This window comes from Diabrotica virgifera, chromosome 6, assembly GCF_917563875.1.
Source record: "Diabrotica virgifera virgifera chromosome 6, PGI_DIABVI_V3a".
NCBI classification, from domain to species: Eukaryota; Metazoa; Arthropoda; class Insecta; order Coleoptera; family Chrysomelidae; genus Diabrotica; species Diabrotica virgifera.
In genome coordinates, this window is record NC_065448.1 from 204,173,787 (window position 1) to 204,445,162 (window position 271,376).

At 33.4% G+C, this 271,376-nt stretch overlaps 4 protein-coding genes and 1 long non-coding RNA gene across 8 annotated transcripts; 4 read left to right on the forward strand and 1 right to left on the reverse strand.

The window, feature by feature from the left end:
• The first annotated feature begins 3,411 nt into the window (after positions 1-3,411).
• Positions 3,412-12,105, forward strand: LOC114328540 (antichymotrypsin-2). 2 transcript variants are annotated; one of them, XM_050653676.1, is made up of 2 exons: positions 3,412-3,583; positions 10,783-12,105. In XM_050653676.1, the coding sequence occupies exons 1-2, from the start codon at positions 3,540-3,542 to the stop codon at positions 11,978-11,980; spliced, it is 1,242 nt and encodes a 413-aa protein (XP_050509633.1). In that variant the 5' UTR covers positions 3,412-3,539; the 3' UTR covers positions 11,981-12,105. The 2 variants fall into 2 exon arrangements, with proteins under 2 accessions (XP_050509633.1, XP_028133214.2); XM_028277413.2 differs by lacking the exon at positions 3,412-3,583 and adding an exon at positions 9,684-9,889.
• Positions 12,106-28,305: 16,200 nt separating this feature from the next.
• Positions 28,306-62,998, forward strand: LOC126886682 (antichymotrypsin-2-like). Of its 3 annotated transcripts, none has more exons than XM_050653679.1 (2): positions 28,306-28,491; positions 61,648-62,997. In XM_050653679.1, the coding sequence occupies exon 2, from the start codon at positions 61,661-61,663 to the stop codon at positions 62,843-62,845; it is 1,185 nt and encodes a 394-aa protein (XP_050509636.1). In that variant the 5' UTR covers positions 28,306-28,491; positions 61,648-61,660; the 3' UTR covers positions 62,846-62,997. The 3 variants fall into 3 exon arrangements, with proteins under 3 accessions (XP_050509636.1, XP_050509637.1, XP_050509635.1); XM_050653680.1 differs by lacking the exon at positions 28,306-28,491 and adding an exon at positions 49,817-49,977 and having other exon boundaries at positions 61,648-62,998; XM_050653678.1 differs by lacking the exon at positions 28,306-28,491 and adding an exon at positions 52,581-52,754 and having other exon boundaries at positions 61,648-62,996.
• On the forward strand, positions 32,809-144,630 carry LOC126886279 (inter-alpha-trypsin inhibitor heavy chain H4-like). Its single transcript, XM_050653150.1, has 16 exons — positions 32,809-32,812; positions 33,326-33,332; positions 67,741-67,867; positions 68,272-68,526; positions 75,107-75,310; positions 75,569-75,832; positions 77,546-77,827; positions 80,489-80,737; positions 84,911-85,205; positions 90,556-90,837; positions 100,928-100,999; positions 105,207-105,239; positions 111,595-111,660; positions 119,492-119,590; positions 143,798-143,969; positions 144,486-144,630. The coding sequence occupies exons 1-16, from the start codon at positions 32,809-32,811 to the stop codon at positions 144,529-144,531; spliced, it is 2,457 nt and encodes an 818-aa protein (XP_050509107.1). The 3' UTR covers positions 144,532-144,630.
• On the reverse strand, positions 120,954-122,351 carry LOC126886684 (uncharacterized). The gene is made up of 2 exons (XR_007698752.1): positions 122,289-122,351; positions 120,954-121,793 (listed from the first exon to the last, which is right to left on the reverse strand). It is a non-coding gene; the product is annotated as an uncharacterized LOC126886684 (long non-coding RNA).
• Positions 144,631-165,909: 21,279 nt separating the features above from the next.
• On the forward strand, positions 165,910-270,287 carry LOC126886680 (inter-alpha-trypsin inhibitor heavy chain H4-like). Its single transcript, XM_050653669.1, has 14 exons — positions 165,910-166,023; positions 166,220-166,340; positions 191,096-191,350; positions 202,588-202,791; positions 206,076-206,339; positions 222,713-222,994; positions 228,831-229,079; positions 239,504-239,795; positions 245,338-245,616; positions 249,578-249,637; positions 252,524-252,577; positions 255,707-255,844; positions 258,136-258,307; positions 270,145-270,287. Exons 1-14 carry the CDS (start codon positions 165,983-165,985, stop codon positions 270,188-270,190), a joined length of 2,457 nt encoding a protein of 818 aa, XP_050509626.1. The 5' UTR covers positions 165,910-165,982; the 3' UTR covers positions 270,191-270,287.
• The last annotated feature ends 1,089 nt before the right edge of the window (positions 270,288-271,376 follow it).

Here is a 271,376-nt window from a genome sequence, read left to right on the forward strand (position 1 = left end):
CAATTTGGTTTTAGTTTCGTTATAATCGGCGTTCTGGGAAGATCGGAAGATAAACAGTTTATTACTTGTTGTTTCCGGTGGTGGACAATATACGTCCGATTATATTAATATAAGTAGCAAGATAAGTACATATTTCAATTGTTTTTTAGTCATGATGGCACAAAATATATTTTTATTTATAAACAATAATTTTTCTCCTGTAAAAAATCACATTTCAAAAAAATTTTTATTAGTAATTTTATTTATCATGGAATCCAGTTATTCCATGATTTCAGTTATAAATCCCAATTGGCTTACTGAGAAGGAACTCCAAGTATTCACTGATGCCGAATAAGGTTTATAACAAACAACTAAGTGTATTTAAAAAAAATTAAACAAATACGCTGTTTTTAAGTGTATTTTCTTGTGGCGTATAAAGTACGCCACGCGTGTAGTTATGTTATAATTTGATGCGCGGGTAGTTAAAGGTTAAATAGAACTTTAAATGAACTTTTCCCATTTTTTAAACTATTATAATATTGTTAGAATAAAAAATCCTTCCAAAACTTTATATACTCGCATTAGAATTCGAAATATTTTTACGTAAAATATACTTACCTACATATAACTAGAACTCACAATTAACAATAATCTATTTTTTCAAATAGGCCGACAACTTAGTTTTATTACACAAAAATATAATAAATTAACTATAAATAAACACTACTTTCCTATGAAACAACAATAACGAATTCTTAAAATCATACACTACTGCACTGAACAGATATCGATAAAAATAACAGAACAGATAAGAGAAAATCTGACGCAGGTTTGTCAAAATGACAGTGACAATTTCTCTATGTTGCCTAATTAGTTATTAGTTCTAATACGTTCGATTTCTTGTAAGAAATAAAAAAGTTTAGTAGGTCCAAAATGACACAAAATCTAGGCATGGGATAAAAAAGTTTATTTGAAGAAAGTGTATTTGTTTGTTCTTCTTAATGGCGGTACAGGCTCCTTTTTGCAATATTTTATTTAGTTATAGAGTAATTTCCACATACTAACATATTTCTAAAATTGGGCTCTGTACCGCCATTCTTTATTATATTACGAATATGTGTGCCAAATATCTCGTGTTTACCAAAATATTCAAAATTACGTCCGCAATCTTGGACCGCGTTTGTTGCTACCTGTTGATCGCTACTGTTGCCTCTTAAGAAATGAAGAATAGGCGCGAAGATGTTTTATTTTTTGCATAAAAACGGTGCACCATATGAAAAAAGGACAAGAAAGGTTCTTTATCATAAATGAAACGTGGAATACAAAAATAATTTTAGTTTGAAATATTTCAGTGGCGTACTATTTTTTTCTATAAAAAAAATTCAGACTATTACCCGTAGGCGCGCCAATGATGAATACAAAATTGTTATTTGTATGTCAGATAATGCGCAAAAACTAATTCTTAAAACCCACCAAATTTAATGTTCATAGCTAAACAGGTCTTAGAGCAATAAACAAATTGGAAGTTTGAAATAAAAATTTCAACACCCCGTATCTCGGAAACGAAGCATTTGCGTACATACGTTTATAAAGCAAACTGTCATTATTTTGTCATGTAAAATTACCCCTGAAAGTATTTCATACTTATTTACTAACACGCTTTATATGTAGGGTAGCGCATTCCGTATCCATTTGGGCAGCTATACCGAGCACGGAGCACCCTCGTATGGATATGTACCTTTAGGTATGTCAAACTGAATTTTAAACAAAACAGAATGAAATGTGTTCTAATATTCTTATTATTGCATCTAGAAGTAGTATACTTACCTATATAACTCAAATAGCCTACATATACAGAGAGAGTCTGTAAAGTGGAATAAATTCAATATCTCAAATACTAATTGTTTTTTTGGAAAATGCTCAAACCCGTCGATTAGTATTTCAAATTGTCCTTTTTGACATTCAATAATAATGTATACAGGGTGTCCCAATTTAGAGATATGACGTCATCGTCGATTTTCTTAAATGGCAACACTGTCATTTTGATAGCTAATTTGATAGAGTTTGTAAAGTTATACATAACTGCAAAATATCAAATTTTTATTCTCTACCATTTACAAGATAATAGAAAATAACAAAGTTATATCTGTAATTTGGAATATATTCAATAATTAAAATATCAACTGTTTTTTTTTGAAAAATGCTCAGACCCGTCGATTAGTATATCAAATTGTCATTTTTGACATATAATAATAATGTATACAGGGTGTCCCAATTTATAGATATGACGTCATCGTTGATTTTCTTAAATGGCAACACTGTCATTTTGATAGCTATTTTGATAGGGTGTGTAAAGTTATACACAACTGCAAAATTTCAAATTTGTATTCTCTACCATTTAGATGATAATAAAAAATAACAAAGTTATGAAAAAGAAGTAATCAACTAATAATTGAATTTAATTATTTCAATAAATTAAGCAAAAACTCATAATGTTGCCCTCAATTATTGTCAAATTGTCAATGGGCAACGTTATGAGCATTTGCTTAATTGAAATAAATAAATTCAATTATTATTTGATTACTTCTTGTTCTTCATAACTTTGTTATTTTTTATTATCTTGCAAATGGTAGGGAATAAAATTTTGAAATGTTTCAGATGTGTATAACTTTACAGACGCTATCAAAATAGCTATCAAAATGATAGTGTTGCCATTTAAGAAAATCAACGATGACGTCATATCTCTAAATTGGGACACCCTGTATACATTATTATTATATGTCAAAAATGACAATTTGATATACTAATCGACGGGTCTGAGCATTTTTCAAAAAAACAGTTAGTATTTTAATTATTGAATATACTCCAAATTACAGATATAACTTTGTTATTTTCTATTATCTTTTAAATGGTAGAGAACAAAAATTTGATATTTTGCAGTTATGTATAACTTTACAAACCCTATCAAATTAGCTATCAAAATGACAGTGTTGCCATTTAAGAAAATCGACGATGACGTCATATCTCTAAATTGGGACACCCTGTATACATTTTTATTGAATGTCAAAAAGGACAATTTGAAATACTAATCGACGGGTCTGAGCATTTTCCAAAAAAACAATTAGTATTTGAGATATTGAATTTATTCCACTTTACAGACTCTCTCTGTATATAATGATATACATAATATTTCTTGGGGAATTTTTGTCCGGAAATTTTTGCGGGGATATTTTTTGTCCGGTGATTATTTGTCTGGGGATTAATTCAGGGGAATATTTGTGGGGATTTTTTGTCCGGGATTATTTGACTTATTGACGAATAAATGTAATGTATTATAATTGTACTATATATCTCTCCAATGTCATATATTCTGATAACCCTATGACTAAACTACAACAGAAACCCTTCCAAATCATCTTGCTGGAAATAAAATATTTTTAAATAATTATGTGTTAAATTAAACTAAATATTTGTAGTGCGCTTATCTGGGATAACCCAACTGACACTGCTTGCATATATATATACAAAGATTTGTTTATCGCTAATTGATTCAGTCGTCCATGTGTGAAAGTAGAAGTCAGAGGTGTTATATAGCAGTGATTATGTAAGTACCTACCTATATCTTATTTATTTTTAATAGCATCTGTTACCGTCAAATATAAATTAAGAAAAAATTTAAGGTTTTGGTAATCCAAAAATAAATGTCTTTTTCGGCTTCTAAAGTAGCACGATATTTGTTTATTTTTCGATTTTTTCTGTATTTGATTTTATTTTATAATAGAAGAAATTAACAGGTTTAAAAATTTATATACAGTACATTAATAAAGTGTGGAAACGGTCTATTATCTCATGACTTAATTATTTTCAGAATTAAAGCTCTGACAGGTCGATTTTTATTTTTAAATTATGACTTTTTGACGTATATTCCATAATAGTGACGTCATCTATTTGGGCGTGATGACGTCATCGATGATTTTTTTTTAACAGGAATAGGGGTCATGTGGTAGCTCATTTGAAAGGTGATTTAATTCTCTATTCAGTAATATAAACATTAACATCATTATTTATACCGGGTGGCCAAAAAAATTTTTTGAATTAAATTAATTGCAGCAAAAAAAAAGAATATATGTAATTTATTTAACTCAAAATACATTTTACTGCTGTCAGAAGAGAGAAAAAAATGTTGATTTGACAAATAAACATTGCTTTTCGCTTAAATTAAATGTTCAAACTGCCAAGAGGCAGGGGTGTGACTGTTTGACATTTAATTTTAAGCGAAAAGCAATGTTTATTTAAGAAATAAACATTTCTTTATATTATGTGGTATCAGTAAAATGTATTTTGAGTTTAATAAATTACATTCATTCTTCTTTTTGCGCCAATTATCTTAATTCAAAAATTATTTTTTGGCCACCCTGTATAAATAATGATGTTAATGTTTATATTACTGAATAGAGAATTGAATCATCTTTTCAATGAGCTACCACACGACCCCTATTCCCATTTAAAAAAATCATCGATGACGTCATTACGCCCAAATTGATTACGTCACTATTATGTACTATAAGTCAAAAAATCATACTTTAAAAATAAAATCGGCCTGTCAGATCTTTAACTCTGAAAATAATTCAACTCATGAGATGATAGACCGTTTCCACACTTTATAAATGCACTGTATAAACTAGACTATTAAACATAGTACATAGTACAAGTACATAAAAAATAAATAGGTACAAAAATAACGTACCATCATAAAATAATATGCCATATTTATTTTCACACCCATCTTCACACATAGTAATTTCAGTTCTTTTTATCATAGAAATGAAATGAAATATAATCCCATTTCCTTGTAAGTTGTTTGAGATCATTCTTCAATATGTAAATAAAATATTAGCTATTTTCCAGTCTGTTAAATGCATATTTATCATGTTTCTGTCTATTGCTCTTTGCGCATTGACATTATTTTACATATTTTTCAATAATCTAACCTTATAGGTAAGCTAGTTTTGTGCGGACCGCCATTAAATTCAGAATATAGTTTTTGGAAAGTTTAAAAATCTTTGGCAATGAAATTGTGCATTACGTTCAGTTCAACTTATATTAGGTATGTGACAAGCCGCTTTTTCAAGAATTAACTCTATTAAAAATCCGTACAGACCTCAACTTACAGATGAACATCTCAAGTCTAAAATAAACATCTAGTCCAGGGCCCATCTGTTTTGAGATGGACGTTGAGAGGTGACTCAATTTTTTTTTGCAGAAATTGCTTGAAAATAACTCAAATAATAATATTTGAGTTATCCTCCCTCTCAAAAAGGTCCGGAACATTGTTTAAATAATTAAAATGTCAAAAAATGAAGGAAAAATTCGATTTTTTTCTTAGTTTTTTAATTATAACTTTAAAAGTATTCATTTCCCAGAAAAGATGTACTGACATAAAAGTTGCGTAATTAAATTTCCTACAATATAGAATTAGCTAAAAGTTGAAAAAATAGTTACCCTTGTTGCAAAATAGCAATAATTGCGAAAAAAACCATACAAAAACAAGTATTCGCATTTTACGTTTTTCAACCATTTATGCTACACTTATGACCTTCATATTTCACCCAGAAAAACTTTATGATACAATAAAACAATACTGTAAATTTCATTAAGATCGGTTTAATAGATTTTGCAAAATAAATTTTGCAATCCAGCTTTCGCAAAAACAATTCATTTTTTCAAAATGTTACAGGACTCAAAATAAAGCAGATAGCAAGTTGAAAATTTTTTTGCGTATAGAAGTGTACTGTACCTTTCATTTGCAGTTTGCAAAATTAAAATCGATTAACTACCACGGCGTCAGGAATTTTTTAAATAGACATTAATTATTGGTGCTACGCGCAGGACAGCGGTGTTCGATTCACATGAAGTTGATTTCCACCAAAATTTCTTCCAATCTTCATCTAATAAATTATTTTCTTACTCTATATTTTGTTGTATTTTAATATTTTAATTCCACAAAAATCAAACTAATTTTATTATTGTTTGTGAAATATTGTTTAAACAATTGTATATGTTTAAAAATAATAAACTTTTATTTTCAAGTTAAAATATATGAACAAAGAAAGTTTTTGCTAAAAAAAGTGTTATTTCAAAGGATAGAGTAGGTGTTTTTATTTTGCAATAAACAAATTTATTTATTTATATCGAAATGTAATAAAAATTAAAATGTATCAATAATTATCAAAGGTCATTGGAATGCCCAATCAGAGTAAACTATCCGGTGACCTGCGCGCAACACCAATAATTAATGTTTATTTAAAAAAATTCCTGACGCCGTGGTGGTTAATCGATTTTAGTTTTGCAAATTGCAAATGAAAGGTACAGTACACTTCTATAAGCAAAAAAATTTCAACTTGCTATCTGCTTTACTTTCAGTCCTGTAACAGTTTTAAAAAATGAATTTTTTTTTGCGAAAGCTGGATTGCAAAATTTATTTTGCAAAATCTATTGAACCGATCTTAATGAAGTTTACAACATTGTTTTACTACATCATAAAGTTTTTCTAAGGTGAAATATGAAGGTCCTAAGTTTAGCATAAATGGCTGAAAAACGTAAAATGCGAATACTTGTTTTTGTATAGTTTTTTCCCAATTATTGCTATTTTGCAACAAGGGTGACTATTTTTTAAAATTGTTAACCAATTCTATATTGTAGTAAATTAAATTACGCAACTTTTATGTCAGTTCAACTTTTCTCGGAAATGATTACTTTTAAAGTTATAATCAAAAAACCAAGAAAAAAATCGAATGTTTCCTTCATTTTTTGACATTTTGATTATTTAAACAATGTTCCGGACCTTTTTGAGAGGGAGGATAACTCAAATATTATTATTTGAGTTATTTTCAAGCAATTTCTGCAAAAAAATTTGAGTCACCTCTCAACGTCCAAATGTACTAATATTTTTACAGATGCGCCCTGGTCTAATCATAAACATCAAAATCTCAACATTAATAAATTAGTAGAAGCTGTGGGTGAAAAACAGGTATATCTTCTACTAAAATGTAACACTTAATTTTGAGTGCCTATTTATTTATAACCTTTTTTAAATTGTAAAATTTGCAGTTTTTAGAGATTTTAATTCTTCTGGTTAAGATTTATTTGAAAGAAAAAGTTTCAAATAGAAAGTTGTAGAAAATTTAAAAACCTACAATTCGAGCTATGGCAAGTTTAATTTCGTTAATTTGTTATTGCAAAACAGCCAGCGAAAGGTCCAAAATCTCTGTTTTATGCAATTGCTTTGCATTATTTTTATTATTTATTGTAAAGATAACTTTTTTTCTTTTTACGGCTTTAAAGTTTCACGGCTTTCAATTCCAGAAATAAAGAAATTGTAAAGCCCTATAGGTTAATTTGTTGCTTAGATATTATACATTGTTTATCCCGAGAGGTCAAATGTCCAAGGCTATAAATTTTTGGAAAACAATCGCAGAGAGTTAATCTTGAATAAATTCTCTTCCTAAAGAATTATATTTTCATATGCGTATAATATTTTTGAACATCTTATTTTGGGTTTGGAGAAAAGGGGTCAAATTTCGTTATAAATATTTATAGCTGCAGCGGCTCCTATACATAATACGTGTTTCCAACTTACAGATTATTGTTGCAAATAAAATAACTATTATTTTAAGAAATTTTAAGTGTATGTGTGGTAAATGACCCCGAAATAAATTCTTTTTGTTATAAATAAAGTCGCTTTGATTTAAAAAAATAAGTAATCATTATCTTGGTTTGGAATAAAAAAAGTTATTTTTACAATAAATACATGATGCAATTGAAACAAACGGCCATTCTGGACATTTCTCGGGTTGTTCTGTAATAACAAATTAACGAAATTAAAATTGCCATAGATCAAATTGTAGGTTTTTTAATCTCCTACAACTTTCTATCCAAAAGGTTTTCTCTAAAATGAATTAACTAACCTGCAGAATTAAAAATATCTAAAAATTGTAAATTTTACAACTTAAAACGTGATAAATAAATAGGCACCCATAATTAAGTGTTGAATTTTAGTCAAATGTACAGAACTGCTATTGTAAAGTAAACAAACGCTATTTAGGTAAAGTATTACGAAAATTCAAAATTAAAATGCAATATTTTTCAAATTTGTTCCATAAAATTGTTGAACACTATAAATAGTTGCAGACAAAAAAACAACCAAAAGTAGGTAGCATTAAATCAGGGAACATAACTGGTGTTTCATGATAGGTGACAAGAACAAAAAAACCTAAACGCCAACGCGGTAAAACAACATGTACCACAACCTGGCAACTATTGCCAGTCGATAGGACTGAAAATCAAAAAATTCTTAAGAAGAGTCTTGTATAACTAAGACTGCAACTACCGTGATCATAAGGATTTAGTAGCATTACTTTTTTTATTGTTTTCACCCAATTTTGAAAAAATGTGAAAACTTTGAATTATCCACGTCCGTCTGTCCGTCTGTAATCACAACTCCTCCGTCAATTTACTAGCTAGAATAACAAATGAGGTGTCAAATGAAAGCCTATAATCCAATGATGGTACTAAAGGTGTGAAATTTTACCTAGGCCGTCTGACCGTCGGTCTGTCTGACCGCGAATATAACTCCTCCGTCCTTATACCAGCTAGAATGACAAATGAAGTGTCAAATGAAAGCTTATAATCCAAGGATGTTACTAAAGGTGAGAAATTTTACCTAGGCTGTCTGTCTGTCGGTCTGTCCGACCTCGAATATAACTCCTCCGTCCTTATACCAGCTAGAATGACAAATGAAGTGTCAAATGAAAGCTTATAATCCAAGGATGTTACTAAAGGTGAGAAATTTTACCTAGGCTGTCTGTCTGTCGGTCTGTCCGACCTCGAATATAACTCCTACGTCATTTTATCAGGTAGAATGACAAATGAGGTGTCAAATAAAAGCTTATAATCCAAAGATGGTAATAAAGGTGAGAAATTTGACTTAGGTTGTCTGTCCGTCTGTCTGTCCGACCGCGAATATAACTCCTACGTCATTGTACCAGGTAGAATGACAAATGAGGTATCAAATGAAAGCTTATAATCCAAGGATGGTACTAAAGGTGAGGAATATTACCTAGGCTGTCTGTCCGTCGGTCTGTCTGACTGCGAATATAACGCCTCCGTCCTTATACCAGGTAGAATGACAAATGAGATATCAGATGAAAGCTTATAATCCAAGAATGGTACTAAAGGTGAGAAATATTACCTAGGCTGTCTGTCGGTCTGTTCGACCGCGAATATATCTCCTACGTCATTGTATCAGGTAGAATGACAAATGAGGTGTCAAATAAAAGCTTATAATCCAAAGATGGTAATAACGGTGAGAAATTTGACCTAGAATGTCTGTCCGTCTGTCCGTCCGACCGAGAATATAATTCCTCCATCATTTTACCAGGTTGAATGAAAAATTAGATGTCAAATGAAAGCATATAATACAAGGATGGTACTAAAGATGATAAATTTGACCTAGGCTGTCTGTCAGTCTGTCCGTCCGACCGCGAATATAGGTCCTCCACTATACCAGGCAGAATGACAAATTGAGGTGTCGAAAGAAAGTTTAGAATCCAAGGATGGTATAAATGTGAGAAACTTGACCTAGGACTTCCGGTTTTAGAAATACTGTTTTAACAGAAGTACTGTTTTAAAGTCACCGGAATAGTACAAGTGATATATTATTTGGCGCGCCGTCGCAACAAGAGAACAAATATACACTTCCGGTTTCATGACTGTCTGCCTCTCTGTCTTTCTCCTCCGTTATTAATACAGATAGAATGACAAATGAGGTGTCGAGTGAAAGCTTATAACCCAAGCATGGTATTAAAGATGAGAAATTTGACGTCGGACCTCCGGTTTTAGAGTTGCAACTGTAAGTACTGTTTTAAAGTCACCGAAATAGTATAAGCGATATTACATTCGAGGTGCCTTAGCAAGATGAGAACAAAAAATGTAAAATTTTGGTTTTTATATCATTTCCGGAAAAGTAGTTATAACCAGAAGTGCCGTTATAGTCGCAGAAATATTACATGTAACACATCAATCGAAGCGTATGGAAAAGTTGAGTTTGAATATTTAGTTCCGGTTTTGAAGTTATTTCTGTTTAAACAATGATGATCCAAAATTTAGTAAAAATGACTCAAAATTAGTAAAATCGTTTATCAATCAGCGCAAAGTTATATACACAAAGCGTTCAAATATCGACTTCCAGTTCTACTTACGATTACTTTGGGTGAAAACCTAGGACTTGCGAAGTACAATTACTTGTTTTTATGTAATTATCTGCTAGTTTAAAATTTATATAGTGTATTTTGACGCAAATCAACTTAAAATTGTATTTTTGCAAAATACTATTATTCTTGACATTAAAAATCCACTTTTTTTATGTAAGATTATATCATAATTAATGTATCTTGGATATAATTTCCTATTTAACCCTTTCAATACTACCTAATTTGATCTAAAAGTTAAATTTAAAAACATTCTAAGTAGTATATGCTTTTCTTTCTTCGGTTTTCCACTATATCCAATTTATACCTTAGCTATTATAAATTAAACTGTAAACTGCAGCAGATTTTCTTTTTTTGCTCAATTTCCTTGGACTGCAAGTAGTACTAATAAAAAAAGTTAAATCCAAAAAGCGTTGGTACATTTAGATAATTTAAAACTAAAACAACCTTGTTTATTTATTCACTGCTTTAAATTTTTGTCGAATTATTAAAGGTGATTGATATAAAATTAAAAGTATTTTTTTTTTAATTTCAGAAAACAGACCATGATGAAGTGTGCCATCGTTTTAGCACTCGCTATAACTACAACACTAGCAGCACCATCTGACGTCAAAAATCCACTTGAACAATTAGCAATTGGAAATAAACAACTAACGTCAAATCTGTACAAAGAAATTCTTAAAACTAAGAACGGAAGTATTATTTTCAGTCCTTTTTCTGCTGAAACCGTATTAGCGCTGACCTCTGAAGGAGCTAAAGGTGAGACGAGAAGCGAGCTAGTATCTGCACTACACCTTCCAGAATCACAAGAGACTATCCAACAAGGATTTAAGGAACTTTTACCACAACTTAAAATCAACAATAAGGACGCAGTATTAGCTTCAGCTAATAAAATATATGTGGCCAACGGTATCAAGTTAGAAGACGATTTTAAAAAGACCGCTGAAAGTATTTACGCATCAGGAATTGAACAAGTAGACTTCTCAAACAGTGCAAAAGCAGCTAACATAATTAATCAGTGGGTGGAAAGCCAAACAAACAATAAGATTAAAGATCTGCTTAAACCTGAGTATATCAACAGTGACACTGTGATGGCTTTGATCAATGCCTTATATCTAAGCGCTAAATGGTCTACTGCTTTTAAAAATTTTAACACTGTAACAGATAAATTCTACAGAACAGCTTCAGAACAAATAGATCAAGCAACAATGACAATGACTGAAGTGTTTAAACATTATAAAAATGAGGAACTCGACACTCAGTTTTTGGAAATTCCCTTCAAAACTAATGGTCTTGTTTTTAGCGTTGCTTTACCTAACAAAAAAGATGGCATAGCTGCCTTAGAAAATAACATTGAAAAAGTATTTGAACCGCAGCCATACACCGATGTACCTGTAGAATTGAAATTACCGAAGTTTACTGTTGAAACGGATTTGAATTTGAAAAACATTCTCCAATCTTTGGGTGTTCAAAAAATCTTCAACTTTGACGCTGATCTTAGTGGATTGGCAAAAGACGCCAAAGAATTACGTGTTTCGGAGGTAATTCAAAAAGCTTTCATCAAAGTTGCTGAAAGTGGCGTCGAAGCAGCTGCTAGCACTGCTGTTTTCGTTGCAACCAAATCGGCACGTTTCTTTATCGAAGACCCAATAGAGTTTTTTGCCGACCATCCTTTCGTATACTTTATTAAATATAATAACGTTATATTGTTTGCTGGAAAATACAGTCCTTAGAATGCTCGTCGAATTTTGTATATACTCGTAGTTCGTATAATTAACTTATTGTTATAATATGTGTTCTTTATGTTATAAAATATATATTTACTTCATAAATTATACTAAGCTCATAGTTTGCCTTTTCCACGTGTATTTACTTTACCTTTTACAATTTCTAGGCAATAAAAAATAATATAATAGGCGCTGTCATGGAAGCAGTAGGAAAGAGAAAAGTAAATGTCAACACAATCAATAGAACGCCTTGGTTCACGCCGAAGTGAAGGAACTGGCCAAACAAAAGAAGAATGGATACATTCAATATACCGGGTGGTGAATCGTAAAACGGGCCATAGGAAACTCAATGTAAAATTCTAAACTGTTAAATTCTAAACTGTAAAAATTAAATTATTTTACATCAAAAGTCATGAGAGAATATTTGTAGAGGATTGAAATCTGTATTAAAATCAAAAGTTAAAATTCTTCTACGTTTTAAACGCATTCCAAAATTTTGAAAAATATAATACATTTGCCACAGTAGGTATGTGTGCAAAAGTTAGGCCACACGTTACTATTTAATTAACAGTGTGCACACTACTGACTGAATAAAACATCTTTATTATTAATAGTTTTTCCGTAACTGGGGTATCTTATCAACTTTATTGCTTTTAAACAATAAATGATAAAATAAAAATATTGACATATCAAAAATGTGAAAATAATAACTTCATTGTGACACATTATTGCACTGTGTGTGGCCTAATTTTGGGTTGAAAAACTGAAAAATGTATTACTTTTTACAAAATTTTGGAATATTTTTAATTCGTAGAACATTTTTAACAGTTGTTTTCAATACAGATTTCAATCCTCTACAAATAGTTTCTCATGTCGTTTGCTGTACAATAATTAGGGAAGCAGGAATTCAACAGTTTAGAATTTTACATTGAGTTTCCTATGGCCCGTTTTCCCAATTCACCACCCGGTATACGAAATAAACCACCTGAAAATTGGAACAACTACAGAACAGAACGAAACGAGGTAAACGCAAGGATAAAAGAAATAAAAGAAAACCATTGGGATAAATTTACAAAAGAAATGGTAAGAGGCTTGTACGGGAGTCAGACGAAAGTATGGGGAATGTTAAGAAGAAATAAGCTTAAAGTCAAGGACACCGCACAAACTATTAAAATTACGACACAGCAATGGGAAACATACTTTAAAAATCTATATAACAAAAGTGAAGACATAGAACAGATACAAAATAAATATGAGGAAGACAATGACATTGAGATAACATACAATAAGATAGAAAACATCATAACGTCCCTTAAGAACAGAAAAAGGCCTGGACCAGACGATATCACCAATAAGATGCTTAAACACGGAGAAAAAAAATTTCAGAACGAATTACAGTGAACTCTTCCTTGAACGGACAGTAGTCGTTCCGCATAAAGTGTCCGTTGAAGAGAAAAAAAATATGTTAATTTAAATTTTTTTAAAATAAGTGCATGTACATATGTATGTATTACTTATATAAATAGAAATATTAGTTAACATTACATAGCACAAGTTGTGGATGAGACGCAGCATTGTCTCTTGTCTCTAGGAACAAAAGAACTTTTCGATTTTCTCTCTGCATTTTTCTATCAAATTTATTTAGCCAGCCTGTCATAATTTCCCCTGTCATTTGTTATCCACGACTTCTTATTGCTGTACCATCCGATAGGTAATTTTTCTGCGTGTGAAACCTTGAACCAACTTGGACTTTTACTTTTCCCCGTTACCAGTGGCCTTTCTTTGTCCCCCATCATATTGGTGCAAAACATAATTGTGATCCTATCTTTAGAAGCCTTACCTCCAATGCACCTTTCTCCTTTCAGGGTATAAGTTTTCTTGGATAATGCTGTAAACTCTAAAAAAATAATCCCCTCTCATCTGCGTTAAAAATGTCTCGCGGAGAGTATACTTTCTCATTAAAGTGAGCAGTTTTTCCTTCCAGTTAGAAACCACTAATAAATCTACAGGAGCTGTTTCGCCACACACAGATTTGAAGGATATATTATGGTGTCGCTTACAAAATTTCTCGAGCCATCCACAAGAAGCTTGTGCATCAACGCTTAGTTCCCCTGCAACTTCTAATGCATTGTCTTGAATAATTTTACCAGAAACAGGAATATTTTTAGACCGCACTTTACAAAATCAATCGAAAATAATAATTATTTCTAGGTCTAATGCAGCACCCTAATCGACTTTTCCTTTCAAACTTATAACTTCCTTTTGGTAGTTTTGGCGGACCCCATATTATTCAGGTTGCAAAAACACTCATAAAAATAATCGAATAATCTTAATCAGATATTTCAGTTAAAATTTTTAAATCCTTGTTCCAGTCAAAACAATAATTTAATTAGTTCCTGGTGTAGAATTTCTTTCATTGGCGGACAAACACATTAAATTTTTATTACGTGAACATTTACTGTCCGCATTTACCCTCATTTACTGCCCGCGTCCGTTGTTGAGAGTGTCCGTCTAACGGAGTTAAAGGGGTACAGGTTCATTATATCCGAATGATTTTGGTTTTAAAAAACGTCCGTATAGAGGAGGTGTCCGGCGAAGAGAGGTGTCCGTTAAGAGAGAGTTATATAATATTATAGAACAACAGAGAATACCAAACGAAAGGAAAAACAGCATAACAATAGCCATTTTCAAAAAGTGAGAGAAAACACATCCAGAAAACTATAGGGGAATAACCCTGCTTAACAGCACTCTCAACGCATTCACAAAAACTATACTGTAAGAAATCGCCAAAACTATAAACATAAGGGAAGAACAACAAGGGTTCCGGAAAAATAGATCTACCATCGATGCAATATTTGTTATCAGACAGATAGCATAAAAATCCACAGAATTTAATAAACCTGCATATTATATGTGTTTGGTCGATATGACCAAGGCTTTTGACAGAGTTCGATTAAAGGACGTGTTAGACATAATGGGAGAAAAGAGGCTAAACCACAGGCTAATTAACCTAGTACACGATATTAACAAACAATGTAAATCAAAAATAAGAGTAGGACATTTGACAGCAGAAGACATAGTTATAAACACAGGAGTCCGTCAAGGCGATTCACTGAGAGCCTTCATATTTAAAGATAATGGACAAAATAATAGAAAACCTTCCCAGAACAGCTAGATTTAAGATGGGTAAGGGTAACACATTCTTTAGAGTCGTTTGCTACGCTGACGATGGTGTCCTGAACGCCGATTCTGAAGCCAATATCCAAAGGCTACTGCATGCATTTAATACTAAAGCTAAAGAACTAAATATGCTCATCAACACCGAGAAGACGTGCCTAGTAATTTCCAAAGAACCGATAAGATGCAAATTGGAAATTAATTCCAAAACTGTGTAACAGGTGAAAAGAGGTCAGAGAACAAGCTAGAATCTCGGAATGCCTGAAAGAAATCGTATGGAAGAACGAACATCCAAATACTGAAAGCAAAGTAAAAATATATAAAACAACAGTAAGACCTATTATAGCATATGCGGCAGAAACAAGACCAGACACAAATACAGGGTAATTAAATAGTGGGGTAAAGCTCAATAGATCCGGTATAGTAATAGATAGCAATAAAATTTAATAACAAAAATTGTAGACAACTTTGAGATTCATATTACAAAATTAGTTAGAATGTTACAGGGTGTTCGATAACCTAGTGGCAGACCCAAATTATGTTTTTTAAAATAGAACACCGTGTATTTTATTTTATATTCGAAATCTCCTTAACTGTCCCATCACAAAAATATAAAGGATTGTTATGTTATACAGGGTATGTACAAAGTTATAACTAATGTTCAATGAAAATCGTAACAAGTTCAACGTCCTGTATAAATAAAAATAAGCACAACGGCAATGGTTTATTGATGCAAAATTATTTTATTTGTTGTCAACATTTTAAAAAATAATTGATATTGCTAATTTTCTTTTTTTATCAAATACAGGGTGAGTCAAAACGCAAGTACATTATTTTCTCAGTGATTTTAAATGGAACAGTTTGTATTTAATACCAAATCACAGAATGAAGTTTATAAAATGCCTCCAACAACAAAGGATGAGATGAAAAATAAAATACAACGTGTATTTCGAAGTATTAATTTACAAATGCTTCGTAGTGTTAGTAAAACATTCAATGTCCGTTTTTAGGCATGCATAAATGTGTTAGGAGGTCATTTTGAACACCTTATGTAATTAAATATTTAAAATATTTGATTAAAGTAGCTTTTAATTTTTTCAAAAATGTTGTATTTTATGTTCATGTTTTTTTTTGTAAAATTTTTTACTGATAAATTATTTTTCTTTCTTTATTTGCTACATTGTTACATTGATTACCGGATTGATAATAAGTAATCGTAAATTGTCAGTTTTAGACAATTCAGTCATTTTTTACTTAAAATTTGGAAAGGTTTAGACACCTAATTAATAATTTGCTCTGAAAAATGAAAATATCTCGCAAACTAATAAATTTAGACATGGAGAATGTCATATAAAAATTAAAGTACGCTAATGGTACTTTTCGATAGTGATATAAAATACAGGGTATTCCATTTAAATATTCGATATAATGAAAATTAGCAATATCAACCATTCTTAAAAATTTTGACAATCAACAAAAAAATTTCGAATATGAAATAAAAATACAGGGTGTTTCATTTAAAAAAACATAAGTTTGGCCTGCCACTATGTTATCGAACCCCCTGGTACATTCTAATTAATTTTAAAATGTGAAGCTCAAAGTTGGCTACAATTTTTGTCATTAACTGTTATTGCTATAATATATTACTATAGTGGATCTATTGAGCTTTACCCCACTAATCAATCACCCTGTAGAACGTTACAAATGAGTTGAAATGAGAACAGTAAGAAGTATACAAGGCAAAACTCTACGTAACAAAATAAGAAGTGAAGATACCAGACAAAACTGTGGAATACAAGACATAGGAAGTTGGGTCACACAGACATTTTAATTCGAAAAAAAAATGCTATAAATCGCAACAGAACATAATTTTAAAACATGTATCAAAGATAAAAAAAATGCTTTTTTGTTCCATTTGGTTCCTAAAGACGATTCTATATTCAAATTATTGCAGCTAGCCCAAAACGCGTCGTGACGTCATATGGTTGTGTGTTTACATTCTGCACCAACAAAGTAAACACAATTGTATACAATTTTAAATTAGACATTAGAAACGTCAGTAGAAAATACGTTTGATCGTTTGAACTATTACATATTTATTATATCATCATCCAGCCTCAAAAGTCCACTGCTGAACATAGGCCTCCTCCCCTCGTTTCCAACCCCATTTATCCTGCGCCGCTCTCATCCAGTTTTTATTTACCTTTCTTAAGTCGTCAGTCCATCTTGTAGGCGGTCGACCGACGCTTCTCTTGTCTTCTCTTGGCCTCGATTCCAATAACCTCTTCGTCCATCGCCCATCTGTCATTCTGGCTATGTGTCCTGCCCATCTCCACTTCAACCTGGCTATCCTCTCGATGACGTCAGTCACCTTTGTTCTTCTCCTGATTTCTTCGTTTCTGATTTTGTCTCGCAGAGTTATTCCTAACATTGACCGCTCCATTCTTCTCTGTGTGACTCTTAGTTTGGTAGCCGAGGCTTTTGTTAAGGTGAGTGTTTCTGACCCGTACGTCAAGACTGGGAGGACGCACTGATCAAATACCTTTCTTTTTAGGCATGTGGGCAACTCACTTTTAAAAGTTTCTCTCAGTTTTCCAAATGCTGCCCACCCAAGACCTATTCTTCTCTTCAATTCATGAGTCTGGTTATCCCTGCCAATCGTAATTTCATGTCCCAGTTATTTATATCTATCTACGAGTTCTATTTCCTTCTCAACGATACTGATGTTCTGGTTGGGTACCAAATTTGTCATTATTTTTGTTTTCGAGATGTTTATATTTAAACCTACATTCTCTGTAGCCACAACGAGTTCTTGTACCATCTCTTTTGCCATACCTAGATCCTCAGCTACTATGACTATATCATCGGCGAAGCGTAAGTTGTTTAGGTATTCTCTATCTATTTTTATTCCCTTTGTCATCCCATCCAAACTCTTAAAAGCATGTTCTAAGACCGTATTAAAAAGTTTAGGTGACATTGGGTCTCCTTGTCTAACCCCCCGTTCTATTTTTATGCGATTACTGTTAGTATGTAATTTGACAGTGGTTGTTGCCTGTAAGTATATTTTGTGTAATAATTTTGTATACCTATAATCTAGCCTGCATTCTTTAAGCGCCTGTAATATTTTGCTAAGCTCAACTGTGTCAAAGGCTTTATGAAAATCGATAAAAGCTAGAACTAGAGGTTGATTGTATTCCACTATTTTCTCTATTAGGGTTTTTATAGAATAGAAATATGCTTTATTGTCACTGAAAATTTTTACAATTTTATGGACAAAGCTTACATACAGTCAAAAGAAAAATAATATCAACAAGAAATAACAAATAACAACTACAATTCAATAAAATTAGATAAATCGTCAATATACAGTAAATAAGATATAAAACCAAAGACAAAAACAATTAATTGCAAAATTTATATACATTGCAAATTGAAAGTTGAACATACTTACAACAACTAAAATACAACATTAGGAATTGACAGTTTAAGCTACTGCGTATGAAACCCAATTTTCTTAGTTATTCATTAAGAAATTCTTCTATTGAATAATATGGTCTTTCAGATAGATAGGCTTTTGCCAGTTTACGGAATTTTGGGAAAGATGTTGCAGATTTAAGTTGTAAAGGCAGATGGTTGTAAAGTTTTTTTGCGAAATATAATATAGATTTCTTTACTAACTCAGTGCATGGGATCGGTAAATAAATATCAAAGATTGAATTTCTGGTGGAGTAAAGATGATTGGGCCTTGCTGGAAAGGCATGAAGGTGTTTACGAATTAAACAAACCGTTTCTAGAATATATAAAGATGGAAGTGTTAAAATTCCGTGATTCCTGAAGTAACCTGTGCAATGTGTAGATCTTCTGAGGCCAAACAGATACCTTATTGCTCTTTTTTGCAATTTAAAAATAACCTCAAATTGAGCAGCTGTACTAGAACCCCAAAAAGGAAGACCATATCGAAGATGAGACTCGAATAATGAAAAATATGTTATTTTAGAAGATGCTAAATTGAGTTCCCTTGAGACAGATCTTATTGCAAAGCAAGCTGAGGCGAGTTTCTTACTTAACGAATCGATATGAAGGGACCATTTGAGGTTGCTGTCTAAAAAAATACCAAGAAATTTTACAGAATCAACGGTACTGATCTGACTGTTATTAAGAGGCAAAGGTTGAAGAGCTCCTTTATAGGATAATGCTACTGTTTTATCTACATTAAAAGAGAGTAAATTAGAGTCAGACCAGGTCTTTATCGTCAGTAGATCCGAAGTTATAGTTTCATGAAGAGATGCTATAGTTGAGTTGCTCCAAGTGATACTGGTATCATCAGCAAAAAGAAAAATTTTCCCATCGATTTTTAAATTAGTGATGTCATTTATAAAGATAAGGAACAGAAGAGGACCCAATACTGAACCTTGCGGTACTCCACATACAATGTTTTTGAGACTAGAGTCAGTATCATTTGCTCTAACTAGTTGTTTCCTATTATTCAAGTAGGATTGGAACCAATTCAAAGAAATACTTCTAATTCCATAGAAATTTAGTTTTTTAATCAAGATGTCGTGATTTACACAATCAAAAGCTTTGGCATAGTCACAGAAAACAGTGGCAGTATAAAAATTATTACCCGTGTTGAGCTGGCCCCCCCCCACTTGCAAAAATTAAAAAACAAAGAGCCCTGATTTATGAGCTATTTATGAGCTCTCATATTCCGCAAACTAAAAATTTTGAGCTCGTTCCACTGAGCAGGAATTTAATACCCTAGTGGGGGGGGGGCTGAGTCAGCCCCCCCCACTACTTAAAAATAGGAATATTGAATCGGTTTTTGCGGCAGAATTACGAGCTATTTATGAGCTCTTGAAATTATATACTTTCGATTTTTGAGCTCATCCCCTTCACCCCCAAACAACCCTTTAATTGATTTAACTTAAGAGAAAGATGCTGAGAAAACTTAAAATATATCGTATTGCGGATATAATTCATATAGCTTATATACTCTAAGAATAAACTATTAAATCAAGAGCATTTCGATTATTGAGCTACAACCCCTTCGCAAGAAAACCACCCTATCTTCCCGGCTTAAGAGAAAGTTTTACTTAAAATGCATTAAACTAATTATTTGGCGACTACATATCATTTAATAATTTATAACCTTCCAAATTACGCGCATTTAGATCAGTAAATTGCAATTTATTTTGTATAGTGCAGTCACTGAAGGTAAAAATCAACGATTACCTTCAATTTCGGTGAACCTTCATCGATTTTCACGAAAATTGGTCAGTAGTTAGAGGATACGTCAAGAAACAAAGGTGACATGGTACCACCTTGCGCCTTTACCTGAGGGTGGATACCGCCCCTTCTCGGGGGTGAAAATTATTTTATAAAAAATAAATGCACAAATCAATAAAATAACAAATTAAAAGCAAAATTCATTATATAAAGTTAATAAAATAAGTCAATACTTTTTAAGTTATTAAAGATCAAAGATTTTAATTACTTGTGAAAAAAATGCATGTTTTGGAGAGGTTTTTTGTAAATCACTGAAAAACTTTAAGTTTTTACAAAAAAGTTAATAGTAGTTTAATTCGTATAGCTTATATTCTAAGAATAAACTCTTAAATCACGCGTCTTTCGATTATTAAGCTACAACCCCTTCGCAAGAAAACGACCCCATATTCCCGGCTTAAGAGAGAGTTGTTCTTAAAATAATTTAAATTAATTATTTGGCGACTACATATCGTTTAATAATTTATGAGCTTGCAAAATATACGCAGCTCAATTATTGAATTGCCATTTTCTTTCTATAGTGCAGTCACTGAAGGTAAAAATCAACTATTACCTTCGATTTCGGTAAATCGCCATTTATTTTCACGAATTGACAATAACAACTTGGGGTTTTAGCCTGGGGTATATGTCACCCCTTCTCGGGAGTGAAAATTACTTTATTAAAGATAACCCCACAAATCGAGAGAGGGACAAATTGTAAGCAAAATTTGTTATATAATGTGATTAAAATAAATCAATACTTTTTGAGTTATTAAAGATCAAATATTTTAATTTTTGGAAAGAAAATGCATGCTTTAGAGCGATTTTTCATAAATGACTCAAAAACTGTAAGTTTTTACAAAAAAGTTTTCATCACTAAAATTGAAGCTAATAAAAAATATAATAAATTGCTTACTTGAAAAACCCTTTAATGTTAATTTAAAGTAAGTTATTGGTAATTAAATGTATATTTTTTTCCGCGACTGTTCAAATCTAAGGGTTCAAGCTTAAATAACGGGAAAGAGATGCATTTTATAACACTTAGGTACTAAATACTTGTCAAAGTACTTAGAAATACCTATGAAAAATAAGATCCAGAAAAAGTTGATAGTATCAAAATCCGCTCACCAATTTTCGTGAAAATGAATGGAAATTTACCGAAATCGAAGGTCATAATTGATTTTTACCTTCAGTGACTGCACTATAGAAAGAAAATGGCAATTAAATAATTGAGATGCGTATATTTTGCGAGCTCATAAATTATTAAACAATATATAGTCGACAAATAATTAATTTAAATTATTTTAAGTACAACCCTCTCTTAAGCCGGGAATATGGGATGGTTTTCTTGCGAAGGGGTTGTAGTTCAATAATCGAAAGGCGCGTGATTTTAGAGTTTATTTTTAGAATATAAGCTATACGAATTAAACTACTATTTACTTTTTTGTAAAAACTTGCAGTTTTTTAGTGATTTACAAAAAACCTCTTCAAAACATGCATTTTTTTCACAAATAATTAAAATCTTTGATCTTTAATAACTTAAAAAGTATTTACTTATTTTATTAACTTTATATAATAAATTTTGCTTTTAATTTGTTCTTTTATTGATTTGTGCAGTTATTTTTTATAAAATAATTTTCACCCCCGAGAAGGGGCGGTATCCACCCTCAGGGTAAAGGCGCAAGGTGGTACCATGTCACCTTTGTTTCTTGACGTATCCTCTAACCACTGACCAATTTTCGTGAAAATCGATGAAGGTTCACCGAAATTGAAGGTAATCGTTTATTTTTACCTTCAGTGACTGCACTATACAAAATAAATTGCAATTTACTGATCTAAATGCGCGTAATTTGGAAGCTTATAAATTATTAAATGATATGTAGTCGCCAAATAATTAGTTTAACGCATTTTAAGTACAACTTTCTTTAAGCCGGGAAGATAGGGTGGTTTTCTGGCGAAGGGGTTGTAGCTCAATAATCGAAATGCTCTTGATTTAATAGTTTATTCTTAGAGTATATAAGCTATAGGAATTATATTCGCAATACGATATATTTTAAGTTTTCTCAGCATCTTTCTCTTCAGTTAAATCAATTAAAGGGTTGTTTGGGGGTGAAGGGGATGAGCTCAAAAATCGAAACTATATAATTTCAAGAGCTCATAAATAGCTCGTAATTCTGCCGCAAAAACAGATTCATTATTCCTATTTTTAAGTAGTAGCTGACTCAGCCCCCCCCCCCCACTAGGGTATTAAATTCCTGCTCAGTGGAACGAGCTCAAAATTTTTAGTTTGCGGAATATGAGAGCTCATAAATAGCTCATAAATCAGAGCTATTTGTTTTTTAATTTTTGCAAGTGGGGGGGGGGGGGCAGCTCAACACGGGTAAAATTATTGTTTAGTGCTTGATAAACCTCATGTAGTACAGAAAACATGGCATCAGTGGTACATTTATTAGTTAAAAAGCCGAATTGATTTTGAGATAAAATGTTGTTATCAACGATAAAAGACATAGGTCGAGTTTTAATGAGTCTCTCAATAATTTTGGAGAGTACCGGTAGTAAGGCAATAGGTCTATAGTTGCAGGCATTAGATTTTTCGCCACCCTTATGAAGAGGAATAATAATGGCTGTCTTTAGGCACTCTGGAAATTGACCTTTTTCGAAGGAATCATTAATTAGTGAGACGAGGATTTCCAACACACTTTCTGTGAGATTAGAGAAAATTTTTTTAGATAGTCCATCAGTACTACAGGATGATTTGCTTTTGATACTATTGATTGTTTGGGTCAGTTCAGAGTTATCGACTGGTTTTAAAAAGAATGAATTCGAGACCTTTCTTGAATTAGGGAGATAGGAAATGGGATCTTTTTGCGGCAAAATAGTTGATGTCATATTTTTACTGACATTAACGAAGTAATCGTTTAGACTCTCAGGATTTGGAAGGGAAAATGATTGAGCTGTGTGAGTTTTATTTCGAAGATCGTTTATTGATTATGACCAGGTTTCTTTTGCAACACTTTTAGAGCTTCCCAGACGATTTTGATAATAGGCTTTTTTAGCTGATTTGACAAGTTTTAGATATGTTGTCCTGTACTTCGTGATATATTCAGTGACAGAAACATTGGTAGTAAATTTCTTGATGTATAGAAGTGAACGCATATTCTTGGCTGATATGCGGATACCTTTCGTAACCCAAGGTTTTCGATGTTTTGGCTTAATAGGAATTAAAGGAAAAGCTTTATTGAAGATGCGGATAAGCTTATCTAAAAAAAACACTGAAATTATAGTCCACGTCCATAGAAGGAAACTGCCACTCAGAAGTTAAGCATAAATTTTGGAATTTACGAAAATTCTGGGCGGAAAAAATCCTACCTAAACGTCTGGGTTCTGAGGAGGGTTTGCTGAAGATGTTAAACTTCGTATACACTGCTTCATGATCAGATAGTCCCGCATTAATAACTGTAGAGCAGACATCAAGGGGTGAGAAATCTGAGACAATATAATCGATTATGGTAGATGTAGTTTTTGTAATCCTTGTAGGAGAATTAACGTGCATTGAGAGACCATACGATTCAAATATGTTGACCAGGGATACTTGGGTAGCACAAGCAGCAGCATAATTAATGTTAAAGTCACCGCATAGAATTTTTCTGCTTTTATGAGGCAGGTCATCTAACAAATTTAACAGGTTCTGAAAAAAAAGTTCCACGGCAGAGTCAGGTGATCTATAAATGCAAATAATGTAATACTTTGTAGATGGTCATTTGTTCCGTAACTTTTTCGGAATCCTGCCTGTTCTCTTGATAAGTCTCTAACTTTCTTTCCATTCGCTTAACTATTATTCGCGTAAATAACTTATATAAATGGCTGAGGAGGCTAATCGGTCTGTAATTCTCTAAATTGGCTTTGTCTCCTGCTTTGTGTAATAGAATCATAGTAGAGTTGTTCCAGTCTGTTGGAATATTGGCGTTGTGAAGGCAGGTATTGAATTTATTATATACATACTTATTATACATAGAAAACTTGTACTTTTACAAAATGGCACTAAAAACACTTATAGTGTTTTATTTTATTTTCCATAGTAAATTTTCTTTCCTTTCCTTCAAAAACTGTATCAAACTTCAATCTCAACAAACTGGTATATATTAGGTTTGTTCTAGCATCAGTTTCAAACGGTTTGAAACCATCAGCGAATAGTGGACCAGCGCGAGTAGAGGGGATAGCACTGGTGACTGTATTATGTTCTCTCACTGACCAACTGTTTGCTGACGGTTTCTGACTAGTTTGACTGTTTGCTAGAACAAACCTAATATTACATTGACATACGATAAATGTCATTAGAATATAAATATTTTTCCTTATTCCGCGACGATGAGTTGGTCAAATACCCAAGTAGGTGGAGGCCAATAAGCTAAAGAATAAAAAGAAGAATATACCTAAATATAACCATAAATATATATATATATATATATATATATATATATATATATATATATATTATAGTTTTGTTTTGGGGTTGCAGTCATTTATTTTTTAGGGGCAGGATAAGTAAAACTCTGTGTTATTACCTAGCTTTCGCAAAATATATTTGCTTCTTCAGGGTAAGCTGAAATGAGTATATTATAAATACAATGAAATTAAGTTAAAATACATTGTATAAAAAATAACAAAAAAGACTTACAACTTGAGGTTATTCCTAAACATTTTCACAAAACATAGTATATATATAATTCTTATTCTAATGTTATCCAAATAGCAATGTTTTAATTTTCAAATATATTTTGCGAAAGCTAGGTAATAACACAGAGTTTTACTTATCCTGCCCCTAAAAAATAAATGACTGCAACCCCAAAACAAAACTATAATCTACATAGTATCAGTCAATATTACCTAATTACTTTATATATATATATATATATATATATATATATATATATATATATATATATATATATATATATATATATATATATATATATATATATATATATATATATATATATATATATAACCATAAAGTTCAACTATGTGACGTCACGGGTTTTTTGAACTATTTTAAAACACAGAAGATTTTAAATTTGTATTTCTAAGTTATTATGAGTTTTTGAAGCGTGAAATTTTGGAAATCTCATTTTTAAACAAAACTGAACATTATTATGTAATAAAAAAATGTGTAAGTTCCCTATTGTCCTAAATATTTTTAATTAATTTAAAAATAAAATAATTCTACCATATTTTCAAAAAAAAAATCACAAAAATGTGGATTTTAAATCCTACGCCACCTTAAGGATAGCTATGAACAGATTTTGATAGGCAAGCCATGCAAGGTGTCTTATTAAGCCAAAATTAAAATGTATGTATAGGGTGAAGTATAATTTAAATACCAGATTTTTGACAAGTTCCAACCTAACTAAGATGATGATAATAACTGAAAAGCATACAGCGTACCTACTATTATGGGCTACTAATTTGTTTACCTTGAGTGTGCTGATTTTTTGTTTTAAATGGCTGTATATTCCAGTATTACGTAAATAATACGTACGGAATTAAAATTATTAACTTCAGTTTATGGTTACTTGAGAACTTGAGAACGCTTGAGAAGGTCGAGGCCCTCTAAGGGCTGTAGCACCATGATGATGATGATTATGGTTATGCAACTCGTTGCAGCTAAACCATATTAACAAATAAAAAAAATATGAAAAAAAGAATTTATGAAACAAGAAACGTTTTTCTTTAGTTACGAGTGATTAAAATTAAAAATATTATAAAAAAATCAACTAAACAGCAAAAAATAAAAGAAAATTGAAAAAATCTAACACATCCGTCAAAGAAAAGCGTGGCGCGTGTTCACCGAATAAACGGTTTTCGCCCCACGCTTTTCTTTAACGAATGTGTTAGATTTTTTCAATTTTTGAAGTTATACTTCTTTACGCGCGATATGAGGGTGAATTTTAATAGGATTAAAATCTTTGATCCCGGCGCAGTCGCATTACAACTTTGTTCTGATTAGATGTTCAAATGACATGACAAAAATTATCCAATATGGCAGCTGTGGCACAGCTGTGGGGCTGTGGTTTGGTTATGTATGGTTGTTGCATTTTAAAATTTGTAGGAAGAGAAACAACAAACAAAAAGTTAGTTAATGGTTATACTGCCTTTTTAAATAGTTTTCATATTATATTTTTGGACTTATTAACATAGAAGAGATGATTGTTGCATGCCAATGTCAAAGCCCATCAAACTGTGACTAGTATGAGTGCCGCAAAATTACTGATAAAAAACCTATTAGCTCGAAGGCGTAGAGAACTGTGGATAACAACAATCAACCGGGACGATCTACGATCTCGCTTATTCAAAGCTAAAGAATCTTACACTGGTAAGTGTTTTAAAAATAGTTGATCAAATTTTGTTATGATATTTGAACATAGCCACTTTGCACGATGCAAGTGATTGCGAAATTTATTAGTCGTTATACGGGCTCTGATTGGGTGCTAAAATGATCTGTCAATAATAAATAATTGTTCAATATGAAGGTAAACAAATGTATAATATATTAGTTTTATTGTTGTGAGGACAGAAACACAAAAGTTTATAATTTTAGTGATTTTTAAATAGTTTTTAAAGCAACAGGTACGTAATAATTGTAAATGTATCATAGGTACCTACCTATTTGAACCTACCAAAATACATAGTATGTAATACTTTTATTTACATAATTTGATTACCATCAAAATTTCTATCAATATTCACCTAATATATTGTTTTCTTACTCTATGTTTTGTTGTATTTTTTCAATTCTAAATCATTTCAATTCAAAATCAAAATAATTTGATTTACATAATTCAAAAATGTCAAAAGTTTAATCCGTTTAGTTCGTCGATCTTCGCACATAATGACACACTGTCTCCGTGGCGAAGCGTTTAATGCGAGTGAACCCCAATACAACGCCAATACCAGCCGCGCTGGTAAGTTGGTTCGAATCCCAATAGAGACTTTTATTTTTTTATTTTTTTTATACATTTTATGATTGTAAGTATATTTATTACATAATTTTATTTTCAGAAAATACGTATTTAGTTAAACAAGTTTCCGACAATTAATGTTCAGAAATCATTTGTGGCATTTTTAATGTGTTTGTGTGTGTTTTATTCTTTTATTATTTTAATTTTTGGCACTGTTTTAATAAAAATGTTTGAGAAGTAGTAAGTATAAATTAGTTTAATATTTAAATAAAATATAAATAAAAAGTATATTAATTTCGTTTATAATCATATAATACAAGTATAACTTCTTACGTGCGTACAAAGTACACACACATTCTTTTTTTTTATTTTTTGCTTTTTAGTTGATTTTTTTTATAATATTTTTAATTTTAATCACTCGTAAATAAAGAAAAGCGTTTCTTAAAAATTCTTTTTTTCATATTTTTTTATTTTTTACCTTTTAGTCTTACACTTTTCAAACATTAAAATATATCGTCATGTTTCTTAAAATATGTATAAAACATATGATGTACTAACATGAAAAGTAGTCGGAATCGGCAAAAAATTTAAAACTTTATTGTTTATTTATGAAGCATAACGTAAACAATTAACGTAAAAGTTTCAAGTTTTTACATTGTAAAAAACAAGAGAATTTAAGCGTTTTCCATTAAAATAGTTTTTTTTTATTTAAACAATTAATAAACGTGAAAAGTTTTTTTTATTGACTATTCGTGTATTGTTCCCGCGAATGCATATGTCGCAGGATTTGACGCAAACTATTGAAATAAATAAAACCGTTTAATAAACTAAAATGTAAGAGTAATATGTACCCCTATGGCCGATTTATATGTGTCAAACATCACCTATTTTGATAACCTTATGATTATTCTACACCAGAACACCTTTCAAGTCCTCTTACTGGAAATGATATGTTTTTAAACGATTATTATTTGTTAAATTAAATTAAATGTTTATAGCGCGTTTATCTGGGATAACCCAACTGACATTGTTTGCATATATAGCGATTGTTCATCGCTAGTTAATTCAGTCGGTTGTGTGGGAAAGTAGAAGACAGAAGAATTAAATAGCAATAATTATGTGAGTACCTCTATATTATTTATTTTTAATAGCATCTGGTAGTCTCAAATATAAATAATTATGAAAAAATGCAAAGTTTTGGTACCTAATCTAAAAATAAATATCTTCTTTGGCTTCCAAAATAACACGATATTTGTTTATTTTTCGATTTTTTCTGTATGCGATTGTATTTTATGATAGTCATAATAATTAATTGGTCTTGTAAGTTGCTTGAGAAGATCAGTCGACTATCAAACTGGCCATCTTTCTTTTTTACTTTCGGATTTAAAGATCCCGATACTACAGCTATTTTTCCAATCTGTTAATATTTAGAGAATATTTATGGCAGATGGGACGTGAATTATAAATTGTAAAATTCCCTCATCTTCTTTAGTCTCAGCATCCGTTATGGATTGCACACTTTAGAATCCTCGGAGTTGTAACCAAAGAAGGTTCCCATTGTTTTCAATTTAGTGGGGTGTAGAGTAAAATTTTTAGTGATATTTTGTGTGCTTTTAGATTGAAAACTTAGTCTTTTGCTAATATTTATTATGTTTCATCTTTCTATTCCTATTTTTGCTTTGACATTATTTTACGTATTTTTCGTTAAGCTAATCGTGTAAGTGATATCTGTTAGAATAGGTAGGTACACCCTAATTAAATTTTTTTTATATATATGTAATAGTGACAAATGTAATAAGAGCCTTACGAAGAATCTACCAGCCCTTTTCATTTTATTAATGTAATCTCATCTTAAACTAGTTTACTTACATGATTTGTTCTTATAGCATCTACTTATTTGACTACACCGTTTATGCTTCTTCTTCATGTACCATGTCCTTTCAGAACGTTGGTTACCATCATAGCTATCTTAATTTTATTTAATGCCACCCTAAATAGCGTGCTTGTATCAATACCATACCAATCTCGCGAGTTCTTAAACCATATCCCTCTTCGACCTGGACTGCGCATGCCTGCTATTTTCCCTTACATGATATTTTGTAGCAACCTGTATTTGGGACCTCTTATTACATATCCGAAGTACTTCAGCTTTCTCTTCTTGATATTTTTTTATATAATCTCGGTAGTCTTGCTGAAACGTTCCAGTGCTTTCGGAGTTTCGAGTCTTCTCCACCCAAGAAACTTAAAATGCTTCGATAGCATTACATTTCGAAAGCATCAAGGATATTTAGATCACTTTTATTCACAGTCCAAGCCTCGACACCATACAGTATGACCGAGAACACGTAGCAGCGAAGTAGGCGTATCCGCAATGCCAATTTTAGGTCTCTGTTACATAATACATTGGACTTTCTTCTTGAAGGGTATAGAATCAAAACTTGTTTTCTCCATCCATGGCCGAAATTGAGTTGTTTATATTTTCTGAATCTGTTTGTTGAACCCTACACGATTCCAGAACTAGTTTGACTCAAAATTAGTTTTATCCAATATAAATTTAATGTTAAAAGTCGGCTTTTGAATCAACCCGTCTTTCTCCGGTGACAGTTCTGAATATCCGTCTTTTTCCAACCGGCCAATAGGAGGCATGTGTAAAGTGAGTCGAGGAGACTCACACAGATTTTAATCACTCTATTTGTCTGATGCAACATCAGTGTTTGTTTACTACTTTTATCAGTTATCAACTTTCAATACTAACTATTTGCATAGATTTTTTCTTTTAAAATAAGTAGTATTACAGGAATATTTTTCTTCTATTCCTAATGGATGTTCAAGGGACTCCTGTAGGACCGGATAAAAAGGCAAGGAAAAGAACACCGATGCAAAATGAATGGGCAAAACCTAAGAAGAAAAAAGATTAAAACAAGATTATAGGCATGATCTTCTAAGAACCGATAAGATCTGTTTTACCACTATCAAGCTAATTACTTTTATTCTATTAAAATCGTCAAAAAGCAAAAGCTGTAAAATTCCACCTCCAAAAATGAAAATTGTTTCAAAACGCGCATTCTCCTAACAAGTTTGTTTCAAAACTTGTTTTCTCCAAAAGTTTGCTTCAAAACTAGCTTTCTCCAAACAAAAATGCCAATTATTTCATTATTGACGATAGTTGGATTTTACTCATTATGTGTAATCGATTTCTATGGTTAAATTTTATAATATGAAACTTAAATCCGTGTAATAGGGTAACGGGTACAGTGATTGGCCACTTAAGGGATTTCAAATTGAATTAAAATTGTAAATTTGTATATTTTAAAGTGAAATATTTTGTAAGGGTTTTTTAATAATAATAAAACATCAAATTTTATAAAAACTCAGGTTATTTTAATAAAAAATAATAATGTATATAAAATATTAACACAAATTTAAAAACATACAAAATTACACAGTTATTGGCCATGCAAACATAGTTATTGGCATATAGAATTACAGTTATTCGCCACTCATAAAATTCCTAATTTTCTTTTTTTGTTTGTGCAGTTAGGGCACACAAAACTATTTAGATTTTCAATTTCTTGTTGTTTATTAACACAACTACCAACTTTACAGCCTCTGACACAAAATAAACATTTTATTCCAACTTTTGATTTAGAAATGTTATAGGAACAAGAATAGCACAATCCTGTATACAAAAGACTATTATTTACAGGTATGTTGGTGTTGTCTGATTTTTTCACCAATATATCTGAGAGAATTTGTATTTTTTTATGTTCCGGATATCCCTCTGTTTCGAAAAACAACTTTCTTTTAGCCGACTCACCAGCACGTTTTTCTTTGCTAGTTTCCAAATTTGTACATTTGCTTTGGGAAGTATTCCTCAAATTTGATGAATTCTTATTGTTGGAGACATCAAAAGATACGTTATCAATTGAGGGCGGAATAGCGTTTTCCTCTACGGAATCAGGAAATTGGTTCCGTGACAGTTCGTGGTTTTCTTTGAGGTTAATCACTTCTGGTATATGTACTCTAACTTCACTTCCCAAAGTAGTGCTTTTAATTGTATGATCAAGAAGTGTGTCTGCTTTAAAAGTATTTGTATCTACAATATCTCCTGTACTTAGTGTAACATTTTCTTTATTCTTCACAACATTTTGACATTTTTTGCTCTCGGAATTGGCTCTTGTGGCAATTTTTTTTATTACTTTCTTCTTGGTTGCTTTATTTTGTTTACCTTTATTGTTGGCTTTTGCGTCAATTCGCTTTTGTTTTCGTTCTAATTTTATTTTTTCTTGTTCTTCTTTCTCTTCAATTTTACGCCTCTCTGCATTTTGACGATCTGACGAAGTGAGCACGAAAGGCAACTTTCCTGTTTGCTTTTTACCCTTTCTTTCTGGGGTTTTTGGCCAAAAAAAGAATTTGTCAATTGAGGTGTCAATTTCTTTACATAATGAGTTGTCTTGATTTACTGAAGGCAGATTATCGGATGTCGATTGAATATCTAAAGTCATTGTATCTTCTGTGACAATAGTATCTTTTAAAAATTATATGTAATATCACCGTTTTCGGGAAGTTGAACTAGAAAATCAGAAAGTAGATTGTCTTCTGTAATAACAGGCATATCTTGTATGTTGCATATAATTTCATTGCCACCTGCAGGTTTAAGTGTAAAATCTGAAGATATATGAGTTTCTGTGATGATATCTTGTATATCATCTGTGATAACACCTGTCTCTGTATTCTGAATTGTGTGTATATCTACGGTATTTTTAAATAAATTAAATATATTAAACAGCAATTTTGAATCTCCATTTAGTTCTTCTGAATTATCCAAACTTTGAAATTCTAGTATTTTCTCGGCTCCAACTGTGTGTACAAAATCTTTATATGTTATTGATTTTGTCATTGAACTAGTGTGATTAATACCTTTATTTGGGTCTTTGTTCTTTCCTAAACATTTGGAATAGTCTATTGCCTCAGGGTTCCATGGACACAATCCAGATGCTTGAAAGCCATTAATGATGGAATCTGATTTTAATTGACTAATGGCTGTGCTTAATACTAATGCAAAATTCTCTTTGGTGACTACTGAGTTTGGGTTTTCTCGTCTGAACTTTAATACTGCCCGGTTCCAATTTGCCTTTAATGGTTTAAATGCAGCAACAACTGCAGGCTGTATAATTCTGGTCGCATTGGGATATAATGCCACTAAAATAATTTGTAACTTTGAACATAATTCACTGGTTTGAATGGTTAAGTGAGTTTTATGTCCATCAACGAACAAAATGACTGGAAATTTAGTGTTTTTTGCAACTAGGTACTTATATAAGACGTTTCCTATGTATTCATAGAAGTTTTCATTCTTCATCCATCCCGTATCGCTACAGCCTATGCCCCATTCTCGAGGAACTGAATTTATAACATTGCTAGGAAGTCGTTTGTATGGGTAAATAATCATCGGTGCTGTTATTTCTCCAGACGCTGCAAACGTAAACATAACCGTCAAATTAACTTTGGAGTGATGTTCTATTTGATATACATTTTTGCTTCCCTTTACAGCCAACACTCGTTTATTTTTGGGACACAGGAGGAAGCAGGTTTCATCCCCATTTAAAACACGTGAAGGGTCTTGAAGAATATCAATGTAACCTTTACGATGCAAATATTCTTGAACACCGGTGAACCATTTTCTTATATCTTTTTCAGACACAACTGAACTTGCTGCTGTTACCGCTTCTGGAGTTCGCTCGCTTAAATCTGGTTGTCGCTTTAAAAAGGATCTCTACCAACCTCTTCCGGGCCGATTGTCAGTAAAAGGATTAGCTCGTGGATTTGCGTCAAGAAAACCTTTAACCGAGTCTTGTATATCTTCCACTCTTACTGGAAAACCTTTGTCTTGGCATGTTACGATCCAATTCTTTAAACGATTCTCTTCCTCCAAAGAAAGAATAGGATTAGGGCCAAGGGTAGTTTTTTCATTAAATTTTTCGCTTGCTCTAAACTGCAGTGTTGCTCTTGGCACATTAAATTGTTCAGCGGCTTTCCGTTGGCTCATGCCATTTTTTATGGCCTGAAAAGCAGACTGAAGATCTTGTTCTGTATATTTTTTGTGATACGTTTTATCTTTCCGGATATTTGGCATTTTTTATTCTAAAAATAAAAATCATTTAATAGTATCTAATAATGTTAGCAACAATACGGACGTTTCAAATTTGATTCAGATTGCCCTCATTGGCACTAATTTTATAACAACTAAAATAATTGTAATTTTAGAAAAACAAATCCGGACAAAAAATATATTCTTATTGCACATTACAGTTATTGGCCACCCTGTGGTTTAGTGATTGGCAGTCGGCCAACCACTGCTTATTGCTATAAAAAAAATAAGAGAAAATGCTTGAAATATGTTGTGTTGGACCAAACTAAGCTAAAAGAGCCTAAATTATAATACATATTTTAATTTAAAGTAGGTACAGTAATTGGCCGGCAGGCCAATCATTATAAAGCGGATATATTTAAGATACAGTGCTTGGCCACTAAAATTTACCGCCAAAAAATTATAACCTTACTATTAAAACCACCGATAATGTAAGATATACCCCACTAAATCGCCACAAAACATTAATATAAGCAGATACTCAATATTATTAGCCAAGATAACTCACCTCATGAATTGCCTTCCTTAAAAAATTCTTTAAAAAACTCTTAAAACTGGAAAGCTTCGAACAACACACGCCGCGGCCGTCACAACTAGTCAATATTAACTGAGAGAGATAATGGCTACACCAAATATATAGCAATGTTGCCGAATTGCAATGCAAATACATTTATTTCCTTATACTTTCTGAAAATCTTAATATTTCGGATTTTTGTGAAAGTGGCCAATCACTAGTGACCGGCCAACAACTGTACCCGTTACCCTAACTGTAATGGTTTGTTTTTTATAAGTTTTTAGCGATTTGTGACAAACGAAAATTTTGGAGAAAGCGGGTTTTGATTCTATTCCCCTCTCTTCTAAAAGCGGCTCTGGTTTGCTCAATGCTGGATCTAATTTCACCGTGAATCTCTACATTACAATTTAACTGAGATCCAAGGTAAACAATTTTTGATCAACTTACTCAAGTTTGGTACTACACTGCGGTGCAAAAAAATCGATCCACTAAAAATTTGGTCATTTTTGATGTTTCGAATTTCCAAAACCGATTTAAGCGATTTTTTACCACGTTATAGCCTTGTTCATTGACAATATCGCTGTAATAATATTGTTGCTAGACAGTGAAACTGTCATTGTATACCGGGTGTACGAATCAAACTGTGCTTTTTTCTCAAAGTTCGCATCACCCTGTGGATTATTCTATTTATAAAATACTGAAATTAAAACCCAACTATTAGACCGGTCTAGTTAGACTCAAAAATAGGAGTGAGGCTACAATAATTACCATCAAGCTGAAAATTGGCAGGATTGTTCAAAATACCATCATAAATAAATCTAAAAAGTCCTCATAAATCCGACCCCTGCTAAAAAATTTACGCGGGGTCAAAGGTCACCAAATATGGTTTTTAGCGATTTTCAGCGAAACGGTAAGTTTTATCGTAAAATTAGCTCTAACAAAAAATGTAGATTAGATAATTATCTATAAAAAATATCTTAATAGTTTTTTTCCTAAGAGGTACTGTTTTTGAGATACAATGATTCAAAGAGTTGAAAGACTTCTAATCGTCATAATATATGTATTAGTACACCAGGTGTATATGTTACAGTTCAAGTTGATTCTCAGTTAGAGTTGACTCCAACTAGTTGGAGTCAACTCCAACTGAAACGAGCAGTAAAAGTTGATTTTAAAAATTTAAATCAACTTTTACTAGTTGAAGTTGACTCTTCCTGGATCGATTCAGTAAATGTTGATTATACGAGAATCTCAAGTGTATTTTTGATGAGTGTGCGTTTCTTTGTTTTGACCCTTTCAACTACTTATTAGTATAGTCTGTAACGTCAACCCCGTTAGGTCAATTATTCTGATTCGATTTTTTGCACAAACTTACTCAAAGAAATACATCCGTATAACAATCCTTATAACAAATACACAGGGTGTCACGCGGTACCGCGGTTGAAAAATTGTTTAACCAATTTTTGTTAACCAAATTCACAAAAATAATTTCTACTCTATCTCATATTATGTAAAAATGTAAAGGTTTTATTGTGTGAAAATTGTAAATATAGATAGCAGTACATGAAGAGTTTAAAGTGTGTCTGAAGTAACAATGTATTTTAGATGAGTTTTACTTTTTCGCACTGTTTTTAGCACACTTTCATATAATTAAACATCCTTAACTTTCGCCTTCGGGAGGAAATCAGACACGCCCTTACAACGGCAACTGAAATGCTCACAAAACAGCGACCACGGAAGCAAAGATGGATGACAGAGGAAATATTGGATTTAATGGATGAAAGAAGAAAATGCAAACGGCACAAAGCAATGTACAAAGCATTAAATAGAACCATTAAACAAAAAATAAAAATTGCAAAAGAAAAATGGATAACAGAACAATGTGAAGAAATCGAAAACTTATATAAAAAACATGATGACTTCCATCTGTATAAGAAACTCAAGGAATTCACAGGCACGAGATACTCACAAGGACCAAATAATCTAATCAACGCAGAAGGCAAACTGATTTCAAGCCCTGAAGAACAAATAAACATGTGGGAAGACTATATAAAGGAACTCTTCTATGACATCAGAGAACCTCCTACATTAAATACCGAAAACGACGAAGGTCTTCCAATACTAAAGTCCGAACTGGAATATGCTCTACGTCAACGAAAAAACAACAAATCTGTAGGAAAAAATGAAATACCAGCTTAGCTATTGAAGTTAACGAGGAAAACTTAGACCTTCTTCTTGGACTATTTAATAATGTTTACAATACAGGGACTATCCCTAAATTATGGCTAGAATCAGTCTTCATACCACTGCCTAAAAAGAAGAACGCCAAATTATGCCAGGACTTCCGCCTTATAAGTCTATTAAATAACATTCTGAAGCTTTTCTTGCGTATCATACAGAACAGAATATATTATAAAAAATGTGATGAGGTCACCGGTCAAGAACAATTTGGCTTCAGGAAAGGTATGGGGACACGAGAAGCAATATTCTGTCTTCAAACTCTGGCACAAAGATACAAAGATCAGCAAGCAGACCTTTTTATCTGTTTCATAGATTTTGAGAAAGCGTTCGATAGGGTGAAGCACAAGACCTTGATAGAAAGATTGAATGACATCGGAGTCGACAAAAGAGATTCTAAAATTATAGAGGCTATTTATTGGAATCAGACAGCAATCATAAAGACCAATGGTAATACGTCAAGGCCAATTGAAATACAACGAGATGTTAGACAGGGTTGTGTGCTATCACCCATACTTTTAATGTCTATTCTGAGGTAATATTTGCGAACTCTTTATCGCACCCTTCAGAAGGAATCAGGATAAACGGTCAGAGAGTAAATAACATCCGCTATGCAGATGACACAGTATTAATGACTGATTCGGACCATAGTCTGCAGATACTGTTGGATAGGGTTACTGAGAGTTGTGAAAAAATGGGGATGAAGATCAATACTGCGAAAACCAAAGTTATAAGAATATCAAGGAACAAAAATTTACCTCTTCCAATAAATATGTGAAACACCAACAGCTTGAATACGTAAGCCAGTACAAATATCTTGGTTGCTGGTTTAACAATCAACTTGATTAAAAACAAGAAGTCAAGAGCGAGAATAGAGGTAGCCCGACAGGGGTTTATCAAAATGAAAAGCTTATTTTGTAACAGTAGCATTAATATCAGCCTTAGATGTCATTTTCTGCATTGCTATGTGTGGTCAATACTTTTGTATGGAAAGGAGGCCTGGACACAACACAACACTGATGAAAAAGTTGGACGCCTTTGAACTCTGGCTTTATAGAAGAGACTTGAAAATACCTTGGACAACCCACACCACCAACGAATATGTTCTGAGGAGAATAGGTACAGATAGGGAACTGCTAAAAATCATTAAAGTCAGAAAAGTTAGCTACCTGGGATACATAATGAGAAACGAAAAGTACCGCCTCACGCAACTGATAATCCAGGGTAAGAGTGAAGGAAAACGGGGTCCCGGTAGGCGCCAGATTTCATGGTTTAGAAATATCAGAAACTGGACCGGCCTTGATTCAACATCTTTGTTTAGAGCCGCATTGGACAGAGACAGATTTGCCAGTGTAGTCGCTAATCTCCACTAAAGGAGAAAGCACCACAAGAAGAAGAACTTTCGACTTGTCATGGTGATGACATGTGAGCTATAAATTACAAAAAAAGTTTTGACAGTTTCGTGGTTTGACAGAAGTTTGAATTTTTAAATGTCAAAATGGTGCAATGGTGCATCTCACTCGCACTCACATTGATAGCTGCGTCAATACGCTCCTAGCGCTCATTGTTAATAATTAAAAATAACCGCTTAGTAATAAAATAATAACAAAAATTTCTTCAGTATCTTGTAGGGGGGTCGTTAAAATTTTATTTGGTGACTTTCGGACTTTCATAATAATAATTTTTAACTGAGTTATTAAGCCTTGAAAATGGTCATTTTCGTATTTTGCAAATTTTAAATCGCGTATAACTCGAGAACAACAAAATTTTACAGAAAAATCACAAAAGACCTCTTTTGCTCCGAATGACCCAAATGATGTAAGTAAAGAAAATTGTCCTAAATAAATTTTTTTGTGAGTTTGTTTAAAAAAATTGTTTAAACGTGTTTAAACTATTTTTCGACCACAGTACCATCTGACACCCTGTGGATTCGTTATTTGGTCGAAGAGGACCTCTTTTTTAGTAAGTTTGTGCAAAAAAAATCGAACTGGAATAATTTACCTAACGGGGGCGATGATACAGCCTAGACTAATTTGAACATATTCAGTAACATTTAATTTCTAGAATCGGCTGTTTGTGTGAATCAGAATCAACTTTTACTAAATGGCATTAGGAAGAGTATACTTTTCCTAGTTGGAGTCTACTTTTACTAGTAAATGTTGAATAAAAATCTTCATTTTATATTTATAATCAACTTTTACTGAAACCAGCCGTTAGAGTCGACTCCAACTAGTTGGAGTCAACTCCAACTGGATAATCAACTTGAACTGTAACATATACATTACTGAAGCTGTAATACAAGTAAACATAATATTCTACGGTCAACTTAACTTATATTACACATAATAATATAAGATTATAAATATGATAATGTTTCTACTATACAGCTTGCGGTCTACCGAGAGATGCAATGTATAAGCTGTATTATATTACAGTGCCAACAAAAAAATCTTTACAAAGTGAATGTAAGGCGAAAATAATAAGAATTATTTGAATTTTACGGCTTAATCCCAATAAAAATACACAACAAAATACAACAAATGACAAAGTATTAACTTATAATAATTCTTTTTATTTATGCGCCTTAGTTCAATTTGCAAAGATGGATTTTGTCGGAATAAACACGTTCGTCAGCTAATCTAATCACCCCACCTATTCTCTTCTCAGAAGGGTTTGAACATAATAATGAAAGACAACTTTCTAGGCAAAATGTTTATTGCTAAGTACTAATAAATACTTATGCAAATTACACAGTAATTTTCCTGGGTGGCGAAATCCTTCAGGTAGATGACACCCTCTAGGTATTAATTAGTCTTGAGTAATACTCCGGTGTGAAAATACGTGTTAAACCTATATTTTTTTTATCGTGTATTTCGTGTTATTTTCATTGTTATAACAAAAATGTCAGAATATTGTTTTATTTGCGCTAAAATTTTAACTGAAGGTGAAATTGTTACCGTTGAACGTGGTATAAAAACATGAATCAATGCAAGTACTGAAAGAGCTGATGGATTTTTAGAATTTCTTAAACAGCAGAAATCTGTGACAATACGTGTGGAGTGTCGTAAAAGTTATACTCGAAAGTGTTCTATTGCTGCAGCTATTAAAAGACAATGTGAAAAACAAGAAGCCAGTACATCGACCAAAAGTCCTCCTTTTAATAGAGCACGTGTAAGTGAACCAGCTTTTTGTTTTAAAAAACAATGCTTATTTTGCGGCCAGGAATGTAATGAAGAGCGTGAAAAAACCCAGGATGAACAAGAAGAAGATGAACAAGAAGAAGAAGAACAAGAAGAAGAAGAAGAACTAGAAGATGAAGAAGAGGAAGAAGAACAATGAGAAGAAGAACAAGGGAAGCAGAAGTATTAGAAAATTATGAACCAGTTTGATAAATTTCCCTTTTTTTAATTTATACCGCTTTATATAAAGTTTTATCATTTTTAACCCTTGCCAATAAATTAAACAGAATCATAACAGATCCGTGGAATAGGCCTACTGGGGAAACCACGTTAAAAAACGCGCTAAGTACACTACCTCAAAGGTGGTGTGGAAAGTTTGCGCATATTATGACGATTACCACTTTTTGAATCGTTATATCTCAAAAACGGTGGCTCCCAGGAAAAAAAGTAATAAGGCATTTTTTATAGATAATTTTATATCTAATCTATATTTTTTGTTAGGGCTAATTTTACGATAAAACTTACCGTTTCGCTGAAAATCGCTAAAAACCATATTTGGTGACTTTGACCCCGCGTAAAATTTTTAGCAGGGGTCGGATTTATAAGGACTTTTTAGATTTCATTTATGATGGTATTTTTAACAATCCTGCCAATTTTCAGCTTGATGGTAATTTTTGTAGCCTCGGATGCGTAAGTTGACCGGAGTATATAGCCTTAGGTTTTCTTAACATTCTTAACATATCTTTCGATTCATTCGCTTATGTTGGATAATAAAGAAGTTAGATAATTTAACAACTGGCCATGTTCGTCATTCGTACAGGGTGTTTTCTAAATAAGTGCGACAAACTTTAAGGGGTAATTTTACATGAGAAAATAATGACAATTTGCTTTATAATCATATGTCCGCAAACGCTTCGTTTCCGAGATACGGGATGTTCAATTTTTTTTACAAACTGACGATTTATTTATTTCTTTAAAACCAGTTAAGATATGCAAATGAAATTTGGTGGGTTTCAAGACGTAGTTATTACACATTTTTAACATACAATTAAAAATTGTATATTCACCATTGGCGTGCGTACGGGTAAAATTATCGGTCATAATACCCGTTTGCGCACCAATGGTGAATATTAAATTCTTAATTGTATGTCAAAAAATGTGCAATAACTACGTCTTAAAACTTACCAAATTTGATTTGCATATCTCAACTGGTTTTAAAGCAATAAATAAATCGTCAGTTTGTAAAAAAAGAATGTGTGTGTACTTTGTACGCACGTAAGAAGTTATACTTCTATTATATGATTTAAACGAAATTAATATACTTTTTATTTATATTTTGTTTAAATATTAAACTAATTTATACTTACTACTTCTCAAACATTTTTATTAGAACAGTGCCAAAAATTAAAATAATAAAAGAATAAAACACACACAAACACATTAAACAAGCCACAAATGATGTCTGAACATTAATTGTCGAAAATTTTTTTAACTAAATACGTATTTTCTGAAAATACAATTATATAATAAATATACTTACAATCATAAAATGTATTAAAAAAAACAAAAAAGAAAGTTTCTATTGGGACTCGAACCAGCGCTGATAAGAGCGGTTGGTATTGGAATTCATTCGGCTTCTCCGCTTAGCCACGGACACTATGTGTCATTATTTACGAAGATTAAACGGAAACTAAACGGATTAAACTTGTGATATTTTGATATTTTGAAAATTGATCAAATTATTTTAATTTTGAATTGAAATGATTTAGAATTGAAAAAATACAACAAAACATAGAGTCAAAAAACAATATATTAGGTGAATATTGATAGAAATTTTGATGGTAATCAAATTATATAAATAAAAGTATTACATACTATGTATTTTGGCAGATCAAAAAGGTAGGTTTATACCATGATACATTAACAATTATTACGTACCTGTTGCTTTTAAAAACTATTTAAAAGTCACTACAATATTATAAACTTTTTTGTTTCTGTCCTCACAACAATAAAACTAATATATTATACATTTGTTTACCTTTACCTTTACCTCCAAACCACAGCTGCCATATCGGATAATTTTTGACATGTCATTTGAACATCCAATCAGAATAAAGTTATAATGCGCATGCGCCGGGCTGATAGGTTTTAACATATAAAAGAATCACCCTCTATCGCCGGTAAAGAAGTATAACTTCAAAAAATTGAACATCCCGTATCTCGGAAAAGAAGCGTTTGCGGACATATGATTATAAAGCAAATTGCCATTATTTTCTCATGTAAAATTACCCCTTAAAGTTTGTCGCACTTATTTAGAAACACCCTGTACTGCTGACGAACATGGCCAGTTGTTAAAGTACCTAACTTTTTTATTATCCAACATAAGCGAATGAATCGAAAGACAAAATGTTAAGAAAACCTGAGTCTATAGTTGGGTTTTAATTTCAGTATTTTATAAATGCTAGAATAATCCACAGGGTGATGCGAACTTTGAGAAAAAAAAACACAGTTTGATTCGTACACCCGGTATACAATGACAGTTTGACTGTCTAGCAACAATATTATTACAGCGATATTGTCAATGAATAAGGCTATAACGTGGTAAAAAATCACTTAAATCGGACAACAGGTTTAGGAAATTCGAAACATCAAAAATGACCAAATTTTTAGTGGATCGATTTTTTTGTACCGCAGTGTATTTATGTACGTATATAGACGGTTTTATATTCTGTTGTTTACTTATTATGGGTATTTTGGTTTTCCTTATGTTCAGATCCAGATATGCTTCCTAAGGCAAACCGCACACCAAACAAACATGAAACATGAAACGTAAAACATGTTTCATGAAAATAAAACACTGCTAAACAAATCTCAAAGTCCGCCTACCAATGAAACGAGTGTGATTCATGCTCATGACACATTTTTATTTTCGGAGACTTTCATAAATGGCCGGACGTATATTTGTTTAGAAGTGTATTATTTCCATGAAACGTAATTTACGTTTCATGTTTCTTTGATGTGCCTTACAGCTCTCAACAACACCATCAGTCCATCAATCTTCTTGAGTAGAAGCTAGAAGTGCTGTGTTTATTGAGCAAATTATTAAGGGCCCAAAAAGGTCTTTCTTGAAATAGTGTCTAGCATTGTCTCTGTGTAAGGCCACTCTTAAATAAAATTCCCACAGCATTATTTTCTTTAATTTTACAGAAATCTGGTATCATTTTGTTTATCATTTTCGCCTAAGGAGATTAACTAAATAAAATATGTTGTTGCTATGCCAAAGTGAAAGACTTCTGATTGCATAACAATATAAACAAACATAAGTTACAATCGTTTTGATAGTGGAGGAGCATAGTGTGTAGAATACTTCACAAGGTCGCTGATCGGGAGTGGCTACCAAATAACCATGGGCGTACATTCAGCAGACGAGAAAGGCTTTTTTGAAAGAAATTTTAACAACACGTAATACGAAATTTCGGTTACGTATGAGCTCTTTAGTATTTTGTTATAGTGTCATGTACATGATTTAACTAATACTAGGTGTAAAAGATTGTAGCTTTTGAAATATAGAGATAAGAGAAACTAAGTATGTAAATATATAAGTATGATAAGTATGTACATTATACATATCCCAATGAATGATCAATTTTTTTCCATCAATACAAACAAGAGGAGAAAATTTTAACATTTTGTGACGTTATGAAAAACAAAAAATATAAGTAGAAATTGAGGTGCTAGAAAAATCATCATGGCTAAAAAAGTTATTAGGTCAATGTTAAGCTGTTGAAAGTTTTTTAAACTTTCCTCTTGCGACAGAATTTCTTATGTCCTAGCTAAATTATCCTGCCTGGAAGACTGTTCTTCAAAGACTTCTGAAATACTGCTGGAATTTCGATGAGGGCTAAAATTAAAATAAAAATGACTATAAAAATAACTATTAAAATAAATATTGTGATAACTCATGCTATGCGTCAGATCAGACTCTAGGGCAGGGATGGGCAAATACTTTTAAGCGCGGGCCAAAATAAAATTTTCAACATGTGTCCCGGGCTAGAGACCTATACCCAGTATGTACGCTGCGGACACGCTAATGTTTTTGGTGGAGGTTTTTCTCTGCCCCAGAAAGTTTTTTGACATAAATACTATAAGTATAATTCTAAAACATTTGGACAAATACATTTGACTGTTAATAATAAATAATAATAATAATAATAATAAATTGTCTCACTTGTGTGTATATGCGAACAATTTGTTCTCAGTAAAATTACGAAATTTTTGATATGGTCCATTATATTAAGCCATAACAGGGATACAGATAAAAAAATGAAATTCAGAAATTCAAGAGAAGCCTTTTTGAAGATGAGGAAATTTCTGAGCAACCAAAGCTTTAATCTGCAAATCTGATATCGGATGGTAAAATGTTATGTCAAGTCAACCATCATAGTCGAAATTCAAAGGTGTAACGTATGTGGTATGGTCATGTAGAAAGAATGGACGACGACAGGCTGCCAAAACAAATTTTAAAATGAACGCCAAGGAAAACATGCAGAGAGGAAAGCCGAAAAAATCCTGGCTGAGTGGCATTCAGAAGACAATGTAGGAAAGGAACCTCCATCCTGGCGAATGCAACGACGGACGAAGCTGGAAACTGGGAACCTTAAGGCGGAGAGCCCTATCAAAAACCGGGATGATAATAAAAATGTTATGTCCACTCTATTCTTCGTTATTGGATTGTTATTGCTAACTTAGTGAGAAAGCTGGAAGCTTTTGAGATGTGGCTTTTTAGGAGAATTTTGAAAATACCATGGACGGATCATATTACGAACGAAATAATGTTGCACAGCATGGGAAGGAACAGAGAAATTTGACCATCATTAAAGGGAGAAAGACAGCAAGGAGAAAGGGCACATACTAATAAATGATAAGTACGTTGTTGTAAGATGGTGCAGCAGCTGATTTTGAAGGGTAAAATCGAAGGAAGAGGGTCCTTGTAGACGACAAATACGCTGACCGAAAAATATTCGAGCCTAGACCGGGTTAAACACACAGACGCTTTTAAGAAAAGCAGAAGATATAGATTCATTATTTATATGAACACTACAAACACTAATACTGTTGATTTCAACAAAATCGCATAAAAGAGATTAAGAGCGTAGGCGCAAAAATACGGATCTTTGGAGGACTGATTTTTAAATGCAATCCTTTTTTGCTAATCCTGAGAAAACTAATAAATATTTTTGAAAAATTTAAATGCAAAAGGAGAGATTACATTATTACCGAGGGCCAAAAGTCTCTTAGAATAAACAAAAAGTTTCTTTTGAATGAGATATCTAAAATTAAAAAGTCACACTAATTTTTTTCTTTTTTTTTTCACCCCTGCGACTTACTAAAATAAGCATTGTAGAAGTTTTCAGGGACTTTCGGCCCTCGGAAGTATAATTTTCTCAGAATTCGAAAAAAATGAACGCATTTAAAAAGCATTGCGCCTATGCTCTTAAAAAAAGCTTGCGGGATTGTTCAGCGGCCGGATAAAGTAAGCAAAAGGGCCGGATCCGGCCCGCGGGCCGCCTTTTGCCCACCCCTGCTCTAGGGGCTCAATTTCGACGGAAATAAAACCGAGATAACTTAAAAAATATATAATCATCAGTAATCTCTGATTGCTGATAATGAACATAATAATAGGATGATGAGGCGGCCTACGTCCATTATTGAACATAGTCCTCGTCTCGAGATATCCATCTATTTCTGTTCTGCTCCCAGGGCGTCATTTGAAATTTTGATTGGGGGGGGGGGCAAGTATTATATACAGGGTGCGCCAAACCTCTGGTTTTCTTTAATTACGGCTAAAATATGGGATATACAAAAAAATGTTTTTAACAAAACCAATGTATATCAAAACTGTCTATAATGTAAAATTATTTCCGATTATACAGGGTGAGTCAGAACGACGGTACACTTCGCGTAAAAAAAAACTGGTACAAGTCTTATAACCGAAAATCGTGTTTTTCTAGTTGTGTAAATTGGTCTTGTCACATACGTCATTCTTATTTCTAGGCAACGTTGCCAGTTCAACTAAAATATTATATCAAACCAGGTAAAAGCAGGGCTGTGCGGCAGACCGCAAGTTTTTAGTAGGTTTACTAAAAATTAAAACAACATCGAGCATTCTCGATTAGTCAGTCACATTTATTTAAAAATGCATCCTAAAAAATTATCTTATTAATTTTGTAATGTTCCATCATCTCAATTAAGTACCCATAAATTAATTCGTGTTCTATTATAATTTATGACAGATATGACATGAATGACAGATAATAACTCTAGACATGACATTAAATTATTATGTTTAATTTAAAATCGAGAAATGTGAAGGGTTTCTCGTAAAGTTGTGGGATACTAGTAAATAAAACACACTGGAAAAATTAAAATTTGAAATTAATACAAAATGAATAACTTTCACAGTGAACAATTGTGAAACTTAAATATTATGTATTAGAATAAAATTCGAAACTGCTGAAATATTAAGCACATAGGCGGAAAATGTCGCCTGTCAAAAATTTCAATGTATTTTATTAAATGTATTCATTGTTTTTTCGAATCATGAGAAATATAATAAGAATTTTTCACAGAAATACGCCAAAGTTAGGCCACACACATTACCATAATGCGTATCGGTTGCGTTCCATCACAGTGAAGTTATTATAAATATTGACAATTGGAACTGTCAAAAATTATATTTTATCATTTCTTGTTTAAAAAAATAATAAAATTGATAAGATAGCCTCAGTTGAGGAGAAAGTAATAATAATAAAGATGTTTTATTCAGTCAATAGTGTGCGAACAATAAGGTAAATAATAACGTGGGCCTAACTTTTACACACATGCCTACTGCGGCAAATGTAGGTATTTTTCAAAATGTTGGAATGTGTTTAAATCCTAGAACAATTTTAGCTTTTGTTTTTAATACAGATTTTAATCCCATACAAATAGCTTCTCATGATATTTGTTGTAAAATGATTAGGGAAGCAGGAATTTAACAGTTTAGAATTTTACATTGAGTTACCTATGGCCCGTTCTACGATTCACCACCATGATTTTTGAACGTTATTTTTTGTATTTAGATTTAGTGCAATTCCATTATCTGTGCTGGCAACAACGCCGTGATTCTTGAGCCATTGTGTCCAGTCTGAACACAGGTTTACATTGGGAAAAAAAAGTGTACCAGTTTTTTTTGACGCGAAGTGTACGAACCAAAGTTATGTTTTTTTAAATGGAACACTCTATATATTAGATCATTTTTAAATACAGTTTTGAAAAATATGAAAAGTTTGTATAAGGTCTTATAGGCCTAAAGTTAATAATTTTCGAAATATTTACATTTTTATTGAGAAAAATGGTAATATTTATGGGACTGTGGATTATGTTTCCAAGGTAATAAAAATTTAAGTGGTAGGTCAAAGTTTTTATAATACAGTGGCCTTTTTGAAATAATTTAATATCTTTTACTTATAGCCATAAAATATACAGTGTGATCACTATTTGCAAATACAAAATTTTCTCATTTTTTTTAAATGGAACACCCTATATATTAGTATTGCATTTTGTAGTAAATATTACAACCTTTCTTTTGGTATAAGGTTGTATGTAGATAGCATGTTTGGTTTTGTAAATATTTAAAAAAGAACTGTAGATTTTACGTTTCGTGGATATTTTATATCGGCGATAATTTTAATTAAATTTTTTTGCAAAAAAAAATTATAATCTGATTTTAGAAACATACACTAAAATATCAAAGATGAAAATAAAAACGTAATTAAAGATTAAAATAAAACGTATGCAAGTGCAACTTAATTGAATTTAATAACTTTAAAATTATGTTACAAACAATATTCTACCGTACTAATAAGTAATTAATGTGGATAAATTAATTATTAAATTAAACAACCAATTTTAAAATCAACCCTAAAAATTTTTCTACCCTAGTAACTTTATTGTGCCCAATTTTTTTAGTTAAATTGTATTTATGAGTAAGATCAGTTAATAACTTTCTAATTTACCTACATCTTGAGAACGTATAAAGTATGCTTTGAAAAAATGAACGTTATAGAAGTATATTATGAAGTAAATAGTATCTATGTAGTCGTGTCACAAAAGCTGGTAATAATTTCTAATGGTTTCGCCCAAAACAAATGTCATATCCACCAATTGTTCGGTTGAAAAATTAAAATTTAAAATATAAAAATTGTTACAAAAATTTCAACTACAAAAGTATTACCAGCTATTGTGACAACATTTAATACTATTTATATTAATAACTAATTTGGCTGATACATTTAACATTCATTTGTTTCAAAGCATACTTTATCATTATTATGTTTTCAAGATGTAAGTAAATTTAAAAGGTAAATTAAAAGTTTAACTGATCTTACTCGTAAATACAATACAACTAACAATTAATTTGGTACAGGAAAGTTGCTGTGGTAGAAAAATTACTATGGTAGAAATCAAATTTGGTTGTTTATTTAATTTAGTAACTAATTTATGCATTCATTAGTATGGTAAAATATTTTTTGTAAAATAATTTTAAGTTATTCAATCAATTGAATTGTACTAGTATACGATTTACTTTAATCTTTAATTACGTTTTTATTTTCATATTTGATATTTTAATGTATGTTTCTAAAACCGGATTATAATTATTTTTTTTGCAAAAAAAATTTTTAATAAAAAATCCGCAAAAACGTAAAATCTATAGTTTTTTTTAAATATCTACAAAACGAAGCATGCTAGGTACACATAACTTTATGCCAAAAGAAAGGTTGTAATATTTACTACAAAAAGCAATACTAATATACAGGGTGTCCTATTTAAAAAAATGAGAAAATTTTGTATTTGCAAATAGTGATCACACTGTATATTTTATGGATATATGTCAAATATGTTAATTTATTTAAAAATAACAGTATACTAAAAAAATTTTGACATGTCATTTAAATTTTTATTCCCTTGAAAGCCTAATTCACAGCTCTTTGAATATAACCATTTTTCTCAAAAAAAGTGTAAATATTTCGAAAATTGTTAACTTTAGGCCTATAATACCTTATATAAATTCTTAATATTTTTAAAAAATATATTTAAAAATGATTTAATCTATAGGGTATTCCATTTAAAAAAACATAACTTTGGTTCGTACCGTCGTTCTGACTCACCCTGTATAATCAAAAATAATTTTAAATTATAGACGGCTTCAACATAGATTAATTTTGTTAAAAACATTTTTTTGTATATCCCATAATTTAGCCGTAATCAAAGAAAACCAGAGGTTTGGCGCACCCTGTATACAATACAGTATACAATACTATAGTAATAAAATTGATGTATTTTTTGTAAATTTAAGCCATTTTCAGGGTCAGAGGGGGCAAATGCCCCCCTGACTCTGTCAAATGACGCCCCTGTCTGCTCCTCTTATCCAACTAGCCGCAATTCTTTTGAGGTCGTCGGTCCATCATGTTGGGGCTCTTCTCAGCTACGCTTGTCGGCCCGTGGTCTCTTCTCAAGCAACTTTTTGTCTGCTGTCTTTTATTCTTGAAACATGTCCAGCTTATCTCCATTGCCGTGTAATATGTTCGATAATGTCTTGCGCTCCAGTTCGTATATGAACTTCCCCGTTTCTTAATTTATTTTTTAAGCTTTTTCTAAGCACTGATTTCTCGGATGAGCTAATGTTTTTGCTTCGTAAGAAGAGTTAAGGTATTTGCTCCTTATCTGAGGGCTGGTAAAACACACTGATTGAAAGCTTTTCGTTTTAAATGGATTGAGACCTTTGTTTTAAGTACGTCTCACGATTAGCTCAACCTAAACTTTCTCCTCTAAGTAGTTCAGATGACTGGTTGTCTCGCGTTAATGTTATTTCGTGTCCCAAATTTAACTTTTATGGGCAATTTATAGTTTTCACTAGCTCGTTGGAGACGAGATTGGTCATCATTTTTTTTTTTCACATATTTTATCCTTAAACTGAGTCTATCGGTTACTTGCTTTAGTTGTTGTAACATAACTCCATGACTACAGCTATTGATAGGTTTTTTTATTATAATAATGATAAACTAATTAATCATTCTTTTCAAATTCTGGACAAACTAATAAATATTTTTGAAAAATTTAAACGCAGAATGTAACATTACATTATTCCCGAAGACCAAAAGTCCCTGAAAAAAGAGAAAATTGAGTGTGATTTTTAATTTCAAATATCTCTTTCAAAAGAGAAACTTTCTGTTTATTCTAAGGCACTTTCGGCCCTCGGTAATAACGTAATCTTTTATTCTGCGTTTAAATTTTTTAAAAATATTTATTAGTTTTTCAGAAATCGAAAAAATTAATTCATTTAAAAAGCATTGGCATGAAATTTTGCGCCAATGCACCAATTATAGTATAAAAGTGTGTAATGCTTGTTTATTAAAATAACGTTGTGAATAATATATTATGTTTTTATGTATATAACTGTGAAAAAAGTGGATTAATAACATAAGGTGAGTAATATATTATACTTCCGTATTGCTTGTGCATGAAAATAACGCTTTTTGCATTAATTAGAATTAACTTAGTGACATAAATCCACAACCAACCTAGATCTAGATTTTTATGTTTAACATGATATGCTGAAAAATTTGTAAGATACATGCTAATGCATAAGTATGTGTTTAAACTTTCTAATTATTTTGCAAAAAAAACGACAGAAAAAATAGAAGTAGAGTTTAGGTAGAGAATTTAGTGGAATTTCTTACTCATATCTCTTATTTTTAATTTCTACTCCTTATCAACTATATAACCAATATAATTTGATGATCTTGGACACATGGCCTTATTATTTTTTATACGTTTTAGAGATTTTCCAATTTCGCCTTTGGTAATTGTAGGTCGATTTCTACCTTTTGGCTTTATTATCTCCATTCTTTCGTAGTCTATAAATAACTCATTTATGTATTTTTCGCATCCATTTATTTTCTCTGCACTTTCAATTATTATTTTGTTGTTTTTGTCCATAATGTTTCCAATGCCTCTTTTTTGTATATGCCATCTATTTCTTTAATTTGCCTATATATGTTAAATCTGTCTACTGTTGTAATTTGTTGTGTTTCTACTCTTTCTATTTCTACAAATTTTTCTGATAGCCACAATCCCTTTGCTTCTTTAATTTTTTGTTTGGTTGTTTTATTTATGTTGTTGTATTGTTATTCATTTCTATTCTTGTATTTCCTCCTTTCCAATATCAATGACTTATTTTTTGTGTTATCAATTGTTTGATTTTAGGGGAAGCATCGGTCTTCAGTTGTTGTTCTATGATGTTCCTCATAATTTTCTCTAGCTCTCTTCATTTTTATGTAGTGTTAAGTTGTCCTTGTCTTTCTACTTTCTGGACTTCTTTATGTATTTGTTCTTCGATATGTTGGTTGAGATCAACTATTTTCAATGGGAAATAAGCCACAATTTTACCAAATAAATAATTTTATTAAGGTTTCGACGCCCAAGTTGGGTGTCGTTGTCAAAATACAAAATAATACTAGATTAAACAAAAATGTTGTTGCTTAGCAAAAAATTAATCTAATAATTTATTTAATGTGACTCATTTATATCGGCAATTCAGACATGTATTATACATTTTAAGAAGACTTTAAAAAGATATTGCCAATATTGATGAGTTGCGTTCCTGGGACGACTTTACTAAAAGATAGTTCATTCGATTACATGAAATCAACCTCAACTCAAGAATATCCGCCACAAAAAATCATAGCATGTGATCTGTCTTTAAAAAGACAACGGAATGCAACGGTGGCAGTAAAATTCTCGCGCTAGAGATTCCATAGTAAATCACGGGTTAAAATCAGGAAAAAACCTCGTGATACTATCCCGACATCGTAAGTATTTGTGATATGGGATCCTATAACATCCACAAGAAATAATACGAGGAAAATATCAATACCATATATAAAAGGACTATCCGAGAAACTTAAAACAATAGGAAATAAATTCAACATTTCAACAACATTCAAAACAACAAACACATTGAGATCTATTCTATCTAAAACTAAACCTAACAATGAACAAGAAAGAACAAAGAATTGTATTTATAAAATACCTTGTGAATGCGAATAATTTTATTTAGGTGAAACATCAAGACCATTAAACGTTAGAATAAATGAACATCAGTCTTATATTAGAAATAGAGAATTTGATAGATCTCAAATATGTTAACACGCATGGGATAATGAACATAGAGTTCAGTGGAGAGATTCAAGTATAGTCCTAAAAGAAACAGATAGTAAAAAGAGAAAAATCAAAGAAGCGGCTCTAATTATGCTAAATGAAAACAATTGTGTCGCAAATTCCTCGGTAGAATGCAGTAGGACATGGTTACCCATACTAAAAGAGGAAGTCAATAGAAAGAAAATACCACGATTAGTAAGTCAGTAACATATCGAGTTAGTACATATTTTATATTTTAGTATTATTTATATAATATCTATGTATTATTAATATTATTTATAATTTAAAATAGCATATATTATTTTAAAGTCAGAATTTGGTATTAGTTTTGAGAGTAAATTAAATGTAAGCCCAAATACTTACGATGTCGGGGTAGTATCACGAGGTTTTTTCCTGGTTTTCCCTCGTGATTTACTATGGAATCTCTAGCGCGAGAATTTTACTGCCACCGTTGCATTCCGTTGTCTTTTTAAAGACAGATCATATGCTATGATTTTTTGTGGCGGATATTCTTGAGTTGAGGTTGATTTCATGTAATCGAATGAATTATTTTTTAGTAAAGTCGTCCCAGGAACGCAACTCATCAATATTGGCAATATCATTTTAAAGTCTTCTACTTTAAAATCTATAATACATGTCTGAATTGCCGATATAAATGAGTCAGATTAAATAAATTATTAGAATAATTTTTTGCTAGGCAACAACATTTTTGTTTAATCTAGTATTATTTCGTATTTTGACCACAACACCCGACTTGGGCGTTTGAATAATATACATCCATCTAAAGACTTTTCTCAATCGGATTTTATTATTATCTAAACCTCACTGTAAATTCCATTTTTTTGCTAAACACGTTTTTTATTTGTGAATATGGGAATATCGATTGGTTTTCGAATATTTAACTGTCTGCTCCGTGACACGGGTTTTAGTTCGATTGCTTTTATATTCAATTTAAGATAATTCAGTGTTTTACCTGTGCTCATACCCACATTTGAAAAGTTGACATCTAAAGCAAAGAACGCGTTATCTACTAAAAATATCTGTAAGTACGTTTTATTATTTAGTCAGTATTGATATATTTATTCTAGAATGTTCTCCATGTTATTTAATAGAAATAAATCACTTTTATTTGTGATGTTAAAAATTAACATAAACTTACGTGCATAGAAATCGGCCCACTTAAAAATTTGGCCATTTTTGATGTCTCGTATTTTCTAAACCTGTTAGCCGATTTAAGTGATTTTTTTAATGTGTTATAGCCTGATTATTTAGCAATACCAATGTAATAATATTGTTGCTAAACAGGTAAATTTTCATTGTATACCGGGTGTACGAATCAAACTGTGTTTTTTTACAAAGTTCGCCTCACGCTGTGGAATATTCTAGCACTTATAAGATACTGAAAATAAAACCCCACTATAGCCTCAAGATTTTTTAACATTCTGTTTTTTAATTCATTCGTTTATGTTGGATAATAAAAAAGTTAGGTACTTTAACAACTAGACATGTTCTTCATCAATACACCGTGTTTCTAAATAAGTGCGACACATTTTAAGGGGTAATTCTGCATGCAAAATAATGACAGTTTGTTTTATAAACGTATGTTTTCAAATGTTTCATCTCCGAGATACGGGATGTTGAATTTTTTCTTACAAACTGACGATTTATTTATTTTTCTAAAACCAGTTAAGATATGCAAATAAAATTTGGTAGATTTTAAGACATAGTTATTGCGCATTTTTTGACATAAAACTAAGAATTTTATGTTCACCATTGGCGTGCAAACGAATATAAACATTTTAGATACATTATAAGCGATTTAAATCCCGTATGCGCCAATGGTAAATATAAAGTTCTTAATTTTATTTAAAAAATCCGCAGTAACTTTCTCTTAGAACCTACCAAATTTCATTTGCCTATCTCAATTGGTTTTAAAGCAATAAATAAATCGTCAGTTTGTAAAAAAAAATTTAACATCTCGTATCTCGGAAACGTTTGCAAAACATACGTTTATAAAGCAAAAACACAATTTGATTCGTACATCCGGTATAAAATGAAAATTTACCTTTTAGCAACAATATTGTTGCATCGGTATTGTTAAAGAATCAGGCTATAACATATTAAAAAAGTCACTTAAATCGGCCATCAGGTTTAGGAATTACGAGACATCAAAAATAACCAAACTTTTAAGTGGGCCGATTTCTATGCACGTAAGTTTAGTTTCTCTTGAAACTGTTCAACTACTTTTTTGAATATTAACACCTTGTATATAAAAAACTACTAATTTTAGAGCAATAGTGATAGTCCTGTCACCAGGGGGGGTACAAAGGCCTCCTGTATTCAGATGGACTTACCCAAGTTTTTTTTATGTATTTTGACTTGTAGAACACGAATTTTTTGGGTAACAGTTGATCCGGATGTCGATAAGATTGTTATAAACCAAGAAGTTGAGGAATCACATAACAGCGATTTCTCGCAAAACAAAACATTTTTTTGTATTTTTTGGGCCATTCTAACCAAAAAATGTTCCTACAATTTTCTTCGTAGGATACATAGTTTTCGAGATAAACGGGGTTGAACTTTCAAAAAATCGAAAAATTGCAATTTTTGAACCCGAATAACTTTTTGTTGTTCTGAAGCTATTTCCTTGTGGCATTTTTATAATTACTTTATTAACTATTTATTATAAATTAACTATTTTTAACTTTTGATTAAAAAATAAAATAGCAATTCTGCTTACCGCATTTGAAAGTTCAAGTCAAATTATATCGGTTTTAATTATTTGTATTGCTAAAAATTTATTATTTTATTGTTAAAACAAAGCTATAAACACCTAGTGCTTGAGTGATGTTTTCAATGATTTCTCATTTAAAATCAAACGAGTAGGTAGAGGAGATAAGAGTGCAAGCGGGGCTATTTCTACGTAGCATGCGTTAAAACGCATGTATTAGGCACGGGAAACATTATGTGTTTATAGCTTTTTTTAACAATCAAAAAATAAATTTGTAGCAATGCAAATATTCAAAACAGATATAATTTGACTCAAACTTTTAAAGCTGGTAAGCAGAATTGCTATTTTATTTTTTATTCAAAGGTTATTCGGGTTCAAAAATTGCAATTTTTCGATTTTTTGAAAGTTCAGACGCGTTTATCTCGAAAACTATGCATCCTACGAAAAAACTTGTAGGAACATTTTTTGGTTAGAATGACCCAAAAAATACAAAAAAATGTTTTGTTTTGCGAGAAATCGCTGTCATGTAATTCCTCAACTTCTTTGTTTATAACAATCTTATCGACATCCGGATCAACTGTTACCCAAAAAATTCGTATTCTACGGGCCAAAATACATAAAAAAAACTTGGGTAAGTACATCTGAATTAAGAAGGCCGTTGTACCCCCCCCCCCCCCCTGGCGACAGGACTATGATACATATCATCGTTTTTAGAATTCCACTGTCTACTTAAGTTTGACAGAAAAAATATAGGTTCCTATTAAAAAAAAGAGAAATATATGGCGTCATCAAGACGTCATGGTTAAGTCATAAAAAAATATTTCGTCCAGGAGTAATAGTTTAAAAGTTATTCTAATTCTTTATATTAGTTTAAAATAACAGTAACTTTGCAAAACAATCTTTGGTTATAAAAATTATTTTTTCTACGGCTGTGTTAAAAGAGAAAGTTGCACTTTCCCGCACGGCGTGCGTGAAAGTAAATTTTCCCGCACGGCCCGTAACGGCTATGTAATGACTTCTTCCTCTGTTGGAATATTATCTTTCTCTCTTTCGTCGTCCATGTCTTCGAGCTGTATTTCTGCTTCTTGCAACCTCATCTAACTTCTTATTCGACCCACCTTTGTAGTATCTCGTCCTGATCACTAATTATTTCTCCTGTTCTGTTTCTAACTGTTGATAGTCTAGGTTTGAATTCCTTTCTGGTCTAGTTAATCTTCTTGTAGAATTTTCGTAAAAGTTTTTCCATTACTTAACGGGAAAAAGTTTATATTCAATATTTAAGTACAGACATTTCTAATATCAATCGAAAATTGGAAAAAATGCATTTTTCATGCTTCTCTCTCCTCATTTCTTGAGCCCTTCTCAGGGACTGGTGACACTTTAAATATTGTTAGCTTGCTGTCTTCATTGGTTACGATTCTTTGCCAGATGGACGGCTTCATGTTGGAATTTTCCCACCAGGGTCTTCATTTGGTCTGACCATCATGTTGGAGATCTTCCTCTTGGTCTTCGGCTTTCTACCACCAATAGTTCCATGATCCTCATTCTTATGACTATGTGGCCGAATTAATTTAGGTATGATCGTTTTAGACTTTTAATAGCCTGTCTTTTATATGAATCTCTTCCAGAATTGACAGGTTGGTTATGTCTCCTGTCCTGTCCAATACACCCGTAGAATTCTTCTGTAGATCCACATTTCGAAGGTTTTGATCTTACTTCTATGTTTTGTCAATTTTTACGTCCATGTTTTAGCTTCATACAGTGCGCCGGAAAAAGTGATACCCCCCTTATTAACTTATTTATTTTTAGCACATAAGCAAAACGCTTGGGCAGGTCGATTCTTAAAATAATCATACTATATTATAGCATCAATGTTTCGAACTTTACGCGACCCCTCTTCAGGTGACAGGCATAACTTTGATTTTTTTTAATGGAAAAGTACATCATGTGATTCTTCATTTCAAAGCTTTTGAAATACTGATTATAAAAATGTATAACACTTTAATCCTATTTGAGAGCGTAGGCGCAAAATTTCGGTCGAATTATTTTTAAATTCATTCATTTTTTTCGAATCCTGTGTAAACTTATAAGTATTTTTGAAAAATTTAAACCCAGAATGAAATATTACAGTATTATCGAGAGTTAAGAGTCCCTAAGAACTTCTATAATGTTTATTTTAATAAGTTAAACGGGTGAGAAAAAGAGAAAATTTAGTCTAATTTTTAATTTCAAATATATTAGTCCAAGTAATGAAGCTTAAAATAGGACAAAACCTCGCAATTTTTACAGAATGGATCGATTTGCTTGAAAATTTGAGAATAAGTAGTGGATAGTGCAAGGATCAAAATCTATATCATGTGAACAGGCGCTTTTACCATGGGGGTGGTTGCCACGCCATCTCGGGAGTGGAAATTTTTATTATATTTTGACTGAAAGAGTTGCTAAAAACATTCATTATAAGCAAAAAACGTTCTATACATTTTTTTGATAAAATTAATAGTTTTCGATTTATTCGCTATCGAAAGTGTTAGTTTTATATCGAAAAAATCAATGTTAATTTTTAATCAGTTTTCTGCTAATAACTCAAAAAGTTTTCGTTTTATCAAAACAACTTTACTTAAAAAAAATGTACCTTTTCAAAAATTAAACAAAACCAAAGACCAAATAAACAAAAGACCAATAGTAATCGAGCTATACTTTGTTATATGTTAGCTCTTCTTCGTCAAATGCTAAATATTGTAGTTTCAAAGTCAAAAGACGGGAAAACTATGCATTTTTCGAGGATAACTTGTTGAAACTAATTTAAATTATTTAAAAATATGTATCTCTAGAAATAAAAAAAAAATCTCTAGCTAAAAAATTAAGTGACTTATAATGAAAAGAATGTCAGTCCCTATTTTTCTCAACCTAAAAGTTATCGTAAAAAACCCTAATCACCACCCTAATTAAAATTTGTCATTGACCCGATTTGGTTTTCTTGATTTGTATATTGTTGATAGGTTCTAGAGGTTTGATCGGCTTAGAATGATTACTTAAAAAAAATGGAATTAAAAGCGAATAACGAGTTTTTGTAGTTTGGTAAAAAATGCCATTTTCTTCAGAATATAAAGATTAGCATCAGAGATACGAAAAAATATTTAAATATGAAATTGTAGCTTATTTAATTCCTAAGAAATTGGTTTGCAAAAATTTCTTTTTACAGTACAAATTGAGTGAGCTATTGGCAATTAAAACTTGTAATATCATGCAAAAACCACCTTTACCAAACCATTGAATGCCACCTCTTTTTGTGACTGAGAATTTTAAAAGGATTTAATATTGATAGCCTTATAGATCTTGTAAAAACCTACAAAATTTTTTTGTAAACGAACTTTCTAAGATAAAAAGTAAAAAAGTTACGGTTAAGAAATTAATATATTTTTTTGAAAAAAAAAAAGGAAAAATCCAATTGGAAGCATAATAATGTAAGTTATCGGTATTTTAGTCATTGGCCTTATTTATTCTTCTTTATTTATGTATTATTAATAGATTCTAGAAGTTTTACTGGCTTAGAATGATTAGTTTTTAAAAAACTGAAGTTTAAAGCGAATAACGAATGTTTGCAATTTTTTTGCTTAGAATGAATGTTTTTATTATATTAACTTTTGCGGTCAACATGTAATTAAAAATTTCCACTCCCGAGATGGGGTGACAACCACCCCCATGGTAAAAGCGCCTGTCGGCATCATATAGATTTTGATCCATGGACTATCCACTACTTATTTTCAAATTTTCAAGCAAATTGATCCATTCTGTAAAAATTGCGAGGTGAAAAGCTTTGGTTCCTGGACTATATCATTCAACACAAACTTTTTGTTTGTAGGCCTGGATCCCGCGTACCAAAAAAAGTTGATTAATAGCAAGCTGAAAATTGGTTAATAGCTTAACGGTGTCTAGTCGGACAAACTTTGATATACGGGAACACTGGAACAGGGAAAGATTTAATTGTTGAACAGTTTAAAAATTTGGAACGTCAGATTACGAAAACGTCCCATGTATTTTGTCGGACAGAACATCCAATTGATTTGTTACCCTTTCATTAAACTCTCATGCAAAAATCAGACTGCTATTACTAACCAACACGATTCCTGTCATTTGACATGTTCTTCGTGTTCCACTCATTAAAATGCCCAGTTGGTGATAAGCACCAGTCTGATTTTTGCATGAGAGTTTAATGAAATGGTAACAAATCAATTGGAAGGTCTGTCCTAAAAATACATGGAACGTTTTGGTAGTCTGACGTTCCAAATTTTTAACCTGTCCCATAATTAAAACTTCCCCTGTTCCAATGTTCCCATACATCAAATTTTGTCCGACTAGACACCGTTAAGCTATTAACAAATTTTCAGCTTGATGTTAATCAACTTTTTTGGTACGCGGGACCCAGGTCTATTAGTCTAAGGGACTTTCAGCCCTTCATAATAATCTAATCTTTCACTCTGCTTTTAAATTTTTCAAAAATACTTATTAGTTTTCTCACAATTCGAAAAAAATGGATGCGTTTAAAAAGAATTCGACCGAAATTTTGCGCCTACGCTCTCAAATAGGAGTAAAGTATTATACATTTTTGTAATCAGCATTTCAAAATCTTTTAAATGAGGTGTACACGTGATGTATTTTCCCATTTAAAAAAGTCGAAGTTATGCCTTTCACCTGAAGAGGGATCGTGTAAAGTTCGAAAAATTGATGCTATAATATACTATGATTATTTTAAAAATCGACCTGTCCGAGCTTTTCGCTTATGTGCTAAAAATAAAGATGTTAATAAGGGGGGTAACACTTATTCCAGCGCACTGTATATAGCAATATGAACAGTAAGGGCATTGACCAACCTGAGCTTAGTATTCATTTTTATTGTTCGATCTTTTCATATTTTAATTAATTAAGCTGTTGCGGTTGAATCCATTGTTACTATTGCTAGTCCGCTTGATTCCTGAGGATCAATCGCCATTGTTAGTTTTCACTGTTATCAGGGAGCCCCAGGATACAAATCTGTCTACTACTTCGAAATTCCCCACTTCGCGTATATGCGATAGATTATTATTTGCCCCGTCTACAATTGGACATTATTTGCTGGTATAAATTTTTTACACCAAGTTGTTAAGATTAAAAAAAAACAACGCCGAAATATCCGCAGAAAACCTATGTTTTCTTACTATAGGTATACCTACACACACACAAACTTATATGAAATCATCTGATATTTCTTACTATTTCGCGTGAATTTAAAAAAACAAACACACGAAGTCAAGCAATATTTATTTTAAAGCAATTTAATAACAAGTACATAACAATTAAATAAAACAATAAAGTATTTAACAAACAAATTGAAAGTAGTTGTTTTAAAGTCAATAGCATACAAAAATTCAATGTAAAACGAATAATATATAAATTGTTTTTATTTTTTTATTTTATTTTGCGGTAGTCAGTGTTATCACCTCTAGTCCTTATGCAAGCTTCAGTTTGCTTGGGCACGCTCCTAATCAACTTATCAATATTTTGTTGTGGTAGGTTGCTCCATCCTTTAAGAGCAGCTTGTACTAGCCGTGCGGTGTTTTGTGGATTATCCCGGCGAGCTCTAATTTTTCTTTTAAGCATATCCCACAAATACTCCATAGGGTTCAGCTCGGGTGAGCAAGCCGGCCACTCCAAACAAGGGATACCTTCTGCTTCAATAATGTCTGTCGTCATTCTAATGGTATGTAGAGGTCCATTATCATGCAATTTACTTTCTCCACAAGACCAATAATCTTTCCTCGTTGTAAGTTCTATAACCCCACATCAGGCATATTTTCGATTTTGCCAAGCAAATAACCTATACCGTACCGAGCTGTATGGTCGAAGCGAAGATCGGTGGGATATGCGAATTTTATCAATGAAATTCGATATTTTTAAGATATTCCAGAAGCCGCTACAGATAAACTGTTTTAACAACCTATTAATCATTTAGAATTACTCGACGGATATTAGTAGTTAAAATAATTAAGACGATAACCGAACAATAATGATTTAATGAGTGAAATTGAAGTTTTTTTTACTTTAATGACAAAAAGAGCAAGCCCATTAGCAGAACCCAATTAAAAATTTTTTTGCACATCATATTTGAAACATTATTTGGTTGAAAAATCTCATTTTTGTTGGCAAAAAAAATATATTAATTTGTGTGGACTAAATTACAGTTGTGTTTATCTTAAAAAGGATATGTTACTATCAACATTCACACAGTGTTGCCAAACTGAATTTTGTTATTTTTGGTGTAAATACTATCCGATTGTCTTATATATTCGTTTATTTTCAATAAAAAGCTTTATTCTTCGCAACAATAACAAGTTTTTTCAAAAGAAATAAATATTACTTTGAAATACATGGTGATTCCATATAAGTTTGGGTGTGTGTATATTGTATATTAACGAAAAACTTATCAAATACCTAGTTATTGGGAAGTCCCGATTTCCCTGTGCTAATTTTTATGTTACTAAATAAATAAGTATAACTAAATAAGTTAATAAATAAATACATAACAAGTAGAGTAGCTAGGTACTCTGTAATACGTCAAGCATATTTGTTACGGCATTTTCCCAGTAACGTATCTCAGCATTTTTCCACTAATTCTGATCGCTTCGTGTTTTGTTTTGCCGTAACCAGTTATATGTATATTGTTTATTTAAATATATTGGATTTTCCATTCATCAAAATTATATATCGCTAATTCATATCTATTACACAATTTAAAACCAGAGTTGATTTTAATAAGAATACATAACCTTGAATTCAAACTCAAAATAATTAACCTAATACTGTAACCATAATATTGTAAAATTTATTTATTTAGTCGTATTTTCTCATATACAATAGATGTATAAATATATATATATATATATATATATATATATATATATATATATATATATATATACAGGGTTTAACAAAAGGCAGGTCATAAATTAAATCACATATTCTGGGACCAAAAACAATTCGATTGAACTTAACTTTAGTTATTTAAATTAGGGGAGAATCTTTTTTTTTTGTTTTTACTCAATCTCTTTAAAATGTAAATAGTACAAATAAACTTTATATCCTGCTAATGTTGGTATATTTAGATGACTAGAACTAAATCAACACATTTTACTTTATGGAATTAAACGTATTTCTCTTTCATTTTCAGAAAACAGATCACGATGAAGCGGGCAATCATTTTAGCATTTGCTATAACCACAGCACTAGCAGCAATATCAGACGCACAAAGTCCAATTGAACAATTAGCATTTGCAAACCAAAAATTAACGTCAAATGTGTACAAAGAAATTCTTAAAACTAAGAATGGAAGTATTATTTTCAGTCCTTTTTCTGCTGAAACCGTATTAGCGCTGACCTCTGAAGGAGCAAAAGGTGACACTAGAAGTGAACTTTTATCTGTACTACACCTTCCAGAATCACACGAAACTATCCAACAAGGATTTAGGGAACTTTTACCACAACTTAAAATCAACAATAGGGTCGCAGTATTAGCTTCAGCTAATAAAATATATGTAGCCAAAGGTGTCAAGCTAGAAGATGATTTTAAAAAGACCGCTGAAAGCATTTACGCATCAGGGCTTGACCAAGTAGACTTTTTAGACAGTGCAAAAGCCGCTAACATAATTAACCAGTGGGTGGAAAGCCAAACAAACAAAAAAATTAAAAATATAATTAAACCTGAGCATATTACCGGCGACACCAAAATGGCTTTAATTAATGCTTTATATCTAAGCGCTGAATGGTCTGCTGTTTTTCCATATTATAACACTGTAATAGATAAGTTCTACAAAACAGCATCCGAACAAATAGATCAACAAACAATGGCAATAACTGAAGTATTTAAACATTCTGAAAATAAAGAACTCGATACACAATTTTTGGAAATTCCGTTCCAAAGTAATGGCCTTACGTTTAGTGTTGCTTTACCTAATAAAAAGGATGGTATATCTGCTTTAGAAAATAACATTGAAAAAGTATTTGAACCTCAACCATATACTGAAGTGTCTGTATATTTAAGGCTACCAAAGTTTACCGTTGAAACCGAGTTGAATTTGAAAACCATTCTTCAATCTTTAGGTGTACGAAAAATATTTAAATTTGACGCTGATCTTAGTGGATTGGCAAAGAACGCCAAAGAGTTATATGTTTCGGAGGTAATTCAAAAAGCTTTCATCAAAGTTGCTGAAAGTGGCGTCGAAGCAGCTGCTGTCACTGCTCTTTTACAGGATAAGATTTTTGGAGGTTACTTTCCTCGAGATTCAATTAAGTTTTTCGCCGACCATCCTTTCATATACTTTATTAAATATAATAGCGTTATATTATTTGCTGGAAAATACAGTCCTTAGGATTATCGTCATGACACTACAATTTTATGGATAGTTCCTATAATTATCTTTATGTGTTATTTATATACTCTTTTTTTATATCTCTACAATTATGTGTTATTTATTATATAAAATATGTATGTATTATTCTGATAAATATAATAAACTCATTTAATATACTCAAACTTTATGTTTTATTTATGTTTATCTACTTTACTTTTCACAAAATTGTATTTCACAAACGAGAAACAACAAGAAAAATCTGAAAAAAATCCAACCCAGTATGGAAGAATAAACTGGAAGCAGAAATGAAAAAAAAGGAATACGTAGTACAAATGGCTTGGCACAAAAGAAGAAAACAATAAAAATAAATATCGTCAAGAGCAAACAAAATACGAAAATATGATTACCGCTAAAAAAAATAAAAACTACAAGTGGGAACGAAGATTCAAAGAGATGGAATCTCTAGGTGGAAGTAGATGATCCTCAGAAACATAAAGATTTATCAGAAACCTGAGGTAAAACTTGCTTGTATCAATGATTATCCAAAGAGCTGAATATACATACCAGTAGGATGTATAAATGAATAGAACATGTAAACCAGTAGAAATAATCTAGGAATATGTATAATGTGCAGCGCTCAGTAGTAAGTATAAGAAAAGAACAAATAGAAAACCAAATTAAATCCATAAAAAATAAAGAGCCAGTTGACCAGAGGAAAGTCTTGCAGAAATAATAAAAATGGGACCCCCAATCTCACAAAAATATACCTTCAATAGGTAACTAAATGGAGAAGATATTCCAATAAAATGAAAAGGACTCTGGATAACGCCTATAACCATCAAAAAGTCAACAAAGAAAACTGCAGGTACTATCAATGTATAACCATAACCAGTACCTTTATTTAAGTATATTGTACTGGAAAATTTTAAAATTTTTAGTTGAAAAACTACAGATTTTCTTGTCGGACGCTCTTTTATAGACCACATCTGTAACATGTCTCAATGAGAACAAAATTATTAAAGACAGACAAAATTATCTGATTTTCGTAGATTTAATAAAGGCACATCCCACTGTATCAGTGTGCATGCTGTTACAAATTCTAGAAGATACCCCAACCAATATTACCGCTATACAACCATTTTACCATAATCTACATTCAAAGATAAAAGTTAACAAAAAGTTCTGACGAATCTTCTTCTTTAAGTGCCGTTTCCCAATCAGAGATTGGATATCATCATCACTATCTTTACTCTATCTACCGCTGCTCTGAAGAGTTCTATAAAACTGCATTCAAACCAGTCCCTTAAATTCTTCAACCATGACACTCTCCTTCTTCCTATACTCCTTCCGCCTCTTATCCTTTCTGTATTATCATTCTTAGCATTTCATATCACTGTCCCCTCATTGCATGTCCCAAATATGGTGACTTTCTTATTTTTATTGTATTTATTATTTCGTGTTCTTTGTTTATTTTGTGTCCATGTTATTCTAAACATCCTTCTGTAACACCACATTTCAAATGACTGTGTCTTATTTATACGTTCTTGCTTCAATGTCCAGCTTTCAAGTCCATATTGCAGTATCGAAAACACATAGCATCTCAGAGCTCTTACTCTCAGCTCTAATCAAAGGTCTTACAGAGAATTGTTTATATTTTTACAAACGCATTTCTTGCTATTTCTATCCTGGTCCTTATTTCTGTTATTTAATCATGATTGTCTGTTTGACGAATGTTTTATGGTAAATAAAGTTTTAATGCAGGACTTTTAATCTGTCCCAACTCTTTTTCAAATTTTGTTGACTAATATATTTATGGAGGATTTCGAAACTAATATCATTTCTAAACAAAATTTAAAACCCACTGTATGGTGGAGATATGTAGATGATGTGTTTTCAATATGGCCTCATAGATCAGAATTGTTGGATACATTCCTGAATATTATAAACGATCAAGAAGAGACAATAAAATTTACAATGGAAAGGGAATATAATAACACCCTGCCTTTCCTCGATGTTTTAGTTTCAAAGAAGGATAATGGATATGAGACTCAAGTGTATAGAAAACCAACACATACCAACAGATATCTCAATTACAAATCAAATCACAACATCAACGTTAAAAAGGGAATCATAAAATCCTTATATGATAGAGCCAAAATTACTTGTTCTAACGAAAATTCATTTTTAGAAGAAAAACAATTCTTAACATCTGTTTTATTAAAAAATGATTATCCTTTATCGTTTATAAATAATAAGGAATTGGCAAGATTGGATCGAATGGAACAGAACAACATATAACGGGATCCTACAACATTCACAAGAAATAATACGAGGAAAATATCAATACCATACATAAAAGGATTATCCGAGAAACTTAAAACAATAGGACATAAATTCAACATTTCAACAACATTCAAAACAACCATCACATTGAGATCTATTCTATCTAAAACTAAACCTAACAATGAACAAGAAAGGACAAAGAATTGTATTTATAAAATACCTTGTGAATGCGAACAGTTTTATATAGGTGAAACATCAAGACCATTAAACGTTAGAATAAGTGAACATCAATCTTATATTAAAAACAGAGAATTTGATAGATCTCAAATATGTCAACACGCATGGGATAATGAACATAGAGTTCAGTGGAGAGATTCAAGTATAGTCCTGAAAGAAACAGATAGTAAAAAGAGAAAAATCAAAGAAGCGGCTCTAATTATGCTAAACGAAACCAATTGTGTCGCAAATTCCTCGGTGGAATGCAGTAGGATGTGGATACCCATACTGAAAGAGGAAGTCAATAGAAAGAAAATACCACAATTAGTAAGTCAATAGTAGAGTTAGTACATATTTTATATTTTAGTATTACTTATATCCATGTATTATTGATATTATTTATAATTTAAACAAAATTATAGTAAAGTCAGAATTTGGTATTAATTTTGAGAGTAAATTAAATGTAAGACCAAATACTTACGATGTCGGGATAGTATCACGAGGTTTTTCCTGGTTTTCCCTCGTGATTTACTATGAGATCTCTAACGCGAGAATTTTAATGTCACCGTTGCATGTGGTTGTCTTTTTAAAGACAGATCACATGCTATGATTTTTTTGTGATGGATATTCTTGAGTTGGGGTTGATTTCATGTAATCGAATGAACTATCTTTCAGTAAAGTCGTCCCAGGAACGCAACTCATAAATATTGGCAATATCATTTTAAAGTCTTCTACTTTAAAATGTATCATATGTATCTGAATTGCCGATATAAATGAGTCAAACTAAATAAATTATTAGAAGAATCTTTTTACTAAGCAACAACATTTTTGTTTATGTTAGTAGTATTTTGTATTTTGACAACGGTACCCGATTTGGGCGTCGAAACGTTAATAAAAATCATTTTTTAATAATATTGTGGCTTATTTCCCATTATAAATAGTTAAAATTGTAAAAATGCCACAAGAAAATAGCTTCAGAACAACATTTGAAGCTCTTTACTTACCTATTATTGATGAGCCAACCTCCTCTTTAAATAAATTGAAAAATTCTACAAATTATACCAGTTCGACACCTATTAGGTGTTCAACTAAATCATTGTTGTACGAGTCGGTAAGCTTCAGTGAGTGAGCTTCAATTTCATTGGGAGTTAAATTTTCCAAATGATGTAAAAATCCAAAATTGGAATGAATGGATTCATATGCAGGAAGCCTTTGACTTAAAGACGAAATGAAGTGATCTATAATAGCGATAAAATTTTGAGTCCTAAATTTCTCTGATTTTGTCATTTCAGTCTCTAGAGATGTTCCATAATCCAGTGGAGTCAGTCGAATATTCCTTAAAAGAACATAAATTCGTTAAGTGATCTAATCTAAGTGCCGCCACTCCTGAATTAAGGTCAATATTTAGATATTGGAGAGTACGTATTGTGCTGTTTGTCCTCTCTAAGATTTCATTCCAAAATATTGCAAATATTCCTGTTTCCTGTAAACTGTAAACACATTCGATTATACAAACCATTCGCATTGTAACGAGTTTTAAATTGTTCCTCGTCGTCTTCTGAAATTTTAGATTATGCTCCTTTAATCTCATTATAACGTATAACTCGTGCTTCTGCGGCATCACTTCTGGATGACCATCTAGTAGTATTTACTCCTTTAGGAACAATAATATTTCTGCCACGGTCGGAGTTGCTCTCGCTTAAAGACGCAGCTTTTAAATATTCGATTAAAAAGTTGTATATATATGCAGAGGAAGTGAACAATACATAATATAGTTCATATATAGTGCTTCTAAGAAATCAAAGAATGATATGGCAGCAGGACAACACTGTTGCAGCTTTTGCAACTAAATTTAGAGAGTGGGCGGCACACGGAATCCACAACGCCAAGATATTATGTTATCTAATTTCAGTCTGAGCACCATAATATTTTCCACTCATAACTGACGCGTTGTCGTAGGACTGTCCCATGCAGTTTTTCAAATCGATATCATCTTCTTGAAAGAGAAGAATTAGAGAATTAAATATATCTTCTACTTTATGACGGTGATTTCGCAAAAATACATTTTCAACAGGAGAAAAACCTTCCATGTAACGAAATATCAGAGTTAATTGATTGCCAAAAATTATTCTATGTGAATAATGTGCAGCTTTTTTAAGTTTCGGGCTTTGTGGGGGCCCCCGGAATGTGGGGCCCCGGGCAGCTGCCACCCGGCCAGCCTGCCACCCCTTAAATCCGGCCCTGGTAAGAACCATAAATAAAATAAATATAGATGGTTGCCTTTGGATTTAATTTGAGTCACTCACCATTCTCCCACCATTCCAAAGTTATTAAACTGTTTTTCTTTTGAAAATTGTTTCACATAGGTAGCTAATTATTATTACTTTACTAATAATTAAACATTTTATTTGTAGGAAGGCAAAGTTCCTTATATTACCATTTTTGGTAATATTAAACTTAAGATCAGCATTTTCTGCACCAGGAGATGTTAGTTTTATTGTATCGACAACTGAACAACCAAAAGATGGCCAGGAGGGAGAGGTATGTATTTATCATCATAATTTACTATTAATGTATGTAGAAACCGTAATAAGTTATCTCACATATTTTGAAAACATGTGAAAACATTTATTATCTACGTCCGTCTCTCCCATCTTTGTGCGTCGCCGCCCCTGCAATACTTGGAGCCATTCTACTGATTGATTCCTATGTAGTTTTGTTTCCTGAAATCAAATCTGAAAACTGTGTTTCATCCATCTTCGAGGTAGCCGACCTCAAAGTCGAAAAATCGAATTTTTGACTTAAGGAATATGATATATCATGTAAAGTCAGGTTATATATTGTATATAAATATAGTAATATAGAAATGATGTTTGCTAACCGTAAATAAAGTTTTCGTGATGATAATTCTCGCATTCTCAGCTTGTTTTTTTTTATTATTTTAGACCACAGAAATTGAAGATGCTAACCTAGTGCCTGTAATTTATGAAATGGATGTACATTCCAATGTGACGAATCGTTACGCTAAGACTGTGATAACAAATAGGGTAAAGAACCCAGCTAAGTCAGCCAAGCAAACAACCTTCTCTGTCGTTCTACCCGAAAAAGCATTCATTTCAGAATTCGTGATGGAAATTGGCTGGAACAAGTACCAAGCTTACGTCAGGGAAAAAGAGGAGGCTAAGAAAATATATACTAAGGTAAGTACACTCTGTAAAATATGTAACTTTATTTGCTTTAGTTCTACATTTGGCAACTATAGTGCGGCAGATTCGTGCAAATATTATAAGAATTGTGTATTTAATGATAGAAGCATCTAATTTGGACCACATATACTACACATGTAAAGGTTCAAACTTAGATATGAGGCCATCTCAGATTTTACCTTTAACAACAATGGCGGACATTCAAAATGGCGACAATACATATGTGACTAATAGCACGATAACTTTTAAACGAAAAGTCCGACTTCAACCAAATTTGGTATATGGGTTATTTTTTTGATGTATAAGATCGAGTTCCTGAACCGGAAGAATCGGTTTACCAGAAGTTGTGTTTTTCCTGATTTTTTGTAAAAATAGGTTGTTATTTTTCAATTATTTCACCCTGTATATATTAATTTTTCAAAAAGATAATACCGGCATTGAAAAGCTCGTAAAAATATTTTTTAGAAAATATTTTGAACTTTGTAGTTATCTTAATTACCATGTAATAAATGCATAACTTATCTTAACATGTACCTGTGTGCGGCAGATTCGTGCAAATATTATAAGAATTATTGTGAATTTAATGCTAGAAGCATATTATTTCGGACACATATACTACACATACAGGTGTGTAAAGGGGTAGTGAAGCGCAATACATGATGTCGTATCCTGTTGGCATCACTTAGCCTCTCCTACTCAATTTCTATCTTCACCTCCAAGCTGGTACACACCGGTAACCTGAGCAACCCCACTGGAGATTGGGTAACCAACCCCAATGGAAGGTGGGGTCAGGGCTGACGAAGAAGGGAGTCCTGGTCCTCCGATGAATAGGGGGTTGGGCTGAAGGTTAACTACCTCCTCCTAGAAAAACTACGAGTTATGAATGTGAAAGGAAGAAAAGCCGGACTGATCAAACGACGACGACTGTACGAGAAAGAGGAATACGATTTGAGGGTTGCGACATGGAATATTCGAACCTTGTATAGATTGGGAGCTCTCCAAAATCTCTTAAATGAACTAAATAGATACAAAATAGACATAACTGCCATACAAGGAATGAGGTGGATTGGAAACAATATAATGGAAAAAAGAAGCCACACGATTTTCTACAGCTGCGATCCTAAAGATCACGTCTTGGGCACTGGATTCATAGTAAACAAGAGAGTAAAACATACTATAAGAGATTTCAGAGCAATTAGCCCCAGAATGTGCATTTTAAGAGTTAAAGGACGTTTCTTTAATTACAGTCTAATTAATGCGCATGCCCCGACAGAAGAAAAAGAAGAGTTTTATGATGAACTAGAGTCCGCATATCAGTCATGCCCAAAAAATGATATAAAAATAATCTATGGAGACCTAAACGCCAAAGTTGGAAGAGAACAGCAATTCCAACCCACAATAGGTAGGCACAGTCTCCATGAGCAATCAAATGACAATGGCAATAGGTTAATAAACCTAGCAAGATCACTTAACATGGTGATTGCTAGCACATACTTCGCTCGCAAAGATATACACAAGGGTACCTGGAAGTCCCCAGATGGAATGACAGTAAATATGATAGATCATGTTATTGTAGACTCGAGACACCAATCGAATATAATAAACGTCCGCACCAGAAGAGGGGCAAATGCGGATTCTGATCACTACCTGGTCGAAAGTAGAGTAAGGGCTAGAATTTCAAACATCAAAAAGGAAAGAGGCTCTAAACATGAACGATACAAGGTAGAAGGACTCAAAGAAATAAACAAAAATAAAGAGTATAAAGAAAAGATAAGCATCAAACTAGAAAACAGACCAAAACATGAAAACCCAAATAAGGAGTGCAGAGAAATCATAAAAGAGACAGCTAAAGAAGTGTTAGGCATAGAAGGTAAAGAAAGAAGAACAAGAACGAATGACTGGTTTGACGAAGAATGTCAGATTATAACAGACAGAAAAAACAGAGCATATTTACTGATGCAACAGGGGCACAGAACCCGACAAGCAGAGGAAGAATATAAACAACTACGCAGAGAAGAAAAGAAAACTCACCGAAGAAAAAAGAGAGAATATATGAACAAAGAACTTCAGGAACTGCAAGAACTAAGTAGATCGACAGAGACAAGAAAATTTTATCAGAAACTGAAAAAAAGCAGAAAAGACTTCAAACCGAGAACGACGATGTGTAGAGATAAGGAAGGTAATATATTGACAGAACAGCAAGAGATACTAAGAAGATGGACAGAACATTTTACGGAAAAGCTTGAAGGAGATGGGAGTGAGACGAACCCTGATATACCATTAGACCAAGCAGACAACAGAGAAAAGAGTCCACCAACAATAGCCGAGATTAGAACAGCAGTAGACAAATTAAAGAACAATAAATCACGGGGATCGGATCAAGTAGCATCGGAATTACTGAAGGAAGGAGGAGACGCACTACAGAAAACAATACATGTATTGATAACAAAGATATGGTCAAATAAACAGCTACCAGCGGAGTGGAATAGTGGTATTATTGTACCATTACATAAAAAAGGGAATCAGTTAGAATGTGGAAACTACCGTGGAATCACGCTGCTGAATGCAGCTTACAAAATAATGTCCAACGTCATTTATGAAAGACTTAGACCACACGCTGAAAAAATAGTTGGCAGGTACCAAAGTGGCTTCTGTAGACAGAAGTCAACAATAGACAAGATATTTGTTCTGCGACAGATCCTTGAAAAAACAAGTGAACATAACATCGACACACATCATCTCTTCATAGACTTCGAAAGCGCATATGACAATATAAACCGAGAATTCTTAATAAAAGCAATGAAAGAATTTAATATACCAACACAACTAATAGAACTGATAAAAGAATCTCTAAAAGTAGAAAGTAAAATCCGGATACAAAACGAACTAACGGAAACAATAGATGTGAAAAAGGGACTACGCCAGGGAGACGCTCTATCATGCATCTTGTTCAACATTGTACTCGAGAAAATAATGAGGGACACAACAGTCAATACTCGAGGAACAATAATTAATAAAAGCGTGCAAATACTAGCATTTGCAGATGATGTTGACATAATCGCAAGATCAAGAAGAGAAATGATAGAGGCATTCAATCAAATAGAACGAGCTGCACAAAATAGTGGCCTGAAAATCAACCAGAACAAAACAAAATATATGCAGGTAAGTAAAAACACAGAAATAAGGCAGCCACAAAATATAACAATAGGAGAATACAACATTGAGGGGGTAAAAAACTTTACATACTTGGGATCCCTAGTCACATCTGATAATAACGTAGCAGAGGAAGTGAAGAGGCGAATATTTATTGCCACTAAAAGTTATCATGGCTTAATTCGGCAACTAAGGTCAGACAACGTCGCAAGGAAAACAAAATGCCAAATATACAAAACCCTAATAAGACCGGTACTCACATACGGCTCAGAAACCTGGACACTCACTAAAAGAGAGGAAATATTGCTAGCCACCTTTGAAAGAAAAATCTTGCGACACATATATAAGGGCACAAAAGAAAATGGAATTTGGCGAAGAAGGTACAACTTTGAACTATACGAAATATACCAGGATCCAGATATCATAACATTCATTAAAATAGGACGGCTGCGTTGGATGGGACATGTAGAAAGAATGGAAGAAGACGAAATACCAAACAAAATATTCAAACAGATGCCAGAAGGAAAAAGAAAAAGAGGAAGACCGAAGCTGAGATATTTAGAACAAATAGAAAATGATATAAAAACCTTAAAAATAAAAAACTGGAGAAAAAAAGCACGAAACAGATCAGAGTGGAGAAGAATCCTGGAACAGGCCAAGACCCAGAAAGGGCTGTCGAGCCAATGATGATGATGATGATGATACTACACATACAAAGGTTCAAATTTAGATATGAGGCCATCTCATATTTTGCCTTTTACAAAAATGGCGGGCATTCAAACTGGCGACTATACATTTGTGACTAATAGCATGATAACTTTTGAACGAAAAGTCCGATTTCGACCAAATTTTATATATAGGCTCTTTTTTTTATGAATAAGATCGAGCTCTTGAACCGGAAAAATCGGTTTACCAGAAGTTGTTTTTTCCTGATTTTTTTTTTTTTGTAAAAATATGTTGTTTATTTTTTCAATTCTTTCACCCTGTATATATTAATTTTTCAAAAAGGTAATACCGGTGTTGAAAAGAGCGTAAAAATACTTTTTAGGAAATATTTGGAACTCTTTAGTTATATTAATTACTATTTAATAAATGCATAACATATCTTCACGTGTAGGTGCCTATGCGCGGCAGATTCTGGCAAATAATAATATAATAATTATTGTGCATTTATTATAAGGTCATCTCAGATTTTGTCTTTTACAAAAATGACGGACATTCGAAATGAATCTGCCGCCCATAGGTACTTGTGAATATACGTTATGCATTTATTAAATAAATGGTAATTAACATAACTAAAAAGTTCAAAATATTGCCTAAAAAATAATTTTACAAAAAATATTTTTACTTAATCTTTTTCAAAAATTATTATATACAGGGTGAAAGAATTGAAAAAAAAGCAACATATTTTTACATAAAAAAACAGTAAAAACACAACTTGTGATAAATCGATTCTTCCGGTTCAAGACCTCGATCTTATTCATCAAAACAGAACCTTGATGCCAAATTTGGCTGAAATCGGAGTTTTCGTTCAAAAGTTATCGTGCTATTAGTCATATATGCCATTTTGAATGCCCGCCATTTTTGTAAAAGGAACAAAAACTGAGATGGCCTCATATCTAAATTTGAACCTTTATATGTGTAATATATTTGGACCAAGTTATATGCTTCTACCATTAAATGCACAATAATTCTTATAATATATAGGTACATGTGAAGATACGTTATGCATTTATTAAATGGTAATTAACATAACTAAAGGGTTTCAAATATTTCCAAAAAAATATTTTTACACGCTTTTCAATGGCGGTATTAACTTTTTGAAAAATTAATACATACATGGTGAAAGAATTGAAAAAAAAAAACAATATATTTTTACATAAAAACTAGGAAAAACACAACTTTTGGTAAACCGATTCTTCCAGTCCAAGACCTTGATCTTATACATCAAAAAACGTTATTAAATATACCAAATTTGGTTGAAATCTGACGTCTCGTTCAAAAGTTATCGTGCTATTAGTCACATATGTATAGTCGCCATTTTTGTAAAAGGTAAAATCTGAGAATGTGTAGTATATGTGGTCCAAATTATATACTTCTATCATTAAATGCACAATTGTTTCACATATCGGCTACACTACTAGCAGGTTAGAGTTTTTCTTCTTGTATCAGTAGATTTTTGCAACAATATCTTTATAATTTTTGAAGTTGACGTTGTGCATTTTTGGATGGGGAAAAAGCATTGAATTCGCGACCGTCATCGCTTCGCCGAAAAAAATTATATACGTATATACATTATGTGTATGTATGTACATATAAATAGTATAGGACGCAAGCAGCGCGTATTAAATATAGCACTTCTTTTTGGATGGGGAAAACGCATTGAACTCGGACCGTCATTGCTATGGCGAGATATTAGTAATTTATATACCTACTAGAGGTTGAATTGCTTATAAGTACGGCGGAAGTTATAATGATTGGGGGAGGTACACTTAAGATCATACTTTCATGAGCATACTTTCAATCAGTAGTAACACGTTGTACTTGCGGAACACATAGTTTATGAAAGTTTGTCATTTTTTGAAAGTTTTGAAATTTTCACTTCTGTCGGCACTCCCCTGAGTGCCAATTTTTTGCTTCTTTAGCTTACTATGCTTTTTACTCTATCGTTATCTATCGTATTCTTCATTTATATTTTTTTTTCTGTTTTGATCTTGTAGCTGGTCTTGTATCTTGGTTGAGTAAGTCCATTTACGTTGCAAATAATTTGTTTCTCTCGTGAGTTTGAATTACCACAACTCGATGCAGTATAGAGACTAGTTTTTAATAAACTAATCATAAATATGCATCTTTGTTTTTTATTCTTCTTAGCTTTCTATCGTCCATTTTTTGACGTAGATCTATCATAACTCCTTTCATCGTTCCATCGCTCTCTGTCCTGAGCAACATGTTTCCAATTTGTTCCGGATATTTTTTGATATCGTTTACCCATCTCATAATATGTGGTCTTCCTCTTGGCCATCTGTGTTCTCCAATGTTGAATTGTGGCGTTGCAACGTTGGCGTTTTTGTCTTGCAGTGTGGCATGAGAAGCTTAATTTGAGTTTTGACAATTTTCGTTGGTGATGTCATCGAATTTTGTTTTTGATCTTATCCAGTACTTCCTCTTTTTATCTGGCAGTTTATACCTAACATATCTCTTTTAATTGCCCTTTTTGTTGTGGCTAGTTTATTCATGTTTTTCTTGTTAGAGTCCAGGTTCAACATTCAACTAAGTTTTTCAAATACTCTACTAATTTTTTCACATAATATTATATTAAGCTTTTTTTTCTAAATTTCACCACCAATCAACTAAAATACTTTATTAATGCTCATGTCTCATTTTTGTTTATTTTATTTTTGTTTTGTTTTGTTTTATTTAGGCTGTAGAAAGTGGCCAAAGCGCAGCTCATGTAGCGATAAGTACCAAAGATTCCAACACTTTTACAGTTTCAGTTAACGTTGGAGCTGAAGAAAAGGCAACATTCTATTTGACCTATGAAGAACTTTTGGAAAGAAACAATAACCAATACGATTTAGTTCTCAACATTCGTCCCGGACAAGTAGTTGACCATCTTAATGTTCAAGTAAGTAAATTAATTTCTCTAATGACGACTATCTAATTAAAGCTCAACAATAAATACAATATTAAAAGGAGGAACATCTGGCAAAAGTTTATGGATCCAATAAAGTACTCGATCTCGAAGAAGTAGGTACTTACTAAGCATCGTTATATGTATTATTCTTAACGTAAGGCTGTTCTAAAAGTTAAACTAAACCCTCCCAAATATGTTTAAATTTAGACACAATTAATAAATATTTAATGTTTACACTTTGATTACTAGGTATACATCAACGAATCCAGGCCTTTGGTCTTTGTGAAAACTCCATCTCTACGGTCTGGCAACGAAATCGCTAAAAACAGCGATAAACTTGACCCTGCCTCTTTTATAGAAATCATTAACTCTACCAGTGCTCTAGTTAAGTTCCAACCAGACGTTGTTAAACAACAGGAATACGCTAAAGAGTTAGGAGGAATAGAGTCCAATGGTCTTGCAGCACAATTTATAGTTCAGTACGAAGTTGAAAGAGATCCACAAGGTGGAGAGGTTTGTAAAAAATATTAATTTCAAACAAACATAGTTTTATGTAGGTTTAAATGTCCTTCATTATTTAATTATATCTTGTATTGTACTTTTTCTATTTAATAAAATAAAAAGGATATATTTTAAATATATTTAAAATATGTACCATATTTCACAAACACAAATTTTTCGGCACAGGATAGTACTGAATCGCGTGTGTATATACCTATTATTGTTAATGTTATATTTACCACTCTCCAAATCATCATCATCATTCTCTTTGACTTTATTCCTATGCAGGGTCGGCTTCCCTAATTGCATTTCTCCATAAGTGTCTACCTTGGGTCATATCATCCCCAATTTGGGCCATATTAATCCCCTTTACCGACGCCCTGCCTAAGTGTCTTCCCAGGTCTTCTTTTTTATTCGTGTCCTACTCCTTTCAGGAACCGGCAATTCAGAAATTCTTTATATTGGGTGACTGAAATCTCAATGTTGAACATGACCGAATCATCTTAATCTAAGCTCTCTCTCTCTCATTTTGGCATCAATTGATACCACCCCTAGACTTCCCCTAATATGCTTATTCCTAATATTATCCTTCCTTGTCACTCCACTCATCCATCCTAGCATTCTCGTTTCCACCACGTGCATTCTTTTTTCTTCTTTCTTTTTAACTGCCCAACATTCAGTTCCGTACATCATAGCCGGCTCTTATGGTTGTTTTATTTTTCTTTAGCTTACCCAATTGGAATTTTTCTATCACACTACACACCACACACTCCCTTCCACTTTATCCAACCAACCTTAATTCTACTGCATGCATCTCCATCTATTTCACTATTACTCTGTAATACCAATCATAGGTACTTAAAACTACTACTTTTCACAATCATTTTAGCATCCAAAGATATCATTTTATTTGTAGTAACTCCATCTTTAAATGGGCATTCCAAATACTCTGTTTTTGTCCTACTTAAACCTTTTTCCTCAATTGCTTGTCTCCACTGTTTCAGTTTTCCTTCTAACTCGCATTTCCTATTAACACTACATAATCAGCTATATTAAGCACCAGGAAATGTTACCCTGCAGCTTCGCTGTTATCTGATTCAAAAATATTGAGAATAAATACGGACTAAGCACCGAGCCTTGGTGCAATTCTACTTTCACATGAAATTTATCAGTCTCTCCCACACCTGTCCGCACACTAGTTGTTGCTCCCTCATACATATCCCTCACAATCTTTATATAATTCACCGATGACTCCTTTTTTATTGAGTGCCGACCAGATAATCTCTCGAGAAACTCCATCATATGCTTTCTCAAGATCAATGAATACCATATGAGCGTTTGTTTATTTATTCCTGTATTTTTCCATCAACTGCCATATAATGAAAATTGCATCTGTTGTTGATCTGCCCCGCATAAAACCAAATTGATTATCGGATATTTCGGTTTCTGCACGTATTCGTCTATCAATTTTATTACTCTCTCCCATATTTTTATGGCGTGACTAAGTAGTTTGATGGCCCTGTAGTTTATACACTGTTGTATATCTCCCTTGTTTTGTAAAGAGGGTCTAATATACTGCTTCTTCATTTGTCTGACATTTATCCAACTTCCATAATAATTCTATTAAATACAAGAAGTTTACCCCTCACCAAATGTACCACTAAAATACTATAAAGTATTGCTCTTGTATATACATCTCGCAGTAACTTTACCTCTTTTTCTTAGGTTTTGTTGCAAGATGGGTACTTCGTACACTTCTTCGTACCAAAGGACGCAGAAGTCATCCCCAAGCATGTATACTTCATCTTAGACACAAGTTCCAGTATGTACGGTACCAAACTCCAGCAACTCAAAGATGCCATGACCAGTATTTTGGAGGAGATCAAACCCGAAGACTCACTCAGTATTGTCGAATTCAACAGCGAAATTTACGTTTGGGACATAGAAAATGAGAAATCAATTCTTGCTCAGTGGGATAACTACAGGGAACCGTTTGAACAATTAGGTGTAAGTTACAGTTTTAGTAAGCATCTAACCATAAAATGTCTCTCAAGTTTTTAGTTTTTAGCTAAAAATAGGAATAAACTTGTTATAGTCGGTTCGCTAAACTCAGATGCAACTGGCTAGATATTTTAGTCAATATTTTTTTTTGTTTTTTGCCAATTTTGCAAAAATTGACAAAATTACTAAATATTTAGTGATTATTAACTATTTAAAAATTATTTTTTGCCAATTTTGCTAAAATTGGCAAAATTACCGACTAAAATATCTAGAAAGTTGCGTCTGAGTTTAGCGAACAGACTATATTGTATTTATTAGAAAATTGGGATTAGTCAAAAACCATTAGTCAAGCCAACACCAAAAGTCAAACACTTTTGATAAATAGACACTTTTCACAAGAACAGAGTTAATATGAAAAGAATAATCATACAAGATTAAAGCATTGGGAATGCGGATTCATAGACGTATGCTGAAGATACCTTGGACAACAAGAAAAACTAATGAAGAAGTACTAAGCAGGGTCAACAAAGATAGAGAACTGTAAATGACTGCTAAACATCGAAAAATGTCTTATCTGGGACATAGAGTGAGGGGAAATCGATATAAAATATAGCAACTGATCCTTAGAGACAAAATAGAGGGTCTTAGAAGTTTAGGAAGAAAACAAGATTTTTGGTGAATGGAAAAAACATTCGTGAATGGACTCAGATATCAAATGCAAGACAATTATTCCATATTGCAGAAGATCGAGAAGCCTTCTCAATGGTAATCGCCAACGTCGGATAATTCTGATATGGCACGTAAAGAAGAATGGTCGTCTAAAAACAAGAACGACGGCGAATAAGGCAAAACATTATTATAAACGATCACAACTTCGAAGTGGTTAAAGAATTTAAATATCTAGGAGCAACAATCACAAATGAAAACAAATTAGAGCGAGAAGTTGAAACGAGAATAATGACAGGAAACAGATCTTTCTTTGCAATGCAACATCTAATGAAGATAAAACTTTTTTCACGAGGTTCAAAAATCCAGATATATAAGACTATAATACGACCAGCAGTCGCGTATGGAAGCGAAACATGGACGCTAACAAAAAGGGAAGTTAATAAATTGCTGGTGTGGGAACGTAAAATCCTTCGAATGATATATGGCCCTTGCAGAGACATCGTGACAAACGAATGGAGGCGCAGATACAATAACGAGCTAGAGTCTCTATTCGGAAAAGAAAATCTAGTCAGATATATAAAGGCCAATAGACTCAGATGGCAGGGCATGTGATACGTAGTAATGACAATCGCCTTATAAACAATGTGTTCTGGGAAAGGCCAGATGGAAGAAGGTCTGTAGGGTGGCCTAGAAAAAGGTGGAAAGATGCAGTCAAAGAAGATCTAGAGAAAATTGGAGTGCGTCAGTTGGAATTAGTGGCACAGGACCGACAAACGTTGAAGGCAATAGTAAACGCGGCAAAGACTAACGAAGAGTTGTAGCGCCATTGATGATGATGGCGTAAAGAAGAAGAATCATACATGCCTGAATTCTCCATCGAAATACCGGTTTAATGATGTGCCACACATGGTATGTTCTATATTCTATATAATATAGCAAACACTAGAATAAGAATAATATTTTGACTCAACATTTTTAAATAATGACAATTGATAATTGAAGCAAAGACGGATGGACTACCCCAGCTAACTGAAGTAATATTCGAAAATAATACCTCAATCATCCAAGATAGCTATCGTTCACCCTAGCTCAGTCTCTCAAGGTGTGTGTTCGCCTTGTCCTAATCTTAAATATAAACTATTAAAATTCTGAATGAAAGCAAACAAAACAATACTTTAACTAATCATGTTTATTGTTCAATAAAGATATAATGAAAATATTACTGATTAAATGCATTAACAAAAATATTCAAAATCTGGTCAAAAACTAACAATTTCTAGATCATACTTATGGCTTTTGGTATCTGGTTCGATAGTAACTTCTTGATGTCGAATGCAGCGAAAGATGTTGAGTGCTCCTACAGTTGGTGGTTGTTGCTGTGTGGATGCATCCTATTGTCTTGCCTTGTAGTTCCATCACCGGTGAGGATGGACTGAATCTTCCGAAGGGAGAAAGGTTGATTTCTTTCCAAAAACCCAAGAGATGATTTGATGAAATAAAAATCTGGTATCAGCCTGTAATTGGCTTTTATAATTTTATTAATTTTTCCCATTCATTACTAATTGTCACTGTTATTGACATAACAGCGCAAACTATGAGGAGATGGACAACCATGTTCCGTATTAAAAGACAGATACTTACAGAGTAAGAATATATGAAGTACTTTCGGTATGATGACTTAGATTTTAGATAAAAAGAGATACAGTAGATAGAGGATAACAAAAGAGGGCACCAACGAGTTTTTAATGAAGAAAACAGGTAAAACAAATAGAAGAAGATTATTGGTAATGAAATATTAAAGAAAATAGAATAAAATAATTACTTAAAAATAAAATATGAAAGATGTGACGTTAGTAACGTTACATAATATAGGTAAAAATAAAGTAAACACTCTGAACCTGGCAATACTAGAAGATTTAAATTAATCATATTATAAATTATAACATATTTCTATTTTTATTATTTTCAATTAATTTAAAAATATGTTCTCTTATTTAGAAACTTAACTTACCAGGACCAGTGTCAGCAACAAAGGAAGCAATTGAGAAGGCTAAGAAACTTGTCGAAAACATGCAAGCTGGAGGTGGCACTCACATGATTGGTGCATTGGACGCTGGCCTGTATCTTGTAAAATCCGAAATAGAAAGAACTAAAGATAGCAATGACCATAGACAACCTCTTGTAATATTCCTAACCGATGGACAGCCCAACATAGGCTTACATTCTACAGTTGAAATTATTGATGTGGTATGTATTATATCGGGCAATGCCCATCTCGGCCCAAGAAACAGGTAGGTCTTTTAAAAATGTTCCAAGTCGGCGCAAAGATTAAAACTGCCCGAGATAAAATATACCAGCTCGGCTCATGGGATATTAATTGTTACTATCAAATAATTTTAAATCTCAATGGAAAAAATACATTTATATAATAGTATTAATAAAATCATGACGCTTTTTTGAATGTATATTAATACATTTATGAAGTATATTTGGGAAGCAGTGGCGTAGCAGATACCCAAACAGTCAATATGTCTCAAACATCTAACCATTTATTTATCCTATGTACCAGTAGCGAAATCGATTCCACGGCCAACATTTCCAATCAAGAAAAACTGTTTCTTAAATTCGCAAATAACCCAAAATTTCTGTACAATATTGAAGGAAGGGGTATTGAGGGTAGGATGTTTTTCTATGTTATGATAAGAAATTTTTCCTAATCTATAATTCCAAGATAAAATTATTATTATACATACCTACTAATGGGGTACTAATACCATACCTATCTGTTAATCTTCTAGCCGACCTGGGGGGTTTTAAAATGTACCTGGGGTATCATAAAGGACTAAAGGATTATAGTGAGCCGAGATGGGAATACCCCATTTTATCAGAATAGATTTGGATGACAGCAACTTTTTATTCAGAAGGTGTCTAAAATACCAACCGTATCATTGTTATTCCTTAAAATGCTTTTGAATTGATGCTTTGTATCGTTTTCTTCACATCTTACGATCTTTTCAATATTTATTTTCTCTATAATGGGCGTTTTAACCCATCGAGGGTTTTAGCCAACTCGACAACATGCCTCCAGTCATCTCTGTCTTGAGCAATCTCCATCCAATTCTTCACGCCCATAGCTTCAAGGTCCCCTGCTGTGGCAAGTGCATCCATGTGGTCTTCTTCCAGTTGGGACTTCTTTGGAGTCTTCTGGACTTTATTTCTTTTATGTTAGGGTCTGGGTATAATTCTTCGAGCTCTTGGTTAGTTCTTATCCTATATTGTCCTGTTGCTTTATTAAGCACAGGCCATGAAAATGGACAACTTGCGTTTTTTCAGCATTAAGATGCAACCAGTTATCGCAAAACCAAGAATATAAAGATGAAAGAAAATCATTACATTGATGTTTTAGGATTTCGTTGGATTTGTTTGATAAAATAATTAACGTATCATCTGCATATATAATAAAATTTACCGCTCTGTCCACTTATACGATGTCGTTAATGTAGACTACAAAGAGAATTGGACCCATAATAGATCCTTGGGGAACACCCATATTTGTAATAACAAGACTAGATGTACAACTGGTCACACAATTCTCGCTGCGCATCTGCAGGCTTACATATTGTTGTCTAGTCTATTCTTTAGGAATGACATAATCCACTGTAATGAATTTCCTGTAATATCTATCCGTTTTAGTTTTTTAAATATTTCATGGTTGACACAGTCAAATGCCCTACTGAGATCACAAAATATTCCAAGAGGCATTCACCTGCATTAATCAAACTGGTTAAATGAGAATAAAATAGATATACTACCGTATTAGTGGATTTATTTTCTTGAAAACCATGTTATTTAGAGTTATGATATTTTTGTTTTTAAATGTTTGTTAAAATAAAAAAAAACATGAAATCCTTTATAAAAGGTATATTTGTTAAAGTCCCTATACAGGGCTACATCATAGAACAAACAGAACTAGTTTTCAATCGGTTGACCGATCATCATCAGTGTTTTCCTAAAATGTGTATACGCTGTGAGCTTCGCTGGTGTCGCTCCTGGCGGATACTAATTCAACTTTCACCGGTAATTTTTAAATTTATTATTTAATTGTTATCGCTTAATATTTACAATGCTAAAAAGTAATTAAATTGTAACAGATTTTTTTAAGATTTTGCTAATCATTTTGACGTTCTATTGATGAAATATTAATTTCTTACTTCGGATACTTTCACAATTATCGTGTAGATGGCGCTAAGATTAAAGATTACTTTATAATTACATATTACGGAACATTAAAAAAACGTAAATTTAGTATTTAAAACGTAAGTATATTTAAGGAAAATTATATACCACAGCTTTACCAACTAATATTTTTTATAATTAATGTTTTTAATTTTAATTTTAAATTAATCACTTTGATATTTATGTCAAATTTCCGGTAAACGTTTACAGACTTGCCACTACTGGCGCTCGCGAATTTATAAATATCCCCTCTACGTACGAGCTCAAAGCGTATAACCTGATAAAATGATGTAAAGTATTTAAAATTTGACTACAATTTTAGTAAGTTATAGGTTATACTCACTTGAATCGAACATGTCAACCACCAAAGTAAAAAATATTAAAATTAATCCGTCATAGGAACATGTAAAAATGATGTGAATTTACACATGGATGTTTAAAATATCCAATGTTTCACGCTCGAGGTACTATTGGGCTAAATTTGACTTGTTCACATCATGGCTGTGTGAAAGCAAGTGGCTTTGATAGCGGAAATTCTGAATGGTGACATGACAGAAATGACAGTTCCACAGGAAGTTAAAATTTCACTGTTGGTTTTGTGATATTTATTGTAAAGTTTGTTAAATTATTAACAATAAATACAGTCGCTCCCACTATGGTAAATAATCTGTTAAAATGAAAATGAACTTGATATAAAAGTTAGAATATTTTTAATGAAAGAGATAGGCAAACCACATTACACGTTGGAACGAAAACTTAATAAACGTTGTCAAGCTCTCTTATGTGAACATCTAGGGCTTAGAAAAGCAATTTTATGTTGATATCAAGTTATCGATTTTATTCGAATGATTGGAAGTTGTTATAGTATGTGGAAGTACCATAAAAGATCACAATGGGGGAGACAGAGATGTAGAAATGTCTCATAATCTGGAAGGGATGTTTAAGACAAGCTCAGATTCATGCGACTATTTCCCAAGGTCCCTGCAGGCTGCCCAATCAGAACTCTAAGGGTTCGATAAAACAGACCGTCATATGATATAGTTAACCATAGGAGAGAGGGTTAAGTGCTAGAGGTTTATGAGATTGTAATGGAAATGTGACATGAACGGGACCCAGAAAGAGTAGTGAGAATATTAAATTTAGTTATGATGTGAATAGATAGGGTGAAGATAGTCATAGAAAAATTATGGATGAAAATTTAGAGATGGAGATGTATGTGGGTGATGATAGCAGATGTTAGTTTGTATGTGTATCATTGGATAGACGATAATGGTTAATGGGTAGAGATGAATGAGGAAAGAAAATCATTATGGATTGTGCCAAATTAACTGTAGATGTGACTGTAGGAAAATGATGGAAGTAATAAAGAGGTGAAAGTAATATTGTAATTAAGAAAGAAGTTGAGAAAAGAGTTGTCCATGAAGTGAGTGGAACTCCCGGTTGAACGAAATATGGCGGTTGACACAATTTGGACTTTTTTGTTTTTCTTTGACCATTTCTAGGTCCTCGTAAAAGTCCAACTTTAAGAAGTCTCTCTATGGGATGTTGTATAGGAGAGAGACGTCATCTGGGATATTCAGAGTATGATTTTTCTCTTTAAGATGTTGTGAGAAGGTAGAGGTGTTCTCTCTTTTAGTGTGTTCAAGAGAGCGAGAAGTAAGTGATCTACAAGTTCTTCCTACATTGTTTCATGCCGCATTCAAGGTCCAAGCTTCCATTCCATATTCCATAAAACAAAGTCGAGAAAACGTAGCACCAACCTAGCTCTTAGCTCCAACTTCAAATCTCTTGTGCAGAGCACTTTTCTAACTTTGTTAAAATTTGCTCTAGCCTTTTCTATTCTGATTTTGATTTACTGGAAGTTATCACCTGTTGAGTTGATAATAATTGTTCCAAAATATACATATTGGTCGACTCGTTCGACATTAGATCCGTTTATGAAGAAATTCTCGTTATTTCTTTGAGTTTTCGATATTCTCATAAATTTTGTTATGTTAACGTTCATTGTTAGACCGTATCCTTGTCCAAACTCTATTCTGGTTACCAGCCTCTGAAGATCCTTAATATTTTCTTCTAAGATGACAGTGTCATCCGCATATTTAATGTTGTTAATGGGAACATATTTATAATATATATCAATTTTGATGTAATTGTCTGAGCCATATTTATAATCATCACATTTAGGTTACCAAGTTAAACCAAGACAATATCAAAGCTCCACTTTATACTCTGGCTTTTGGGGATCTTGCCGATGAAGATTTCTTAAGAAAACTTTCTTTGAAGAACAAAGCATTCTCAAGACAGATTTACGAAACTGCAGATGCCGCTATCCAACTACAACAATTCTACAGACAAATATCTTCCCCACTTTTATCAGATGTTCACTTCAAATACAACGACGATGCTAGTGAAGTAACTAACACAGGTTTTCCTATTTTGTACGCTGGTGGAGAAATTGTAGTTACTGGACGATTCGTAGGTAAGATTTTTTTCCTCTATGATCTTTTATTACATCGTTGAAGCAAAATGTTTACCAAGTGTTCTATAATTGATTTAAATTAGTTTAAATTAGTATTTAAATTTACGGATCCAAAAAATTGGCAATATTAATAATTTCAGTGATATTGGCAAAATACACTTTGTTAAATTTTTCTACATATGACACATCCCTACTCTTATAACGGAAGAATTCCTAGAAATATGTTGTTCCATTTTATCTTTGCCCATTGCCCATGCGTCACGATTCATTTTCAAACAAATTAAGTCAAAACATAAAATGAAACGTACGTCGATGTGTATATACATTGTGTATACTGTATACTACACTCACCGGCACAACATTCCGCCACCCAAAATTTTTGATTAAGTTTGACAATTTATAACTCCGATTTTCAAGATTCTTGCACCAGTTTGTAGGTATGTACCAGGTGTCCCAATAAGAATGGCTCTCGGCCATATCTCAGGAACCGTTTATAGTACAGCTTTGAGAAAAAAATATTTATAATAAAAGTTGCCTCGAGAAAAGCCTAGAAATTATTTTCATAATTGTAGGTCCACCGCTAGAGGGCGTAATTGAATATCAAAAATTAAAAATCAAAATTTTACAAAATTTACCTAATGAAAGGGCACTGGAAATCCAATCATAGTATTCTTCATAAAATTCTGCGCATATTTGATTTCATAAGTTTAAGTCTACCTTTGCAAATAAGAGGTGGGGGTGAGTGGGAACCTTCTTATGAAAAAATGGCTGTAAGTCCGGTTCTGCTCAATCGAATTTCACATACTTGGTCTTGTTGAAAACACCTTTTTTCGTCAATGTAAGGGTCTTATCTTCGAGATAGCTTAATAAGAAATATGCCAGCTAGTAAGCGTTATTTAATTATTTTCCGAAATCTAGTTTTCTTTGGAGAATATTAAATACAAGTATGCATTTTTAATCATGTATTACAAAGTTAGACTCAATTAGCAACATAATACTGAAAACCGCATGTCGATACCTTTTTTCTATCTCGAGATATCTTAAGAAACGTGTAAATTTTAAACAACTGTTAATGTCACCGGTAAACGAAGTTAAGGAAAAGTAGTGTGCTATGGAAAAAACAAATAAACATTTTCCAGATGTAAACGTATATAATTAATTAATACAACAATAAGACAATCACTATAAAATATAACAAAGGAATAAAAGCAACTACTTATACTTAGTGACGACCTAAATGTTCAAATTGTTGCCCATCATTTTCGATGCAAGTATTTACTCGTTCAAGAGTAGACTGAACAGCAGTCTCAATTTCTGTTTGCGCAATGCTTTGAATGGCCTTCCGTATTCTCTAGATTCTAGTCTAGATCATGATTTCTCGAGTAGTGGGCCTAGTGGCAAAAACAAGGTCTTTAATCCGTTTAAATATCCGTTAATAAAAGTCTAAAACAGATAAATCTGTTGCTATTCAATCTACTCCTGAAAGAGTAAATGATGGGCAACAATTATTTGAGCATTTAGGCAATCACTAAGACTAAGTAAGTAGTTGCTTTTATTTCTTTGTTATATTTTATAGTGTTGTTTGTCTTATTGTTGTTTTAATTAATTATATACGTTTACATCTGGATGACAAAGGGAATAAAAATAGATGGAGAATACCTAAACAACTTACGTTTCGCCGATGATATAGTCATAGTAGCTGAGGATCTAGGTATGGCAAGAGAGATGGTACAAGAACTCGTTGTAGCTACAGAAAATGTAGGTTTAAATATAAACATCTCAAAAACAAAAATAATGACAAATTTGGTACCCAACCAGAACATCAGTATTGGTGGGAAGGAAATAGAACTCGTAGATAGATATAAATACCTGGGACATGAAATTACGATTGGCAGGGATAACCAGACTCATGAGCTGAAGAGAAGAATCGGTCTTGGGTGGGCAGCATTTGGAAAACTGAGAGAAACTTTTAAAAGTGAGTTACCCACATGTCTAAAGAGAAATGTATTCGATCAGTGCGTCCTCCCAGTCTTGACGTACGGATCAGAAATACTTACCTTAACTAAAGCCTCGGCTACCAAACTAAGAGTCACGCAGAGAAGAATGGAGCGGTCAATGTTAGAAATAACTCTGCTAGACAAAATCAGAAACGAAGAAATCAGGAGAAGAACAAAGGTGACTGACGTCATCGAGAGGATAGCCAGGTTGAAGTGGAGATGGGCAGGACACGTAGCCAGAATGACAGATGGGCGATGGACGAAGAGGTTATTGGAATGGAGGCCAAGAGAAGACAAGAGAAACGTCGGTCGACCGCCTACAAGATGGACTGACGACTTAAGAAAGGTAAATAAAAACTGGATGAGGGCGGCGCAGGATAGATGGGGTTGGAAACGAGGGGAGGAGGCCTATGTTCAGCAGTGGACGTTTGAGGCTGGATGATGATGATGATGACATCTGGAAAATGTTTATTTGTTTTTTCCATAGCACACTACTTTTCCTTAACCTCGTTTACCGGTGACAGTAACAGTTATGTTTAAAATTTACACATTTCTTAAGATATCTCGAGATATAAAAAGGTATCGACATGCATTTTTTTATATGTTGTTAATTTGGTCTAATTTTGTAATACAGGATTAAAAATGTATTTGTATTTAATATTTTCCAAAGAAAACTAGATTTCTGAAAATAATTAAATAACGCCTCCTAGCTTGCATATTACTTATTAGGCTATTTCGAAAAGAAGACACTTACATTGACGAAAAAGAGCTGCTTTCAACAAGACCAAGTATGCAAAATTCGATTAGCAGAACCGGACTTACAGCCATTTTTTCATAAGAAGGTACATGTATTGATATCGTTGGTATTATTCCGGTAACAAAAAAATTTTGCTTGCATGAAATTATACAGGGGTAAATGGAAGCGTTGTATTTTCTCCTAACTTTAAAAAATTCTGTGGAAAAACGGAATAGCTTATTTTGTTTCATAGTCCTGTCATATTATCCCGGAGGCGTCACTAAAATTTTGTTTTTTAAATTATCAGAATATCACTTTTCTTATAAGAGCTGTACCATTTTTGTAAATAAAAACACTGATTAGCTCATAAAATGGAGGTTGGATTGATCAGATTAGAATGGCCGGCATGCAGCCCAGATCTCAATCTTATTGAGCATTTATGGGATGAATTAAAAAAAGCTATTCGCCGTCATCCTAGGCCTCCAGAAACTTTAATACAGTAGTTATGGTCCTGGTAGAGGAATATCGGATATTCACAAGGTAAGGATAACACATCTTTATGCGATGCTAAACAGATTGCGAGCAGTCGTAGGTGCAAGAGGTGGACTTACCCGCTATTTAATTGTTTTGTTGGTAATTTTGTTTTGTTTTGTTAATTTTAGTGCGTTTGATATCTTTAATTAAATAAACCTTCAAAGCAGTGTTTTTATTTACAGCTCTTACAAGAAAAGAGATATTCGGATAATTCAAAAAACAAAATCTTAACGATACCTCCAGGATAATGCAAAACGAGTATGAAACAAAATCAGCCTTCCAATTTTTCCACAGAATTTTTTAAAGTTAGGAGAAAAAACAACGCTTCCATTCACCCCCATATAATGCCATCTAAGCAAAAATGTTTTGTTACGGGAATAATAACAAACGACGATAATACATGTACTTACAAACTGATGCAAGAATCTTGAAAATCGGAGTATAAATAATAAAGTTATAGATTGTCAAACTTAATCAAAAATTTTGGGTGGCGGAATTTTGTGTCGGTGAGTGTATATGCTATACACATCGACGTACGTTTTGATTTAATTTGTTTGAAAATGAATCATGACGCATGGGCAAAGATAAAATGGAAAAACATATTAGACAAAACATCTTATGATGCCTCCATAAATTCTTGCAGTGTAGGATGCACAGTTTCTACTTTTAAAGAACTTATGAGTTCCTTTAGGTTACCCTAAGTTCCCCTAGTTCCTTTAGTTCAGCATCTTCCAAGCCTTTAAATTCATTTCCACCTCATTCCAAAATGTAGCAATTTTCACCGATTAAGTTGAGCAATCATCTCTCAGTATTTGCAATTCTTAAGACTTCCTATTGACAACAAAGATCTAAAAATTATCAGAAACATTTATTACAATCAGACGGCCAAAATCAAAATAGAAGACCAGTTAACTGATAAAACTGCAATAGAACGAGGAGTACGACAGGGCTGTATTTTATCTCCATTACTATTCAATATTTACTCTGAATGGGTATTTAAGGAAGCTTTAGACGGTTGTGCGAAGGGAGTATTAATAAATGGTGAATGGTTGAATAACATTAGATATGCAGATGACACCATAGTTTTTGCCGATAATCTGAATGATTTACAGATATTAACAAATCGTATAACAGAAGTCAGCTACAGATACGGACTAGCTCTAAACATAAAGAAAACCAAATTTATGTCAATTAGTAAAAAGCCAATAATAAACGCTCAACTTACAATCAACCAATAGAATATCGAAAGAGTTGAGGAATATACATATCTGGGCACGAATTTAAATAGCCAATGGGACCACTCAACAGAAATTAAACAGCGAATAATAAAAGCGAAATTAGCATATGTTAGAATAAGACCCATTGTCAACATTCGAGACATATCATTAAAAACAAAATACCGTCTGTTGAAATGCTACATATTTCCAGTTCTGCTCTACGGAATGGAAGCGTGGACACTAACTGTTGCATCTATTAATCGGCTCGAAGCTTTCGAAATGTGGTGTTACAGGCGCATCTTATGTATATCCTGGGTTGACCGAATTGCTAATGTGGAAGTCGTGCGTAGAATAGGGAAAGAGTGTGAAATTCTCATAACCATCAAAACAAAAAAATTAGAATATCTAGGACATGTAATGAGAAATCAAGAACGTTACGGCCTTCTCCAACTGATTCTCCAAGGGAAGGTAAATGGTAAAAAAGGACCGGGAAGAAGACACATTTCCTGGCTTCAAAATTTACGACATTGGTATAACACGACTACCACTGAACTGTTCCGCGCTGCGGTAAACAAAGTCAAGATAGCCATAATGATCGCCAACATCCGGAACGGATAGGCACTTTAAGAAGAAGACTTCCTAGTTTCTCACCCTATCTGCCCATGGTATGCGGAACATTCTTGTTTATTCTGACGTTGTTTCTGCCGGTAGGTTAGTAGTTGGCAGGTTGGCAGATTTGCTTATGTTGTCTGCAAAGAGGGACGATGCGTATTCTGTCCAGATTTTAGATAGTTCTTCTGACTATATTTCTAATGATATAAAATTAGTAGTAATAACTCTCTTCACGCTTACTATATATTTTTTAGGTAATCAATTTGATCCAACAATAAGAGCCGTAGGTAAACAAGGACCTTTAACATACAGACCAAGGGTTCACAAGCCAGTAAACTCTTTGGAACGTCTCTGGGCATACTTGACTGTTAGAGAAACTTTACAGAAAATGAAAATTGCCAAAGATAAAACTAAAACAGAACTTACCAAGAAAGCTTTGAAGCTTGCTCTTCAATATTCCTTTGTGACTGAGGTAACATCATTGGTTGTAGTCAAGCCCAACTCTACACATCCCATATATCCAGATGACGGATATCGTAAGTACTTTTATTTGTTGTATTAATTCTTATTTCTTTTACTTTATATAATAATAACGATATTGATTATACAAGGTGTCCCAAAAGTAGTGGAGCGGTCAAATACTTCGCGAACTAAACATCGGATCGAAAAACTGAAAAATACTTGTAGGGGGGTAACTTTAAAATCTCAAGCAGAAACCCCCAGTTTTTGTTGCAGATTTTAATTCGTTGAGTAAAAGTAAGCAACTTTTATTCAAGACATTTTTCGAACTGTGCATAGATGGCGCTATAATCGGGAAAAACGATTTATCCTGATACCATAGGTAAATTATAGAAATGGTCTAATATCTCACGAAATACACCTCCAAATGAGAAACTAAAAAACAGATTTTTAACCTTTTTCGAAAACCTTTCGAATAACACCAAACGTGACCCTCCAACCCACCCCCTGGAGGTGGGGTGGGGGGTAACTTTAAAATCTTAAATAACAACCCCCCACTTTTTATTACAGATTCGGATCGGCCATGAAAAATTCAGCAATATTTATTCGAAACATTTTTTATAATTGTTAATAGATGGCGCTTTAATTGGAAAAATACGATTTATTAGCGCCATCTATCAGAAATTTTAAAAAATGTTTCGAATAAATTTTGCTTAATTTTTTATGACGAATCCGAATTTGCAATAAAAAGTGGAGGTTGCTATTTAGGATTTTAAAGTTACCCCCACCCCACCTCCAGGGGTTGGGTTGGAGGTCACATTTGGTGTTATTCGATAGGTTTTCGAAAAAGATCAAAATCTGTTTTTTGGTTCTCATTTGGAAGTGTATTTCGTGAAATATTAGACCGTTTCTATAGTTTACCTATGGTATCAGGATAAATCGTTTTTCCCAATTAGGGAAAAAATGGATGCGCCATCTATCCACAGTTCAAAAAAATGTCTTGAATAAAAGTTGCCTACTTTTAAGTAACGAATCCAAATTTGCAAGAAAAACTGGGGGTTTCTATTTGAGATTTTAAAGTTACCCACCTTCAGGTGGTGTAGTGGGGATTGGTGTTTGGTGTCATTGGATAGATTTTTGAAAATGATTGAACATATATTTATCAGTTTTTCGATCCGATGTTTAGTTCGCGAAATATTCGACCGTTCCCTTACTTTTGGGACACCCTATATAAAAAAAATTGTATTGGCTATTACGTATTTAAAAATACTACTAATTCGTTTACGGCATTTTGTATGTCTTTGTTTATCTGAAAACAATTACCTTTTAACTATGAACTACTTATTTTTGGTAGCCCAAAGATGTGAAAGTCGTAGAGCAATAAATCGGAACTATGGAGTGGATTCTCTAATATCCTCCATTTCTTTTCGTTGTAGATTTCCTTTCACTAAGTTGGCAACATATTCCGAGGATATTCGTGCAGAAGAATGACACTACATGAGAGCTTTTCTGAACGTTTTCGTATTATTGCTTGATGAACCCTGTTTAAAGTTTTATTATACAGATTCTCGTTGATATGCTTTCTAGGTTCTGGAAACTCTAAGCAAGGGTCCTTTATGTTCATGGTTGAAAAAAAAATGCATAACCTTGCGCGCAAAAGGTTGAACTTTGTATGACCACACGCTGACTAGATTTGGATGGATTCTTAACAACACATGCCATTTTTCAATCACATTACTTAAAATCACAGTCAAATACAAGAGATAGGAACTGATCAGTGTGACCTAGTGACATTTACAAACATAATTAACATAACATCATAGAACGTCAGTTGAGTGATTACAATTATTGTTTCCAAGGCTAAACTGTTTACCCAGGTATAAACATACCATCGGGCGATGCCAAAAAAATGTTCCACAACGCATCTGAAATTTACTTGTCTAAACCGCTATCATTGTGTGCTATGTACCGAATATAGTGTGAAAATGAATTTTATTAATTAAAATAAATATTTTATTTAATAACAAATAAATATGTTATTTTATTTCACACTATACTCGGTACAGAGTACACAATGATAGCGGTTGAGACGGGTAAATTGCCGATGCATTGGTGGAATATTTTCCTGGTATCGCCCGATGGCATGTTTATACCTGGGTAAACAGTTTACTTGAATCGTTAGCGACACTCATTTCATCATTCCTCATTAAAGGTCGCTCAAAGCGATGGTGGTTGCCGATGCGTTGCTGGAATATTTTCCTGGTATCGCCCGATGGCATGTTTATACCTGGGTAAACAGTTTACTTGAATCTTTATTGCCACTCACTTCATTACTACTGGTTAGAGGTAGCTTAAAGCATACTACGGTATAATATTTAAATATATTTACCGACCAGTCGGTGTGTTTTGATTCCATTCAGTCTTCTTGCAAAGCCTCTTTGATAACGGATAAACGTAGAAACACGTGTCAGAGGATGGCAAGAGCCTCGAATTGAATCAAAACGAAACCGTCTATTTTTATTTTAAAATACATGTAATAATTATACTTTATTTTGTATTAGCTATGTCTTAAGCGTGTTTTGTTAACTTTTTAATCTTTTTAGTTTTTGAATCGATAAGTTTGGCAGAGCATCCCAACATTTCTTACCATCTGCGTCTATCTATATTTCCCATGTTGAGCAGCCATTGCTCGAAACATTTTTGTTTTCAAAATAATTTTAAAGCTTTTTTTAATTAAAATTTGATGTGTTGTAAAATGTAGGTATGTTTTAGATTTCCCACGTCTATTAATTTATTATCTTTTTTCCTTGCAAATTATTGAAGGGTTGGGTACAGGTTAAGAGTAGAATTTGTTTCCGACCTAAGAAATCTTTTAGATTTTGATTTTTATTTAAATATTTTAGGTTTCTCGTTGATTTTGATAGATGTCGCTATTGCGTCCATTTGCAAATTATTTCTTAATAATTTACCTACAAGACAGTTGGATTTGTTTTCGATTCAGATCATACCACGGTCTGCTCTGAGGAGATCAAGACAGGGCAAGATCAAGAGGTCTAAATGTACATAAACAGATGGTAGTGGTCTCTGAAACGAAATTTAATCTTAATTGTCTTTATATACCTTTGTTCTTACTCACGAATTGAGTACTCTGAATCAAAATGAGTTTGATCTTTACCTAGATGGATTGATGTATTGTGAAATGCATATTTTAGATTCCCCACGTCTATTCATTTATCGCACTTTTTCCTTGCAAATTATAGAAGGATTATAGAAGGGTACAGGTGAAGATTAGAATTTGTTTCCGACCTAAGAAATCTTTTAGATTCTGATTTTTATTTAAATATTTTACGTTTCTCGTTGTTTTTGAAAGATGTCGCTATTGCGTCTAGAGATGCATCAAGTCAAACTAGTTTGATTTTACTCAACAAACTTGACTTGACTTGAAAATCAAACTTTTTGTATAAAAAAGTTTGACTTGACTTGATTTCGATATCTTTAGGTTTGACTTGAATTCAAACATCTTCAAACAGTTTGAAAAGTTTGAATATTACGCAACGTGTTTATTTGTTCAGTGGCGGATCAACGGGTGGGGGAGTAATGGGTGGGGGAGGGGTAGGGAAAATCCCCCAATCCCAACAAGGTCCAAAAAAATTTTTTTGACAAATTTCAATAAACAGAAATGTATTGGCTGATATGATATTTAAACCGCAGACAGACAAATAAAACGCCAGTTAGGATAATAATTATTAAGAAAGCTTATAGCGTCTTATAGTATGATTCAATTGATCCAAATAATGGCATAAACCAGACATCCAAAGTGAAAGTTATCATCCAACACCAAATTGTTCTATATGGTCCACATAATGTTCAGAAAAAAGTCACATCATTTTGAGCGTCGTGTTTGAAGGGGAGAGGGGGGAGAAATCGGTAAATTCGTAGTTTTTTACGTTTTTCGTCCATATTTTTAAAACTATGCGATTTAGCATGAACAACCTTTTATACAAAAATGTTCTACATTCAATTTGAAATAAAATTGCATAATCCTTCTAAAATGAACGGTTCCAAAGTTACGGAGGTAGTATAGTATAACTGGTCAAACAAAGGCCTAACCCAAACATCCAAAAAAGAGTCTTCCTCCAACACCAAATTGTTCTATATGGTCCACATATTGTGCAGTAAAAAGTTACACCATTTTGAGCGTCCGGGTTGGAGGGGAGATTGGGGAGAAATCGGTAAATTAGTATTTTTTTTTACGTTTTTCGTCAGTATTTCTAAAACTATACTTTAGCGTAAACAATGTTCTATACAAAATTGTTCTACATAAAATTTAAAACAAAAAACGTCCTATATATAATTGTTATATAATCAACGCTTCCAGAGTTACGGAGAGTGAAAAGTGGAGGTTTTCGATATTTTTTATATTTTTTGGGCAATTGATGATGATTTTGGGTGGTGAGGTTGACGTTTCTTCGAGGGGTTATCACTAACATGCCACTGAAATAGCAAATTTTATTTACAAAACACAATCCTGTCAAAGAAAATTTCTTTCATCAGTAATAATATTATAAATTTCCCAAAAAATATAAAAAGTATCGAAAACTTCCACTTTTCACCCTCCGTAACTCTGGAACCGTTGATTTTATAACAAATATGTATAGGACCTTTTTGTTTTAAATTTTATGTAGAATCCTTTAGAAACCGCATAGTTTTAGAAATATTGACGAAAAACGTAAAAAGCTCCGAATTCACCGATTTCTTCCCCCTCTCCCCACAAGCCCGACGCTCAAAATGGTGTGTGTGACTTTTTTCTTAACATTATGTGGACCATATAGAACAATTTGGTGTTGGAGGATAACTTTGACTTTGGATGTCTGGGTTTGGGTCTAGTTATAAGTTATACCATACTATTAATGCACATTTATACATTAATTTTTAAAAAATTTAAACCCAACATTTGTAGCCTGTCTTCGAAAGAAATTTAAATTGTAGATAAATGTAGGTAAAACTATATAGACCTGGATCCCGCGTACCAAAAAAAGTTGATGAATAGCACGCTGAAAATTTGTTAATAGCTTAACGGTGTCTAGTCAGACAAACTTTGATATATGGGAACACTGGAACAGGGTAAGTTTTAATTGTGGAACAGGTTAAAAATTTGGAACGTCAGACTACGTAAACGTTCCATGTATTTTGTCGGATACAACTTCCAATTGATTTGTTACTATTTCATTAAACTCTCATGCAAAAATCAGACTGGTGTTTATCACCAACTGGGCATTTTAATGAGTGGAACATGAAGAACATGTCAAATGACAGGAATCATGTTGGTTAGTAATAGCAGTCCGATTTTTGCATGAGAGTTTAATGAAAGGGTAACAAATCAATTGGATGTTATGTCCGACAAAATACATGGGACGTTTTCGTAATCTGACTTTCCAAATTATTAAGCTGTTCCACAATTAAAACTTCCACCGTTCCAGTGTTCCCGTACATCTAAGTTTGTCCGACTAGGCACCGTTAAGCTATTAACAAATTTTCGGCTTGCTATTAATCAACTTTTTTTGGTATGCAGGATCCAGGTCTAATAACCCAATGGTTAGTTTTGAATTTTAAAGAAATACCAACAAATATACATCAATACGTTTGTATTGTATTTTCGAGTGAACTAGCAGATTGGTTACCAGATGTTTTTTCTAACTGGCCCTTGAATGCCTTTTTTAATAAAAGAAAGTCATAAAAATTCCAAATCATTTTATTTTGAGCTGCCCATTGAGACACATGTCATGTTACTGTGCTTGACGGCTAAATACAAATTTTAAGAGTTTTTCACTTGAATACTATTTTGTCCTATTGTAACATGAGCGGAGGTGAGGGGACAATACAATACAATCCAGGGGTTCTATGTAAAATATAAACGAAAGTTGAAAAGGTGGAAGATTGTGATTCGGTAGTTTTTTTTTTATTTAAGTTAAAAAACAATGTTACGTAATAGTGATGTAACGAATATTCGTATTCGTATTCGCATCCGGGAATAGTCGCATCTTTTTGCATATTCACATTAGCGTTCGCATTCGCAAAATTTGTGCGAATATTTTGCGAATATGAATATCAGAGAAATAATAATTTAAAAATAAAGTTAGATTAATAAAATCAAAATCTATTCTCTTTCTCATCTTTTTTATTAAAAAAAGGTAACTTAACCTCGTATAATCAGATTATCAGCCTTCACGTTGTTTTATTATTTGGCATAATGTAATAAAGCTTAAGATTCAGATTGATTTACACTAAATATCAATTAACTTCTCATTACAAATTTAGAAAACATTTCAAAAATAAAAACAAATTAAAAAAAACTGAGCATTCGCATTCGCATCCGCATTCGCGAATGTCGTTATTAGATATTCGCATTCGCATTCGTATTCGCGAATGTTCAAAAAATGACATTCGTTACATCACGTAATACGTAATGCGCTGTTCGAACCATCCTACCCCCTCCCCGTGTAACGCGCCGTAACGTTTTACATGACCCCCCCCCCCCCCCCCAACTTGCGTTACGTAATACTTGAACCTGAACGCTCCCAAAGTAGATTAAATTACAGTTTGTATGATAAAAAAACTATCCAACGAATTCTTTGTTTTAATCTATTTAGTAACACTCAGATATAAAAAAGTTATATGGATAAAACGAAACTTGCCAGCAAGCAGTTTAAGGAATCAGGAATCATTTTCAAGAAATTTAAATTTACGACCCTATTTTGATTATAATCGCTTCCCGTATTAAGTTACTTTTATGTGGCACTCATTGTATTATTAATTTTCTTATCTTAATTGGCAACTAACATGTCAATCTCGACAAAATGTATATCTACATACTAAATAAATTATTCTTCAAACTCTTTCAAACTAGTTTGACAAACAGTTTGAATTTTCAAACCTGTACGATTGACCAGTTTGACTCGACTTGAAATATTTGTCAGAAGGATTGACTTGAGTTTGACTTGAAATTAAGTCAAACTCAAGTCAAGTTCAAACATTCAAGTCAAACTTGTGCAACCCTAATTGCGTCCATTTGCAAATTATTTCTTAATAATTTACCTACAAGACAGTTGGATTTGTTTTCGATTCAGAGCACACCACGACCACAGGGTGGTTCAAGATCTTATGTGAAAAACTCAAGTTCAATGTAACAGCCAAAGGACCCAATTCTTTTCTAATTGATAAAAGAAGTAAGGAGCCAAAATATGAAAGCCATAAATCACTTGAAAGGCAGTGCTCAATACTGTTTAAATAATGAAAACGGGAATATTTTTATCGATTTTTGAAAAAATTACAAGACATGTTAGGATACAAAAACTTAATTTATTTTTTTTTTATTTTACATTGGAACCCATGTTTAAAATAAGTACATTTTATAGTGAAGACCATAATAAAAATGAACTCTTTAAATTTTGTCTTTGGAAATGGATGGTTTCTGTAGGCTTTCTAAAACGGCCTTCTTTGTCGGCTCAGTCGGGACTTGTTTTCGATTAGCCTCTACAATCTGCAGTAACAGGTGTTCTCCGTACTCATCATTTGTTATGAGTTTGTTAAAATCTTGAAATAGTTTTAAACCTTTTTCTGCGATGTCTATGGCCACTTTGATTTTATTTACTGTATTCTTTGCCTCTTTAAACTCTGGGTCCTGTTTCTATTCACTTAGATGCTTGTTTAAAAAGCTTTGCTGTATAGCTAAGTAAACAACAACATTGTTCTAGTATTAGCAAAATCTGCCGATTCACATTCATCACTTAGGAAATCGGTATTTCCTCTAATCATCCTTGGCGGTGCCGGGTCAGACATCCTTTTCACTATGCTTACTTTATTTTTAAGGCTCACTTTATTGGAAAAAAGTGATAACCCAACCATTTCGTCAGATAGGTACCACAAATGTGGCTGCAAGGCTTTTTTGATAGTTTTAGCTATATCTTCATCAATGACGCTGTATTTCCCAGCCTCTTTCCAAAAACTAGGTCGTGTAGTAGTCGTGTAGGTGTGTAATCTGATCGATCAACTGCATTCCATGATTCCTTCAACCTTTTAAATATGGGAATTTCAGGAGAGCTTGAAGGTCCCAAACATAATGCAAATACTTTGCTCAAAATGATTTTCATTATGTGAAAGTGCATGCACCACTCTTAAGAATAGTCAAAGCCTATACCAATGACTTTATCATCAAGATCCCATGTTTTAAGAGTTTTAAGTACTGCATTTCCAGTGTTCAAACTGTTCCACTAGCCAATTTTGGCACGCCCAGTAGTTTCTCATTTCCACAAGCATAAGAAACTAGCACTGGTAGTCTATCTACCTTCTTTGAACCTAAAATGTCGGGCAGGATTTTGCTGTCCCAATGAATAACAATTGGTTCTTTGATGTCTAAGTTTGATTTAATCTCTGTTGAAAAATGCTGTCTTGCTGCTTCTCGTTTCCTTTTTACAGAACTTCTTGAAAGCGGTAATTCCGCAGGATCATGTCCAAGTGCGGCAACAATAGGAATGATAAGCCTTACAGCTTCACGATCGGAAACTTTATTCCCTGTCTAAAGTCGCTGCCACATTCATGTCAAAAAAGCTCTTCTTAGCCTTTGGTTCAGAAACGTCTTCGCTTTTGATGTCTAAAACTTTGTCTAACTTTTTTTGGACGAAGATTGATATAATTCATCATCAGAACCACTTTCAGAACTGCTTTTGGCGCTTGAAGTATCATTTAAGACATCATCGGGTGGATTAATAGAAGAAGACGTGGATTTTTCATAAGAAACAGCTCTCTTCTCTCCTTTTTTTTTCAAATCTTTCTAGTGCTCTTTTTTGCTTTTTAACATACTCTTTGTCTTGAGATGACATGACCATGTTTCTCTCAGTTCTTTAGTCAATTAAAAAATATTTGTCTTGTTGTATTGGCATGGGAATTAGAGCATCCGAATGGGCAATGTCGAAAAGCTTTTCGATATTGTCTACATATGATTGCTCGTTTGTTTTTTTTTTTCCATTTTTCTTCCTTTATTTTTCTTTAAAGTAACCACTGTGAGTGCACACGTTCCAGTTTTTAAATTGAGTCCTTGGTATATTTAGTCGGGATTAGGGCTTTGCTCCAAACTTCATTCAATTCTTCAATTGTGCTATGACTTGCGTTCCTGACAGATTTTTTTCACTTATAAAAAAGTGAAATCTTAACAAAACTTTTTTTGTTGTAGGAAGTTGGTTCTTCTTTGTTAAAGGTTCTAAGTCCTTAACACCGATTAAGTAAACACTGTCTGCCTGACGCGTCTTAAGAGCAGTCATTTTGATTTAAATTTATTTCCAACTCGAAACAAAAAAAGGCGTTAAATACCCGAAAATAACAAATATTTGATGTTTTATAGCTCCTTTCCACTCCAGTACCCTCATGTTAAAACTGCTGAAAATGTTTAATATCAACTGTAGTAATAAAGAAATCACCAGCTTTGTTAACTTCTGAATCATGAAAAAACAAACAAACAAACATTTTCTAAACTTAAGTGTTTTACGGAAATTTATGAAAACTAAATGTTGTTGAGCACTGCCTTCCATATGTTCTAGAGTGTTTAGATTTGGCATAGATTATTCTTTTATTAGATATAACAAAATGGGAGGGTCCCTAGGTCTCTAAAAACAAACTTTTTTATAGACCTAGGGAGTTTTTTGGACCACCCTAATGACCACGGTCTGTTCTGAGGAGATCAAGAGGTCGAAATGTGATGGTGATCTCTGAAATGAAATTAAATCTTAACTGTCTTTATTTACTTTCGATCTTACTCACGAATTGAGTACTAGGAATCAAAATTCGTTTGATGTTTACCTAAATGGATTGATGTGTTGTGAAATGCATATTTTAGATGTCCACGTCTCTTCATTAATCGTAATTCTTCCTTGCAAATTGTAGGATGGGATACAGCTGAAGGTTAGAATTTTTTTTAACCTCAGAAATCTTTTAGATTTTTATTTTTATTTAAATCTTTTAGGTTTCTCGTTCTTTTTTTAAATGTTTAATATATTTTTTCATGTGGCTCAAGAAGTATCCGTGATAATTATAATTTGATAAGTTATATGTGTCCAAACATACATGCCATAACTTTAATATCACATTTGTATATTTATATAATTTTTATTTCAGCAATTCCAAGGCCAGCTTATCCATATGCGCCTGCTGAAGCTTCAGGATACGGAGGCGGTGGATTTGCCGGCGGTTAGTAAAATTTTATTACTTCCCTTTTAGCCCAGTAAATACGGGGATACCGTGTAATTTTCAGGGTCAACTCAGAATTGCATGAAAATTTGGATTTATGTTCTATTTACCCTCCACTTCAAAGTTGAACTTGTGCCGTTGGTTGCTTTTACGTTTTACTTGGGGGATGACATTCACCCCTTCTCGGGATTGAAAAAAGCGCGTTTAAAATAAGTCCGGAAATGAATAGACTGACTAGTTATGAGCTACTTTCGTTTTATAGAGTTTTTTAAGTAAATCAATACTTTTCGAGTTATTTGCGATTGAAAATGTTTATTTTTCGCCAAACACGTTTTCTGGGGGGTTTTTGCAAATAACTCAAAGACTAAGTATTTTTTGGAAAAAAATATTCTTAACAAAAAATGTAGCATAGACAAAACAAAAAAAGGTGTACATATATCCTTGAAGTCTATAGACCCAACAAAAGCAAAGTTGTAGCTCACCAAAAGTACGTTCTTATTCGTCAAATTACAAATCAAATATGTCAACGCAAAATATCCAAAAAATTAAATATCCAAAAAATTTTCGGGAAAACCCATAAAAACTTTTTTAAAGTGTACTTGCTTTATTCTTATTTTTTATCAAATTTTCTAGCATCAAAACTAAGCGAGTTACGCTCAAAATAAAGTTGGCCCCTTTTTTGGTAGACAAATTCTGAAATTCTCCCCCTAATTAGCATCTCAAATAAAATTAGTCGTTACCGCTTTATAAATAACTTACTTTACTTATGTATTTTTTATAAATTATCTGTAAGTTTCACCGGTTTAAAGGGCTTATTTTTGAAAGGTTTACAGTTGAAAGGGCTTGAAGGAGACACTAATCACGAATGTTGCAAACTTTGAATAGTCATATCTTAGCCAATTTTCGTCCTACAGAAAAACAAAATGAAATACCATAAAGTTATTTTGAAAAAGAGCACTTGCCAAAATTTTTGGAAAAAATTTTTTTTTACTATAAAACCAAATTTCTTCAAAACTAAGCACATCGAACCCGTCAAATTTACAGATTATATAAACAGTACACATACATATAAAGTAAAAGGTAAAACAGTAACGATTAATTTTATTTAAGGTGCTAAATAGGGGTAGATTTTCACGATTATCAAAAAAAAGGGGCGCTTTGTTCTAAGCGTAACTCGTTTAGTTTTGTTGCTAGAAACTTTTATAAAAAAAACAAAAATAAAGGTTTTTTAAACACTCATTTTTCCAGAAAATTGCTTAATGTTTATGTTATTTCCCGTTGAACTATTTGATTTGAAATTTGACGAATAAGAACGAATTTTTCATTAGCTACAACTTTGCTTTTACTGAGTTTAAAAACTTCATTATTACACGATTTTTTTCGTTTTTTTTTAAGTTACATTTTTGTTAAGAATATTTTTTAGATAAAATATTTACTTTTTGAGTTATTGGCGAATAATCGCCTTAAGACGCTGCAAAATTTTAAATTTTTATTCCCTACCATTTACAAGATAATAAAAAATAACAAAGTTATGAAAAACAAGTAATCAAGTAATAATTGAATTTAATTATTTCAAATAAGCAAATACTCATAATGTTGCCCTCAATTATTGTCAAATGGTCGATGGGCAACATTATGAGCATTTGCTTAACCCGGGAGTAGTCGCGCTCACTTTTGTAACGTCGATAGTCGCGTGTGAGATTCTATCTCAAAATACGAATTTAAAACAAATTTTTATTTTTTACTATTTTTATCTACTTTTTATATTGAAAATATATATTTCTAACAATTTTATTAAAAAAACCTTTGTTAACGGCCACCTGCCAACATCGGCCACCTGTCCTAACGGCCAGTTTAAAAATTTCCCAAACCAATTATATGTCTTCTTCTTCTTAAGGTGCCTATCCGTTCCGGATGTTGGCGATCAGCATGGCTATCCTAACTTTGCTTGCTGCTATTCTGAATAGTCCGGTTGTCGATGTATTAAACCACTTTCTCAGGTTTTGTAGTCTACAATTATATTATGTAGACTACAAAAATTGGCAATACCGTCCACCTTTCTATATCGGCCAATAGTTCTTTTATTTTTAGTGGCCGTTACTGACAAATTTTACTGTACAATAAAACCTGTGTTAACGGCCACCTGCCAACATCGGCCACCTGTCATAACGGCCAGTTTAAAAATTTCCCAAACCAATTATATGTAGACCACAGTAGGAAAAATGAAAGAATACCCATGAACGAACATATAAAACTCGCTGTATTTTCCTGTTACCTTGTCACACAAAAAATTGGCCAGCGCAAGTACATGTAATAATTATTGTTACACGTACTTGCACTGGACAATTTTCTTTCATTTTTCCGGCTTTCCAGCTCATTTTTTTGGGCTTTCATTTTTCCGACTGTACAAAATTTGGCAATAGCGGCCACCTTTCTATATCGGCCAACAGTTTTTTCATTTTTAGTGGCCGTTACTGACAGGTTTTACTGTATTACGAAAAAGGATGAAATGTGAGATTCTATCTAACGGCGCGACTACTCGCGGGTTAAAGCTAATTGGCTCTCCCCAAAGCCATAAATTCCACAAAAAGAAGAAGAAAATAAAAAAAAATTCCTACGAATTACTACACCCTTCCTCGAGGCACTTACGAATTTTTTTCAAAATTGCAAAATTTTTCATCAAGTTATCGCAAAAAGGATAAACATTGAGATTCTATCTCACCACGCGACTACTCGCGGGTTAATTGAAATAATTAAATTCAAATATTACTTGTTTTTCATAATTTTGTTATTTTTTATTACCTTGTAAATGGTAGGGAATAAAAATTTGAAATTTTGCAGTTGTGTATAACTTTACACACCCAATCAAAATAGCTATCAAAATGATAGTGTTGCCATTTAAGAAAATCAACGATGACGTCATATTTCTAAATTGGGACACTCTGTATGCATTATTATTTTATGTCAAAAAGGACAATTTGAAATACTAATCGACGGGTTTGAGCAATTTAAAAAAAAACCAATTAGTATTTGAGATATTGAATTTATTCCAAATTACAGACTCACTCTGTATATTATTATGATGTTTGAACTTTAATTTGATTTACAACACGGCATTCCAGAACTCCCAACTATGTAAGCTGACGGCAACACAGTCGGCAAATATATTATAAACTATATATTGAACTAAAGAGTTGTACATCCATTTACATATACCAATTCGGTGCTTCTTTTATATACAAACATTTTCTTTTTATTATAGAAGAATCAATGTAGATCTAAAACGTGCATTATTTCGGAAAAAATCAAACAAGCTTATATTTTTCTTAAACCTTTTTTGTTAGTTTATAAATATGATATAGTAAAAAGTTCTATTTAGCCACTAGTGGTTTATTAATTGTTTAAACGATAAAAGCTGTTTTTGTATAAATCACTTTAAAAAATATCAGTGGGTTCATCATTTTACTTTGATCAAAAATGTTTCTACATTGTTTTTGATAATGCCGAATCCTAATCTGACATTACAATTTGAAAATTAAAAAAAAATGTGAACTCGTATACAGTATTATGTCTGCGTAACTTGAAACCATATGGAAAATCTTTTTATTATCAACTTTATGAAAAAAAAATATTTTTAATAAAATAAAATCCAAGTCCCATTTTCTGCTCACACTGTATTTATGCATATTTTTTTCTCTGTAATATAACTATAAAATAGCTTAAATGTTCTTCTTTCATTTCCAATTTGTAAAATTTAAATAAATCAATTCATTAAAAAGTTCTCTTAAATTTAATCAATTACGCACTCTGCCGAACGCTGCTATGCAGTGCGTCAATGCCTGTGAGAGGGGTGATTCGCGCGTTTTAAATAAAAAATTATAGAATCTGTGGATTTAATTTTAGAAAAATGGTTTTCTGTGTAAAATTTTCTGAATTTTTCAATCGTCAGGTCAGATTTTTTTTCTAAAACGTATGTTTTCGTAGGTATTTTAAAAAACAACTAATATTGCAGTTACTTTGTTTAATAAAAAATTAAGCACCCACTTTTGGAGTTGAACTTTTTGATAATAGATGTTATTTATTGTGCATTTTTAAATGAAAAAAATTTCTATCTTTTTAGTTTCGTAAGTAAAAACTACATTGATTCTACTATTTTAAATTCTGCTTTTAAATTTTAAGTGATCGATACTTTATTTTACTATTTTAGGTCTAAGGAGTGAGGTAGCACAAGATAGTGACTGTAAGTATATTTTAAATAATAAACAGTTCTTTATATACAGGGTGGTGAATTGGAAAACGGGCCAAAGGAAACTCAATGTAAAATTCTAAACTGTTGAATCCCTGCTTCCCTAATTATTCTACATCAAAAGACATGAGAACCTATTTGTAGAGGATTGAAATCTTTATTGAAAACAATTGTTAAAATTGTTCTACGAATTAAACACATTCCAAAATTTTGTAAAATATAATAAATTTTATCAAAGTATTTGCCAAAAGGCAACACACATGCAAGAATGTGTATAAGGTTGCCTTCGGTCACAATGAAATTATTATATTAACAATATTTTGAACTGTCAGTATTTTTATTTAATCTTTTTTATTGTTTAAAAAACAGTTGATATCCTCAGTTGAGGAGAAAGTAATAATAGTAAAGATGTTTTCTTCAGTCAATAGTTTGCGTACTGTCAGAAATAGTAACGTGTGGCCTTACTTTTACGCACTTACTTAGGTATGGCAAATGTATTCTATTTTTCAAAATTTTGGACTCTCTTTAAATCGTAACTTTTGTTTTTAATACAGATTTTAATCCTCTATAAATAGTTTCTCATGACTTTTGATGTAAAATAATTAGGGAAGCAGGAATTCAACAATTTAGAATTTTACATTGAGTTTCCTATGGCCCGTTCTCCAATTCACCACCCGGTATATAATTATGTTACACTTAAAGTTTCCACGGTTATAATTTGCTTTCTGCGGTTTTCGGGGTTTGACTCCGCGTTGAATAATTCTGGCTTTTAGAAAAACCATTATTTTGAAGACGTTTCGGCAAGATCGCACTTGACATTATCAAGTCAGGTAGTTCCGCTTCTCGCTGCTGAAGTAAACTGAATTATTATTCGCGATACGGTTACCTATATAATCGTGATGCGCTTCCCCCGCACGCGCGGTTTCTGGCTCTTGTTATTGGCCCTCTATAGGTTGGTAGGGCAGGTGGGGTGATACGCGTCGATATCGTTGCTTGATTTATTTTGGTCTTTTTCTTTAGTAAATACTCTTTTCCGTGTTGTAAGATGCGTTTGAGCATTATCTCTTTGGTTTAAACTGTTGGAATTTTTTTCTATTTCTATCGATTCGGTGATTTCACATTTTCTTTTAATGTCTATGTTATCGTCGTTCGGTTCAGGTTTATTGTATTTCCTGTATTTGCGACATGTTATGCAAGGGATGGCGTAGTTTCTCTCCTCTCGATGGCATTTCGGTGTTCTTCTCGTCACATGGATTCTTCGGTTAGTCTGTCCAATGTACGACTTTCCACAATCCCCACACGGAATCTCGTATACTCCTTGACTTTCGAACCATATTTTGGTTTTGCTGTTGGTAAAATAGTGGAGATTTTTCTATCCATGTTAAATATCGTTTCTATTTTGTGTTTTCTCAGCACCCTCCCTATTTTCTCAGTTGTACCCTTCACATATGGCAGAATCCATCAGCTTTGCCAATAGGTTTTTCGTCTTCCGTTGGGTTCTGAATTCTTCTTCTAGTATTTTGAGCTGTTTCAATGGTATATGTTGAGAAGCCGTTTTTTCTTAATGTTCTTTCCTCGTTATGCATTTCTTTATTTTAATGTTCTTGGTCTGTCAGTCTTTCGGATCTTCTAATCAAGGTTTGGATGACTGAATGTACTTGTGCAGGATGGTAGATTTGAATTATGGTATGGACTGTAATTATTTGCGCTGGAATGGATATATTGCACTAAGAAAATTATATTTAAATTTGAAGTTTATTCTGACAACTTGGTAAAAATTCAATTATTTTTATATTGTTTATCAAGGTGCATACATCACCATGCTAACGAGAATCTTCTTTTTATTTTCTTTTCATCTTCTACGAAACTGTCACATAACAAAAAAAGTCAAAAAGTTCCTAACACAGGATGGTGATGTGAAGCATCATGTAGATATAAATATGTCTATATGTGTTGGTTTCACATACACTAAATGGCCTATGTGTCCGTCTTATTTCTTAATTATTAATACATCTAAGGATGGTATTTGATTGTTTCGTTCCAGTTCCATAGTAAACTGATTTTTATGGTGGATATTGTTGATGTGTTAAACACTTTGGAAAGTGGAGACTACTAGGATTTCTTTAGGAGGGGTCTCCATGTCGAAGGCAACCGGGTGCCGTCGTCTCCTTTTTAAGACAATTTGGTCGTTTTTCAACCTCTATGGCTTCTCGGAGAATTCGTGGTATGAACGGTAGCTATGTGTGAAGATGGCCTTAAGTTGAAATTGCTAACAGAAACGGAATGTTCATAAATTCTATTTTGGATTATACGATTGGCTTGGCCTATGTAAGCTCGGGGGTTTGCCCTATGTAAGACCGACAAAATTCTTAAATCAAGTGGAATAAATACAATATATTTAAAAACCCAATAAAAACGTTAATTTCTTGTGCGATCAGCCAAAGACAACATTCTAAATGAACAACAGAGACTCCATTACGTCCAGCACTATCTGACGATATCAGACAGCAAATTGATAAGAAACGTACGACCGTTCGAGATGGAAGCGAGTTGTGCAGTCAGTTAAGACCCACCCCGGGTTGTAGTGCTACCAGAAGAAGAAGAAATTGATAAGAAAGAGGTGAGTAAACTCCATCGGAGTTTTCATGTTCGATGGAATGTCGTATGGAAGGAGGCGTTTACCGGTTGATACTGGCTGGTTTCTTGAGAAGTTTTAAGTATTTCCTTTCTGCGGAAGAGCTTAGGCTGAATACTCTCCGCTGTAATTAATAGCGGCAGATTCGTGGAGTATATAAGGCAAGTTGTGGTTGCAACTGCTTTTCCAGACATTTAGAGATAGTGTGCCCATTATGGCAGCATTTATGTGGTCAATTGTGTATTCATAAATATGATTATTTCAAATTGGGTGCAGCGCAATATCTAGGTTAGGTTTGGGATTGTTGGGTTTAGGGATTGCAATCCAGCAGCATTTTCAATCCAGCTGGATTTTTGCAAGATTGGCCTGAATCTAGCTGGATCCAGCGCGGATCCAGCAAAATGTGGAATCAAAATAAAAACATGATTTTAATTTTTTTTGTCTGCTAAATTTCTAAACAACAAAAACATGAATTATTTAGTTTTATGTAAGTGATACCTTAAAAAAATAGGCCTAACCTACTTCGCACAGAACTGCACATATAGCCGGTTGCGGAGAAAGACCTTCCGGCCTCTGTGCTGGTCGGTTTTTTTTTTTTCTTATTTAATGGCATATACATTAGTCATTCAGCCAGTTGCAATAAAGATTATACAATCCTACCCCTAATACAAAATTAAACAGAATCAATATACTAATACAATAAATAACACAACACAATAATAATACAATAAAAACAATGATGGATTTCTGATAAAGTGATAACATTTATGATAAAAAAGAATGAAAATCTGAACATAAATCATAAAAAATTTCACTCCCGCGTACAAATCTTATAGGACCGTGCGTGTATCTAACAAGAAATCTATAATAATATTGTATATTTGTTGTGAGCCTCTAGCCAACAGAAACTAGATATTGAATGGCGCATGCATATTAAGTTTGATTAAATTTTTATAGTGAGAGTTTGAATGCTGTTCAGATCACCCTGTTTTCCGCAATTTTTGCAATTATCATCTTCAATCACATTTATTTTATATAAATGACTTGGATAGCAAGCATGCCCAAAACGTAGTAGATTTATAGTTGTTATATATTTACGTGGAGCTTTAAAACTCTTAAACCAAGTACTTTGTGGAATCACTGGTTGTAAAGTGGTGTATCTTGTGGGGTTTGTTAAGCAGTAAAGATTCCATTGATCTTTTCATATCAATAGTTGGTTTCTTTTAAAAATAGTAATAACATCTGATATACATAAAGAATATGACAATAAAGTGAGTGATGTTATACTGGATTTAGCTAAGTCGGTTTTAAGGGCATCAGATAGTCATAGTTCATTGACAAACGATCGCCTTTCACTACTTCGGGCTCATAAACCTGCATAATATCCTTTTCCAAAATCTTTTCGTAATCTTTTTGATAATCAGTTTTTTGGCTGTAAATGTTTTCTTTCTCGTTTCAATTCAGTCTCAAGTTCTTGTTCCAAAGTAAAATTCACAGGCTCCGGATTAGTTGGCCCATCTTCTTCCATTATCGCTTGCACTGGTTCCACAGTTACCTGTTTATTTATACGAATCAACAAATTTTTCATCTCTTGTCGCATTGCATTCTTTTTCGGCATGGGGAAGTAACCAAGATTGTTTAGTCCTTCGTCATACTTTTTTTGATTTTGTAAATACACTAATGTACCTCTAATCTCATAGAGACGCCGCGCCGCTCCGTGATTCTGTTGAGTAGTGTTTCCGATAGATCGGCATTAAGGCTAAAATCCTGGCTATTTACTTTGTCTAAGACAAATTTCATGGTTGTGTCGGCCGTTATCAAAGTGGAATCTATTGTGTAAAGAGCTTCTACAGCCGGTTAAAAGTAGTGATTAACTCATTGATTATCGACCACTCGCCCGCAGAGAATTTTATGGCAGAATCAATGTATATCAACGCTTTATCGATGCAAACTTTCAAGCTATAGAAACTCTTCAGCATACTGAGCTACGGCCAGCGCGATAGAATGGAGAGTTGCCAACTCACGGTTTTGAATGAGCAGAGGCTAATCAAGACATTAAGTAATTTATTTCTAATTTGACACGTTTGCGGATCCGCGCTGCTGGATCCAGCATGATTTGCTGGATCCAGCATGTGAAAAAAAGCGCTGGATCCAGCTGGATTGCTGGATGCTGGATCCAGCAATTGCAATCTCTACTTGGGTTGTTTTTTTTGTGGTATTGGAATCGGTTTTTTGGTTGCTGGTGACTTGTTTTGGTGACGTTAGCTGATGTTGTGGTGGGTGATGTTATCTAGTCGATTTGTGGTAACGTCGATAGTTGAGATGTTTTTTATAAAGATTTTGTGGTTGGTTTCGTCTAACAGGACAGTTGTAGATCAACTAATCAATCTACCTATTTGTGCTTCGGTCATATTAGCGGCAATATCTTGTTTAAAGGTGTATTGGGCCTGAGATGTGGGAAGAGGGTATTTATCTTATTGTAGAATAATGTAAAGTAATAATGTAAAGTAGAAATTTTCCATCTTCATTAAATTTTTGTTTTATACTAATTTTAATTTTTAATTTTAACAGTATTTTTACTTGTATTGCGCATATGTCCATTTCTTGGCCTCTATTGTTCAATGCTTTAATGCTTCAGGTTGCTATTCTCATATTGTTCCTTTGTTGCTCTTGTTTATTTCCAATTTTTTCCTTCTTCTCCCTCGGGTCGTTAGTTTTGTATGCATCCTGATCGAAGGAAATTTGTTGCTTCTGTGTGCAAATCGTCTTCTCTTGTCCAGTTCCTGGCCTTACCTTTCTTCCACTTTATCCTAGATTGAGACAGGCAATGATTTCAAAAGTAGCAAGCAAGCAAGCAATTTGATTTAACCCGACCTGTGAGAGACGTCCACCCTATCGAAAAAGTACATTCGGGTATAACAATTCATTGGGGCGAGGTGTTTTAACCCGAGTAAAAAACAGGGATCACCCCACCTTCAATGCTCCAGGCCACCTCCAATGCTCCAGGCTATCCCTTTCCCCCCTATAACACGCTGATGCGCGATAGGGGCACAACTATCGTAGCCAAATGCTCTTCACAATGGAATCCTGGGTAATAAGATTCCAATTTGGTGCCCTAATCGAATTCAAAACTAGGCCAGCATGAAGCGCTCTATGCCTTTATCTTTTAATTACTTATCCGCGAACTAAAAATTGCTTGCTTGGGCCCCAAGTCATTGTACCAAGCCCCACTGGGCTCGGTCCGATGGCTTGGTGCTCAAGTATTTTTTGTTTGTTTTTTATATTTGTTTGGTGGCTTGCGCCTTTTTTTATATATTTTTTTGTAGGTTGACTTTATTATGATCGTGGTATTGGACCTACGCTTGGGTTACGTGTTTCTTCATCACTTGGTGTTTCGAGATACGAACTATCTACTATTTTTATTTTTACTTCTTATCCTCGTTTTTAATCTTAATTTACTTTTCCTGCCTGTGAGTCCTCTTAATGTTGTTCTTACCATGTTGGCCTTCTGGACTGTGGCTTCTACATGTTTTTGAAAGGTTAATCCTTTGTCCATGATGACTCCCAGGTATTTGGCTTCATCTTTCAACTCGATTACCTTTCTTCCCTTTTATCCTAGATTGAGACAGGCATTGGTTTCGGAAGTAGCCTGTAAGCTACCCGATCACTTTGCAAACTTGTAACGTTGATATAAGTTATTTTTATTTTTTACAGTGATAGTCAACAGGCCCGCACCCCGGATTGTACATAAAAAAGTACGAAAGCCAAAAGTACAAGCAAGTAAGTTAATAATATTTGGATTTTTATGTTATTTTTTCGGCTTTGTTTTCTTTGAAACGCAATGATAATGTCAATTAATTATTGGCATTATCAGAAATGCACCACAATGTTATTAAAAATAACATAAAAACGCATTTTAAAATTAAAAATGAACACTAATATGATTAGTATAGTATAGTTGATCCAAAAGATGGCATAACCCAGACATTCAAAGTGAAAGTTATCCTTCAACACCAAATTGTTCTATATGGTCCACACAATGTCCAGAAAAAAGTCACATCATTTTGAGCGTCGGGTTTGGGGGGTGAGGGGGGAGAAATCGGTAAATTCGTAGTTTTTTAAGTTTTTCGCCCATATTTCTAAAACTATGCGGTTTAGCATGAACAACCTTCTATACAAAAATGTTCCACATTAAATTTTAAATTAAAAAGGCGCTATGCATAATCTTTCTAAAATGAATGATTCCAAAGTTACGGAGGTAGTATAGTATAACTAGTCCAAAAAAAGGCCTAACCCAAACATCCAAAGTAAAAGTTTTCCTCCAACACCAAAATGCTCTATATGGTCCACATATTGTTCAGTAAAAAGTTACACCATTTTGAGCGTTTGGTTTGGGAGGGAGATGGGAGAGAAGCCGGTAAATTAGTAGTTTTTTTACGTTTTTCGTCAATATTTCTAAAACTATGCTCTAGCGTAAACAATGTTATATACAAAAATGTTCTACATGAAATTTAAAGCAAAAAATATTCCATACATTATTGTTATAAAATCAACAGTTTCAGAGTTACGGAGGGTGAAAGTCGAGGTTTTCGATACTTTTTATATTTTTTGGGCAATATTTATGATGTAACTATACCAAAAACCCAGACATCCAAAGTGAAAGTTATCCTCCAACACCAAATTTTTCTATATGGTCCACATAATGTTCAGAAAAAAGTCACACCATTTTGAGCTTCGGGTTTGGGGGGGGGGGGAGAGGGGGGGAAATCCGTAAATATAAAAAGTATCGAAAACCTCCACTTTTCACCCTCCGTAACTCTGGAACCGTTGATTTTATAACAATTATATATAGAACTTTTTTGTTTTAAATTTCATGTAGAACATTTTTCTATAGAACATTCCTTACACTAAAGCATGGTTTTAGAAATATTGACGAAAAACTTAAAAAAACTACTAATTTATCGACTTCTCCCCCATCTCCCCCCCCCCCCCAAACCGGTCGCTCAAAATGGTGTAACTTTTTACTGAACAATATGTGGACCATATAGAACAATTTGGTGTTGAAGGAAAACTTTTACTTTGGATGTCTGGGTTAGGCCTTTTTTTTGGACCAATTACACACTACTACCTCCGTAACTTTGGAACCGTTCATTTTAGAACGGTTATGCATAGGGCCTTTTTTATTTCAAATTTAATGTAGAACAATTTTGTGTAGAAGGTTGTTCATGCTAAACCGCTTAGTTTTAGAATTATTGACGAAAAACGTAAAAAACTACGAATTTGCAGATTTCTCCCCCCTCTCCCCCAAACCCGACGCTCAAAATGGTGTGACTTTTTCTGAACATTATGTGGACCATATAGAACAATTTGGTGTTGGGGGATAACTTTCACTTTGGATGTCTGGGTTTAGGTCTAACTATACCCTACTAGATTAAATAATTGCGTATAATTGCGTTGTACATAACATTTGATTCTAAAAAGGATTTAACACTAGAAAGACGGCTGCATCAACCTACCTTGCTTTACAATGCAATATATATACAGTGGAACCTCGATTATCCGTCTCTCTATTAACCGTCACCTCTGTTAACCGTCAGGGTCCATACATAAGTTATATTGACTATGTACATAAGTAAAAATTTAGTCATCAATTCATTTTGCTTGAATATTGAGATAAGCCAAACGAAATTCATTGAAATGTACACGTGCAGTTATGCCACCACCGCATTTTTTTATGTATGTAAATAATTTTTGTTCTTATTCAGGGCTCTGCATTAAATTTCAATTTAACTAGGTAACTAATGATAAATGATACCCTGCTTTTGGAGTTCTATTTTTGGAATCGCAAGCCGAAAAAAAAAACGCACAGCATAATAATTATTACAGTCAATATCTGTGTGTCACCACAATTCAGTTTGATTCAAATTCGAACATTTATTGTGTCACTTAGTCGTTTGATCAACTAAGTTTTGAAAAATGGAGTCTACAAACATCTGGAGCATCAAAAAGAAAACATGTTGTTTTGTGAATTGAAAAAAAGATAGAAAGTGTTGCAGAACTAAAGAAAGGAAGAAAAGTGTTTCTGCTGTCGCATTGAGCAAAAAGTATGATGTTCCGAGAACAACAATCAATGATTTAAAGAAAAATGCTGCAGGAATTGAAAAGTATGCTTCGCAAATGGAATCGTTGGATGGCTGGGTAAAACGTCGTAAATTTGAGAGCTATACTATGAATTTTTATTTTTTTTTAATGTTCTGTTAACCGTCTTTTCGATTATCCGTCATACCCTTGGTCCGGTGCCCTGACGGATAATCGAGGTTCCACTGTATTTGGGTATATTTGGACCTGTTGAATTAGTAACCAGTGCACCGTACTTTTTTGAAAAAACGATTACAAGAGTTTTAAATGTTTTAACTGCTTGGTTTGAGCGTACCACTTTACCTGTAGCTCTAGCGCGCTTATGTTTTGTGATTGCAAAACTATAATTTTTAATTTTGATCAAAACATCATAAGTTAAAATAAAATAAATTAGTTTTGTCGGACAAAAAAGAGGAAGCGATCGTCGAGTTCGACACCCAGAGGGTGTTATTCTAACGCGGTACAGTTTTGTTATTACAAAACACAAAACTCTTAATTACATACAACAGAGAACTTGAATCGAGTCGACATTCATTTCACTTATTCCCCGTTAGAGGGCGTTCTAACCATACTACGGTATAAATAGTTTTATTTTTGTACCGAGAACTACGGACGTTTCGGTGTAAATTTGTCTTCTGCAGAGCCTCCTTGACAACAGGTAGACCTAGAAATAGTACTATCGGGGGATGGTAGGAGACAGATTTAAATCAAAACGAAACCGTAGATTTTCTAATTTTACTAATGCCATACTCTGTATTAGATTACAAAGACTCGTTTTATACAGGTTTTCTGAACCGCATATTGGAATATTTTCCTAGCGGTGCCTTTTGATATTGTCATATCTTGGTTAAACAGAGAACTTCAATCGAGTCGACATTCATTTCACTTAGTCCCCGTTAGAGGGCGTTCTAACCATACTACGGTATAAATAGTTTTATTTTTGTACCGAGAACTACGGACGTTTTGGTGTAAATTTGTCTTCTGCAGAGAAGCATATTGGAATATTTTCCTAGCGGTGCCTTTTGATATTGTCATATCTTGGTTAAACAGAGAACTTGAATCGAGTCGACATTCATTTCACTTATTCCCCGTTAGAGGGCGTTCTAACCATATTACGGTATAAATAGTTTTATTTTTGTACCGAGAACTACGGACTTTTTGGCGTAAATTTGTCTTCTGCAGAGCCTCCTTGACAACAGGTAGACCTAGAAATAGTACTATCTTGGGATGGTAAGAGACAAAATTAAATCAAAACGAAACCGTAGGTTTTTTTAATTATACTAATTCCATACTCTGTATTAGAGTACAAAGACTAGTTTCATACAGGTGTTCTGAACCGCATATTGGAATATTTTCCTAGTGGTGCCTTTTGATATTGTCATATCTGGGTTAAACAGAGAACTTAAATTGAGTCGACATTCATTTCACTTATTCCCCGTTAGAGGGCGTTCTAACCATATTACGGTATAAATAGTTTTATTCTTGTACCGAGAACTACGGACGTTTTGATGTAAATTTGTCTTCTTGCATAGCCTCCTTGACAACAGGTAGACCTAGAAATAGTACTATCGGGGGATGGCAGGAGACAGATTTAAATCAAAACGAAACAGTAGATTTTCTAATTTTACTAATGCCATACTCTGTATTAGATTACAAAGACTCGTTTTATACAGGTTCTCTGAACCGCATATTGGAATATTTTCCTAGCGGTGCCTTTTAATATTGTCATATCTGGGTTAAACAGAGAACTTGAATCGAGTCGACATTCATTTAAAACTCTTAATTGTCAGTTGAAAGTACTTTTAAGTAACTACAAACGGTTGTCGATTTCTTGTCCGACAAATTTACAGCCTCGTTGCTTTAGTCTGACAATGTAAACATGTTAATTATGGCATTATGGCATATGTTTTGTTGCACGCTTTGGTACCAAATTCAAAAATTGTCTGACTAAAGAAAGAAAGCTGTTAATTTGTCGGACAAGAGATCAACAATCTGTTGTAATTAATTATGAGTACTTTCAATTGAAAATTAAGAGTTTTGTAATAACAAAACTGTACGCGCTAGAGTGTCTGACTCGACGATCGCTTCCTCGTTTTTGTCCTACAAAAATAATTTATTTGTGTTGCAATAACAAAACATAACCGAGCTAGAGCTGAAAGTTTAGGTGTTGTGCATGCAGAAACGCGTCTGACCTGCACTCTGAAAATTTTCAGAAAGTGGTAAACTCGCTCAAACGAAGCAGTTATCATTAAGACTTTGGTAATCATCTTCCAAAAAGGACGGTGTACTGGGGACTTTATATTGTTAGCCCGATCAAAGAACAATCTGACCCCCAAAAAAATAAAGGTAGGATAAAAATTTGGGAATAGGTAGTTGAAATTGTCTATTATTATATAAGAAAAAGTTTACAATTCCACATCCCCTCCATTTTTCAAAAATGGAGGGGAATACCCCCTCTCGAAGGTGAAAAATATACATTCAAAATAAATAGGATAAAATGACTAATTCTAAGCAACTTTTGTTCTATAGAGTTTTTTCCCTAAGTCAATACTTTTCGAGTTATTTGCAAGTGTTCATTTTTACCAGAAAAAAACATGTTTTTGGACGGTTTTTCTGAGACTCAAAAAGTAAGTATTGTATTGAAAAAAATATTCTTAGCTTATAAAAATTTAAAAAAAAATAGTGTATGCATGTGAGCTGTAGACCCAGTAGAAGCAGAGTCGCAGCTAATGAAAAGTAGGTTCTTCTTCGTCAAATTCCAAATCGAATATTTCAATATGAAATATCCCAAAAACGGAGCACTTTTCGGGGAAAATTCATTTCAACTTTTTTAAAGTGTTTAAAAAAAGGTTTATTTTTGTTTTTTAAAAAAACTTCTAACATTAAAAGTACCTAAGTGAGTTACGCTTAAAATATTGTTGGTCCCTTTTATTTTTTGTTAAAAAAAATCGCGAAAATCACCCCCTGATTAGCATCACAAATAAATTTTATCATTACCACTTGACAAGTTACTTTGCTTATGTATTATTTATATGATCTGTAAGTTTTATCGGTTCAAAGTGCTTATTTTTGAAAGAGCTGTAGTTAAAATGGCTTGAACGAGTAACTAATCACGAGTTTAGGAAAATTTTGACCAGCCATAGCATAACCAATTTTTGTCTAACAAGAAAACAAAAAATCAAAAATATTCAGAAAAGCAAAACGAACATTTTATTACTCTTTGAGATTTTTGCTATTACTAATAATTTTTAAGTTAATTCCATAAAAGGTTCCATTTTTTCCAAAATAAAAAAAATATTTTATTTTAAACCCAATTTTTTCAAAAATGAGCACTGTGAACCAATGAAACTTATAGATAATACAGAGAGAGTCTGTAAAGTGGAATAAATTCAATATCTCAAATACTAATTGTTTTTTTGGAAAATGCTCAGACCCGTCGATTAGTATTTCAAATTGTCCTTTTTGACATTCAATAAAAATGTATACAGGGTGTCCCAATTTAGAGATATGACGTCATCGTCGATTTTCTTAAATGGCAACTGTCATTTTAATAGCTAATTTGATAGGGTTTGTAAAGTTATACATAACTGCAAAATATCAAATTTTTATTCTCTACCATTTACAAGATAATAGAAAATAACAAAGTTATATCTGTAATTTGGAATATATTCAATAATTAAAATACTAACTGTTTTTTTGAAAAATGCTCAGACCCGTCGATTAGTATATCAAATTGTCATTTTTGACATATAATAATAATGTATACAGGGTGTCCCAATTTAGAGATATGACGTCATCGTTGATTTTCTTAAATGGCAACACTATCATTTTGATAGCTATTTTGATAGCGTGTGTAAAGTTATACACATCTGAAAAATTTCAAAATTTTATTCCCTACCATTTACAAGATAATAAAAAATAACAAAGTTATGAAGAAAAAGAAGTAATCAAATAATAATTGAATTTATTTATTTCAATTAAGCAAATGCTCATAACGTTGCCCATTGACAATTTGACAATAATTGTGGGCAACATTATGAGTTTTTGCTTAATTTATTGAAATAATTAAATTCAATTATTAGTTGATTACTTCTTTTTCATAACTTTGTTATTTTTTATTATCATCTAAATGGTAGAGAATACAAATTTAAAATTTTGCAGTTGTGTATAACTTTACACACCCTATCAAAATAGCTATCAAAATGACAGTGTTGCCATTTAAGAAAATCAACGATGACGTCATATCTCTAAATTGGGACACCCTGTATACATTATTATTATATGTCAAAAAGGACAATTTGATATACTAATCGACGGGTCTGAGCATTTTTCAAAAAAACAGTTAGTATTTTAATTATTGAATATATTCCAAATTACAGATATAACTTTGTTATTTTCTATTATCTTGTAAATGGTAGAGAATAAAAATTTGATATTTTGCAGTTATGTATAACTTTACAAACCCTATCAAATTAGCTATCAAAATGACAGTGTTGCCATTTAAGAAAATCGACGATGACGTCATATCTCCAAATTGGGACACCCTGTATACATTATTATTGAATGTCAAAAAGGACAATTTGAAATACTAATCGACGGGTCTGAGCATTTTCCAAAAAAACAATTAGTATTTGAGATATTGAATTTATTCCACTTTACAGACTCTCTCTGTATAAACAATACATAAGTAAATAAACTTGTGAAGCGCTAATGATTAATTTTATTTGGGAAGCTAATTAGGGTGTGATTTTCGCGATTTTTTTGGCAAAAAATAAAAAAACCAGCAATATTTTGATAATAACTTACTTTTAATGTTAGAAGTTTTTTTTTTAAACAAAAATAAACCTTTTTTAAACTTTAAAAAAGTTGTAATGCATTTTCCCCGAAAAGGGCTCCGTTTTTGGGTTATTTCAAATTGAAAGATTCGATTTGGAATTTGACGAAGAAGAACCTACTTTTCATTAGCTACAACTCTGCTTCTACTGGGCCTACAGACTTCATGCATATACCATTTTTTTTCAGTTTTTTATAAGCTATATTCTTGCTAAGAATATTTTTTTCAATAAAATACTTACTTTTTGAGTTATCTCCGGAAAACGATCCAAAAACATGTTTTTTTTTTTGTTAAAAATAAACATATTCACTCGCAAATAACTCAAAAAGTATTAACTTAGTGAAAAAACTCTATGGAACAAAAGTTACTTAGAATTAGTCATTTTATACAATTTCGGACTTATTTTGAACGTATCTTTTTTCAACCCCGAGAAAATATTTTCACCCCGTATTTCCCAATTTTTGTAAAATGGAGGGGATGTAGAATTGTAAACTTTTTCTTATTTAATAATAGACAATTTCAACTACCTATTCCCAAATTTTCATCCTTCCTTTATTTTTTTGGAGGTTTTCGTAAAATTGTGTGTTCCCTGATCGGGCTATGTAGAATAATGATTGATTGTAATATATTTGTAAACAGCAACAGTTAAGCCACTCCCTAAAAACACAACAGTAGAAGATTCGTTAAAGTGGTTGTCGGCTGCCCTAAGTGAAAAGAAAACTCTATCCCTACCATCAGGTAAGATTATAATGTTTTTATATAGATTTTTCGTTTTACTTACTTTCTTATTCCTTGATTATTTTCTTTAAGATCCTCTGATCGCTAAGTTAACTTGCAGTAAACTTTTTTTTATATACCAAGAGCTAAGATTTAAAAGACAGAAGACAACTCAATATGATAAATTTACCTCTAAATAGCCTATAATAACAGATATCCCGATTTATCAATATTTGTATTTGAATGCTATCTAGTGTGGCAGATTCGTTCAAATATTTATAAGAATTGTGCATTTAATGATGGAAGCATATAATTTGGACCACATGTAATACACAAATAAAGGTTCCAAATTGGATATGAGGCCATCTCAGATTTTACCTCTTACAAAAATGGCGGGCAATCAAATTAGCGACGATACATATGTGACTAATAGCACGATAACTTTTAAACGAAAAGTCCGATTTCAACCAAATTTGGTATATAGGTTCGTTTTTTCGATGTATAAGATCGAGCTCTTGAACCGGAAGAATCAGCTTACTATAAGTTGTGTTTTTCCCGATTTTTTATGTAAAAATGTGTTGTTATTTTTCAACTCTTTCACCCTGTATGTATTAATTTTTTAAAAAGGTAATACCGGCATTGAACAAATCGTAAAAATAGTTTTTAGGAAATATTTTGAACTTTTAAGTTATGTTAATTACCATGTAATAAATGCATAACTTATCTTCACATGTACCTATGTGCGGCAGATTCGTGCAAATATTATAAGAATTATTGTGCATTTAATGGTAGAAGCATATAGTTTGGACCACATCTATTACACATACAAAGGTTCAAATTTAAATATAAGGCCATCTAAGATTTGGCCTTTTACAAAAAAGGCGGGCATTCAAAATGGCAACTATACATATGTGACTAATAGCACGATACCTTTTGAACGATATTTCCGATTTCAACCAAATTTGGTATATAGGTTCTTTTTTTGATGTATAAGATCGAACTCTTGAACCTGAAGAATCGGTTTACCAGAAGTTGTGTTGTAACGTATGATTTTTTTCTGTTTGATTGGGGTAGCTTAATAAATGACTAAGTTCTACAGAAATAGGCTAGCTGGATATTTAAGAGACTGTATCAAGTGGACTCAGGAGAGGATCAGGCCGTATTTGCACGCCCGAAATAAGACGGTACCTAATGAAGTACTAGAGTGTTAAGAAACTAAAGTAAAATAAGGAAAGAAATGTAAAAAAAAGAACTACTGACCCAGAAGATATTCAGAAGTAGTGTTGAGCGCCAGGGAAGGATTTTATAAATTCTTCTCCACGTGACCTATATTGCTGTACCTAACTAATACTATTTAAAATGGTAGGATAATAAAACATATAAGTATGTACAACCAACAAATTTAATGAAAAAAAACCTATAACCCCTATATACAATTTTATACAAACTAGCTAATCAGTACCTGTTGTACTAGAAAAGTACGCTCCTGTCGACAATGAGATCGCAATAAAAATTAAAACAAAGAACTTAATTAGTTAGATCAAGACAGTTATTGGGAATCACAAGTTATTTACTTAAACAAAAATGTATTATGGATATTGGTTACAGTATTGGTTGACAATCTCGTATCTGACCTAAGTGATAACCCTGAGTACCATACCTGTTAACTGAAATAAAGGTTATTAAATAGGAATTAAAACCGTAGATATTGTATACAACACCTTAACATATAGTTTATAATTCCCGGACTATTTTAAATGAATGGTACGAACAGTGAACGATAAAACTTGTTGAAAAAAAATGATTGAATATTACAAATGGTGATTTTAGAAAAAATGAGTTTATATGATTATTAAGGTTATTTCTAATTTATTGGAAAAAATATTAATATTGCAAGCAGTTATTTAAAAGAATTGAAAATGTATGTTTTATAATAAAAACCTGTCGCTTCTACAAAAGTAGGGACGGAGGCTTCTCCAAACTCCTTGAGAGGTTGACGATGGGAGAGCCAGGTAGGTATCCTCCGGTTTCCAATCCTGGGGAGATACTCAACCACAATACGGATGGTCCGATGAGGAGGTACTTACTAGTACCGGTAAAAATCAATGTTGATTCCAAAAAAACATAAAATCCCAATCCACACCAAAAGAAACCCCAAACTGATTGCTTATTCCATATCCAACAAAAACAAAAATGGTGACTTAATTTCCTTTTTCTCCAGTGGCTAAAATAATAAAAAAAACCTTGATCAGCTGATTGTCCTTGAGTATACAAGAAACAGGGCCTCGACAAAAAGGTGTATCACCTTATCAGAACTTGACAGAGAAAAAATCTAAGTAAAAAATGAAGTTTGATGTCCATGCTTGAAGTTCATTGACCTTGATTATCCTTGAATGGAAACAGCTTTTTAAACGAATATAAGAAAGTATTTGGACAAGTAAATGTGGATCTTGTAATCAAAGATTACTATATGGAGTTATATAAAGGAGAAAAGGAAAATGATCATTGATTCCAAACTTATTTTGAACCGGAAATATAATGAAAGATTTTTTTTTTTTGTAGAAATATAAGTGCGATGGTATTGAAGTATTGCAAATATGATGATTGAAGAGTAATAATTCATATAAAGATAATATATGTAAGATATTGACAGTGAATAAAGGGCTATTTTTTTTTCCAAGGAAAAACCATAGCTACGAGACATTTATCTAATACATACCCATTGCTCTTCAAAAAAGTATTGGAAACAAAAACTCTTCTCCTCAACTCTTCACAAAACCCAAAACAAAATAAAAACTTCCTCCAACGTAAATTAATCTTATAACTTTTTCAACTAAAAGGTAAATTCTGGCAATGGCCACCGGAGATCGGGAGATCAGATGTCTTCTGTACAAGAGTTGAAAATTAAGTGCTGGCCTGCTCTCCCTGAAGCAATGACAAACACGTCAGCCGGAAGCCGTATCGACACACGGACCAACTTCTAGATTACGAATTCCCCTAAAAGTCACCAACTTTGTCCAAATACTTATTAAAATCTAGGCAATACCTACTACACGCTGAAGTATATTTGGTTGCATACTTATTGGGAGTTGCTTTTCCCAATAAATATTTTGAAATGCATATTATAAAGTGACGATGAGTATCACTCAACGTTACATTCCCCCATTACTTGTAAGAAAAAAAAATTGATCTTATGAGCAATTTTTTTTTATTATACATATATATATATATACACATATATATTTATATACCCATATAGATACTCAACTCAAGTATCCACAGAGAAAAATCACACGCTGTGGGATCCAACACAGGCGTGAACAAACAAATATCTAAAATATAATAAGAACCTACGAATACTACACTACTATAAACTAACCTATCGTTGGACACCGTCCAAACTCATAGTACCAGTCCTTTGTGATATATACCCTAAAGACCAAATTGTGTTCAAGTTGATTTAGTAGATTTAAATAAAACCCCAAATTATAGTCAACAAGAACACCATAACAACAATATTCGAATACAACTCAATATAACCTATACAACGACTAACTTACTCACACTTACAGCTGACTCGATCGATTATACCTAACCGCAAATTATGAGTCGTGTAAATGGGTTGCTTAAATGGCGAATACATCACATGCCATATCAACATACATACATACCTAAGAGTTATTATAACCCGTTTCTAAAGTACATAATTCAGATAAATCCTAATCTCAAAAAAAATGTCGAATGGGACGAGTAATACAAAATTGTTCTATCGATGGACAACAGATTTAAATAGAGCATATCCAAAGTGAACAATTAGTAGATTTCGTAGCCATTTCGCAATAAGCCAACATAGATCATAGTATATATGAAAATAAATATAAGAGTTATTGGTAAGAAAAGAAAGTATTGTAGCAAGCCTTTTATCCTAAATTGATCCGACAGTGGACAACAGATTTATATTGAAGCATATCCAAAGTGGAACAACCAGGCAGATTTAATTGAGCAACGCTACAACCTAGCACTAAATGTGCTAATAATGATTACATATTGGGTACCATGAACCTAATTCAACTGATCATCCGAATTGTATCAGATGCCATGGAAGATCTTCCTAAAGGTACCTAATCGAATAGTTGACCTAACAGAAGTTAGCTTACTCTGGGATTCTCTAACTATAGCTATAGCTACAACAGATTGATAAGAATGGCCAGAAGAAGCTAACCAATATTTCGAAGTCATCTCTCATGAAAGAATTCAAGAAGTCACATATTAATAACTCTTATAAATAAATCCAATTATGGAAATACTAGAGAACAAGTAAATCAATTTCTAAAGAAACTGCAGATTAAGAAATGTTCCCTAGTTACTCACAGAGAACAGGATATTGATCCTGACCCTAAGGTACATATGAACAAAAAAAAATTTTAGTTCCTCGGAAAGATGATGCTTGAACAAAATAATCCCTTGGTGAATACAAAAGCTACAATATTTCAATATAGCAAAGAAGTTACCATCATTATCAGAATAATAAGATAGTAAAACTTAAGAAGGATAGATAAACATACAAGTTAAGACTAAGTTTCTTCAGAATGAATGTAAACTGAAAATCGAATAAGAATGCCTAGTGCATGATTAAAATGATGACTAAACATTCTATCATAAAGATTCAGCATCTGAACTAATTGAGGTATGGCTTGGAACTAGGCAACTGTGAGCAATGAAATCTGCTTCCTATCAGGTGCACAGTCGATAAGCAACAAGTCTCGAACCCACGTATTTGCATAGCCAAGCTAGGCAAACCACTTTCCTAAGAAATGTTCACTACAATAAATAATGAAATGGTTTCATAGTCTTTATCATAAATTTAATCTCAATTAACTTTATCAAAATTTGGACACATGAAGTATAACTTTGGAATCACACTGTATACTAAAATTGCATTTACCCAAACAAATATCACAATGACTTCTTTAGACAAAAATAAGCTAATGTACCAAGGAATCATGCTAAGCACTGAAATAACTTTCCAGTAGAAACTACAAAATCAAATACAAAACGAGATAATCCTAATCCAAACCTATTATGTAGATACACTAATCTATAAGTGATGACATATATAAGCATAATCACATACAAGGTGTTAACAGTTCCATACCAGTTCAATAATAAGCCAAATTAAGCTAAATCTCAATAATAAACTAATAAAATCTCAGATACATAGAATATGGAAAGCTAGAAAGATTACTATAATAGATAAAACATAGAGTCCCTATCTGGTGACTAAAATCAAAATCCAAGCATTAACCTATTCATTGAACAATCGAGTATTTCTGAAATTTAGAAAGAGGAATTAACTTGATCAAACTGTTAAGTTAATCTTCTTCTTCTGATGACGAAGATTCTAAGTCGTTGACAGTATTATCTGGTAGTAAGTCCTTTATGTGAAATCGACCAAGTTTCCTGTTGGAGGAACTATCTTTTAATTCATATATTAAAGGAGAGATTACTTTACTGACAACACATGGGACATATTTCTGACAAAATTTGGCAGAAATAGCATCACCTTTACTTGACTTAACAAAATTACGTTTTAATACCCGATCACCAACAAAGAATCGCAAATCTCTTTTCCTCAAATTGTATTGACTCTGTGACTTAAGGTAAGAAGATTTCAACTTCTTCCTGATGTCTGCAAATATTGGGGGCAAAGTCTGAACATCATCTAAACGATGAAGTTTCTCAGAGATCTGAGGGAGATTTGTGGAATTGTCTGAAATTAAACCAAAATAATCACCAGACAAAGCAATATTTCTACCAAAATTCAGATAAGCTGGAGAACATTGAGTAACTTCATGGACCGAAGTTCTTATGGCTTGAGCTATGGAGTGGATATACTGGTCCCAAACTCTGTGATCTGGATAGGTGTACGATCTAAGGGCTGTTACAATACTGCGGTTCACTCGCTCACTATGATTAGCTTGCGGATGGTATGCAGCATTATAAAAGATCTTCTGAACTTTGTACTTGGTTAGAAGATCCTTAAAGGCCTTAGACACAAATTGAGGACCATTGTCACAAGACACAATTTGGGGAACACCAAACAACAAAAAGACTTGTTCCTCCAAATATTTCACAATGGCAGGGACAGTAGCATTCCGAAGAGGAAAAACTAGTGGAAATTTAGTAAAGTAGTCCACAACTACTAAACAATAGGTATAGCCATTGTAACTACGAGGATATGGTCCAATCAGATCCATGGATATCATCTGCCATGGGAAGTCAATGTTCCTAAAAGTACCCATTAATCCAGCTTGTGGCATAGTACTTGGCTTGCAAGTAGCACAAACTCTACATCTAGATATATATTTCTTAATATAGTTGCGCATGCCAGGCCAATAATATAATTCTGCTATCCTACTAAATGTTTTATAGGAACCGAAATGACCAGATGTCACATTATCATGAAAAGTATGAAGAATTTCATCCCTGTTTGCTGTTGGGACGACAATTTTCCAATCAGACATATTAGACAAAGCTTCTACTGAACTAACAACATGCTTATAAAGGATATTATTTTCCACTTTAAAATCAGGATACTGATCAGGTTCTTGGGTAACCTTTTCCACCATTTTCTGATACCATGCATCCGGAACTAAAGTGGATAAGTCAAGAAGATTGACATCAAACGTTCGAGACAAAGCATCAGCTACTACAACACCATTTGCCTTACGATGGACGATATTATAATCAAAGGCTGACAACTTACAAATCCATCGAGACAAACGTTGGGATGGGTTACGCATAGAATGCATCCACAATAACGAGCTATGATCAGTAATAAGGGTACACTTACGACCTTCTAAATAGTACCGAAAAGCCTCCAAGCCATGAATAATAGCAAGGAGTTCACGCTCTGTAGTGGAATAATTTTTTTGAGCTTTATTGAGCTTCTTACTAGTATATGCTATGGGGTGTTCAGAACCATCTTTCATCTGAAAGAGTACACCACCTGAGGCGGTATTTGAACAGTCAGTCATGAGGTAGAAATGTTCACTGAAATCAGGTGAAGTCATGACCAGAGCACTAGTAAGAGCTTCTTTAATACGATGAAAAGCATCGTCGGCTTCAGGAGTCCAGGTGATAGTCTGGCCCTTTTTCCTATTCTTAAGGAGGTCAGTAAGGGGTGATAATAAAGTAGAATAAGAAGGCACAAATCGACGATAGTAACCACACATGCCCAAGATCCTACGTAATTGTGTAGTAGTTTTAGGAATGGGGAAGTCCTTAATAGCGGTTACTTTATCAGGGTCTGTTCTCAAACCTTGATGATCAACAACATATCCTAGAAATTTCAAATTAGGACGACAAAAATTACATTTCTCTAAATTAACAGTGAGATTAGCCTCTTTAAGGCGTGAAAATAATTTCTCCAATATTTCAATATGTGACGAAAAATCAGGAGTAACAACTATGATGTCATCTAAGTAATAAAATACAAATGGTTCAAGTTGTGGACCAATAACCAAGTCCATTAGACGACACATTGTTTGTGGAGCTGAAACTAGACCGAAAGGCATTGTGACAAATTGAAATAACCCTTTACCACTGACAGCGAAAGCAGTATACTTCTTACTCTCTTCGCTTAACGGAATTTGTAAGAAGGCTTTGGATAAATCGATCGAAGAGATATATTTGGCATTCTGAAGTTTGCTCAGAATTATATCTATCCGAGGGATGGGATAAGCATCTCGATTAGTAGTGATACTATTAAGTTTGCGACCATCAAAGCATACTCGGAATGATCCATCCTTCTTCTTCGTCATCCATAACGGCGAACAATATGAAGAATTTGAACGTTCGATAATGTTTAGAGAGAGCATCGAATCAATTTCTTTACCTAAATCTGCTTGCCATGCCTGAGGTATGGGATATTGATATTGTCTAAACGGAGTTGAAGTGTTCACTTCGATAGTATGAGATATTAAATGTGTACGGCCTAATTTATCTTTGGAAGAGAGAGAAGAAAATTTAGAGATAATATTCTCTAACTGGTTTTGTTCTAAGCTAGACAAACTAGAGAACTCACGAATGGCACTTACAGTTGCGACATTAAAGGAAGATGTAAACAACGAAAAATCTGTACAGTTTAATGTACTATTAAATGCATTTAAGAAATCCATGCCAAGAATTATAGAATTTTTAACTGAAGGGATAACATAAAATGTAATCATTTTCCGAATATTGGCAACTACAATTTCTGTGTCAAATTTACCTGTAATTGACTGGATTGCACCATCCGCGGTAGAGACTTGCAGAGAAGAAATAGGCATAACATTAATATCAGTGTTTTCTAACAATTTCAGCGAATACGAACCTATTAAAGAAATGTTAGAGCCACTATCTAATAGAGCTAAACAAGATTGTCCTAAAATTTCAATTTCAAGATAAGGTCGGTTATCATTATGTTTCCTAACTAATAACGAATTTATATCAAAATCCAAAATATCTGATTTATTTTCAAAATTATCTGGTATTAACATAGACATATTATTATTATTTACAAACGTACAACCTGGTATAGAATTTGGAACTGTTTCCTCGTCTTGATTATGCTTATTACTAAAATTCAAGTTTAAGACTGGAGGGAATAATCTACGATCAAGCGAACCGTACGAGTCAACTAAAGTGTTACCAACAATTACTTTTTCCCTGATTTCGGTTTGCGTGCTGGTCTCCGGTTGGAAGTGTTTCTTCCTTCCTGAGAGGTGTTCGAACTGCTGGCGGGTATTGGACCTGAAGCTTCGTCTACAGCTGCGGTCATATTCCCTGATGGGGCTGCTGTTTGAGGAACGCTCAGGGTACGAGCCTCTGCATGCTCGTTTCCCGAACACTTAAAACAGTTACGTTTAAGCGTATTTTCTCTACCACAACCGTGGCAGAAAATCCGTGTTTGGGGTCTGGTACAATCACGAAATGCGTGACCAACACCCTGACAATTCCAGCAAGACAAAGAATAAGTAGTCACAGACACATTCGGTGTATGGGGTCTAGATTGCCAAGAACGATTTCTCGAGGAGTGAGAGTTAAATCCAGCACCAGAATTAGATGTTGTAGGGGGATGAAAAGACCAGGATAGAGTTTCCTCTAACCGTTTACACTTATCTGTCAGGTCTTCGATAGTGGCTATATCAACCAGTGCCAATTGGGCATGGTAAAAAGGTAGCAAACATTTTAAAATTATCTTAATTTTTGCATTATCTGTTAAAGGAGTATCTAAACGACTACACATACCCAACATAGTGTTAATAAACATAGTCACTGATTCTCCAGGTTTCTGCTTGCGGTTCTTGATCTCGTCTAAGAGATCAGTTTGGAAAGAATAAGGCAGAAAATCGGATTTTAGTTTCTGAGCCAAACTAGTCCAAGTGGTAAAGCTACCACGGTTGTTCATAAACCACGTAAAAGCATGGCCTGTAAATAGTTCGGCAGAAGCCGAAAAAAGATCTTCCTCACTCACACCTCTCGAAACACGAAGACATTCTACCCTATCTAAAAATGAAATTACTTGGTCATAATGACCTTCACCAGAAAACGAAACTCCCCACTTATGTACCTGCACAGGCTTGGGATGTAACAAGGAATTAGAGGCTTGAACCGAAGAAACAGGAGTGGACGTGGCTAGAGGATTTACTCGAGAATCGAGTTCACCTTCTAGACTGAGAATCCTAATGGACATAGAGCGTTTGTAAAGTTGTTGCTCCTCATCTGAGCAACATAATAAGTGGACACGACCAGAGATATGAGCAAGACGTGAAATGTATCTAGAATACATGCTATCATGGACAGTCCCTCTAAAATTGGATATCTTTTGAGTAAGATCCTCAATTGTCTCATTTATTCCCTGTTGTTGTTCCAGGAAAGGAATAGATGCAGCTGAAATTTGCCGGAAACTCCTATTTCCTTGCTCTTGTTTAAGAGCACCACGCAATAGACTGCGTTTTTTATCACATTTAGCGGATTCTTCAACCTCTATTTCTCTTATCCTCAACTCATAATCTACCTCCTTAACTAATAAATGCTCTGGCTGAAAGGTACACATGGTGGTAGGAAAAATTTAGTAACAATAAGCCCAACCCAACAACGACAAACCGAACCCACCCCAACAAACTAACGACCCAATTAACCGACAAACCAAATATAACCGAGATATATATTTGGGGTAGATATTTAAAATAATTTAAGTAATTGTTTAAACGAAAATGTATATAAAAAAAAATGAAACTTTATAAATTATATATAGGTATGGTAAGCAAAAATTTAGCTAACTGTAGTATATTGTGGCTGCACCTAAATCAGGAATAGTAATGTACCTAGATATCAAAAAAAAAACAAATCATTCAAAATTTTTCAAAATAAATATCCAGGTATCACCAAACCGACCAGACCGAAATGTCAACCAATATACCTGTTCAAATATTATCCTACTCACGATTTACAATTATTATTTTAAATAAATTAAAATAGTACCAATACAGCAATACAAGTGCACTAGTGTATTTTACAAATAACGTACAAAAGGAATCAAAAATGTATCTCTATATAATTACAAAATATACAACTATGAACCAGAAAGATACTTACTAGAAAAATTTACAATAAGCAACAAAATAAAGAAAGGTACTGTCTTACTGAAAATCGGGCTCCACGTTGGCGAGCGTCAATTGTAACGTATGATTTTTTTCTGTTTGATTGGGGTAGCTTAATAAATGACTAAGTTCTACAGAAATAGGCTAGCTGGATATTTAAGAGACTGTATCAAGTGGACTCAGGAGAGGATCAGGCCGTATTTGCACGCCCGAAATAAGACGGTACCTAATGAAGTACTAGAGTGTTAAGAAACTAAAGTAAAATAAGGAAAGAAATGTAAAAAAAAGAACTACTGACCCAGAAGATATTCAGAAGTAGTGTTGAGCGCCAGGGAAGGATTTTATAAATTCTTCTCCACGTGACCTATATTGCTGTACCTAACTAATACTATTTAAAATGGTAGGATAATAAAACATATAAGTATGTACAACCAACAAATTTAATGAAAAAAAACCTATAACCCCTATATACAATTTTATACAAACTAGCTAATCAGTACCTGTTGTACTAGAAAAGTACGCTCCTGTCGACAATGAGATCGCAATAAAAATTAAAACAAAGAACTTAATTAGTTAGATCAAGACAGTTATTGGGAATCACAAGTTATTTACTTAAACAAAAATGTATTATGGATATTGGTTACAGTATTGGTTGACAATCTCGTATCTGACCTAAGTGATAACCCTGAGTACCATACCTGTTAACTGAAATAAAGGTTATTAAATAGGAATTAAAACCGTAGATATTGTATACAACACCTTAACATATAGTTTATAATTCCCGGACTATTTTAAATGAATGGTACGAACAGTGAACGATAAAACTTGTTGAAAAAAATGATTGAATATTACAAATGGTGATTTTAGAAAAAATGAGTTTATATGATTATTAAGGTTATTTCTAATTTATTGGAAAAAATATTAATATTGCAAGCAGTTATTTAAAAGAATTGAAAATGTATGTTTTATAATAAAAACCTGTCGCTTCTACAAAAGTAGGGACGGAGGCTTCTCCAAACTCCTTGAGAGGTTGACGATGGGAGAGCCAGGTAGGTATCCTCCGGTTTCCAATCCTGGGGAGATACTCAACCACAATACGGATGGTCCGATGAGGAGGTACTTACTAGTACCGGTAAAAATCAATGTTGATTCCAAAAAAACATAAAATCCCAATCCACACCAAAAGAAACCCCAAACTGATTGCTTATTCCATATCCAACAAAAACAAAAATGGTGACTTAATTTCCTTTTTCTCCCAACTAAAAGGTAAATTCTGGCAATGGCCACCGGAGATCGGGAGATCAGATGTCTTCTGTACAAGAGTTGAAAATTAAGTGCTGGCCTGCTCTCCCCGAAGCAATGACAAACACGTCAGCCGGAAGCCGTATCGACACACGGACCAACTTCTAGATTACGAATTCCCCTAAAAGTCACCAACTTTGTCCAAATACTTATTAAAATCTAGGCAATACCTACTACACGCTGAAGTATATTTGGTTGCATACTTATTGGGAGTTGCTTTTCCCAATAAATATTTTGAAATGCATATTATAAAGTGACGATGAGTATCACTCAACGTTACAGTGTTTTTCCTGATTTTTTGTCAAAATATGTTGTTTATTTTTCCAATTCTTTCACCCTGTACATATTATTTCTTCAAAAAGGCAATACCGGCGTTGAAAAAAGCGTAAAAATATTTTTTAGGAAATAATTTGAACTCTTTAATTATACAGGGTGTTTCATTAATAATTGTCCATATACTAACTGGAGAAACCTTAGCACAAAATACGAAGATTTAACCTAAAATACTTAAATAAAATGGGGTTCCTTACTGAGTTACAGGGTGTTTTATCTAAAAATTTAAAAATTATTTTCGCTCAGCATTTTAAAACTATTCGACATATCCTTTTCATACTGTGTAGGAAGTATAGGTACTGTACAAAATACTAAACTATGTTAAACACACGTATCTGGCTGTTACCAGAGGCGTACGACAGGGGAAAGTGAATGGTTGACCCTTTCCAAATTCTACGCCTCTGGTGGAATTGCTATTTTAGTTCAATTTTTGAATTCTCCAATACTTTCTATAAAAATAATATACTCTTCATTCGTAACGATAAAGTCATTAGTTTTCAAGATTTTTGAAGTTAAAAATGAAACGACACGGATATTTTGATTAATGTATTGTGTCGCTTCATTTTTAATTTCAAATATCTCGAAAACTAATGATTTTATCGTTACGAATGACGAGTACATTATTTACATAAGAGTATTAGAAAATCAAAAACTACACAAAAATAGCAATTTCGTCAGTGGCTTAGAATTTGGGAAGGGTTATCCAGTCACTACCCCCTGTCGTACGCCTCTGGTAGTAGCTAGAAACGTTTATTTATCTTAATTTAGTAGAATGTACAGTACCTACACTTTCCGCCAAGTATGATAAGGATACGAAAAACAGTTTTAAAGTATTAGGTACAAATAATTTTTAAATTTCAATAATATGAATCATAAAATATCATAAATTAATCAAAATAACGGTGCCGTTTCATATTTAACTTCAAATATCTCGAAAACTAATGACCTATCATTACCAATGAGGAGTATATTATTTACGTAGAAAGTATTGTAGAATCTAAAAATGTCACTAAAATAGTAATTCCTCCAGTGGCGTAGAATTTGAGAAGGGTCAACCACACACTATCCCCTGTCGTACGCCTCTGGTAGTAGCTATAAACGTTCGTTTATCATAATTTAGTAGGGTGTATAGTAGGCGCACTTTATGCCAAGTATAAAAAGTATACGTCGAATGGTTTTAAAATTCTGAGCAAAAATAGTTTTTAAATTTTTAGATAAAACACCCTGTAACTCATTAAGGAACCAGATTTTATTTAAGTGTTTTAGGTTAAATCTTCGTATTTTGTGCTAAGGTTTCTTCAGTTACTATATGGACAATTATTAATGAAACACCCTGTATTAATTAGCATTTAATAAATGCATAACCTATCTTCACATGTAGGTACCTAGGTGTGGCAGATTCGTGCAATAATAATATAAGAATTATTGTGCATTTAATGGTGGAAGCATATAATTTGGACCACACACACTAAACATACAAAAATTCAAATTTAGATATGAGGCCATCTCAGATTTTGTCTTTTACAAAATTGGCGGGCATTCAAAATGAATCTGCCGCCCATAGGTACATGTGAATATACGTTATGCATTAATTAAGTGGTAATTAATATAACTAAAAAGTTTAAAATATTTCCAAAAAATATTTTTACACTATTTTCAATGGCGGTATTACCTTTTTGAAAAATTTATATATACAGGGTGAAAGAATTGAAAAAGGAACATTATATTTTTATATAAAAAAACAGTAAAAACATAACTTCTGGTAAACCGATTCTTCCGGTTCAAGACCTCGATCGTACCTGTCAAAAAAAGAACCTGTATACCAAATTTGGTTGAAATCTGACGTCTCGTTCAAAAGTTATCGTGCTATTAGTCACATATGTATAGTCGCCATTTTGAATGGCCGCCATTTTTATAAAAGGAACAAAAACTGAGATAGTCGCATATCTAAATTTGAACCTTTATATGTGTAGTATATGTGGTCCAAATTATATGCTCCTACCATTAAATACACAATAATTCCTATATTATTTGCACGAATCTGCCGCACATAGGTACATGTGAAGATACGTTATATATTTATTAAATGGTAATTAACATAATTAAAAAGTTCAAAATATTTCCTAAAAAATATTTTTACACTCTTTTTAATGGCGGTATTACCTTTTTGAAAAATTAATACATACAGGGTGAAAGAATTGAAAAAAAAAACAATATATTTTTACATAAAAACCAGGAAAAACGCAACTTCTGGTAAACCGATTTTTCCGGTTCTAGACCTCCATCGTACACGTTAAAAAGAGAACCTATACAGGGTGAGGCAAATAAAGGGCCTATTAGAAATATCTCGAGAACTAAAGGCAACAGAATCATGAAAATTGGAATAGAGGGGTTTTGAAGGATGATCTATTAAATGAAAATATTTGCATCTCTTTGCAACTTCCGGTTATACCGTTAACTTCGTTATAACTTCGTTTTTTTTTAAATGGGACACCCTGTATATTTTTACATTTTTGGATTCTCTTCGATGTCTTCTTTCTTAAAATATCAGGTTTTGTAATATTATACAGGGTATTTTAAAAGATAATTACGTTTTTTTATTAATTTCGTAGCAAAATTAACACCCTCTAGAATTGTAGTAGTTTGACATCTAAAACTCTACTTACGTTCAAATGATTTTTAATATACTCTACTATTGTTAAGAATCATTAGTATAGCTAAATTTTTAATTTTAGTATACAGGGGTGGTCGAAACTCAGAATGAGTATTTTCTGAGTTTTCTTAAATGGAACACCCTGTATTTTCGTATTGTAATGAAGTGATATTTTATGATACTTTTTTATTTCTTAAGCATTCCCTATACCTAACTGCTTTAATTTGTGCTTAATTGTTAATCGCACCAACAATCTTAACTGCGTAGGTATTTTGATAGCTAAACCATTATTGGTAATTTTAAGTTCCAGTCTGGATTAATCTGTACTTATTTTTGAAAAATTATTTGGGATTGAGTATTTTCACGACCAACGTAATAAAATTTTACGTATTTTTTGTTGCAATTAATGTTTAGCTTGAATCACCAATAACTCACAAATTAAAGCAGTTAGGTATAGGGAATGCTTAAGAAATAAAAAAGTACTAAAAAATATCATTTCACTACAATATAAAAATACAGGGTGTTCCATTTAAGAAAACTCAGAAAATACTCATTCCCAGTTTCGACCAACCCTGTATACTAAAATTAAAAATTTAGCTATACTAATGATTCTTAACAATATTAGAGTATATTAAAAATCATTTGAACGTAAGTAGAGTTTTAGATGTCAAACTACTACAATTCTACAGGGTGTAAATGTTGCTACGAAATTAATAAAAAAACGTAATTATCTTTTAAAATACCCTGTATAATATTACAAAACCTCATATTTTAAGAAAGAAGACTTCGAAGAGAATCCAAAAATGTAAAAATATACAGGGTGTCCCATTTAAAAAAACAAAGTTATAAGCAACTTCCGGTATAACCGGAAGTTGGAAAGAGATGAAAATATTTTCATTTAATAGATCATCCTTCAAAACCCCTTTATTCCAATTTTCATGATTCTGTTGCCTTTAGTTCTCGAGATATTTCTAAGAGGCCAGTTATCTGCCTCACCCTATATACAAAATTTGGTTGAAATCTGACGTCTCGTTCAAAAGTTATCGTGCTATTAGTCACATATGTATAGTCGCCATTTTGAATGCCCGCCATTTTTGTAAAAGGCCAAATCTGAGATGGCCTCGTATCTAAATTTGAACCTTTATATGTGTAGTATATTTGGTCCAAATTATATAATTCTATCATGAAATGCACAATTCTTTCACATATCGGCTGCACTAATCATGCTATACGATTTCAAAATTATTGCTTATTAGCATGCTCAGGTATTTATAAACAAACAAAAGTATGCATAAAAGATTTCTGAAGCTTGTGGACATGTGTGTAAGGTACCATATTATGCCCATCATATGCATAGACCCAAACTTATATGGAATTATCTGATATTTCTTACTATTTCGTGCGAATTAAAAAAACGAACACACGAAGTCAAACAATATTTATTTTAAAGCAATTTAATAATAGTCCATTCTTTCACGGTTTTTGCTCTAAATTTTAAAGAACCGCTTGGATTGACATGAAATTTGGCATACGTATAGCTTACATGTCAAAGAAAAAAAGTGATATTGTGCCGATGTGTGCTTTTGCCCTGGGGGTGACTTTCACCCCCTCTTGGGGGTAAAAAAAATATGTCCAAAATAAGTCCGGAAATGGGTATACTGACTAATTTTAAGTAACTTTGGTTCTATAGAGCTTTTTCGCCAAGTCAACACTTTTCGAGTTATTTGCGAGTGAATATGTTCATTTTTCAACAAAATAACCACATTTTTAGAAGATTTTCGCAAATAACTCAAAAATTAAGTATTTTGTCGAAAAAACGTTCTTAGCAAAAATATAGCATATAAAAAGTAAAAAAAATGGTGTACACGTTAGGTCTCTGGTTCTCGTAGAACCAGAGTTATAGCCAATGAAAAATAGATTCATATTTACCAAATTTCAAATAGAATATTTCGATGTGAACTATCCAAAACATTAAGCACTTTTTGAGAAAAACCCATTTTAACTTTTTTTAAAGTGTTTAAAAAAAGCTTTATTTCTGTTTTTGCAGAAAGTTTCTAGCATTAAATTTAAGTAAGTTACGCTCAAAATAAAGTTGGTCCCTTTTGTTTTTGCAAAAAAAAATCGGGAAGACCACCCCCTAATTAGCAACTTAAATGAAACTAATCGTTACCGCTCCACAAATTATTTTACTTATGTTGTATTTATATGATCTGTAAGTTTCATCGATTTAAAGTGCTTATTTTTGAAATAATTTGGTTTGAAAGTAAAATTTTTTAAAATTTAAATTTTGAACAATATGTTTTTTTTCAAAATAACTTAAAAATTGTTAGAGATACCAAAAATCTCGAAAAACAAAAAAGTCAGATTTGCTTTTCTAAATATCATGTATTTTTGTGCTTTTCTGTTAGACAAAAATTAATTGAGATTTGCTGTTTCTAAATTTGCATACATTCGTGATCAGTGACTCGTTCAACCCCTTTTAACTACAGCCCTTGCAATAATAAGGACTTTGAACCGATGAAACTTACAGATCATATAAACAATATATACACGAGTCAAGAAACTTGTGAAGTCGTAACGATTAAGTTCATTTAAGATACTAATTAGGGGGTGATTTTCTCGATTTATTTACCAAAACCAAAAGTGACTAACTTTATTTTGAGCGTAACTTGTTTAATTTTGATGCTAGAATTTTTTTTTTAAAACAAAAATGAAGATTTTTTTAAACACTTTAAATAAGTTGAAATGAGTTTTCCCCGAAATGTGCTTTATTTTTGGTTACTTCACGTTAAAGTATTCCATTTGGAATTTGACGAATATGAACCTATTTTTCATTAGCTATAACTCTGCTTCTACTAGGTGTAGAGACGTGATATGTACACCATTTTTTTAAATTTTTTACAGGCTATATTTTTGCTAGGAATGTTTTTTCGACAAAATACCTACTATTTGAGTTATTTGCGAAAAACTGTCTAAAGGCGTGGTTATTTTCTTGAAAAAATGAACATATTCACTGCCAAATAACTCGAAAAATATTGACTTAGTGAAAAAACTCTATAGAACAAAAGTTACTTAAAATTAGCCAGTTTATTTATTTCCTGACTTTCTTTGGACGAATATTTTTTCACCCCCAAGAGGGGGTGAAAACCACCCCCAGGGCATAAGCACATATCGACACAATATCACTTTTTTTCTTTGACTTGTTAGCTATGTGTATGCCAAATTTCATGTCAATCCAAGCGGTTCTTTAAAATTTAGAGGTTTTGCAATATTTAACCGTTAAAGCACGGACTATAACAAATACATAACAATGAAATAAAACAATAAAGTATTTAACAAACAAATTGAAAGTACCTGTTTTAAAGTCAATAGCATACAAAATTTCAATGCAAAACGAATAATATTTAAATTGTTTTTATTTACTTTTTTTTGTATTCTGTGGTAGTCAGTGTTATCACCTCTAGTCCTTATGCAAGCTTCAGTGTGCGTGGGCACGCTCCTAATATTATAATATTATATAATATTATAATAATAAAATAATTTTAGTGATGACAACTTTAGTATGGTTCTGATTAATATTCGTTCTATAAGAAATAAAACTGACGAATTATTTTTGTTTCTGGAAGAATTAGGATTTCCCCCGATAGTTGCGGTTACAGAGCACTGGCTTGAAGTCAACGAGCCTTTTTTTGTAGAAAAATATACCACAATTGCTAGGTATGATCGTCCAAGTTCAGCTCATGGAGGCACCCTGATTCTTTCTAGAAATAATGATTTTTCTCTGATTACAAAATATGACTTTATGTTAAATGAAGCCTTCTTTGAGTTTTCCCTAGTTTATAATAAAAATCTTAATCTTTACATTATTTGCATCTATAGATCACCTGACTCCCCTGTGGAACTATTTTTTCAGAACCTGCTAAATTTGTTAGATGACTTGCCTCATAGAAGCAGAAAAATTCTATGCGGGGACTTCAACATTAATTATGATGCTGCTTGTGCTACCCAAATGTCCTTGGTCAACATATTTGAATCATATGGTCTCTCAATGCACGTTAATTCTCCTACAAGGATTACAAAAACTTCATCTACCATAATTGACTATATTGTCTCAGATTTCTCACCCCTTGATGTCTGCTCTACAATTATTAATGCGGGATTATCAGATCATGAAGCAGTATTTACGAAGTTTAACATCTTCAGCAAACCCTCCTCGAAAACCCGACGTTTAGGTAGGATTTTTTCCGCTCGGAATTTTCATAAATTTCAAAATTTATGCTTAACTTCTGAGTGGCATTTTCCTTCTGCGGACGTGGACTATAATTTCAACGATTTTATAGAAAAGCTTGTCCCTATCTTCAATAAGGCATTTCCTTTAATTTCATTTAAGCCAAAACATCACAAACCCTGGGCTACAAAAGGTATTCGCATATCAGCCAAAAATATGCGCTCACTATTGTATATCAAGAAATTTGCTACCAACGTCTCTGTCACTCAATATATCACCAAGTAGAGGGTAACCTATCTAAAACTCATCAAATCAGCTAAAAAAGCCTACTATCAAAATCGTATGGAAAGCTCTAAAAGTGTTGCAAAAGAAACTTGGTCCATAATAAACGATCTTCGAAATAGAACTCACGCAGTTCAAACATTTGCCCTTCCAGGCCCGGAAAATCTAAACGAATATTTCGTTAATGTGAGTAAAAATATAACTTCTACTATTTTGCCACAAAAAGATCCCATTTCCTATCTCCCCAATTCAGGAGTGTTCTCGAATTCATTCTTTTTAAGACCAATCGATATATCTGAACTGATCCAAACTATCAATAGTATCAAAAGCAAATCATCCTGTAGTACTGATGGACTATCCATAAAAATCTTCTCAAATCTCACAGAAAATGTGTTGGAAAACCTCGTCTCACTAATTAATGATTCCTTTGAAAGAGGCAAATTCCCAGAGTGCCTAAAGATAGCCATTATTATTCCCCTTCATAAGGGTGGTGAAAAATCTAATGCTTGCAACTATAGACCTATTGCCTTACTACCGGTACTTTCAAAAATTATTGAGAGACTCATAAAAACCCATCTTATGTCCTTTCTCATTGATAACAACATCTTATCCCAAAATCAGTTCGGCTTTTTAACTAATAAATGTACCACTGATGCCTTGTTTTCTGTGTTTCATGAGGTTTACCAAGCACTAAACAATAATCTTTATACTGCCACTGTTTTCTGTGACTATGCCAAAGCTTTTGATTGTGTAAATCACGACATTTTGATTAAAAAACTAAATTTCTATGGGATTCGAGGTATTTCTTTGAATTGGTTCCAATCTTACTTGAATAATAGGAAACAACTAGTTAGAGCAAATGATACTGACTCTAGTCTCAAAAACATTGTATGTGGAGTACCACAAGGTTCAGTATTGGGTCCTCTACTGTTCCTTATCTTTATAAATGACATCACTAACTTAAAAATCGATGGAAAAATTTTTCTTTTTGCTGATGATACCAGTATCACTTGGAGCAACTCAACTATTGCATCTCTTCATGCAACTATAACTGCTGATTTGCTTACGATAAAAACCTGGTCTGACTCTAATTTACTCTCTTTTAACGTGGATAAGACAGTAGCATTATCCTATAAAAGTGCTCTTCAACCCCTGCTTGTTAATAACAGCCAGATCTCTACCGTTGATTCTGTAAAATTTCTTGGTATTTTTTTAGACAGCAACATCAAATGGTCCCTTCATATCGATGTGTTAAGTAAGAAACTCGCCTCAGCCTGCTACGCTATAAGATCTGTTTCGAAAGAACTCAATTTAGCATCTTCTAAACTAACATATTTTTCTTTGTTCGAGTCTCATCTTCGATATGGTCTTCCTTTTTGGGGTTCTAGTACAGCTGCCCAATTAGATGTTATTTTTAAATTACAAAAAAGAGCGATAAGGTATGTGTTTGGCCTCAGAAGAACAACACATTGCAGAAGTTACTTCAAAGATCACGGCATTTTAACCCTTACATCTTTATATATTTTAGAAACTGTTTGCTTAATTCGTAAACACATGCATGTCTTTCCAGCAAGGCCTCGTCATGACTACTCCACCAGAAATTCAAATTTTGATGTCTATTTACCGATCCCGTCCTCTGAGTTAGTAAAGAAATCTATATTATATTCCGTAAAAAAACTATACAACCATCTTCCTTTACAACTCAAATCTGCAACATCTTTCCCCAAGTTCCGTAAAATGACAAAAGCTCATCTATCTAAAAGACCATATTATTCAGTAGAAGAGTTTCTTAATGACTAACTAAGAAATTACAGTGTAATGTACAAGTAACCAAACTTATCTATATTTGGGTGTCACATGCAGCAGCTTAAACTTATTAGTTCCTATGTCTATAAATAGTATACTTTGTTGTATATTCACTTTGCAATTTCTATAAATTGTCGCAATATATCGATTTTGTTTTTTTTTTCTTTACTTTATTAACTTATATTTTGTATTTATGTATATTTTTTTTATATTGACGATTTATCAAATTTCAGAAAATTGTATTTGTTATTGTTATTGTTAGATATTATTTATTTATTTTTTTCTGACTTTAATTAAGCTTTGTCCATAAAATTTGTATTTTCAGTGACAATAAAGCATATTTCTATTCTATCCTAATCAAATTATCAACATTTTGTTGTGGTAGGTTGCTCCATCGTTTAAGAGCAGTTAAAGAACATACCTGTGAGCAGTTAAAGTTGATTGGATGAAAATTATAGGAGTTTTATTACGGATCACAATTCCTCTCCAGAACATTACACTTCCCCTTGTATATTTGTGAACAGATCTGACAGTTTTCGTTCTTGCTTGTCTTCCTTGACCTCTAAGTACATGATTTCGTGGGTCATCTGATTTTACACAAATCCTGATATTTTTGGAAATAGCACATTTTGTCAATTCCCATTGTTCCAGTTTTGGTGGTGAAGACACCAATTTAATAACTGTCACATGCTGTATACTTCTTGGTACGAACTCTTCTTTTTATCGTTTCAACTGAAACAGTTACACCTGTAGCTTCCAAAAGCTGCCTTTGGAGCTGTAGGTGAGAAATGGTTGGGTGTCTTCCAACTGATTGGACAATTAAACGATCGTGGAGAGCCGTTATTACTTTTAGTGACTTTCCCTTGCTTTATTTTTGAGCTTTCCAAGTTCCTGTTACCTAGCATAGGTTTTGGACAGAACGCCCTGTATTACGCCTAGCTCTACAGCTGTCCCTTCGAGAACATTACTTTCTCCACAAGACCGATAATCTTTCCTCGTTGTAAGTTATATAACCCCACATGGGGCATGTTTTCGTTTTTGGACGCAAAAGTGAGTTTATTTATATTCGTTCAATTTGCAACTCAAGCAAATAACCTATACCGTACCGGGCTGTGTATATTGTCTCATATATTTGTTTATTTTTAATAAAAACCTCTATTCTTCGCAAACAATAACAAGTTTTTTCAAAAGAAATAAATATTAATTTGAAATACATAGTGATTCCATATCAGTTTGGGTGTGTGTAGTACCTTTGTCATGGTACTGGAACGAGTGAGGAACATCAATAACAAAAATTACCAAACTCAAATGGAGCTTCATCGGCCACACTACTAGACAAATAGAGCAACGTTGGAACGCTACAATACAATATTGGAGACCTTACAAAGGTAAACGACCAAAAGGAAGACAAAAAATTATACGCAACAAATCGGAAATATATTCGCTCGTGATAGATAGGTGAGCGGCAACAACGCCTAAAACGACGTTATACCGACCACGAAAATCAACTTTACGGTGAATGACAAATTTTGGTCATTTTCTATGTTTTCGAGGTTGCTAAATCCGGATGTAAAATTTATTTTTATCTAGAATTGATGGAACATGTTCAAGAATCAAATTTTATGCAAAAATGCGAAAAATCAATTTAGATGGTTTTTCAACTTTAACTCGCTGTATCTTTGGTCGCTGTAAATATTTCCTTTTGAAGATTTTACTGTATCATCCTTGAAGTATTTAGATAACAATGAGATTCGTCCGAGATGTTTATACGAATTAAAAGAGGAACTGTTAATTTTTAAACATGTAGTTGTCAGATTTCGTTAATTTCATATTTACTTTTTACTTTATAATTTTAACCAACACATTAAAATTAAGTCATGAAGAAGTTTTCTGAAAAATTATCATGAATCAAGTCAAAATATGCAGTAGGAAAAAGTTACGTGACTTTATAGACGAGTGGCAATCCCCTAAAAAACGCTTATTTCTAGAAATACGGACCACGGTGTGGTGAATGGATAATTTTGACCATACTGTATGTTTCAGATGGCGCTGAAAACGAAAATGAGGTTTATTTTGAATTTTCAGTGGGTAAACGTTGTCAAAATCGCAATTTTACCCTAAAAATAAAAAAAAATGAAATCACATTTTTATTTTTTACTCTATATTTTAACATAATTTTGATTAAAACGCTAAATTTCAAATTTTTCGACTCAACTTGTGCGATTAAACTTTGCATTTCAGAAATCTGCACCTTTTACTTTATGCCCGTCGTCTATAAAGTTACATAACTTATTTCCTACTGCATATTTTGACTTACAGTTTTCCAGAAAACTTCTTGATGACTTATATTTTAATCTTGTGTTGGTTAAAATTATAAACTAAAAAGTTTGTCACTTAACTTTTTTAAGTAAACATGAAACTAACGAAATCTGACGACAAAATGTTTAAAAAGTAACAACTCCTCTTTTAATTTTTTATACATTTCAGACAAATCTCATTTCTATCTAAATACTTCAAAGATGATGCAGTAAAATTTTCAAAAGGAAATATTTACAGTGACAAAAAATACAGCGAGTTAAATTTGAAAAATTATCAAAATTGATTATTCGTATTTTTGTTTAAAATTTGATTTTTGAATATGTTCCACCAATTCTAGATGAAAATAAACCTCATAGTCGGATTCAGCGACCTCGAAAACACAAAGAATGGCCAAAATTTGCCATTCACCTATCATGGTCGCTTTTTCGATTTCTAAGCCTCAAATTAGGGGTGTGCCGCTCGTCTAAGAGACCAATAAAAGGATAGAAGGAACTATGAGAAACCTATGTTCAAAAATGGACGATAGAAGGCTAAGCAGATGGTGTAGCAACAACACACAATACATATAAATTACGGATAGCTTTTCATATAAACCAAAAACTACAATAAAACGTGTATATCACTGTTGGTTTAATATTTTATATATTTTTTATTCATAGGTGAATTAAAACTTGGTGAAGATTCATTAAACATTACTCCCAGTGAAGCTTGCCCTAAAACACCCGAAGGCAAAGAAGGTGTTTGCTCTCTCATTAAAGATTGTCCTCAAGTATACCCACAACTGACTGATTTCGAAGTATACAAGACGTTCTCATGTGCCCTGCAAAACGAGTAAGTTGTCTTAGCATTTTTTAGTGTTTTGTAATATGTATGGTTTGTGGTAAGCGTATGGTTTATCTCACAAAACGAATTAAAAGGGTTAAAAATTCTCAAAGAATATAGTCGACTTTTCGCTTATCATCTTCCTAGCAAGAATAACAATTTTAAACGTTTGACCAAGAACTATCATTATTATAGGGAAGTCAATGTTTTAGTGAAACATGTTAAGTCAGCTATATTCTGTGAAAAATAAAAATTATAAATATTATGTTTATATGGGATTTAACAAGGAAAAAATTTAGGAACTAAAAATTATGTTGTGTTAATATGTACCTAATATGTACCTTAATAGTTCAAAAATTATAAAATTGTAACTTACGTTAACGTACACATATTTTTTAAGATAAATATGTATGTACCTATGTTATGTTATTAAACATGATTTGTTAAGAAGTAATGTCCAAATGTAAATATGTAGTTCAAAAATTATAAATTGTAACTTACGTTAACGTACACATATTTTTTCAGATATGCTGGTGTCTGTTGCCCAAAGAAAGCTGAAGTTGCTGCTTAAGATTTTTGTTATTTGGTAATTAGAGCTAGAGGTTGTTAAAGTTATATTTTTGTAAGTCCAATGAAATTTTTTAAACAATTAAATGATTTTTTTTTTAGATTTTCTGTGTTTTAATACCTTTTACTGTACTGTACAGCACAAATAGACAATTTAAATACTAGAATTGTGGGAAAGCAGCATGTGGTGAAACTGGTAAAACGTAAGAAATAAACACATTAACACAATACTAAACTCTAAACTGTGATGATGAAAAGTGCGATGTACACCAGACCAGATTGGAACCGAAATAAACCACACTATATCAGCTTCCTACTACTACTAAGTGAAACCAAAAGAAATGGAGCATATGAAACTAATATTAACAATGATATCAAAATGCATGGAATGTATGGAAATCTAAATAAACCAGCAAATACAGAAAGAGTAATGGCCTTTGTACAGGGTGTTTGGTAAAGAATGGGCCATAGCTTAACCTTAGATTCCTGAGGTTAAAATAGATCGATTTAAGCTCACTTACCTTAGTACAAAAATTGATAATAACCTAAATACAGGGTGTCAAAGTTCAACTTTTATTATATTTATTTTTGAATATTTCCTGACAGGCATGGGACAACAACACAAAATTTGGTAAGTGGTGCTGGTACTGTACAATCTACTAAATTATGTTAAACGTTTCTGGCTACTACCAGAGGCGTAAGACGGGGGAATATGAATGGCTGACCCTTCCCAAATTCTACGTCACTGGCGGAATTGCTATTTTAGTACAATTTTTTGCTTCTCCAATACTTTCTATGTAAAAAACATACTCTTCATTCACAACGATAAAGCCATTAGTTTTGGAATATTTGAAGCTAAAAACGAAGGGTCATAATACATTAATCAAAATAAGTTTGCCTTTTCATTTTTAATTTCAAATATCCAGGCCCGATTCTATAAATGGGCACGCTGGGCACGTGCCCAGGGGCGCACGAGCCTGGGGGCGCCAAGAGGGCGCAAGAAAAAAAATAATAAAAAAAATAAAAATTTTAATAATAGTTTAAAATAAACAAATATTTTCTGGAGATCGCGGCAAATTGTAAACAAAAACTACGAATAGCGATTTAATCATTGGGAGGGTATCAGCGTAAAATACACCACCACAACCCGACCTCAACGCCGCGCCCGCGCCGGTCCTAGACGACGGAACAAATCGGAAGCGCGCCGCTCTACATGTGTCTATTTTTAGCCCGCCCGCCTCCCCCCACCATCCTCACCACAACATCCCTTTTGTCTCTTGACTCCACAGTCAGGTATTAGACACTGGACAGTCTATTGTGGCGTGGTCTTTCCACGGTTGCGCTGTTTGTTTACGTGCATCGTGCATCAGTTCTTTCAGTCGAGCGCTTCGCTGCTTCTTTTTTGATGTGATTGGTGACTAGTGAGTGTAGTAGGCTACTATGAGTGAGAAAAAGAAACCTAGTGGCGCTGAATTCCGTAAACGTGCAAATCAGAGAATAGCGCAAGAGGCGATCTTCCTAAAAAAGGTTCCTAGAATAAGTAATTTCTTTAACGTTGTATCTGATGTTCATACGAGTCAACATAATTCTAATGACAAAAATGTTGACACTCAAAAAAGCTTGCCTCAAAATGAAGCTTCTGCCTCATCATGTTCAGATAACATAAATCCAGCTTCAAATGATCAGAATTTTTGTTCAGCTTCTGAACTATCCTTACCATCCACCACATCTCGTACACATCATTCGCCTAGTAGGCCTAAGCAGGTTACCGTAGAACCACTAAACCCATATTCTAGAAATAGTTTTGATTTTACACTAGATGATCCGGCCACTTGGGACACAAAAAACGATGAACAAGTTCTTCAAATAATCAATTCAAATGTCAAGCAAGATTTGCAAGCAGATTTTTCAAAGTCAGAACGGTACTATAAAAATGATGTTAAAAAAACCGTAAGCTTTCAGTAAATTTGTTTTCAGGCGAAATCCCGAACGGAGAACGTTTTAGAAGAGATTGGCTTTTGTATTCAAAATCCACTGGTTGTGTATTTTGCATTCCATGTCTTCTCTTTCAACCAGAAAATAAAAGAACTTCTTTTTGTGAAGGTTTCTGTGACTGGAAACATTCATTAACTTTAGCCAAGTCACACGAACAATCAAATGACCACAGGATTAATGTCCTTAAATTAATTTCAAGAAAAAAGTCTCTTTCCGTAGAGTCCTTGGTCTCTTCACAGCATCAACAAGAGGTGAAGTATTGGAGAGACGTTCTAACTAGAATAGTGACAGTTGTAAAATTTTTGGCATCTAGAGGACTTCCGTTTCGAGGTGACAATCAAGAATTAGGTTCAACTTCCAATGGCCTTTATTTAGGATGCCTTGAGCTAATTAGTGAGTTTGATCCATTCTTAGCACAACATTTCACTAAATACGGCAATAAGGGTAAAGGAAATGTATCATACTTGTCATCAGACGTATGCAATGAATTTATTACCGTCATGAGCAACGAGGTGCTTCGTACAATAATTGATGAGATTAATCAAGCACGATATTTTGCCCTGGTTGTTGATTCGACACCTGATGCGTCACATAGTGACCAGCTGGCGGTAGTTTTACGGTATGTGTCCCTAAAAGATGCTTGTGCCACAGAGCGGCTTGTAAAACTCTTGCCACGTATATCGCACAAGTCTGAAGGTCTTGAAGAGGCAATCCTTTTGTCTCTTCAAGATCTGAAACTGGACATTCGAAATTGTCGTGGCCAAAGTTATGACAATGCATCAAACATGTCGGGCCCTTACAGTGGATTACAGTCAAGGATTAAACGAATAAACCACCTTGCAGATTATGTTCCGTGCGTCGCACATTCCCTTAATCTTGTAGGCAGCTATGCGGCCGAAAAGGCTTGTGTGGAGGTTGTAATCTTTTTCAACTTTGTTCAAAACCTCTTCAATTTTTTTTCAGCATCTACGCATAGATGGAATGTCCTAAAAGCATTAATAGGGAAGAGCAATGATGGAAAACCACAAAAAGAAAAGAAAATTCTGATGTTAAAATCCATGAGTGACACTAGGTGGTCAGCCAGGTCCGACGCACTACTTGCTTTGGTTACCAGCCATAAAGAAATCAAAGCTGCCCTTGAAGATTTGATTAAGGATAAAACACAAACACCAGACACACGGCTGACAGCAGAAGGGTTTGTTAAAACCTTGGAGAATTTCCAAACAGTTCTTTTAATTGTAATTTGGAATGATATCTTGCAAAGAGTGGACAAAGTTAGCAAAACGTTGCAAACAGAAGAATTAGACCTACTTGGTGCTACAAAAGAGCTTGAGTCTTTATCGTTGTTCTTAAACGAGAAAAGTGAAAAATTTGATGACTTTGAAGCTGAAGCTTTGAAAATGGCTAATTTAAGTACCCCTTCTTATGACAGAGCAAGAAAACGTACCATGTTTTTTGATGAACAAAGGGATGAACAGTTTGAGAAAATGGATCCTAGAACAAGATATAGAACTGGAGTTTTCAAACCCATTTTCGACCATCTAGTAGTGCAGCTCAGTAGCCGGAAAAATAGTTACGAAAATCTAAGTAAAAGATTTGAAATATTCAGTCAACTTCACGAGAAGAAGTATGAAGATCTAGTGGAACAAGCTAAAAAGGTTGCTCAGTACTACTCCAATGACATTTGCGAAAATGACTTCGTACAAGAGTGTCATCACTTTCAAATGTACATGAAGGCTGAGAAACTGAAGAGAATAAGAGACTGCTACTCATACATCAAAGAAAATAGTTTAACAAGCACATTTCCGAATTTGGAAGTAGCCATTAGGGTGTATTTGACTCTGCCAGTTACAAACTGTTCGGCAGAGAGGAGTTTTTCGGCCTTGAAGAAAATCAAGTCAGAAAATAGAAGTACAATTGCAGATGAAAAGCTAAACAGCTTGATGTTACTGTGCACTCAAAGTGACATAACCTTGAAACTTGACTGTGATAAACTGATTTCCACATTTTCAAACTTGAAAATGCGGAAGAAACCAATGTAAATAGAAACCGATGAACTGATGAACTTACAACAAAGATAATATAACATGAAAGTGTGATGTTATTATTAATATTGAACTAGTATATCAAGATGTAATGTTATAAAGGCAGAGTACAGTGTATATAGTAGAATAATAATTACAATTATAATAATAAGGGTGGGAGGGTGGTCCGTGATACCGTAGTAACAAAACCTATTGATTATTATGCTAATCTGTTATTGTTTAAGCGTCAATAACGGTTTTGTTTTGTTTTACGGTTGCCGGTTGCCAGTCCGGGACACGGCGGGTCCATAGGTGGTGGATAATGGAATATTCTCTATTTGTAAAGAGAATAGGGGTTAGATCCCCCCCGAACCAAAACTGGCAAATAAGAAAAAAAGTACAAGAAAAAGCGGAAATCTATTTCGAAATATGGCGCTAGTGGCCGGGTTGTGTTGGCGTATATTTGGTGGTTGGGAGGGGGGGGGGCGCTTGTCAAAATGGTGCCCATAGCGCCAAAGACCCTAAAAACGGGCCTGCAAATATCTCGAAAACTAATGACTTTATGGTTACGAATGAAGAGTATATTATTTGCATAGACAGTAATGAAGAATCCAAAAATTATGCTAAAATAGCAGTTTCATAAGTGGCGTAGAATTTGGGAAGTGTCAACCATTCACTTTCCCCTGTCGTACGCCTCTGGTATTAACCACAAACGATTATTTAACATAATTTAGTAGGGTGTACAGTACCTACACTTTCTGCCAAGTACCATAAGGATATGTCAAATAGTTTTATAGTACCGGGCACACATAGTTCTTAAAGTTTTAAATAAACAATAAATTATTTAAAAAAAAAAGAATACTTTAAAATAATTTGACATATCCGTGTAATACTTGGCAGAAAGTGTAGGCACTGTACAACCTACTAAATTATGTTAAATAATCGTTTCTGGCTACTACCAGAGGCGTACGACAAGGAAAAGTGAATGGTTAACCCTTCCCAAATTCTACGCCACTGATGTAACTGCTATTTTAGCATAGTTTTTAGATTCTCCTACCTTCTATGCAAATAATATACTCTCATTCGTAACGATAAAGTCATTAGTTTTCGAGATATATGAAGTTAAAAATAAAAAGGCACACTTATTTTGATTAATGTATTATGTTCCTTCGTGCTTAGCTTCAAATATCTCTTAAACTAATGGCTTTGTCGTTACAAATGAAGAGTATGTTTTTTACATAGAAAGTATTGGAGAAAAATTGCACTAAAATAGCAATTTCGCCAGTGGCCTAGAATTTGGGTAGGGTCAACCATTCACGTTCCCCCGTCGTATGCCTCTGGTAGTAGCCAGAAACGTTTGTTTAACATAATTTAGTAGGGTGTACAGTACCAGCATCACTTACCAAATTTCGTGTTGTTGTCCTATGCCTGTCAGGAAATATTTAAAAATAAATAAAATAAAGTTTAATTTTGTCACACTGTATTTCGGTTATTATCAACTTTTGTACTAAGGTAAGTTTGATTAAATCGACCTATTTTAACCTCAGTAATCTAAGGTTAAGATATGGCCCACTCTTTACCAAACACTCTGTATAAAACAGAGAAACATAAAAATCACTAGTAAGCTGTGCATATCAAACAAACAAATATGATGTATACTAAGAGTAGGATTTTATGCACACACCAACACATAATATAAGGATGAAGCAATGAAGATATTTTTAAAGAGGTCCAAGCAGCGGTAAGCAAACTGAGCAGAGAGTACACAAGAGAGACATCGTGATCATGATGATGGGTGATTGAATTTAAAAATTTAAAACAGTTCCTTTTCACAGGCACATAATGGGAATTCATGGAGAAAGGTTGGACTTTCTATAACTCTACTCTGTTTGTAAACAAGGAGGAGTAATTCAAATTTACCGGGCCTAAGGGTTGTTTACTACAAGCTCAGGCAAGTTTACTCCACTTTTATAAAATTTTGAGAGTAATGACATTTATGAAATTTTGATACTATTGGCATTTCATAGGTTAATTAAGTTATATCAGCGATATAACAGGCGGTATTCCATACCGCCAATAATAAAAATAAACAGGTTAACACAATGCTATTAAACTCTGAACTGAGATGATGAAAAATATGATGAAGGTACAATAGACCAGATTGCAACCGAAATGAACAGCACTACATCAGCTTCCTACTACTACTTACTAAGTGAAACTAAATGGAATGAAGCAGATGAAACTAATATTATAAATGATATCAATATGCATGGAATGTCTGGAAATCTAAATTAACAAGCAAATACAGAAAGAGTAGTGGTTTTTATATAAAACAGAGAAACATAAAAATCACTATTAAGCTGTGCATATCAAATAGACAAAATATGATGTATATACTAAGAGTAAAATTTTATGCACACACCAATACATAATATAAGGATGAAGCAATGAAGATATTTTAAAGATGTTCAAGCACTGGTAAGCAAACTGAGAAGAGAGTACAAGAGAGACATCATGATGATGATAGGTGATTGAAATAAAAAAAATTAAAGTAGCTTCTTTTCAAAAGCACGTGATGGCAGCGGCGGCCGGCCAGGTGAAGTAGGTGAAGGTGATCTTCACCAAAAAATATAATCAAATTGAGACAAAAAAAATAAAAAAATATAAGTAGCATTAATATATCTAAATACTGAAATTAATTATAAACCTATTTTTTTAATTAATCCAAAAATTAAAAATGAATTTTAATATGTAATCCAAAAATTCAAAAAGAATTTCAATATGTAATCCAAAAATTAAAATTGTAGGTCCTTGACGGTCAGATACTGACCTGTGTCATTTGACTTCTATGACTCGAGCAGAGTTAGATGAAGACGTAGATGAAATTTCGGTTCCCGGCTGCACAAGCGTCAACGGTTGTCATGGCAACGTGACGTCATCATATCGGCACTGGTAGTACCCAAATTAGCAAGTGCAGATGAATTTAAAAATAACTCCGCCGTATTCACCTAGTAAAATTTTAGTTGGATGCGTGCTATGATGGGCAGTATTCGTTTTTGTTTTTTTTCGGAATATGGAAGACCGCAAATCAGTTCAGCTGGCTAAAGGCTTTTTATGAGATTTAAATGATTTTGAGTTTACATTTTTAGCAGTTTTTATCGACATTTTTCGTATTATAACAGATATTTTATATGACGTTCTTAAAAAAAACGTCCCTAGATATTCATTTTTGTTTAAACTAGATAAAAAGGACTCGTCAATTAATACTTGATAAAAGAAGCGAATAATTTTTAATTCTGTTTTTGACAAGGCAAGCACAATGACTATTATTAATACTTTGAAAAAGATCTATAGGTGTGATGATGGTATGAGCACAAATGCACAAATGCAATTTTTTTATTTAATATAAATATATATTTTAATGGAAATGGATGTACATTTTCAGGATTGTGATGAATTAAAATTCTTTGTGAATTGTGATGATGAATAAGCTTAGCAGATACAACAAAGTTTGGGTCATACAGTTTGATCATTCCTTCCGACGCTTTTCAAAATTTATTTTGAGTTTTTGGCAAATATTTACTAAAATTCAAAGACTTAAAAGAGAGCTCTGCCTTTTTTATGCTGACGGAAATTTAAAAAATGGTAATTTGCAAGAAATGCTTATAAAATTACAACCAATTAAAGATTGTTACAGAAGCCTATAATTTTTTTTGTTTAATTCTGACAATTCCATCGAATACCATCGAATATCTGTAGAAAGAGAAGTTTTTCATGCTTAAAAAGGCTAAAAACTTTTAGTTTGACTGTTATCGCACTCATAGAGAACTATTATAAAAACTTATGCACAAGCATCCTTTCTACGAAGATATCATTGATATATTTGCTTCCATAAACGATCAAAGACTCGACTTGATTTATAAAAATTAATTAAGTCAGTTTTATTAATCTATCTAATACATACTGCTTTTTTGTTTAAGTATCTCTTCATCCTCATCTCTAATATAAGTGCCATAAAAAAGTTTTCAAGTTGTTAGGGCCCTAAACTCTAAACATTTTTTAAAGAATTTTTAATGAGATTTGGGCGCGTCATAGGTATAAGTATACCGAAATTTCTTTTGGGTCCGGCAGACTTTCCTCATCTTCACCACTTTTTTAGGCCACGAGCCGCCGCTGCGTGATGGAAATTCATAGAGAAATGTTGGACTTTCTAGAACTATACTCTGTTTTTAAACCAGGAGGAGTAATTCAAATTTACCATTCCGTTATGGTTGCTTACTCCAACGTCAGGCAAGTTTACTCCACTGTTATGAAATTTTGACACTATTGGCATTTCATAGGTTAATTAAGTTAAATCAACGATTTTTTGTGTTTCCTGCGCTATTCCTTAGTCTGCTTTTATATAAAAAACGATTTGTTGTAGAACTCTATAACATTTATGGATTGCCGTCAAAGGTGAAATTAGGGTGAAATATTTTACCTAAATTGTTCACGGTAAAATAAAAATGTATACCATTTTTTTTTTATTCAGTTGCAATGCGAAGGCAAAACAATCTTACTTTTCAATTAGAATACGGAGTGCAGTCCAGTCCCTTGAACCGCGATTTTCGGCTCTTATTGGAGCCTTCATCGGAAGGAACGTAGGCACTGTTCTCCATATTTTAACTGATTCGTATCGAGAGGTTTTCCCACCCATTGCAACTGAAGTGATGATAGTAGGTGGCTAGCGCCATCTGGCATTGAAAGACGAAGTAGTTTTCAATCCTAATAGTAAATTATTAATATTGAAAATATTAAAAATATTACTAAAAGATTTTTAAATTGAAAACTTATTGGTACACTTTCCTGGTGACACCTCCATGACTTCTACAATTTGCAAGTCAAATGGATGCTGCAGTGAAGACGAGAGGGAAGGAATTCTACACTATGCAATTCACATCCCCCGTCTGCAGCTGGTAAAGTTCCAACGGAAAAATGCACCTAGTTACTCTACGGAGTAATACGACTATAAAATAAAAATGTATACCATTTTTATTCAGTTGCAATGCGAAGGCAAAACAATCTTACTTTTCAATTAGAATACGGAGTGCAGTCCAGTCCCTTGAACCGCGATTTTCGGCTCTTATTGGAGCCTTCATCGGAAGGAACGTAGGCACTGTTCTCCATATTTTAACTGATTCGTATCGAGAGGTTTTCCCACCCATTGCAACTGAAGTGATGATAGTAGGTGGCTAGCGCCATCTGGCATTGAAAGACGAAGTAGTTTTCAATCCTAATAGTAAATTATTAATATTGAAAATATTAAAAATATTACTAAAAGATTTTTAAATTGAAAACTTATTGGTACACTTTCCTGGTGACACCTCCATGACTTCTACAATTTGCAAGTCAAATGGATGCTGCAGTGAAGACGAGAGGGAAGGAATTCTACACTATGCAATTCACATCCCCCGTCTGCAGCTGGTAAAGTTCCAACGGAAAAATGCACCTAGTTACTCTACGGAGTAATACGACTATAAAATAAAAATGTATACCATTTTTATTCAGTTGCAATGCGAAGGCAAAACAATCTTACTTTTCAATTAGAATACGGAGTGCAGTCCAGTCCCTTGAACCGCGATTTTCGGCTCTTATTGGAGCCTTCATCGGAAGGAACGTAGGCACTGTTCTCCATATTTTAACTGATTCGTATCGAGAGGTTTTCCCACCCATTGCAACTGAAGTGATGATAGTAGGTGGCTAGCGCCATCTGGCATTGAAAGACGAAGTAGTTTTCAATCCTAATAGTAAATTATTAATATTGAAAATATTAAAAATATTACTAAAAGATTTTTAGATTTAAAAAGATACGGTAACTCTAGAGTCAATATTTAAGAACACTCAATGGCAAGATATGGGCATCAATATAGATGGAGAGAGATTAAATCATTTGAGGTTTGCGGATGATGTTGTATTAATCGCAGATAGCTTGCAGGATATAGTTTCTATGATACATTAGCTTAAAACTCTGTCTGAGAGAGCAGGATTAAAAATGAACTTTGAGAAAACTAATCTGATAACAAATCTCGTAACGAGTGGAAATATAACTAATAGACCAGGGCGCATCTGTAAAAATATTAGTACATTCGGACGTTGAGAGGTGACTCAAATTTTTTTGCGGAAATTGCTTGAAAATAACTTAAATAATAATATTTGAGTTATCCTCTCAAAAAGGTCCGGAACATTGTTTAAATAATCAAAATGTCAAAAAATGAAGGAAAAATTCGAATTTTTTCTTCGTTTATTGATTATAACTTTAAAAGTATTCATTTCCGAGAAAAGTTGTACTAAAATAAAAGTTGCGTAAAAATTTAAAAAATATTTACCCTTGTTGCAAAATAGCAATAATTGCGAAAAAAAAACCATACAAAAACAAGTATTCGCATTTTACGTTTTTCAGCCATTTCTGCTAAACATAGGACCTTCATATTTAGCACAAAAAAACTTTATGATACAGTACAACAATACTGCAAATTTCATTAATATTGGTTCAATCGATTTTGCAAAATAAATTTTGCAATCCAGCTTTCGCAAAAAAAATTCATGTTTTCAAAATGTTACAGGACTGAAAATAAAGCAGATAGCAAGTTGAAATTTTTTTGGGTATAGAAGTGTACTGTACCTTTCATTTGCAATTTGCAAAATTAAAATCGATTAACTACGACGGCGTCAGGAATTTTTTTAAATAAACATTAATTATTGGTGCTACGCGCAGGACAGCGGATAGTTTGCTCTGATTGGGCATTCCAATGACCTTTGATAATGATTGATACATTTTAATTTTTATTACATTTCGATATAAATAAATAAATTTGTTTTTTCTGAAGCTATTTCCTTGTGGCATTTTTATGATTAATTATTTATATGGGAAATAAGCCACAATTAAAATGAAAAAAATAATTTTATTAACGTTTCGACGCCCAAATCGGGCGCCGTTGTCAAAATACAAAATATTACTAAAATAAACAAAAGTGTTGTTGCTAAGCAAAAAAATTCTTCTAATAATTTATTTAATCTCACTCATTTATATTGGCAATTCAGACATATGTTATACATTTTAAAGTAGAAGACTTTAAAATGATATTGCCAATATTTATGAGTTGCGTTCCTGGGACGACTTACTGAAAGATAGTTCATTCGATTACATGAAATCAACCCCAACTCAAGAATATCCGTCATAAAAAGCTATAGCATGTGATCTGTCTTTAAAAAGACAACCAAATGCAACGACAGTAAAATTCTCGCGTTAGAGACCTCATAGTAAATCACAAGGGAAAACCAGGAAAAAACCTAAATAATACCAAATTCTGACTTGTAACATGTTTAAATTATAAATAATATTAATAATACTAGATATATAAGTAATACTAAAATATAAAATATGTACTAGCTCGATATTATTGACTTACTAATCTTGGTATTTTCTTTCTATTGACTTCCTCTTTCAGTATGGGTAACCACATCCTACTGCATTCTACCGAGGAATTTGCGACACAATTGGTTTCATTTAGCATAATGAGAGCCGCTTCTTTGATTTTTCTCTTTTTACTATCTGATTCTTTCAGGACTATACTTGAATCTCTTCACTGAACTCTATGTTCATTATCCCATGCGTGTTGACATATTTGAGATCTCTCAAATTCTCTATTTTTAATATAAGATTGATGTTCACTTATTCTAACGTCTAATGGTCTTGATGTCTCACCTAAATAAAATTGTTCGCATTCACAAGGTATTTTATAAATGCAATTCTTTGTTCTTTCTTGATCATTGTTAGGTTTAGTTTTAGATAGAATAGATCTCAATGTGTTTGTTGTTTTGAATGTTGTTGAAATGTTGAATTTATTTCCTATTGTTTTAAGTTTCTCGGATAGTCTTTTTTTTTAAATAAAATTATTTTTTTCACTTTAATTGTGGCTTATTTCCCATATAAATAATTAATCATAAATTTGTTTATTGCAAAATAAAAAAACATACTGTATCCTTTGAAATAACACTTTTTTAGCAAAAACTTTCTTTGTTCATATATTTTAACTTAGAGAATAAAAGTTTATTATTTTTAAACATATGCAATTGTTTAAAAATATTTCACAAACAGTAATAAAATTAGTTTGATTTTTGTTGAATTAAAATATTAAAATTCAACAAAATATAGAGTAAGAAAATAATATATTAGATAAAGATCGGAAGAAATTTTGGTGGAAATCAACTTGTGTGAATCGAACACCGCTGTCCTGCGCGTAGCACCAAAAATTAATGTTTATTTAAAAAATTTCCTGACGCCGCGGTAATTAATCGATTTTAATTTTGCAAATTGCAAATGAAAGGTACAGTACACTTCTATAAGTAATAAAAAACTCAACTTGCTATCTGCTTTATTTTCAGTCCTGCAACATTTAAAAAAAATGAATTTTTTTGCGAAAGCTGGATTGCCAAATTTATTTTGCAAAATCTATTAAACCGATCTTAATGAAATTTACAGTGTTGTTTTATATATCATAAAGTGTTTCTGGGTAAAATATGAAGGTCCTAAGTGTAGCAAAAATGGTTGAAAAACATAAAATACGAATACTTGTTTTTGAATGGTTTTTTTCGCAATTATTGCTATTTTGCAACAAGGGTGAAAATTTTTAAATTTTTAACTAATTCTATATTGTAGGAAATTTAATTACGCCACTTTTATGTCAGCACAACTTTTCTCAGAAATGAATAGTTTTAAAGTTATAATCTAAAAACCAATAAAAAAATCGAATTTTTCCTTCATATTTTGATATTTTGATTATTTAAACAATGTTACGGACCATTTTGAGTGGGAGGATAACTCAAATATTATTGAACCCTTTTTAATCAAATATTATTATTTGAGATATTTTCAAGCAATTTCTGCAAAAAAAATTGAGTCACCTCTCAACGTCTATCTCAAAACAGATGCGCCCTGGACTATAAGGGCAATAATATCATACAACAAACAGACACTTAAAAATATCTGGGACCCGAGATCAAAATAAGCAGAGACAATCAAACACATGAAATACAGAGGTGAATAGTCCTTACATGGGCAGCATTAGGCAACATAAGCCATATTCTAAAAAGGTAAATTCCCATAATGTGTCTCAAACAGTTAGGAGAACAAACTAGTTATAACAAATAAAAAATTTAAACATAACGAAGTACACAAATACACGAGAGTACAAGACAGCAGAAACGAAAAATCAATCATACTTTCAATCATTACTTTTTTGGTAAGCAGCAACAAAAAATGGAAAAGAATACAGGATACGAAAGTGAAAAGAGGCTCTGAGATTGGCAGTGACCACCATCTAGTAATAATGAGAATTAGAACAACAGAAGAAAAAGAAGAAAAGAGAAGAAAGGTAGTAAACGAAAAAATAAAAAGTTACAAATTAAAAGAGGAAAGACATAAGAAGAAATTCCAAGAAAAATTAGATAATACTCTGAAAGGTAGGGCAAAAAATACAAATATAAGGTAAGTTGACCAAATAAGGCCCACCTAATGTTTGTTAGTTGTTTTTGGAGATAATCTTCTTTAGCGGCGATTCGATTGAGGGTAAAATTGTACATAAATCTGCGCGTCTGCGCACACAGACAGCATGTAGTTCATTGCTAATCTTTCAAGATTTTTTGAAAAAGAAAGTTAGTTTAATTTTTAAATAAAATACAAATAACCTGTTAAGTATATTTACTTCGTTTAAATTACCTATATAATAGAAGAATATCTTCTTACGTGCGTACAAAGTACACACACATTCTTTTTTTGATAAATCACGATATAAATCTGAAAACCACAGAGAAGATAAATCACATATTTAAATTTAATATGAGATTGTTAAATTTTGTCAAATGTTTTATGAGTTGTTAGTTTTTAGTCTTTAAAAAATGGTTGCTTCTGGGCCTAATTAGGAACACCATGTTCTTAATAAGGCCCACTTCATGTTCTTAATAAGGCCCACTTTTTAAATGTGACAATTATGCCTGGTTGCACCAACAGATCTTCAGCTCCAGTTTAGCCCAGTTCAGCTATGTCGCATTGACGTTCCACGTCTTAAGCTTAAGGTCTATTGGTGCAATTATACATTAATCAAATTAAACAAAGGTGACATGTAGGACATTTATTTTGTAAAAAATAATAGGTACTTAAAATTATTATTGCAAACAGTCTGGACATATGAAAACTAAGTCTTTATCATCTGCTGAAAGTCCTACACACTCTTCATGAATATATCGTTTGCAGCTGTCACAAAGTCTCATATCCTTAACGACATCCTCATTGCAGACGAAACAATACCAACTATCTTTTCGTTCTTCTTTGTTTTTTGAGGTTTCAAGTGAGCAGTGGTTATTTTTCTCTTCTCCTTCTTTTAGTTGTTTTTTGACTATTTTTCCGTTTGCCAAGTTTTTTCCTTTTCTTGATTGGTTTTTAGGGTCATTTCCCAGCTTCATCAAACAATGATTTTGTGACTTCCTGTGCTCGATAGTTCAGGGATTTCTTTCTAGCACCTTTGCGTTTTATAGTTTCCATTCTGGTGTTATTAACACTGCGTTGAAACTTACTGACATTTCGTTTTCTTCTTCTGAGCTGTCATGTACTGAAAATTCATTGTCAGAACCGTCAGAACTCTCAGAGCTATCTTGCGTATTTTTCTCCTTTAGAGCTTTTATTTTCTTTTTTCTGTCTGGAATGGAGCTGCCAATAGGATTATTCGTTGCGGAAGTCGAAGCTGATGGAATAGCAGAATCTTCTGAGTCTAATTTACTTTCTGTTATTTCTGATGGGCAAAAAGCTATGTCAGGAATGACACTCGTATCACACGGGTATATTCCCGTAGCACGAAAACCTGAAATAACATTTGATGCTGCAGTTGCTTTTGGCCATACTTTTGAGAAAATTGTGCCAAACGAAAATTTATTGATCGTTCGATCTGGTTTATTTGTCCAGTAGGTGATAACTTCGTCGTCCCAGTAAGATTCGAAGGCTTTAAATACCGCCTTGTCCATAGGTTGCAGTTCATGTGTGCAACTACTCGGCAGGCAAAAAAGCGTAATTTCATGCGACTCGGTTTCATCAACATCCTGTGCTCCAAATACCTGCATCTAAATGGGACGATGCTCCATCAAAAATAAGCAGTACTCTTCCTATTGGCTTGTACTTAGCAAAATGTTGTACCCACTTAATGAAAACTGGCGTAGGCATACTTCCTTTCTCGGTCATTTCAATAACTGTTCCAGCAGGAAGATTGTCATACTTCTTTCTTTTTCCTTTGAAAAGATCATAGGTGGAATTATTTGTCCTATAGCATTTCCACAACCGACGATTGACACATTTTCAGCGTGCTCTTGCGAAATCAAATAAACTCGTTTGACACCTTTACGAGCATATACCTGTTGTGATTTATAAAAGTTTAGGCGGCAACCTTTCTCATCAATATTAAAAATGCATTGAGGGCTTTGCAGGATATCAAGCTTCAACATAACTTCGCGTAGCTTTTCAAAATAGTCATTGACTATGAATCTGTTTAATTTGGCGGCTCTTTGGTCGATTTAAAAAAAGTTTAAGCCATTTTTGACCAGCTAAGTTTTTATCGATAAAAGGTGCAGATATGCCATTTCTTTGGCAATATTCATGGACAGAACGTATTATCACTCTTGATGTCAGCGGCATTCCAACGTCAGCTAGCTAAAAATTCTTCCACACAACTCAGATTCTTGTTAGGGGGTTAAACGTGAAGGGCGCTCAAGTTTCTTTTCCGCTTTTTCACTAAGCAAATGATTTCTAAGTGTTCGACGGGCAATATTAAATTCTTTGGCGGCTGTTTTTACTGACATCCCATTTTTAACTGATTGCAAGGCCAAGGCCATTTGTTCTTCAGTCCATAAAGCTCTAGTTTTTTAGTATTCTTTCTGAAACAAAGTTAAAAACTTATAAAACGTGTTATTGTAGTAGTCTTAACAATGCCCACCCGTAGTCTTAATAAGGCCCACCCGGGCCTTATTAGGAATACTGTAGGTGATCAATGTTTTTTAGACATTACCAATATTTACGTTTTAATAAACATAAGGTAATTCAGGTACTATGAAATTACAACTAATAAGTACACAAATGTCATGCAGAATAAAAAAAATCGCACTCATAATCGTATTAAATTACAAAAGCATACTAACCTCAATATTAGATTGGATATTTACCCATTGACCACTGTAAACGAATGATCATATAAAAGCGAAAGTTCGCGTCGCTGCTCAACTTAGTGTAACAATTTGCACCTAGATGGCTCTACTGCGTCTGTACATTGCAGCATACTGCCAATATTTGTCCATCCTGAGGAATAAGGGCGAGTGGGCTTTATTAGGAACCGGGCTTTATTTGGCGAACCTACCTTAGAAGAAAAATGGGAATATCTAAAAACCAGCATAATCAAAGCAGCTGAGGCAACTTGCGGGAAAGCAAAAATAGCAAATACTAACATGAGGAGAACGGAATGGTCTACGGAAGAAATACGAGAGAAAATAAAGAACAAAAAAGACAAATCGAAGAGATACCTAAGCACAAGACACCCGGAAGATTTCGAGGCATATAAAGAAAAAAGGAAAGAGGTTAAAATAGCGGTGAAAGCAGGAAAGGAAAGATCATGAGAGAGATTTGGACAAAAAAGGACAAAAAATTATAGGGAAAACCAAAAACTTTTCTACGGCGCATTAAAACAACTCAGACAAAAGAAAGAGCACACGATGCCGAATATAAAAGACAAGAATGAAAACGTACTAACAGAAGGAAAACAAATACTGGAAAGATGGAAAGAACATTTCAAAGAGCTAACTCATGCAGACACGGACAACATATGGGAGATACAAGAAAGGTTTGAAGAACAACAAGTGGAATCCATAACAAGAGAGGAATTAGAGAAAGCAATAGAAAGAGTAAAATTGGGCAAAGCACCAGGCAAGGATCATATCACCCCGGAAATGATAAAATTCATGGGGACAGAGGGAATGGATAGCACGAAAGAACTAATGAATGATATCATAAATAGAGCAGAATTACCAAAGGACTGGAAGAAAGACACTATATTACCACTATACAAAAAGGGAGACAAGAGAAACTGTAATAATTACCGAGGTTCACCATATCAAGTATTCCTGGGAAGGTATTCGCAAGAATAATAGAGACAAGAATAAAAACCCTAATAGAAACAACAAACAACTATGGAAGACACACAGTGTGGATTCAGGAAGGACAGAAGCACGCAAGACCTAATATTCACATTAAGACAAGTAAGTGAGAAGGTAATCAAGAAGAATAGAGAGATACATATGTGCTTCATTGACCTAGAAAAGGCGTTTGACAGAATCCGAAGAAAGGACGTATGGAAGACACTAAAAGAAAGGGGAGTCGACAGACAGATAATAGAAGTAATAAAGGATATGTACAAAAATAATACAAATACAGTAAGAACCAATAACGAGGAATCCAGAGAATTTACTACAAGTCAAGGCGTCAAACAGGGATGCGTGCTGAGTCCACTGCTATTCTCAGTGGTACTGGATGAAGCGATAAAGAAAGCCAAGAGAAGAATGAGAAAACTAACATTATGAAACTGGCAAATGAAACCGGCGGAGCTACTATTTGCAGACGACATGGTATTGATAGCAGAAAACAGAGAAGACTTACAGAACAATCTTTAAATCCTAGAAGAAGAACTATCAAACGTAAATATGAAAATTAATACAGAGAAAACAAAAACAATGATAATCTCAAATACGAGGAAGACGCACGCAATAGAATTAGACGGGAAACAACTAGAGCAAGTGGAATATTTTAAATACCTAGGAGTAATAATCGAATCAAGTGGTAAACAAGACATGGAAATAAACGAGAGAATGGGACGAACAGGAAGCTTATTTAACGCTATGAAAACAACATTTTTGGGGAAAAAAGAGATACCGGAGAAAGGAAAAACGGCAGTAGTTAAATCAGTAGTTAGACCAAAAACCGTGTATAGCAGCGAGACATGGACATTGACGGGGAGACAAAAATCCAGAGTCAATACTATGGAAATGAGGTCCCTGAGGAAAGTAGCAAACAGAAAGAGGACAGACAAAATACGAAACGAAACAATTAGACAAAACCTAAAACTAGAACCAATCAATGAAAAAATAATGGAGGGAAAACTTAGATGGTTCGGGCACGTGTGTAGAATGTCGAACGAGAGGCTTACAAAACGAGTGTTCGAAAAGAGAGTGCAGGGGGAAAACAAAAGAGGAAGACCAAGAGTTATGTGGGTAGATGAAATCAGGAAAGAAGTCGAGAAGAAGGGATTGACATTGGAAAGTGCAAGAAACCTACCGCAAGATCGGAAAGCATGGAGACTACAATGCCAATCTCAACTCCACCAGCCTTGCACCTAAAGGTAGAAAGGCTTAGGACTAAGTAAGTAAATAAGTAAGTAAGTAAGTAAGTAAGTGTTTTGCTTGTACAAACTTATGGAGCAGAGACTTTAGCACTGACGTAAAAATCAGCGAATAAACTCAGAGCTACGTAACGAGCAATGGAACGTGCAATGCTGAATGTGAGCCTTGGAGACCACATAACAAACCAACAAATCAGGCTAAGATCAGGAGTTGAAGACGTCATCGAAAGAATCACGACGCTGAACTGGAACTGGGCAGGGCACTCAGCTAGAACACAAGATAGACAGGGGACACGACAAATCATGGAATGTTGGCCCAGAAACTGTACAAGAAAGAAGCCGAGGACGACCACCGACTAGATGAACCGACGACATAAAAAGAGTAGCGGGTAACTGGCTACAAGCGGCCCAGTGTAAAGAACACTGGAAAGAACTGAGGGAGGCCTATATCCAGCAGTGGACCCGATTGGCTGATTGATAATGATGAAGTGACTAATGATGAAATGGAGAATGGTAGATATGTCAACGTTATAAACAAATTTCAAATAGGTGTAGGTATTAGGCCGGGCCGAAAAAGGGCGAAAAAAATTGTTTTGGGAAATTTTAAACGGGTTAGTAAAAAAAAAGTTGTGTATGGTAGTCCTTATACTGTGTACGAAACATAGGCCCAATTAAATTAATTTTGACCGGGCCCCCGGGGGCCTAAAAAAATTATTTTTGTTTTGTTTTATTTTTGGGGCGGGCTAGTGTCTAAGATATTAATATCAATGCTACTATCTTGTTAAAAGATTTTCATCATGATCTAAAAAAAAAATAACCGGCCCCCAGGACTATAAATATAAAAGGGGGTAACCAATGCATTTTTATTTACTATTTTTGCGCTGTGAACTGTGCAGCTCTTTGCTTGAATTAATATTCGACACAAAAGGTTTTTTATATTGAACTATTATGCACATACTTAACATTATTTCGTATATTCATTTAACCCAGAACTCACAACGATGAGGTTGCTGCACGGTGAGCTCCACCCGTCCACCATCCTTTGCTCAACATTTTTACTTACTCATTCCTTGAAGCATAGCGTCGACATTTACTTTCAAATATCGGCTAATTCTTTCTGGCATCAAGTTAAGCTCGGATATAACCATCTCTAGATTCTTCACCACACACTTTTATTGATATATCAGTAATTATCTTCACATACCTCTCCACCGCTTGAGCATGGCAAGAAAAATTGTCAATCTTTGGAACTTGTTTCAGCATGTCCCACAATCCACAATAATTATTCTTCGTCGGCCAAATGCTGTATTAGAGATATTATGTAATCTTCTACATCGAAATTGATTTAGGGATTTGGGATACTATGAAAAGACAATTTTTATACCGGCCTTCCTACATTTTAAAATCCTTCTGAGAGCATCCTCACTAATACCTTGGCGTTAATCTGTTAACATACAAATTTGAATGATTTCCGGGTGCGCAAAGTAAGCATTGTCTTAAATAACTTTATTGATAAATTGATGAGACATTATTCGGAAAATCTCTCGAGGGCTGCATTAATTTCCTTAGATGCCTGGCACCATATTCCAATCTTGGCTGTGTTTTTATCTCAAACCTCATACTAAATATACTGGTATTACAAACTCAGCTAAAATCTTTAAACTGAACGTAAATACACTGGTATTACAAACTCGGCTAAAATCTTTAAACTTTCACAAGGATCAGTTGTAGCTACATAAACTCTAAGAATGCGGTTAGCTGTCGTGAACCAACGTGTTTGTGCCATCTTCCCAGGAATTTTCTCTGAACTTTGAGAACATATTCCATCTCCAATTACTGCTTAGGATAGTTTGGACAAATACTATTGATCTGAACTTAGATCATTTTCATTTACAAGAGGCAGGACAACTTCTATGGTGCTAAATTTAATAACAGGCATTTTTTCGTAATTGGGAAGAAGGGATCCAATCGGCTCAGAATATGAATAGAGACCTTTTGTGTGGTCATCTAGTTTTTGCAGCAAAGATCGCAAGGGAAGTTCATTAACGTGCAACGGGAATGCACACCACTGTAATGGTTTATTTACTCGCATCTCTATAATTCGTATGATTCCACCTTACAGTCCGTATTTACATTTGAACAGTCACATCCCATAACACCTAATTTGCTTAGATCTATATTATGGCTTTGTAAGTAATCTAATATTCCTTCGACAATATTTATGACACGAGACTGGCTAAGAGCCAAGCACCCAAAATATAAACTAACGGGTCCTTCAATTAAAGCTATATGGTCTTCAGTTTTCATAATTCGTCTCGCCTTTCCGAAGACCATGGTTTGATCTTTCCTTTCATCAAAGTATAGCTCTTCAGTATTGACTTGTTTAAATGTTTATTCCCACGCTGGATTTGACGTCTGTTTCCCTTAACTCCTCTCCGAATTTTATTTTTGTTGATGACCAGTACTGTATTATATTTAAAGATTTAGTTTAGATCTTCTTAAACGGCAATTAAAAGCTTAAGTATTTTTTCCTGTCTACTGTATTATCTTTCTTTTGCTTAATAACACAGACAACAGAAGCTTTTTTAATAGCCCCAAACATTTTTTTAACAAAATAAAAATTCGGTTAATTACTTTCTAAATCTTTCCAAATTTGGTATAGGATTATATAAATACTAGTTCCATCTTTTAGCAACTAGCCTTGTAGAAAAATCGAAAAAAAGTTTTTTCGGCCCGGCCTAGTAGGTATCCCTGTTTTTTGTATAATTGGTACCATCCATTTATGAGATTATTAGGTGGTTTTAGACTTTTGGTACACTCTGTAACATTTATATCCAATAGTATCAACACCAACATGGTCGTAATTCTTAACGCGTATTTAACGCTACCGTTTAAATTGTTGTTTAGTCACAACCAGAATTTGATTATAAAATTGCAGAGACCAAATTGATATCATAAAAACATAATATATATGCAGTTGTTCGTTAACTTGAATATTTATAGCACAAAAATGTAAGTCCTAACTTTACAATTGAAATTTTAATACTAGTCCTGCTTTTATACCGTAATAATTATCCAACATATATTTTACATTTATACAGACACCTACTTCATATTTGAAATTATAATATGTAGCTACTTATTGTGTGTATTATGTGAGTCCCAACAATTTATTTTTTGGATTAAATATTAACAATTTATATTACAGGGAGGTAAAATTCCTTGTATTATCATTCTTGGTAATATCAAACCTAAGGGAAGCATTTTGCGCACCAGCAGACGAAAGTTTTGTTGTATCAACAACAGAACAACCAAACAACAGATCCACGGTAAGGAAGGTATTTGTATTACATAAAATAATACATATTAAGACGAAAAAAACGAATTAAGTTTTATTTATATAGCATTTAGACCTGGATCCCGCGTACTAAAAAAAGTTGATTAATAACAAGCTGAAAATTTGTTAGTAGCTTAACGGTATCTAGTCGGACAAACTTTGATGTATGGGAACACTGAAACAGGGGAAGTTTTATTTGTGGAACAGGTTAAAAATTTTAGTCCAGGGTAATAAGGATTTTCTTGGGACACTCAAAGATCCAGGTAGCTGACTACTTTTTTAGTTATTGTAGACCTATAGGAAGAAAACCTACCTGTTTCCTGCCTAGAGTTCGCGTCCGTTTTTTAATTATTAACAATTTAGTACAAAATACGCGATTTTTTCGATTTTTTGCACCTCACTTTTTTTTTTTTTTTTTTTTTATTAATGGCTTTGACATAGCCAATTAGCCAGACTATTTGTTTTTTTTTTGTATGGTATTACAATAACAATTTTAAGTTAATATCTAAGCCTACTTATTATCTAAATTTACAGGTTGTTATAATATATTAATGAATACATTTTTCAATTTTGTGTGATATTTTTACAATTTTTAATTTTATTATCTAAGCCTATTTAAAATTTAAATTTACAGGACGTTACATATTCGTAAAGACATTTTAACGTCTGCTTATTTTTTGGAAAAAGAATTTCGTTTAAATTGACAGGTAAAGGACAATTTAGATCAATTAACTTTTCATACATCACTTTAATATTTTGTCTGTACTGTCCACACTCCAATATTAGGTGCTGTAGATCTCCCATTCCACCACAGGCGCAATATGGGTTATCACTAAAGACTGGATTATATGCAAAATGCATATGCATATATATGCTGCATATTTCTCATGTTTTTCATAAATGCATATGCCTTGCATATTTGGAGATTTAAGAGCATATAAATGCATATTTTGATGGGAATTTACTCTACCCCATTTAAAAATAAGGTATATATTAGTAACATCAACATCCATTAAAATAAAATGTGAAAGTAAATATTTTGCTGTTAAGCTCCTTTGTTGTTGTACCCATAAACATAATGGGCGTTATTTATAGCTGCAGGTATCATTATCCGGATATTTAAGATTTATAGACTTCTCAGAATTTACAAATTACCTAAGTAAATACCGATTATATTTTGAATAACATTACAAATATTACCTGTACTTTCTGCTGGTGTCGGCCAACTATGAATTATTCTGGGAAAACCAACCAAAACGAAATTTTAAGGCAGCGTTGCCAATTTAGCTTATTTTATGCTAGATTTGGCATATTTTTGTGTTGTTTAGCTTATTTATTTCTTGTTTAGCATATAGCATATTTTCTAGCATATTAAATAATATAAAAATTATTTAGTAAAAATCGAAAATCTTCTAATTCAGAACAAATTTTTATGTTGGCCTTACAATTACTAAAACAACTTAGGAACTCTCTCACAGGAACTTGAAACTGATATCAGTGAGTCAAATCTGATTCCTAACAAAAAATGTTTAACCATTCACACATACACACCTACATCAGCAAATCCCTTCGCCTTCAATAATGTTTATATTAGTACTTATGTCTGTGGACCATGAGATTACTATTAACTACAGGATCATGTTTCAGCATTTTTTAAAACAAATAATTTATCTGTACTGGGGGATTTTTTACTATAGGGATTTTTTATTAGTTGATAATGGAATACCTACTGTTGAACTGATCATTCCATCATTCTTGTGAGGTTTGGCAAATACTATATTGGTCGAGTTGGCAACACTGTTTTAAGGGTAGGATAGATTATTTTATTTTATGAATGGTTAGTCTTAAATCAATCGCCGATTATTCAACTTTTGTGATTGCAAGTTATTGACTATACTGTGTAAAAAAATCATTTTATTATTATTGTGAAAATGCCTAAAGTAGCAAGGGAAAAATCAAGTCTTCTCAGAAGTTGGATTGGAAGTAACAATCATCTAAAAGTTATCGACAGTGAAAGTATGTTTTGCACCATTTGTGATAAAAAGGTAAGTTCTCCACTTCAATAGATTTTTAAACTTATCAAACTTCTTTGCACATCTATGTGTCTGTCTATTCTAAAATGACAAACCGTCCCATTTCTTCAAAAACTGTTTTTTAAAGTTCGCAACGGTTTGGCTTATACAGAGCGAGGTGTTGAGAGTGGCCCACCCTGTATACTACGGTACACTGACTGTACTTTATTGTTTGACGATTTCAATTTCACTTTGAGAAATAAAAAAAAATTGGGGGAGGTTTAAAAAGTTTGATCATTTTAATGTAGGTATCTATTTACGAAAACATCTAAAACATCATTATCATTATATTCCAGATTCCATGTCAAAAGAAATTCCAAGTAGTTCAACACATAAAAACTTCACTTCACCAAACTAAGCTATCAAAAAATGATAATAAACCTCGCCAGCAGATTCTACAGAACAGTTTGCAGATTCAGAATACGTCAGTTGGGCAAGAAACCTTTGCAAAGGATTTATGCCATTTTTTTTTGAACTGCAATATCCCTCTGCACAAGTTAGAACATAAATCGTGTCAAAACTTTTTAAAAACTTATTGCAAGATTAAAGATAAACCAGCTCAAATACCAAGTTCTTCAACTCTTCGGAAAAAATATGTCAGTGCATGTTACAAAGATGTGATGACGAGTATTAAAAATCAGTTAAAAGCCGATTATCTTTGGATTTCCGTCGACGAAACAACGGATACAAAGGGTCGACAAATTGCGAATCTAATTGTTGGAGTTCTTAACGACTCTGGCGATTTTAAAAACTCATACTTAATTAGTGTAAAATGTTTGGAAAAAACAAACTATGCTACAATAGCTAGATTTGTTAACGAATCCCTAACAAATTTTTTTTTACCTGATCAAGTACCATTTGAAAAAATATTATTAATGCTTAGTGATGCCGCCTCATATATGATGAAAGCTGCATCCAATCTTAAAATCTTTTTCCCTAATTTAATTCACTGTACATGTTTGGCGCACGGCCTAAACAGAGTTGCAGAGAAAGTTAGAATTGAATTTCCCAATGTAAACACCTTAATAAATAATGTAAAAAAAGTATTTCTGAAAGCACCACTACGTGTACAGGTATATAGGGAGATGCTTCCCGATATTCCTTTACCACCAGAACCAGTATTAACCAGATGGGGAACTTGGCTTAAAAGTGCTATATTTTTATCTGAACACTACGACGACATCAAAAGCGTTATTTCAAGTTTTGATCCGACTTGTACCGCTATTGATAACTGTCAAAATATTTTTAAAGAAAAGTCTATTAAAAATCAATTGTTGTATATAAAATCGAATTTCGATATCATTGAAAGTTCAATTACAAAATTAGAGGCTCAAAATTTATGTCTTCACAATAGTATGTCTATTGTTGATTCGGTTAAACAGAAAATAACAAATCTGAATGGGGAAATTGGAGTAAAAATTAAAGATAAACTTGATGACGTTTTAAACAAAAATGAGGGTTTCACTTTATTGCGTTCAATAAATAATATAATCAATTTTGGAAACTTCGATGAAAATATTAATATGGATCCGTCTCTAATAGCAAAGTTTAAATATGCCCCAATTACATCTTGTGACGTTGAGAGATCTTTTTCTGCCTATAAACAAATATTAACAGATAGAAGACATAATATTAGTTTAGAAAATATGAATCAATATATGATTATTTATTGTAACAATAAAAATATGTAAATTTGTTTTATTGTACTCTTTTTATAATATTAGTTTAGAAAATATGAATCAATATTGTAACAATAAAAATATGTACATTTATTTTATTGTACTCTTATTTATCTTGTGGTCAAAATAAAATATTTTGCCGTTTTATTTGTCACAAAACCTGAAGTTAAAAAAATATATTAAGAAATAATAATACAATTTGGTTTAAATTCAAACCTATTTATTTATTTTTATTATTTTTTATTTATTTATGTATTTAACGTAAACCATAAAATTATTCATATAAAAATAAGTGCATATATAAATGCATATTTGCATGTTAATTGTGCATATTCAGCTTGTTTTAAAATGCATATTGCATGCATATTTTAGACATTTTTTAGTGCATATTTTCCAGTCTCTAGTTATCACTGATACCTATGCTGTGTTTGTATGCTGGGGTGAGTGCGTGATTTGACCTCATTCTGTTTATTGTTTTTATAAATAGCCTATTTGATTCTTGTTTAAACCATCTCTCATTGGGAATTAGTGGTTGGCAATTTCTAAAATTTATTCCCGTTGTACTTTGGTTATATACACGTTGCCAATTTTGTTTGCAATGGTTTTTACTGATATTATCTATATCGGTTACTGGTAGAAGTATGTTGTTTATGTTTCGTTTGGTTAAAGCTGCAGATTTAGCTAATTTGTCGACTTCTTCATTTCCAAATATTCCAGAATGTCCTTTAACCCAACAAATAATAATTGAACTACCCGAGGAAGTAATATCATAATATAGACTCTTAATTTATATCTCAATGTGGTTTAGACTTTTTGTCTATTGGATAGAAGTGAGTTTGTCCACAATACTTCTATACCTCACTTAAAAGCTAAATAGTTGACATAAAATTACGAAATTAAATTTTTTATAACATTGAAAAACCTTCAAAATGCCGATTTTTGAAAGTTAAAAAATTGATTTGGTGCTATGCAAACTGAAAAATAAGTGAAAATCGTTATTTGTTGTCCAGAAAGCAACTGCGCATCCGCTAGGAAAAATATTCTAATTCGGATTTTTTGCACAATCTTACTCAAAAAGGACTCCTTTTAACAAATTTACATGTTGCCAGGACCAAAAGGTGGTCAAAAATTTTTTAAACGTTTTTTTTTTGTTTTTTTCCTAAAATTATTTTTGTTGCATGGAAAATAGTTTTTTTTAGGTTTTTTGGATCATTCCAAACAGAAAAGGTCTTTGGTGACTTTTCTCTAAAAATGATAGTTTTTGACATATAAGCGATTAAAAATTGAAAAATTGCGAAATCGGCCATTTTTAACCCTCAAAAACTATGTGAAAAACTTAAAATTTGAATGTTGCCAAGGTAGGTAGATATTCTTTAAACATCGATTCATGAAATCCCGAAGAGTTTTTTGCAATACAATATTCAAGCTCCTTTGTTTTCTAATTGATAATCAAGCGTGCGCGACACTATTTTCCACCGACAGTATGGTGCAAATGAAAGGAATAAATTCGTTATTTCGTAAACCGGCGAATTTATGGAAAAATCCCGAAACAGGTCGATTTGTATTTTTAAGTTATGATATTATGGAATATATGGTAAACTAGTGACGTCATCCATCTGGGCGTGATGACGTAATCGATGATTTTCTTAAATGAGAATAGGGGTCGTGTGCCAGCTCATTTGAAAGGTTCTTCAATTCTCTATTCAGTAATATAAACAGTTATATCATTATTTATACAGGGTGTCGTTCTACTTCTTTTTTTGTCAAATAATTTAATTTAATAAAAAATTTTTGGGCACCCTGTATAAATAATTATGTAAATGTTTCTATTACTGAATAGAGAATTGAAGAACCTTTCAGAAGAGCTACCGCACGACCCCTATTCTCATTTAAAAAAATAATCCATTACGTCATCACGCCCAGATGGATGACGTCACTAGTATACCATACATGCCACAATATCATAACTTAAAAATGCAAATCGACCTGTTTCGGTATTTTTCCTTAAATTCGCCGGTTTACGAAATAACGAATTTATTCCTTTCATTTGGACCATACTGTCGGTGGAAAATAGTGTCGCGCACGCTTGATTATCAATTAAAAAACAAAGGAGTTTTGAATATTGTATTGCAAAAAACTCTTCGGGATTTCATGAATCGATGTTTAGAGAATATCTACCTACCTTGGCAACATTCAAATTTTAAGTTTTCCACATAGTTTTTGAGGGTTAAAAATGGCCGATTTCGCAATTTTTCAATTTTTAATCGCTTATATGTCAAAAACTATAATTTTTAGAGAAAAGTCACTAAAAACCTTTTCTGTTTGGAATGATCCAGAAAATCTAAAAAAACTTTGTTCGATGCAAAAAAAAATATTTTGGGAAAAAACATAATTTTTGACCACCTTTTGGTCCTGGCAACATGCAAATTTGTTAAAAGGAGTCCTTTTTGAGTAAGATTGTGCAAAAAATCCGAATTAGAATATTTTTCCTAGCGGATGCGCAGTGGCTTTCTGGACTATACTAAAACTACCTCAGAACTTTAGTGTTTCGCCCAAAGTTGGGTATTGGAGTACTTAATAAATCTTTAAAATTTGAGACCGATCCATTAATTAGTGTAAGAGTTATTCTATTTGTTTATCCCAGAGACCTTTAATTTGCAATAACATAAGACAGAAAATAATGAAGATAGGGCAATTCTGAGTATGCCAAATGAAAGTAGAAGAGTAATAGTATCAAAATGTATTAAAAAAAGATAAAAAAATTAATCAATATAATCAAAACTCCTAATGCCAAATTTTTTAAATTTTGTAGTTTATAAACATTTAGAATAACTTTACAAATAATTGTCCGTAGAAACAATATTTTTATGTATTCGAAAAGCTAGTATTTTAGCACGAATTTTCAAATAAAAAAATTTAGCCAGGGTTCATTAGGGACAAAGTTGGCTATATGTTTTTTTTAATTCACAGCTAATTTGTTTATAATAATTAAGGATTACGTATTTTTTATGGGAAATAAGCCACAATTTTACTAAAAAATGAATTTATTAACGTTTCGTTAACATTAACAGTTAAATTTATAATTTATAAACATAATTTCGTTAAATTTATTAACAGATATCTCAATTACAAATCAAATCACAACATCAACGTTAAAAAGGGAATCATTAAATCCTTATATGACAGAGCCAAAATTACTTGTTCTAACGAAAATTCATTTTTAGAAGAAAAACAATTGTTAACATCTGTTTTATTAAAAAATGATTATCCTTTATCGTTTATAAATAAGGAATTGACAAGATTAGATCGAATGGAACAGAACAACTTAGAACGGGATCCTACAACATTCACAAGAAATAATACGAAGAAAATAACAATACCATATATAAAAGGACTATCCGAGAAACTTAAAACGATAGGAAATAAATTCAACATTTCAACAACATTCAAAACAACAAACACATTGAGATCTATTCTATCTAAAACTAAACCTAACAATGAACAAGAAAGAACAAAGAATTGCATTTATAGAATACCTTGTGAATGCGAACAATTTTATTTAGGTGAAACATCAAGACCATTAAACGTTAGAATAAGTGAACATCAGTCTTATATTAAAAACAGAGAATTTGATAGATCTCAGATATGTCAACACGCATGGGATAATGAACATAGAGTTCAGTGGAGAGATTCAAGTATAGTCCTGAAAGAATCAGATAGTAAAAAGAGAAAAATCAAAGAAGCGGCTCTAATTATGCTAAATGAAACCAATTGTGTCGCAAATTCCTCGGTAGAATGCAGTAGGATGTGGTTACCCATACTGAAAGAGGAAGTCAATAGAAAGAAAATACCACGATTAGTAAGTCAATAACATATCGAGTTAGTACAAATTTTATATTTTAGTATTACTTATTGTATATCTATGTAATATTAATATTATTTATAATTTAAACATATTAAAGTCGGAATTTGGTATTAGTTTTTTGAAGGTAGATTAAATGTAAGACCAAATACTTACGATGTCGGGATAGTATCACGAGGTTTTTTCCTGGTTTTCCCTCGTGATTTACTGTGGAATCTCTAACGCGAGAATTTTACTGTCATCGTTGCATTTGGTTGTCTTTTTAAAGACAGATCACATGCTATGATTTTTTGCGACATATTCTTGAGTTGGGATTGATTTCATGTAATCGAATGAACTATCTTTTAGTAAAGTCGTCCCAGGAACGCAACTCATAAATATTGGCGATATCATTTTAAAGTCTTCTACTTTAAAATGTATAATATACGTCTGAATTGCCAATATAAATGAGTCAGATTAAATAAAGTATTAGAAGAATTTTTTTTACTTAGCAACAACATGTTTGTTTTATTTTAATAGTATTTTGTATTTTGACAACGAAACCCGATTTGGGCTTCGAAACGTTAATAAATTAATTTTTTAGTAAAATTGTGGCTTATTTCCCATAAAAAATACGTAATTATAAAAATGCCACAAGGAAATAGCTTCAGAACAACAATAATTAAGGAATTTCATTAATGCCATTTTAAATAATGGGATTTGTATTTTTTGTTAAAAAACTTGCATAAACATTGTATCTTCACAGCACCCTCTACGATTTTTCAAAATTGTGGTTCAAACGGTTACTAGGGGGAACCTATGAATCTACCGAGTTAAAGTACCGAAAAAGCAATTTCAAACTAATACAATTTTCTGTATCTCCGGGATCAACTCAATGGATTTTCATCTTTCTTTTTTTAATTTGTTTGTAATTTCTAAGTACATTACAAATATGCAATTTGTTTATAAATTTATTAATTAATAATCAGTCTAATTTGTTTAAACAATTCTTGAAAAAATATTTTTTTACAAAAATCTGTTTTTTAAATCATAATATCATTAATGATCATACAAAAAGTTAAAGTTCACTTTAATAAATAAATTATTTTTATTAGATAATTATTTATTGAAGGTAATTTATTTATTAAAGTAGACATTAACTGTTTGGATGATTAATAATGATGAAAGTGTGATTAAAAACATGGATTTTTGGGAAAAAATTATTTTTTCAAAATTTGCTTAAACAAATTAAACTTTTTATTAATTAATAAATGTCAAATTGCAAATAGACAAATTACATATTTGTAATGTACAGAAAAATTACATACATATTAAAAAAAGAAAGATCAAAATATATTCAGTAGATCCCGAGATATAGAAAATGATAGTAGTTTTAAGTTGCCTTTTTTAGTTTTTGAACTCGTGCATTTGTCGGCTCCCAGCTCATCCTTCACTTACCACGACTAGTCACCAACTGAACAACATTTTTAAAAATTCGTGTAAAATACCAACTTTTCGAATATGTACAATGATTTTCCTACGGACAATATTTTTAAAGTTGTTCTAAATGTTTATACACTATTAAATTTCAAAAATTTGGCATTAGTATTTTTGACTATATTAGATAATTTTTTTATCTTTCTTTAGTACATTTTGATAGTATCACTTTTCTACTTTAATTTGACATACGCAGAATTGCCTTATCTTTATTATTTTCTGTCTTATGTTATTACAAAATAAAGGTCTCTGGGATAAACAAATAGAATAACTTTTAAATTAATTAATGGATCGGTTTCAAATTTTGAGGGTTTAAGTACCCCAATACACAACTTTGGGTAAAACACTAAAGTTCTAAAGTAGTTTTAGTAAAAGTTATTAACAAATAACGATTTTCATGTATTTTGCAGTTTGCGTAGCAACAAATTAACGTTTTAAATTTCAAAAATCGGCATTTTGAACGTTTTTCAATGTTCTAAAAAATTAAATTTTGTAGTTTTATGTCAACTGTTTAGCTTTTGAATAGGATGCAAAAAATCGAAAAAATCGCGATTTTTGCACTAAATTGTTAATAAATAAAAAAACGGACGTGAACTCTAGGAAGGAAACAGGTAGGTTTTCTTCCTATAGGTCTACAATCAGGCCCGACCAGAGGGGGGGCGGGGGGGGGCAAAATCCCCGGGGCCCGGGGCCCAAGGGGGCCCGGGCCCGGCCGTTAGCAAATTTTAAAAAATTCCTTTTATTAAAATATTTTACAACAGATTGAATTTGCTTGCGGTTTTAAGTATGAAATTATTATAAGGAACATTTGGAAAAGGCAATATGCAAGAAATTATTTCTTTGCATAAGTTACAATTAATAAAAATATATCGGGAATACATTGCGCGTGGGAGCCCCTGATCGGAAGCTCGCTCTATCGGCCACTGCCACACGATTCGCAGAAGCGCTGACCTTGGCGCGACGTCCGTTTGTTTACGAGTTTACGTCCTGACTCACTACCATTCCCATATACCCCCTTTGTCACAGGTTTCAATTGCAATTTTCGGCAGTTCGAGTTTAAATAGGACGTTGAACACAGCTTTGGTGTTATTCTGTTGTTTACATTATTTTCAAAGAAGACGTAAAAGAATATGAAATCCATGAACGATTTTTGGAGTTTTCCGACTGCAATGAAAAAACTGGAGAAGACATCGCAAATCTAATCAAAGAAGTTCTTAAAAAATATGACATATCCTTAGATGACTGTAGAGGACAGGGATTCGATACCGGCAGTAATATGAGTGGCAAGTATAAGGGTGTTCAGGCTCATATTTTAAAATCAAACCCTCTCTGGCTGTGTACTCACAATGTGGATGCCACAGTTTGAACTTATGTGGAGTATGCGCTGCTGAGAGTTGTACTGAAGCACAGACTTTCTTTGGTGTTGTTCAGAATCTGTACAATTTATTCAGTTGCAGCCCGAGAAGATGGGAGCTTCTGAAAGAGATAGTAGGATCTTCACTGCACTCATTGTCTGATACGAGGTGGAGTGCTAGAGTAGAATGTGTGAAACCAATAGCGGCACACATAGGCAAAATCAAGGAGGCAGTTTCATCATTGTTGAATCTTAACGTAACTGTTGAAACGAGAGCCACAATCAATGGGGTTTTAGAATATCTTAACACCTTCAAGTGCATCCTCATGGCGTCAATTTGGGTGAAAGTGTTGGTACCCATCAACTACAGAAGTCAACTACTTCAAACTATGGACGCTACTTTGGATGTTGAGAGTAGTAATATAGAGAGCCTAATTGATGATTTAAGTGCCTTAAGAAATAACTGGGACAAGATATTGTCTGAATGCAAACATGTTGCAAATGCTTATGGTATCGAACCGGAACTCTCCACTTCCCGTGCGAGAAAGAGGAAGACTTTTCACGATGAAACAGCTACAGAAGATGTAATGTTAAATTTATCCCCGGAAGAACACTTCAAAACAGAAGTTTTTTACACAATAATTGATGTTTTGGTGGCTAACCTGAAAACAAGGTTCACAGCGCTGAGAGAAATCGAAATGAAATTTTCATTTTTATGGAAGTATAAAGAAATGGACGAGAATACGATCTCAGAAAGTTGTGTAAGATTCGCCGAAGAGTACAATTCAGATGTAAGCAGGGATCTATTTGATGAAATGATTTACTTGAAAACTGTTAGTAAATCAAACATCTCAGATACGTCGCTGAAACCAGCAAAACTTTTGAACAAGCTCGTGTCCCTTAATGTGACAAATCTTTTCCCCAATGTGTGCATTGCTCTTCGCATATTCTGGTGCCTACCAGAATCCGTTGCTCAGGCCGAGAGATCATTTAGTGTTTTGAGCCGAATTAAGAATTGTTTAAGATCTACTATGGGTCAACAACGATTATCTGATTTGGGACTGTTAAGCATAGAGTCGAAACTTGCAAAAACTCTTGATTTCGACCACGTGATCCAAAACTTTGCGGATATGAAAGCAAGAAATTATGTTGTAACTAACAGTTCTATTGTAAATAATTAAAAACAAAGTTTAATTGTTAAAACTGTTTTAATTTTCTTCCTTCCTGTGTCAATAGCATGAGTGTTCACTAATACATATCCCAGTTTATGAGTTATCAGATTTTTGGGAATTTTCGTTCAACTGGGTTTGGGGGGGGCGGCCGGGTCTCATCCCCGGGGCCCGGCCTGGCTCTGGGCGGCCCTGTCTACAATAACTAAAAAAGTAGTCGGCTACCTGGATCTTTGAGTGTCCCGAACATGGTCTATTTCTAGCTTATTACCCCGAACTATTTGGAACTTCAGACTACGAAAACGTTCCGTGTATTTTGTCGGAGAGAACTTCCATTTCATTTGTTACCATTTCGTTAAAATTTCATGCAAAAATCAGACTGGTGTTTATCACCAACTGGGCATTTTAATGAGTGGAACACTGATTTAATAAAATTGTGTTTTGACTAGGAAAGCTTTGGAGTAGTTCTGATTTCTTTCATTATATATGGATTTTGCGCTGCTGAATCCGAATATGAGGTTTGTGGACAATATTTCTTGCCGGAACATTGAAAAAATCACGAAAAAAGTTAAAAATTTCAGCTTTTTTCGGCTTTTTTGCTCAAATCTCGAAAACTATTAAATTTTAGTAAATGGTCTGTTAACAGAAATTAAAGTACTTAAAATTATCCACAAATATCACTATTTACTTTTTTTTTTCAGACGAACCGTTCGGTCTAAAGTACAAGTTGAAAAATGCAAATTTTTAACGGTCTCGGCAAAACCCACTTTTTGCATCCCAAAACTTTATTTTTTATTAGAATGCTGTCATTTGATAAATTTCTCCTAGTTTTCTGTACAAATATAATTTATGTTAGTTTATAGGTATGGTATGTCTCTTGTGACAGCTTCCATGAGTCCATTCCGTCCTAAGACGCCGGGAATGTCTCTGCTTTTCCCTTAGAGCCACAGAAGATCAGGCACAGATGGAGTCACAGTTTCAGGATCTGTTATCTTGATTTCTGATAAACCTTGGGGTTTTGTCCTTTTAAAATAATAAAATCAGCGTTATCGTACACCTGCTGTGTAAAGCACGACAGGTCAAGCCGATCGCCTGCGAATGCTGACACTACAAGGCAAACAGCTTCTGTATAGAATGAAAACCCCAAAGAGGAAACTACATCAACCTATTTTCTTGAGCCATACTTTTTGTAGAAAAAACGGCCAACCCTGCAAGGAATGGTGAGACCAACTATCTGGGCCTTACTGCCGCTACAAGACTTTGAGCAAGCGAGTTGCTTATCTGGAAGTGTCAGCAATCGCAGGCAATCCGCAGAAAATTGACCAGTCGTGCTTTACCCAACAGGTGTACGAAAACGCTAATTTTAACCCTTTCTATGCCAGGCCTTAAATTGCATGCTGGTCCCTCAATCCCAAAGGTTTTTTCATGCTTAGAGTACCATTGCCTTATATATACGTCGCATATATATAAACAAATAAATGACCAAAACATGTTTTTAATGAGTTTCTTTTTAACCAGCTTAAACGTTTTCTTTTCAAAAGTACTCATCAGAGAGCAAAACCAACTTGAAAAAATGTAACTAACTTAAAAAAAATAATATAATGTAAATTTAAATTAAAAGTTTTCTTTTTTGTGGTACTCCTCAAAACATGACACTACGCAAAGGCCGACTTCGCATCTTGCACACGATTCATGTATCACGATTCGCTATTTTTTTTTCTGCTCTTTCCTGTGGCTACAAACGCTTCACCTTCTAGCAGCTACCTATAAGCGTTGCCACCGGTGCTACAATATAGCATATAAATATATCTAAAATATGTGAACAAATATATACGGCAATGGGTCTTCATGACCTGTCTTAGGTGACAACATTTTGAGGCTTTGGGAACAATAATCTAACATTTTTGGACATATTATTATTTCTACGTCAAAAGAAAAATAAAAAACGTGGGATCAGAAGTACTACCAAATATAAAGGGATTCGAAATAGAAAGAGCTTTAAAAGAACTAAAAAATAATAAAGCTCCAGGACAGGAAGGTATAATTGCCGAGCTCTTGAAAACAAGCAAGACAGTAACAATCCCTATACTAACAGAGCTATTTAATAAATGTCTCCATAATAGCAAGATCCCTAAAGACTGGAACGAAAGTCTAGTAATACTTTTACACAAAAAAGGGGACAAATGTGACCTACAGAATTACAGACCGATATCGTTGCTCAGTCAAGTATACAAACTATTCATGAGAATTATTAACAACCGGTTGACCTACAAAATGGACAATTACCAACCAGTGGAACAGGCTGGCTTTCGCAAAGGATATAGTACATCAGACCATCTGCTGACAATGAGAACATTGATAGAGAAGGCAAATGAATACCAACTACCCGTATTTCTTGCCTTCGTAGACTATGAAAAGGCGTTTGATAGTATCGAGATGTGGGCCATAGAACAAGCTATTAATAATTGTAGAATAGATTCGAGATATAGACAACTAATACATAATATATATGAAAATGCAACTATGATAGTACAACTAGACGAAAATACAAATCCCATCCCTATTAATAGAGGCGTGAGACAAGGAGACGTAATATCGCCAAAGCTTTTCAACCTAGCACTAGAAGACGTCTTCAAAACGACAAATTGGTCAACCTATGGCATTAACGTTAATGGCAAGAAGCTAAATCACCTCAGATTCGCTGACGACATTGTGATTATAGCGAGCTCATTCGAGGAACTGCAAATTATGATAGAGGAACTCGCAGGCAGCTCCCAATACGTCGGTCTAAAAATGAACATGAAGAAAACAAAAATAATGACAAACACAGATGACCCCAGACGCATAACTATAAATGGCAGTGAGATAGAAAAAGTCCAGGAATATATCTACCTAGGCCAAATCCTGAAACTTGACAAAGAAAACCAAAGTGCGGAAATTAATAGGAGAGCAAGACTAGCATGGGCAGGATTTGGAAAACTTGGTTGGATACTTAAGAACCGCAAAATACATCAATATTTGAGGACCAAAGTGTTCAACCAGTGCATCCTTCCTATCATGACATATGGGTGTCAAACCTGGACCCTAACCAAGGCAAATATGAATAAACTAGCTACAACAGAAAGAGCTATGGAAAGAGCAATGTTAGGTATACGACTGTCAGATAAAAAGAGGAGCGACTGGGTAAGATCAAAAACAAAAGTCGAGGACATAGCAACAAAAGTTGCCAAACTTAAATGGAGCTTTGCAGGCCACACTGTTAGACAAAAAGACCAACGTTGGAATGCCACGATACAACATTGGAGACCTTACCAAAGTAAACGACCGAGAGGAAGACCACAGATGAGATGGGTTGATGATATTAAAAGAGTAGCCGGAACGAATTGGAAATATGTTGCTCAGGATAGAGACCGATGGAAGGAGTTGGGAGAGGCCTATGTCCAAACGTGGACGATAGAAGGCTAAGAAGAAGAAGAAGACGGCATTGGGACACCAATGAGTCTAAAATTTTATAAGTAACGCATTTTTTCGGCTTTGGTAAATTGAGATCAAAACACCTTGAACGTATATATACGGCGGCTGGGAATACAGACCCACTTTTTCAAAAACATATATATGCAGCGTTGGGAGAGAAAGGGTTAACGTACATACAATCGACAGATATACCACACTTTCTACGTCATGGGTGGCATTTCTTGTATTGCACCAAAACATGCAATAGCTCCTAACCAATCAATAGATCCTCGGCTATAAACTAAATCCGCACCTGAGGTTTATGGAAGTCAGAGAGCTGTTCAACTAATACATTTTGAAAGGACAAAATCTCAAGGTTTATCAGAAATCAAGATCTGAAGGGAATGTTCACAGCAACTGAAACTGTTACTCCACCTGTGCCTAATCTTCTGTGGCTCTAAGGGAAAAGCAGACATTCTCGGTATTTTAGAATGGAATGAATTCATGGAAGCTGTGAGATGAGACATACCGTATCCATATTATGAACTAACATTTATTATTTGTACAGAAAACTAGGAGAAATTTATCAAATCACAGCATTCTAATAAAAACTAAAGTTTTGGAATGTAAAAAGTGGGTTTTGCTGAGACCGTTAAAAATTGGCAATTTTCAACTTGCACTTTAGACCGAACGGTTCGTCTGAAAGAAAAAAGTAAATAGTGATATTTGTAGTTAATTTTAAGCACTTTAATTTCTGTTAACAGACCATTTACTAAAAGTTAATAGTTTTCAAGATTTGAGCAAAAAAGCGGAAAAAAGCTGAAATTTTTCGATTTTCTCAATGTTCCGGCAAACCTCATATTCGGATTCAGCAGCCCAAAATCCATATATAATGAAAGAAATCAGAACTACCCCAAAACTTTCCCACTAGGGAGCTCGTAGAGTACAAATTCACTGAATCACACGAAGAATATGTCAAATGGCAGGAATCATGTTGGTTAGTAATAGCAGTCTGATTTTTGCATGAGAGTTTAATGAAAGGGTAACAAATCAATTGGATGCTCTGACAAAATACATGGGAAGTTTTCGTAATCTGACGTTCCAAATTTTTAAACTGTTCTACAATTAAAACTTGCCCTGTTCCAGTGTTCCCGTACATCAAAGTTTGTCCGACTAGACACCGTTAAGCTATTAACAAATTTTCAGTTTGCTATCAATCAACTTTTTTTGGCACGCGGGATCCAGGCCTAATTATATGAGTATACAATATTGGAAAACTTCAGAGACAAAAATAAGTTCATTTGTCATCTCTTTTTATTGAAATAAATTGACGTAAACAAATTATTATATTTTGACGATACGGATGTAGCATTTAATTCGGATGTTTTGGATAGCCTTTAATTCACTTCTTGGTCATTTTTCTTTTATAATAAATAAAACATTTGGGAAACAAATCATCAATAATATTAAACGTATGACCAATATTATATACAGTGTGTCAATTTGAAAAGGACCAAAAGTGTCGGCAATCATCATCGCTATTCGTATTTTAGAGACGGCTGCTCTGAAAAGTATATTTGATATACATCCGTACCATTCTCTCAGGTTGCGCAGACACGGTATTCTGCGTCTCCCTATGCTTCTTTTCCTTCAATATTTTCCTGCATAATTAGTTGGAGCAAGTCCACGTGTAATATATCCGAGATATTCCAATTTTCTGGTTTTGATTGTACACTAAGCATCAAAATTAACGCACCACCTTAAAAATGGGACATTTTTTATGTCTCGTATTTCCTAAACCTGTTGTCCGATTTTAGTGATTTTTTTTATATAGGGTGTCCCAAAAGTAGCGGAACGGTCAAGTATTTCGCGAACTAAACATCGGATCGAAAAACTGAAAAATACGTGTTCAATCATTTTCAAAAATCTATCCAATGACACCAAACACCAATCCCCACTACACCCCCTGGAGGTGGGGTGGGGGGTAACTTTAAAATCTCAATTAGAAACCCCCAGTTTTTCTTGCAAATTTGGTTTCGTTACGTAAAAGTAGGCAACTTTTATTCAAGACATTTTTCGAACTGTGGATAGATGGCGCTATAATTTTGAAAAACGATTTCTCCTGATACCATAGGTAAATTCTAGAAACGGTCTAATATCTCACAAAATGCACTTCCAAATGAGAAACCAAAAAACAGATTTTTAATATTTTTCTAAAACCTATCGAATAACACCAAACATGACCCTACCCACCCCCTGGAGGTGGGGTGGAGGGTAACTTTAAAATCTTAAATAGCAACCCCCACTTTTTATTGCACATTCGGATTCGTCATAAAAAATTAAGCAACATTTATTCGAAACATTTTTTACTGGTAGATGGCGCTAATAAATCGTATTTTTTCAATTAAAGCGCCATCTATTAACAACTCTAAAAAAAGTTTCAAATAAATGTTGCTTAGTTTTTCATGACGGATCCGAATATGTAATAAAAAGTGGGGGTTGTTATTTAAAATTTTAAAGTTACCCCCCACTCCACCTCCAGGGGATGGGTTGGAGGGTCACATTTGGTGTTATTCGAAAGGTTTTCGAAAAATATTAAAAATCTGTTTTTATGTTTCTCATTTGGAAGTGTATTTCGTAATTTATTAGACCGTTTCTATAATTTACATATGATATATGAATAAATCGTTTTTCTCAATTATTATAGCGCAATTATTATATAAAAGTTGCTTACTATTACGTAACGAATTAAAATCTGCAAGAAAAACTGGGGGTTTCCATTTGAGATTTTAAAGTTACCTCCCACCCCACGTCCAGGGGGTGTAGTGGGGGTTGGTGTTTGGTGTCATTTAATAGATTTTTGAAAATGATTGAACATGTATTTTTCAGTTTTTCGATCCGATGTTTGGTTCGCGAAATATTCGACGGTTCCACTACTTTTGGGACAACTTGTATGTTATAGCTTTATTTTAAAAAAAAATCGATGTAATAGTATTGTTGCTAAACAAATAAGTTTCATTGTATACCGACTGTAACAATGATAGTGTGTTTTTTCCTCAAAGTTTGGATGACCCTGTGGAATATTCTAGCGTATATAAAATATTGAAATTAAAACTCAACTGTAGCCTTAGTCTTTCTTAACATTCTGCTTTTTGATTCATTCGCTTGTGTTGGATAATAAAAAATTTAGGTACTTTACCAACTAGCAACGTTCTTCATCCATACAGGGTGTTTCTAAATAAGTGCGACAAAGTTTAAGGCGTAATTCTGCATTAAAAATTGCCCATTTGCCTTATAATCGTATGTCCGCAAATGCTTCGTTACTGAGATAGAGGGTGTTACACTTTTTCTTACAAACTAACGATTGCCCTAAAACCGGTTGAGATATGCAAATGAAATTTAGTAGGTTTTAAGAGTTTATTGAGTATTTTTTTACATACAATTAAGAATTTTATGTTCACCATTGGCGTGCATACGGGTCATTTTACCCGGTCATATTACCTGAATGCACGCCAATGGTGTATATAAAATTCTTAATTGTATGCCAAAAATGCGCAATAGCTACCTCTTAAAACCTACCAAATTTCAATTGCATATCTCAACAGGTTTTAAAGCAATAAATCGTCAGTTTGTAAGAAAAAATTCAACATCCTGTATCTCAGAAACGAATCATTTGCGGACATATGTTTATAAAGCAAGCGGCCATTATTTTTCATGAAAAATTACCCCTTAAAGTTTATCGCACTTATTTAGAAAAACCCTGTATTGATGAAGAATGTTGCTGGTTGTGAAAGTACCTAACTTGTTTATTATCCAACACAAGCGAATGAGCCAAAAAGAAAAATGTTAAGAAAGCCTAAGGCTACAGTTGAGTTTTAATTTCAATATTTTATATACACTAGAATATTCCACAGGGTGTTCCAAATTTTGAGGAAAAAACACACTATCATTGTTACACTCGGTATACAATGACACTTATCTGTTTAATAACAATATTGTTACACCGATATTCTTGAAGAATAAAGCTATAGCATATTAAAAAAATCACTAAAATCGTACAACAGGTTTAGGAAATACGAGACACCAAAGTGTCCCATTTTTAAGGTGGTGCGTTAATTTTGATGCTTAGTGTATTTAAGACTTTCATTTCTTTCTCAGAACCTCCTTGTTTGTGACGTGTTCTGTCATGATATTTTCAGAATTCTTCTATACACCCACAACTCGAATGATTCCAGTTTTTTTATTAATGCCGTATTCAAGGTCCAAGCTTCCATTCCGTAAAACAAAGTCGAGAAAACGTAACATCTAGCCCGGCGGGTGTATTTTCCTCACCAAAATAATTTTTAACCTGCGTTTGGAAGAGTATGTCATAATCCCACAGGTATTTTCCTCACCAAAACCGAAATGGTTCTTTCAGGTAGATTTTACTAAAAGGCATTCAGGGAACTATTTATCTACTATAAAATTACAGTAGCTACCTATAATAATAATTAGTTAATTGATTATAATATTTTATTTTTAGTGGAATTTTGACAAAAATGGCATGTTTAATAGAAAGTAATTGCGGTAAACCTTTACTGGTATTTGAAAATTTTTTTTTATAAAATAAAAGTTTTAAGAAGTGAAGAAGTGTTCTGGAGATGTAATAAAATAACTTTTAGTGCGAAATTGTTTACTATTGTTGCAAATTTTACACCTCGAAGTAGCCTACACCATAATCATGAACCAGATCGTCAGAAGATATATCTAAAAACTGTTTCTAACTCTTGTAAACGTAAATCCGAAGAGAATCTAACTGAAAAACCAGCAAAAATTATACGCCAAGAGCTTGCAGGTAATTTGACTGAAACAATTACTACGATTGATATCAGTTACATAAGAAAATATATTTATATATTTATCGACGAAAATGATGCCTGGTCAACCTCCTTCCAATATTGATGAGGTTCAAGAATTTGTGAAGAGCTGTGCTCAAAAAACAACCAAGGGGGAAAATTTTCTCTTTATAAACTGTGTCAAAAGTAAGATAATTGTATTTAGTTGTAAAACAAATATAAGACTTTTAGCCACACTGAATTTTATATAGAGAGGGTAAAAATTATGGAATAAATTCATTTTCTCTAAAATGGACGATTTTGGAAAAAAATTCCGAAACAGGTTGGTTTTTATTTTTAAATTAAAATTTTGTGGCATATATTTCATACTAGTCACGTTTGATAGCTCATTTGAAAGGTAAAATAATTCTCTATTCAATAATATAAACATTAACATCATTATTTATACAGGGTGACCAAAAAAATAATTTTTGAATTGAATTAATTGACGCAGAAAAAAGAATGTAGGTATGTACTTTATTTAACTCAAAATGCATTGTACTTCTTTCAGAGTAGCAAGTAGAAAAAAATGTTTATTTTACAAATTAACATTTCTTTTCACTTAAATTAAATCTAAGACAACCTCTCACCTGCCTCTTGGCAATTCGAACATTTAATTCAAGCGAAAAGCAATGTTCATTTGCCAAATAAACATTTTTTTCTATTCTCTGGAAGCAATATAATGTATTTTGAGTCAAATAAATTAAATACATTCTTCTTTTTGTGTCAATTAATTTAATCCAAGAATTATTTTGTTGGCCACCCTGTACAAATAAATATGTTAATGTTTATATTACTGAATAGAGAATTAAACACCCTTTCAAATGAGCTACCACATGACCCCTATTCCTATTTAAAAAAATTATCGACTACGTGATCACGTTCAGATGGATGACGTCACTAGTATGAAATATAGGCCAAAAAATTGTAATTTAAAAATAAAAATCGACCTGTTTCAGTTTTTTTTTCAATAATTTTGCCCCTCTCGTATGTATGGTACATTTCTTACTGTACCACATATTATTTGCAATTATTCACTAGTCTTGGGTTAAGTAATGGGCATTATGTATATGGGCATTATATCTTTATTAGATATACTGTTTACTGTCAAACAAAAAACAGAAACTTACAACAATTTTTTTATTTATTAAAATCAGAAATTTTTAAAGCTCTCAAAATTGAGTTTGGGGGCGTTCAAGTATTACGTAACGCAATTTTTGAAGATTTTTGACTCCGCCCTCCCCCCTATGTAACGCACCGTAATGGGGCGTTCACGTATTACGTAACGCAATTTTTGAAGATTTTTGATCGCCCCTCCCCCCAATCAATCCTAGTAAAATTTTTGTAGATTTTGAAAAGGCTATACATAATGCAATGATTCAAATGTGTCCGAACACTGAAATACCTGGTTCTAGATTTAATCTATACCAAGCTTGGTATAGAAAAATTCAGTCTCTTGATTTAACATCAGAATATACAAAATTATTCTGAAGTAGGTAAGTGACTCAAACAGACTTTTGGCCTTACATAATATTATATATAAAACCAGAAGACGTATCAGATTGTTTTGTGTTTGATTTAATGTCATGCAAACCAGAAAATGAAATTTTAGATAATATGTTGATTATTTAGTTGAAACTTATGTAGACGAAAATACCATATTCTCCCCATATTTGTGAGCAGAGGCAAATTCTTCTGTTATTCGTACTACGAATGCTTGCGAATCTTTTCAGTCCCATTTTAGTTCATCGTTTTATAATACGCATCCATCCATATATATCTTCTTAGAACAAATTAAAGAATTTCAGATATCAAAGATAAAGAAGTTAAACTGAAATTGAAAAATAACTGTTGAAAATTTATTAATATCAGTCTAATCAAATGAATGTTGTATGGATTTTGTAAAGTGTGTCTCTAAGTATAATAGTAAATATTAAATAATAATTTATACATTTTGCTTATTATCTATATTATAAACTATTATTATAATATTGAATGGGTTGCATATGTGAGTCCATATTAAATATAGTAATGAAACACAGACTTACTCACAATCATTTAATTATACTTTGACGACCGGTTTCGATCTCTACAATATACAGATCATCTTCAGGTCGGCGTTACAAGTAGTTAAATGCTACAATAAGAGAAAACTTGTGTTAGACCAGTGTCTGATTGAAGAGATGTTAATAGAAAGCCAAATTTAAAAAAAAATTTTTATAAAATTTTTTTAACATAAAGGTTTGCAACTGTTGACATTTCAGAATATTGGTATATACAAAGTCAAACCTATGAGTAAAAATGCTCATAGTCATGTATGTGCAAATGGGTGCATACAGTTTGAATTTGTTGAAATTAAAATTTTTAACCATTAAAAAACAAAATAAACATAAACTGACTTAAATATGCTTCCAAATTCAAAGTAGTAATAATAAAAGAGATAGTAATATTGTTCTAATCTACTTACATGCCGTTACAAGGATTGCGTTGCAACTTAGTTGTTGTCATATTAGTACGTCCAAATTATGCTAATTGGTTTGTTGGGATAGTGATAGGGTAAACAGACATGTTACGTAGGTTAAAACACAGTAAGATTTCGAATTTGGAATGGATCCTGAAGGAAGATGCGTATGTGAAACGGGTGATGTTTTGTTAGAATGGAGAAAGACAATGCTCCAGGAGTTGCGTATTAATTGTAGCAAAGTATGAAATGTTATTCTAGGCTCTTGTACAAATGTGATGGTCTTAGCTCGTAGATGTTATACGATGCGGGCAGAGGTCAAAGCATAGGAAATGACAAATAGGAAAATGTTGTCATAAATTAATCTAATTTAAGATATGTTGTTCTCAGTAAGTTAACTGAGGGATGTCATAAGTATAATAATATCATAATATTATGAAGTAGTATTTTTTTTAAATTTAAATTTAAATTTTTTTTAAATTTGGCTTTCTATTAACATCTCTTCAATCAGACACTGGTCTAACACAAGTTTTCTCTTATTGTAGCATTTAACTACTTGTAACGCCGACCTGAAGATGATCTGTATATTGTAGAGATCGAAACCGGTCGTCAAAGTATAATTAAATGATTGTGAGTAAGTCTGTGTTTCATTACTATATTTATTATTATAATGTAAGGAATTTAATGTCTTTTATTCGGATTTTGGATGCTTTCATAATAATCATTCTTAAATTACATCTACCTACCGGATTAATAGGAACCCTTAAATTTGGTGAGGAAAATACCTGTCGGATTATATGTTTTTACTGGTTGGTGAGGAATTTACCTCCGCCAATCTAGCCAACCTTACCCTTAGCTCTAACTTCAGATCTCTTGTGCGGAGCACTTTTCTCATTTTGTAAAAATTCGCTCTAGCCTTTTCTATTCTAATTTTAATTTCTTGGAAGTAATCATTTGTGGAGTTGATCATTGTTCCAAGATATGCATATTGGTCTACTCGTTCGACATTGGTTCCGTTTATGAGGAGATTTCCGTTATTTTTTGCGTTTTAGATATTTTCATAAACTTTGTCTTCTTGATGTTCATTGTTAGACCGTATTCATATACATCGCTATTCTGTTCACCAGTCTCTGAAGATCTTCAATTTTTTTGGCTAAGCTGACAGTGTTATCCGTATAGGACATTGGTCCCTATAGAAAATCTAAAAATATCAAAAACACGTCAAATTCATTTGTGAGGGGACATTTTGTAGAACAATTTTCAACTAAATTACATCATCACTCTAGCGGGGCGGAAACAACCTCCAAAATCTGTAATGAAAAAGGGGGGTTGAGTGATACCTCATTTTAAATGTCGTCCACCAATTTTTTTTTAAATATCACATACTTAAATTATATTATTTCTTTTCAGTAATTTTGGAAAAATCTTGGATTCAATACTCCAAAAAAATTTTGGAGTTCTGAATTCGATACTTGATATTTTTATAGTTTTACTTGATTTTTCCAAAATTACTATAAATAAATATAATGTTTTTTTTTCTTATTGGCTTTGGGTTGCTTGATCCATTCAGCCACGATAGATAATAAATTACTGTTTGCTACAATATTCCAAATATACCTAATAACATTACGTACATGTGCAAAATATAATGTATGTGGTATGTTTGAAAAGGTGATTGAACAAACTTTAAAATGAGGTACTACTCAACCCTCCTTCCCATTAACGATTTTGGGGGTTGTGCCCGCTCCCGCTAGAGGGTTGATGTAATGTAATTGATAACTGGTCTACAAAATGTCCCACTCATAAATAAATTTTACGTGTTTTTATATACTTATTTTTAGATTTTCTACAGGGACCTCTACAGGGATATTTTTCGAATTAACACCCTGTATAAATTTTCATATTGGTATGCTGTTATACCCTTCCGTTCTTATTTATGTTATATAACTGAAAGGTTTATTCTTCTTTCTTTATTGGGTGTACTGTCCGTGTCTGTCAACACTGCGTGTTGTGCTAGTTCTAGGCATTATTCCTTTAATTTGTGTCGTGGGAGGACGAATAAATTAATTAAAGGCTTTATATATGCACGCTTTTGTTTCTACTTTCACGTTTTTGTTTCTTCATATTAAAAGATTTCTCTGTTCTACTTTTTTATCACTTGTATCTTCACTTCTTTCTGTGTGTGTTAGAATTTTGCCGTAGCTCATTATTTGTTGCATTTTTAAAGCTTACAACTATTAGAACACGATCTACATGTACCGAAATATACATAAGACATAATACATATAGGTACTGAAAAACACTCCAGGACTCCTTTATAGAAGCTGTTTTTCTTTTATTATTTTAGGGCAAAGAACTTGATGAAGCTAACGTTGTTCCTGTGATTTATGAATTACACGTGCAGTCCAACGTAACTAATCGATATGCTAAGACTGTGATAACAAATAGGGTTAAAAACCCAGCTAAGTCAGCAAAGGAAACTACTTTTTCTGTTGTTCTACCTGAAAAAGCATTTATTTCAGAGTTCGTAATGGAAATTGGATGGAACAAATACAAAGCTTACGTCAAGGAAAAACAGGAGGCTAAGAAAATATATACTAAGGTAAGTACATCAAGATTAAACACAGATTTACTCACATAAATCCACACATATGTAACTTTATACGCATTTTTTCTCCATTTTGCACCTAGAAGTTAGAAGTTTTTTATTGTAATGAGTAGATTCTAACCAAACAAAGAAAAGAAGAAGAAATCTTGGATGGCTCCAGAAATCCTTCAGTTAATGGAACGCAGAAGGTTAATTAAAGGAAATAAAGATGAATATAAAACGCTACAAGCATGCATCAGAAGAAAAATAAGAAAAGCTGAAGAAAAAGTAAGCTGTAGAAAAATGTACCAAAATAGAAAGACTACAAGCCAAGCATGACAATTTTAATGTACACATAAATGTAAAAGAAGTAACGGGTACTTTTAAAAAGCGAACAAAAATGAAGCTCATAGACACCAATGGAAAATTAGTCATTGACATCCAAGAGATGAAAGACAAAAAATGGAGAATATATTTGGAGACACGTGTTCAAGATCAAAGAACGATTACAGGCATCCATTTTCAGAGAGGATGGCAGGCCCGAATATACTTAAATCCGAGGTAGAAGAAGCAATAAAATTGATGAAAAACAAGAAAGCTGTAGGCAGGCACGTAGGGAGGGATCCATGGGGTCCGGACCCCTCCCAAAATTGCCTCGGCTTTTGTACCAAGGCAGCAAATTTATCACTAAGTTATTATTATTATTGGAAAAGTGAATGAAATTATTATTTTTTACTAGGATTATTTCTGTTTTTATTCAGTGTACCGATCAACTTATATCCAATTTAAAAAACAAATTTACCAAAAACGAAAGTATTCGATCGGCATTTCAAATTTTTTACCTGGATTGTCCTCTACAGAAGAAGCAAAATGGCTAGAAAATTTGTCTGCATATTACTTCCACGACACTTCCCTTACAGCAATAAAAGCTGAATATAAATATATGTTATGGTGTAACTGTAATACAAGATCATCTTTGGAACCAAATACCGAAGTTCTCCGCGTAATGGAACATTGTAATATGATTTTTTTTTAATTTACAAATTCCTTACAATTCTGGCAACTATCCCTATCACAACTGCTAGTGTAGAACGTTCGTTCTCAACAATGAAGCGAGTAAAAACTTTACCTAGAAACAAGATGAAAAATGAGAGACTCGTTTTATTGGCTTTTTGGTCTGTTCATTGTAACATTGAATAATTAAAGCCAGATAATTATATCAAATAACCAAAAATTATTGGGTAGACAGCTGAATAGAAGATCAGATTATGTACTTACTTTTTTCTACGGATGTATAATATTTCGTTATAAATCACTAACATCATCAGAGACGCTCAAATGATATTAAAGATACAATGGTGAAATTAGGTATTAAAAAAAACTTACTAGGATTAGATTGTCATAGGTGGTCATCTATCTCTCTTTACCAGGCGATCTAACACATGTGACAGACAAAGATGGCTAGACCAATCAAAATGAATATTGACCAATTACGTCCTTCATATTGGCATTACACATCGATGCAAAGAGCGGCCCATAGCTTACCTTGTATATTCTTATTATATCTATGGTTTGGACCCCCGTCAAGCACATTTCCTGGCTACGCGCCTGTGCGGCCTGATAATGTCAAACCTGAACTTTTAAACTCTTGGAGGAAGAAGGAATAAACTGGATCATGGATGTCTTCAATAAAATATAAAATACAGGAATCATCCCTGATAAATGGCTAGAAGAATCAGAAGTCATAGCGATACCTAAAAAACAGGGGGCTAAAAAGTGCTAAGAATATCGAACAATCAGCCCAATGAGCCATATGTTGAAACTGTTTCTTAGAGTCATCCATGGGAGAATGTGTAAGAAGTGTGAGGAACAAATATCGTACAGACAGTTCGGGTTCATTAATGCAGTGGGTACTAGAGAGGTACTTTTCGGAGTACAGGTCCCGATTCAAATATGCAGGGACGTAAACTGGCACTTGACAGATTTCAACACCAAAAGATGATTAACATTTTAAAAGAAGCAGACTTGGATGAAAAAGACCTCAGAATAATTTCAGAACAGAACAAAATAATAATTTCTGATGGAATCAGATAGCATATATGAAAGTAACGGAGGAGAAACAGATCACATAAAAATACTACGTAGAGTTAGACAGAGATGTATCCTATCGCCGTTGATATTTAATATGCACTTAGAGAGAATTTTTAACAACGCTCTATACGGAGTAGACAAGGCATCCTTCTAAATGGAGAAAGAGTAAACAATATTAGATATTACGACGACACCATGGTAATAGCATATATTTTAGAGGGACTTCAGAAGCTAATGGACAGAATAATCGAGTACAGTCAACAGTACGGACTAAACATTAATACCCAAAAAACGAAACAAATAATTATCAGCAAGGAGAATATAAACGGGGCTCATCTATACATTAATGGAACGCAGATCTTCTTCTTAAGGTGCCGAGACCGCTTGTCGATCGTTGGCTCTCATGTTACCCTGCATATTAACAATCATTGTCTTATTTACAGCCGCACGAAATAGTTCAGTGCTAGTTTTCCCAAATCATTGGCGTAGGTTTTTAAGCCAAGAAGTTTTACGGCGGCCCACACTTCTTTTTCCCATTATTTTACCTTGCATGACAGGTGAAGTATGTCATATTTTTCTGGGTGACGAATTATATGACCAAAGTATTCCAATTTGCGCCTTTTAACCGTGTTCACTACTTCGCAACTTTTATTCAAACGTTGCAAAACCCTTTCGTTTGTGACTCTTTCTACCCAACTGATCTTCAGAATACGGCGGTAGACCCACATCCCAAATGCTTCTAGGTTTTTTAAAAGCGATTCTGTCAGGGTCCATGCTTCAGCCCCGTAAAGTAGTACTGGGACATCGAACCATTCTTATGCGAAGTTCCAAATTTAGATCATGCCTGCACAGGATTTTCTTAAATTTCATAAAACTTGTTCTTGCTTTGGCAATTCTACTTTTTTATTTCTGTACTAGGGTTCCAGCTTTCATTAATATGAGTACCCAGATATACAAGATTACTTACTCGTTCAATTGAGTCATTACCGATTGTTACGTTATAGTTATTATTATTTACGGCTGCCTGTTTACTAATAACTATAAACTTTGTTTTGGATGCCACCATTCGGTTGAATAACGCTTGAAAATATTCAGTTGATCCTGTCAGTAACATGGTGTCATCTTCGTATCTGATATTGTTCATAAGCGTACCATTAATGAGTATTCCCTCTTTTGCGTTTTCTAACACTGCATTTAAGATTGTTTCAGCGTAAAGATTAAACAACATTGGTGACAATATACAGCCTTGTCGAACTCCACGCTTGATTTTTACTTCTTCAGAGCACTGATTCCCAACCCTAACACATGCAGCCTGGCCCCAATACAAATTTGCGATTATTCTAATATCCCTACCGTCCAGACCGGTAGATTTGAGAATATGTAGCATTTTTTCATGGCGAACTTTATCAAAGGCCGTTTCAAAATCAATCGCGCACATGAAAACGTCATGATTAACATCTCTGCATCTTTGAATTAAAACTTGGGTTGCGAATAGTGCATCACGCGTTCCAAGGCCACAGCGAAAACCGAATTGAGTACTTGAGATTCTTTCGTCAATTTTTCTATATGTTCTTTGATGAATTATTCTGAGAAAAGTTTTCAATACATGACTCATTAGGCGGATGGTGCGATAGTCGCTGCATTTTGTGGCTCTGTGTTTTTTTGGTAGTACAACAAATGAGGATTTAAGCCAATTTTTAGGAATTTTTCCGCTTTCGTAGATTAAGTTGAATAATTTCGTAAGTATCTTAATGCCCTCGGTATCTCAAAGCTTTAGTGTTTCTACGTAAATCCCATCTGGTCCGATCGCCTTGCCGTTTTTTGCGTTCTTAATAGCGTATTGCACTTCTTCCTTAGTTATTGGAGGACCGCTTATGTCATTTAGCGTTACCTGGGATATAAAATAAAAATAAAAATAAAAATAAAAATAAAAATAAAAATAAAAATAAAAATAAAGATAAAGATAAAAATAAAAATAAGAATAAAAATAAAAATAAAAATAAAAATAAAAATAAAAATAAAAATAAAAATAAAAATAAAAATAAAAATAAAATAAAATAAAAATAAAAATAAAAATAAAAATAAAAATAAAAATAAAAATAAAAATAAAAATAAAAATAAAAATAAAAATAAAAATAAAAATAAAAATAAAAATAAAAATAAAAATAAAAATAAAAATAAAAACAAAAATAAAAATAAAAATAAAAATAAAAATAAAAATAAAAATAAAAATAAAAATAAAAATAAAAATAAAAATAAAAATAAAAATAAAAATAAAAATAAAAATAAAAATAAAAATAAAAATAAAAATAAAAATAAAAATAAAAATAAAAATAAAAATAAAAATAAAAATAAAAATAAAAATAAAAATAAAAATAAAAATAAAAATAAAAATAAAAATAAAAATAAAAATAAAAATAAAAATAAAAATAAAAATAAAAATAAAAATAAAAATAAAAATAAAAATAAAAATAAAAATAAAAATAAAAATAAAAATAAAAATAAAAATAAAAATAAAAATAAAAATAAAAATAAAAATAAAAATAAAAATAAAAATAAAAATAAAAATAAAAATAAAAATAAAAATAAAAATAAAAAAAATAAAAATAAAAATAAAAATAAAAATAAAAATAAAAATAAAAATAAAAATAAAAATAAAAATAAAAATAAAAATAAAAATAAAAATAAAAATAAAAATAAAACTAAAAACAAAAAATAAAAATAAAAATAAAAATAAAAATAAAAATAAAAATAAAAATAAAAATAAAAATAAAAATAAAAATAAAAATAAAAAAAAAATAAAAATAAAAATAAAAATAAAAATAAAAATAAAAATAAAAATAAAAATAAAAATAAAAATAAAAATAAAAATAAAAATAAAAATAAAAATAAAAATAAAAATAAAAATAAAAATAAAAATAAAAATAAAAATAAAAATAAAAATAAAAATAAAAATAAAAATAAAAATAAAAATAAAAACGTATATTGCCCTAAATTATATGTACATTGCATTCCTTAAGATATTTTATTTTCTTCTTAGTGTTCCGCTAGTGCACCACTACATTTGTCCTTCATCCTTATGGTTCCTGGTTCTCCATTTGTTGTTTCCTGGACTTCTTCTTCTGTGGGTACTTTTTCTGGCATCGTATCTACTTTCCTGGCCGGTTAGCAACCACCTGACTATCATCTGATCAGATGGTCGATCAGACGGTGTTTTTCTCTGTGCGTCCTCTGAATTCGATTATTTACGAGGATGTCTCTGGTTTTCAGGAGTCTTCTTGTGGCCTGGTGGAAGAAGTAACGGGTCCTGTTCTAGGCCACCTCCCTCAGTGGTGTGTACTGGAGCCTTTCCTGGATGGTTGCATTTATTTGTTACTCGGTCCTGCCATGCTGCCCATCGACGATACGGTAGCATGACGTCTCGGTGGCTTTTAGTCTCTTCCAGTTGGTGTTGGCTATGGAACTCCACACTGGTGCTGCGTATAACATCATGGACCTTACATAGGCCTGGTACAGTTGAATTTTCCTTTTCTTTGACAATGGAGATGACCTGAAAATGTAAGGCAGTATTAGTCTTTTTACAACCGTGGCATTATTCTTGATTTGCTTTGTATGCAGATTGAAGTTCAGTTTTCTATCTAGGTGGACTCCCAAGTACTTCACAGATGGTGTTTCTGGAATGATGTTTCCTCTCATCGTTAATTCTGCATGGGGCAGGTTATTTTGTTGTGTAAAGATGATGAATTAAGTCTTCTCTGCGTTGATTTTAATTTTCCATTTTTCCGTGTATTCTGTTATCCTCTCTAGGTGGCCTTCTAATGTTTGGACTATTCTTCTGTCTTGTTTTCCTGAAGTGTAGATTGGTGTATCATCTACATACAAAGCTAAAACAAAAATGTTGTATAATATAGGAGACAGAATACTGCCTTGAGGCATCCCTTCCTGGACTTATTGTATTCTGGACATCTTTCTGTCTGCTGAATCTTGAAAAGTTCTATTAGTTAAATATTTGTCGCAAATGTTAACTTATTAATAAGGCAACCTAGCCTTGTCCATCTTGAAGATAAGTGCTTTTTTCCAGACCGTGTCGTATGCTTTTGCTATGTCCAGGATTGCCATTCCTGTTTTCTGTTTCCTGTTTAATCGGATTTTGGTATCACTGACAACTCTCGCGAGTTGTAGTTCAGTTTCTTGCTTTTCTGTATCCGAATTGGTCTTCTTGTATGACTCTTCTTCTTTCAGCATGTTTCATCAGCCACTTTTATATGATTTTTTCCAATATTTTCCCTAAGGGTTCCAGTAGGGATATTGGCCTGTAGGTTTCTGGTCTTCTTCCGTCTTTTCTTGTCTTCAGGATTGGTAGCGTCTGTGCATGTTTCCAGTTGTTGGGAAAATGTGATTGTACTATCATTTTCTTTGGTAGTTCCTTGAGGACGATGTTATGGATGCCTTCCTGTCCTGGAGCTCTGGATCCTTTGAACCTTTCGATGATTTTGTGGACTTCTGTTGGGTGTAGATGGTCTTCTTCTTCTATCACGAACTGGTTTCTTCCAAAGATCCTGTTGTATGCTCTGTTGACTGCATCAATGGTTTGTTGGTCTGACATGTCCTGGTTCTCCCTATGTGTTGCTTCTAATCTTCTTGCTATGGTATCTGCTTTTTCTTGTGCTTCGTAGTGGATTTCTTCTTCGTCCATTATAGGAGGTATCTTCTGTTTTCCTCTTCTTTTGACTTTCATCATTTTCCAGACGTTTTCGTGGTTTTCTTCTGCTTTTCTGATGTTATTGTGCCATTTGTTTTCATTCAGGCTGCTGAGTCTTGTCCTTATTTCGGCTGAGAGTTCGTCACCGTAGATGTTGAATTATTCTCTTCTAGTTCTCTGGTATATCCTTCTGGCTTTGTTTCTGTCCTTGATTAGTTCCTTAACTTCATTTGGGATGACTATTCCTTTGTAGTTTGTCCTTTCTCGTGATATGTTGTCTTTCATGGCTTGTTTTATGCGTCTTATGATGTATTTTATTGTTCTTTCCATTTCTTCCACTGATTCGAATTCTCTTCTCATCTGGAATTGGTTAAGTTGTCTTCTATAGTTTGGCCAGTTCGCTTCTTTTCACTTCCATCGTTCTTCCGGTTCAACAGTTGGGATATATGTTCTTTATGTTGTGGTGCCTGTTGCTGGTTTGTGGTCAGAACTGCACTCAAAGTGAGTTCTAACGTCCTCTACGATGATGTTTTTGGTGATGAACAGGTTCAAAACGTTGTCTCGTTGTCCTCTTATTGGGTTTATTCTTGTTGGTTCGTCAGGAGCAAACATCATTTTACCTCTGTCTTCGCAGTATTTCAATAGGTCTACACCTGGACGGTCTGTGTTTTCGCATCCCCAAATTGCTTGGTGGCAGTTGAAATCTCTGGCTAGCACTCACGGTCTCACTGTGTTAAACATTTCTTCCATTTCTTCAAGATCTAGGTCATCTCTGAAACTCCTATAAACTGAGAAAATATTAATATTTCCAATTTTGATATCTACGTTTCGAAATGTTTTGTTTCTACCTCTACCTGATTCCAAACTAGGCTATTTTTAACAATAAATAGCTACCAATGCCGCATATTAATCAATATTGGAATAAACACCTGTGATTTAAGGATTATCAGCAATCTGTACTGGAATCAAACATCATCTATCCGGACAGAGGCAGGAGAATCCGACGATATCAAAATCAAACGTGGGGTCCGTCAGGGGTGTATACTATCCCCACTGCTGTTTAACATCTACTCTGAGGAAATATTTCAAGAAGCATTGGATGATGTTGAAGCCGGAATTAGAATTAACGGAGAATGTATCAATAACATAAGATACGCAGACGACACTGTGGTATCCGCTGACAGTTCTGAAGCCCTACAGGAGTTAATGAGCAGAATCGCAGAAGTCAGTCAGAGATACGGACTTTCACTAAACACTAAGAAAACCAAATGTATGATGATCTCTAAGAATGAACAGCAATTTGGACGAATCAGTGTGAATGGTCAACGAATAGAAAGAGTAAAAACATACACCTACCTTGGTACGAACGTCAATGAAAATTGGGACCATTCTATAGAAATCAAATGTAGGATAGAGAAAGCAAGATCTGCATTTCAAAAAATGGCAAAGTTGTTTAAATGTCATGATTTGTCGATACCCATAAAAGTCAGATTACTACGATGTTATATATTTCCTATACTGTTGTACGGAGTTGAGTCGTGGACTCTCACAGACGCCACCTGCAAGAAAATTGAGGCTTTTGAGATGTGGCTTTATCGTCGAATCCTGAAGATATCTTATACCGACCACATTACTAATGAGGGTGTTTTGCTGAGAATGAAAAAAGAAAAAGAGCTGTTAATCAAAATAAAAACAGCCAAAATCGAATACCTCGGTCACATCATGAGGAACAGTGAGAGATATGGACTGCTGCAACTGGTCTTACAGGGAAAAGTAGAGGGAAAGCGAGGACCAGGAAGGCGAAGGATTTCCTGGCTGAAAAATCTACGAACGTGGTTTAACACAACCACTACAAATCTTTTCAGAGCAGCAGTGTGCAAAGTGCAGATTGCCATGATGGTCGCCAACATCCGAAACGGATAGGCACTACAAGAAGAAGAAGCCGCATAAGAAAGGCAAGAACGGTCTTTAACAACATGAGCGCCATCTTCAAAAGCCACAACATATCCCTAGATACAAAAATGAGACATTTGAGATGTTACGTTTTCTCTGTTTTATTGTACGGAGCGGAGGCATGGACACTTACAGGCACTTCTATTAAAAAGCTTGAAACATTTGAGATGTGGCTTTATAGAAGAATGCTGATAATATCATGGGCAGCAAGGATCACGAATAAGGAAATTCTAGGAAGAATGAAGAAGGAACCGGAGATTGTGTTTACCATCAAAGGCATAAAATTACAGTATGTGGGACACGCTATGAGAAATCAATACCATTACTCCCTGCTGCAGTCCACATTGCAAGTAGTGTTGCCCAAATGCAAGACCAAGACGAGACTTAGACAGTCTTGGTCTTGGTCTTGCAACAGTACACCTGCTCTTGGTCTTGGTCTTGGTATTGCAGCAAGAGTCTTGCAAGTCTCGCAGTTGCCCATTAGCCTATTACAAATCTTAGAACAACGTAATAGAGTAGGTATATTTTAAGCTTGAATTATTTATTCGTTAACAATATTGCTGTAATAATATTGTTGCTAGAAGGTAAATTGCCTTTGTACCTATAGGTACCGGATACCGTACCGGTACCAATGAGTGTACCAATAAAACTGTGTTTTTCTCTCAAAGTTCGCATCATCCTGTGGAATATTCTAGCCTTTATAATACTGAAATTAAAACCCTACTACAGTCTGATATTTTCTTAACATTCTGTTTTTTTATTGATTCGCTTGGATAACAACAAAGTTAGGTATTATAATAACTAGCCATGTTTTTCATCAATACAGGCTGTTTTGAAATAAGTATGGCAAATTTTAAGGGGTAATTCTAAACAAACCGGTTACACGTAGGTATGCGCGCCATTGGTGAATATTAAAATCTTAATTGTATTTCAAAAATGCGTAATAAAACTACCTCTTAAAACCTACCAAATTTCATTCGCATATCTCAACCGGTTTTAGAGCAATAAATAAATCGTCAGTTTGTAAGAACAATTTTAACATCCCCTATTTCGGAAACGAAGCATTTGCAAACATACGTTTAAAAGCAAACTGTCATTACTTTTCGTGCAGAGTCATTATTAATTACCTGATTATTAAAATTACTTAATTATTAAAAATCTTAATTACCCCTTAAAGTTTGCCATACTTATTTTTTAAAAACACCCTGTATTGATAAAAACATGGCTAGCTAAAAAAGTATGTACCTAACTTTTTATTCTCTAACATATAAGCGAATGAATCAAAAAACAAAATGTTAAGAAAATATGAGGCCATAGTTGGGTTTTAATTTTAATATTTATTTTATAAGCTAAAATATTCCACTACTCCATTTCTTGGAGTAGTGTATATCACCAAACACAAACCAAAGTATATCAACCAAAGAGTAACAAAAGAACATTCGATTGATAAAACAAATGACCAATTTAATTTAACTACAGAAAAAACTGTTATATATGTGCTTTTGTCTTGCATACATTTCACAGTAAATAATATTTCTTTGTTCAATGCCTCAGTAGACAGTATCTCGTTATTAGTACTTTTAAGTATTAGCCGCATTCTTTCAGCAAATTTTGTCTAATAACTGAATGAGGTCATTGCACAATCAACAGAAAAAATATACATAATAGTCTTACTATTCTATATACCGATAAGATGTAATAGGTATATTTGTTATCAACTACATATTTTTAACGACATTATTGTCGGCATCGCAAGGTCGTAACGCAAGAATATTAATTTATAAATAAAGGCCGGCTATTCTCAAAACCTGGACAATTAATTTCAGAGCGAAGATGGGAAAGAATGTAAAAATATTTTATTTTCGCATTGTAATAATGATATCTGAGTACGTGTCAAATGTGTCAAGTGTTATTTTAATAGACATTATTTTGATTCGCTATGTACGTTTGTGGTATTGTTCGTAATGCGCATAAGTCAAATTTTCCAAATTTTTGTTAAAAATTGTTTTGCCTCTCATAGAGTATCTAAGAATATACCCGAACTAATATACTCTCTAAAACGACCCTCAGTTCTAACTGCAAGACGCAAGAGTCTTGCAGGCTTAGTCTTCTTCTTGCTCAAATCTTGCACAGTAAGTCTTGGTCTTGGTCTTGCTCAAATTAGGCAGTCTTGGTCTTGGTCTTGGTCTTGCAAAAACGCAAGAACAAGACCAAGACTGCAAGACCAAGACCGATTTTGGGCAACACTAATTGCAAGGTAAAGCCAAAGGTAAGCCAAGACCCGGTAGAAGGAGAACATCATGGCTGCGGAATTTGAGAACACGGTTTAAGAAAACCTTAACAGAACTGTTTCGAGCCGCAGCGAGCAAGGTTATGATTGCCAATATGATTTCCAACATCCGAAACGGATAGTAACCAAAAGAATAATAAGAAGAGTAGATTCTTGCAACAATACCTTTTCAATGGGTTCAGTTTGGTTGTCATTCGTAATAACTCATATTTTTAGGCAGTAGCAAGTGGTCAAAGTGCAGCTCATGTAGCTGTAAACACAAGAGATTCTAGCACATTTACAATTTCCGCCAACGTTGGACCCGAAGAAAAAGCAACATTCTATTTGACATATGAAGAACTTTTGGAAAGAAGAAATAGCCAATACGAATTGGTTCTTAACATTCGTCCCGGACAAGTAGTTGATCATCTAAATGTTCAAGTAAGTAGATTATACACATTTTTAATTAATTCTAATCTCTAACGTAGGATATCTTTTACTGGTATTGTTTTTTTTTAAATTATACTTCTTTAGGCGCGATTTCATTGAGGGTGAAATTTTATTAATCTGCGCGCATGCGCACGCAGGCAGTATGGAGTTCGTTACTAAATGTTTTAATTTATGTAAGTATCAGTCCAGAAAAGATGTGGAAAGAATATATTAGTGTTTTTAAATATATTTTTCTACAACGTGTTAAAAATTCAATTTATAGCACTCCATAGGAGCGTTAAAAATGCTACTTTAAACCACCAGTGCTTTATTTTTTTTAAGGCACTGCAGTTAAAAGTGAATTATCAAATTGTAAAACGTCAAAATATTTATATTTCATTTATTAACCCTTAACTACAGACATCCGGTATTTTTTACCGGCGGGCATTCCCAAAATGTGGATTTCGTGGTAACCTCACAACTTACAAGTTCATGTGTCTCTGTACCTCTCGGGCAGTTTGTATAACAATGCTAGTCAAAGCGTGTATTGTGTATTGTCACTATTTTCTTTTCTGGTACACATCAAAAATCTTAACCGGTAAAAATTACCGGATGTCTGTGTTAAGGGAGTATTTTTATATGAGTACTATATTTGTAAATCTGAAATGTTTACATTATTTTTTTGTGTTTTTGGGGAAAAAGTAAAGAAATGGACTGTGGAAGACATCCTGGACCTTCAATGAAGGTTAAATTTGAAGATAAAAATTTTGAGGCCACTTTGCAAAAATGGAATTGCCATTTAATTTTATTACAATTTTACCCCTTGCAGATTTTTTTTCATGAATGTAAAAATTTTTGTGGATGCTATTTTATATTTCCTTTGTGATTCTATGTTACGTTTATTTGTTAAAAAAAAGTTTAAATTTTTGTCCATAGCATTTATGGCCGTTTGTTTCAATAGACCAAAAATGTTACCAAAATTCTGGTTTAATAGATTATTCTTCAAAAATCTTGTATTATATTATTAAAATCACTTATTTTACCATTTTTCCCATATCTAGAGACTCCATAAAAACACATAATGCAAAACGTTTTTGTTTTTTATTATTAACTTTATATTTTGACTCTATTTTATAATGACCGGTAAAAAATACCGGGAGTCTGCAGTTACGTGATAATATTGGGATGTCTGTAGTTAAGGGTTAACATTAATATTAATAATACAACTTGCGCAATTTGAAAAAGGTGGTTTAAAGGTTTTTTAAAATTTAATTTAAACTGTATTATTGCATTTTTAACACGTTTGTGAAAAAACTATTAAAATTTGTTAAAATATACAAAAATAAAAGTAGATGTTATTCTGATTTACGTATTGACAGTAGGTATAGGCAGTTTTGATGTAATATCAAGAAAAATATAAAAATGGAATGTCAGTCAAGTTCAAGTAAAAGTTTTTGTATGTATTGTCCGGTACGTGTTAAAAAGTACATTCTTAAGGCACTCATGTGAATTGCAGAATGAGCGAAGCGAATCTTTCACACGAAACTTTCACATACGTGCCTTAAAATTGTACCTTTAACATTTATATCATAAATAGGTAACTATTATTATAATTTTTGTGTATTTGGACTTGTCTACCTCGGGAATAAGATAATAAGTAATATTTAAAGTATTTTATAATTCACTTCGTCTGTTTGTCACTATGTCTGAGAAATCTTGTAGCCTGGATAAACAAAAGGGCATAGCTCAGTGGTAGAGCGTTGGACTGGAGATCAAGAGGACCCCGGTTCGAATCGTGGTGTTTTCTAATCTTTTTTTAATTTTTGGTATTGTTTTAATAAAAATTTTTGGAAAGTAGTAAGTAAAAATTAATTTAATCTTTAAAGAAAATACAAATAAACTGTCCGAAAGTATATTTATTTCATTGAAATCATATTTAGAAGTATAACTTCTTACGTGTGTACAGAGTACACACACATTCTTTTTTTCTAAAATCCTTCGATCGGTATATCTCATAATGCAACCCAAAGAACTATTTTATTTACGTTTTAATATTGCCAATTTTGCACATATATGTGTCCTCTGACGTCTACTATATTTGCGAAATGGCATTTGTCAAATATTGAATTTATCGTGGTAATTTTTTTATAAATTGTAAAATGCCCTCATCTTCCTTAGTCTCAGCATCCGTTATGGCTTGCAAATTGTAGAAGCCTCGGAGGTGTTACCAGAGAAGGTTCCCATTGTTTTTAGTCTGGTAGGATGTAGAATAAAATTTTTGGATGTTGTTTTATGTGCTATTAGATTGAAAACTTAGTTTTTTGCTAGCAGTTGCCGCTAGGGCATCCCTGCCATTTCGTTCGTTGCAATCCGTGACTGCACGAGGGGGTTTGTCCTAGTTGGGTCAGAGAGAGCAGCATATGTGCCTCCTAATAAGACTAATAAGTTTCGAAACCGGTAGAGGTGCTTGCTGAACTCTCTGATTGAACTGGAATAATGATGTGGCGGTAGTTTCGTGTTGCAACGAAATTGAAAATGGGTATTCATTTTTTATTTACATATTTACTCTGATTGGAGTACGAAGGGAACCATTCTCGTTGGAACTTTACCGCGCTGAGCAGATGGGACGTGAATTATAAATTGTAAAATTCCCTCATCTTCCTTAGTCTCAGCATCCGTTATGGCTTGCAAATTGTAGAAGCCTCGGAGGTATTACCAGAGAAGGTTCTCATTGTTTTCAGTCTAGTAGGATGTAGAATAAGATTTCTGGATGTTGTTTTATGTGCTATTAGATTGAAAACTTAGTTTTTTGCTAGCAGTTGCCGCTAGGGCATCCCTACCATTTCGTTCGTTACAATCCGTGACTGCATGGCGGGGTTTCTCCTAGTTGGGTCAGAGAGAGCAACATATGTGCCTCCTGATGAGAGACTAATAAGTTTCGAAACCTGTAGAGGTGCTTCCTGCACTCTCTGATTGAACTGGAATAATGATGCGGCTGTAGTTTCGTGTTGCAACGAAATTGAAAATGGTTATTCATTTTTGGCTTATTTATCTGTTCATATTTTCTACTTCATAAACGAATGCCTTTGTACTGAACTTTTGAAAACATTTTAAAATTTCAAAACTGATCCTTTTCAGAGCTACGGTGAATAAAAATGTAATAGCCAATATGATAACCAACGTTCAATAATGGACATAGAACGGAGAGAAGAAGAGGAAGGTCTAAAACGTCCTAAAGACCTTTTTACATTTTGGACATAATTAATTTTTGTTTATTTCTACATTTTTGTTACTAGGTATTCATCAACGAATCCAGGCCCTTGGTCTTTGTGAAAACTCCATCCCTTAGATCCGGTAACGAAATCACAACAAGCAACGATAAACTTGATCCTGCATCTTTTATTGAAATTGTCGACTCTACCAGTGCTCTAGTTAAATTCCAACCAGATGCTATAAAACAACAGGAATATGCTAAGGAATTAGGAGGAAACGAAACGAAGGGTCTTGCAGGACAATTTGTAGTTCAATACGAAGTAGAAAGAGACCCACTAGGTGGAGAGGTATGTACACGATATAATATAAAATTTAAACTAGCAAGAAGTAGAATTGAAATCGCATATTCGGCCTTTAACATAATGATAAATACTTTTTGCAATAGAGATTTACATTTTGGTCTGCGGATCTGTATGATGAGTTGCTATACATTTTACAGTCTTTTGTATGGAGTTAAGGCTTCTTCTTCTTAGCCTTCTATCGTCCATATTTGGACATATGCCTCTCCCAACCCCTTCCATCGGTCTCTACCCTGAGCAACATATTTCCAATTTGTTCTCAACCCATCTACCCATCTCATCTCTGGTCTTCCTCTTGGTCGTTTACTTTCGTAAGGTGTCCAATGTTGTATTTTTGCGTTCCAACGTTGGTCTTTTTGTCTAGCAGTGTGGCCTGCGAAGCTCCATTTAAGTTTGGCAATTTTTGTTGTTATGTACTCGACTTTTGTTTTTGATCTTACCCAGTAGTTCCTCTTTTTATCTGACAGTCATATACCTAACATCTGCTCTAACCGCTTTCCATTGCTCTTTATGTTATGGCTAGTTTATTCATAGTTGCCTTAGTTAGGTTCCAGGTTTGACACCCATATGTCATTATAGGAAGGATGCACTGGTTGAACACTTTGCTCCTCAAGTATTGGGGTATTTTGAGGTTCTCAAATATCCAACTAAGTTGTACTAATCCTGCCCATGCTAGTCTTGCTGTTCTAGTAATTTCCGCACTTTAGTTCTCTTTGACAAGTTTCAGGATTTGGCCTAGGTAGATATATTCCTGGACTTGTTCTATCTTACTGCCATTTATAGTTATACGTGTGGGTTTATCTGTTCTTTGGCATTATTTTTGTTTTCTCATATTCATTTTTTGGCCGATGTATTGGGAGTTGCCTGCGAGTTCCTCCATCATAATTTGCATTTCCTCGAATGTGCTCGCTGTAATCACAATGTCTTCGGCGAATCTGAGGTGGTTTAACGTGTTGCCATTAACGTTAATGCCATAGGTTGACCAATTTGTGGTTTTGAAGACGTCTTTTAGGGCTAGGTTGAAAAGCTTTCGCGATATTGCGGTGTTAAGACATGGTGCTTAAAACATAAAAACATAAAAATCATTGAGACCTTTGAGATGTGGTGATACCGTCGCAATTTAAACATATCGCCGAAGGGTAAAATAATAAATGATCAACTGAACTTCAAATTTTGAAAAAAAAACTGTGATAGTTATTGACAAAATAAAAAGAAGATAACTCCGGTATTTGGAATATACAGGGTGTCCCGAAAAGAATGGTCATAAATTATACCACACATTCTGGGGTCAAAAATAGTTCGATTGAACTTAACTTACCTTAGTACAAATGTGCTCACAAAAAAAGTTACAGCCCTTTGAAGTTACAAAATGAAAATCGATTTTTTTCAATATATCGAAAACTATTACAGATTTTTAATTGAAAATGGACATGTATAATTCTTATGTCAGGAACATCTTAAAACAAAATTATAGTGAAATTTGTCCACCCCATAAAAAATTTATGGGGATTTTGTTCCCTTAAACCCCCCCAAACTTTTTAAAACTTTTTTGCCTCTTAGTATTTTTTCGATAAGCCAGTTTTTATTGAGATGCGGCTTCTTTTTCAATATATTTACGTAAAAATTTTATGGGGGTTTTGTTCCTTTAAACCCCCCTAATGTTTGTGTACGTTTCAATTAAACTATTATTGTGGTACCATTAGTTAAACACAGTGTTTTTAAAACTTTTGTCTCTTAGTCTTTTGTTCATAAGTCACCTTTTATCGAGATGTAGCTTCTTTTTCAAAATATACCTAAAAATGTAAATTATAAATAAATTTTCAGATTATTAACAGGTCTCTATATAGTCCTGTCGCCAGGGGGGGTACAACGGCCTCGTTAATTCAGATGGACTTACTCAAGTTTTTTTTATGTATTTTGACCCGTAGAACACGAATTTTTTGGGTAACAGTTGATCCGGATGTCGATAAGATTGTTATAGACCAAGAACTTGAGGAATCAAATAACAGCGATTTTTGGCAAAACAAAACAATATTTTGTATTTTTTGGGCCATTTTAAGTAAAAAATATTTCTACAAGTTTTTTCGTAGGATGCACAGTTTTCGAGATAAACGCGGTTGAACTTTAAAAAAATCGAAAAATTGCAATTTTTGAACCCGAATAACTTTTGATTAAAAAATAAAATAGCAAGTCTGCTTACCGCATTTGAAAGTTTAAGTCAAATTATATCGGTTTTGATTATTTGCATTGGTAAAAATTTATTTTTTTATTGTTTAACAAAGCTATAAACACGTAGGGTTTCCCGTGCTTTTACATGCGTTTTAACGCATGTAACGTAGAAATAGTCTTGATTGCACTAGTACCTATTCTACCTACTCGTTCGATTTTAAATGAGAAATCATAGAAACATCACTCACGCACTAGTTGTTTGTAGCTTTGTTTAGCAATAACACAATAAATTTTTAGCAATGCAAATAATCAAAACCGACATAATTTGACTTGAACTTTCAAAGGCGCTAAGCAGAATTGCTATTTTATTTTTTAATCAAAAGTTATTCGGGTTTAAAAATTGCAGTTTTTCGATTTTTTGAAAGTTCAACCGCGTTTATCTCGAAAATTGTGCATCCTACTAAAAAACTTGTAGAAATATTTTTTGCTTAAAATGACCCAAAAAATACAAAATATTGTTTTGTTTTGCCAAAAATCGCTGTTATTTGATTCCTCAAGTTCTTGGTCTATAACAATCTTATCGACATCCGGATCAACTGTTACCCAAAAAATTCGTGTTCTACGGGTCAAAATACATAAAAAAAATTTGGGTAAGTCCATCTGAATTAACGAGGCCGTTGTACCCCCCCTGGCGACAGGACTAATAACCGTACTTAACCATATACAAATATGTGGTGGATTCGACAAATATTCAAAATATCTCGATAAACACTGGCTTATCAAAAAAGTACTAAGAGGCAAAAAAGTTTTAAAAATAATGTGTTTAACTAATAGTGCCACAATAATAATTTAATTGGAACGTACACAAAAGTTTGGGGGGGTTTAAGAGAACAAAACCCCCATAAAATTTGTATGGGGTGCACAAATTTTACTTAATTTTTTTTAAGATATTGCTGTCGTAAAAATGCCACATGTCAATTTTCAATAAAAAATCTCTGAGAGTTTTCGATATATGAAAAAAAATCGATTTTCACTTTGTAACTTCAAAGGGCTGTAACTTTTTTTGTGTGCACTATTGTATATAGGTAAGTGAGGTCCAATCAACCTATTTTTGACCCCAGAATCTGTGGTATAATTTATGACCAATCTTTTCGGGACACCCTGTATATTAACAGAGGAAAATACTCACTGATGAAAAATATCATACAAGGCAAAATAAAAGAAAATATTTACTGTAGGCCGAAGAAACATATCCTGGCCACGGAACTTGCGTCAATGGTGTTGCTGTATGTAGTTTAAGTGAACTTTTTAGAGAATCATTTATTAAAGTTTAGCCATTATTAGGTATATACCCAATCTTCGGAATGATTGACACCAGAAGAAGAACAGTATGTACTTATGTACTACAGTTAACATTTAGTGATAAGGATACCGTAATTTACCACTATCAAACTCTGTGAGCAGCCGTAGCGCAGCGGCATGACAACTGGTCTCATAAGGAAGAGCGCCCGGGTTCGAGCCCCGGCATAGACACTCCATTTTCATTTCTAAAAATGATACGAGCTGTTCACCGTGCCTCGGATTCCCTGGTTCCGTCGATTCCCCTGGGCTAGTGTGTACATCGACTTTAGTTACTTGAAACAGGGTTAAAGATGTAAATGACGCCGGAACCTATCCGAAAGGATCTCCCCGGCAAAAACGTCATACGATATTAGTATTACTATTATCAAACTCCGTGTAATTGCATTCCATCGTCGAACTGAAAAGTTCGTACTCAGAAAAAAAAATGTTTTTAATAAAATTTTATTTTATTAAATATAGTTAGTTACCTTTGAGAGCGATACAACGATTATAGCGGCCATACAACTTTTCAGTACCATTTTTATACTACAATTTTTCTTTAGCCTCAAAATAAGCCTCAGTTTCGGCGATTACCTCTCCATTGGATTACCTCTCCATTGGTGCTAATTTTTTTTTCAGCGTGCATTCTCTTGAAGTCAGCGAACAGTTGGTAATCAGTGGGAGTCATGTCTGGTGAATACGGTGGCTGCAGAAGCAATTCGAAGCCGAATTCATGAATTTTTGGCATCGTTTTCGTTGGTTTGTGACACGGTGCGTTATCTTGATGAATGTCTTGAATAACGCAATGTAATAATCGCTGTTAACGGTTTTTCCCTTTTCAAGATATTCGCTGAATATTATACCATACGCATCCCAAAAATACTGATGCAATAACCTTTCCAGTCGACTGTTGCGTCTTTCTACGCTTTGGAGTCGGTCCATCAAGTGCAGTCCACTCGGCTAACTGTAGATTAGACTCCGGTTTGAAATAATGGAGACACGTTTCCTCCATTGTAACATATTGACGCAAAAATTCGGTTTTACTTCGATCGAACAGCTTCAAACACTTCTCAGAATCATCAATTTTTTGTTCTTTTATGGATTGTGAGCTCTCGCGGCACACACCTTGCACAGAGCAAGCAAGCAAGCAAGCAATTTGATTTAACCCGACCTGTGGGATTTGTTCACCCTCTCGAAGGAGTACATTCGGGTGTAACAAGTCATTGGGGCGAGGTGTTTTGACCCGAGTTATACAGGGATCACCCCACCTCGCTCCAATGCCCCAGGCCATCCCTTTCCCCCCCATAGCACGCTGATGCGCGATGGGGGCACAACTATCGTAGCCAAATGCTCTTCACAATGGAACCCTGGGTAATAAGATTCCACTGTGGTACCCTAATCGAATGCAAAAAACTAGGCCCAGCGTGATGCGCTCTATGCCTTTATCTTCTTAATAACTTATCCGCGGTACTAAAAATTGCTTGCTTGGGCCCCGAGTCATCGTGCCGAGCCCCACTGAGCCCTGTTGGGCCCTGCTGGGCCCCGCCCGATGACTCGATGCTCTAATTTTTTTGTGTTTTTGGTTTTTTTAATTTTTTTGGGGGCTTTCGCCATTTTTTATTTTATATAAATTTTTTTGGGGGCTTAAGGCCCTTCTAATTTTCTAATATTTGCTTACCTTGGAGGTGGTCGTGGTACTTGGACTTCGTGGGTAACGCTATCTTCGGCACTTGTTTCGAGCTACGAACACACTACTATCACTTATCACTTTTAGTTTATCCTATAATTTGTTGTTTCGGGCGTCTGTGCTTCCATCGGTGGAACTCGTCGTATCTTAGCGTCTCTCGCAGTATGTAATTTGGGTGATGTTCTAACTCTGCGAATTTGACCCTTGCCTTGTCTGTCATGGTTTCTGTGACTCTCACCTGTTGGAGTTCTCTGAACAGGAATCTTTCAGCTACATATCTTGGGACTCTGACGGCCTCCCTCAAGCTGTTGTTATGGACTGCTTGGATCTTCTTCTTGTGTGTATTACATACGTGTCCCCATGCGAGAGACGCATAAGTTAATACCGGTAGGATTATACTATTTATCAATCTTAACCTTGTTTTGAGTGTTAGTTTACTTTTTCTGCCTGTGAGTCCTCTTAGATTCGCTCTTGCTATGTTGGCCTTCTGGACTGTGGCTTCTACGTGTTTTTGGAAGGTTAATCCTTTATCCATAATGACTCCTAGGTATTTGGCTTCGTTTTTCCACTCGATGGGCCTGTTCTGCACCCTCAATTGTTCCTCTGGCTGCTGTCTCCCTTTCTTGTATAGAACCGCTTGTGTTTTCTCTGAATTTATGGCTATCTTCCATTTGATACACCATGCTTCAATTTCTTCTAGTGCAGTTTGTAGGTTGGTCACTGCTATATCTGCGTTTCTATGCTTGGCCGCTATTGCTGTATCGTCGGCGTAGAGGCTCATGAGGGTACCTGGTGTTCTAGGTACATCTGCGGTGTATATCGTGTACAGCAGGGGTGACAGGACCGCTCCCTGTGGTACTCCAGCCTCCGGGATTCCGAGTTCGGACAGGACTTGTCCTATCCGAATCCTGAACCTCCGGCCGCCCAAGTACGACGAGATTAGCCTCGTCATCGCTCCGCTGTACCCGTAATCCCGCATTTTGAATAGGAGCCCCTTGTGCCAGACTCTGTCGAATGCCTTGCTTACATCCAGGAACGCTGCTCCAGTGTACTGCTTATCATTGAAACCGGCTGCTATGTACTCGGTTAGCCTGAGGACTTGTAGTTCGCTGGAGTGCTCTGCTCTAAATCCGAATTGAGCCTCTGGGATGATATTTAGTCGGGTTGTTTCCGCTTGCAGTCTGCTGAGGATGATTCTTTCCACTATCTTGCTGATCGCTGGAAGTAAGCTGATTGGCCTGTAGTTCTGTGGGAATGTGTGATTCTTGCCAGGTTTTGGGATCATGATGACACGGGCCTCTTTCCATCTGTTTGGGAATGTCTTGAATCTTAATATTGCGTTTATAATATTTGTGAAATACACTATAGCTTTTCTGGGCAAATATTTTAGGGCTCTGTTGGTTATTTCGTCGAGGCCAGGCGCTTTTCTCGGTGAACTATTTTTGATATGTTCATTGATTTCTTCCGGTGATGTTGGGGGGATGAAGTCCTCTGGGTCTTCTGGTCCTTCTTCTTGTTCTTCGACTTCTTCCAGGAAGTCGTCGTCTTCGTCTTGGTGGAAGTTCAGTCTGCATTCATCTTCGAGTGTAGTCCTCATCGCCTCTGCTTTGTCTTCTATGGTGTATACCATGCCGTATCTTCCATGTAGTGGGGGGATGGGTTTCCTGTCGCTTCTCAGCATTTTCTGGAGCTTCCAGACATTTCTCATGTTTGAGTCTTGTTCTTCCATCTCTTGTACGAAGTTGTCCCATTTTTCGCTACGGTGGAGTTTTAGGGCCGTTTGGACCTCTCTATTTAAAATATTTGCCCAGGATTTATCTACTCTGTTTCTTGTTCTTCTTGCTGTTTTCTTTGCTCTATTTTTTTCCCTTATCAACTCTTGTGTTTCTTGTGGTATGTCTTTGAACCTTCCCATGAATATCTCGACATCTTCCTCTGTTGTGCTGTTTCTAATTGCCTCTTGGATGATATTTTCGAACTCTAGGACTTTTCCTTCTATTTCTTCTGGATTGTTTATTACTGGCACTATGTTTATTCCTTCACTTACTAACCTTTTGTAGTTAGTCCACTTTATTTTCTTTTTTGTTCTTTTTGGCGGGTTTGTCTCTTCCCATGTTCCGATTTCTAATAGGATGGGGTGGTGGTCAGTTGATCCTTCGTCCAGCGTGATTAATTCTGATTGCAGTCCTAGGTTTTTGGCTACAACTAAGTCGATGTGTGTCGGAAGTGCGTTTCCTGGGTAGTGGGTAGGTTCTTCTGGGCCCATTGCCATTGTGTCTTCGTTGTTTTCTATGTATCTGTTTAGTAGTCGTCCATTTCTGTTCGTAGCTCTGTCGTTCCAGTTGGGGGATCTTGCATTCAGGTCTCCTATTATGATGGATGGTTCGGCGATGTTTAGGAACGCATCTAGGTCATCGTCCATTAAAGGGTCTTGTGGTCTTACGTAGGCTGATGTGATCCTTATTGCGCCTTGCCTCATGTTAACTTCTATTGTTGTGGCTTCCATGTTGACCAGTGGTGGAGTAGTGTAACTGGTGTGTCTAATACCCTTCTTTACTAGGATGGCCGTTCCTCCTGATCTTCTAGTGAGGTCGTTCCTATATACGTCGTATCCAGGAAACTTTAGGTTGAAGTTGTTGGTCAGTTTTGTTTCCTGAATTGCTACGATGTCCATCTCGTATCTGTTGGCGAGTTCATCTAGTATGTTCTGATTTGTGGTTATGCCGCCCGGGTTCCAGGAGCCTATCCTCAAGTATCGCCTCTCTGCCATTAGTTCTGTGCCTGCCTGGTGCTGATTATCACCTCTTGGACTACCTTAGTCACGATGTTTGTGACCATCCTGACTAGGTACTCTTCGTCTGGGAGGGTTGGTCGGTTGGACGGAGTGTTGTTCTGCGCTGGTTGGTTTCCCTGCGTGGCTTGCGCGTAGGATACCCCGGTTGCCTGCTGTCTTCGGTTTGGTGGTGGTCGCTGTTGTGACCTCTGTGGTGGAGGCCTCCCCCAGGTTGGGCACCTAGGACATCCTCTGTAGTTGGCTGGGTGGCTCCCATTGCAGTTGGCACACGTTGCCTTGACTTCTCTGTCTCTCTGGCACTGCTTTGAGTGGTGTTCTTCGCCGCACTTCACACATCTCGGGTCCTTGTGACACGAGTTCTGGGCGTGATGGTACCCTTGGCAGTTGAAGCACTGCGTCGGTCCTGCTGCCTTGCGTAGGTCCTCTACCACAACTTTCATGTGGCACAGGTTAGTTACCCGCTTTGCTTTTTCCACGTCTTCCTGATCCAGTGTCATGACAAACATGGGTAGTGGCCTCCTTTTCCCTACTCTCGTAGACATGTTACGTGCTGTGTGGCAGGTTATTCCATATTGGTTTGCCATGTCTTCTTGGATTGCCTTCTCGGTGGTATTCGTGGGCAATCCTCGTAACACTAATTTTGGTTTCCTGTCTTCGTCGAGTGGAAAGGCTATCCATTGTAGCCTCTTTTTCTCTTTGGCGGCGTATGCTTCTGCATATTCCTCCACTATCCTTGTCATCTTTCTGTAGTCATCCGGGCTTTTAGCCTGGATGAGCGTCTCTCTGCCACTTCTGGAGATTTTGTTTGTGGTGATGATGCCTTTGCCCTGGGCTATGGTAAGAATAGCCCCTGTCTCGCTGACACTCTGTAACTTAATTACAGGCGGTTTTCTGTATGGTGTTACCTGGTTTTCAGGTAACACGGCTTCTTCGTCTTGGTTTGTTTCCATTGACACTGTATCAGTTTGACTGGAAGCGGCAAGCGCGTCCCTATCTGTGCTCGTGGATGGCACTGGTTCCTCGGGGAGGGGTAGCTGTACCTGGGGAGCTAGTTTCATGGCTTTTTCTTGGTTGGACGTCCATGCGGCGTCTTCCTCGTCGGTTAGTGGAAGGTGTGTCGCCAGGGGTGGAAACTCTTCCTTTCTCTTTTTCCTCTGTTGGGTGGACGCCTCCTTCGTCGAGGTGGTAGCCTTCTGGCTGGGTGGTCGAGTCTGCTCGGTGGTCATCTTTTTGGTGGCAGGCTGCTCTACTGGTGGCTTTTTGTCCGTCTTTTCGGGGTTTTTCTTCTCCGATTTCTTTGCGAGTTGTTTCTGGAGAGCTATCAACTCGTCGAATCTGGCATCCATCTTTTCGCTCATTCGTCGAATCTCCGTATTCAGCTCTTTGATCTCTGCCTTCTGTTGTGCGATCACATCTTCGTATTTTTTGTTGTTTGCATCAACGTTTGCTGCAAATTCTTTCACCAGGGTTCTGAGTCGGTTGATTTCTGCGTTGGCCCTTGTCAGCTCGTCTTCGCTGGCGGCATCCTCTTCAATCCGCTGACGTTTGGTAGTGCCCCCGCCTTCGGCGCCTGGGACGTCTTCGTCCATGTCCTCGACTTCCTGGGTGGCCTCGATGTTCTGGGAATCCTCGACTTCCTGGGTGGCTTCGGTGACGTTCTCGGTGGTCTCGACGTTCTGCGTGGAGTCCTTGCCTTTTGACTTCTTCTTCTTTTTTCTTATTCTACGATTTTGGATCGTAAAACCGTCTTTGCCATCTTCCTGGTCGCTCGAGTGGTCATCGCTGCTCTCTTCAGGGTGCTGTAACAGGAGGGACTCTTTAGAGTCTGCATATCTTGGCGGGGAAAGCGCCTTGGATCTGGGGGGTGACCGAGATCTGACTCGTGTCATCTTTGGTTGGGAGCGGTAACCTAACTTTTAGAAGAAGCCTTTTTTTCAGCCGATTGGCCCGACACCACATCGACTTCAGGGTTGGCTCCCTGCACAACAGCGCGGTAGTTCTCGTACCTAGACAGAACTAGGTACGGGATCCTCTTGATTTTCTCAACTCTCTGACCTTAGGGGCCGGGGCTGCAAGATGTATTCTAAATAACTACACCTTGCAGTGTCGAGGTACAGTGTTTTAAACTGTACCCATTCCTATCGGAGGCACAGAGAGTATCCCGTAGCGGGCTCACGTCGAGCCCGCTATTGCTTATTCTGCTTTCCAACCCTTGTTTGCAATGTCTCAGAAAATTCAATGAAATCAAACTTCCTGAGTTTCACCACATCCAAGAGGTTGGCTTTTGCCTCTGCTTCCACGTCTTCTCGTCTAGCGAGAGCGAGCGCTCTAGTGTTGCTGTGCTTACATTCACAGCCGTACTAAGAAGTACGTTACACTAAAGCACTTCCCTCTCCTCGACTTGTTGCGCTGCTACTGCTGCTCGTCCGCACTCTGCACGTCTTGTCTCTTCGGCGGCTACCGAGAGACTTACTACTGTGCGTATTCCTTGCACAGAGCCTTCGCATACCCAAATATTTATGTACAAAATTTCCAACAGGGGACCTGATTCTAATTCATTTCGATGTCGCAATTTAATTTCGACACCGCCATGATGGTCGCAATTTATAGCGATTCTTATTCATTTCGATATTAGTTACAACTGGGGATATTAAGGTTAGCATTTTGACACTGCTCAGAATTTGGGTTGGCGCTCCGGTTTATTGGATTTATTGGCTACGCAACCACCCTACATTTGTTGATAGTCTGGGAAAATTATCGAAAAAATGCCATTTTTGGGAAAAGTTATTTACCAGCTATTTAAATGCTAAAATCGAATCTTAAGATTGCATATATTAGTAATGTGGGGTATGACAAGTCCGCAGAACGTGTGTTATTTTATTTATAAACAAATTAGCACTCCTAAATCTTCTTCTTTTTTTTAATTGGTGCTCTGTAACTCCTAAGATTTTTCCTTTAAGCCAAAAACACTCAAATAAAAATTCACCGTAATTTAGTTCTGCACAAAGTTATTTTTTTCCGATTTCCTTCAACAAAAATTTTACTCGGAGAATCCGAGTTTTCCCAATAAAATCTGCAATTTTTAATTAAAATTTTAGGGAAGTAATTATTTATCAATAATTAAATAAATTGATGACATGAAAGATTTTTTATAGTAATACAGAGAGAGGCTAAATTATGGAATAAATTCATTTTCTCTAAAATTGACGATTTTGGAGCAAAATCCCTAAACAGATCGATTTTTATTTTTTAATTACAATTATTTGGCATATGTTTCATACTAGTGACGTCATCCACCTGAGCGTGATGACGTAATCGATAATTTTTTAATGGGAATAGGGGTCGTGTAGTAGGTAATTTGAAAGAACGTTCAATTCTCTATTCAGTACAGTAATATAAACATAAATATCATTATTTATACAGGGTTGCCAAAAAATAATTTTTGAATTAAATTAATTGGCGCAAAAAGAAGAATGTATGTAATTTATTTAACTCAAAATACATTGTACTGATGTCAGAACAAAAAAAAAAAGGTTTATTCCACAAATAAACATTTCTTTTCGCTTAAATTAAATCGCAAACATCCTCCCTCCTATCAATTGGCAGTTTGAACATTTAATTTAAGCTAAAAGCAATGTTTATTTGCCAAATAAACATTTTTTTCTATTTTCTGAAAGCAGTAGAATGTATTCTGAGTTCAATAAATTACATACATTCTTCTTTTTGCGTCAATTAATTTAATTCAAAAAAATTTTTTGGCCACCCTGTATAAATAACTATATTAATATTTATAACACTGAATAGAGAATTGAACGCTTTTTAAATGAGCTACCACACGACCCGTATTCCTATTTAAAAAAATAATCGATTACGTCATGATCGGATGTATTACGTCACTAGTTTGAAATATATGCCAAAAAAATTTAATGTAAAAATAAAAATCGACCTGTTTCGGGATTTTTCTCTAGAATCATCCATTTTAGAGAAAATGAATTTATTCCATAATTTAGCCCCTTTGTATATCAGGAGACCGGCGACAATCTAACCAATAGTATAGCAATAATTAAAATGTTAATTAAAAAATTTCGGTCGAAATAATAACCAGAAAGATTATGATACACCAGAATAACTATGATTTTCGTATAAAAAAAGCACTATACCTATTCAACGTATAGTACTTTACAGAATTGAAATTGGACTATTTGGGCGGTCTCAGGAATCCATGTTATAAAGAAACAAATTTTTGGCCTATAGACAAATAGAACCCCTCAGAAAATATTAGATTAAATTAAATTAAGTTAACGCTGTTGAAAAGGACACGGCTTCTGTGCCCTTTTTAAAGAAAAAAAATTGAATTGCGAGGAGTGGTTCCAGGTATAACCGGTCAAATTTGACCGGCATTTGCGACAGAGTTATAAACAACAGGATTTCAATCTTTGAACCATTACCTTTTTATTCCGGTTCTCTTTGTACATACAAATTTTCATATCTTCAAGACACTCATAACAAAAAGATTTATGTCACTAAGTTATTTAATTAGTGATAAATAATTACTGCCCTAAAATTTTAGTTGAAAATTAAAGATTTTGTTTGAAAACTCCGAATTTTCCGAGGAAAATTTCAGCCGACTGAAATCTGAAAAAAAATATCTATGTGCAGAATTAAATTACAGTGAATTTTTATGTGAGTGTTTTTAATTTAACGTTAAAATCTTCTGAGTTACAGAGCAATAATTGAAAAAAAAATTAGGAGCGCTAATTTGTTTATAAACCAAATACCACACTTTCTGCGGACTTTGCATAGCTATATTACTGATATATGAAATCTTAAGATTTGATTCCAGTATGTCTAGCAATAAAATAGCTGGTACATAAGTTTCCTTGTTTTATACTAATTTTCCCAGATTATTACCTTATGTTTCATTGAGTTGATAATTCACATTATGGAAATTCTCAATTATTATATTTATTATATTTCTAATTTAATACTATTCTATCTAATTTCTCCAAAAGCAAATTTCCATAAAACCCAGCCATATTAATACCTTTTGCTTCAGTTTTCCTTGCAAGAAACAAACAAAACACATCTCCTAAGCTAAACCTAACCTCGCTTTCGGCCATTCATTCATGTCCTTGTCATAATAATTTCGACTCGAAATTATAATAGGTTTGTTCTAGCATCAGTTTCAAACGGTTTGAAACCATCAGCGAATAGGGGGATAGCACTGGTGACTGTATTATATTCTCTCACTGACCATCTGTTTGCTGACGGTTTCTGACTAGTTTGACTGTTTGCTAGAACAAACCTTATTTCAACCACTTTTTTGGAGTCGCTATTTCGATAGTCGCTATTTTATGACATCATTTCGTTAGTTCAACTAAAATCCACAAGGCTCGCACAGTCGCATTTCAACGTCGCCATATTGATTGCGTCTTGTTTTCAGTCGAAATTTGAATTAGAATCACGGCCACGTTCCTTTATTATGTTTAGAGTCTCAGCTATTTCGAACAACTTCACTTTACAGTCATTCAAAATTATTTTGTGGACTTTTTTATGTTTTCCCCAGTAACAGCCTCTTTGGGGCGTCCACTTGGCGTTTAAGCTTAGCAAACCACTCCTCAACGGTTAACTTTCCTGGTGAATATTTCGAATAACGTTTATCAAGTCATGCCTTTGCTTCAACAGTAATTTTTAGTTAAAACGTAGTGATCTATTAAGACACGAAATTCCATTTCATCCATTTTTTTTTTCTAACACAAGTTGCTTCACTCAAAATGGTACTGTTATATCTCATAAAATAATACATAGTTCGACAGCTGTCAAATTTATACACGCATCTTATAAAGGTTAGAGCTGACTAAAAATTCTATGAATTTAATACCAGTATTAAATCCATAGCATTAAACCAGTATTAAAAATATCTATGTGTCAGCCTACAAACTTTTTATTCCACTGTTATACTTGTCTCTGTTAGGTCTGGATCCCGCGTATGAAAAAAAAGTTGATTAATAGCAAGCTGAAAATTTGTTAATAATAAACTTTTTTCGGATAAACTTTGATGTATGGGAACACTGGAACAGGGCAGTTTTAATTGTGGAACAGGTTAAAAATTTGGAACGGTCAGACCACGAAAACGGCACATTTATTTTTTCCGACAGAACAGACTTAAACTCTTCGAACAGAGATTAAACTCTCATGTAAAAATCAGACTGATATTTATCACCTGTCATAATTCCTGTCATTTGACTTATTCTACATGTTCCACTCGTTAAAACGCCCATTTGGTGATAAATAGCAGTCTGATTTTTGCATGAGAGTTTAATCTCTATACAGAAGTAAAAACCATACAGAAGTAAAAACTTCTTTTGTATATTGGTATAAAAAGTTTTATTAAAAAACATAAAAGTCCTCCAAAAGGATTTGCAAAACGTTTTCAATCTGAATCAGATCATCCTCAGTGCCTAGAACGAAGTATTTCCACGTTAAAATGAATGCAAAAGGTTAAAATTGCGACTAGGTTAAAGAAAAATGTGGCAATACTTACGTTCTGCTTCGTAAAAGAAACTAGCAACTTTTTGAAAAAGGTTACATCGATATTAATGGTTTACATAATAATTAAGTGATATTTGTAGCGACTCCAAGTCGATGTTACAAGATGAAATGTGCTAGGAGTGCTCAAAGGGCAACATGGTTCCCTGCTCGTTAAGAACTTGTGGTTCTTGCCAGTTCAATGGACACAGACCAACAAAAGTGAAGGAGATGACAATCTAATTATCAGACCGAAGTGACATGACAAGATAGGTAGTCAATTTTTGGTTATGAATTTCAAATTATTATTGTTGTTTAAAAAATTTTTGGATTATATATTAGTAACTGTATAAAATTGAAATTTAAATTATAATAATTAGATTTTATTGTAAAAGTATATAAGGCAACTCTCTACTCTCTGTTACAGAAAGAACTGTTGTTAGTGTTAGGTAGATAAAATGCTAGTCAGTGACGTCATCGGTGATTAAATTTGAGAAAGAAGGCAAAGAGTTTTATTTAGTTTGAAAGAAAAGGAAAATTAGTTCTATGTACACCACCTATATGATAGGTACCAAGATAAGGTGTATATTAATGTTGTAAAAATAGCTAGGTGATATTGGTTGCCTATGTATATGTTTGTAATGTTTATTGACAAATTGAAAATATTATAATTTAATTGGTTGTCTGAATTAGAGAACTAGAAACTAGAAAAGATAATGGAGCAAACAGACTGATATGAAAGTAATGTATATTATTGTGAAGCTTCCCACATAGGCGAGAAGATTGTTTAGCAAAATCAAGTTGAGAACGAGTGATGGTGGTTGCCTGATATTATAGGTTGAAATTAAAATTGTTTAATTAAAATTACTGAAAAAATATTAGTTATTTAATGATAATTACCTAAAAGATGTTGTCAGAAAATTTTTTTAAAAAATTTTTAAATTTTATAATTATTATGATTTAAAAGAATCCAGTCAAAGATGGAATAACCTGAATGATAATATCAGAAATGCAAAATGAATTATGTGTCAAACAATTGTTATTATTAAACTGAATGGATGAAGTTAATGAGTTATAACATAAGAGGCAACTATAGGAATTAGTTAGGGTGTGAGTGTATATTGGAATGATATTTATATAATACAGGCTAAAAGTTGGGGTTATTGTCAATATGAGGCAAAGATCTTGATGGAATAATTCATTGGATGGGTTAACTGAAAATTTGAAATTTTATAGTCAGTAATGGAAAGCAGGTTGATATATTGTTGAGAGAAAAGTAGACAGTAGTGTTGCCAAATGGAAAAAAAGGGAAGAACAACCAGATCAAGAAATGCATGGGGAACCGGAAACATCAGAGACAAGAGGTATGGCCATGTAACTATGTGGATTGGGAAAATGTATGAGAGAGGAATGGTAATGGAAGAAGGTAAACTTTGTTGTGGTTGGTAATCTAACTTAGATTTAAGGAAAATGTGTGAAGGAAGATTGGAAGAGAAAGGAGGTAAACTGTGGTAAGGGTGGGATAGATAAAAAAGGGGGGACAGAAAGAAAGGAATAAAAGAGCATATTTGAAAGTGTTAATGGGAGATCAATCTCTGTTCGGAGAGTTTAAGTCTGTTCTGTCGGACAAAATACATGTGCCGTATTCGTGGTCTGACCGTTCCAAATTTTTAACCTGTTCCACAATTAAAACTTCCCCTGTTCCAGTGTTCCCATATATCAAAGTGTGTCCGACTAGAAACCCTTAAGCTGTTAACAAATTTTCACCTTGCTATTAATCAACTTTTTTCGAACGCGGGATCCAGACCTATATGTGATTTAAAAATGTTTTCCTTCTCTTAGGTTCTGCTACAAGATGGATACTTTGTACACTTTTTTGTACCAAAGGACGTAGAAGTCATTCCAAAGCATGTATACTTCGTACTAGATACAAGTGGAAGTATGTATGGTACCAAACTCCAGCAACTTAAAGATGCCATGACTAGTATTTTGGATGAGATCAAACCCGAAGACGCACTCAGTATTGTTGAATTCAACAGCGAAATTTACATATGGGACATAGAAAATGAGAAATCAATTCTTGCTAAGTGGGACAACTACTGGGAACCATTCGAAGATTTAGCTGTAAGTAATATTTTGTAATAACCATTAAAATGCGCATTGCTGACTAGCAAGCTAGGAAGGCAGCAGGCCTAAGAATAATAGGATCCGGTGATCTTTTTGGCTGGTCAAATGCAACAATCTCGGAAATTGCCAATATCATTCCCATACGCAAAACGTATAAAGATGGGAAGGAGGGCCCTCATCAACGTCTGTTTCAATTAATATGAAACAAATATTATGTTGTAGAGACCCTAGCCTAAATCTTAGAAAACGAGTACTAAACAATTATGTATGTTCTGTTCTTTTATATGTTGTGGCGACATGGACTCTTAATAAACAATGTCTTGATAGATTTGAAGCATTTGTGGACATATCGAAGAATGCTGATCATCTCCTGGACAGAGAGAATCACCAATGAAGAAGTACTAAGAAGAATACAGAACAGCAGGGAGATACTGGATTCCATCAAAATAAGAAAACTACAATATCTGGGTCATATAACACGTGGTGACAGATATGAATTCCTAAAATTAATAATGCAGGAAAAGATTCAAATAAAGCGCAGCATAGATAGAAGAAAAATGATTGAAAAACCTCAGAGAATGGTTTGGATGCAGCTCAACTGAATTCTTTGGGGATGTGTCAAATGTTGGATGTTTGGGGATGTCGTGGTAGCGGGTAGGTACCCCTCTATGATCCCGATAGAGAGCAGACTTACTTCAGGGATTTAGCGCCCCTGCCCACGCGAGCTCCTGGTTTTTTCCTCCATTTCCTATTTAGAGGTAACCAGGCCCCAACCTCCGTATTATCCTATCCAAACCCCAAATTCCTTCCCTAATATCCCCTCCCACCCACCAACCCGTCTGGCCAGCGTGGTGGGTTATGGCCAAAACCTCCACAAATCAAAAATGTCGGTTTCAACAGATATACGGAAGATACCCCAGGTGGGTAGGAAGTTTATTCCACAGTCCCACACCGAAATAACGGTCTGCCTCGAGGATTCTGGGGGAGGCAAGTCGACATTGAAAAAGAAGAACAACAAACAACTCCATATAGCAACTTACAACATCCGTTCCATGGCAAAAGACGAAAAACTCTACGAACTAGAAGAGGAATTAGGGAATATGAATTGGGATATAATGGGACTATCAGAAGTTAAAAGAAGAGGTGAAGGGTATGTGGACTTACATTCAGGCAACAGGCTCTATTATAAAGGCAATGAAGACTATACATACGGTGGAGTAGGTTTCTTAATCAACAAGAAGAGAAAATCACAAATTCAAATAATTGACAGCATCTCAGACAGGGTTACATACATGATTTTAAAACTAAATCCAAAAACCAAATTAAAGATTGTGCAAGTTTATGCTCCAACTGAAAAGGCAACTGATGAAGAAATAAATACTTTTTACGAAGATCTTAAAAAAGCTATAGACACCAACAGAGAATCCAAAATAATAATAATGGGAGATTTTAACGCCAAAATTGGAAGTAAGATTGAAGACTCTGAAAGCAAGATTGGAAATTTTGGATTCGGCACAAGAAACACAAGGGGAGAAAAACTTATGGAATTTCTGGAACAAGAAAACATGTATATTATGAATACCTTCTACAAAAAGAAACCTAACAGAAAGTGGACATGGGTTGCACCTAACGGAACCACCAAAAATGAAATAGACTATTTTCTCTCAAACAACAAAAGAATATTCGAAGACGTAACAACAATAAACAACGTAACAACGGGTAGTGACCATCGTATAGTTAGAGCAAAAATAAATATTAACATGAAAGAAGAGAGGAAAAGAATATTTAAAAAAAAACAACGCGAATAGATGCCTTTAAAGTAAAAACAAATGAAGAGCAATTCCGAGAGGTCTTAGCGGATAAGTTCAAATATGATCCTTCACATAATCAAGATGAAATTGACGAAATTAACAAAAACATCAATAAGAACCTTCTCGAAGCCGGACTACAGGTCGCAAAGAAAACAAGTACTAAAGAAGACAAAATAAGCAACGAAACTAAACAACTGATGACGGAAAGACGACAACTACTAACGCAAAACAAACGCCATACTCAAGAATACATAGAACTTAATAAAACAATTAGAAAAGAACTAAAACGCGACTTACAAAAATGGAACGAGAACTTAATAGAGCGAGTCATTGAAAACAACAGAGGCTTAAAATGTCTAAGACTTGCATTGGGTGTTCAAAAAATCATTAAAATTAAAGACGCCAATAGTAAGGAAGAGAAGGACAAATATAAAATAACAAAAATAGTCGAAGACTTCTACAAAAGCTTGTACAGCTCGCAAAGCCAGCCTAATGAATCAACAAAGGAGAACGTCAAAAGAAAAATAAAAAACGTGGGATCAGAAGTACTACCAAATATAAAGGGATTCGAAATATAAAGAGCTTTCAAAGAACTAAAAAATAATAAAGCTCCAGGACAGGACGGTATAATTGCCGAGCTCTTGAAAACAAGCAAGACAGTAACAATCCCTATACTAACAGAGCTATTTAATAAATGTCTCCATAATAGCAAGATCCCTAAAGACTGGAACGAAAGTCTAGTAATACTTTTACACAAAAAAGGGGACAAATGTGACCTACAGAATTACAGACCGATATCGTTGCTCAGTCAAGTATACAAACTATTCATGAGAATTATTAACAACCGGTTGACCTACAAAATGGACAATTACCAACCAGTGGAACAGGCTGGCTTCCGCAAAGGATATAGTACATCAGACCATCTGCTGACAATGAGAACATTGATAGAGAAGGCAAATGAATACCAACTACCCGTATTTCTTGCCTTCGTAGACTATGAAAAGGCGTTTGATAGTATCGAGATGTGGGCCATAGAACAAGCTATTAATAATTGTAGAATAGATTCGAGATATAGACAACTAATACATAATATATATGAAAATGCAACTATGATAGTACAACTAGACGAAAATACAAATCCCATCCCTATTAAGAGAGGCGTGAGACAAGGAGACGTAATATCGCCAAAGCTTTTCAACCTAGCACTAGAAGACGTCTTCAAAACGACAAATTGGTCAACCTATGGCATTAACGTTAATGGCAAGAAGCTAAATCACCTCAGATTCGCTGACGACATTGTGATTATAGCGAGCTCATTCGAGGAACTGCAAATTATGATAGAGGAACTCGCAGGCAGCTCCCAATACGTCGGTCTAAAAATGAACATGAAGAAAACAAAAATAATGACAAACACAGATGACCCCAGACGCATAACTATAAATGGCAGTGAGATAGAAAAAGTCCAGGAATATATCTACCTAGGCCAAATCCTGAAACTTGACAAAGAAAACCAAAGTGCGGAAATTAATAGGAGAGCAAGACTAGCATGGGCAGGATTTGGAAAACTTGGTTGGATACTTAAGAACCGCAAAATACATCAATATTTGAGGACCAAAGTGTTCAACCAGTGCATCCTTCCTATCATGACATATGGGTGTCAAACCTGGACCCTAACCAAGGCAAATATGAATAAACTAGCTACAACAGAAAGAGCTATGGAAAGAGCAATGTTAGGTATACGACTGTCAGATAAAAAGAGGAGCGACTGGGTAAGATCAAAAACAAAAGTCGAGGACATAACAACAAAAGTTGCCAAACTTAAATGGAGCTTTGCAGGCCACACTGTTAGACAAAAAGACCAACGTTGGAATGCCACGATACAACATTGGAGACCTTACCAAAGTAAACGACCGAGAGGAAGACCACAGATGAGATGGGTTGATGATATTAAAAGAGTAGCCGGAACGAATTGGAAATATGTTGCTCAGGATAGAGACCGATGGAAGGAGTTGGGAGAGGCCTATGTCCAAACGTGGACGATAGAAGGCTAAGAAGAAGAAGAAGAAGTGTCAAAAGGCTTAGAATAGCCATAATGATTGCCAACCTTCGCCGCGGAAATGGCACGTAAAGATGAAGAAGAATCTAATGACTTAGATCAAGACAAATTGTAGAAGCCTCGGAGATGTTACCAGAGAAGGTTTCCATTGTTTTCAGTCTGGTAGGATGTGGAACAACATTTTTTGGTGTTACTTTATGTGCTATTAGATTGAAAACTTAGTCTTTTGCTAGCAATTGCCGCTAGGGCATCCCTGCCATTTCGTTCGTTGCGATCCGTGACTGCACGCCGGAGTTTATCCTAGTTGGGTCAGAGAGAGCAGCATATGTGTCTCCTGATGAGAGACTAATAAGTCTCGAAACCGGTAGAGGTGCTTGCTGCACTCTCTGATTGAACTCGAATAATGATGCGGCTGTAGTTTCGTGTTTAAACGAAATTGAAAATGGTTATTCATTTTTGATTTACATGTTTACTCTGATTGGAGTACGAAGGGAAACATTCTCGTTGGAACTTTACCGCGATGAGCAGATGGGACGTGAATTATAAGTTGTAAAATTCCAATACAGAAGTAAAAACTTCGAGATGTATTCTGGTATAAAATCGTTTATTTAAAACTATAAAATGTCATGGATTGCAGAACGTTTTCGTTCTAAACAGAACATCTTCAGTGCATCCTGCCGAGTATTTTGAAACTAGCACACTGTAAATAGTGTTAACATCATCATATATGGTTTACATAATGTAATATGTTAAAATGTTATGACTACAAGTCGATGTTAATAGATAAAGTGGAACACATGCTAAAAGGGTGCCATGGTTCCCTGCTCGAAGATGCTAGGTACTTGCCAATTCAATGGGCACCAACTCTGTTGGTCTGTGCCCATTGAATTGGCAAGTACCTAGCATCTTCGAGCAGGGAACCATGGCACCCTTTTAGCATGTGTTCCACTTTATCTATTAACATCGACTTGTAGTCATAACATTTTAACATATTACATTATGTAAACCATATATGATGATGTTAACACTATTTACAGTGTGCTAGTTTCAAAATACTCGGCAGGATGCACTGAAGATGTTCTGTTTAGAACGAAAACGTTCTGCAATCCATGACATTCTATAGTTTTAAATAAACGATTTTATACCAGAATACATCTCGAAGTTTTTACTTCTGTATTGGTTTTTTAAACTATGGTATACAGCCAACTATTGGGATTTTCCCATTGATTTTTTTTTTTTTTGTAAAATTCCCTCATCTTCCTTAGTCTCAGCCTCCGTTATGGCTTGCAAATTGTAGAAGTCTCGGAGGTGTTACCAGAGAAGGTTTCCATTGTTTTCAGTCTGGTAGGATGTGGAACAACATTTTTTGGTGTTGTTTTATGTGTTATTAGATTGAAAACTTAGTCTTTTGCTAGCAGTTGCCGCTAGGGCATGCCTGCCATTTCGTTCGTTGCAATCCGTGACTGCACGTCGGATTTTGTCCTAGTTGGGTCAGAGAGAGCAGCATATGTGCCTCCTGATGAGAGACTAATAAGTTTCGAAACCAGTAGAGGTGCTTGTTGCACTCTCTGATTGAACTCTAATAATGATGCGGCTGTAGTTTTGTGTTTCAACGAAATTGAAAATGGTTATTCATTTTTGAAGAATCTAATGGTTTATTGATTCTCTTTTAATAGCTATGCTGGTATTTTATTTGTAATTTAGACAGCTGTTGATATTTGTTGGTTTTATATACACGTGAGTCTCATATTCAGTAGTCTTTTTAAAGATTAAAACATTCAGTATAGATAATGAGTTATTTTATCCATTTTCCATGTAAATATTGTAGACTCTATCTTCAGTGCCCATTGCTCCATATTGCAATAAAAATTTAATAATGAAATTCTTCAATATTGAATCGTTATCTTAGTAATATGTAACATGTACTGTTGTTATTAGTAATAAATTAAAACATTAATTTATTTAGCTATTCGACCTACCAGGACCTCTATTAGCAACAAATGATTCAATCATAAAAGCAAAGAAACTTGTAGACAATATGGAAACTCGAGGTGGCACTAACATAATTGGTGGATTAGATGCTGGTTTATATCTTGTAAAATCCCACATAGAAAGAACTGAAGAAGGTAACAATCAGAGAAAGCATATGATAATATTTCTAACTGATGGACAACCCAACATAGGTATACATTCTACAGATGAAATTATTGAAGTGGTAGGTATTATGTTAATAACTGATTTGGAATGAACATAGCAATAAATTTCAAGAAAAATTTAATAAAAAATTTTGGTCTTGGTAAAAGGTATATTATTTTAAAAAGCCCTATAGGGCTACAAACATCGAACAAAACGTTTTCGCTCTAAAAAAGCATCATCAGTGTTGCCTAAAATAAGTATAACCATATTAATTATCAAAATGTTAAACTTAAAATGATGACCAAGGTAGAAGCAAAGTTTGGTTATACTTACAAGAACATGGTGAGCGAACCAAAAAATACGAAGATCAAAGCCTTTCAAAAATGGACTAAAAGTCACATCAAAATGCTAATATAGCAAATTCCAAAGGATGGATATAATCCCTAAGGATACGGCCCTAGGATAACATATGACTCCCACACGTTGTAAGTGGGTCAAAGGTAACAAATTAGGTCATTATGTTACAAGAGCTGACAGGCAACTAAGATGTGAGATATCAAAAGCGAATCTGTCTGATGTCAAGACAACAATTGTCAATGGAACTTGAAGTATCATGAAAAGTTGGTTACACAGCTACTAAATTTATAGTTGTTTATAGTACAAGCAATGATAACAGCTAACATCAGTGTGTTGGAATTATAAAAATAAAGAGTTAGTGAGAGTAGATTATCTAGATGTAAAATAGAAGGGGGGAATTTGAGTACCCACAATCATCAGTGAAGTGTACGTAAATTGATGAAGAAAGGTAGGCAAAACAACATACAGAGAATGTAATGTATGGTTTGTGTTTTGAAATTAGATAATTTATATTTGTGAACCAACACAAATGATGGCTGAGAGACTGGCTGAAAAATTAAAGACAATAGGGGTCGTGATATCAAATGCTGAAAAAGTTGTAAATGCAAAATCTTATTTATCAGTTAATAAAATATAGATGGGTTCATCAACACAAATTTACAAGACTGAAAAGGTTGTATTACAAGCTTAGTCCAAATTTCTTTATTATGTCCTTTTATGTTAAATAACATCTAGGGCAAAGAAAAATGAATAACTTGGATAAAAGTGTCTAAGCTATAACTAAAGTGGAGTCAGATGAAGATAAGTGTTGAGTAAGATTATTGAGTATATGAGAAAATTAAAAATTGTGTTTATTTAATTAAATTAGTAGATAAAACAGAATAAAAAGGGTGGATAGATACATGAGTTTGTGGTATAAATAGTAAATTTGACATCACTATTGAGACTAATGAACATTATTGAGAGACTGGGGACTCCAGAGACCAGACAACCAAACAAACCAAATGATGAATGAAAGGTTGGCTGAATGGAATAACTACTAGATGTGTGAAACTTGAAAGATTTATTGTACAATATTATTGGTTGATTTAGTTTAGAATGAAATAGTTATGATTGGACACTAAACGAAAAACGGTTTGAAAAAGATGATGTGGAGAGAATGGGATAAATATTGAATAGATATGGTTGTGTACAAGTTGTGACAAATGGATGTTGTGGATATAGTTGAAATTGCTTTGTTTGGGAGAAGAAACAATTTTTTGAAGAAAGGATTAGATGATTATCGAAAATTGAGTGAACATGTGCATGTGAATAAGAAGAGAAAAGAAAGAAATAGAAACAATATTAGTAGATCCGAATAATTAAGAGAAATAAAGATACTATAAGAAACAGATTTATAATGTAATTTATGAGAAAAGTTGACGATGTAACGGTTGAAAGTCACGATTGAAAGACACATGGCGATTAACAAAATTTGGACTTCTCTGTTTCTCTTTGACTATTTCAAGGTCCTCGTAGAGGTCCAATCTCAGAAAGTTTTTATCGGGAATGTTATGTATTAGGGATACGTTATCAGGGATATTGAGAGTGTGGTTGTTTTGTTTAAGATGTTGAGAGAAGGTTGATATATTCTCTCTTTTAGTATGTTCAAGTGAACGGGAGGCAAGTGACCTACAAGTTCTCCCTATATATGTGGCATCACAATCAGAGCATTGCAATTTATAGACACCGCTACGATTCATGTAGTTAATAGGGTCTTTGGAGTTGGAAAGGCACTGTCCTAAATTACTTGATACCTTAAATGAAATTTGAATGTTATCAACTGATCTTTTAATAATATCTCTAATATCTCCAGACAAACGTTCATGATGATATGGTAAGGAAGTGTAAATGGGTTTGGTGGTCAAATCTCTGGGGAACGCAGCCTCTCTCAAGACTCTCAGTTGTCTCTTATGGATAAGCTTGTCTATGATGTTAGGTTCGTAACCATTATTGAACGCTATTTATTTGAGAATGTTCAATTCTTTGTTGTAATTGGATTGTGATAGAGGGGTAGTTTCTAAACGGTGTATGAAACTGTGAAATGCTGAATATTTGTGTGAAATGGGGTGATTAGATGATAGGGGTATGACATGGTCCGTCTGTGTTGGTTTCCTATAGATACTGAAATCGAAATGGTCATTTAATCTGGTGATAGTGAGGTCAAGAAAGTTAATGGATTGGGATGATTCTAGTTCCATGGTGAACTTAATATTAGGATGGATTTGGTTGATTTTAGAAAGAAGTGAATCAGCTGAATTAGAATTCCCGGCTATGAATAACAAACAGTCATCCACATAACGAAACCAGTGTAGAATCTCCGGATTTTTCATGATCTGTGTGGATTCTAGATGATCCATGAAAATATCAGCTAAGAGAGGGGATAGGCAACTACCCATGGCTAAGCCATCAGGTTGTCTGTAAAATTTGTTATTGAAATCAAAAAAGTCTTGAGCTAGACAAAATTGTAATAATTGGATGATGGAATCTGTAGTAGACATGGTGATTGAACTGGCTCTAAGAAGAGAGTGTACCAGATTAATAGCTTCTTGTTTAGGGACAGAAGTGAAAAGATTGCTAACATCAAATGAAAGCATAGTAATGTTAGGACGAAGATTTATTTGTTGGAGTTTATTGACTAGATGACTAGTGTTTTTGACTGAAAAACGAGGGGTGAAGTTCGTCAAAGTATTAATGAGGTTCAATATAAATTTGGAAAGAATAGAAACAGGAGTGTTAATGAAGCTCACAACTGGACGAATAGGAATGCCCTCTTTATGTATCTTTGGTTTACCTAAGAAAAAACCTTAAAAATAAAAAACTTGAGAAAAAAAGCACGAAACAGATCAGAGTGGAGAAGAATCCTGGAACAGGCCAAGACCCAGAAAGGGCTGTCGAGCCAATGATGATGATGATGATGAATTTCAAAACACAAACCATACATTACATTCTCTGTATGTTGTTTTGCCTACCTTTCTTCATCAATTTACGTACACTTCACTGATGATTGTGGGTACTCAAATTCCCCCTTCTATTTTACATCTAGATAATCTACTCTCACTAACTCTTTATTTTTATAATTCCAACACACTGATGTTAGCTGTTATCATTGCTTGTACTATAAACAACTATAAATTTAGTAGCTGTGTAACCAACTTTTCATGATACTTCAAGTTCCATTGACAATTGTTGTCTTGACATCAGACAGATTCGCTTTTGATATCTCACATCTTAGTTGCCTGTCAGCTCTTGTAACATAATGACCTAATTTGTTACCTTTGACCCACTTACAACGTATGGGAGTCATATGTTATCCTAGGGCCGTATCCTTAGGGATTATATCCATCCTTTGGAATTTGCTATGTTAGCATTTTGATGTGACTTTTAGTCCATTTTTGAAAGGCTTTGACCTTCGTATTTTTTGGTTGGCTCACCATCTTCTTGTAAGTATAACCAAAGTTTGCTTCTACCTTGGTCATCATTTTAAGTTTAACATTTTGATAATTAATATGGTTATACTTATTTTAGGCAACACTGATGATGCTCTTTTTAGAGCGAAAACGTTTTGTTCGATGTTTGTAGCCCTATAGGGCTTTTTAAAATAATATACCTTTTACCAAGCCAAAAATGTTTTATTAAATTTTACTTGTAATTAATGGTATACAGCCAGCTACAGGAAATTTTTCCTAGTGGATTTTTACAATAAATTTCGTTTCTATTTCTTTAAGCGTTGCTGTTTTTCTTGAATACATTTCTTGATTTCTTTTTTTTCTTCTTCTTCTTTGATTGCTGTATCCAATAATAGGGACTAGCGATTTTTTCTTCCAGCTACGTCTGCCTTCTACTTTACCTTTATAATTCATTGGAAAAAGTACTATTTTTAGTATCTCAACAGATGTGTTCCGTAAGAGCGTACCTACAGCAATTTGGATGTATCAGTGTGAACGGTCAACAAATAAAAAGAGTAAAAGCATACACCCACCATGGTACGAACGTCAAAGAAAACTGGGACCATTACCTAAAAAACAAATAATGTAGAGTAGGGAAAGCAAAGGGTACCCCCTGTTAAGATAGGCAAAATGCCCTCACTCCCAGAATTCAATTTTATTAATTTTTTTACGTTCTATGCGATTAAAAAATGAGATTACACGGATTTTTAGCTCGCCACGTCCCTTACCCCTACCCCACAGCCAAAAACGTAGATTTTTAGATTTAGTCCTTTTTAGTTAGGTTGCAATTAATTTAAAAATTTCAAAAAATTCACACATGTAGCTGAGGCCTTTACAAAACATGTCCATTTTTTATGGACCACTAGGTCGAGTGTACGTAACCTCAAATTTTTTTTAAATTTTTTTAAAGCTTATAACTTTTTTTTGAAGATGGCTGCAGGTCCAATTTTTTTAATGTTGTGTAATTTATCATAGACTATCCTTCTGATTTTTTTCAAATTTTTCCGTCAACTGCGCCATCTTGAAAAATTCGGAAAACTGTTTTTTAGGGGGTTTTTGTAGTCCAGAGAAATAAGATTTTTCTCGTGACACCTCCCCCTCCAGGCCGAGTCCAAATTTTTTGAGTAGTATGGACATCTATATTATTAACCTATATGTTTCCTGCAGCCGATTTTGATGATATACATAGTTATAAACAAATGAAAATCAAAAAACGCTAAATTTTCGTTTTTTCGTCTATTACCAAAAAGTTAAGCACTTTAAACAAATTGGAGAGTAATAAACTCATAAATCGTATAAAAAACTTCAATATGGCGTTCGCTGAATAGGTCCATCCTTATTGGTTGCTTAGAAAATTGCAAAATAAATCATAAATTTTGAGTTTTTATAAATATTCATAACTTATGTAAAAATTAACTTGAACCTTCTTATTACACGGAATGCTAATACTTCTTGTACTTAAATTATATTTTAAATTTCAAAGCAATTGGTCAAATAGTTTAAAAGTTATTTAATTTGTTTTTCAGAAATTCATTTTTTTTGCAACACTATTAGTCAGAAAATTATGAGACTACAATAAAACTTCACTTCGGACAGCTTATGAAAGAAGAACATTTATACTATTACCTTAATTAAAATTAAATGACAAAAAATAATTTTAAACAGTGTAAAATTATTTTGCAAAAGCATGTCGATTTTTTGCTTACTTATAAACAATTAGAATAACTTTTTAACCGTTACCCGTAGAAAAATTATTTTTTCATATTTAGAAAGACTGAATTTTTATACACATTTAGAAAGAAAAACAACTGTCCTAGGAAAATTAGGGACAAATTTAGCCCCCCCCCCCCCATTTTTTAATTCACATGTTTTTCAAAATAATTTTGCAATATTTATAATTATTTTTTTGTAATTTTTTTAATTAAATTAATAATGTAAATTTTCTTCTTTCATAAACTATCCAAAGTATTACTGTAACTTCATCATTTTCTGACGTACAGTGTTGCAAAAAAAAATAATATCGGATAAACAAATTAAATAACCTTTAAACTGTTTGACCAATTGCTTTGAAATTTAGGGTATGAATTAAGCACTCTAAGTCTCAGCATTCCGTGTAATAAGAAGTTTCTAAGTTAATTTTTTCATAAGATATGAATATTTATAAAAACTCAAAATTTATGATTTATTTTTCAATTTTCTACGCAACAAATAAGGATAGACATATTACGCGAACGCCATGTTGAAGTTTTTTATACGGTTTATGAGTTTCTTGCTCTCAAATTCGTTTAAAATGCTTATTTTTTTGTAATAGACAAAAAAAGCGAAAATTTACCGTTTTTTGATTTTCATTTGTTTATAACTATGTATATCAACAAAATCGGCTGCAGGAAACATATAGGTTATTATTATAGATGTCCATACTACTCAAAAAATTTGGTTTCGGCCTGGAGGGGTTTGTGTCACCAACAGGATATTTTTTTTCCTTATTTCTCTGAACTATTGGGGATTTTCTCCATTTTATAGACATCAAAATAGATCAACTCAAGGTTTTGTTGATAGATTATGTATAATTTGATATAACTGAGTATTCTACGATATTCAAAAATTGGGCGAAACACTTTTAAACCCCCCAAAAAACATGTTTTTTTTTTTTAGTTTCGTAAAGGTTTTTGTGGGTCTAATCATATTTTTTGAGTCTGAATATTTTTTTTATTTTTTTACGTTATATCTGATTAAAAAATTAAGACTCACCGCAATTTTAGCCAACCACCCCTTCCCCTACCCCACAGCCAAAAACGTCAATTTTTCGATATTATTTTTTTTTAAGTTGGTTTGCAATTAAATTATAAATTACAAAAAATTCACACGCACAGCTGAGGCTTTTATAAAACATCTATTTTTATGGACCCGAAGGTCGAGTGTACTTAACCTCAATTTTATTTGTTTTTTTAATAGGTACGTATAACTTTTTTTGGTAATGGCTGCATGTCTAATTTTTTTGTGTTTTGTGTATTTTATCAAAAACTATATTTCTGACTTTTTTCAGATTTTTTCGTAAGGTGCGCAATCTTCAAAAATCGGCAAAACTGATTTTTTCGGTGATTTTTAGAGATTTTATCCATTTTATATACTTCAGAATAGACTAACTCAAGGTTTTTTACAGGTTACGTATAATCTGAAATAACTGAGTTTTTAGGGATATTCAAAAATTGTGCAAAACACCTCTAAACCCCCCCAAAAACTGTTTTTTCAAATTTTTTAAAGGTTTTTCAGTGGTTACTCATTACTCATACAGGCATGGATCCCGTGAATCAAAAACAAGTTAATTAATAGCAAACTGAAAATTTGTTAATAGCTTAACGATGTCTAGTCGGACACTTTTTGATGTACGGGAACACTGGAACAGGGGAAGTTTTAATTGTTGAACAGGTTACAAGTTTTGAACGTCAAACTACGAAAACGTCCCATGTATGTTGTTGGACAGAACTTCCAATTGATTGGTTAGCCTTTCATTAAACTCTCATGCAAAAATCAAACTGCTATTTACCACCAATATAATTCCTGTCATTGGACAAGTTCGACGTGTCGGACTTATTAAAATGCCCAACATATTTGTCGGACAAACATTTTTTCATATAAATTTTGCCATTGAATAAACTTAAAAACTACCTGCTAGTTTTCACAATCATAAACTTGTCAGAATGGCACGTTCCACAATTAAAATTACGTTTCAAAATTAAAACTTCCCCTGTTCCAGTGTTCCTATACCTACATCAAAATTTGTCCAACTAGACACCGTTAAACTATTAACAAATTTTCAGCTTGGTATTAATCAACTTTTTTTGGTACGCTGGATCCAGGCCCAATACTTTTTGAAATAGATACATCCTGAATATTTTTTTTTTATTTTTTTTTTTCGTTTTATATGTTTAAAAAATAAGCCTTAGCCCGATTGTATCCCTCTACCCTCTCAACCTGCCCAGTAAAACATAATTTTTTTCGTTTTAATTTTTTTTTGTCAGTATATCTGTTAGTTGCTTAGTGTGTCCTCAAGTAAACTACATTTAAGAAAATAATTTCAAATTTTTGCAATATTTTTATATAAAGTAAAGATACCTACGTCATTTTGATATTTTTTAGGTAGGATACAAAAAACAAAAATAAAACAGAATAATCAATTTAAGAAAAATACATTTTAATATATCATACTTCTTGTCGTTTTGTGAATCAAAACATTTTGTTCTTTGTTCATTAGTTTGTATTTAGTAGGTACTACCCTAATATTACTTAACATTACATATATTCTAACTGCTCGCCCCCGTTTGGTAAATTATTCCGATTCGTTTTTGCACAAATTTACTCAAAAACAGGTCCTTATAACAAATCCATAAGTTGCCAGACAGTACCACGGTCGGAAAATTGTTTAAAACAAGTTTTTAAACAAATTCAAAAAATTTTTCACTTCGAACAATTTGTTTTAGATTCTCTGGATCAATCTGAGCAAAAAAGGTCTCTTGTGATTTTTCTCTAAAATTGACTGTTGTCGGTTATACGCGATTTAAAATTTGAAAAACGCGAAAACGGCCATTTTCATGGCTTAATAATTCGATTAAAAATTATTATTATGAAAGTCAGAAAGTGGCCAAATCAAAGTTTAAAGCCCCCCCCCCCCCCCCTTACAAGAGCCTGGGAGAAATTTTTGTCGTTATTTTATTACTAAGCTATTATTTTTATTAATTAACTAAGCACGTATTGAGGCGGCCGTCCGCGAGAGAGATGTATCATTTATTTGACATTTTAAAAAAATATCGATTGGAAATCAAATACGTTTTAAAAAAATAAAAAGCAATTTTGAGGTCATATTATGTATACTCGACCTAGGGGTCCATAAAAATAGATGTTTTGTAAAAGCCTCAGCTGTGCGTGTGAATTTTTTGTAATTTATAATTTAATTGCAAACCAACTTAAAAAAATAAAATCGAAAAATTGACGTTTTTGGCTGAGGAGGAGGGGGAAGGGGGTGGTCGGCTAAAATTGCGGTGAGTCTTAATTTTGTATCACATATAACATAAAAAATTAAAAAAACATATATATTCAGGCTGTATCGACCTCAAAAACTATGATTAGACCAGCAAAAACCCTTACAAAACTTAAAAACATGGTTTTTGAGGGGTTTAAAAGTGTTTCGCCCAATTTTTGAATATCGTAAAATACTCAGTTATTTCAAATTATACATAATCTATTAACAAAACCTTCAGTTGATCTATTTTCATGTCTATAATATGGAGAAAATCCCCAAAAACCCCCTAAAAAACAGTTTTCCGAATTTTTCAAGATCGCGCAGTTGACGGAAAAATCGGAAAAAAATCAGAGTGATAGTTTATGATAAAATACACATAATTCAAAAAAATTGGACTTGCAGCCGTCTTCAAAATAAAGTTACAAGCTTTAAAAAAAATTAAAAAAAATTGAGGTTATGTACACTCGACCTAGGGGTCCATAAAAAATGGACATATTTTATAAAAGCCTTAGCTACACGTGTGATTTTTTTTGAAATTTTTAAATCAATTTCAACCCAACTAAAAAAACTAAATCTAAAAATCTACGTTTTTGGCTGTGGGAGAAGGGTTAGGGGGTGGCGAGCTAAAAATCCGCGTAATCTCATTTTTTAATCGCATAGAATGTAAAAAAATTAATAAAATTGAATTCTGGGAATGAGGGCAGTTTATCTTAACGGGGGGTACCCTTTGCATTTCAAATATGACTAATTTATTTAAACCTCATGATTTATCAATACCCATAAAAATCAGGTTACTACGATCTTTTCTATAGTTACTGTTTTGTGAAGTTAAGTCGTGGACTCTCATAGACCTATTACTATGAAATTATTTATTACTAATAAATGCATTTTTTATTCACTTTTTTTAAACCAATTTGAAAGTTTAGCTCATGCTCTTTCATTTGACACCGGTAGAATGGTTCTAGCATTATTTTTTTCTGATTTATGTTATTGCAAAAAAAGCTCTCTAGGAAAAACAATTTGAATAAAATTTAAACAATTGAATGAATCGCTTTGAAATTTTTGTCACGTATTAAGCACCAAAGAACCATCATTTAACAAAAATTTCAAAGCTGTACACTAGTCTTTACAATAGTTATTGCAAAATAATTTTTTTTGCAACTTCGACTTTTTTCGCAATTATAATAACAATAGATGAGTGTATCAACCTTTATTACACGCTATTTTAAAGCTTTTTTCATGCTCTCGAAGATGTTTGTACTAAAAAACCATAAGTTTCACTGTTCTCCGTTGATTTGAAAAAATAGAAAAAAAAGGCCGTTTTTTGACACTAAATTGTGTATAAATAAAAATGGCCGCCAGATCCTACGCAGGAAATAGTTACAAGTTGTTCTTTTAGGTATTACCTGTCGAAAAAACACTTCAGTACCCTGACTGTTGAAGTGTCATGGAAAAACCTTATTAAGCTGGACTAATAATTTTACTGTTGTTGTGCACAGTTCGATGCATGACATTATCTATCATACTCTTTTATCTTCTCTGGCTGAGGCCGCTTACGTTTCGCTTTTTACTTTTTTTATTTTTTTTTTATTTAAAAATACTTATCTGAAGGATATATAATTAGTATGTCATATTTAGGTCACTAAACTAAATCAAAACATCAAAGTTCCACTGTACAGCCTCGCTTTTGGAAATTCTGCCGACATAGAGTTTTTAAAAAAACTGTCTTTGAAGAACAGAGCATTCTCCAAACAAATTTACGAAGCAGCAGATGCCGCCATCCAACTGCAACAATTTTATAGACAAATATCCTCTCCACTTCTATCAAATGTCCATTTCAAATACAACGATGATGCTAGCGAAGTAACAAACACAGGTTTTCCGATTGTGTACACTGGTGGTGAAATTGTAGTCACTGGACGCTTCTCAGGTAAGGAATTTCATTTTAGTCCAGGGCGCATCTGTTTTGAGATAGACGTTGAGAGGTGACTCAAATTTTTTTGCAAAAATTTCTTGAAAATAATTCAAATAATAATGGTCCAGGAATTCTATAGAGTTTTTTACGTAAGTCAATACTTTTCGAGTTATTTGCCATTGAAAATGTTGATTTTTCGACAAAAAAACTACGTTTTCAAACGGTTGTTTGTAAATAACTCAAAAAGTAAATATTTTATCGAAAAAAATATCCTTAGCAAAATTGTAGCTTATAAAAAAACCAAAAAATTGTGTATCAGTAAAGTCTATCAATCAAATAAAAACAAAGTTGTAGCTCATGAAAAATACGTTCTTATTCGTCTAATTCCAAATCGAATATTTCAAGGTGAAATCATCGAAAAATTAAGCACTTTTCGGGAAAAACCCATTTAAACTTTTTTGAAGTGTTTATAAAAAGCTTTGATTTAATTGTTAACAAAAGTTTTAGCATTAAAAATAAGCGAGTTACGCTCAAAATAAAGTTGGCTCTCTTTTTTTTTGTAAATCATGAAAATCTCGCCGTGTTTAGCTCCCCAAATGAAACTAATCGCTACCGCTTTACAAACAATTTACTTACCTATCTACTTTTGTATGATCTGTCAGTCTCACCGGTTTAAAGTGTTTATTTTTGAAAGGGTTATAATTGAGAAAGCTTGAATGGGTCACTAATCACGAGTGTATGCAAATTTTGAACAGCCATATCTTAACCAATTTTTGTCTTACCGAGAAGCAGAATAAACTAGCATATTTATAATAGCAAAACCTACATTTTTTTACTCTTTAAGATTTTTCTTATCACTAATACTTTTTAAGTTATTTTGAAAAAGTGAAATTTTTAAAAAATTTTTAGAATTTTTTTTTTACTATAAAACCAAATGTTTATGTCAAAAATAAGCACTTCAAACCAATCAAACTTAGAGATCATATAAACAATACACATACAGTTAAAAACTACACTTAGTCCATTCTTTCACGGTTTTTGCTCTAAATTTTAAAGAACCGCTTGGATTGACATGAAATTTGGCATACGCATAGCTTACATGTCAAAGAAAAAAAAGTGATATTGTGCCGATGTGTGCTTTTGCCCTGGAGGTGACTTTCACCCCCTCTTGGGGGTGAAAAAATATATGTCCAAAACAAGTCCGGAAATGGGTAAACTGACTAATTCTAAGTAACTTTTGCTCTATATAGCTTTTTCGCCAAGTCAACACTTTTCGAGTTACTTGCGAGTGAATATGTTCATTTTTCAACAAAATAACCACATTTTTAGACGGTTTTTCGCAAATAATTCAAAAAGTAAGTATTCGGTCGAAAAAACCGTTCTTAGCAAAAGTATAGCCTATAAAAAATAAAAAAAAAAATGGTGTACGCGTTAGGTCTCTGGATCTCGTAGAACCAGAGTTATAGCCAATGAAAAATAGATTCATATTCACCAGATTTCAAATAGAATATTTCGACGTGAAATATCCAAAAAATTAAGCACTTTTTGGGGAAAATCTGTTATAACTTTTTTAAAGTGTTCAAAAAAATCTTTATTTCTGTTTTTACAAAAAGTTTCTAGCGTTAAATTTAAGCAAGTTACGCTTAAAATAAAGTTGGTCCCTTTTGTTTTTGCAAAAAAAAATCGGGAAGACCACCCCCTAATTAGCAACCGCTCCACAAATTATTTTACTTATGTGGTGTTTATAATATAATCTGTAAGTTTCATCGATTCAAAGTGCTTATTTTTGAAAAAATTTGGTTTCAAAGTAAAATTTTTAAAAATTTAAATTTTGAAAAAAATGCTTTTTTTCAAAATAACTTAAAAATTGTTAGAGATACCAAAAATCTCGAAAAACAAAAAAAGTCAGATTTGCTTTTCTAAATATCATGTATTTTTTTGTTTTTCTGTTAGACAAAAATTGATCAAGATGTGGTGTTTCTAAATTTGCACACATTCGTGATCAGTGACTCGTTCAACCCCTTTTAACTACAGCCCTTTCAATAATAAGGACTTTGAACAGATTTTTTTTTGTAAGCATTTATTAACAATCAGAATTACATATTCTATAAGCTAATTTGATAACAAGTACAATAACATATATCAATGTATTATTGTACACTAAAATGGCGTTATGAGGTACATCACCCAGCGGTTTCACCTCAGTTTCAGCGAAGATCTATGGGCAATAATCTTCGCAATCTTCTGTTGTTTAGTGGCTGTAGTAATGGCAATATTAATTGGTTGGGGTGGTCTTCCAATTTCTCGTGATGTCTGTTGGCTCTTTCTTGAATTACTGTGCTGACTAACACTTTGAACAGATGAAACTTACAGATCATATAAACAATATATACACGAATCAAGAAACTTGTGAAGTCGTAACGATTAAGTTCATTTAAGATACTAATTAGGGGGTAATTTTCTCGATTTTTTTACCAAAACCAAAAGGGACTAACTTTATTTTGAGCGTAACTTGTTTAATTTTCATGCTAGAAATTTTTTTTATAAAACAAAAATGAAACTTTTTTTAAACACTTTAAATAAGTTGTAATGAGTTTCCCCGAAATGTGCTTTATTTTTGGTTATTTCACGTTAAAGTATTCCATTTGGAATTTGACGAATATGACCCTATTTTCATTAGCTATAACTCTGCTCCTACTAGGTATAGAGACGTGATATATACACCATTTTTTTAAATTTTTTACAGGCTATATTTTTGCTAAGAATGTTTTTTCGACAAAATACTTACTATTTGAGTTATTTGCGAAAAACCGTCTAAAAGCGTGGTTATTTTGTTGAAAAAATGAACATATTCACTCGCAAATAACTCGAAAAGTGTTGGCTTGGCGAAAAAGCTCTATAGAACAAAATTTACTTAAAATTAGCCAGTTTGCCCATTTCCTGACTTTCTTTGGACGAATATTTTTTCACCACCGAGAGGGGGTGAAAACCACCCCCAGGGCAAAAGCACATATCGGCACAATATCACTTTTTTTCTTTGACTTGTTAGCTATGTGTATGCCAAATTTCATGTCAATCTAAGCGGTTCTTTAAAATTTAGAGGTTTTGCAATATTTTACCGTTAAAGAATGGACTAACTATTTTTAAATTTCATAACCAAAAATTGACTACCTGTCTTGTCATGCCACTTCTGTCTGATAAATAGATTGTCATCTCCTATATTCTTGTTGGTTTGTGTCCATTGAACTGACAAGAACCACACGTTCTTATCGAGCAGTGAATCAATTTGCCCTTTGAGCATTCTTAACAAATTTATCTTTTAACATCGACTGAGAGTCGCTACTATCATCAGATTATTAACATGTAAATCATATTTCTCGAGGTTACTTATTTTATAAGGTTTCTAGTTTCATCTAATAAGCACAACGTAAGTATTTGCCACATTTTTCTTTAACTAGTCATAATTTTAACCTTTTGCATAACAGTATTCCACGAAAATAAAAATGACCATCATCAATATAGCTTACCTATTGAATGCTCAATATACACAGCAGAAATGATAGCAGTAATGTTTGCTGTTCAGTAGGTACTACTGAATCCAACTAGCAATTATGTTATATTTACTGACAGTAAAAGCGTGATGGACAGATTGGCGTGGTGGAGTAACATTCAAACAGTCAAACACATAAACCACATTGAATTGAATATACTTAAAACTCTGTTTGAAATTATACAATTAGGAGTAAATGTAACAATTGCTTGGATTAAGGGTCATTCGGGAATAAAAGGCAATGAAATAGTTGACAATTTTGCTAAATCAGCTTATGTGATCAGAGAAAAAATAAACAAAAATTTAATTCCAGCTTCAGACATTGATACTTTTAGCAGACAAAAACTTAAAAATAATTGGCAATTGCATTACAGAGAATGTAATACTGGCTCAAATTTTGCTCATTGTAACCCTAGGATATTCTCAAAAAGATGGTTTTACACAGAATATAACAGACATTTTATAAAGACCATTAATCGGCTGAGAGCCAATCATGCTCTTACGCCATATTACATGCATAGAATCGTCTTGTCAGATACTCCCAATTGTACTTGTGGCAAAATCGGAGATCTAACACATGTCATATTAGAATGTCATTTAAACATAAATAACATAAACGACCTTTATAAGGAATTAAAAGATTTAAAATGTTTTTTCCCAATAAACCTTAATACTTTAATATTTACAAATGATATGGAAATTCTTCATCTCATTTATAAACATGTTAAATTATGTAAATACAAGTTGTAAACGTAATATAATAGGCATAATTTGTTAATGTGGTTTGAAAAAATTTTAAAAAAATAATATATAAAAAAACACATAATAAAATAATAACAAAAAAATAATAAATAAAAAAAAAGAAAAAAAAATAGAAACAAAAATAAAAAAGAATAGAAAAAAAAGAAGTAAAAAAAAGTGTTTCGCACAAATTAAAATATATATTAAAAAACAGTAAAATAATTAAAAACAAAACAAAATAAAAAAAGCTACACAATGTATCAATGTATCTTTATATGTCAAATATGATTTATTACAAATGTCACTTATAAATGTTTAAATTGTGAAAATTATGGTAAAAATGAATAAAACACCTTCAAAAAATCATTATAATTCTCATAGAAAACGAAGTTCGTCAGAAGAATCACATCAGAAATTGTTTGCAATCCTTTCTTGAATATTATGAGAGATTTTCGGAGGTCCCATAAACAAAATTTAACAGTAACTGAATTAGGTGAGAAGAGGAGCCCAAATTTGAAGTCAGATGATCTAAAAAGACTATATTTTATTCCTTTTTGTTAACCTATGAGATAAATTAATGTTATTTAATATGCTTAATCAAAATTTAACCCTCACGCACAAGTTGTAGTCTATATGACTAACAACTTCAGTGAGAAACTGGGTTTATTTATTATGTTGTTAGTTGCTACAAATAAACTCTATTATTATTATTATTATCTATAAAAATAATATTGTAGAATGTACTTATGTTTATAAGAAATTTATGACTAAGAATCTGCAATCAATCACAAACAAGTCTGGCTAATTGGCTCTGCCAAAGTCATTTTTCAAAAAAAAAACCTTTTGCATTCATTCTAACGTGGACATACTTCGTTCTAGGCACTGAAGATGATCTGATGTAGATCGAAAATGTTTTACGAATCCTTTTGGATAACTTTTTAATAGTTTTTCAATATAAACTTTTTATACCACTATACAAACGAAGTTTTTATTTCTGTATGATTTTTTAATTATGGTATACAGCCAGCTACTGGGATTTTCCCATTGATTTTGTTAAAGTATTTCTTAGATAGGTATTTTTTCCTTCATCAACATGCTTTAATGTCAAATTATATAAATATTCACTAAAGGTAGTTGAGAAATATTCTAAATAGGAAGAGGTTTTTCTTATACCAATCTCACCAGTCTTTTTCCTGACCTACTTTTTTTAGTTCCGCTGATATAAAAATTAATAACCTAGCCGTTAATACCTATATATTTTTTTAGGTCACGAATTTAATCCATCAATAAAGGCTGTAGGCAAACGAGGACCTTTAACATACAAACCACGTGTTCACAAGCCAGTAGATTCCTTGGAACGCCTCTGGGCATACTTGAGTGTAAAGGAAACTCTCCAGAAGATGAAAATTGCTAAAAACAAAGTAGAACTTACCAAGAAAGCTTTGGATATTGCTCTTAAATATTCCTTTGTAACTGACTTGACATCATTGGTTGTAGTGAAACCCAACTGTACACAATACACGTGTTCAGATACGTCCGGATATTGTAAGTATCTCTTGTAATAAATAGGTTTTGTAGGAGTCATTATCTTCAAAACCTCTTCTTCTTCTTCTTCTTCTTCTTCTTCTTCTTTTTGTATAGACATGACTCTGTCTGTTTTTTCAATGTGCCTCTAGTAAGTTGTCGTTCCATCGTTTTCGTGGTCTTCCCACTGATCGTCTTCCTATTGGGGAACCGTCTCTCGCTGTCCTGACTACTCTATTTGTTGTCATTCGGCTTATGTGGTCATTCCATTCTATTCTTCTGTTTCTTAGCCAGTTATTAATGTTATCCACCTTGCATCTCCGTCGTATATCTGTACTTCTAGCTCTGTCCCATAGAGTCTTACCATCGATTTTTCGAAGGGTTTTCATCTCCGCTCTTTCGAGCAATATTTTTGTCCTCTCTGTGTCGGTTCCTGTTTCTGCCGCGTATGTCATTATTGGTCTGATGACTGTTTTGGAAATTCTGCCTTTCATTTCTTTTCCGATATTTTTATTCCTCCATATTGTGTCATTCAGGCAACCTGCGGCTCTGTTTGCTCTATTCACTTGATCTTCCACTTCTGTTTCGAGCCTTCCGTAGCTAGATAGTGTGATGCCTAGATATTTAAACTCCATCACTCTGACCTTCCAGCTCCAATTTACATCTTATTGGATCTGCTGTTATAACCATGCATTTTGTCTTTTTTGAGGAAATTAACATGTTAAATTTTCTGGCGATTATGTTGAATTGGTGCAGCATACGTTGTAAATCATCTTCACTTTGAGAGATTAGTATTGCATCGTCCGCATAGCAGATTATTTTAAGTTGTTTTTCTTCCATTTGGTATACTTTTTTAGTTCTTACTTTCTTTATTATTTCGTCCATGATCAGGTTGAACAATAAAGGACTCAAGGAATCCCCCCTGTCTTATCCCATTGCCGGCTTCAATTGGGTCAGTTAGTTCATCTTTCACTTTTACTTTTATTGTGTTGTTCTGGTAGATGTTTTCTATCGTTTTAATTATTCCCAGAGGTACCTCTCTCGAGTATAACAAGTGGATAACGTCCTTTAATGTGACCCTGTCAAATGCTTTCTTAAGGTCCACGAAACATAATTATGCCGGTTTGTTGTATTCCAACGATTTGTCTTGAACTTGCCTCATTATAAATATAGCGTCAGTGCATGACCTTCCCGACCTAAAACCTTGTTGTTCTGCTAATGTTATAATTTCATTCAGTTTGTTTGTTATCACTTTTGTTGTTAATTTTAATGTTGTGTTTAATAAGTTAATCCCTCTGTAATTCTCCGGGTCTGATTTGTCTCCTTTTTTGAAGAGAGGTATTAGGATGCTTGATCTCCATTCTTGTGGTATTCTGTTTTGTTCTATTATTTGTTGTATTAGTTTTAATAGTTGTTTAGTTAGATCTTGTCCTCCGTACTTTAGGAGTTCGTTCGATATTCTGTCCTCTCCTGGAGATTTTCTATTTTTTAATTTTCTTAATGCTTCCTTTACGTCTCCCTCCTCGATGTTTATTTCTTCGTTTGTCGTAACTTCAGGTGTTGGTGGTTCATTATCGTCGTCTTTAGCAAATAGAGATAGGAAGTAGTCTGCTCTGCGGTTACCACAGCCGGTCCCAAGCCCGGATAAAATGTGGAGGGTTGATTGGCAAGGTTAGCAACCTACCAATCGGAAAAACGAATACTGCTCAAAGAAATAATGTGAAGCCTCGGAATCTTCAAAACCTAATTTATGATATTCTTCATGAGAAGTACATGGGTGGTCCGATAAGTAATTAGCCCCTCCGCCCGATGGCGCCACTGTCGCAAGAGAAATCTACAATCATGTAATACATTCTTGTAAATGCATATGTCAAAATATCAGCCAAATTGAACTCGTAGTTGTGTTTTGACCGTGTGTGTAAGCGGGTAATACTTACATTTTAAAACATTTTCTGTAATTTCTTCATACATTTCTTAAATCATTTAACTTAATCACTTAAGTCATTATTTACACCTATTACAGTTTTCGCAGTCTTTCCATCTCTTCTAATGCTTTACTATTGCACGGTAGACCCTGTTAATTTCTCGCAATGCAGTTCTTCGATGCGCAAGCTGTCTAATGATCGCACTCGGCTTGAAACTTTCGGGCCCAAGTTAATTGTTTCCGGCCTAAACAATTAACGTAATACATAGTGAAATTATGTATAGTTCATATAATTAGCTACAATCCGTAAAAGTTTCAAGTTTCCACATTGTAAAAAACAAGAGAATTTAAGCATTTTCCATTAAAACCGTTTTTTTTTATTTAAACAATTAATAAACATAAAAAAAATTTTATTGACTATTCGTGTATTGTCCCGCGAATGCATATGTCTGCAAATTTTCATTTATTTTCATTGAACAAAAGGCAGTCAAATTAACGTCTAAAGATTTGACGCAAACTATTGAACTAAAGAAAAGCGTTTAATAAGAAACTGAATACATGAGCATCGGAGGAGACCAACATAGCCTCCGAGTAGAGGAAAATCAAGAAATAAAATTATGTGAAGACTACAAATACCTGGGAGTAAAGATCACTCAAGACGGAAAATTAGATGCAGCTATTAAGGCACAAAATATACAGGGAAGGAAAAGCATAATCCTTACTGAACAGTGTAGTGTGGGATAAAAATATTTCTAAGGAAAATAAAAAAAGAATATATGACACTACAATAAAAAGCATCACAACATATGGATGCGAGGTTTGGCCCCCAAAAGACAGAACAGAGAAAATGCTTAGAGCAGCAGAAATGGACTTCTGGCGCCGTTCGGCGGGAATATCTAGACGCGACAGAATAACAAACGAGAGAGTCCGAGAAATCATGGGGGTTACACATAATATTGTTGACGACATCAGGACGAAACAACTCAGCTGGTACGGACACGTAAGGAGAACGCCGGAGAGTAGAATTCCAAGACAATTCCTCGAATGGCAACCAAGAGGAAGGGGCAGACCAGGAAGGCCTAGAAGAAGTTGGAGAGAAGGAGTTGATAGAGAAATCAAGGACAGAGAACTCGAGGATGATCTATGGAATGACAGAACGAGATGGAGATTGTAAATCGGAAGACGTCGAAGAACGTTGTAAACCGATATTATATAAATACATTAATCGTCAGTTAACCAAAGTTTATTGGTAAAAGTGCATATCTGTTCAACATGTTCGCAAATGGTGTAGAGAATTATTCAGTGAAGACCGATTGGAAGAATTTCAGATTCATCGTGAATTTCCATTCGGCATTCACTGAATCCTGTACACCATACTGATCATGTTGAACCGATATGCACTTTTACCCATAAACTTCGATGATCTGATGAATGTATGTGAAATCCATTTTGCATTTAAAAAACGTGCTACAGCATTAATTTCACATTTACGGTAACAGCGACCGCGACCTCCATCTTCAAAGGCTACTAGGCCGACACTGAGCAATGCAGCGAGGCGAAACCGGTGAGGTAAGTGAGAGTTAATGTGTAAGGCAGTGTTTCCAGATTTCTCCAAGCACGTCGCACTCAGCGACATAAGGAACAAGTGAGAGTTAATGTGTAAGGCAGTGTTGCCAGATTTCTCCAAGCGCGTCGCACTCTTTCTCAGCGGCATAAGGAACCTTTTTTTACGAATGACCTTGGCGATAATGGCGACCGGGACCTACTTAGAAGGCTGCTAGGTCGACACTGAGCAATGCAGCGAGGTGACAGTGCTGGGGTAAGAGATAGAGAGAGTTGATGTGTAAGGCAGTGTTGCGAGATTTCTCCTAGCACCTCGCATTTTTTCACAGCGGCGTGGGGAATCTTATTTTACTAACGGCTTTAGTACAAATCGAAGTTTTTACTTCTGTGAAAGTTTTAGACTTGCTCTCTTTTACTATGAAGTTATAAGATTAATAACTAATTCTTGTATATTAATTATGTATTGACGTATGTTCTAATATTGTTTTGCTTCAGTTCCAAGACTGGGAAAATCTTCAGATTCTCGACTTACATCATCCGGAGGCGGCAGGCGAGGTTAGTAAAATTTTATTATATATATATATATATATATATATATATATATATATATATATATATATATATATATATATATATATATATATATATATATATATATATATATATGTAGAATTGTAAATATTTTATCTTAATTTTTAAGATTCCTGTATAGGGGAGATCAGGTACAATTGTAACGCGATACAAATGTAACATTGCTTCTAAACATCTTGTTTCTGGTCGACTAGAGCTGGCAACGCTGCATGGAGAAAGTATTTAGTGGTGTAATGTTAACCGTAGTTTGGCGATGTTAAGTGAGGGGATTACGTTGTTAGACGAAAATATTGGTTTTTACGCCAAGCGAGTAAAATTAATTAAATTTTGTATTTTTTGGATATTCGCTCTAGTTTTAGAGTTATTGTTTAGAAAGGGTGGCATAAGAATTGAGTCATATTATTTATATATCAATATATTTATTAAATTGAGATCAGATTTTGTGATCTGCTATAAAATTTTGACAAACCATTGGCATGTCGTTGTGGTACAATTGTAACACTAGCAAAGGGTACATTTTTAACGTGTATTTCCCATACCCGTATATACATACACATTATATAATGTATGTATCACTCTGTATGTGTATATATATATATATATATATATATATATATATATATATATATATATAAATAAATGTTACACTTGAAGTTTCCGCAGGAGCTATATGTGCTTTCTGTTGTTTTCCGGGTTTGACTCCGCGTTGAATAATTTTGGTTTTGAGAAAAACCATTATTTTGACGACGTTTCGGCAAGATCTCACTTGCCATTGTCAAGTCAGGTAGTTCCGCTTCTCGCTGCTGCTTGAAGTAATCTTGAGTTTACTTCAAGCAGCAGCGAGAAGCGGAACTACCTGACTTGACAATGGCAAGTGAGATCTTGCCGAAACGTCGTCAAAATAATGGTTCTTCTCAAAACCAAAATTATTCAACGCGGAGTCAAACCCGGAAAACAACAGAAAGCATATAAATAAATATATACATAAATATATTTATTAATAATATATTTGTATATATTATATGTATTATAAATGTGTGTGTCTGTTTTGGAAAACATTTTTGATTTATATGTTTGATTTTATTTCAAGTACCTAGTAGGTCTTTATATAATATTTAATTCTTTATGTGTGTACAAGACACCTGTTTATAAATATTTATTTTGGGAATAAGTTGGATAAAATTCCATTATTTTGACATTGTTACATTTGTCCCCTTTATGTGTTACAATTGTCCCTTGAATAGGTACAGATGTAACAGATTTGTTGTTAGTTAAAATTATGCATTTTTATAGTTACCTAATCAATAAAACTTACAAGATAAATTTGGAAATTGAAGTCAAATGTTCAACCTATAGTCCTCTATGTTTATATCCCACTTATATGGAACCCATTTTTAAATAAAAAATTCCAAGTAAAAATTGTTACAGTTGTACCCGACCTCCCCTATATTTTTTCTTTAATTATTATTACAAACACGAAACGAGCGTCCGTCGACGCCCACAGTGACAAATGTGTGGACAGATGGGTGGAACCAATCGACGGATGGCGGTTAGAAGATTGTGTTTATTTTCAATCGTCCTTAAGATACATAAAAATAACAAGCAGGGCCCTTTAAACAAATTTTAATAGGTTAGTTCGCACAAAAGCGAATTAAACCATGAGAAGAGGGAGATTAGCTGTAAGAGAATTTTATTTAGCGTGGGGGTTCGATAGGCAGTCGATTTTAACATCAGGATCTAGACGGACGTGTTCTTTGGGAGAATAGAAAAAGACGCATTAAGACGTAAAGAGACGCTTTAAGACGAATATTATGACAAGCCGGTTATAATATTGATTAAACGCAATTATTTCCCAATACATTTCTTTTTATAAGAACACGTAAATTTTGGTCGCAATTACACAAACACTTTTACATTTCGTCAATTTAATAGTATCTATAATTTAGTTATCTATTTTATTAATTCAAACTGTTAAACATCACACGGACTTTTAATACGATTGTCTTTAACGAATCCTACTTATATATTTTGTTTATAAACAAATGTTACACAAAAAAATTTGATTCCTTGATCAAAAATAATATGATAAACAGTGGGAAAAAACAAATCATAATAGTGATATTGAATTGAATGTTATGTTTATATTGGTAGCGGGGATTTTGCGCGTTACTCAAGCGCGTCAGAAAATCACATGTGCAGAACTCATGTACCCTGCTAATGTACCCCTACCATATATGAACTCTTAATACAGGGGCGTGCATTGGGGGCAGTCCGTAAACAAAACTTGTTCTTAAAAAAACTCGTTAAAAAAAGCGCGTCAGATTACGACTAAGATCTTCTGGAATTTCGAGGGTTTTCGGAATTAAATTGATACAAATAGATTTCTCGGGGGTTTTGGGGTTGCTGAAAATGAATATACCATCATAACGACACCCGGAACACCTGGTGTCTAGGGGCACGTCATCGTCTGGAGTTTCGAGTGATTTCGGCACTAAACTGATGCAAACAGATTACAGGGGGATTTTGGGTTGCTGAACACGAATACGCCATCAGAACCGACTCCCGGAGCACTTGGTGCCCACGATCACTGCTAAGGACGTCATCTTCTGGAGTTTCGAAGGTTTTCGGTATACATGCAAATAGATTACTAGGTGGTTTTTGGGGTCGCTGAATACGAATACGCCATCAAAACTGACCCCCGACCACGTTGTGCCCAAGGTCACTGCTAAGGCAGTTATCTTCTGGAGTTTGGAGGATTTTTGGACAGTAGGAGCACTAGGGGGCGGTTCTGATGTGTTCTGATATGTGATGTTATTAAATTTATATTAACGAATTTATACTTTATTTTAGGTCGCGCTAGAAGTAGGACTAAATCTCGATTTCAAGTTGGTCTTCCGGATAGAGGTGAGGTTGAAAATAGTTTGTTAAAAAATATTTTTTAAAATGATATATAATGTAGTTTTTGAACTGTGCCCTATTTAAAATTAATGAAGTATTGCACAATAGCTTTTGAAGTCGATTTGCTAGAATTTTATAAAATTCTTCTGTCAAAGGTGTCTAAAAGTGAGAAAATGTGTAATGTGATGTTTTATAGGTTCCTATCAATAATTTTACACCTCTACTAGTTTCATCCCTTTTTATTTCACAACGTATTATGTTTTCCATCTTTTGAGTTATTCTGCCGGTTATTAGCGCGCTTATCACTATATAGTGAAGTAAAAATAGATGAAACTTGTAGAGGTGGAAATTATCGATATAAACGTATAGATTAACATTTAGTTACATAGTTTCCCACCTTTAGACGTATCGGAGGAGTATGACAGCTGCAAGGGCGGATCCAGCAACCTTGCAAGGAGGGGGCAATGAAATAAAAAATTTCTCGTCACTCGCGTACGCAGGATTCTTTTTCGGTATGGGCTGTTACTTTATTTTACCTCATGTACCATGTCCTTTCAGAAGGTTGGTTACTATCATAGCTATCTTAATTTTATTTACTGCCACCCTAAATCAACCACGAAGTGCTTTTTCGTCCTGGACTGTGTTTGCCTTCTATTTTTATTTGCATAATATTTTGTAGCAACCTATATTTGAAACTTCTCATAACATGTCCAAAATACTCCACTTTTCTCGTCTTGATGCCTTCTATAACCTCAGTAGTCTTGCTAAGACGTTCTAGTATTGTGGAGTTTCGAATCTTCTTCACCCAAGAAACTTTTAAAATTCTTCTATAGAACCACATTTCGAAAGTCTCAAGGCGATTTAGGTAAGTAGATCGATTTTATTCACAGTCCAAGACTCGACACCATACAGTAAGACCGAGAACACGTACTTTGGAGAAGGAATTCTGTGTTATGTTTCATTCCGTTATTCAGTTGTCAACAGGACACAAATCTCACTATTTATTTTCAATCGTAATTATCTCTTAAAAAAAGGCGACACCAGGCGAAGTCTCTTCTTCTAAAAGTGCCTATCTTCTGGATATGTTAGGGACCACATTGAGCCGTCTTATTCTATTTACGGCAGCTCGAAATAGATCAGTTGACGTTAGACCAGTCCACTTCCTAAGATTGGCCAGCCAGGATATACGTCTACGTCCAGGGCCTCTCCTGCCCTCAATCTTGCCTTGTAGAATCAACTGCAGCAGTTGGTATTTTTCATTACGCATAATGTGGCCGAAGTAAGCCAATTTTCTGTTCTTTACGGTGTTAATTATTTCGTTGTCTTTTCCTAGCCTCTGGAGAATAGTTATATTAGTTGTGTGGTGTATATATGAGACCCTCAACATACGTCGGTAGCACCACATTTCAAACGCCTCTAACCGTTTTATGGCATCTTCTGTCAGGCTCCAGCTTTCAACTCCGTATAGGAGGACACTAAAGACGTAACATCTAAGAATTCTTATGCGTATATTGATACTTAAAGACAAGTTGGAGAGAATTTTCTTAAGACTGTTAAAAGATCTTCTGGCTTTTTCAATAGGAGTTTTTATTTCGTAGCTATGATCCCAAGTATCCTTAATGTTGCAGCTCAGGTAGCATATTTTCTGTACTCTCTCTAGGGATGTATTGTTTACTGTAATTTGGGCGTTTATGTTGGTGTTTTTACTAATGATCATTATTTTTGTCTTCTTACAGTTTAGTTTTAGGCCGTATTTGTTACATGCTTCTACAACATTATCCATGGTCCTTTGGAGCCCCTGCGCACTATCTGCCAGCAATACTGTATCGTCTGCATATCTAATATTATTTATAAGTTGTCCATTTACTGCAATACCATCTTCTGATTCGTCCAAGGCCTCTCCAAATATGTTTTCAGAGTATATGTTAAATAATGTTGGTGACAGTATGCAAGCCTGTCTTACTCCTTTTTCAACCGTGAAGATTTCAGAGAGTTCATTTTCGAATCGAACTGTTGCTCTTTGTTGGAGATATAAGTTTGAAACGAGTCTTATATCCTTACCATCGAGTCCTGATGTTTTTAGGATATCGATTAGTTTTCCATGTGGGACTTTATCAAACGCCTTCTCGAAATCTATGAAACATGCATACACATCGCAATTGACATCCCTGGCTCTCTGTATTAGAACTTGCAAGCTGAAAAGTGCTTCCCTCGTTCCGAGTCCTGATCTGAATCCAAATTGAACTTCACTCAGCTGTTCTTCTAATTTGGTGTATATGCGCGAGTGAATGATAGTAAGGAGTACTTTAAGTACATGGCTCATCAAACTAATTAATCTATGTTCTTCACATTTTCTAGCGTTGGCTTTTTTGGGAAGTGGAATGAATATTGATTGATAGTCTCAAGGAGGGGGCAATTAACCCCATTGACCCCCTTGGATCCGCGCCTGGACAACTGTCACTGTGACAGGAGAATTTTATAAAATACTCCTGTCACAGGCGTCTAAACGTGGAAAACTATGTAATGCATAATTTATACGTTTATATCGATAATTTCCACCTCTACTAGTTCATTTCTTTTTATTTCACACTGTATTATGGTTTCGATCTTTTGCGTTATTTTGTCGGTTATTAGCGCGCTCATCACTGTATATGTATCTCAGTGATGACGATGAGTGTGCTAATAACCGGCAACATAACGCAAAAGATGGAAAGCATAATATGTTCTGAAATAAAAAGTGATGAAAGTCGTAGAGGTGGGCAATTATCAATAGAAGCCTATAAATTTACATTATATTGATGGTTTCCCACGCATCGGAGACGAAGTTTGACCCCTGCCACTGTAACCGGAGAATTTTATAAAATTCTTTTGAGAGTTTGACTACGTCTAAAGGTGGAAAACTATCAATATAATGTAAAGTTATAGGTATCTATCGACAATTTCCCTCCTCTACTAGTTTCATCGCTTTTTATATCACAACGTATTATGTTCTCCGTCTTTCGTGTTATTTTGCCGGTTATTAGCGCACTCATCATTGTATATGTTTATCCCTATTTGACAAGATAGTTCATTTTTTTTCCTCAGTACTGTAAGCACATAGATATGTTTTTTAATGTTGTTTTGTTATTCACACAGTTTCATACGACGAGGTTAAGCCGGATACACCCACACCAGCAACGTTCACTGAAACAGCTACAAGCTCAGAACTAGATGAACGTCTAAAATGGTTGTCGGCCGCTTTAAGTGAAAACAAAACATTATCCCTACCATCAGGCAAGTAAAGTTTTTTTAGGATTTAGGTGGAAAGGTTCTAAACCGACTAGGGAAAATATCCCTAGTACTGTTGGATTAGATCCGGAAATGAACACATGCTAGAACATAGCATCCAAAGTATGGATTATATGCGTCGCATGCACCCCTGACCAGTCGCCTACCAACTAAAACCAATTCTTGTTTGGACATTGTACCCCCATACGAGTTCAATCGATGAACGAAACATTGGGATGACTTTCGCTGTCTGAAGATTTGAGAGAAAAAATTGGAAAGATATTCTTACCTAAATAAAAGCGATAAGAACCACTTAATATAGCACGACCGAGCTGTAAGGACCCGGATGATATCATAATGCGGTGATATTTTATAACTAGTACTCTGGGCTAATTAGCAAAATACAAGGAAAAGTTATTTACCAGCAATTTTATTACTGGAATCGAATCTTATGATTCTCTATATTAATAATATATCTATGCAAAGTCCGCAGATAGTGTGCTACTTTTTTTATAAACAAAATGGCGCCCAAAAATGATGTTTTTTTTCAATTTTTGCTCCAAAACTTTACTTTTTTTGCTTAACTTTACACCAAAAACACCCAAATAAAAATTCACCGTAATTAAATTTTGGAAAATGCGGGTTCTTCCAACAAAATCTATAATTTTCAACTAAAATTTTGGATACGTAATTGTTTATCAATAATTAAATAACTTGGTAATATAAAAGCTCTTTTCGTATAGACTATGATTCCAGAAGCCGATGGAAATTGAATGAAAATAAAAGATGAAGTTTTTCAATCCTAATGGCAACATTAATAATATTTAAAATATTAAAAATATTACTAAAAGATTTTTAAATTGAAAAACTTATTGGTACACTTTCCTGGTGACACCGCCAAGGCTTCTACAATTTGCAAGCCAAATGGATGCTGCAGTGAAGACAAAGGGAAAGAATTCTACACTATGCAATTCACATCCCCCGTCTGCAGCTTGGTAAAGTTCCAACGGAAAATGCACCTAGTTACTCTACGGAGTAATTCGACTATAAAATAAAAATGTATACCATTTTTATTCAGTTGCAATGCGAAGGCAAAACAATCTTACTTTTTAATTAGAATACGAGCTTTTCCTTTTCCTTTTCCCGAGAGCTTTTCCCACACATTACAACTGAAACAAATAGGGTAGGTGACTAGCGTCATCTGGCAGTTGAAAGATGAAGTTTTTCAATCCTGATGGCAACATTAATAATATTGATTTCAATCCTAATGGCAACATTAATAATATTTTCAATATTTAATTCATTAGTAATATTTTCAATATTATTAATGTTGCCATTAGGATTGAAAAACTTCATCTTTCAACTGCCAGATGACGCTAGTCACCTACCCTATTTGTTTCACCTACATCACCTACAAAATACGTTTATACGACGTAATCTTCAAACACGTGTATATATTCAACCAAAACTGACGTTTCCTCGACGTTTTTGACGTCACTTGGTTGCCTGGGTCTTGCTAAAAGCTAACAATTCTTGGATTATACTTATGGCTTATTGGTTCGATGGTAACTTCTTGATGTCGAATGGTAGAGCTGTTGACTTCTCTCGACCTGGGCTCGATGGTAGGCTTTAGGTCAGTGCAGTTATAGTTTACTGGTGGTGTTGGTCGCTGCAGTCTAGTTGCGATACATCCATCCATTATGTCCTGCCTTGTAGTGGCATCACCGGTGATGAAGGCTTGAAGCTCCCGAAGGGAGAAAGGTTGATTTTATTTCCAAAAAACTAGAAGATAAAATGCATATCAAACATCAAGAAATAAAAACCAAAATGAGCCTTTGCCAAATAATCAAGTACGTTCAGTATGATGACTGAGATATCAGATGAAAAGATAGATAGGAAATAGAGGATAGTGCAAGATGGCGCCAAACAGGTTTTTAACGGGAAAATAAGTTAAAACGAATACAGAAGATAAATATTAATGAAATATTAAAGAAAAGAAAATAAAATAATTATTTAAAAACAAAAGCAAAGATGAGACATTTGTAACGTTACAAGACTGTTCCCTAATACGAAGCAGATTAGTGGGAAGACCACTAAAACGATGGAATTACAACTTACTGGAAACTCATGTCTACATAAAAAGAAGACGAAGAAGGTAATCCTACGGAGAATCTAAAGATGCAATGTTGGATATGACAATTGCTGTAGGTATATCCAACAAATAGGTACCTACTTGAGTTTTTGTATATTACTACAGCCATTTGCCTGGTTTAATATCCTCATGGTCTTCCTTACAGGTAAATTAAAACTTGGTGAAGATTCATTACAAATTACTCCCTCTGAAACCTGTCCAAAAACACCCGAAGGCAAAGAAGGTGTTTGCTCTCTTATTAAAGATTGTCCTCAAGTATTCCCACAACTGACTAATTTCGACGTATACAAGACCTTCTCCTGTGCCATGCCGAAAGAGTAAGTTATTTTAGTTAATTTAATTTTGGTTAGTATATTACGGTAAATACATTATTATCACAAAAGGAAGTTAGAAATACTTTCGCCGAAAGTAAAAAAATAAGTATCTCGGCGAATCTGAGATTCGTTTAACTCTCGTACTACTTTTTTAATGATCTGTATAGACGATATGTGTTAAGTTTCTGTGTCTTAACCGATTTATTATATTTCCCTCTTTATATTTTATATTCTGTCAACATAATCTCTTCAAAATCACTTACGAGCTCTGAGCAATCTCACCACCGTTAGTACTTGCAGTTCCTTCCTAATATCCTGGTTTCTGCTTTTATCCATGAAGGTTACTTCCTTGGTAATGGTTAATACTTTTATTTCGATTGTTGTCATTATTCTTATATGATATTTCTTTTATGACGTAGGCGAGTAAAGATGTTACGCACTATTTGTAGATACAGGTACAGCTCTACAGCTCCTGGACCGAACCATGGCCGGTGAGAGAAATCCTGTCTGCTTAAAGTTTAGGTGGGTATTTGCAGTTCTTTGCACTGGGCGAAGAAAAACCACCAGCAAAGAGCTACATGGAAGGTTCAGTCGCGAAGTTATTACACCTTAAAGATCAGACTAGAGAATGTAATCTAGAACTAGACGGCCAAAGGTCGCAGTGGAATAGGTCAAAATAAACCAGGGCATTTAGCACTAAAAGCACTGGAATAGATCGATTTTTAAATGCAGAGAGACTTGAAACTTTATGTATTGTGTTCAGGATGATGTCAGGAAAAAAGTCTACTATAGAAAAATGGGTGGAAATGCATAGTTGCATTTTATAATGCATAAAATTCATCCAAAGTGCATGAACATGTCAAAATAAGTGTATTAAGAACCAGATTTTGTTACTCGGGGGTTTTTGGGGTCCCTGAAAAGACGAATACGTCATCGGAACCGACCTCCAGAGCACCTTGTGCCCAGGATCACTGTTAAGGCACGTCATCTGGAAGTTAGATGGTTATCAGCACTAAATTAATGCAAACAGATTACTTGGAGGTTTTTGGAGTCGCTGAACATGAATACGCCATCAGACCGACCCCCGGAGCACCTTGTGCCCAGTGTTAGTGCTAAGGCACGCCATCTTCTGGAGTTAAGAGAATCTTCGGCATTAAATCGATACACGGAGCACCTAGTGTCTAGAGTCACGTCATCTTCTGAAGTTTCGAGGGATTTCGCCACTAAATTGATGCAAACAGATTACACGATTGGTTTTTGGAGTTAATGAACACGAATATGACATTAGAACTGATCTTCCGGACCACCTGCTACCCAATGACACTACTAAAGCATGTTATCTTCTGGAATTTGGAGAGTTTTTGGGCACCAGGTGTACCGCTGGTCGGTTCTGATGGCATATTCTTGTTCTGCGACCCCAAAAACTCTCGAGTAATCATTTTGCATCCATTTAGTGCCGAAAACCTTTGAAACTTCAGATGATTGAAGTTAACCTTCAATCATCATTGATGACCTTTGATTTCTTAGCAGTGAACCTGGGCACCAGTAGTCGATTCTGATGGTGTATTCGTCTTCAGCGACCCCAAAAAACCCCGAGTAACAAATACCTGGTCCTTAATATGGTTATTCTGACATGTTTATGCACTTTTGGATGCATTTTACTCATTGCAACTATGCATTTCCACCCATTTTTCTGTGTTATACTATTTTCCTGACATAATCCTGAACACAATGTAAAAGTTGCAAGTCTCTAGGGGCTGCATTTAAAAATGGATTTATTTTCTGCTAAATGCTCTGGTCTAAAAGTCACCTCATTGAATATATCTATCTATCCAGGCCTAGGCAATGGAACAAAAGTAATAATGATATTCCATTCCATTTACAAGCAATAAATCTAGATTCAGGGCCGTCTTAACTCGGGGGTACAAGGGGTGCGAGGCACCCGGGCGTTAAGTCCAAGGGGCGCAAACCGAACATTTGCTAAACTCAAAATTGCGCTTTTTGTTCTTAAAAAACCTAAAAAATAATAAAAGCATACAAGTGCACTTTCGGTATTTTTTACAAAGGCTATTAATGCTTACTACACCTACAATACGCAAATGTAATATGAAACCCATTTAGTTTATTCCGACAATAATTTCAAAAAGGTGACGCGTTCACTGCTTTGACCAATATTGAATGTCGAGTAACAATGAATCACCATCTTGTAAAAATTATCAGTGTATCCGATTCTGCTGATAAAATTATAATTGCCGTTGGGGAGCTATGTAATGTATCCCACTTTTAGCGACGCCTATAATAGCAAAATATAAATGCTGATTTTCGAAAACCTATTTTTTTCATTACGTTTGAGACAAGAAAGACGTTTATTACGTTTTTAGAACGACACGAGCAAGGGCGTCATTTGAAATGTTGATTGGGGAGTCAAGCATCATATACAATACATTATATAATACTATAGTAATAAAATTGATGTATTTTTTGTAAATTTCAGTCATTTTCGGGGTCAAATGACCCCGAAATTTCGGCCCTGTCAACTGACGCCCCTGGACACGAGAGAAGGGTAGCCACTTAATTTCTGTAAAAAAATATGTAGATCTAAAAAAAGACTTACTAAATAGAAAGTCATACAGTAGACTCTGTCAATTCAGCAGTTAGACGCGAAAGAAAAAGGTTGACGGTGGTTTTAGAAAGAATTATCGAAGTATGTAATAACATTTTTAGCACGAAAAAATTTACCATTAAGAGGAACCAGTCAAAGGTTGCATGAATAGGATAACTTTTTAAAATTATTAGAATGTACTTCCAATTTTCATAATACGCTATCAGAACACATTACATACAAGAATTGTTGTCAAATCTTCCTTTTTTCTGGAAATCTAATGAACTGTCTTATTTTAAATGGTACACCCTGAATATTTTTTGCGTTTTGAAGTCCCTAAGAAATACTGATTATTTTAAAACCTTTTTATATACTTGGGTTGGTTGGTGTCACGGACTCCGCAAATTTTGTAATCCACTTTAAAAATAGTTCTAGGCTACCTAGACATCTGAAATTTTCAGGATAGCTTAGAACTAGCTAACAATGCAATATTTTACTGCTATTATACAGAGTGATTAAAAATTAGTGGGGTGAAGCTCCGTAGATCCGTTATAAATCCGTATATAGCGATAAAACTTAATAACAAAAATTGTAGCGAACTTTGAGCTTCATATTACAAAATTAGTTAGAATGTTACAGGGTGTTCGATAACATAGTGGCAGACCAAACTTATGTTTTTTTTTAAATAGAATACCCTGCATTTTATTTTATATTCGAAATCTTCGTAACTTTTCGATTACAAAAATATAAATGTTTGGTATGTTATACGGGGTATTTACAAAGTTATAACCAATTTTATATGAAAATCGTAACAAGTTTAACTACCTGTATAAGTAAAAGCAAGCACAAGGTCAATGGTTTGTTGACGTCATATTTTTTTATTTATTGTCAAAATTTTCGTAAATGGTTGTTTTGCTAATTTTCTTTATGTTAAATACAGGGTGAGTCAAAACACAAGTACATTATTTTCTTAGTAATTTTAAATAGAACACCCTGTATTTTATATCATTATCGAAAAGTACCATTACAATACTATAATTTTTGTATAACATTCCCTATGTGTAAATTTATTAGTTTTAGAGATATTTTCATTTTTCAGAGCAAAATTAGATATTAATAATTACGAGTCTAAATCTTTCCAAATTTTAAGTAAGCCATGACTGAATAATTGTCTAAAACTTACAATTTACGATTACTGATTATCAATCTGTAATCAAAGTTGGTTACAATTTTTGTTATTAACTTTTATTACTATCTATTACTTATAATGGATCTACAAAGCTTTACCCCACTGACCAATCACACTGTATGGATAAATCGATTTTTTTTAATTTCAAACTATTTTAAAAATGTGACTAATGCAATGATATTTTAAAGTACGTTAATAAATCGATACCTACAAATTGATGGTGCCTCAGTGGCATTAGACTGCAGATCGAGAGGTCCCCAGTTGGAACCCGGCTGTTGCGTATATTTTTTAAATTGTTTTAATAAATAATTAAAAAAAGACTAAGTTTTCACACTAATGGCATATAAAACAACATAGTGCTATTCTACATCCCACCAGGCTGAAAACAATGAGAACCTTCTCTGGTAACACCTCCGAGGCTTCTACAATTTTCAAGCCATATGGATGCTGAGACTAAGGAAGATGAGGGAATCAGGGAGAGCAGCATATGTGCCTCCTGATGAGAGACTAATAAGTTTCGAAACCGGTGGAGGTGCTTGCTTCACTCTCTGATTGGACTAGAATATGGTTCGGCTGTATTTTCGTTTTGCAACGAAATTGAAAATGATTATTCATTTTTAAATAATTAAAAGTTTATATACTTAAAATTATATATACCATTTTAAACAACCGTGGTGTTATAAAAAATACTATTTTATACTAGTGTAATTTTTGGAATCATAATTAGAAATAACAAGTAATACACCTACTAAAAATTCATATTTTATAAGTTAATTATTCTTTCCAAACATGTTGTGTCCTATATGTACAATAACCAAACCGTGATATTATAAAAAGTACTTTTTTATTAGAGTGTAATTTTTGGAATTTTAATCATGTTATCGTTAAATCGTTTATCGTTAAATTATTTTATATTCTTTCCTATAAATAATAAAAAGGTTTTATTATAAAAAAAGTTCTTTTTTATAGAAGTGTAATTATTTTATGTTATATTCCTTATACCTAAATGCCATAATTTCGGAGTTATTGCCATATTTATTTAAAAAAATTTAAAGAAATTATAGAAATCAATTTTTTCAGCCCCATTAGACATTTTTTAGGTTCTTCGGATCATTGAGAATAAAAAAAGGTTTTTGTAATTTTTTTCTAAAGTTAATCGTTTCTGAGTTATAAACAATTTAAAACTGAAAAAATTTAAAAATGACGATTTTAAAAGTTCAAAAACACAAGTAAAAAAAAATAACTTTTAAAATTACGAAGTACCAAAATTCAAGCTCAAACCAGAGAACAATAACCACAGAGAAGCGTCACGACCGTACTTAAAACGTGTACTGTTTTTGTAGACGCATGCGCGAACCTGGTTGCTTTAAGTGTTCCCAACACATGCTAAGTCCAGCTAATTCTGTCGCTCTGGTTGTTTTACGATAGTCCGTAGGCGTGTATGGTAAGTACTCGACTTAACAAGTTTGTTTGAGCATTTATATAATAATTATACATAATAGTTAAAATGTCTGGTTACTCGTGTGTGGTTCACGGATGTTCCTCTGCGACAGGAAGAGGAATAAGTTTATTTAGATTTCCTAAAAATAATAACAGGTAATTGTTATTGCTTTGTAATTTATACATATTAGTTATTAGGTTTCTAATAGTCTTAATTTGACTTGATTAAATATTATTGATAATAAATCATGACGAAAGTGATTCATTTTCTTGTATACATTACCCCTAAGTAATGCATAAAAAAACTAAACTTCGTTCTGCCAAGCAACGGATATTTCAAAAAATAATAAATTTGGTGTCAGTGCATGTATTTCATAACAGACGCAAGTCTGCAAAGGGCCAACCAGGTCAAAACAGATGTTGTCCGGGTGTCATCGCATTCCAAGATATCCTATTTTTATGAAATAAAAATATATAAAGAGTTCTATATACACAATTTCTGATCTGATTTAAACGACGCAAAAAAATACTATTCAAACTAAAAATTGTTGGAGACATAATTGGGGCGATAATTTTGAAAATCTTAAAATTATAGCAGAACAAGACTTCAAAATTGCAAAAACACGGTTGCAAATTAACAAACTTACATTAAATTATGAAAAAATTAAATACTTATCTACCTTCTGCAGTGCAGTATACAAAAATATTGCCAACTTTTAATTCGTTAAATATAACAAAGATTAAATATATCGATCGGAGTATACATCTAAATCGTATTGTAGTCATATGTTTTGTTAACATTTTGTTTTTTGAATGTACCTGATATCTTTAGAAACAAAGAAAATAGACGATTTTGTAGTTTAACATGTCTTTTGTGGATGCAAAGGTACAAAGGTGGATACATCGATATTATATTGTAGTCTTGTGTTTTATTGCACAACGTATTATGTTTTCCGTTTTTTGCGTTATTTTTTCGGGTATTAGCGCACTTATCACTGAATATTATAGTATAGGTCCCCGTGCGTGACAAGCTTTAGGTTCTTGACGTTCGGCCATATTTGTACCTACTGCTTAGAGCTATTTAAAATATTAAAACTATTATTATTACTATTATTTAAAATACAGAGATAAAATTCAACTTCAAGAAAAATTGTCAAATTATGAAACATGGAGAGAATTAAATGTAAAATGTCTTCATACTTCTGCTCCAAAGATATATCAGAGTCCATATATAGTCCATAAAATTTAAAAATATCTTTCTATCTAAAAAATCTATAAATTCTTTGTTTAACATTTGTAGTGCCCAAGCATGGATAAAAGCTTGTAACAGACAAGATTTGCTATTTAAAATGGATTCACTATATAATAGTTATAGGATTTGTGAACTGCACTTTGAAGACAAGCTTATTTTAAAAGGAAATACAAGAAAAACATTAGTTCCTGACGCAGTACCTACAATATTTCCATGCAATATAAGCAATATAATTGACCACGGTGAAGATATTCAAGAACCACCAAAAAAGATTATCGTTTTAGGTTTGTGTACATTTCAGTTAAAAATAGTATATTGTACAACAAGTGAGAAAAAACACATATTTCTCACGAGCGCAGAAGTTTGTTGGCACGAGCCGATGGGGAGTGCCGCAAAAAAGCGAGGGAGAAATAAACTTGCGTGCACAGAAATCAGTCCATGTAAAAATTTGGTCATTTTTGATATCTCGTATTTCCTAAACCTGTTGGCCGATTTAAGTGATTTCTTAATATGTTGTAGCTTGATTCTTAAACAATACCGCTGTAATCATATTATTGCTAAACAGGTAAATTTTCATTGTATACCGGCTGTACGAATGAAACTCTGTTTTTTTTTTGGCGGCCCTTTTGGATTTTCTATAATGAACTCTTTATTAATAGTCAAGCCCTTTCATTTGATACCCATATTGAAGTAGTTGTGAAAAAATATGTAATCCGCCATTTTATAGCAGTGGACATCTTGGATTTACAATAATACTGAATGTATGTAGTGTATGTAATGTTACAAATCGGTGTAATTGTAACGATTCGTATAAGACTTTTTTTATTATTGTTTAGATTGTTGCATATTTATATTTATAGAAATATACTCTTACAGTACTTCTTGGGTTTTTATTCGTTTGCTCCGATATTCGACTTTAAAGGAAAAATATACTTTTGATACGTTTCCAAGACAAGAACAATATTCTCATTCAATTTCAACATAAAGTTTCTTGTTATCGATCACGAACATTTGTCACCCAAAGAGAATTGGAACTTTCAGAGTTTGTGACATTTCCGTGGCCGTTACAATGGCTGTGTTTTTTTCGATAACCTATATTAAAAAATATAATTTATTAGGAAATACCTCGACGAACAAATTATATCTTGTATCAGCCCAAGCCAAAAACAAGCAGTGAATGTCACACCTACCGTAATAAATAGATATATTTTATTATTGGTCTTTCAATGCCAAAATCAGGATAAACAAAAAGGTATTTTCATTTATGGTTCCAATCCATATGATTTTCACCATTACTTTGCATTGTGCGATATATTTGCAACCTTTTGTAAATCAAAAATAATTCCATTATTATAAAGAATGCCAACAAAAGCCGGCCCTGTACGCAACTTTTTTCTCGGTGAGATATTTTATATTTATTGAAAGTCAACATAAATGAACGATAAATGTTTAATTTTATTTACGAATTTATATTGTGGGATATGCCCACTGACTATTGCTTCGATGGTCGCTCTGGTTGCTTCAAGTGTTGTTGTCGGCTTAGCCACGAAAGATCAAAGGCGTGTCGTTTCTCTGTGGTTATTGTTCTCTGCTCAAACCTTCTTCTATCGGCTCCCTATAATAATTGTTGGCACGTTTTATTATAAAACATTTTTTTTATCGGTAATGAAGCTCATATGAGAGGACGGGCGATATTTGGCATTAACAATTAAAAAAACAATATTTTAGAATGAAATAAGACCAAATCACTTATCGGTACCTGATACAATAAGGTTTGAGTTTGAATTTAGGCACTTTGTTGTTTAGGCATATTTTCGATTTATTTCAGTTTTTTGTTTCTAACTCGGAAACGATTAGCTTTAGAGAGAAATTATAAAAGACCTTTTTTATTCCCCATGATCCAAAAAAACTAAAAAAATGGCTAACCGGACCGAAAAATTGCTTTTTATATTTTCTTTAAAATTGTTTTTAATAAATGTCATAATAACTTCGAAATTATGGCATTTAGGTATAGGGAACATAACATGAAAAATAATCAGTATTTCTTAGATGCTTAAAAACGCAAAAATATATAGCGTGTTCTATTTAAAATAAGAAAGTTCTTAGAATTCCAACGAAACGGAAGATTTCACAACAATGTAATTACCACTATAATATCGGCCACATTAGAAGACCATGGCACACCAAAATCTATAAAAATCGTTTTAGCGGTTTCCGAGAAATTACCGTGTTTCCATACTTTCTCGCTACCCTGTATAATCTTCTGACAAAAGGGGGCGCAAAGATGAGTCTTGCATCCGGCGCCGTGTATGCTTAAGACGGCCCTGTCTAGATTAATAGTTGTAATTTTAACTTAACTAATCCATCGAAATGTTACATTTAGTGTGCATTTCTTAGAGGAGTCAATTTTATTTTTTTAATGTGTAGGGGGGTTCAGTAGAAGCTTAAGTTCAAGTTTTTGGGGTCGCTACCCTTGTCCCCCGGCCGCCATATTGGAAAAAGGGATGCAAAGGGCTTTCGCGCTGTATCTCCTAAACTAGCAACCCTACAGAAAATTTAATTACACATAAAATGTAGCAAATTAAATTTTCTACAATTTTACGTCTATTACTTTTTATCGTCAAGTGACCAACAAAAAAGTTATAAACAAAAATAAGAGGAAATTTTGTAAGAAGTTTCCTTTTGGAGGTTATAACTTTTTTTCCGTTCATTTCACAATAAAATAACATAATACCTATTTTGTAGAGGATTTTTCGATGAACATTTTTCACTATAAAGTTGTTTAATTTTATTTATTATCTAGGTTTTACAGCGCTCCAAACTTGACCAGATTCTCTAATTCTCATAGGAATACAATAAAAACAATACTTTAATTTGAAATTACGTTATGCCGACCACGAAAATCAAATTTAAGGTGAATGACGAGTGTTGGTCATTCTTTATGTTTTCGAGGTCGCTGAATCCGAATATGAAGTTTATTTTTATCTAGAGTTGGTGGAAAATGTTCAAAAGTCAAATTTTATACAAAAATGCCAAAAATTAATTTTTATGATTTTTCAAATTTACCTCGCTGTATCATTCGTCGCTGTAAATATTTCCTTTTGAAACTTTTACTGTGTCATTATAATTATATATATATAATTTATATAATTAGTAAATATAGACATTATAAAAGGAGTTGTTAATTTTTAAACATTTTGTCACCATATTTCGTTAGTTTCATGTTTAGTTAAAAAAGTTGAGTGACAAACTTTTTAGTTTATAATTTTACCAACACACCAATAAAATATGATTCATGAAAAGGTTTTTTGGAAAATTTTAAGTCAAAATATACAGGGTGTCCCGAAAAGATTGGTCATAAATTATACCACAGATTCTGGGGTCAAAAATAGGTTGATTGAACCTCACTTACCTATATACAATAGTGCACACAAAAAAAGTTACAGCCCTTTGAAATTACAAAATGAAAATCGATTTTTTTTCATATATCGAAAACTCTCAGAGATTTTTTATTGAAAATTGACATGTGGCATTTTTACAACAGCAATATCTTAAAAAAAAAATTAAGTAAAATTTGTGCACCCCATACAAATTTTATGGGGGTTTTGTTCCCTTAAACCCCCCCAAACTTTTGTGTACGTTCCAATTAAATTATTATTGTGGCACTATTAGTTAAACACATTATTTTTAAAACTTTTTTGCCTCTTAGTACTTTTTCGATAAGCTAGTGTTTATCGAGATATTTTGAATATTTGTCGAATCCACCACATATTTGTATATGGTTAAGTACGGTTATAGAGACCTGTTAATAATCTGAAAATTTATTTATAATTTACATTTTTAGGTATATTTTGAAAAAGAAGCTACATCTCGATAAAAGGTGACTTATGAACAAAAGACTCAGAGACAAAAGTTTTAAAAACACTGTGTTTAACTAATGGTATCACAATAATAGTTTAATTGGAACGTACACAAACATTAGGGGGGTTTAAAGGAACAAAACCCCCATAAAATTTTCACGTAAATATATTGAAAAAGAAGCCGCATCTCAATAAAAACTGGCTTATCGAAAAAATACTAAGAGGCAAAAAAGTTTTAAAAACGTTGTGTTTAACTAATGGTACCACAATAATGAATTAATTGGAACGTACACAAAAGTTTGGGGGGGTTTAAGGGAACAAAATCCCCATAAATTTTTTATGGGGTGGACAAATTCCACTATAATTTTGTTTTAAGATGTTCCTGACATAAGAATTATACATGTCCATTTTTAATAAAAAACCTCTAATAGTTTTCGATATATTGAAAAAAATCGATTTTCATTTTGTAACTTCAAAGGGCTGTAACTTTTTTTGTGAGCACATTTGTACTAAGGTAAGTTAGGTTCAATCGAACTATTTTTGACCCCAGAATGTGTGGTATAATTTATGACCATTCTTTTCGGGACACCCTGTATAATAGGAAAAAGTTATGTTACTTCATAGGAAAGCGGCACACCCCAAAAAACGCTTATATTTCGAGATCCAGGTCACGGTGTGGTGGATGGCTAATTTTGATAATACTTTATAATTTTGATATCAAAAATCGTTTTTTTGTTCTTAAGAATTTTGTATTTTGCGGTGGCTGGCGCCATTCTTCTTCTGGACCGGCGAATTTGTCCTCAAACAACTTCTTGGCCCTTTTCTATATATGCTTACGGTTATAAGTTTTATAGTGGGGAGAAAGGTCAAAAATACATTAATAATAGCATAAGAATGTTAAAATCATAATAAATTGTATGAATAAGATATTTATTAAGATAGAAAAGTAAGCCTAACCTTTTTTTTTTATTGAATCCCTGTGAGCATTCGAGAATCTGGGCAAGTTTGGAGCGCTGTAAAACCTATATACATAAATAGAATTAAATAACCTTATAGTGGAAATTGTTCGCTGAAAAACCCTCTACAAACTTGATATACTGCTATTTTATTTTAAAATTAACTGAAAAAAAGTTATAACCTCCAAAAATAAACTTGTCAAAAAATTTGTACTTATTTTTGATTATATCTTTTTTGTTGGTCACTTGACGATAAAAAGTAATAGAAACAAAATTGTATAAAATTTTATTTGCTACATTTTATGTTTAATTAGATTTTCCGTAGGGTTGGTAGTTTACGAGATATAGCGCGAAACCCCTTTGCACCCCATTTCCAAGATGGCGGCCGGGGGACAAGGGTTCCGACCCCAAAAACTGGAACTTAAACTTCTACTGATACCACCTACACATTAAAGAAATAAAATTAACTCCTCTAACAAATGCAAGGTATGGCCTAAAAAATGTAACATTTTAATGGCCTAAACGTACACATATTTTTCAGATACGCTGGAGTCTGCTGTCCAAAGAAAGATGAAGTTGCTGCTTAAAATTGTCATTGCTTGTTAATTTTTAATCAAATTTAGAAAATCTTGAAAGTTATGACTTTCTAATGTAATACAATGGTTAATAAACAATTTAATGCAATATTTTAATTTATTATTTTTTTAAATTAAAATTAAAATAAACGTTGCCGATTCGTTGTTCACACTCATTTTAATCATTTCATCATTCCCCGTTAGAGGTCGTTCTAAACATACTCCGGTATAAATATTTCATTTATTCCGAGCAGAACGGACGTTTTGATTCAGATCGGTCTTCTTGCAAAGCCTCCTTGATAACGGGTAAACCTAGAAACACGTGTCGGGGGATGGCAAAGGACCCGATTTGAATCAAAAGGGAACCGTTTATTTTCATTTTGTTTTATACCATACTGTGTATTAGAGTACAAAAATGATGACGATTCAGATGGGTAATCTGAGATGTATTGTTGGAATATTTTCCTAAGCGTCGCCCTTTGGATATTATAGTACCTGGGTTAACAGATTACTTGATTCGTTATCGACACTAATTTTATTATTTTTTAGACTTTACCATAACACAGATATACAATTGAATATTTTGTATTTTTTGGGAATAGCTGCCATAAACATGAAATAAATTAGGTATTTGACGTTTCTTTAGGAGATATGTTTCAAATTGTCATCATCATGCAACCTCTTTTGTCCACTGCTGGACATAGGTCTCTCCCATTCTTCGCCACTCTTCTCGGTTCTGTGCTTCTTGTTGCCATTTCTTGGATATTCCGTTAATGTCGTCCATCCAGCGTGTTGGTGGTCGTCCTCTGCTGCGTGTGTCTTCTCTTGGGCGCCAGTCAATTAGTTTTCTGATCCATCTTGAGTCTTTCAGTCTCGCTATGTGACCTGCCCAATTCCATTTCAGCTTGGCTATACGTTCAACGACATCAGTAATACCTGTTCTTTTCCTAAGTCTTGGTTCCTTATTTTGTCTTTTTTATCACGCCGAGAATCGATCTTTCCATGCGCCTTTGTGCCACTCGCATTTTTAGTGCTGTTGTTTTTGTGAGTGTGAGAGTTTCTGCTCCGTATGTCATAATAGGAAGAACGCATTGGTCAAATGTCTTCCGTTTCATAGCTGTCGGGAGGTTGCTCTTGAAGATGTCTCTTAGTGAACCATGCGTATATGTTTCAAAGAGCCTTATTAAATATAAAAATG

Coding starts and splice junctions, on each gene's coding strand:
- LOC126886682 (XM_050653679.1), top strand. CDS start 61,661: ATGAAGCGGGCAATCATTTTAGCATTTGCTATAACCACAGCACTAGCA.
- LOC126886680 (XM_050653669.1), top strand. CDS start 165,983: ATGCAGTTGTTCGTTAACTTGAATATTTATAGCACAAAAAT. Junction 239,796..245,337: donor AGTCACTGGACGCTTCTCAG/GTAAGGAATTTC, acceptor ATATTTTTTTAG/GTCACGAATTTAATCCATCA. Junction 255,845..258,135: donor AACATTATCCCTACCATCAG/GCAAGTAAAGTT, acceptor TCTTCCTTACAG/GTAAATTAAAACTTGGTGAA.
- LOC114328540 (XM_050653676.1), top strand. CDS start 3,540: ATGTGTGAAAGTAGAAGTCAGAGGTGTTATATAGCAGTGATTAT. Junction 3,584..10,782: donor TGTTATATAGCAGTGATTAT/GTAAGTACCTAC, acceptor TTTTAATTTCAG/AAAACAGACCATGATGAAGT.
- LOC126886279 (XM_050653150.1), top strand. Junction 67,868..68,271: donor AAGATGGCCAGGAGGGAGAG/GTATGTATTTAT, acceptor TTATTATTTTAG/ACCACAGAAATTGAAGATGC. Junction 85,206..90,555: donor AGTTACTGGACGATTCGTAG/GTAAGATTTTTT, acceptor TATATTTTTTAG/GTAATCAATTTGATCCAACA.